Raw genomic sequence first — 220,102 nt, 5'->3', positions numbered from 1 at the left:
GGTGTAAATGAAATGCAATTCTCTGATCAGTAAATCTCAGAAGGCCACTTATTCCATACATAAGAATATCCTATCGATTGATTTTTCTTAATAACTGATTTATTTTCCAATCTCTCTAAAAATACTGTAGAAAGTTTGATGGTTAGGTATTTTTAGACACGCGGTTTCTTTCCAACAAATTGTTTTGAAGATCACGGAAATCCTGCTGTCTGTCTGTTGCCTTTCTCTGCTCCCTGCGGTTAAAGACTGTTTCTGCTGTTTCCTTGTTTTGTTGATCAAAAACCAATCACGTCTATTATAACTGGATCCCATACCTCTTACTTTGGAAAGATAATTTGTTTCTTTCTTGTTGTCATTGGTTACCAGTATGTCGCTAGCTGCAGCCAAGGAGGTGTGATGATTTCAAATCACTCAATACTACCCCGTCTCAAAACGGGAGGGAAATTATCTTCAATCTTTTTAAGGGTCCCATCGGGTCTGTCAAACCGCTATCTTTGTTTAGGCTAAATCTGATGACTAAGATGACTCAGACACCATTCGAGAATAAACCAGCGGCTTCAGAGATTTCAGATAAAAAGCCATTACAACATTCTTACACCCATGGCTTTCCTTACGTGATCCTGTAACCGATTGTTTTGTCGAATAGAAAGTGGGTTTATAATATAATAATAACAGGGTTGCTTATTTTGTGTAAAAAAAACGAAAGAGAGTTTTCTGGACAATGAGCATGCAATTTCCAGCATTTGCGTCAACAATAATCGTTCAGTGTTTGAAGGTTTATGTAACCATCTAATGAGTTTCTGTTTCGTCCATATTTCATAAGATGTTGTGTATTATGCAGAACAACCAAAATGATAAGCTGCTGTGTATTATGCAGAACCATGAAAGTGAAGAAAATGCATCAGCCGTACCATTGTTTATAGCCATTGACAGTACTCTCACTTCCTCAATCATTGATATCAAGGAAAAAAGAGTCGAAAGCTCAAAGCCTTACACAGTTGTACAGGTGAGTTTTTATCGGCGATTCAAAAAATATCTGCAATTTGATTGGTTAAAAAGAGTACAATATATCTTGTATTTTACATGTAAAAATATAAATTGACGAAAAGATGTTGTTGCATTGTAGCGGTAGCAGCAATCTAACGTCACAAAAGTGCCCTGCGCTTTTTTTGGGTCACCGATAAACTAGTTATCAGACGTTTGCTCGTACAATATGGAAATATTTCACTCGTACCTAAAGGCTCGGAAAATATTGTACAGAAATATCTCGGAATTCGTAAAATATTTCTCATATTGTACTCGCAACTGTCCGATAACTATTACTTATAGGTAGTAACGCTCACTTCTCTCCTCTCGTATACTCCGGGTAACCCTATTCCAAGAACAAGGACACAGGGAAGCAAACTGTCGAATAAGCACAATTCAAGGAAGTTGTCACAGAAAGTACTTTCGATTCCAATGAGTCATCATTTCTATAAAATGGTTCCTGGTGCCAACCCCATCCGCTGCATGTAGACCTTGCTACATCTATGTTTGATATAGCCTTCCATATAAATTCCATTTAGTCTTTGACCCAGGATGTAAGATTTGGGACTTCAAACGAAAAAGCAACATTTCTTGCTTGCTAAGAAACATTGTCTGTCGCCGTGTGTTACAGGTCATTAATCAGAGATGTGTTTACTTTCTTAATTGAGCATGTTGTAATTAAGTGGACCCATTATATAAGACCCGTATAAAGAGGTTACTTTGTTTGCCAAAACCAACTTTTTTGGCATCATTTCAAGTTTGGTGAAATTGCTGGGGTTTCGGCAGGTGGTTTGACAACCAGGTCATTTATTAGAACCTCTGTCTCGTATTGTTATTCTCATATGTTAGTCGGACTGATTTTTCACGCGCTTTCACCGTGGCTTGTTGGTCTAGTCATTGCTATTTTACACTGGATTTTGTAGATATGCAGGGATTAAGGTGATACAGGGGTGTAAACTATGTTGGATTTGAGGCTACACATTGGTCTTTAAGTCCCGAAATGAGAGCTTGTTTAAGCTTTCGATTTCGTGATGACCACGAGGCTTTACACCATCCTGGTAGTCTCTCTCTAACGATTCTTCAGCTCTGCGAACTGGATGACTTATTTTGTTTCTCTCATCTGAAGAGAGTGAGTCAAATATCTTCTAAATACTAAAGTTTTACAGGGGAGAGAATTGCATCTGTTTATAAAGTAGGAAATCTGGTTTGATATTTTCGTTAAAGATAGGTGGAGTTAGCAAAGGAAGCTTATGTTGTATCCAAAAAATCTCCATAAAATAGAAAAAGTTTTCAAACATGTTTTAGTTTTTTAGTGTTTACAATCAACCAGCTTTTTATTTGGTGTCTTGTTGACATGAAAACATACCAATGCTCCTTTTCATTGCAAACCTCTTGTTTTATTTATCCCCTATTCTGCCATCTTGTATTTAGAGAATAAGTTATTGATATAATACTTTGCTAGTCCAACCTTTCCCTTTATAGAGGTGCAAAAATACCATTACGATGTAGTTTTGGTCCTATGGACCATCTTGTATTGCGATAAAATGATATTTTTATCCAACCTTTTCTCTTTCTTTTCACCAACAAAGTTGTTTCATATGGTATACTCATTTCCCTGGGAACGAAGGAAGGGTAGGAGGGGTCAAGTTGTTGTTGTTATTTTGAAAAGCCCCCTTATTAAAACTAGTATCGTAACAGTGTGTAATTTACGGACCTGCGACTTAGAGATTTATTCTCTCCGTTACCAGAACCGGTCGCCTCCGTAAAAGGCTTCTTCCCCTAATTTCATGTCATTGAAAAGTGTTATGGTCAGACTCGCCACGCAAACCTTTACATGAAAGTTTGTTTCCACTTGGGTACATAGAACCCAACATACACTGTCTGCAACCCAAAATGTAGGTGAACCCCAAAATGTAGGTTTTTAGTTTGACGTCCACTAAAACTTATTCAGTATGTGTACTGCCCGAAAACTTTTGTAATGGATAGCCTATAAGTGTGTGATTAATCTTAATGTTGATTATTCACTTGATTTGCCCATTTTCCCCATCAACCGAGGGTATTTCCGAAAAAAAGAGATAAATTTTCTATCAAGTTTTGGGTTTCCGAGCGCCTAGTTCTTCACCATTAAGAGATAAGTCCTACAAACCAGGGTTCTTTTTGGAGCAACATGTTTACTGAGATCTGTTCCAAAAGCATTTTTGTCTATTTTTAGTGTAAAACAAGATATCTTAGTAAATAATGACCGACATTTTGATGCATTTTTTCAATTTAATTTCCGGAATTTAGAAGAATTAACGTCAAAAGAAAACTTCAAAATATTATTTCAAACGTGCGTGTTATTCATCTTCTATAATTTAAAAAGATCATAAATGTTCAAAAAATATTAGATAAAATCTTTATTTCCAATCAAACTCAAAAAAATTCAATGTTCAATCAATTAATCATTCATAACCAAAAACTTGACGTTATTGTCGTTATTTGATCTGCAATTTACCTACATTTTGGGGTGCAAAAATCGGTTTTAGCTAACTTTTTCCTACATTTATCGATTCCAAGAAGGTATCGTTTCGCAATCCTATCAGACACTTTCGTACCAAAAACCATGAATATTGGTCGATTTTTTAGAAAGTTATGAATGAAAAAGTGAACCTACATTTTGGGGTGCAGTGACGTAAAAATATGAAATTTCAAACTTGTATATTGATCATCTGAAAACTTTGAGAATGAATAATGCACCAGGAAAGATTCTTATGGGGGTAAATAAGTTATAACAAGTCCATTTTTTTCTTTCCAAAGCGTTCCTTTCGCGTCAGAAGAAAAACAAAATTTACTGACATTTTGGGGTGCAGACAGTGTACTAAAGAATTTTCCATTATTCTTTTGCTTCATCTTCATTAGCATTTAGAATTAAGATGCTTCATTCTATCTATAAATTCTCACCGGGTCACTGAGATTCCCATGGCGGATTGGCGGTCGCCCACGCTAAAGCTCTAAAGGAGCGGGCCAATTTCCCATCGGAGAGGAATGATAGTCGGCCTTTGATGTGCCGCATCCCCAATCGGGTTCAACCAACCTTGGGTGTAAAGCTAAAAATATTTCCCCGGATAACGAGGGCTGGGTTACCAGACCTTCCGCTGCAAAATCTAAACCTTTTTTAAAATTTCTCCGACCTTCAGAGCTTTAGCTTGTCGGATGAAAATTTCTGCATGGTGCCAGATAACTGAGTCAGAAGTGTGAAAGATATTTTGTAGATGCATCCCTTCATACATCTGCTAGTTTACCGTGAATACGAGAATACTCCATACAAACAAAACAAGTTGTTCTTAATACTATATGTTAGTTTTGAAACATTTTAAAATAACAGTAACGATGGCCAGACTTCGCACGAGGGTGCCGCAAAATGTAAGTTGGCGACATAAACATCAGAATAGCGGATGAGAAACAATTTCGCAACGAACATCGAAATACAAAAAGTTCCCGTGTGAGTTTTTGATGATAATCCTTTGAATATACATTGATGATAAACTCCTTTCTCGGTCCCTTGTTAACAGTTTGCTTACGGGAAAGAGAATAAGATTCGCGTTTAGTTTCACCGAAGTTCCCGTCTCCCCCGCCCTACGATACACCCTCCCGCCTTCAATCCCATTAAAAATCATCTTTCACCTTTAATTGAGTTCTCAGAAAATATGACCTGTTTCGAAAAACAGGATGAGAAGTTTTTCTGTTTCAGCTCTAATTTTACCCACTGCTTAAAAGTGTGAGGAAAGGAGGAGGAAGAAAACAAAAGTACATTAGCAATGATTTTCATTATTTTAGGGAAAATATATATTTCCCTTTGGCTTTTGGATTAGTTTGTTACGCCTGCTCGTGGTTTTAGCCCCTGCAATGCAGATAGAGTAAAATATCACCTTCAACCCACGAGGACCCATAAATAGGTACTGACTAGGAGTTACCACACTTTGCATGGCATCATCTAAAATCTTTGATGATTGCCATGGTAACTTTTGTTCTCGCCGAATGATAAAAGCATCGAAGTTGAGAATTTTCGGCAACATTTTTTGCAATCAAGAACTAGCGAAGCCTTGGAGCTCTTTTTGCCGAGACCAAGTGCTTTGTGCCTATTCTTTGATAGGGTTTTCTGTTGGGTTGTGGTGCAGAGATGTGCAGTGTAACAGACAGAGACTAGAGGCTATATAAAAATTCAGGTTTTTTTTAATTTCTATTTACTGTCAAGACATTTCTGTCTCACAGCCCCGGTGGAACTTTTTCCTTATCAGTGGGGATAAAAACCTCAATGGGGAAAGAAATTTTTTGTTCCAAGGTTAAAAAATCCAGTGGGGATGGTTTTGGAGTGAAATTTTTAGGCATTGAATTTCGAGTGGGGAAATCAAAGTCATTTTCTCAGTGGAGATGAAATTCCAGGGTATTAACCCAAAGGGGACCAAATTTTTGCCAAATTTTCCGGTGGGGCTGGGGTCCCAGTGGGTCTGTGACATAGGGGTGTGTCAAGTAATCTTTTTATTGAGAATCAAGACTTGAAGACATTCCTAAACATATTTTCTTTATTTTTAGACCCTTTATTTCATTTCATTTCATTGATTTCAGTTTTCGGAAGAATAATTTTACAATGTCTGTTTTTCTTTGAAAGCGAATATCTTGACCATTTGATCCACTTAGAACGATTTAAACCAATTCCCTTCACAATTGACCTATGTTTGGCCCAATTCTTTTCGCTGAGATTTCGCACTACACTGCAAATTAATCTGAGCCTAACGAGTTTGTTAGAAACAAAGAATCTAAATCAAGCATCAATGCGTAGATTATTTCAAAACAGAAGAATTACAGATATAGTTCTTATAACAAAGCGGTTATGAAAATCTTGTGCTAAAACTCAAGGGGAAATCTTTTGAAAAAAGCGGATATTTCATTTGGTGGGTAGCGCACACAACTTCAAACAAACGGTTTCATCTTTGAACCAAAGTTTCAACACTTATATTATAATTAGTAAAGTGATTATGAGATAATGACATGTATATTGCACCCTGCGTGTCTTTTCTCTGTGTATCAATTTGCCGTCTTGTTTACTCGTTCCCTTCATACAAACTTGAATTCAACCCTAGTCCTTTATACCGGACCACACCACCTTTTCCGTAACTTTTTTTCATTGTTACACACCATGCTGAAAATTTCAACTTTCAAACCTGCCATTGCTGGCACAAGTGACGCAATGCCCCAAAGCAAGTCCCGCTTGTCGAAAACATTCGAAGAATTGCAAACTCGAGCCCAGTTCCTTAGTTCGCTTTTAGTCCATTAGTAAAATAGAGTAAATCAAAAAGTGGTGTAACTCTTGGTACAAGATTGGAAGGAATGAAAAGACTAGTAACCGTAGCATCTCAATATGATCTCGATTTCACTTTTCCGAAACTCTTTTCAATTTGAGCAAGTACAACAAACTGTAAAATAGTCAAACAACCACATATTATTTCACATTTAGAAACAAGCGGTTTCCGCCATCATGTTTCCGCAATAAGAACATCTTCCTTTCTTAATATGTCATTCTACTGGATAACCGCAAACTTAAAAGCCAAACAAATGTGAAACTAAAAGGAAGGCCACCGTGCATTTAAACGAGTAATGTGTTGCTGAGATAGAACGCAATCAAACTTTGTGGTATAATTTGCTTGAGTTTGTAGAGGCTAAGTGCGATGTTGATTGGGAACTTGTCCAAGCCAGCCTCGTGATATGTCCAGCGTATCACCGCCTTTTTGCATACTTACGATAGATACGGCACACTTTTCACCCAAAGCACGACATCTAGCCCTTCGGGCTTTATAAACATGTGGCTTTTTGATGCCGTTGGTAGATACAGTTAGATTGACTTGGGACTGGGAACAAGGATCAACTATCTGCCCGTTCTGTCACATGATTCGTTAGCGCGTGATGTTTTCGTTAGGTTCAACACTGAAGTATTTTGCGCACTTAGTCATTGGCTGACGAGATGTATCACAAGCCTTACGGACCACGGGGGGTGAATGACATGGGAGGGGCCCGAAATTGTTTTATCAAAGACTTTTGCCTTCTCTCGTACCTTTTCTGGTTATTTCTGGGCTAAAATATTGCATGCAGAGGCTAAAAAGACCTGAACCACGAGTTCGGAGTTGACATTAATCTTGATAAAATTTTGGCAGTAAGACGCCTAGTGAAAGCAACTTTAGGGTCTGTAACAACACCTCCAGGGGTGTATCAACGGAATACCGAACATACGGAACAACGAAATGTTTGAAAGTAACCGAAACAAACGTTCACTCATTACTGGCGGTCATTTCAAAAGAAAGATAATTTTTTCTATCGTCTTTTAAATTAGATCAATTAAAATAATCAATTAATTGCGCGAATTTTTTTATTTTTGTTTGAAGGAAGGTGTTTTTCGAGAGATGTAAATTGCTGACCGAGCATTGTTCGGTGCTCTTCAAACACGCATAATTATCAAGAGACATAATTCATGTCATTTCTATAATTTTCACCGCCCCATTCATCTCCTTATAGATGAAAAACTTTTTCAAAGATGAGAATTGAAGTGGGACTGTTAGAAAGGGTACACCCAAAGGTTTCCACCGCCTGTTGATTTGTTTTGCTTCATAAAAACATTCTTCTCTCTCTTCAAAAGAAAGACTTTTATTTGATCGCCATTTATTCAATAATTCATTAGTGACGTCATCAAACATCTGAGAGGGGGTTAGAAGGCTTGCTTTTTAAGTTTCATTTTTGCTGTGTTTCCGGGTGGAAACATGGTTTCCCTGCTGCAAGATGATCGAACCTTGAGGAAGCAATCTCTCTCCGATTAATTTGTGATTTAGGATAGGATTTTAGCTCATTTTTGGACGAGCTGTTTTTTTTTCATTTTTTCGTTGAGATAATTATGCGACTAATAATTTTCAACCATAATCAGTTTGAGATTTTTTTTGGACTGCACATTCACTTCTAGAACAGATGGAAACTCTGGGATCTTGGATAAATATCTACCAATCCATTTATCATTTTATATCATATTAATTGAGTTTATTTGTTCATTACCTTTACTGTGAAAAATTGAATAGACGGCTGGTTACTTTTCAAACAATAGCCTTTTATTTCTCACTGTTACACCCCCTTTCTTTTGTTATATTATTAATTTCATTTACTTCTTCAACTAACCAAATAAATAGAAAAAGGACCAAACACTCACAAACAAAACATTGTGACGTCAATTGAAGACCCAGTCGCCTTGGAAACCTTCATTTGAACTTTGGAGTTTTGAAAACTTTGGTTGTGTTTTGGTGGTTTACAAACAACAGTTGTAGAGTTGAATATTCGAAGAACAGAAGATAACGTTGAGAAGAACTTTGAAGTTTGTGGATAATCTGCTCCAGCACACAAGACAAAGATCATCGATCCGCGTGACGTCTCTTGCTAACGTAAGTTTTCTTCTTCGGTAAATCGAAAACAAAGTTCCATTTCGGGTTCAAACGATGAGTCTTGAGAACCAGGGTGTTTTAGAAGCTCGTTTAGAAGGATTTAGGAGCAGGAGAAAACAGATATATTGTAATTCCGGGGGAGGGGGGTCGTTTCGCGTTAACGTATCTGTTAAGTCCATTAAAAAGCAACAAAAAGGGGAAATTTAAGGCGGATTAAAAAAGCGTTGCGCAGTAGGTTTCGGAACAACATTTTGTGTTTACGTAATTGTTTAAGACCGTTTGAAATGTTATCCCGCAAGAAGTGAGCTATTTTCTTGTGTACAAAACAAAAGCAATCGATTAACAAACTCTTTTTGTCTGTTCAATATTGACACAAAGTGACATTTCCAGCTGATTTGTGTTCCACTAATACGGAAACGAAGCTATTGACAATCACCGAATGTTTTTTTTGCTGCGGAAATACCGACTTTTTACGAAATGTCAATCTTTTGATTGATCAAATTTTTCTCGTCTACTTTTTGATGAAAGTCTTTTTTTTTTCACAAATCAAGCTAAAAATTCACACGTCTACCAGATGAAAACTTTCAAACTGTACAGTATAGATATAGTAGCTTTTTCTCCCGTTAGATCTCTCAGACAAAACATTGCATATCTTACTCAACCTTCAAATAGTTCAAACCCGGAGGGGGTAGTAGCTTTGCAAGGTGACCTATATACCCGGAGGTTTTTAAACAGCCGTTCAGGCTATGTAGGAATTTGGCTTACTCATTTTCGAAAAAAAGCAAGAGCAAAAGAAAAAGAAAACCAGAAACCAGACATTACGTCAACTAGTTCCCATCCTCCTTTCTAATGAACGCGGTCCTCACGTAAGTGCTAGAGTTCCGTGAGTCTTTCAAAACAGAACAAGAAAAACGTTTTTAAGTTTGCGTGGCGCCCCGGTCTGAATTAGCGTTTCGGGTTCAAAAACTGTTTCTCTGTTCTGTTCAGCACTTTTCTTTCAAACAAAAGAAAACAAAAGAATTTTGTCTAAACACCTGATTTACTGAGCAACACAAAGTCAATCAAAGTCGATTTTTATAAGAACGAAATTTTCATGGTTTTTATTTAAGAACTAATTCCAATTCTTCAATTTTCAACCCATTTATTATGATTTAGCTCATTTTGGGAATAACTCCTTCCGGAGAGATAGTTTACAAGATCCCTGAAAACTTTTTACTCCTTAGTTTTGTATCAGTTCACCCAGGTACAAAGTTTTTCAAAAATGTTTGAAGATTCAAATTTTAAATCTTATAAAGAAAATACAAATGTTTGAATATAAATCGAAGAAACAAAGAAATAAACAAAAAAATGAAAAAAACTTTGCAAACGCTTTGACGTCACTAGGCGAGCGGCACCGGAAATTTCAAGTAAATACCAAAAAATGGAATAAAAATTTACAGAAAAAAAGATTTTACTTTAAAATTCTTTTGTTTCAATAGTTTAAACCAAAGGAAATTTTTTGAACAAATTTCTCACTCACCAGGAATATGACGATAGTTCGTCTTTAATTCAATTGGATAACAAAAGGGAAACACTATTTCTTTACCCTGGAAAGGGATGGAAAAAGGAAAAAGCTAAATTTCTAAAAGACCGGACACCGAAAATCCAAAACAATGAAATGTTTTTCACAAACAAAAATTCAGACATAATTAAAACCATTAGATAATCATTATTAAACAATGATAAAGCCTTTTAATATGCTAAACGTAAAAACTTAAACGAAAAAACTTAATAATCCATTGAATTCGAAAGAAACCATTTTTCAGTTATTGGGTCAACTCATTATGTGTTACGCCCGAAAGGGCTGACAGTTGAAAAAATACTCTAAAATTTTACACCATTATAGACGTTCCTCACGACCCTATCGTGTACACAGGGTCGCTAAAAAGGGAATAATTTAGGAGGCGCGATAAATTTGAAATTGGACTTTGGTCCGGGGCGATGTAAGCAGTGGAGGAGTTGTTTACGCCACTATTTTTTTCGCGTAAACCGCCGTGATAGCTGTAAACTCTGCGCATATATATTTTTCCCGCGTTTACTGTCCCTCTAACGGACGAGAGCATCGTCTATTAGTATTGGCACTAAAACAATGAAGCGGTAAACAATAGAAGACGAAATCCGCACCCAGAAAAACTAAAGACTGGCCATCATTTCATCCCAACTATCAAGATTCTCTGAAAAAAGTGGAGCTTGAATATTTCGATAGGGGTACACACCCACAAAGGGTACACTAAAAGGTTGGGAGTGTTGATGAATTTTCAGGGGGTACATACAAGATAGATGGGATGAACATTACAGGTGGGGATAAGAGGGTGATAACTACTATGTTAAATGCCTCAAAAACTTTCATCGGGTCACTGAGTGTAAGGGGTTTTCGCCCGGGGGGCAGCTGGGCAAAAGGACCGACGGGTATGTGCGGGTCCTAAGGGTACCTTTTCGAATATGTTTAAAATGCACTGTAAGGGTCGGAAAAACTAGAGATGCACTGTAAGGGTAGAAATTTCAGAAAATTCTTGAAAAATCTAGATATTTTGACTAAAAATGCTAGAATTTTCACCGTTTTTTACACGAAAGGGATCGAAAATTTGGGGGAAAATGCACCCTAAGGGTATGATTTCGCTGATTTTTGCTGCACTGTAAGGGTGCAATTTTAAAAGCCAATTGTTGGCCCGCACATACAGTCAGTCCGCAAACCCAGTGGCCCCCCCCCCCCCGGGGGTTTTCATTTGATAACTTGCCACAACTCAATGGTGACCTGCATGACTCACCAACCTGCAGAAGTAATACGCTTGTGCAATGCTATTAAATATCAAACAAATAAACTCAAACTTCACAGGTACTCATGAAAAATTATCAGCTAAAAATAAATGCACCAAAAATATATCTCGAAGTAACTAATGATGGAAATAAAAACAAGATTGATAAATGATAACAATTAAAAAGGATTTCAATTTTTATAATTTGCCATTATGTTTACTTGAGCCGGATTTCATTTTGTTTATGTTTGAAGACAATGGAAAAAGTGAATGCCAAAACTGCGGGAAAATCATCGCGCTTTTATAAGAACACCAAATAGAGTTGACCAAATTGAGATTACATACCATTCACCAGTAAAGTTTCGTTCGATTCGCTGAATACCACCTTTCAACAAAACACACATGGTGTTGTTGATTTCCCCTTGCTATGTTTTACCATGGATCTTTTATGGACATTCTTAAAGGTGTCGATGTTTGTAGAATAGCTGATTTAGAAAAAGCTTTTAATTTCTAAACATCACCAGTCTAATATCAATCGTATTCGAATAATAAAGATAATAAAGATAGCCGGGTTGACAATCCGGAACGGACTTCACAGCTTTAGGACATTTTTAACTTTTTATCAACATTTTTTTTGATTTTGAAAACATGTAATGTTTCATTTAGATTGTATAAGTCTGTTGTAAAAGTTTTGTTATTGATGCGTGGGTCTGTGGTTTGTATTGTGCAAGTGTGCCCCTCGTTTTTTCCTGAAATGTTTAATTGTGCCCTTTATGACAACACACGATGAATCAGCTTCAATTTTTTACACTTTTGTATTTGGTTGGCTTAAATAACAGCAGTGACGTCAAAATTTCAAAGATTGACGTCAGTTTTTTAGAAATGGCGCATAAGTTTGCGTCATATCATCAATAAAGTAGTTCCGCGTCTGGTCTTAAATGAAATATTCATCATGTATAACCAAAAGTCCGACATTAAGCTCATGTGAAAAGATCGCCATTAAAATTAAGAGATGCGCGCTAATCTGCCTCCCGGGAGGCACTCATATGGTCCGACCCACGGCATGCCGCCCTTAAGGGTAGGTTTTTCGAGACCCTCGAGATGCACTGTAAGGGTGTACTTTTGATAGAGTGGATTACAGGTGGCTTCATCAAAATAAGATATGAAATCAAACTACATTGTAAGGGTCAGAAACGTTCGATAAAATGCAATGTAAGGGTAATATTTCACTGCTAAAGGGCTGCACTGTAAGGGTCCGATTTTGAAGCCATTTTTTGGCGGGACATTAGGTACATATCATAGTACCGTGCGATTTTCGATCGTCAGGCTAGCCATATACAAATATTCTTTCAAGAAAAGCGTAATGCCTGGCAGCCGTTGGTTTGCATTGGATCGGCTGGTAAAACCAACAATTTTACTATAAATGTTTGTTTTTGTGTTTGAGTAGGCCTCGTGGCTTTCGAAAGTGGGAGGAGGAATCAATGAATGTTTTGTTTCAAACACTCGGAAAGATCGCTCATTGAAAGTTCAATGAAGTTTAAAGTTGTAAAATGGAGGTGATGAATCAATCGTAACTGGTTTTTCTTGCTCGTAGTTTCGGTCATTTATTACGAGAACAGTTGAATAAGATGCGTAAGCCAATGGATCGCTCTGTTGCCACACCCCTGTATCATTTATCGGTGAGAAAGTTTTTGGGTGGAGGTCTATCCCGGCTGGGTGACATGGGTGCTTGAAAGAGACGATGTGTTGGTTTTCATATGAAAAATACAGGATTTCTATAGTTGGTATGATTTTGGTTTTGGTGTTTGGCAAGGATTTTTCTCTCGTGTGTGGCCCAAGCTATAACAAAAAGTTTAAGAATAAAAAGTCAAGCATCATGTTGAATCCTGTTTTGAAAGTTTCTGTTTGAAAAATCACGAGAAAATCTCCACCAGCCTAAACTGGCGAAAGTTGAGGTATTTTGTGCATCAGCAAGCTATTGGTATGAGTGGCCTCTTCACATTTCAAAACAGATTTATAGCAATTGGTTCACACACAGATCAAGCAATGGATTAACATTCCACCCTTCAAGGCCTCTCACTTCAACCATCCACCAAGCATTCTCCACTTGTGTTCAAGCGTGGGCGTGACCTGTTTTGATTGGGCGTCAAAAATAACAAACCGCCAATCTGCTGCTCCAATTACAAGTTGGGGATTCTAATCTAGGGAGAGATTTTCGTCAACCCTTTTGAAAATGAAATTCGAATTCCTGGAAAGGCATAAGAGACGGGGGCAGAAATTGTAAAGCTTTTGGTAAAGTATTCAAATTGATCGACGAAGCCTTGTATTTATGGAAAATGTTGATTCGAGATTTTAAAACAATAATTCTGTAAGCCACTGTCCAGCTTTGAAACTACTTCAAACATGCCTTAATGACCCGGTGAAAATTCTATTGTTGAAATATCAAATTAAATTTTTGTAAGCTTAAAAACTCTCTAAGGATTCGATGTAGTTTTTCAGCAGATTTCAGGTCATTCTCCGGACAGTTAACCCTGAACTGGCTCAGTGTCACTGAGGGCGTTTTTTCAATTTTCATATAAGATTATTTTCTATTGGACGGGGTCATTTATATTGTGATTGCAAAAGAAAAGGGTGCTTAGGGTGGTGCATTATGTTCAGTAGTTTCAAGAGAGGCAAGGGAACATTCAAAACAATTTGTGGTCAGATGATTAGGAAATGCGTTTTCATTGCTTCATATAAATACAACGTTTTTTATAAGAAAGAGAAAGGCTAGAACGTTGAATGGATGATTATAAAATAACCAAAAGAAATACATTGTGTTTTGTTCTTCAAAGATGATGATGAATGCTTATGAATACAGCAGCACTGTCTTTGGAATTTTGATGCTCCATTTTAGAACTATCTCACACGTAGATCATTCCTTAGCTCAGAAAATTGCTTACAATTGCAGTATGATTATTGTTTGTGAATTTTTAAAGTAAACAAATGTTTTGAAGAGACAAGGTATACAAAATCATCAACACTTATTTCAATTTGACCGCATTTCTATTCTTAACTTTCTTGGCTTAAGACACGCATTTAAATATCGGCTTGATAAAATCTGAATATTTGTTCGAAGAATTTGAGACAGAGTGGCCAATGAAAAAGGCACAAAATGGTAAGAGGAGATAATTATAATTATTATATCTATTATTCGTATTTGCCGGCGCTCGCTTCTTGAATGCACTGATGACTCATTCGGAGGGGGCTGTGTTTGAATAATTTGGTTCATGCTTTGATTCATTGAAACTTCTTTGTTTTGCTTCGATTCTGACGTCATTGGTAATTCACATTTCTGCAGCTAAGTCAACGAACCCAATACAACATTTTAAAGGGATTTTATTCACGCGCACGCCACGCCTAAGTGCGAAGTACGCATATTGTGCAAATATTAAAAACTAAGTTCGAGCGTTAGGCTTTTTGCAACAAAAGTTATCTCTTATTGTTGAAAAGAAATTTAGGAAACACGTTTTCAACAAATTTCTTTTGTTAGGTCTGTTTTATTTGTCTTGTTATCGAGGAACAAATATTTTGGAAAATGTTGACCCAAAACCCTATGGGGTTCTATACATTCGGATGACGTCACAAAATCCTTTCCAGTACCCTTTGGGTAGACTATTGAACACTCAACGTAATCGCGTTTCCCTCCATTTTGAATTTCATAAACATTGAATTTAGATACAAAAGCGGCTTACAAACGTAGCAAAAGCATGAGTGGGAAAGAATGCTGTAAAAAACTTTCTTTCGATACTGTACATATACTCTCGGATTCGATTCCTGCTATGCTGAAATTCAACAAACAATTCAAATCAGAGAATGATGTTCTTAATTTTCACAAGAACAATTCAAGGCTCCACCTCTCATATAGCGAGGAACAAACACTCGTTTGTAAAGAGTCGGTTTTACCGAGAACTAATTATCGACGTCTACCGACCAACGACAATTGTTGTTTAATGACGGAATCGATAATAAGGGGGTAGCACAAACAAAGAGAAAGTCTGCCAATTTTCTGTCGGAAAGGTTGAAACAAAAGTTGCAAAAAGATCAAAACAAGAACAAGTTGGAGCAAACAGAACATTCGTTAAGCAGGATGGGAAGGCTATGTTTCATGTTGTCTTGTATATGTTGAGAAAGGTCTTTTCGATGTTTTGATTATCGGCTGGATTGAGAGTGAAATCATTTGTGATTGTCAACCTTTTAGTGAGTGATGTGACTTTTTGCCGGACACCGAAATTCTCATTGAAAAGTTTAGCAGCGATTAGGAAATACTTAAGACTTTAGATATATTTGACAGACAAGTCTTAAGAAGCTCTCGAGATTCAGAATACGCAAATCTTAATCATCTCCGACTATGCTTTCTTAAAGCAATTTTCTGTGATTAGAAAATCCCAAGCTTAAAACAGACAATTATTTTAAATCTCCGACATCAAGTGCCGCTGATTAAAAAAATATCAGAAAAATCTCAATGACAAATCTGAAGTTTAGAAAATTGTGTAATAAATTGTTTTGATTGTTAGGAGAATAATCCTGAAATGCTGCATTTTGAAACACCTGGAGCTCATTCTTAACTATCTAAAGTTATCTTTAACCTGAAGCCTTCACAACTAGAGCGTTTACCGGAGAACGCTTGAGTTTTGGAGTAATATCAAAAAGTCAGAAATCATTTTGTGAGGGGGTGGTTTGATTACGAAAATTTTCACACGGCCGTCAAGTTACGGATAGTTCATTTGTTTAGCAGTAATTAAAAAGGTTTCCTGCAGACGGACGGACGAGCGAGCGAGCGAAAGTTGATGATTGACCGGCCAAAAGTTTCGTTTTGATTTTGTAACGAATTATAGGTTTGTGTTTATTCCGGTCCTCTATTTTGATGTTGGAGAGAAGAGAAGATACCGCTTCAAACAATCTTAACATGATTCGACAAATAGAGCATTGCTCTCCTCCCTTGAGATGAAATAATCAATCACTTTATTAGAAAGTCTCAAGGTACACGTATTTTTTTATATAAGGAACCTTAACTTTGCTCTGAGCCTGGAGTTCCTTATTTTTACAGAAAATTTCAGCCTCGAAGTTCCTTTTGAGTTCCTTATTTACATAGCTAGTTCAAGTGAAAACTCTTACTTTTACTGTTCCTTAGAACTTGTTTTCTTATTCTTAGCCTGAGCAGTTCCTTAACAATTCCTTATTTTTTGGACTACTTTCAGCCTCGAGTTCCTTATAAACGTGTTCCTTATAAAAAAAAAAAACGTGTATTCTTTCAGGCAGCCGACTTGTGCATCAGTTCAACCTCTTCTCAGTTTTCAAAGTGAAGATCTGTCTATTGTTTTGAAGTCTTCTAATCTACAGCATATGATTTTGAAATCAGTTCGCAGTAAAATACGAGGCTTTGAAATTCGAGCCTGATTTGTTCTTATAGAAAAATTTGGAAATGGTATTTGTTCCGCAGGAGAGACAGGGTGTAGGAGAGCTACACATCCCACGTAACGGAGAGAGAGAGAGAGAGAGAGGGTGAGGGAGGGACAAACCGTTCTATAACGGACCAGAAGGACCAACACAAAAACCTTTCTGGCTGATTTAATCCCTTTAAGTAAGAAGAAAGAAAGAAAGAGAAGAGAAAAATAGATTTCTCTTTTAAACAATAGATGGTCTACATAATGCAAAAACAACAATAAATAAACACAATCAAAACATACAACAAAATATAAACCTCTTTAAACTCTCTTTCACTTTCATATAACACAGTTATAGATAGCCTCCTTCTGCAATAGGTAGGGGCTTATGGACTAGTTACTTAGTATCTTGGGCCTTACTTTAAGAATAGAGTATCATGGATCTGAAATCGAAATATTCAAAGAATCCTAAATAAGACGTAATAACTCACAGAGCGCTAATAAATTCTTTTTTCTTTCTACAGATTTCAAAAAAGGATTACTAATGCCTGCACTGGAACCACATGATCAAATGGAGCCAATCACAGCGCTGGACGAAGATCAACAAATTCCTTCACCTACCAAAAGTGAGCAAGACACCAACAACACCGTTGCTAATAACAACAACAACAATAGCAATACAACCAATGGTGAATCGTATAACGGCATCACGAAATATAATCCAAGCACGCCCTCCGATAATGGGTCAACGAACGACGGGTTTAGCCCGAGACCGAATTACGAGCAAAGTCAACAACCAGTCTATATGTCAACTTTGAATCACACCCAACCAGCTTATCGCGGCAACTTTCATCGCAAAATCGAGGAAAACAACAATACACATCACTCCCCACGAAGTAATGGCAATTTCCATAGACCTTATCAGACCTCGCCACCGTCTATTGACAAGGCGCCTAGCTTTGTTGTTCGCTCGCTTTCCGAGAGCAGTAAATCGACCACCCCACCCTCGCCCTCCACCTCTCCGCCCGAGGATAAACATGTTTGGTCAAAAGGCGAAATCGAACTTTTATTAGACCTCTACGAATCTTACAAAGACCAACTGAAGGATCCCCGAGTTCGAAAAACTAAAGTTTGGGACGATGTGGCGCGTATTATTCGAGAGAAAGTAGATTCCGATGTGACGGGGTGCCAATGTAACCAAAAGTTTCGAAACTTGAAAGCTGACTTTCAAAAGGTTTTGGATCATAATGGCAGACCAGGAAATTTCAAACGCGTCTGTAAATATTATGACCGTTTAGCAAACATTTTGAGTTATCAAGCACAAGGACGAGGATATCCTGGCTTACCCCACCCTTACCCGCCCTTGGGCGTTCATGAAAACGCCATCAAGATGGAGCAACGTCACCGAGAGTTATTTTTCGAGAACGGGCGTTCGAATTCGTCACCAAAACCGAATATGTTGAAACGTAAATTATCTCAAGAAAACCTCATGATGAACGGACACCACCCGATGAATAACGGACATGTGAACGGACATGTGAACGGGCACCCGCCCCCATCACATGAGATGTTATACCCCATTGACAATAAACGCCCTAAAACTCAATGTACGTGTGATTGTTCACATGAAGTCACCACGTTGCGAGATACAGTTGAACGCATCAATAATTACATTGTCGCGCGGGCCGCTCACGAAGAAGAGCGTATGCGCCGCGTAGAGGAAATGCATCGAGAGAAACTTGTAGCGCTCAGTCGCTTTGTTGATATCTTCAAAGACTTTGTTATGAAAATGACGTAAATATAAAAACTCTGTCTAAGATTTGTCTTTTTTTGTCCGTACCTGACAACTGTTCTTTTTATACTGATTCTGTTTTTTTTGAGACTGAGAAAAATTTGGTACGTTTTAAGTATTCGTTTCAGGACTTTTTGTTGCCCAGAAATCTTCTTTTGTTGATATAGTGTCCGAAAATAGAAGTTTGTCCGGAGTTGTTCAATAAGAAGTTTTTTTTCTTTTAACACAATTATTTAATACTTTAAATTCTTTTTGTAATATATTGTAGAATTTTAACACCCAAAAATTTTTTTGTTTATTTTATTTTATTAAATTTTTCTGTTTTTTGAAAATAATATTGATACATTAACAGAGAGCTAAAACACATTTTATTGAAAAGAATAATATTTTTTGTTTATTTTATGGTAAATTTAACAATATATATTAAAATTTAGAATTTTTCTCATTCCCAAACATCTTTTTATTTTGACGAAAAAAGTAAAAAAATAAAGCGAGAAAATGAAAATATTTTATGTCAGTTTTTTCTGTGACCTGTACCACATTGACAAAAAGCAAAGCGAGAATTTTCGATTTAACCTGATTAAAAAATAAGGCCGTTTAAATCGGATTTGGGAAAGGAAACGAAAAAGAGGTTCCAAAATATTTCAGAATTCCTTTTGGAAAATCCTGAAAATCCGTAAAGTTTTTCATACTTGGGGGATTTGCGACATTTTAAATCTATATTTACGAGAGAAAAAAGTCGCATCTTTCGAAACCAAAAGGACGTGTGTATTCGTTCTGGAAAACTCATTTGAACATTATTGGTTAAATAGCATTTTCCTTACCATTTGAGGTTCTCAAAAAAAATTATTCTATGTAGCTGAGGTTTTCTACACTTCCCCCGATATTATTTTTTCTGCTAATACGCCCCTGTGTCACAGACCCGCTGGGACCCCAGCCCCACTGGAAAATTTGGCAAAAATTTCGTCCCCGGTGGGGAAATACCCTACAATTTCAGCCCCACTGGAAAATTCACTTTGACTTCATCCCCACTCGAAATTCAATGTTTAAATATTGCACTCCAAAACCATTCCTATTGGATTTTTTAACCTTGGAACAATATTCTATCCCCATTGGGACTTCAATAGGAGCTGTGAGACAAGGGTGTGTTAACCTCTCAGAAAGAGTTTCTCAAAAAAGTTCATCCTTTTCAAAAAATGTTGCATGCTGAAAATTTAACTTCTACTAGTTCAAGATGATTTCACAGATTTCTCAAATTGAAGCAATCAATTACCGTGAAAACAGTATATGGCAGTGTCACCCTCGGCAAGCCCAGGGGCCACGTATTTACGACGCAAGAGAGCCGAGGGCCGTATTACTTATCATGTCCCACGTCAATGCGCCCATCAGCATATTAGCATCAGTGGGGTATGTGACCCTGGTTTTCGAGGGTGATGGCAGTGTATAAAAATGTGACGATTTCGGATACCTCGGTAAAATAATCAGAATGCGTTTGCCATCTTGGACCCCTTGAAACTTTCATGTGAAGCGTGAATATTTCAAATTCAAATTTCTGATTTGCCTAAATTAAGTCGCATAGACAGGAGAAAGCTTTGTATTCTTCGAGTGGTTTGTACTAAAATAGGTAGACATTATTAATCCTCGAACCTTGAAATTTGAAGCAGTAGACATTGTGAAACATAACCTCGCATGCCAGAGATTATCGACTTGTTTGGAACACTAAACAAGGCAGAGAGTACGTCAGTTTAAAAAGAATAACATTTGAACTAAGGGAGATTAAGCTTAAGTACTCTTCATTGGAAATAGCTTCATGAAATTCAGGTTTATGCTTTCCCAACAAAAAGTTCTTAAAGGTTTTGCTTTTACATAAGTGATTCCGTTTCATTTCAGACACATATTTTAAATCAGGACAGTGTCTTGCTATTGTTATATTATGCTGATATAAGCAAAAAAATGTTTTTCTTTTCCTCTTTCCGACCAATCTTGCTTCACATCCGTGTCAATCCAATGCGAAAAAGCTTGTGAATTAAAATTGATGAGTAAGCAAACGATATCACTCTTATTTAAAAACAAAACCTTTAATCGAAAATCGAGGATAGAAAAATCCCTTTGCATTTGCATAAGTCCTAGTTGACAATGATCGAAAATTTTAGGCATTAATCCAGTTTCTAGTCCGTTCAAACTTATAAAACTTAGATAAGTGAGAAAAGTTAACAGCATCTTATTAGAAGTCTTAGCTGCCGAAAATCAACTCGCAATATTAATCGTAAAATATTTCGTAAATCAAAGTGGTTTGAGAGTCAGCACAGGCCCGGCGGAACAACCATAAAAGTGGAGTGGCTAAAGGATCTAAATGAGATAGAACTCGCCATGAATTGGAGAAAAAAGTTTTGCTCAAAAGTGGGGAGACTGAAGCCTCCCCAGACTCCCCCACTTCCGCCGGGCCTGCAGCAGCTCCCCCTGAGTGAACCCCCTTACATATGATTGCGTTTGGGCGAACTGATATTACTTTTTTAAAAATTTCAAGAGTTTTAATGTTCTAGCTAATCGACTGAACTTAGAAAACTTAATTTAGTATCAAGGGAGACCTGACTCATTAGAGTTATTCTAGTTGTAGTTCAGTCGAGATAAATATGTACGAAACATACTTTGTAAGTCTGATGCTGATGACGTAAGACTATCTAACAGGAAGTGAAGTATTTTTAGAAAGCTGTTTTTAAGCCTCATTAATCGTCGCCATTATTAAACCCATCAAATTTTTGTTTTGATGGAATGTTAATTACCCTCATATCACAGGATGATGGAGATAAATCAAAAGAATTACCCCCGTCATAATCCTGTTATAACCTGTTGATGACGTCACGAAGGATACATTACATCATAGACCGGGTACATCACTAACCGGGCGAGATTATGATGTCGCAGAATAGAAGCCGGGTGGGTTGGGAAGACAAATTACGTAAAAAAGACAATTGTGACTGATTACGAGTCAACAACAGTTTGAATTTGTTTGAAATTTTTGTGACCAACGTTAGTTAAACTTAATTTGAGAAAGGGATTCGGCCGATTTATTTTGTTTTAGATCAAAATTTAAACCAACATAACTTATTCAGTATCCGACCCATTCCCTTCCACCCCTGTCTCGGGATGGAAAGACTAGAAACTTATATAGGGGTGTGTTTTCGGCCTGAGCGCATCCTTCTCTCCTCTAGCCGCACATGGGTATTTTTATCAATGGGGACGATCTTTTAACTGTGTCTTGTAGCATCAGAATTTGTGAGACATTCTCTAATCATTCGACACAGGTAAGGTTCTATTTGGTGGTGCTTACAAAGTAGATTAGAAGAAGCTTCCCAGCTGGCACACAACGTTGTTTCAGCGTTCGTCTAACGTTATATGGACGTTGTGAACGTTAGATGGACGTTGAAACAACGTTGAAACAACTTTGTGTGCCAGCTGGGTTGCACAATAAAACAACATGATATTACAAATGATTATGAAGTATCAATTGGCACCTTAATGTGAATATCCAAAAGTGATTTGTTTATTTCTATCAACAAAATACTAGAGAAGAGGCGAAGAGAAGATGGGGGCATTCTGTAGTAATCCTTACAACAGAGAAAGTTCCTACTTGAATAATACTCTTGAGTAGATGATGTTTCCATAACACAAATATAGAAACATTATGTTTACAAAGAATATCCTATTTCCAGCATTAGAACTTTTATTTATTTATAGTTGCACTTGTAGCAATATGCCACAGTGTGGGCTTGTAGATGAACGTTTTTTAAGAGGTGTTTCATCGAAACTTTATTTATGTTTTACACGCCTGCGCTATCTTGCTGAGAAGATAAAGTTTATTTTTCACTTTTTGTGGAAGCTGTTCTTTTTACATGTGAAAACACATCGTGGTTTATCAACCAAAAATACTTTTCCCTCGTTAGTACACGCTTTTTTTTTTATAAGAATGGTGTTTTTTCATTTCATCATGAATATTCTTAACTTTTTGGCGAAAATCATCCAAAAATATTCTTACGGTATTCTTAGGTTAAGATCGAAATTGGCAATCTACAGGTTAAAATGCATTAAAAATGGCATTCTTAGGTTCGGTTGCTAAATTCCATGATGGTGATATTCTTACCATATTCTTAATTTTTTGGCCATTTTCATCATGGACATTCTTATAAAGTGTATTCTTATAAAAAAAAAAGCGTGTATCTTTCTTTCACGCAGCAAGCTCAGTTGGTAGATAACGTACCATTTTGATATAAAACACCCTGTCTCAATTATCCATTTCTTTAGTTTATAGGAAGCCATAAACTTAATTGCCTGGAAATCTCTGCAGCATGATAACCCGATCGGATTACTGAGACGAGGGTGTTTAAAATGGTGTCAATCAGCGATATCACCCATCGACTGAGTGCACCCCTGTGTCACAGACCCGGCGGGACAGACCGCCAATCACCACTGGATTCTTTGAGCTGAGAACAATAAAATGTCTATTCCGACAGTAATTTTCATCCCCATTGTAGGAAGAATCTTCACCGGGAATGTGAGACAGGGGTGTCTGAGTAGATAAATGCAGCAACATTTGTTTACCTACATAATCATCATAATGATAATTGACGTGGAAAAAATACCTAACCCAAAAGTCTGCCAAAAATGAGGAGAAAATATATAGCCCCAGGACACGCAGTCTATTTGAACTTTTCTTTTTAAGAGTGTTTGACGTGTGGAAGTTTATTTAGATGTGGGAAGGTCGTTTTCTATTTAGAGATAATTGCTTGACAAACCAAGGTAAACAGAAATGCGGTTGGATTTGTTTCCTGAGACGAACATTTTCAAACGAGACAACCCAGTCCGTCATTTTCTTTCTCTCTTGCAAACCACCGAGCAGCGAATTGTCAAACAGTGTAGGCGATACTTTCCGCTAAAATACCAAAAAAAGAAAAAATTATCTGATACCTTATTCAAACTCGAATTCTGCAACAGGACCCCTAGCGTCTACTGCCATTTGCACGCTTTCTTTTTATAAGAAAATACTTTATAAGAATATTCAAAGGAATATTCATGATGAAATTGGCCAAAAATTTAAGAATATGCTATGAAAACCATCATCAGATTTGGCAACAGAACCGGGAAGGGGGGGCACTCATATGGTCTGACCCACGGCATGTGCCGCCTTTAAGGGTAGGTTTTTCAAGACCCTCGAAATGCACTGTAAGGGTGCGTACGTTTGATAGAGTGCATTACAGGGGTCTTCTTTTAGATAGCTACCTTATTGGAACTAATTTTCGCGGGTTTTAATTTTAGCGTTTTTCGCGGTTTTTCGTCAAAATCGCGAAAATTTGATCCCGCGAAAAATTTCGAGAGTCGAAAACCGCGAAAATTAATTCCCGCGAAATACAATTTTTTCCAATTTTATCGAAAAATTTGAAAAATCCCTAGGAAAATGAAAGAAATTTGTCCAAAAAAAGGCAAAACCGCGAATATTAAAACCCGCGAAAATTCCCGAATGGAAAAAACCACGAAAATTAAAACCCGCGAAATGCAATTTTTCGGATATTTTTTTTCGACCGCGAAAATTAGTTCCCGCGAAAATTAGTTCCAATAAGGTACACTGTAAGGGCGTGTTTGTGACTGCTGAATTGAAAGTCTTACAGTAAAAATCTGATGTATCTTTTTAGTTTTAAATCGCACCCATTTTGCACATTGTGTCGTGGCTTCAGCAAGATAAGATATAAAATCAAACTACACTGTAAGGGTCAGGTAAAATGCACTGTAAGGTTACCTTTTCACTGCTCAAGGGCTGCACTGTAAGGGTCCGATTTTGAAAGCCATTTTTGCGGCACATACCCTCGTTTAGAAGTCGAGTGCCCATAGGCAACAGAATGCAATTTTTAGTGAATTTTTTAGTAAGGCTCAATACGTTCACAAAAATGCAATTTTATGCTTCAGGGTGTGCGAATTTCTTGGTAGATCTAGGTCAAACTACCTTAAAGGCCGGGATATGGACCTATCGTAGATATGCTATCCTTAAGGCTATGACTTTCATGCTTCTTAAAAAGCACCACAAAAGTTCACAATGAGAGAAATTGCATTATATAGGTGTTTATGTAGGAGAATTAGGCCGTGATGGGATTAGAGAAAAGTTAGAACACTTTCCTCCTGAAGGGTTACCATATATAAGTTGAGGAAACACACATTGATACATTATGATGTAAACAGGCCTTAAACAAAATCAACCTCAACGAATTAAAATTTATATCGATTACTTGTAGCAAGACTTTTAGACGCTACTTTTCAAAATCAAAACCTTTATTATTAATGAATAGCGATTCAATCATTTCGATATTATTTCACTATCTATCTAAATCTTTATAAATATTAATTTACATACGTTGTAAAATCTAAAAATCACATTTACAAGCAGCTAGAGCTCGTGTCTTTCTCCAAAGTTCACCTGTATAAGTTTAAGCCATACTGATATTCCTGGAACATAGAGCCCATAATTTCTATCCAGCAAAATTCACAGTCTTCTCCGCTTTAATAAAGTCACGCATACCTCTTACTGAACTGAGTCTGAGGATTTCCTTTAGTTATTCAAGCCATAAAAAGCTCATAGTCAATGTCACTAAGTCAATGTCACGAGCATTGGAATTAAAAGTCTACATTAATCTCTACTTAGCAGCTTTTTTCCGGGTTTTGGTGACAGTTCCATTTTTTTTATCATTGGAGGTTGTGGGTTTTCGATTTCTCAAAGAACCAGCGTTTTCTCCTTTCCCATCGACATCATTTTTAGTATCTTTGGACTCACCTCCTTTCTTACCAGGGCGAGGGCTTCGTTTCTCTTTGTTTACATTCTTTTCTTTTGGTGCCAGGGAGTTCTCAATACCCACTGTTTTCTTCATAGTACTCGATGCTGTGCTTTCCACGGTCTTACTTCCACTTTTTTCGGTACTGCTAGCGGTTTTACTCTCACTTTTTGTATCGGTGTTTTCTGCACCGGTTTGCTCAACACTGTCGACAGCGTTTTTATTTCCGATATTTGGTTTCTTGCTAATCTTTTTCTTCTTTTTGATGGAAACTTTCGAACTTTTCGTCACGACATCTTCAACATCAGCCTGTGCTCCATCCGCGACATCATCTCCATTAGACTGTGCAGTTTCCGCCTCGGAAACTTTCTCTTCGCCTCGGTCCTTAACAGCCTCAGCATCAGCGATATCATTCAACGCCCTCTTAATGGCGGCTTGGTTCAAAGTGGACAATCTTTTTGGGGTCAGTAGGCGTTCACTAACCGCCCATAATTTACGCCCAACTTCATCCTCGAGCTCGGGGAAAGTTTCTTCTTTACAGTCTTTGAAATATTTACCAGAAACTTTTTCTAAACCACGATCTAAAGCGCAATAATAGGCTGTTTCGGCCGCCATACTCGAGCTCTTCCAAAACAGATAAGAATAAGGTGAGATGAGGAACCAGGTTATGAACCAGTTATAAGGAAAGATATCTTTCCACAAACTAGTGACGGCCGTCCCTGGGTTCACCACGTTCACTGTTACTCCCGAATCTTTGAAGACTTTTGCAAGCTCTTTGGTGAAATACATCTTGGCCAGGTTGGCGTTGCGATAGGCGGTTGTATTACTATAGCCTTTCAATCCTTGAAGATTTTTGAAATCCAGGTCGCCTTTCTTGAAGTCATCTGACACGACATTTATGACACGACAAGGTGTATTCTCTTTCATGTTTTGACTCAATAACTTGGTCAAATAAAAATGTCCGAGATAATTCACTTGGAAAGTTTTTTCTAACCCATCCTCCGTTTCTTCTCTTTTTCGGCTGCCGTAGATTCCGGCATTATTAATCAAGACGTCGGTTTTCGGGAATTCTTCTTTGATGACGTCAGCGAATTCATGAATAGAAACGAGCGAGGTCAAATCAAGTTTGCGAACTTCGATCAACTTCTGACCCGTTTGATTACGTAAATCTTTGGCGACTTTGAAACCTTTTTTCAAATTACGGCAGCCGATGACAACCTTCGCACCCCGTAACGCTAAATGAAAAGCTGTATCCAACCCTATGCCTGAGGTCGCTCCCGTTATGACGACAAGCTTATCTTTCATGGTACCTTTGGATAAGCACACTCCACCCGTATTCATAAGACGGATGATGGTCACAACAATAGCTGTTGCAATGAACCCAATAAACAGATAAACCAAAAGGATAGTTCGTTCTGTTGAAGCATGTACGCTACGTAAGATCTCATCCTCATCAGGTGTCCGGCATAATCCACAAGCATCCGGGCACTTTTTCCGGAGGTTTTGATCTTTGAAGCAGTTTCCGGTAGCTCCCCATTGTTTACAACGTTTGTCCGTATCCCTGCATTCTTTACTTTCGGTCCAACTGACAAAAAGAGCGAGAACTGAGATAAATAACAACCCTTTGAGGAGCATCTTGCCATCCAAATATTGTCTCTTTAAGTACCAGATCAACGTTTCTTTAAAAAGTTATTTGAAATATTTGATGAAAATGTACTTGTTTTTTGTTTTCAGTGTTTTTCAGCAAGTTGGTTATCGAGAGATGCAATCCAATGTAACGAAAAATATGTTAAAATGTCGTTTGTATATTCATCTGCAACGAAATCATCAAAACCTTTTTTTAAACTAGCCAACCAGCGATAGAGACGTAGCAATCTTTCTCGAAGGCGTGAGAAAGTGGAAGGTCATCTTCTTCACCATCACTCTTTCCCTCAATAAACAATCAATTTGTGTTACAGCAATGGAAATGAATACGAAAATGAAGAAGAAAAACCTCATAAATGACGATCATGAAAAAGAGAAATTAATAAATTTTTCAACAATTTTTGAATGGAATCGAAGATTTCTCTCAAACTGAAGAAACAAATCAATAAATAATTCAAACGCAAAAACCTCAATCACGCATGCGCGAGTTTTTTCTATTGGTAGTCATGGGGATTATATCAACAATGGATTTCTATTGATATTCACAGAGTTGTTATATTAGATTCAATATTTTCAAAATATTTTTTAACACGCAAGCGAGATTTTCCGAGGACTTCAATACCCTTTGAGCTTTATAAATTAGGAGGGAGAAAAACTTCGCTGCCTTCTAAAAATTAGAAATAACTTTCCCATTGCATGTTTTTTATAAGAACAGACTATAAAAGAACCACACCAAATTTCTTAAGAAATCGCACACAAATACTCATAAAATGGTGAAACAAGAACATTTTAAGAACATTTCTTGTATAGGTTTAAAGCTCAGAAAGTTAAGAACACCCCAAGAGACATGGAGGCATAAGACGAAAGGATTATTAATTTAAAAATAAATAATGAGATAATTAGATATAACAGATAGTGAAGGAAAATTTCGACAAAATTGGCTCAATTAACATTCGCTACTTTGAAGTTAAAGAATCTTCACACCATTTCCCAAACAACTGCAGCTGACAACTCAAATAATATTTGCTGGCTGTCATTTTTGGCCACGCGGTTAACACAAAGCAAATGTGTTTTGCAGAATGCCATTCTTTTGAATTTAGAGAAAAACAATTAGAGTGTGACGCCGTCAGTAAATTTGAAATGAGAGACTCTCGTGGACCCTCAAGCTTTTGTCAGACAGAAATCATTTTGAGAGGGATGGCTTAGAATCGCGCTAAGAGTGTTGGAAATAGTGTATGGTACAATACATTTTAAAGGTCTTTTATCTATATTAACCAAATAAAATGTAAAATGCATACTAAATTTCTTATTTTTTAATTCGCGAAATTAAAACAGAGCCACATTTTTCCAAACGCTGATTCGCAAAAAAAAATCTGAATCTCTCGCAATTTTTTGGGCTCACGAAATTAAATCTCGCGAACATTAATTGAGAAAGTCATGTAATAATTTATTGTTTTTATCCAGATTTTAGATAACAGACAAAAAATGGCGAGCACAATACAAGAATTGAAGAAGAAAGGCTTCAGGTCCGTAGTGACGTTCAAAGAAAGTAAACACTATCTAGAAAAGATGGAGAAACCAACTTTGCTCAAACTGCTTAAGAAAGCTTGGAAGAAAAACAAAACAATGCGAGATTTTATTCGAAAGGAAGTTGACGAGGTGAAGAAAGATGAAACGTGGTTTAAAGCGCCTGCGCAGAAAGTGATGTTGAAATCCAATTGGGGTGTACCGTTGGTGGCCAGCGAAAACTCCGTCGAATTTTTACGGTTCCCGACTAACGATATCTGTCTTGGCAAATTTAATAGCGAAGCGGTCAGCTATTATTGGTTACCAATGTGGCATGATTGGGACAACGAGACTTTGGTGTTATCCAAGACTCGACTCGATGATTCAGTTGAATACAAAGAAAAGTATTACGTCACTTTCGAACAAACTGTGGGTGGAAAGAAAGAACGTCTCCGTATTGAACCAGCGTTGGAGAGATTCGAGCCGAGCTGTGAGGATCAAGAGCGAGAACAGTTTAGAAAAGACTCATATTTTGCATACCGTGAAGTGAGAAAAGATGGCAGATGGTTCGTACCGTTGGAAAACATGCCTGAAGAGTATGGGGTAGCCAGGGAGCAGTTGAGGGAGATCCGCGAAATATTTGCTCCAGTCAACGAGGACGAAGACAGTGATTCTGACTGAATTTGACGAAGACAATTTATTCGCATACTAATTTTGCAGAACACGAAGTGGAATATTGAACAATATTTAAAGACTATTTTGACAAACTCCGGCTTTCGGAACATGAAGCTTTTTGTTATACGTTATATGAGGCCCCCCCCCCCAGCGGACCCAAATTTCACGCATTCACGCAAAAAATTTTCGCAATTCACGCATTCACGCAAGTTTTTCTCGAAATTCACGTAAACCCAATTTTTTGGGAAGTCGGGGAAATTTTCGGAAAAAATCGGGGAAAATGTCAAAAATAGAGGTCTCGCACATCTCGCTAAGTTACGTAATTTACGTAATTTCCGCCATTATGGAGTAAAACGTTCGATTTGCATAAAAAAGTATGACAAGGCTGTAGACAAGGCTGTACTCGAGATATTATTCGACCGGATCTGGTCATGCACTTGAGAAAAACTTAACTCAGTAGTGATTTTTTCCTGTAGACCTGACTATAAAACACCTTGTTTGGTAGCGTCATACCTTGTTTTTTCGTCTTTTTGCGCTCTTTTTGAAAACAATTTTTTTACTCTTTTTGTCATAACTTTTGATCTAATGAAGCAATTTTAAAGTTTGATATACCAAAATTTAAGTTAAACCCTCCTCTAAACGATTTAGAAAAAATCAAGCTAATATATTTTTTCACTTTTTCGCAATATTGAATCAAACAGGGGGAAGTTTTTTCAGAGACACCCGGTAGGTCAAACAAACTTGAGTATGACACCATGATGCTTAGGTCAGGGGTAAGGAGGCGCAACCATGGTTTACGCAGAAAGGAAAGTTTTGCATCTCTGTCACTCGTGTTTGGCTAAAAATGCTCTCTTTAACACAATTGAAAAAGAATGTAGTCTAAATTCGTTGGAGGCAAGGTACGATCGCTTGATAGCTTGTAAAATGAGGTAAAAGAATGAACATTTGTTGCGAGCGAAGCGATCAAAAAAATTTAAAAACAAAGGTTTTAATCAGGGCTCGCGAATTAATTTCCTAACGTGGAGGGGCCGAAAACATAGTGACTAAGGAGGCGCAACCATGTTTTGCGCCGACAGGAGAAAATTTCTATTTTAACTCTCTGATGTGCTTAAATACGACTCCATTTCAGACTAATTTTGCCAAGAAATCAGGTTATCGAAAGTCTACATCATGGGTAAAAATTTCTTTGAAATAAGTTTCTTTTTATTTGCAAAAACGTGGTGAAGTCATGGCCGCCTCCTGCCCCCAGTGGCTCTGACCCTGGCTCTGGATCACTCATCATGCATAACCATGGTCTTAAACATGTCTTAAAGAAACACTTTCAAGGGGGCAAATTAGAGTTATTTAAAATTCGAGGGCCAATACATGTTTGGCCCGAGCGAAAAAATCTGGAAATTTAAGGTGTCTAGATTGCTAGAAAGCGCATCTAAATCATGAATCGTTTTATAAAATAGAGAATTTGAAAGTTGCTGATTTTTTTTGTGCACCTTCACCTGGCATCCCTTGAATTTTGGATAGGTGCGCGCCTTGGGGTTTTCTACAAACTGTGAAAAGGAAAAATTCACGCGTTCACGCAAAAAAACAGGGCAGATTCACGCATTCACGCAATAGAAATATGAATTTTCACGTTCACGCAAGTTTTTTCAATTCACGCATTCACGCAAGTTTTTTTCGATTTTCACGCATTCACGCAACCAAAAAAGCCCATTCACGCATTCACGCAAACCGCTGGGGGGGCCCCTTATATATTTGTCAAAGTGATGTTGAAACTCGACGTAAATTATACTTGAAATAGAAACATACCAGAATTTTTTATATCTACACTGGCTCCATTTTTTAAATTCTCAATTTGTTCTTTTCCCGTTTTTTTCTTTTTGGCAAATTTGGCTACTACCTCCACCCCAAAAAAAGTTTTTTTTATCCCAGTTTTCCGCCAAAACTTTGCCACGAATAAGTATAAAAACTTCTCCAGGTCCCATACTCGAACTGTTTTGTCATCAGAGATGGTTGCTACTTGATGTTCTGTTGGATGGTACGCTAGTCCCCAGAACTCTCCCTCGCAGTGACCCTGGGCATGAGGAAAAATTTTAGGCTTGACACGATGAAACAGAGAAAAGCACCATTAAAGTATACATCAACTAAAAATAACTAAAGGTTAAATCAGAAGGCTGAAATAAATTATTTCCCATGTTTTGTTTTGTGATGTGATTGGCCCTGATTTATCGATTTCACAAATCTAAAAATTAAAAGAAAGAAATTAAAGTGTCTATCGGTCAAAATCCCCCCAAGGTGGTGCATGAAAACTAAGAAAGATATTAAGGAATACCCTGATTCATTCTTTCCCTTAAGCTTAATAAGTTCTTATGAGTATAAGAAGATAGAAACTCGAGGCAGCCGAATCAAGTTAAAATAGAGGGTAAAATTGTAGTGATTTACAAGACATAACTGTCGAAGCAACATTATGAAATAATGCAATTTGCAATTTTCGACCATTAATATAAAAAAAATACTCTAATAAAACGAAAAGGACATTCTGTAAGAGAACATACCTCGCCATTCTTAGTTCCAACAAGAATATTTCTTTGACCCAAAGTAACAGCTCGTATAGCAGGGTTATCGCGCACCAAAACATCTTTCGGCTGACCTGCTGCTAGGCTAGATTTGTTCAATTTGTAGGTCTTCAGGCATCGTGATAAATTCTCGTCCCATAAACAAACAACACCGTCTTTTCCGCCTGATACATAGCCCTTTAAAAAACAACAAAGTTATCAGAAAAAATGAAATTGTCCGGAAAGATTTTCGCCAAGTCTTGAAAATTTCGTCACTTTTGTAAAACAATTTGTTATAATCTCTACTCAGTCAACTAAAAAATTCGTCACTTTTTCCCAAAAATGTTCCCCTTTTAGGTACACATAATTCATACAAATACAGACATACATTTATAAGCAGCTCCAAGACTTGGATAAAACCAAAAGAAATGACGCTTAAAATCCAACTCGGCAACCCAGCAAACTTTGTTTTCTCTTTGTTTCCTCCCAGTAATCTTATTCCACAAGACACATGAAGAAACATGTGAGACGAAAACATAAAACCAACCTTTTCAAGGGCGTAAATGGCAAAGATTGGACCTTCATGTGCAGCTACGCGTGTCTTCAAGATTTCATTTTTCCAAACGTATAATTTTCCATTCGCTGCACCAGTCACTAACATTCCCGCTTCTTTAGGATGTGTTACGCACAGCTGTGTCTCCGCTTTCCCAACGTTTCCGTACGTGCCACGTTTTGACGTAAGACCTCCACCGGCGATCGTCCAAAATTTGATATGACGTACACCAACAGTCACTAAGCTATCGATGTTGTTTGGATCGCATCGTACCTCAAAAATCTTGTCTTTGTGACCCCTATAAACAAAAAAGTATCTTATAGTGAAATAAACGTATTTGTAGATACTGAAACAGGATATTCCTGTTCATTCGGCCTCTGACGCTATCTCTTAACTAACAATACGGGCTTAAGTGTGGAAATTCAGAGGTCTACAAAAATGCAAATTTCGTTAAAGCCAGTCGGCAAAACATTGTCAAGGTGTACCTTTTTATTTGGTAGGTAGGGAATAAATGAAAATAGTTCTCCAAGTGAGAACAAAAACCTGAATATCTATTTCGGCGAAATTCAATCATATACGGGACGTCACGGAAAGTCAAAGATTTCCAAATAATTGTTGGATAACAAGACATAATTGGCTTACAATAGCGTTTTTAGCAGCAAAAAATTGTCAAAAAATTTTCACGCTCGCTTCGCTTGCATTATTTTTCACGAATTTCCTTTATTGAGGCAGGCGGTCAAACTGAAATTTGTGTTCCTTCCTCATAGTGACAGTAAATTATGACGAATGAATTCAAGTCCTTTCTTTAATTTTTGAGTCAAGCATGAAAAGATTAGTTGAAGAATACCTTGCAGTGGCGAATTTTTCACCTCGTCTCCAGTCCCAAAGAACAATAGAATGATGTTGAGCCAAACCAACACTCACCAAACGTTTACCATCCGCAAAAATTTTGTACAAAGCGAAGCATGATAGTGGTGCCTCCAGCCCCCCTTGAGATTTCAAGATCTGAAAGTCTCAGTGACTTCAATATCAATAATTTGTGGAGACAAAGTGCTCTATACCAAGGTAGAGCTGATTAAAATGTATATTTCCTCAAAAAATTAAACATTACAGCCTGTAAGGCGTGAAACAGGCTGTAATGTTGTTTTGATTTTTTTGAGGAAAAGGGGCGTTTTTGAGTTTTAAAATTTTACCGCATGGAGACCGCTCAGACTGCATCCAGGTGCTTTCCAGGCGGTAACTGGGAGTTTTTAAAAATCTACTTATTTTTTCCGCCTGGTCGCACCTGGCTAAAACCGGGCGTCTTCAGAGAGGTCCTCATCTGAAGTAAACATCAATTAAAATGGTAGTGGAATCCCCTAAAGAACTATTACAAAACAGTTTATTTGAAAAAAAATCAAAACAACAAAGTATACAGAAAGGAAAAACTCTGTCAAGTTTGAAAAACGAAACCGATGACCATGTCAAAACCAGAGTTCCGAAAGATTGATTTTCAGCCATAGCATCATGAAAACCGTACAGATTTGCTTCAAACTTACCGTCAACGGCTCTAACTTGGGGCGAGTGGTCATAACATGGTATGGTTGATTTCTGGTCTGTATTTTCACTTACTGTTAAATCTCCCTTGACAACAAGTTTGTTTTCTATGAGATTTGCGACTATGTTAATTAAATGACTTTGGAGGTTCGGTAAATTATGCCCGAATTGCTGTCCTATGTTTCGTCAAACTGTCCCAAGTTAGAGCCGTTGACGGTACACATGAATTTCATATTAGTATTCTTTAATGAAATCCAGCATCATAGTGTGTTTGGAAAAAATCTGTGTCAAGTAAGTTTGAAAAATGAAACTGATGACCATGTCAAAACCAAAGTTCCGAAAGGCAGATTTTCAGCCATACCATCATGAAAACCGTACCGATTTGCTTCAAATTTACACATGATTTGCATATTAGTATTCTTTAATGAAATCCAGTATCAGTGTGTTGGGAAAAAAATTGTGTCAAGTTTGAAAAACGAAACTGATGACCATGTCAAAACCAAAGTTCCGAAAGGTCGATTTTCAGCCATAGCATCATGAAAACCGTACCGATTTGCTTCAAATTTACACATGAACTGCATATTAGTATTCTTTAATGAAATCCAGTACCTGTTTGTTTGGAAGAAATCTGTGTCAAGTTTGAAAAATGAAACCAACCAAAACCAAAGTTCCGAAAGGTTGATTTTCAGTCACAGCATCATGAAAACCATACCGATTTACTTCAAATTTACACATGAACTGTTAGTATTCTTTAATAAAATCCAGAACCAGTTTATTTTGAAAAAATATGTGTCAAGTTTACAAAAATGAAACCAATGACCGTGTCAAAACCAAAGTTTTGAAAGGTTGATTTTCAGTCAGCATATTATGAAAACCCAGAAAACCGTACCGATATGCTTCAAATTTACACATGAACTGTATATTAGTATTCTTTGATGAAATCCAGAAACAGTCTGTTTCTGGAAAAAAATCTTGTGTCTGTGTTAGTTAAGTTCGTTTCACATCGACAGTCACAGAACCATCGAGCAAAACTCCAAAGCAGATGGGTCCATTTTCAGCTAGGTATCATAACCCGGGGGGGAGGGGGTACTAGGTTTGCGAGGTGACGGGTATGTCCGAGCCGAAAATTGAAAATCGACCCTTTGGGAGACAAAGATTTGATGATTTTGGGACCCTTTGAGAGACTTTTTCCTAAATTTTGGTCGATTTTTTCTAAATTTTGGTTTGATTTTCACCAAATTTTGGTCAAAATTTCTGGAAATCGTGACCTTTTGAGAGACAAATTTTCGATTTTCGTGATTTTGGGACCATTTCAGAGACTAACTTATGAATTTGTACCCCTTTGAGAGACTTTTAAGGCATGAAAAAGGTACCATTATGGCTCGCACATACCCGGCACCGAAGTCTTTCCATTTCACTCAGTTCGGCAAATAGATCAGGTCCGGAACGTTGGCGAATTCCGCAGCGCTTCGTTTGCAAAGGCCAAGCTGCGAAACTTATGCAGAGCGGTTAAAAAGATGATTAAGGTCGTGTTCAGACCATTGAGTTTCAAGCCGAAGGCTAGAGGTCAATCTCTAACCTTTCTCAGGCAAGAAAAATTGAAGCCTTAAAATATGCGCCGTATTTTTGACGACGGATTGAATCTAGCAATTCCTTTGTTTTCGAGTGATATATTTTTCGAAATTAAGCGGTAAATTTTAGTTTCAATCTGTCATTTGTGTAAAAACCAGGCGGGTCGCTCAAGGCCGCGCAACTTTGGTAGGATTTGTTGGCTTCAAATCCTACCAAGGAGATTGACCTCTAGCCTTCGCCTTGAAACTCAATGGTTCAGGCCAAGGTTTAAAGTAATTAAGTCTACATGTTTCTTTTATATTCCTTTTGTATTGATCTGCACGCTCCTCATTAGTTAAACCAAATTTTAAAAAGGAATCACCCTCTGGTTTAAAAAAAAAGTTTTTACTATATTATCACAGTTTTCTGAATAGACGAAATCAGAGTTCACAAGTGAAAAGCATGCTCCTTTTGTAAATTATGAAAGAAGAACGTGAAATTTATGACTTAGCGACGCTCGGAGCGTCTCTAGCAATTTAGGCAGTTAATGGGCTTTTAATGAGAATATCATGGATCGAAGTATGGAGGTTCCCATACTCCGCAACAAAACTGTTTGCGATCTCCTCTATCAAAAGCGAAGCCTCACTCAAACATTCAAAAGGGGATTCCTTTTTCCTCTCTTGTGTAATCTATCTAAAAGATGAAATAGCAATTAAGTCGTTGCATTTCTTAATTTCACTATCAACTTAGTACTACTTAAGCCTTAAACTTAAACTTTCATGTCTGAACACGAACTAAATTGATATGAAAAATGGTTTATTGAAGGAAGGATAGTGAACAATAATGTCATTACTGCGGACATAGCTAGAACATAAGAAATCAATGAAAAATTAGCTCGTTGTCTATCCAGTGTCTATAATAAATTCTTGGTTTAAACAGATTTGGCTCAAATTTGCCTTAATTACCAAAATTGACCGATAAAATCGAAAAATTGTCCGAAAAATTGTTTATATGGTGATATTTGGTACTTTATAAGTAGACCGGTCAGTAAAATGTAAAATACATCTCGACCCCCTGGATTTTCAATAAATGGTTCCTTGGAAGACACACCTTTTTTAATAAGATGTATTATTCGTAACGGTTTGCAATTTCTAGCATAGTGTATACATCTTATGAGAGAAAATTTATTTTGTAGTATAGTATATCTGATGATCGCACAAGGCGTGAAACTGACAGTAATATATGGATTTTAAATTTTAACAAATGAAAATATATGTAAGATGTATTGATTAATCTATCTTAATCCTATCTCCAATCCTATTAAAGATGATTGAAATAAAGGAGAACAAAATGACGTACACGCGGACACATTAAAAGCATGTTCACACGTGATGGTTCCGTATTGTTCTGAAACGAAATGAAGCTATTCCATTGGTTAAAAATGACGTCAGTCTGAAAATTGACCAATAGAATAGTTTCATTTCGTTTCGGAACAATACGGAACCGTCACGTGGGAACATGGTCTAAACTAATGAGAAATAATATTTTTTTGTGTATTCGTCATAATGTGTAATAGAAAAGAACGTACCGGTAAAATCGATAGCACAGACTCCATGCGTGTGATGTCCTTTTAATATGGAGATAGCTTGTAATTTTTCAACATCCCAAATATGTATGGTTGGTTCTCGTCCAATCTACTACAACGAAAGAGAACCAGGTAAGAAATTACTTCGAATAAACACCTCCCTTCTTTTAAACGCCCCTCCCAGAAGAAAAGTTATTCGATAAACTGGGTTGTTTTAAAAGGTGATGCCGTACCATGGGGTACCCCAATGGTGTACCTTATGATCTACCCCGAAAAAAATTTACAGACCAGACTGGAAAATAATACGCGAATGATACAACCCTACCCTTATGAAATGGGCCGGGGAAATGGGTTAATTTTCACTATTCAGCCTATTTTATTCATCAATTTCCCTGAGGATAGTCATGGTATTGAATTTTAGTGCAGACAACATTTAGCCAAGACTACAATTGGCAGAATTTTCGCCTAAAATCAACCTTGGTTAAATTGAAGTGTGAGTGCTTTTCCAAGGGAAAAATGGGGAAAAATTTTGTCTCAAACCGCATGTCATTAAACGAACTTCATTGGTCTAAAATGATGTAATCTTTGATCAAGCCAATCAAAATGATGGAACTTACTAGCCTGTGGTCTTTTGATGCACAAAAAATAGCAGGCTGTCTAACCCGAATCGGAAAATATCGGGAAATAACATAAACAATACGCGTTTTCTGGTCTGTAAAATTTCAAAGCCCGCGCAAAGATTTTTTGTGAAACAACAGCGCTACATGAGATTCTTCCGCGTATGGTACAAAAAACAAGAAAATGTTGTTTTTTCAGCGAAATACTTATCCTGGAACCATTTTTATTGCTATTGGGGAGTATTTAAAGCTTGAACAGTCAGTTTATTTACGAAGATAGTAAGTTATCATGCTGTGGGAATGAGAAATTAGGGTAGACCATAAGGTACACCAATGGTACCGATAAACACCCGACCTCAAAACATATTCCTCTCGAATGGACATCCCTTTCTAATAAACGAGAAACGTTTTATGTTTGACAATCATTTCTTTTGAGCTTAAATCTCAGACTTGCTCGTGTAGAAGGCAATAGAGATATATTTTAGTTCTTTGACTCCGAGTTGTTAAAGTTTTTTCTTCAAAAAGGTTACTGGCAACCCCTTTTTTGTGAATTTTAGTCAAAAGGCTGACTTTTCCAGTTCATGACATAGGCATTTTCATTCTCTTTTGAATACGAACAGCTAGCTAGTTATATTTCATGAGTTATTAAGGAAAATACACAGCGTCGGCCTCCCTTACATTGGGGGGGGGGCTTACACCTACCTTATGTGGATTAATTTTTGCGAGACAATTTCAAAAATAATTTAATTTAAAACCATTTCCATGCTTCAAATTTCGCCCGGGAGTGCCCGGGAGTGCCCGCGCTCAACCGTCTTGTAGAAGAATTTTGGGAGGTAAACAAACTCGCTTTTGTTCTAGATTGCTTAGAAAGAAAAAACACGCGACAAAACATTAGAAGCGTGCGACTAGTGTTAAACGCCTTTTTTCAATATGTGAGCACCAAGTTTAAAACGGATTAATTCGGTTCGAAAAATGGAATTTTAAAGAGTTAACTCAATGGTAAGAGCATAGTCACTAGAAATATACATGGTCAGGAAGTCGGCTTGGTTCGGAACTCGAGGTTGGTTTTTTTTTTATTTTGGTCACGTGATCGATTCGTATGTGCAGATTTCGGCGAGGCGACAAGACGAAGGTGCTACTTCAGGACTGAAATTTTTGATTATTATTATTTATTATAATTTATTACTGATCACCAACACAACAAAAACTAAACAAAAAAAATAAAAAACAACCTCAAAAAAATGGTGAGAACGAGTGGGACTTGTTGTGTTTTTCCTGGTTGTCCTGTCTATTCTGGTTTACCTCAGTACAAGGGAGTTAGTCCATATTAGAGCTGACTTGTAAACTAAAAGTTGTTGTAACCGTATCTGATGGAGCTTCCTTCAATAGAGCTTTCTTTATATGTCATGTAGTCATATACGAACCTTGAATTTTGAAAGTGGTTGAGCGATATATAGGAACTTAGTCGACCGCAAATTCAAAGTCAGTTTCGACTATCTCAGCAGTTTCAAAGTGTTCAGCCATCTTGTTTGATTTATCTCCAAGGATAGAATGAAGTTTGTTTTTATTTTCTGCTCAGTCCTGAAGTAGCAAACTCGTTTCCCGCCGAAATCTGCACATACGAAACGATCACGTGACCAAAATAAAAAAAATCTCAACCTCGGAGCTGGGACTTCCCGACCATGTATAGTATTCAATTGACATTGGTATGACATTGATAAGAGGTATGGCCATAATTTTTTCTGCATATTACTCAGACAAGATGTGCTTTTTAAAGTTTGCCTAAATATAATTGGCAGTGGAAACAATATATAGATGGTCACTAAGCAACAGCGTGGACATTCATTTTGAGCGAAAGTTTTCAGTCCAGTCTATTTCAATATTGAACAGAAACAACCAACGGCAACGGTATTTTTACACCAAGGTTTTGTAAGGTTCAAACATAATTAATGATCAGTAATGATAGCATTTCAGAGACTAGCAAAGGAGTTTCGAAAACGTCGAAAAAACAACATGACATGGCAAAACAAATGGTGGTGGTGGTTTTTCAAAATCAGAAGCAAGAGCTATGACCGCTTTATGGATTTCACATTATACAAGTGTTCTATCTGGTACTAGATGTGAGAAAAACTAGAAATTTTCTTTTGACACGCTATTGCTCTGAAGGTCGGGAAAATATTTAACATCTGGAACCTTTTGATTAGGGAATTTCTCCTGGCCGCGTTTGCAAAATTTAAAAAGAGTCTGGGAACGGTAAAAAGTTATGAGTGCCCTAAACTAAGGGTACACTCTCTATCCTGGTGCACTTACTGAGAAATTACACTGGGTACTGAAAATAATGAAAGTAATACCATCAAAAACAAAAATAAACCAAAATCAAGCCAAACATTGGCAATAAAGTAAGTACCAAGACAATCTCTGCTTACGTTATATTAAACTTACATTAGACCACATTTAGACTATGGGGATATCATATATACGACCATCCTGGAAATTCGACTTTTGTGCGTAAGCTTGAATCTATCCAATATAATGCCTGTCTTGCTATAACAGGCTGCTTTCGTGGAACGTCTCAAGAAAAACTTTATTCTGAACTTGGTCTCGAGAGTCTTGCTGATCGTCGATATAGTAGAAGAATGATCTTCTTTTACAAAATTTTAAACAATTTAGCCCCCTCTTATTTACGTAACTCGTCGTCTATAATACCCGTGCTTTCTAAACTTCGGTGCTTCATTGTTTTGTTAAAAAACGCACTCTATGAAACTCTTTTTTTTTCAAAAATTTCACTGAAGATCTTTTGGAAAATTTGTCAATAGTTCTTCATCTTTATTCAAATATTTTTCGAAAACAAATTTTGAAGATTTGAGCATTTCCGAACATTTTCAAACATATTCAAAGTCTTTCAAAGTCACCTTCAAATATCTAGCCGCGATGGCTAGCCACGATGGCTAAAAAAGTTTCTTTCTACTTCAGCAAATTATTTTTACATTCATCCCTTTCGAAATCACGAACTGTTCCGATTCTTCGTCATTCTGTAACTCTTTCAAGGAGTCCATTGTTTAGAGAGGCCCCCCCAGCGGTTTGCGTGATGGCGTGATTGGAACTTTTTTTTTGCGTGATGGCGTGATTAGAGATTTTTTTTGGCGTGATGGCGTGATCAAGATTTTGGCGTGATGCGTGATAGGGCAAAAATTTGAGGCGTGATGCGTGATTTGGGCTATTTTTCGCTATTTTTTGCGTGATGACAATTTTTAGCGATTTTCGTGATGCGTGATGGAGCAATTTTTTTTGCGTGATGGCGTGATTAGGGGTGCCGCTGGGGGGCCTCTTTAGAGAAGTTGGAAGTTTAACGTCTGGAAATAAGTTGCCTTTCACTCGCATCCTATGGCCTGTTTTTCTCAATGCCTTCGTCCCCTGTCTTTAATTAACTTGTGTGTATCCTAACCAGAGATTTACCCTATAAGATTAACTCGTCTCGGACCCGCAGCGTGCGACGCTGCACAAGCAACAAGTTTTGTTTTATTTTGTTTTCTAGCTGTTTTACATTTAAAAAAAGATTTAACAAGAAATCTGAATTATTTCAATAGTTATGACAAAAAAATTTAAAATATGACTTTTTCAATTCCTAGCAAGTGGATGGTTGGCATTTTCCTTGATAAGATTAAAAAACGTAATGTAATTTTCATCAAATTTACTGTTTCCAGATGATTACTTTTTACATTATATTCTTATCGATATCTCGTTTCTTTCTATCTTTCGGATTTGTATACTAAGCCAGTTACTTTTTTGTGATTTTCAGGGCTTAACTCTAAACAAGTCAGTTGTAATTCATTAACGTGTATTCACATATAATTGACAGTGGAACCAAGAATGCCTGTAACTTTTGATAGTCAAATACAATTGTGAATTTTTTTGCTTGTTTTAGAGAATCAAAAGTGCTACATTTGAATGTAGTTTTGGTTGAAAAATTCGCGATTTTTAGCAGTTAAATTTGCGATTGAAAAAATTGAGCTTTTTTTATACTTATGCTTTAACGATCAATTTTACACCAGCGGTAGTTGAACCTTGGGTGAAAAAGGTTGTCAAGTTTCAAGTCGAACAATAAAGTCCTTCGGAAGATATGGGACCCGAAATACCCCTTAGTAGCACTTTTCTGTGAAAAATCAAATCTCTAACTTTAAACAAAAAACGGGGGTTATGTTATTTAGTCATTCATGTGTATTTCATTTTAGCTATTATTTTTGGGTATTGTAGAGGAAATATTTATCCACAGCTTTGTGGCTCTTGTTTTACGTTTGGCGAATGAGATGGTTTTCTTTAAAAGATTTTAAGTGATGCTTGGGTAGAAATCTTTAATGTCGAAAACGGTAAATGTTTCTTTTTAGGGAATGTTTTTTTTGAACCACTGGATCACTGGTTGATTTGGAGACTGATTTTCAATTCTTTGTTTATTTTATCGAAGTTTGATTTTCTGATTCGTCCAATTTCGTTTTTTGCTGGATAAACGCATCATTTTGCCGTTCGGTAGCGTTCTATTGGAAATGTGCTATTCTTGACGAGTGCTTTACCTCTGTCGATGCTTTCTCGTTTGACATACGCGGTAGTCTTTTCGCAGATCGATGTTATTGCATTTTCCAATAGTCTTTCATACTCTGCTTTTGAAAGCTTGTATAGGTTGGTCGTTTTATCAACGAGCCTGAATATGCAACTTAAGTGTTTTGATGAGGAATTAAGATTTTTGATAACAAATGATTAGATGATCATAGAAATATGCATCTTAGACTTTTTTAGAGATTGCTTTTGAAGAATTAGAACCTCCTAAGTTTTTTAACTAAGCTTTTAGTTAGTGTTTTCTTTTTAATTCAGCTCAGGTTAATTTTTTGTTAATTTAGCCTTAGCGAAAGTATTACGATAGGCATGGTGCGGTGTCCTCGGAAAAAAATTTAGAAAACGAAAGTAAAAGTATCGGTGGACGGACTTTCTAAATACTCCGAATTTATTAAAGTAAGTAAAACCACGAAAAAAGAACTTTTTCTCCCTAGAAACTCTTGATATTTTTAAAAATAAATATGTGAAATTGATAATGAAGTTTAAGAGCTATTTGTTTTTTATTATAATGATTTGTTCTTATAAATGTTACAAAGCTAAATTTTATTTTCTTTGATTGCCCATTAATAAAGAAGACATGCGCCAACTAAACAACAAGTTGTTATTACGAGTAGATAGTTAGGTCTGGACCTTGTATGCAACGTGGGTTTACAATCAAGTATAGTAAAATATCGTTTAGTCTTGAGCTCTACATGTCCTGTCTTTCCAGTGCGGAGACTGTAGATCACAAAATAAATTATTTAAGTGCTGAATTCCTTTTTCTCCCTGAGAGGGAACACTAGGTTTCCCAAGTAGTGATTAGGAGCATGCCCAAACCGAAGCTCAAAGACTGTCTTAAAAATCAACACTTAAAAAGGACATGCTGAATTTCGACTATTTTGACCAACTTTTGATGTTCTACGATCTTTGAAAGTCTGAAAGAATAGCTTTAACGGCAACCAATTATTGATTTGGAAAAGTGAACCCGGGGTTCTATTTGTTTGAATTCGAGTTCTTTAATTTATATCCCAAGGGGTGGGGCTATTCGGGAAAATATGGGAACCCTCAACTGGTTCTCTATCAACTGAGCGAACCTTGCTTAAAAATATTCCGATCTGAGTCCAAATCAAAAAGTTTGATTTGAAGGAATGGATTTAAAAAGAAGGTTCTATGATTCTATTTTCATTGAAATTTGGCAAGGTCAATGTTTTACTGTAGCTGGATTTTTTGATTTTTTGACCGGGTTGACCTGAAAAGTACGAGATTTGACTGGCTTTAGACCATCAATTTCTTAATTTTGACTGGGTTTGAAAATTTTAACCAATTTTGACTGGGTTTACTCTTTTTCCCACCGAGGCTTGAAATTAGGCCATTTCGGCAGTTTTTTGTTTTTTCTACCAGGGTGGATATGACTTGGTTACTGACACAGGGGGATTCGTAGTGCCATATGTAGCAATCATTAGGCGAAATTTTCGACTTTGAGTAGTCTTGTTTTATTTTTATATGCCATTTATTTCTTGGATTTTTCTAGAGGGTTTTTACTCAATCGGCATTTTGCATCAGTATTATTTCCAGGAGTATTTCTCCTTAAATTATTTTGTTCAGCCTCGCTTTCCAATGTCTCAAAAACTTTTAGGTTGGAAAAATTTAAGCTCCAGTCAAAGAAAAGGTTATGAGATACTAGTAACATACACGCTTTTCCTTTTATAAGAATATAATACAGAGAATATAAGAATAATACTTTATATTCATGAGGAAATTGGCTGAAAAATTAAGAATATCCTAAGAATATTGCCATCATGAAATTTGTTTTGCCAAATATAAATTTCTATTTTTATCTTTTTATGTTAGCCCAACTCTCTTAATTTACACTAAAATTTCAAGAATTTCAGGGTTTTGCCACCTTGAAATTGTATTATCTCTGGAAATTTGATAGAATTGATTAAGAATCCCTTAAGAATATTACAGGATGATTTTTCATTTTTCATTTTTCATTTTTCATTTTTCATTTTTCATTTTTCATTTTTCATTTTTCATTTTTCATTTTTCATTTTTCATTTTTCATTTTTCATTTTTCATTTTTCATTTTTCATTTTTCATTTTTCATCGTCACAGTGTAGAAATCTATCAACAAGAACAATTCTTAAAACAAATTTAGAATTGGCTAAAAATGACAATAAAACCCGAAAAACAGCTTATTAAAAGACAATAAAAGAAATGTTAAAAACAATAGAAAAATATGTACCTAAGGCACCAATGTGTAAATGGTACAAGTCGAAAACAAGATTTTTTTTGTTGATAGATTTTTACACTCTGACGATGACCTCTTGCTAGTGAAGGTCGAATATATAGTTTTAATAAACATGAGGCTTCTGGTTATTCTTATTCATCATTAAGAATATTCATGATGAAATGGAAAAGCACCATTCTTATAAAAAAGCGTGCAATAAAAGCTAAAGTGGTTTGACATTTTTTCTGTAGTGTTTGCTTGATACCGGGGGGGGGGCACCTAGGCAAAATGGGTGTCGGGTATGTGCGAGCCATAAGGGTCCCTTTTTCACTTTTCACCCTTTTTCAAAAGCAAAAGTCTCTGTAAGGATCCAAAATTTACAAAAAATCTAAATTTCTTCTCTCAAAGGGTCGTGATTTTTAAAAAGTTGGACAAAAAACGATTAAAAATCTGCAAAAATTTTGAGAAAAATCTCTCTAAGGGTCCCAAAAACGCCAATTTTTCATATAGTGGACTTTTAATCAGATGATATAAACAAAAAAGCGATAATCACGGCGATCTCGTTGTCTACAAGATGGAAGTTTAATTACACTGATTTGTGTTAATTGCTCCGGCCTAGGAGCCTTTAATTCTCTCTTCCGACAATGGTCAAGACATTTTTTGTCTGTTTATCTAATCCGATGATCTATTCCGATTTAACAAAAACGGAGCAAAGATTCCGATAATACTGTGATTTGATTGGCCGAAAAGTATTTAGAAAAAGATGGCTGCCGAAAGTGGACTTTCGCTAAATGCTCAGAGCGCGACGGCCCATTTTCCCTTTCCTATCTTTCACCTTACCTGTTTATTCTACTTTCTGAGACTTAGTTTCTCATTTCTGACTGAGTTTTCATACCTGTCAATCATTTGTCCATCAATTTCGACCTGTCTAATTTTCGCACCGAGTGGGATTCGAACTACCACCAAAGAACGACCTTCAGTTTCGGAAGCCAGCGCTGACATGATTTATGAGAAGTTTGATGCATACTGGCTCTCTAACAATGTGGAAAGACTTTGGAGAAATTTTGGCCTTGAAACTTCTGCTGATCGAGTGTTTATAATGCATATAACTATTATGGCTAACTTAACTTCTCTTCTAGACACACAAAACCAAAAAACTCTGTTTTTTCGAGATTGATGGAAACCTTTTGAGAGCAAACTATTAATATATTTGAATTCAGTATACTACTTGTGTGTAAATTTGTGTAAGATTGGTACATTTCTCATGATTTTATGCTGTAAAAATGATCTATTTTGGACTTTTGGTCATTTTTCATGATGATATAATTGGTGGTTGTCCCTTTTGGATTTTCAAACTTGACAATGAAACTTTCAAACACACAGCCATTGAAATTCAAAAGAGAATACTAAGTTACAATTACAGTGTAAATTCTAAAACGATCTGAGTATTTTTTGTGGTGTTATGTATGGCTGAAAATGATCCTGTTTTGGACTTTGTTATTGTCGTATTCTTCATCGCCATTGGCTGGCGACCGTTCCTTTTGATTTTTCAAACCCGACACAGATTTTTTACAAACATATCACTATGAGAATTCAATAAAGGATACTGAAACACAGTTCCTGTGTAAATTTTAACAAGCTTTGAGAAATTTTCACAGTCAGACCTAGTGTTATGGCTGAAAATTATCATTTTTGGATTTTGTTGTAATTTCATCGCGGCTTTGTGACCGTTCCTTTTGATTTTCAAGCCTGACACAGATTCTTTCCAAACATACCACTGTAGGAATTCAATAAAGAATACTAAAACACAATTTCCTGTGTAAATTTGAACAATATCGGAGAAATTTTCACAGTATTGTGGCTGAAAATGATCATTTTTTGGACTTTGTCGTAATTTTAAGGGCTTGCTAGGCGACCGTTCCTTTTGAAGATTTTTTAAACCGGACACAGGTTTTTTCCAAATATACTACAATTACATACACACTATCGTACCATTTTATTTTATTTATCCTAGTCTTCTCCAAGTATTATCCCAACAGAATAATGCTTAGCTAAAAGCCGTAGCCTCTAATTTAGGCTATTTTTCTCCCGGTCCGGACAATCAAATCAACGGGCGCACCATGGCTTGGCTATTGGCTAGTTTAGAAAAATATAAATTTATAAGAACTTGGAAATATTGACTTTTAAAAGTTTATCTCCTTTAGATCCAATTTTGTCCTTTTTAGTCGGGGGATGAGTGGGGAGGGGGGGTTGGGTTGGCACTTTAGGCAAGAAAGTGCACGTGTAATCACTTAGAAGAGCTAAACTTCCAGCTGGTTTATTTATTCGTTAAGATTATTTCTCATACTCGCTCTGCAATAGAATTATTACTTTGCTTTCTGATCTTTTTCATCTTTCACATCTTTTAATCTCTTAAGCCGGAGCTTCCAGCGCAGCTGGTTTATTGGCCCAGAGCTTTAGCGTACTGGGCCTTTCAAGAGAGTCTAATCTCATAACCGATCACCATTGCTAAGGCATATGATGATCTGAAAAGTTTCTCCAGCGGAATTTTACAAAACCGCGTTCGGCGGGGTCTGGGAAAAACTATGACACGTGACCAGATACCGATATCCGATTGGCCCGCAGTTTTCAAGATTTATTTATCATTTTATAGGAAACAATTTTTTGTAAGAAATAAGTAGCAAAAACCTCTGTATCTTTTGAAAAATTGAATATTTTCCAAGAATTTTTTTCAGATGATAACAGGCAATTGTACATGGAACAATCTGAATCTTCACCTGTCAAAAATACTAACTTTTTTCCTGTTGGAATGCCCTTTGAGCACCTGAACATATCATGGCTTCAAAATCATGAATAATATCATTTAATTTGGAGTTTTGAGACCTTTTCAAGCCAAAAAATAATTTCCAGAACTTAGAGTTGGTATTTGTTTATCTTCCAAATCTATTAAAAAGTTCTCATGAAAGTTTTTTGAAGTCTGATTGCAAAAAGTATCAACCCAAAAAACTGATCATCGAAACCGCTTAAAAAAGCTCAACAAACATAAATTTCACCAATATTTTATCCAAAAAGAGTATCCAAATATCCAACAATACAAAGAGAGCCTAAACTAGTCAACCTCTTAGTGTTTGAATCAAATTTTTTTGTCGGTTGAATGCCTGACAGACGTTTCGCACACGTTAAGTTATAATTGTTCTGATAAAATGCTTCATTCCTCCTAATAATCAAGCAGATAGCAAGAGATAAGTAATCATTACATGAGAGGACATACCTGTAATAATTTGGTTGGTGTTTGAGCCTTCATCTTGAACAAAAATAAGAAAACATCCAAGCAAAATCAGTTGTACAAAATACAACTTTCAAAACAGTCTTTCAAAGCTTTTAGGTCAATAAGTATGAGCAGCCACTTCTGTGGGTGTATTTCAGAGCTACACTAAAATAAATAAACAACATTTGAAACATTGAACTTTCCTTTATAAGTCCCAAAAACCATAAAAAATTCAAAACATTGACCAAGAGCCAAAACGTAAATTTCAGGCGCCATCTTGAATTTGGTTCGGAGCAAGAAAGCCACGGTCGCAGTAGAATCGGATTTGTTTAGCCCACGCATCCAAAAACGGCCCGAGCAAATCGATAAATTTTATGCGAATGCCGCGATTGAATCGTGAAAAGTACTCTGAAATTTCAGAGTGTCGGCCATCAAAGAAAACCCGAGAACCTTCGCAGGTCTTCTTGCAGAACCATTCCCTTTAGAGCGCATGCGTGGAATGAGTGGAGCACGAAGAGCTGCTTGGAGGTTAAAGAGAGTCGTGCTCGTGTGTTACGCTCACTGACCTTTATATAACCCTAGACAAAGCTTCTCAATCCCAGCCAAGCAAAATCTTTGATCGGAGTTTTTTGAAAATTGGTACCCTAATGTCGGCACTACTCGATAGCGGTGTAAATGCATCGAGAGCGCTAGGTCTACTTTCCCTCAAATTCTTTTGATGATGTAGCGGCGTTAGACGTTAATTTTTAGCATTGCAATGGCTTCTCCTTGGGTACCAATTCTAAAAAAACTCCAATCAAAGAGGAGTCGGAAATAAAGAGAGATGAGAAATTTGACGATTGAAAGAAGTACCGACACCAGATCTCAAGACCCTTAGACCGTCCAAATCCATTTATGAAAACCAACTATCGAAGAATCAGACTGATACTTCTAAAATCGAGGGATCCATTTTATTGCCGAACAATGCTGGAATCAAAATCTAAAGAGCACGCAACAGCACTTTCAAAACGCCTCGATCTATGGGAAAAGGGAGACCTTTTCAATCTTCTACACGAAGGAGAGACCATTCAAAGACACCTACTGTCGTCTAAAACCAATAGATCGTCCGTTAAAGAGATCACAAAGGAGTTCATCAAGAAAATGTCGAAAGGCAACGTAACCGGCGCAATAAAACTACTCAGCAAAAACATGAGCAACGGAATCCTTCCTCTCGATGATGTGACATTGAACGCGCTGAAACAAAAACATCCGCCACCTGAGCCAGCCGATCCGGATATTCTCCTCGACGACACGCCAATCAAACTTCACCCGGTCAGATTCGACGAAATCAACGGTGATATGATCAGACAATCGGCATTGAGGACAAAAGGAGGGGCAGGACCTTCAGGACTGGATGGCGATGGATGGCGACGCATACTTTGTTCGAACAGCTTTAAGACCGAATCAAACGATCTATGCACGTCTTTAGCTGAATTTACGAAACGTCTATGCACCACTATCCAATCGGATGGATCTCTTGAAGCCTTCCTTTCCAGCCGGCTGATCCCCTTGATCAAAAACCCAGGCCTGCGACCGATCGGTATCGGCGAAACACTACGGAGAATCATCGGCAAGACAGTATCAAGATTGCTCAAACAAGACATCACCGATTCCGTCGGTTCATTGCAAGTATGTGCCGGCCAAGATGCAGGTTGTGAAGCTGCTATTCACGCCCTCAGAGAGATATTCAACAAACACGAGTGTGAAGCCGTGATGTTAGTCGACGCATCAAACGCCTTCAACGCAGTCAACCGTGAAGCATTTTTGCACAACATAAAAGTCATCTGCCCCTCAATTGCAACATTTGCCTCCAACTGCTACAATACGCCCTCCAGACTCTTCGTCCTCGGTGGTGTCGAAATCCGTTCATCCGAAGGCACCACGCAGGGTGATCCCATTGCCGGCCTGCTGTACGCTATCGCAACAATCCCTTTGATTCTCTTCGCCGCTAGCGAGATACGTAACACCAACACCCGAGCAGCAGGATATGCCGACGACATATTCGGAGGCGGTACAATTCGCGGGCTCAAACGAATGTGGGATACGATACTTCGCTGGGGCCCCAAATATGGCTACTTCCAGCGCGCAGATAAAACTTGGATCATCGTCAAACCACAACACCTAGAACAAGCCCAACAAGAATTCAAAGACACAAATATCCGCATCACTACCGAAGGAAAAAAACACCTCGGAGCTGCCATCGGTTCAGACGACTACCGCGATGAGTTTGTCACTGAGAAGATCAGCACCTGGATCGGCGAAATTGAGCTATTGTCGGAGATCGCCAAAATCGCCCCTCAAGAAGCCTACACTTGCTTCACGGCAGGTTACAAACACAAATTAAACTTCACCATGAGAACCATCCCCAACATTCAACACCACCTCTCAAAGCTAGATGAAACCATCACCACCAAGTTTATCCCAGCGATCACAGGAGGAATTCATCCAAATAACGTAGAGCGCGAGTTGTTTACCCTCCCTCCAAGCCTGGGTGGTTTGGGAATTCCGAAGTTCAGCGATCTGGCCGAATCCGAATTCCGAAACTCAGAATTGCTCACCGAACAGCTCCGTAAGAACATCATCAAACAAGAAGAAAACGAAATCGACAAAGATGAAATTAAGAAATTGAAAGCGTCATTCAAACTCAAACGCACACAGTCTCATCGACAGAAGTTGGAAAACATCAAGAACCAATCACAAGACGGCATGAAAAAGCTCCTCGAAATCAACCGCGAGCCTGGATCATCCCTCTGGCTATCCACACTCCCCATTCAAGACGAAGGTTTCCAGCTCGACAAGCAATCATTTTGGGACCTGATCAAGATTCGATACGGTCACCAAGTAAATCGTTTACCAGACGTTTGTGTATGTGGATCTTCGTTCAACTTGGAGCACGCGCTGACGTGCAAGAAGGGTGGCTTTGTCACTCTTCGCCACAACCAAATTCGTGACATTACTGCGTCCCTCCTGGCGCAAGTCTGCAAAGACGTGAAAGTCGAGCCAGCGTTGACTCCACTGTCAGGAGAGAACTTTGAAATGAAATCTACCAACACTCAAGACAATGCCCGTCTTGATATTGCTGCTAGGGGATTTTGGATTCCTGGCCAAAAGGCATTTTTTGACGTAAGGGTTTTCAACCCAATCGCCAAACGGTTCAGGAACTCCAGCATCTCCCAAGCATGCGATGTCAACGAAAGGGAAAAGAAATGCACGTACGGCTCCCGTATCCTACAAATTGAACACGGATCATTCACGCCAATCGTTTTCACCGCCATGGGCGGCATGGGAAGAGAGACAAAATGTTTTTATAAGAGACTTAGTGAACTTCTGTCTGAAAAGCGTGACGAAAACCTGTCAGTCACAACGACTTGGGTAAGAAGAAAGGTGAACTTTGCACTATTGAGTTCGGTCCTCTTGTGCCTCCGCGGCAGCAGAACTCCATGGAACAAAGACCACCTCTCCTCTTCACTCACGAAAAGTTCGAGTGACTGTGAGGTTATTTGCGCTTTTTAATTCCTTTATTGAAAAATTTCTAAATATTACTATTGACTACTTATGTTTGAGATAATATCAAGATCCATACCGGGACTGGCTCCGGACTAGTATTTTTTTTTACACAAATTTTCTTTTATTTTTTAAACATCTTGGAAGTTATTTATGAGGTAAAATTTGTATATAATGCATAATATAATATTGCATAATAAAAAAAAAAAAAAAAAAAAAAAAAATCAAAGATGGCAGATATTGCAGGGTCCAGGGTTATATAAAGGTCAGTGGTTACGCTAAGCTATTAGCCGCATTCCGTCATATAATAAAAAACCATCCAGGCTGTTTGGCTATAATGGAGAGGCTTGAACAGATAAATAAAACAATAATTGAGATCTACAACTTCGCGCTATATTTTTTGTTCGGGAAAGACTAACAGGTTGGTTTAGAACTTAGATTTTCGTTCAGACCACAATGTTCGTTATTTATAATTCAATCAGCCTATGCCCAGACTAGCTCTCAACAACGTGGTTGGATTTCTGCGAAACTTCCTTTCAAAATCTTATCGAGAAAGAAGAAGGATGCTTGTATACAATTTCTGCTTAATTTTTTTGTCATTCAACCGTGTTGTGGCAACATCTCTCCTGCTTCCAAGTACCATGAACAATAAGGATTATAATGTTTGAAAGGTATGTTGGTTTTTCCTTGCTGTCAAAATAGATAGCACTTAGACCTTTTTATTTATAAAACTTCGCCATCTTTATTTACCCCTGCGGACGACATAGTTTTCTGTAAAAATCAGGGCCTTGGAATTTCCTTCCAGACCCCTGCGCTGAGGATGAGATGTGATTTATGGATTACTTATTGATCCGGATTGGGAGATCGATCAAAGATTGATACTCAAGATTTTATAGGACCGTGCCGACGCACCAGACTGTCTGGTGTATTTGTCCGGTGGCAAAAAGTATCCTTTCGCTACACCGGACGCAATAAGTCCAGTGTCAGTCCGGTGCTACATACAGGGAATTTTGGACGCCGGACATTTATGAAACAAAAAATTAAGAAACACCGTACGCACCGGACTGGCCAGTGTTTTGATTGTCCGGTGGGAAATAATATCCTTCTCCGACACCGGACATCCGACTTCCTTAAATCATTTAGACTTAAATTCTGTGTCGTCTACCCCGCCCCCCCCCCCCCCATTTACAGACTGGAATGGTAGACATTTGCATACGCTTTGGAACAGGGGTGGGGGGAACCCAAATTTGGACATTTTCAGTGCACAAATACAATGTGGACAGCCCCAATAGTGGTTTAAATTTTCCTATCTAGGTGGCAAGCTAAAATATATTCCGTTCACATCGCCCAACTGACTCACCTTCAAAACATTAATCCCGAGTCGTACAAGTCGGCAAAATGTCGGAAAAAGTTTTTGATAGCTAAGCACTTCTTTGAATCATCATTCGCTACGAGTTTTTGTTTACTTAACGCACATTGAGTCGCGTTCGAGCTTTTTCATGTACCCTTATTGAAATTTTCAAGTCGAAATTCGGCGACGCGGTAGGGCCAATACCCCCGAGAGCCAAAAATAAGGTCTGCTTTTAAGGTTCTCACATGCGCGCGCACATTTAATTTGGCAAATTAAAGATGGCGGCAAGAGATTTTGTTGATTGCTGACTTGATTCTTCGGGATTTACTAGATTTAAAAAACCCGACAAAATTTACTACTGACCGACCGACTGGATTTGAAGATGACGCGAACGGAACATGTTTTAGCTTGCTGCCCTATTGCGTGGATACAAAATAGGGGATGCATAACATTTTTTATATTGTTGCTGTAAAATCAAAAGGTCTACAGTATTGCTGGTATTTTATTGGTTTGATTGTCGTTTGACTGGCTAGTTCGAAACGCAGGTCACAATTTTTCTCAAAAGAACGTGGCAATAGAGCAACAGTACTCTGAGGCCAGAATTCCCTCTCACCAAACCATTTTCAAAAAGTGACCCAGGAGGGGAGTGGGTTTGAGTCTGTCCTAAAATTTAAGAACCTTTGTTTTAATCCCAGATGCGTCCAAAAAAGCAGCTTAGCACAAAACAAGTCAGGAGAAGTTTTAACTTAGGTGAGAACTGACTTGGGTGTAATCAGTGAAAAATACTGTTATTTTCAGACAGATAATAATCTTTTTGTTTTCTTTACAGTGTCCTGCGCTGGTCTGCTCAATCAACCTTAAAGACATGGGCAACAGAAGATCAATACTGAGACCCAATTTTAGGTGAGTTCTCTGTCACTTTCTCGGTTTGAAGTGGAAGATAACGCTTGAGTGATTCTAAATAATCACACTTTTTCCAAAAACATACCTGACCTTTACTATGAGCATACTGAGGCCACTTTTTTCATCTACTCTTCAAGCCCTACCAGTTGGTCATATTAGATATGAGAATTTCTGACCTCCAAATTTTCAACATCAACCCTGTGGATTTCTAAATCCTACGTATCAGTGAGAATAAAAAACACTAAGAGAATTGTTCTATTGAAAAGTGGTGCGACAGCAAGTCATCGCCTGGTCTATTTCCTCAAGATTAGTCAGTCATAGTCCAAACCCCTTCAAAAGAGACTTTAAAGTGCAAAAGAGGGGGGTCTGAGAGAAAAAGTTTCATAGAAAGGAGATGCAACAAATATTTATGTTATATAATTAATGAAACTCCTTGGCAGTGATAAAATTAAGTAATTATTCTTTGTAGGGAGCTCAATCGCATAGAATCACATCAACAGATCAATGTTGCTTTATTTTAACACACCCCTTTTAATTGAAGATCTTGGGATGTGTACATTTAATATATTGAATTTTTCTGTTTTAGGTGTCAATGCATCATCATCATCATCAGGTGGAGTGCAACAATAGTATAAATCAGCGAACTTGCATCTATTCAGCTTTCACGGATTTACTTTGAAAACTCAGCTAAACTTGAATCTATTCAGTTTATACGGATTAACTCGACAAACTCGTTTAATTGTTACATTGATTTATTCGGAAAACTCTGCTAAACTTGAATTTACTCGGCATCTACTCGGTTTACTCGGCTCAGATTTAAATAGCGAATTCAACCCATCTTGCAGCTTTCTCAGCCAATCAGAATTCCTTGAGTTTGCTAGGTTTAAAAGAAATAAATACATTGATATTGTTATTTAACTCTCATTTCTTGTATCTGTTCCCTTCTAAATTTTCCAAAGCATGATTTTTGCGATCCCACTGTGCGAAATTTGTGCGAGTAAGGATTGAAACTCGGCCTTCAAGGAAGCGAAAACAAACTAGATATGACAAAGCCCTGTTTATTGGTTTTTAGACTCTGGGCCTTCATGCCCTTGGGCCTCTTGTTTGTGTTAATTTCTCAATCAAATAGAATCGCCTTCAATATAAACCTAACATCAAAGGAATTAGAGAGCAACTCAATCTTAAAATGAGGATTTTTTATCGTGTACACGCTTTTTTTTTATAAGAATGGTGTTTTTTCATTTCACCATGAATATTCCTAACTATTTCGGAAAAATCATTTTATAATATTCTTAAGGCATTCTTACTCAATGTTCAAGACATACCTCAATAATACAATACCAAAGAGGAATTTCGAGAAATTATTACCCTTTCAAGGTGGCAAAATCTTAAAATTCTTGAAACTTTAGTATAAATTAAGAGAGTTAGGCTCACATAAAAAGATAAAAAGAGAAATTTATGGTTGGCAAGACAAATTTCATGATGGCAATATTCTTAGGATTATTCTTAATTTTTCGGCCAATTTCATCATGAATATTCTTATAAAGTATATTCTTATAAAAAAAAGCGTGTATGCTGTCAGGGGATGAGTGTATACAATCGGGGGAGGGTTTTTTTTCCAAAATAGATTTCGTATTCATTTTGTCAAAACTTGTTCTGGAAAAGGTCTAAATTACAAATACCAGTCAAATTTTGAAATTTAAATTCACTCTGCTTTTGTATGTTTTTTTGTTAATTGATCAATTAGGTATCAAGGAAGCGCAATTAAAAAACCTTCTTTTTTAACCTGCTTTTTAAGCAGGATAAGGATTAACGGAACTTGTAAAAAAACAATGAATGGTCCAAAACTATTCATATAATTTGTTGATGAAAAGAGATGGTATCTATAGATTTTAATTAATTGTTGATCAAGAGAACACTTGAACTAATTGATCAAAAAGCTATTGTTGGTTGATTTGAGTAATGAGGAGTTTTTTTGTATGTTTACACGTGTTTTGTTATGAGCAAATGTTTGTCAGGGAAATTTCGGATTGTGGGACGACCATAAAAATTGCGTCTTGACATGGGGGTAAGTCTGCAGCAATATAGAGCAGCAATATAGATCTATCTTGCTTTAACTCTTATAACTATGTTCGCTTAGATTTGAGTCTTATCTTGCACTTTCTTTTTTTTAGCCTTGCAGGTTTCCATAACTTTCTCCCCTACATATCGTTTCCATCTATTCTGGGTTCAGTATTTCTATATTTTCTTTAAGCTTACTTAGCCTACTTCTCAGAAGCATCCATCCACCGAGGCAAAAAAGCTCTTTAAATTTGCCAGCCAGGGGATTTTTCTAGCAAAAAGTCAAAATAGAATTCAATTCAGCCCTTTTTTTTCCAGACAGCTCTGTATTTCCAGCCAAAATAGACTGGAAACAGCTCCTCGGTGGATGTTTTCGACTTATTTTGGCGGGAGATATCTAGTTAAACCCGGACCCGGACACGGACCCTAGAGAGAATAGGATAACACTTATCAATTTGTCATTGGAATCTAAATAGTGTTTGAGTGGATAAATTTTCAAAGATTGCTCAAATCACTGCATTTCTGAGTGCTCACAGGTTTGATATCTTCTGCATCGGTGAGTCTTTTCTTGATTCCTCTATCACAAATGATGACTCAAGGTTGAAGATAAAAAATTATGAGCTTCTCAGATGTGACCATCATCTGAGTCAAAACAGGGTGGGGAGTGCCCTCAGAGATCATCTTTCGGTTGAGAGAAGACCTGAGCTGTTTTCTCTTGACGAGTACCTTGTTTGCGAAGTTAGATTGGACAAAAAAAAACTCATTCTCTATCTTTTTTAGGCTAGCGAGTCACTGTTCACAAAAAAACAAAAACCTCGTTTAAGATCTCTTTTTCCGCATCTCTGTCATCACATTTTTGGATTTCGGCTTTTTTCAACCTGAATTTTCGAAAATTCCAATTTGGATTTTGGCTTTTTTCAACCTGGATTTTCAAAAATTCCCACCTTGTTAAATTTGGATTTTGGCTTTTTCAACCTGGATTTTTGAAAATTCCAAGCCATGGAAAATGCAAAATTTCCATCCTTGGAGAGTGTCCCAAATTTCCAGGTTGGAGTTTCCATTTGATTTTATCTATTTTCCAACTTAGAATACTTGAAATATCCCACGTTGGAATTCAAAAAATTTTTCCTGTGTATATTCCCATGTAAGACAGACTTTGTTCGACAAGTTTCAAAGATCGAAGGCGGCTTGAAACATTGAAAACAATGATCTAGCATGACCTAGACAGCTCAACAGTTTGAAATACAATGAATTCGCAAAGATTTCCTTGTTTAATGAATTGCTTCGGATGTCTTTTTACTCATTTGCCATATGTCATAATCACTGACCTTTATATCCCTGGACCAAGCTACTCAATCTCGGCCAACCAAAATCTTTGATCGGAGATTTTTGAAAAGTGGTACCCTAATGGCGGCACTACTCGATAGCGGTGTAAATGCATCGAGAGCGCAAGGTCTACCTTTTCCTCAAATTCTTTTGATGATGTAGCGGCGTTAGACGTTAATTTTTAACATTGCAATGGCTTCTCCTTTGGTACCACTTTTCAAAAAACTCCGATCAAAGATGGCGGATATAGCTTAGTCCAGGGTTTTAAATATAGGTCAGTGGTCATGATACAGTATATGGCCCCCAATATGTAGATTGAATTTGAAAGCTCTCTAAAATCCGCAGGAAAAGATATTTTACAAAAATTTTTTCTGCTTTTAAAACTTCAGCATCTCTACTGTTTTTCCCAAAAGTTCTTTTCCCAAAGTTTCAACTTCAACAATATTTTTCAGTCGCTTGAAGACATATAGCTTTTTTTTCATGGCCCCCAATATATAGGTCAGGAATTTTTGCGATTTCTCGAGATATATTTGAGGTACAAGTATAAACTTTTGACCAAAGTCTGGAAGTATTTGAAAGATGACGAGTATAAATTTGATAGATAAAATGTTCACAGTATTCCTTGGTCGTTAAAATGTAGGTTTGTGGCCCCCAAAATGTAGGTCTACCTTAAATCAAACTTTATCGTCTAGTGATGTTAGAATGAAAAACCATTGATATGTGCTTGTTCTCCTATAAATTTTCCAACTGACTGATGTAAAATTTGGTAATTTTGATAAAGGGTTTCGTGATTTTCGATAATGCAAAGTCCAAACCGAAAATTTTTAAATTTTAAAAATGACTGTTTAGATTAAATGACGTTTTGATTGAATTTTTGAAAACCATTTTTTTTTGGAAATAATCCTATTTGGGTATGTATTACGCTGTAAAAAATTCAGAACTTGGCTCAATGCAAAGCTATGAGGCTTTAAAGTTATTTTTCTCTTATATTTTCCACAGAAATGACAATTTTTTTCCGATTTTGCTGATTCAGCAAATATTATTGTATATAAAGTTAATTTTCTGTTGCAAACTATGAAGTTAACTTGGTAGCAAAAGAATTCCACAGGTTTTAGCTATTACCCATCTTTAGAATTTTCAATTCTATTTATGCTAATTCAAGGGCTCCCAAAATGTTGGTTGACTTAAAAGATACAGCAGTGGTGAACAAGACGAAGCTGCATTCTGATTGGACGATACTATTTATGTTTTTGGGCAGATCCCTTCTCTATTTAGCGTGTCACCCGTGTCAAGCAACTAAAAAACTATATAAACAGAGGTACCCAAACACATACAGGGTTTGTCTTATAGCCGTGTTTGCCGTGCCAAGCTATGATGTTTTTCAATACCCCCTTTAAGTACACCCAGTGACACCCCCACACACAGGGTAGGTGTTATAGCCGTGTTTGCCTTGTTTGCCGTGCCCAGCTATGATGTTTTTCAACACCCACTTTAGGTACAACCAGTGACACCTCCCCCACACAGAGATGTCTTATAGCCGTGTTTGCCGTGTTTGCCGTGTCCAGCTTTGATGTTTTTCGACACCCCTTTAGGTATACCCAGTGACACCCCCACACACACACACAGTGTATATATCCCCATACACTCTCCTCCCACACAGGTATGTCTTATAGCCGTGTTTGCCGTGTCAGTGTTATGCGAATTGAATGGATAAAATGTTTTTCTTTTTCGTTATTGTTTACAAAAAGAGCGTGTAAAAATGGAAATGATATGGAATTTTTAAATTTATTTTTTTATTGAAAAGTAAATATCTATTATTATGCCGAATAAAAGATAAAACCAATGAAGTAGAAGCCGAAGGCTAGAAGTCAATCTCTTTGGTGGGATTTGAAGCCAACAAATCCCACCAAAGTTGCGCGGCCTTGCGCGACTCGCCTGGTTTTTACACAAATGCTAGATTGAAAATGAAATTAGCCGCCAAAATTTCTAAAAAGTATCACTCAAGAACAAAGAAATCGCTAAATTCAATCCGTCTTCAAAAATGCGGCCCTAGATACACATGCTCGAGGGCATGTTTGAAAAAACAAAAGAGCGAGGATAAGCGGATCAGGAAATACAAAAGATTTTTCCATTTTCTCCTGTGTTGCTATGGGAAATACAATATTATTCTGAAAAGAAAAAATTAACGTGCAATCATCTCTTTTCATCCAAAAATTATATGAATTCCATATACCGTAGTTTGGGCAATTCATCGTTTTATTAAATCCTGTTAGCTTAAGCCGTCCACGAGCCGTCAATGGAAAAACACCCAAAGAGTTTCAGTCTTAATGACTTCAGTTTTTGAGAAATTCCATGCTTTGTATTGTTTGATCTGCCAAAGTTGAACTTGAGGGAATCACCTTTTCAGTTATGACTCTAAAAAGACGATTCCTTGAAATGCCATGACAGAAAATACAACGAAAAAGCTATTAAAATTGAATCCCTTATGACCAAAAGCGGTCTAAACGTAGCCATGTAATATATGAAACCTCCTATCCAATATAAATTAGGTGCATTTTTCACGACACGCGAAATAAAATTTATTGAAATTTTTTTACCTTTGGGAATAGAAACTAATTCAATTGATCTAACAAAAACAAAAAATTGACATTAAATGTGTTTTCAAGAGAAAGAGTTATCTGATATTCCGATGGCGGATTGGCGGCCGCCCACGCTAAAGCTCTAAAGGGAGCGGGCCAATTTCCCATCGGAGAGGAATGATAGTCGGCCTTTGATGTGCCGCATCCTCAGTCGGGTTCAACAGCCCTTGCCCGTAAAGGTAGAAATATTTCGGTTGGACCCGCCAATCCCCGAAAACGAGGGCTGGGTTACCAGACCTCCCACTGCAAAATTCTTGACGCGGTCTCGCAAAATTCCGTAATGTAAACCTTCCAGATGTTGAAAATTTTCCCGACCTTCAGAGCTTTAGCGTGTCGGATGAAAATTTCACCATCTGGGTGCCAGATAAGAGAAAGAGATGATAAAGAGAGAGTATGTGTTTATTATGAACCCGGGGGGAGTCAGGCAAATCGACCGACGGGTATTTGCAGCGGCTAAAGTGTGTTTTTCAAGATAGCAGAATAAATCTATGAAGTAGAAGCCGAAGGCTACAATCGAATCTCTTTGGTAGGATTTGAAGACAACAAGCCCCCCCGGGCTAATAAAGGTTAAAGATTTTGCTCTAGCCCTTCGGGCCTTAAACTCAATGGCAGAAATGCACTGTAAGGGTGGAAATTTCAGTAAATCCAGGAAGAGCCAAGAATTTTTGCCCAAAAAGTTTTTTTTTTGTTCTAAAAGGGTTGAAAATTTAAAGAAAATGCACTGTAAGGGTATGAAGTGCACCGATTTTTTACTGCACTGTAAGGGTGCCATTTTCAAAGCCAATTTTTCGTCGCACATACCGTCAGTTGGCAAATCCAGTGCCCCCCGGGCAGTTTTACCATAGAATTACTATCAAATAGAATAAATACAAGCTTTTTTCCTTAAAATGAAGCGTGTCTGTGTGAGGTGAGGTCCCTTAATTGCAATGGGAATGCTATTGCACGTGTTATATAATAATGTGTTTTCTTTGTTCTAATCGTGTTTTAATTGCATATTTTCTCATGGTTGGTTGAATTATTTTGAATTTTAGAAAATTATGCACATAATTCGACTATTTTCAATGAAAATTTGGGAAAATGCGGTCCCCGAAAAACATATATGTAAGAGTTATATCATTGAGTTTCAAGCCCGAAGGGCTAGAGGTCAATCTCTTTGGTAGGATTTGAAGCCAACAAATCCTACCAAAGTTGCGCGGCCTTGAGCGACCCGCCTGGTTTTTACACAAATGACAGATTGAAACTAAAATTTACCGCTTAATTTCGAAAAATATATCACTCGAAAACAAAGGAATTGCTAGATTCAATCCGTCATCAAAAATACGGCGCATATTTTAAGGCTTCAATTTTTCTTGCCTGAGAAAGGTTAGAGATTGACCTCTAGCCCTTCGGGTTTGAAACTCAATGAGTTATATATGTAGTTGAAATCAGCTCCTTACAAAGATTCACCAGTGTTGAAAACTATTTGAAAACGCATTTCTAAGTAGAGATAATTTTGTGTCAAGGTTTCACCTAAATTAGTTATTCCTTCCATGTATACTAAAATTTAATTTTTAAATTTTGGAGTGAAAATAGATTGAGTCACTAAATTTCAGATCCTAAAATTTCAGATGGATTTGTACATATCAAACAATTTTCAAAACTTAAAGTTTGTGTTCTGAGAAAAAATACTGTGCAAACATAGCCTTATAGAGAGATTTATATCCACGCTCATGTCTTTACGACCAATAATTACTTTTTACAAAAGAAATTTGAATAGATGACGAAGTAGCCCAGTTAGATGCTACCGATAACGCAAAGAACTAAACTCCTTAAACGGAGTTTAATGATACTATCTAAGTGAAAATAGATAAAAAAAAATTGTAATTGATTTTATAAACTTATTGCCTTCTCATAGCGGTTCCAGGTAGTGACATTTCTTAATAACGTTTTTCAAGTATATTTTTCTTGAGATACTTGAGACAAAGAAAGGTTCGCTAAAAGAATATCACTAAAGTCTGTCCAGATATAATTGGCAGTGGAAACAAGAATGCCTGTAATTTTTGATAGACAAACATAATTATGGAATTTTTTTTTGCTTGTTTTAGAGAATCGAAAGCGCTATATTTGAATGTATTTTTGGTTGAAAAATTCGCAATTTTTAGCGGTTAAATTTGCGATTGTAAAAATTGACCTTTTTTTCTACTTATGCTATAACGTTCATTTTTACACCAGTGGTAGTTCAACCTTAGGTTAAGAAGTTTATTAAATTTCAAGGTGAACAGAAAGGTCCTTCGGAAGATATGGGACCCGAAATACCCCTTGGTAGCACTTTTCTGTGAAATATCAAATCTCCAACTTATTACTAAAAACGGGGGTTATGTTATCTATTTTGAACAGCGCAATTAAAAGTTGGCCACGCAATCCGTGATTCCTCAATACGTCTTGTCCGGACGAACGCTCGCTGAAGAAAATCTGAATTTCTATATCTGGTTGAGATATTTTTACAAACATTCAAACATACAAAACTTTATTTATAAATCCCTCATGACACTACCCTACGGCAGACTTGGCAGGGTTGGTCTAAAAAGCAGGGTAGCCAATGGGCTAGCCAATGGGCTAGCCAATTGGGCTAGGTTGTGGGGTACCCCTTTTTAGCTCGTTTGCTGCTGCTTGTGTAAATACTGTAACATAAAACTAAGGGAATAACGCCTTACCAACCATCTCATATTAAATTCAGTGGTATTTTGGGTTTATGGTTTCGTAAATAACGATTTTTCTTTGAATATCAAAAGCGAAAGCTGTTCGTCAACTTGCCGCCATTTTGTTTTTTTCTTCGAGTTGATTCATATAAATTCCAGACCAGATAAAATCGATTTTTCAGAAATGCAGACTAAGATGTAATCCGATTTCCTGATCTAGCAGTCTAGCTCCAAATATGTAAAGTTAAGTCCCAGCGGACTTGAAATGCACTGATGATGTTGGTTCTGGTCTAAACAATGCTGGTGATGATGGTTCTGGTTAATGCAATGCTGGTGATGATGGTTCTGGTCAATGCATTGCTGGTGTTGATGGTTTTGGTCAATGCAATGTTGGTGGTAATGGTTCTGGTCAATGCAATGCTGGTGATGATGGTTCTGGTCAATTTAATGCTTGTGTTTATGGTTCTGGTCAATGCATTGCTGCTGATGATGGTTCTGGTCAATGCATTGCTGCTGATGATGGTTCTGGTTGATGTAATGCTAGATGATGTTTTTGGTCAATGCATTGCTGGTGTTGATAATGATACAAGATAATGATACAAGACTTATGCATTGCTCGTGACGATGGTTCTGATTAATGCATTATTGATGATGATTGTTCACCGTCTCTACCTGAAGTGCATTGACCAAAATCATCACCACCAGCAATGTTATGACAAAAACCATCATTACCAGGATTGCATTGACCATCACCATTACCACCAGCAATGCATTGACAAGAAAATATAATCATCAGCATTGAATTGACCAAAACCATCATCATCAGTATTTCACTGATTTTCACTGATCATTACCAGGATTACATTGACCAGAACCATCATCATCAGCATTGCATTGACCAGAACCATCATCATCAGCATTGAATTGACCAGCACCATCACCACTAGCATTACATTAACCAGAACCATCATCACCCATTAAATTGACCATCACCATTACCACCAACATTGCATTAACCAGAACCATCATCACCCATTAAATTGACCATCACCATTACCACCAACATTGCATTAACCAGAACCATCATCACCCATTAAATTGACCATCACCATTACCACCAGCATTGCATTAACCAGAACCATCATTAACAGCAATACATTGACCATCACCATTACCACCAGCAATGCATTGACCAGAACCATCATCAGCAGCAATGCATTGACAAGAAAATATAACCACCAGCATTGCATTAACCAGAACCATCATCACCCATTAAATTAACTATCACCATTACCACCAGCATTGCATTAACCAGAACCATCATCACCCATTAAATTGACCATCACCATTACCACCAGCAATGCATTGACAAGAAAATATAATCACCAGCATTGTATTGACCAGAACCATCATCACCCATTAAATTGGCCAGAACCATCATCACCAGCAATGTATTGACCAGAACCATCATCACCAGCAAAACATTGACCAGAACCATTATCACCCATTAAATTGGCCAGAACCATCATCACCAGCAATGTATTGACCAGAACCATCATCACCAGCAAAACATTGACCAGAACCATTATCACCAGTATTTCACTGAAATGGTACGGTATTCTCAGAGAGCAAAAAGCCTGTATCAGTGAGTGGTCTGTAGAATGCGTATACAAATTCCACTAGATTAGTTCTAGTCTGTGATTTACACGGGTACCCCACAACCTAGCCCAATTGGCTAGCCAAATTAGCTACCCTGCTTTTTAGACCAACCCGACTTGGCATTTCTTAATGACATTTTTCAAGTATATTTTTCTTTGTCTTTTCTCTGTCTGTCTCAAGTAGACTAGCAAAAGTCTAGCGCAACCTATGGCATTTGTTCAAATTTAATATTTATATAATTCATGATTTCTTGTATTTGTGTCTCGTGGGGCTCATGGCACACCTTTCTCTCACCTTTCTGTGATGCCTGACAGAGAATCTTTGACTTTTATCAAAAATTTCCAACGACACTAATAATTGAAACCTTACATATTTTAGTATAAAAAAAATAATGGCTGACATCCCCTCAGATGCGGTTATAAAGAAATGGAAAAACAAACGGTGGTGGATGACACTGCTCACAACAATTCAAAGCAGTTTACAATTTTTTGAGTACTCTGTTTTCCAAATCACAGCTTTATTTTACTTTAAAAAGAATTTCGACTTAGAAAATCCACGATTATTTTACAGTATCTCAATGGGGATTATCTTCGCTTCAGGACTTGTCAGGTTTGTTGTTTTTTTACTTTGGTTAGGCTTCGTTTAATTCACAATAAGCATTTTCATAAATGACGTCATGAACAACACTTGCCTCATTTTCGAAATAATGCTATGACAACTAATTCCCAACAGATTTTCTTAGAGGTGCGCTCTTTTCATAAAAGTATGATTTAAGGCCTCGACGGAGATAATCACCTTGAGTAATCGTTTCAAAACGAGGCAAGTGTTGTTCCTGACGTAATTCATAAAAAGGCCTATTCATAGTTAAAGCAAGTACCCAGGTTTTAAGATAATAGAAAAGAGACTGAGACAGAAAAGGAAAAGGACAAATCAAGATTTTGGTTAACCCCAGCTGGCACACAGCGTTGTTTCAACGTTCATTTAACTGATCAACCCTGCCCTTTCTCAAAATTTTACAAATTTTGTCACTTTCTTTGGGGGAAAAAACAACCACCCGCTTCCTATTAGTCATGGCATACTAATGTAATATAACATGATTATTATGATTTCTAGCTCAGTGATTTGTGGACATTACATGGATCGGACAAGAGACCTGCGATCAATCTTCATCTTCACTTTAACACTGAACGTTCTTGGCAATCTGATGTATACATGGACGATATCACCTTATTTTCCTGTGTTTGGGCGTTTCTTAACAGGCTTTGTATGTGGAGTACCTACTGCCGCAACAGGTAAAATATTGGCTAGTCCATGTAACCAACAGTCTGTACGACGGCGATAAATAGCAATCGATATTCATATATGCACGACACTATTTTAACTTTGTGAACTGAGATCGACGTAAGAGTTAAGTTTTTTTGTCATCTTATCTTGCCGGCGTGGGTACATAAACTTGTTATTGACAGGGGATAATAAGGGCTTACCACGCTGATAACTGGACACTTTATTCTATTTTTATTTGTTTTTATTTCAGGGGAATTTTCGCGTGTTTACAGACAAGACCAATTAGTTGGTGTTTTATCTCGCTACACAATCATTTCAACGGCAGCAAACACACTTGGTCCTTGCAGCGCACCTTTATTTCATGGTGTCGATATCAAACTAGGTTGGTGGCATTTAACTCAATATAATTTCATTGGGCTTGTCTTGGCAATCCTTGCACTCTTAACAACGATAGTCGGCTATTTCAAATTGAGTAATTTAACGAGGGAACCCGTTTACGATAGAATTAAAGTAGAGTTTACAGAGGGTTTCATGCAAAATGAACCTTCCTCCGATGATGGGAAAGAATCTAAGAGGAGAGAAAAGGAAACTGATCATAAGGACCATGAAAATGTTACAACGAGAGATACACAGCGCGAAGACGGTGATCAGATTAACAAATGTACTGAGAGCAAAACGAAACTGATATCTTTGAAAGCAATATTGCGTGATCGTGAGGTGATCACTTTATTGATTGGTGAGTTATTTTTATCGTATCAAAGCCAAACTGAGATGTTGACCAACATGGTTGCAGTGTTCGTGTTCAAATGGTCAATGACACATGTCAGCATCACATTATCTGCCACCATTGTTATCTTAGCTTTTGTTATGTTCTTGGTTGAACGATGGTTACGACTCGATAACCCAATCAATGTTTTTTATCTCTACGTTTTGGCGTTCATTGCTACGATGACGGCGAATAGTCTTTTAATGTTTTCTATAAGCATATCTGAAATTGGACTATTTTATCAAACTATCTTGATTGGAGCGTTACTGACGTTTAGTGCGTTTCCTTTCTACGCGTCAACGGCTTATTGTAGATCACTCTTGTTTTTTATCACGCCGTCAGACTCCGCAAGTACCGTTGAATCGTACCGTAACGTCGTACAACAATTCATGTTAGCTGTCTCAATGTTCCTGGCTAGTCATGTTTTTGATCATTTAACGACTGCTACTATGACTTACTTTGCCATTGCGTACTCTATTTTTCTTATGTTGCTATGCTGGTATAAGAAGAGATATTTTCAACGGCTATCAAAAGGACGGACAAAGAGAGACAACTGAAGTGAAGAAGGATTTTTGCCCCTGCAGGAGCGCAGCGACGAGGAGGCACTCATAGTTTCACGCGTAGATATTGGACTGGAATCTCGAAATTTTGTTGTTTTTGTTGTTTTTTTGTCGCGCAAGCATCCCCGTAGTTAGTCTCTTCCGTAAATGTTCGGTTTTTTTTTCGGGACAGTATGTATGTCGTGGGTTCAATCCCCACTCGCTTCGTTACCTTTGTTCTGGTCTTTGTCCCTTGTTTTGTTCTGCATTTTATACACAATTCAATTTTAAAATAATTTATATAATTTATATAATTTATACATAAATTAAGAATTTAATAAAATAAATTATTTATACAAAAATTAAGATATAATTTATACACAAAAGATAATTTACTTATTCACAATTTATTACATATCAACTTAGCTTTTTATAATATTTTTCCACTTTGCTTTTTGATACAAAACCAGCATTTTGCTTTTTGTCATCAGTTGTCAACTAGCCCCGGGGGGGGGGGTACTAGGGCAAGATGGGTTACGGGGATGCTCCGCTGGTCAAGGTACCTTTTTTAACCTCCACGAGTCCCAGGTAGGGTCGCAAAAACACCAAAATAGAAAAATCAGTCCCTCGTAGGGTGCCTATTTTTGGAAAATTTGGGGAAAAAGTAGAAAATTTGAGAAAATTTTGGAATTTCAGTCCCATTCAGGGTCACTTTTTTCGCAAATTTCGAGTCCCACGTAGGGTCCAATTTTCGAACCTCAGCGGAGCACCCCCGTCGGTCGACAAGGGTAGTACCCCCCCCCCGGGCAACTAGCTTTTGAGGAGTTAACATCTCTCAAACTCAATTTTCAAATCAAGATGGCTACATCATTCAACTCAGTTAGCTCTTAAGCTAGGTTGATAGCACTTCTAATCAATCAATACAATTTCTCAATCAACTTTATTCAACTTTGTTCAACTTCAAGCTCAAGCTCTTTTGTGTTCAGGACATCACAATATCAATTTCCTGGCATGCTGGTAAATAGCACTGGGCGAAATCATAGATTTCTAATGTAGGAAATATATAGGAAATCTAACATTTTCTATATATTTCATACGTTTTGAAAGACCATATTTCCTACGAAATGTAAAGATGGAGATTTCCTATTCAGACATTTCCTGACACATGGAATTATCATATTTACTAACTTTACATATAATGAAATCTCAAGTTTAGAAGTTTTCAACAAGGGAAATATTACATTTACTAACTTTCCATGGAATGTAATGTCAAGTTTAAAACATTTCCTAAAGGAAAATTTTCATAATTATTATCTTTACACAAGGTTGAAACGTTAAGTTTAAAAGATTTCCAAATTGCAAATGTTAAGTTTCGATGTATCAAAATAGAGCTAAACAGGAAGGAAGACACAAAGGTTACTTTTTAGTTTACATTTCATGTTACTGATCTATTTCATCTTTAGAAGAACTAAAAATTCATATTAAATAAGATAAAGTAAAATTAATATTTAGATAATCTAAATTACAAGGTAAAAAAATATAGAAAAAATACAAATGCTATGTATACAATGTATGAGGGCAAAAACTTAAAGTGTTAGTCAAATAAGTTAAACTTTCTTTATTAAAATTCCAAGATCAGTATCCTATTTCAAGCAACTTTTAGCTCTTGAAACAAACACTCAAAACATCAAAGAAATCAGTAACCGTCACTTGCCAAATAACTCGATTTCAGGATCATAAGTCAATCAGCTTTCTTCAAAAATCGTGTCAGTTCATGGTGTTCCCTGAATAAAAAATCGATAATAATATGGTCAAACTATCAAAAGTAAATATGAATCTTATCACGAAATTAACCCAAGGGCTCTGACCATGACGACCGACGGGGAAGTACCACTGGAGTTTGAAAAGTTGATCCTGTCAGATGTGAACTTTTGGCAAAATTGGAACCCTGTCAGAACAAAAAATTAAAAGATCTCCCATTTTCACCCTGGAGTGGCAAAAATTAATAAAAGTAGCCGAAGAAGTTTTAAATTTTCTCATTTCCACCGTGAAAATTGTCCAAAATAATCAAAACATAAATCGACCCTATCAGAAACTCATCTTGAAAATTAGAAAATTTTGCACCCTGTTAGATATCTTCAGAGTATAAAAAAAGGGACCCTGCCCAGCAGAACGTCCCCATGCCCAATTTTGACTAAGTGCCCCCCTCCGGGAAATTAACAAAACATTGGCTAAAAAACAACAGTTTAGTAAAATCACTTTATATACATTTGATCTCTAGTTTCGAGAGAAAAGGTTACCTTGTAAAGCAAATGGACTAGGAATAGTTGAAAAAATTGAATTGAATTCTGTGATAAATACCTTTCTCGTTTTGTCTGTCACATCATGTAGTGTAGGTTCTTTATGGTGCAGAGAGTTGTACAGTTTCAGTGCTTGATAAAGTCATTTAACCTGTATAGAAATAAACAAAACTGATGTATATTGCTCCATAGACCTTTTCGCCTTTGCGTCCGCCATATTGAATTGTATGCAAAAATTATGGTTGCCGAATTGCCGTGGTGAAATTCCCTTAGAAAGTATGCAAAACATATGCAAAAAGAAAGTATTAAATAAAAACTTACATGCATAATTGGCATTATATTAAAGTGTAATCTTGTAGAATAAAAATTAAATTTGCTTCTCTTGAAAACTAAAAACAATTATATTCACTCATCTCTTAGAACAAGCACTTCAAAAGACCATAACATTAGACAGAATCTCAAACTGAAAAATCACCCGCGAAGGTAAAAAACAATCCTTATTCGGCTGACGGCAAATTATTCTCCTGGGAATAGAGCCGCCAAATGATCAAATCAAAACATTGATAAAGTGTGACGTCATAATTACTGCTTTCAGTTTGCGTGTTTTGAAAGTTTGATGTGTGTACTCCGTCTTCGTGGAATTTCTTAATGGCATGAAAACAGAATATGCAATGTCTTTAAGAACAAATTCCTAAAAGGCTTTTGTCGTTCTGTAAATATTTCCTTTTGGATTAAGAAATTCCATCTTTTATTGTTCTAATGATTATAATATTTATTTATAAGATGCTTTGTTGTCTTTTTAATCTTTGTGTAAACTTGCATATGTTTTGCATACATTCCAACTAAATCCAACCACGGCATTTTTGTTCCTGTATTTTTGGGTTGGTGTAATTTAAGATGCACGATCTAACGATTTACGATTTACGATTCGCGATCCGTGCATAAGATATGTTAATTCATGCGTAATTATGTAAATTATGATTAAATATTTAGGCAATTTACAAACTTTCATTCGCTGAAACTCAATTATTTTTGAAAACATCGTTTATGTAAGATTATACAAATTATATTTAAATAAAAGAAAGTGAAAACCACGTGCATTCACCTTCTGTTCTCTCGCTCTTTTTCATAACTTGAATCAATAGGGGAATTGTTTACCGAAAGAAAATTCTTTCTCATAATAGAGCACCAGTTTTTAGCTTCGTACATTACAGTCCGCAAAACATATTGTTTGCCAATATATTCTTTTATTTGCTTTAAGAAAGAAATTCCTATATTTGATTATGAGAGAGCAAAAATATTTCTTGTGCATTGATTACTACACTATCTGTCTATTGTAAGATTATGTTCACAAGGTAGCTTCCACTATCAACATTATGATGATTATGTAAGTTAGTTTTTTCATAATTTTACGGTCGTAATTATTCGTAGTTCCATTACTTACTCATTTCTTTTTTGTTGCATAAATTTACCGGGTAAACAAAAGCGAGAAAAGATTATGCCATTGTTTTAGAATTATGTTATATAATTTAAGTTTTATGATAATTATTAGGAATAATCAGCATACTTTATGCATGGATCGCGCATCGTGAATCGTAAATCGTTAGATCGTGCATCTTAAATTACACCAACCCTGTATTTTTGCATACAATTCAATATGGCGGACGCAAAGGCGAAAAGGTCTATTATTCATTCACAAACAAAGATAATCATGAATTTTAATCATATCTCAGAAAAGTAAAAAATTGAGAAGAAAGCTTTGCCAAAAACATTTCACTGCTCAAAAAAAAACTTGAAATATCTACATATATAGCAAATTATCCAGCTTATAGTTCTTTTAAAAAAAGTAGCATACAAATAAGCAGATAATTCCCTTACCTTACTCTTGATTTACTTGACGAGAAATGGTTTCGTGCAATTTATGTTATGATACAGCATCACGACCTGTAGTGTAGAAAGACAAAAGAGTCAAACATTTTGAACAACAAATGAACAGCAAAGGAAAACAACATTTACAAAAAAGTAAAAAAAAAGTAGATAATATACCCCTGATCTGGGTGAATGACATGACAAATCGCAAAGGCAAATTAAAGAAACAAAAAGATACAAAAAAATCCTTTAATTAGTGTTGTCTGATCGACCATTAGTTTAGGATAGATAGAAATAGCACTAACTAGACTCATTTGTTGATATAAATCGGTGAAGTAATACTTACACATCATGATTTTGTGGTTGAATTATGTTTCTCCTTTTCATTTTTCTTACACCAGACTCCAGATCAGCTTATCACTTCCACCACTCCAACTTTAACACTCAAAGAAACCACAAAATGGAAAACTGGTTTTCAATGTTTTGATTTCGTAAAGCGAATCTGGCATCTGGTCAGGGGGTTACATTATTAAATTTTACTTAAGATACTCTCAAAAATCGGTTTGTGTAATTTACGATGCGCGATCCAACGATTCACGATGCGCGATGCACGATCCATGCATATATTATGTTAATCATTCTAATTATGCACGAATAAGTTTTCATAATGCTAGCTACAAACATCATATAACAATAACGAAGAAAAATTAAAAAAAGAAGGGGAAATAATTTATCATAATCAGAATGATTAAAATAACTTATATCTTCTGTGTAGAAAAAAACAAAAATTGATATAACGACAGAAAGAAAATGTTCGCCGCATGCCTCACTCGTTTTTAAAATGAAAAAGCCTTGACGTCATAGAAAAGTTTTGGCGCGAAAAATTTATTAAGACACAAACTCATTTTAGTACGTTCATTATTTTTTTAAGAACAGTGAATAATGTAAACAAGGAATCATTGCCTACATTATTACTTTTGGCATGTTCTTATAAAAGCCTTTCACTGAATTGCAACTGGTGCTTTTATTTATTTGATCTTTTTCTTTGTTTGATGCAGCGGCGGATCTGAGGGGGTTCAAATGGTTCAGCTGAACCACCCCAACCCTTTTAGTAAATAAAAAAAACAAAGACCCTTTCTTGAAGTGAAATCTAGTTTTCTGATCGGAACTGATTTTTCTTTTTCTCGATATTATTTTACCAGGGGTTGTATGCATGTGGCGTGCGTTTCCGTGGTGCGCGCGACAAACTTAGCTTTTTCCGCGCTAAAAAATCTTTAGGTTATGTGTGTACGGAGTAGCTAGCTTTCCCGCGCTGTAAAAAATCTTTGTTATGACTTTTTTTTTGCGGGATTAATATCTAGCTGTGTTCTGTGCTAGGAAAATCTTTGATTTTGAACCTGGTTCAGAAAATGCATCCAGTGAAATGGCAAATTTGAGGTGGTTCAAGGAAATTTCTCGAAAATACGAGACCGACCGTTTTGAGCGTAAACGATTTTCCTACAAAAATAACTTTCAGTCGCATTTCGTCGCCGGCAAAATATTGAAATGATTTGAAGGGTAGCCATTCGTACGGCAAACGACCTCACTTCTTTGCAAGCGTTCAATGCAGGAAGGTAGGTGATAACTACTATCCGTATATCTAACACTCCTTCTACTCTTTTTCCTTTCCTATCTTTCTTCTGTATCTTTGCTTCTACTGACTGTTTGAGACTTAGTATCTCATTTCTGACTAAGTTATGATACCTGTCAATCATTTTTCGACCAATCAAATCATCGCACCGGGTCGGATTCGAACCACCACTAAAGAAAGACCTTCGGATTCGGAAGCCAACACGCTATCCGTTGAGCCACACTCGCACAGCAGAAGACGAAATTTGGAAATACTTATAGAATGACAAAAAAGACGGGGGTAATGTTATTATAATATGGGTAAAAGTACCCCTTTTTTAACCTGACTGAAATTCGAGCCGTTACTAGCAACCCTGCGGGGCCCAAGGCGCCGAGTATGCACCCGGCACAGTGACAAGCCGTTACTAGCAACCCTGACCCTACCTAACTGTTAATACCCACTACCCCCTGAAAACGGAATTACGGATAGGAAAAAAAATCGTGTTAGATCTACGGATAGTCAATATCACTTTCCATGCAGGAAGGACATTTTTGGTTCAATTTAATCAGTAAATTTGAGAATCACACAACAATACCAATCAATGTATGATGATTTGACAAAGACTCTGTGTGATGGAATTTTCATCTGCTTTTGTTTGATGTGGTGAAGTTGAAGAGTGACAAAAGAAAAAGACTTTCATTCTGAGGAAACATTTTTGTTTTGGTTTATCTTTAAGGAAAAGCATTCATATCATACCAACAAAAACAAAACTTAAATCAATTTTGCTTGATAAATGAAGTTTGGAATTTATTTATGGGAAATTAAGGACTTATTTGTGAATATTTGGTGGAAGTTTATCGTGTCTTGAATATAATCACGAATTTACGTTTGGCTCTTCTCCCATCATAGGGCATCGAGAATATCACGGGGAAAAATCTACCTAGGTAGCTATATATGGATCACGAGATTTGCGATTGGCTACGTTTCGAGAGATTCTTCTCCCATCATTGGACATTGATGAATTTCACATGGCTACGTTTCGAGAGATTCTTCTCCCATCATTGGACATTGATGAATTTCACATGGAAAAAAAGCTAGCTAGCTTTATTTTTGAAAACTGTTATAGAAAAACAAAAGAAAATTTGTTTTATAACAGAGACTGGAAGAAAGGTTAGGGGACAACATTTTAGCAATTTGATTGAATTTGGTTGAAGAATGAAATTTCTGGAAAGGTGAACCTTCATGCATGCTTCAAGATAATGTGATGCGAGGAAATATTTTTGGTTTCGTCATGTCATAAGAAGAGAGAGTTCATACCACTTTATACTTGCAAAACAAAACTAAGATTACTTTTACGTTGATCATATGAAAATATGGTACTTTTATACAAAAAGAGACATTGGTGACCTCTTTAACAAAAAGAGACATTGGTGACCTCTGAAAAAATTACCCTCTTGTGCTTAATTGTAGGTGGTCATTTCGCAATTTTTTGGGTAAAAATCACCCAATTAGCATTTTGTAATGACCTCCAATTTATGAAATTTTCCTGATAAAGTGCCAAAACCTTCATTTTCCTTGGGTTTTTTGGGGAAAAAAATATCAAACTTTTTACTTTGAATGTAAAAAGTACTTTTTAATGAGATTATTCATCTAATTTCTGAATGAGAGCTAGAATTTCTTGAGTCTATTTGCACATAAAACACATTATATCAGTACTCATGGTGTACTCCACTTTTTGGCAAACTTTTATTTTTCCATCTTAAGAATATTGTATTCCCTTGTATGTATTATATAAACTAGCAATTAGCTGTCGCTATGAATGCCCCGCCGATAGCAGATATTAGCCCAGAGGAACTTGGTCATGAAGAGAGCAAGGGAATCATAATCAGACTATAAATTGGTGAAATGAGTCTTCATAAAAAGTGCTCAATGTTACTAGAGCTGTTTAAAGTTAAGAAGCACGAGCCGATGCGGTTAAAATTTTCTCAGTAAGATCCATACATAACGAAAGTGTCAATCAAAAAAAAAAATGTTTAATCTACCCTTTCTGATGCAAAGTGACTTAAATTAAAACCATTACAGGTTTCGCAACATATTAAGAACTAGAATGATATCAAAGTTGATTTTCTTCAATCACAAGATAAAAATCTAATAAAAATCCCTTTTGAAAACCCAAACATAAGAATGTGTACTGTGAAACTGAAAGTGCTTCCCTTTCATAAAGAATATACATAATGCAGATTAAAAGGTGAATTTGAAAATGAAATTGAATATAATTTCAGTCATTTGATTTGAAATTTAAAAAGTAAGTAACTTTGGACTGGTGGCATACTGTAGATATAATTTATTTGTATCAAAGGTTACTGAAAATTATCTGAAAAACTTTAACAATCTTTATACGTGTTTCTGCAAAAAGTTTTCAGTTAGAATAAAATTTCTTCATGGTTACTAAAGATATGAATTTGATAGTTGCTCTCAAAATTGCCAGGGGAATTTTCAAATACTGTGTCCTGTTGCAACCACCGTCAACATGGTTAAAAACTTTTCACTTCACATGTACAACATTGTGTTTGTATTTTATTGGACGTCTGGTTCTAAAAAGTCAAAAAGTTTGTTCAGATTTGATTTGAGCAAAGTATACTCCTGCGTTCAACATCAATACGGTACCTACAATGTGCCGTGGGGGTATTAGTAGAGAGAGTGTTCGAGTCTGTTCATAATATGAGGCTGAAAATCTTCGGCGTACATTACATAGCGAAGTACCGTTCTGACACAGTGACATAAACAGCATTTTCAAAGTTTGCTTTTTAAGCTTCAATATTGGCGTAAAGAATTATTCACAAAATAGCATCAAATACTTCATAATCCATCGTTTTCGGCTTTTTTTCCGCTTCTGTTTACATTTTTCTGCTCGCTGCTTCCCATGCACAACCATTTTTTTTGCTGTAACACTGTGCTTCAAATGTCCACGAGAATGAATCAGTTCATGTTAGTCATAGTATATTTTCATTGGCATGTCTCACTCACTAAACCTTTTGTAAGAAACTCGATGTTGGTACCAGTTTTTGGCACGTTTTGCGCAAGGCTTACTCTTTGAAAAATTACTTTCGGCGCATGCAATATCCATATAATTATAGGGTACTCTGGGTTTTGTCTTTCCACCAAAAATTTCAATTTAATTTCCTTCAAAATGAAATCACTATATAGGTAAACAATATGAATTAACGGTCAATTTCCCTTTTGTCTATGCCTTTATAATATCAGCAGGGTTTCGTTAGAGCAGCGCATAACACTCTGTCTGTGTGTGTGTGTAACAAACTGTCATTGAAGATGTCCATCGTCCATTCTGACAATTGTATAAGGTTTGATCTAATATCAGTAGTTTGATAGTTATTCATTCAGTAGCAAACAATGTCCCTCAAGTAAATCCAGTTGAGCAACTACGTTAAAAAGACCAAGCAAAAATAAAATCTTGTGTGCTGTTTGTTGTTTGTGAAAGCTTTTAGCTGTGTGGACTGGCAGTGCAGACGGGAAGCTACTTCTCTGTCCGTGCATAGCTAGGAAATCAATACAAGTAGCAGCAAAAGAGATATCGCGCGCGAACATTTTTTAACCGCGCGCGGCCCGCTCAGAATCGGAAGAAACAACATGAACATGAATCTGAATCATGAATATTTTTCTGGCGAGCAAGTCCGCTACGTGAAGCAACAAAAGCCCCTGCGGGGCAATAATCTCCTTTATTTTTTAACTTGATCACTGTTTTCAAAATATTATCCATTTCTGGTTTTATAATGTAAACATACTCAACATGAAAAGTTTCTGATTGATTGTCAGCCAATTAATTCGCTACAAAGAAATTCCATAGAAAATGGTTATAAGAATAAAATATCGAACTTTTTTACTATGTTTTAAATATTCACGAAATGAAACTGAAGTGTGTAAAGTATTTAATATTATAAATTGTCTTGTTTTTTCTTCAAACTTTTCTTCAAAACCATTTATTTGCTCTTTTATCTATGGCTCTCTCAAAAACATTTTCTGCAAGAACAATGAATATATAAAAGAATATACTCCAAACAAGCAGTCTTGAGCATGATCTGGGTGTCTGTTTTATCAAAATAAAAGGTCAAACCAAAGAAATATAAGTAATGCAATACTATATTTCTTTGCTCAAACTACTATATTTCCGTTTTATTTATGCGTTTTATGAACGTTTTGTATGATAAGATTGAAAAGAATAAACTAGATGTGCGCAATTGCAGTTAGGGAATTTCCCAATGTATATATCAATATCACCACAAACGATTATTACACGTTCAGCATCTGTCTGTTCAAGCCGGGTCAAAAAAAAAATTGGCCTACCACCCTCCTTTCAACGCATGTTAACCCGCTATGGCATAGGTAATGGGAACTGCAGACGTGCAGGCGCTCAATAACGCCCCCATGTTGAATGGAAAAAAGGTGACACCGCCCAAACAGGGCGGGTGCAAAATTTACGCCCAAAACGTTTGTCCCGAAAATATTTTTTTGAAAAGAGATTTTTGAACCCCCTCAGAAAAATCCCAGATCCGCCTCTGTGATGATCAAGTTAATTCATTTGATCTTTCTCAAAAAAGGTGGGTGTTTTTCCACTGACAAAATCAAGCCAATATACTTAATGAAATAGTTGTTAAACTGTGAAAAGGTTAATTCTATAGTTCGTAAAAAGAAATGAAAAGAAGCATGCAACACGATAATGGTTTCTTTTCAGAGGAGGGCTTTAATTCCCACATCAACATCAGGCTTTGATCGTAAAATCTTTTGTAACTTCATACATGCCCCTGAGCAAGTTTTAGTGGATTAGCAATAAATAGGACAATTTCTTTCACTGAAGTGTCATATGTATGCATATGTTCGAAGATGGATCAAAGAGCAGCATATCAAGATTTTTTGGTATACTTTCATCAAAAATATGGCTATATTCGACCTCCTTCTTTTGAAGAGTGGGTGTACAATCATTCTTATCCACAACTAATTGGAAGTCACAGGCATCAGGCTCCCAACCAAACATTTTTTCAACAACTGAATACACAAGGTCAACAAATGAATTCTCAGAAAAGGCAGGAACGGCAGCAAGAACCACATCAGGGCGAACGCTGTACCTGGACCGCCGGAGAATCCGACATGTTGGTGTCAATGTGGAGAAACAACTACGGTAAAATCTTGAATGACGCATTTTACAACAACATAGCACAATCAATAAGCCAAAGTGGACCGAAAATTAAGACAGCTCAGCAATGCCGAACAAAAATTAAAAACTTAAAGGAAGCATACAACAAGGCCAAAGAGCATAACAACCATCAAACTGGGGGAGATCTTCAAACGAGTCCCTATTATGAGGTATTCGATGAAGTTTTAAGTGACCGTGATCCGCACAGACTGCCTTATGTTTTCCAAGTTGGCATTAATCAAAAAGGTGAGAAGTTACCATCTTATAAGTTTTCTACCTAAACCCCTTCTTTACCATAGAGGTTTTGCACTTCAGAAAAAAATCACAACTTTTCTGCCGACGGCTTACGCATGCGGAATTTATTTCGGCGAGATAATGAAATTTCTAAATTTGGCGAGGATTTATTTTGGTAACGAAATTGTAAATTCGACGAAACGATCTATAAACTTAGATTTGACCGGAAACCCCTTAAGGTAGCCTCTGTCAAACAAAAAAGTTATCCCGTGGGTACCTTCAGTTCCCAACCTCTACGGACTATACACAGTTTATTTTTTATAAGAATTACATAAATTGAGATGAGCCTCATGATTCTTAATTTTTTTTCTAATTTGAGCCTATGAATATTCTTAAATGATTCTTAAATTTTCAAGGTCGACTTTTTGAATTTTTTTTCAAGATCTACATCGGTTTTACTTACACAAGGTATTTTATCGTTATAAAGGATTATGTAAAAATTGGGAAATTCATGTTAGTGGATTGACACTGAGGTACCTTTGAAGAATAGATTCTCGCTGATTATAAAATTATTTGAGGCTGAGAGTGATTCTTAACTAATTCTTAAAATTCTTAAGATTTTGAGCCTCATGATTCTTATAAAAAGAATTCTTATAAAAATAAACAGTGTATCTGTGAAATGGAAGAGGATCCCAGAGCTCTAGTGCTGTCAAATACTGTTGGAAAGACAAAAATTTTGAAAATAGGTAGACGTCAATGTGAAGATTATAAATTTCTTTTTGAAAACAATGTGAAAAAGTACAAAAATGTAAAAATGTTAACTTTACGATGTACTGAGAAGGAAAGTCATTTGTTAAGAGAGTATTGTCTTTTTTTTAACTTGAAAAACAAAAAATATTTACAAAAGGTGTCATTTTTATTCGTCTCAGGTCTTCAATCATCTAGATCTACATCCATCGGACCATCAACACTTCAGACTACACCTACAACAACAAATAATGGACCAAGCAACCCAACTGGACCCATTCTAGCCACTGGCAGATCCCAAACTAATCATGACATGTAACGATTATATCTCAAACCAACTCTACCCAGACCGCAACTGGACAAAATAAAACAACAACTACAACGAGAGCCAGCGAAGGTACAACTCACACAACCACAACTAGAGCCAACCAGGCCATAAGTTCCACTGGACCAAATCAAACAATTACAACAACAGCAACAACAGCCGCTCCATCTTCACAAGCAAATCAAGTGGTCCCACCTTCAAGGGAGCAAGTCCAGCAAAATATTTTCAGAAGTAGTGGGACAAAACGTAAATCTAGTGAGACTGTAACCTCACTAAAAACTCTAGTTGAGGAGTCTGATAAAAGAACTGAGACCTTCTTTACAAAAATGGTGGAGCTTCAACAGAAATTCGAAGAAACACAAAAAGAGAAAGAGATGAAATTTTTGTTAGAATTAGCTAAAGTTATGAAAGATAAATAAAAACATATGATAAAAACTAATTTGCTTTTTCATAATTTAAAGAACTAAAGTTTATTCCAAAAGTTCTGGCAGTCCGCACATTTTGGTCAATTCCTCTTGAAGGAAAAAAGATATAATCAAAAGTAATACCTCGCTGAAAAGATAATTCTAAGTGGAAGATTATAAAATTTTAAAAATTTTCGAAAAATTCGAAAATGAAAATGAAAAACGAAGAAGAAAAAAATGAAGATTTTTTCTACTTGTTTAAAATATTTCAATTTATCTTTTTCTGAAACTTGGAACTTCGCTGATTTCAAATATGTATTCCGATTTTTCACATCTTTCTTCGATCAAACGCTACAGCTCTCTGCAAAGTAGGCTTAAAACGGTCAAAAATGGGCAAAAACAGGCTAAATGGACCCACTTCGGAGGACTGTAGCTTTTGGTCAAAGAAAGATAAGACAAATCTGAATACATATTCGAAATCAGCGAAGTTCAAAGTTTCAGAAAAATATAAATTGAAATATTTTAAACAAGTAGAAAAAATCTTCATTTTTTTCTTCTTCATTTTTCATTTTCACTTTTGGATCTTTCGAAAATTTTTAAAAGTTTCTAATCTTCCACTCAGAATTATCTTTTCAACGAGGTATTACTTTTGATTATATCGTTTTCCTTCAAGAGGAATTGACCAAAATGTGTGGACTGCCAGAACTTTTGGAATAAACTATAGGATATAGAACTAAAATGTATCTAAATATCGGGTTAGGAGATCTCTTTGTTGATCGAATGTTTGTAAATTATTTATTGGGTTAACATATTGAGGATTACGATTCCTCAAGTCTCTAATTATTTGTTGCAATAACACATTATCATCTTGATCAAGTTCTTCATTGTTTTTCTGACATATGTTATGTAGGACACAGCATGCCGTAATAATAGCCGGAATGTGTTGAATTCCTTGCTCTAGTGCCTTTAAAAGACATCTCCATCTGACTTTAAGCATTCCAAAACCTCGTTCGACAACTGATCTGCTTTGAGAAATAATCCTGTTGTACTTTCTTTCTTCACGTGTTAGTTGTCTGTGACGCGTGTATGGTTTAACTATCCATTGCAAAGGTTGATATGCACTATCACCCAATAAAAACGGTTTCACTGTATATCCCATTACTTGACATGACGGTTCATTCAGAATAGAACCGTTGTTTGCATTGTGGAATAATGAGGTGTTACGTAAAACTCTTGCATCGTGCATACAGCCCGGAAATCCAGTAGCCACATCTAAGAACATAAGTTTCCCCCCAACAACTGCTTGTGTATTTATTGAATAATACTGTTTCCTACAAAAGTAATCGTCTTTGTTTGGAATTGATGGGCATGTAATTTCTATGTGTGTTCCATCAATGCACCCCACCACTTGGGGAATGACAGTGCCAGTCATATTCTTGAACTTGAGAATTTCCAATGAGGTTTCAACTTCTGTAGTGGGAAACCTTATATAATGTCCAGACATTATTTTTAGGGTGTAGCAAAATTCTAACAATATCACATGTACACTCTTAATTCCGACTCCGAAGGCTTTTGCCACTACTCTGTAACTATTACCAGTAGATAAACGCCAAATAGCAACTGCAACCCGTTTTTCAAGAGGAATGGCGTCACGTAACATTGTGTTCTGTCGTATCATGGGCCGTGTTACTATGTTAATGATTTCTTGAAATGTTTGTGGACTAACACGGAATTCCTTTTTAAATAATTCAGCAGCAATTTGATTATTTCGTATCGCCCAAAGATTCCTAAACCAGTTTTGATCATAACAGGTCATCCAATATCTCCTTTGAGCCATTCTTGAGGAGAGAAGAAATAATATCAGTTGGGTTTTCAGTTTACTATGTCTGTAGTAAAAGTACAAGTTTTGTAAAAAATTTCGCCGACGCCTTTCTGGGAAGTCTGCAATCTATGGTGGACTGAAAAACACTTCGAAAAATACTTCACTAATACACGTAATCAAGTAATGTTACATTTGTCACGAATGATGACATGTGGCTTTCCCTATCTACTTTGTGCTATACAAAGCGTAACAAGCGATGACTTACACATTTCATACTACACTTCCATGACTATTTGAAACATAACCACACTTTATTATGAATGCGTGTCATACTATCATACCAAACTTACACATCACCCTCTACCATGATGACATAATACAAAGTGAGTATTGCAATATACCCCTCAGGTAATGGTAATTGCAGTAATTTCGGTAATCACGGTAATCACGCCCTTACGCCACAATATATCGCCCTTAATAGCGCCACACCATAATAAGACAATGTATACAATGTACCCCTCAGGAAATGGTAATTGCAGTAATTTCGGTAATCACGGTAATCACACCCTTATGCCACAACATATCGCCCTTTATAGCGCCACACCAATGTATACAATATACCCCTCAGGTAATGGTAATTGCAGTAATTTCGGTAATCACGGTATCACGGCCCTTACGCCACAATATATCGCCTTTATAGCGCCACACCATAATAAGACAATGTATACAATATACCCCTCAGGTAATGGTAATTGCAGTAATTTCGGTAATCACGGTAATCACGCCCTTACGCCACAATATATCGCCCTAATAGCGCCACACCATAATAAGACAATGTATACAATGTACCCCTCAGGAAATGGTAATTGCAGTAATTTCGGTAATCACGGTAATCACACCCTTACGCCACAACATATCGCCCTTTATAGCGCCACACCAATGTATACAATATACCCCTCAGGTAATGGTAATTGCAGTAATTTCGGTAATCACGGTAATCACACCCTTACGCCACATTGTCTTATTATGGTGTGGCGCTATTAAGGGCGATTTATTGTGGCGTAAAGGCGTGATTACCGTGATTACCGAAATTACTGCAATTACCATTACCTGAGGGGTATATTGTATACATTGTCTTATTATGGTGTGGCCTTATAAAGGGCGATATATTGTGGCGTAAGGGCGTGATTACCGTGATTACCGAAATTACTGCAATTACCATTACCTGAGGGGTATATTGTATACATTGTCTGATTATGGTGTGGCGTTATAAAGGGCGATATATTGTGGCGTAAGGGCGTGGATTTACCGTGATTACCGAAATTACTGCAATTACCATTACCTGAGGGGTATATTGTATACATTGTCTTATTATGGTGTGGCGCTATAAAGGGCGATATATTGTGGCGTAAGGGCGTGATTACCGTGATTACCGAAATTACTGCAATTACCATTACCTGAGGGGTATATTGTATACATTGGTGTGGCGCTATAAAGGGCGATATGTTGTGGCATAAGGGTGTGATTACCGTGATTACCGAAATTACTGCAATTACCATTTCCTGAGGGGTACATTGTATACATTGTCTTATTATGGTGTGGCGCTATTAAGGGCGATATATTGTGGCGTAAGGGCGTGATTACCGTGATTACCGAAATTACTGCAATTACCATTACCTGAGGGGTATATTGTATACATTGTCTTATTATGGTGTGGCGCTATAAAGGGCGATATATTGTGGCGTAAGGGCGTGATTACCGTGATTACCGAAATTACTGCAATTACCATTACCTGAGGGGTATATTGTATACATTGTCTGATTATGGTGTGGCGTTATAAAGGGCGATATATTGTGGCGTAAGGGCGTGATTACCGTGATTACCGAAATTACTGCAATTACCATTACCTGAGGGGTTATTGTATACATTGTCTTATTATGGTGTGGCGTTATAAAGGGCGATATATTGTGGCGTAAGGGCGTGATTACCGTGATTACCGAAATTACTGCAATTACCATTACCTGAGGGGTATATTGTATACATTGGTGTGGCGCTATAAAGGGCGATATGTTGTGGCGTAAGGGTGTGATTACCGTGATCACCGAAATTACTGCAATTACCATTTCCTGAGGGGTACATTGTATACATTGGTGTGGCGCTATAAAGGGCGATATGTTGTGGCATAAGGGTGTGATTACCGTGATTACCGAAATTACTGCAATTACCATTACCTGAGGGGTATATTGTATACATTGTCTTATTATGGTGTGGCGTTATAAAGGGCGATATATTGTGGCGTAAGGGCGTGATTACCGTGATTACCGAAATTACTGCAATTACCATACCTGAGGGGGATATGTTTACATTGGTGTGGCGCTATAAAGGGCGATATGTTGTGGCATAAGGGTGTGATTACCGTGATTACCGAAATTACTGCAATTACCATTTCCTGAGGGGTATATTGTATACATTGTCTTATTATGGTGTGGCGCTATTAAGGGCGATATATTGTGGCGTAAGGGCGTGATTACCGTGATTACCGAAATTATGCAATTACATTACCTGAGGGGTATATTGTATACATTGTCTTATTATGTGTGTGGCGTTATAAAGGGCGATATATTGTGGCGTAAGGGGTGATTACCGTGATTACCGAAATTACTGCAATTACCATACCTGAGGGGTATATTGTATACATTGGTGTGGCGCTATAAAGGGCGATATGTTGTGGCAAAGGGTGTGTGTATTACCGTGATTACCGAAATTACTGCAATTACCATTTCCTGAGGGTACATTGTATACATTGTCTTATTATGTGTGGCGCTATTAAGGGCGATATATTGTGGCGTAAGGGCGTGATTACCGTGATTACCGAAATTACTGCAATTACCATTACCTGAGGGGTATATTGCAATACTCACTTTGTATTATGTCATCATGGTAGAGGGTGATGTGTAAGTTTGGTATGATAGTATGACACGCATTCATAATAAAGTGTGGTTATGTTTCAAATAGTCATGGAAGTGTAGTATGAAATGTGTAAGTCATCGCTTGTTACGCTTTGTATAGCACAAAGTAGATAGGGAAAGCCACATGTCATCATTCGTGACAAATGTAACATTACTTGATTACGTGTATTAGTGAAGTATTTTTCGAAGTGTTTTTCAGTCCACCATAGATTGCAGACTTCCCGCCTTTCTCTATTGCCTTGAAAAACTTTACTTGCTGCGTACATTGTTAAAACATTCTCCATTTTTGTCACAGAACTGTCATAACAGGCTTCCAAAGACAAGTTTTCGGTTACTGAGGAAGAGTTATTAAATAGTTGCTACGCAAAATTTCACGAATAAAACAATGGGAGATTAACGATATTTCAATTTGGTTTAACTTTCAATGGATAGAGTTTGTGTTTCCAACATAATCGGGATTTATTTAATTGATTCTTTTGTTGTCGAGTTAACGACTTCGGATTATCCTTCTCTAATCTGTCAGTGGAAAAACACCCGGTGAGTTTATACACGCGCTCTTCATTAAAAAACGTCTTCCCTACTTTACCACAATATTGTAAATTTTTGTTTATAACCCTGTCTCAATCCAATGCATTTGGTTGGTTTAATCGGAGAAACGTTTTTTTTTAAATAAAAAGGTTACAAATTCAAAGCATGGGCAAAAAAGTTTATGTTTTTATTTGATTTTATTGTCGAGGTTAAAATATATATACACGCATACTTTACATTGATTTTCCAAAAGAAGGAATTAAAATATGTGATTACTAAAACCTGAAAATGCATAATTAGAATAATTAACATAATATATGCATGGATCGTGCATCGTGCATCGTGAATCGTTGGATCGCGCATCGTAAATTACACAAACCGCTCAAAAATATAATATAAACACCATACAATTAGGTGTTCTCTGAATTAAAATTATTCGAGTGAATTTAAAACTAAACTGGAGTAATCTTCTAAAACATATTTGCATTGTAAATATTGATACGAAACATATTGGTTTTCTATTGATTTGTTCACTATATTTCAGATATTTACACGTTCGAAAGATGGACTTTCAAAGTCCGCTTGAAATTCATTGAAATACCGTTTTTTATATATATATTTACTATATTTACAATTTGGTGAATCTATGATTTCGCCCAGTGTAGAACTTATATATATTTACATTTTTCTTTCAACTTATACTTTCAATTTATACTTCAACTTACATTTTCAACTTACATTTTCAGCTTAGATTTTCACTTTTCAAACTCAGGCATTCAATTTTCTTTCAACATGAGTTTTCGTTTGTATATACTATACATTATCGCTAGAACTTAGATTTTCCACAAGTAGGTGTGTCAATTTCACACTTTTGTTTTTGTTCAAGTTAGTTATTTGTCTTTTGTATTTCTATTTTAGTTTTGAATCATTCTTTGAAAGATTACAAAGAGCTTGCCAAAATTGGTGAACATCCGTCTGTCACACAGTAGTATGCATATTTTCATATTACGTTATATGCTATTACCATTGTTACATATTACAATTTATTAGTTTTGATTTAGCCTTGAAAAGCTGAAGCGAGTGTTATAAATGCAAATTATAACAGTGTATGATATAACACGAATTACAATATTACTTGTGCACATCAAAAAAAACAAAATGGTGGACTGGTTATGAGGATGAGCTGATTCATTGACTGGAAAAAGTGTTTTGTATGTCAAATTTTGTTTCTTGTCTTTGAAACTGAATACTAAATACTGTAATTTATTCAGAAGTTCATTTCAGCAATGATTTCAATTCTTTTTCTGGAATCTTAAAAGAAATTTGCTCAAGTTTTTTAATGAACGTACATTTGATATTTTTGTTCAAACTGTAATTTATCTTTGTCTGTTATTATATTAATAACTAGCTTTATTGTTTATAGAGCTTCTTGAGCTTTAAATACCATCATATGGTCGTAACTCGAGAAGGTCCTTCTTAACTTAGTAAAACAAGATACCGGCAAAGTACAAAAATGTTTAATGTATGCATATGGCCATATGTAAAGTTGAATCCAAAAGTGGTTGAATGAATGTTGAATGTCAATCAATGTAAACAAACTTTTTCTTTCGTTGTTACTAAAAGAGGTAACGAGTGGTAACGATGTGGTAACGAGTGGTAACGAGTGGTAACGAGGTGGTAACGAGTGGTAACGAGGTGGTAACGAGGTGGTAACGAGTGGTAACGATGTGGTAACGAGGTAACGAGTGGTAACAAGTAGAAAACGGTGGCCCTAAGTCTCCAAATTTGAATTTCTCGATTCTGGTGTTTTTGCAACAGATGCTGATGGCTCTTGAGGTTCTGAAGCAGGACCTGGCAGATCTGGTGAATGTGCAGTAGGAATTGGAGATATAGGCGAATGTTATGGTGGAGTTGATGGATCTGACGAATGTGATGGTAAAGTTGGTTGTTTGGGTGAATGAAATGGTGGAATTGATGGTTCTGGTGAATGTGAATCAAAGATTGATGGTTCTGGAGGTTCTGCATCAGGAGTTGGCGATTCTGGGGAATGTGCATCAGGAGTTGGTGATTCTGGTGAATATAATGCTGGTGTTGATGGATCTGATGAATCCAATGGTGGAGTTGTTGATTTTGGTGAATGTGCATCAGTAGTTGATGCTTCTGGTGAATGTACAGCAAGAGTTGGTGGTTCTGGTGAATGTACAGCAGGAGTTGGTGGTTCTGGTGAATGGGCAGCAGGAGTTGTTGATTCTGGTGAATGTGCAGCAGGAGTTGATGCTTCTGGTGAATGTGCAGCAGGAGTTGGTGGTTCTGGTGGATGATCAGTAGGAGTTGATGCTTCTGGTGAATGTACAGCAGGAGTTGGTGGTTCTGGTGAATGTGCAGCAGGAGTTGGTGGTTCTGGTGAATGGGCAGCAGGAGTTGTTGATTCTGGTAAATGTGCAGCAGGAGTTGTTGAATCTGGCGAATGTGCAGCGGGAGTTGGTAATTCTGGTGAATGCAATGGTGGAGTTGGTGGTTCTAGTGAATGTACAGCAGGAGTTGGGTGGTTCTGGTAAATGCAATGGTGGAGTTGGTGGTTCTGGTGAATGTGCAGCAGGAGTTGTTGGTTCTGATGAATCCAATGGTGGAGTTGGTGATCTTGGTGAATGCGCATCAGGATTCGATGCTTCTAGTGAATGTACAGCAGGAGTTGGTGGTTCTGGTGAATGTACAGCAGGAGTTGGTGAATCTGGTGAATGTACAGCAGGAGTTGGTGGTTCTGGTGAATGTACAGCAGGAGTTGGTGGTTCTGGTGAATGTACATCAGGAGGTGGTGATTCTGGTGAATGTGCAGCAGGAGTTGGTGGTTCTGGTGAATGGGCATCAGGAGTTGATGGTTCTGGTTAAACCATCAACTTGACCATCACATTCACCAGAACCAACTAATCCTGCAGCACATTAACCAGAACCATCAATGCCACCATCAAATTCACCAGAACCGTCAATGCCACCATCACATTCACCAGATCCATCAACTCCACTATCATATTCACCAGAACCATCATTTCCTGATGCACGTTCACCAGAATCAACAATTCCTGCTACACATTCATCAAAACTATCAACTTTACCATTACATTCACCAAAACCATCAACTCTACCATAGCATGCACCAAAACCACATCCAACTGAAGTATCAAAGCCTGATGCAAATCATTGCATTCACCAAAACAACCAACTTTACCATTACATTCACCAGAACCATCAACTCCACCATTGCATTCACCAAAACAACCAACTCTACCATAGCATGCACCAAAACCACATCCACCAGAAGTATCAAAGCCTGATGCAAATTCACCAAAACCATCAACTCCACCATTGCATTCACCAAAACAACCAACTTTACCATTACATTTACTAGAACCACTAACTCCACCATTGCATTCACCAAAATTACCAACTCCCGCTGCACATTCGCCAGAATCAATAACTCCTGCTGCACATTCACCAGAACCACGAACTCCTGATGCATATTCACCAGAACAACCAACTCCATCATTGGATTCATCAGATCCATCAACACCAGCATTTTATTCACCAGAATCATCAACTCCACCATAACATTCACCAGAACCACCAACTCCTGATGCACATTCACCAGAATCACCAACTCCTGATGCAGAACCTCCAGAACCATCAATCTTTGATTCACATTCACCAGAACCATCAATTCAACCATTTCATTCACCTAAACAACCAGCTTTACCATCACATTCACCAGATCCATCAACTACATCATAACATTCACCTAAATCTCCAATTCCTACTTCACATTCACCAGATCTTCCAGGTCCTGCTGCAGAACCTCAAGAGCCATCAGCATCTGTTGCAAAAAACACCAGAATCTAAAAATTCAAATTTGGAGACTTAAGGCCACCGTTTTCAACTGGTTACCACTCGTTACCTCTTTTAGTAACAACGTTTTCTTTTGGTCTTCAAAATAGATTTACCTCACTTAGAGTATATTCACTGTTTTTTTTTGTGGTAAAATCTATTTCAAAAACTTGAAAAAAGTTTGTTAACATTCGTTTAACTTTACATGCGCATATTCAACTTTTTCTAAATAACTTACGCTCCAGTACCATTGGTTTGGTGAAATAGCTCCAATTCTGGCTTTCCAAGTTAGGAGGGACCTTCCCGAAGGCATTTAACGGTGGTTAGACTAGATACACAGACATTCATACGGTAACACAATAAAGTGAAAGTATATAGCTATAAACTCAAAAAGTCTAGCTTCCTGAAGGCACGTCTCTTCATTGTCTGCGCTGCGATCATCTTAATGGCTTCGATCCTTTCAGCTTGGAGAAAAGATTGCATCATGAAAAAGTACTATGCACTTGAAAAAAAATTAAAGCGCATTTCAACTTTTCTCGACTGTAAGTCTGAATGGACCACAATGGCATTCCTTTATTTTTCTTTTGTCCAACAACATAGAAGATTTTGTTTGAGAAGTGCAATCACAGCGTACACAAGAGGAGCCCGGGCCTTAACTAGGATTGGTTTCTATTTCACCCAATTTAAGATGGCGCAGAACTTTTTAATAAATTTTAAACGTAGTATTCTCTTGGCTATTGTTTATTAGGCAAAGTAGCAATAAAGAATTGTTGAAATATAGCAGCCAATGAAAAAAGCAAGCTATTTCTGATTGGTTGTCTTATTGATTTATTCCCCGCTATATATTTTGCCTACAATCTAAGATGTCTGCGGCATTATCAGAAAAGGTCTATTGTGAATAATAATCATGACATATATTGTTGTAAGAAAGAAACTGGGAGAAAAAAACAAACAGGAGGAGATGTGAAAACCAGTAAGCTAATGATACCATAATTTTTTAAATATATTTTTGAGAAGCTTTTCCTTAAATTTTATCAAATTATCAAGCTGCATGAATTCTTCAAGTATTGTGTTAATGGAATATAATTTTTTTTTCAAGCATATGCCTCAATTAATTAATCAATCATTCAATAATTAAATCAATCAATTATTCCTGATTATTTTTAATGCTTTAATTTTTAAAGCATTAAAAGCTTTATAAGTGCATGACATGATCTTCTGCGTGGGCATTTAGTGAAAGCTATGACTAGTTTAAAAATGTTGAATATATACGTATTTCGTAAACGCAAAAACAAGAACATTTAGTAACTATTTTCATTTTCACTTAAATCTTTCATTTTTATGTGTATTGTTATAATGTGTAATATAATTCGATAGTGTTAGATAAAGAATAGTAAAGCTAATTTTTGCTGATCCAACATTTTCTCCCCTCCCCCCTCCGACCTCTCCGATTTTCAAAAACTTTGTGAACTTTGTACAAAAAAATTTCACCCGATTTTTTATTGGATTTTTTTAAACTACTGTAGGTGTTGGCCGATAAAATTAATAAAGCACCTTTCAGTCAATTGGTGTAACCTCAAAATTAAGCAGTGGTGTTATAAAAGCTAGCGCCAAATAAGGGCCGACAGATATGTGGAAGAATCGAAAAACAGTTCTGCGTATCCTTATGTCAGTTGGAAAGAATAAATTTTGTAGTCAGTATTCGTAACACCTGGTCTCTAGACTCTTCACTCGTCCAGGATGCGATCGAGACGCGTCTACCTCCTGGCTTCAGAGGATTTTTCTTCTGGCTATATATTCGCGCCAATCAGTCTGTTTCAACTGATCTTCTGCACCCTTGATTACATGCGTCTTTTCTTCGAGGTACCTGTTCGCCCTCACGCTCCGGCTACCTTGCTGCGGCAGTCTTTTCTTCAGGAGTTTTCGACCTCGTCCAGCAATTTGACCAGTGTTACTTTTGCGCGTGTTGGAGATCTTGTTGCGTAGCGGTATAATAAAACAGAACGTCAATTTGCTTGCGAGTTCAAGCCTAGAATATTGCAACTTTTGACACGGGAATTGACGTCAATCGGAGTTTTATAGATCTACAGAGAGAATGGCCATCTTAAATTGTTAAAATCTCAAACTTTTCATCGCGTCAAACTTTTTCTGGTGCACAGAACTCCGATTGACGTCAATTCCCGTACAAAATGTCTTGATTCATTGTTTGATTGAAATTGGTTAAAAACTGGTAGCAAATTTTGTTCTTCGTGATACAGGTTTTAAATTTATTATCTATTTTGGTATCATCAAGTTAAAGCTGAAAAATACAACAATAAAACAAAGTCAGTGCAGAGTATGGCAGAGTGTGTGGCTGTATAAGCCAGCTAAAAATTTCCATTAACACGTAAAGATAATTTGGACCCTGTCCTGGCAATGACAATTGAAAAACTTGAACATTATTCATCAATTGAGCACACAATCAATTAATTCAATAAAGGCATCCTTTCTTATTTTTGATATTACATGTACATCAGTTCTGTTTTGGACTTCACATTTTGGTTTCACTTTTCATTTTTAGCAAATATCTTAGCAACAGGGTGTGCAACCATAGAAAATTAGAAAAATTTTGACATATAAATTTAAAAAGCTACCGTCAACGGCTCTAACTTGGGACAAGTGGTCATATCACGGGATGGCTGACTTTCTGGTCTTTATTTTTACTTACTGTTAAATCTCTCTTGATAACAAGTTTGTTTTCTATGAGATTTGCGACTATGTTAATTAAATGACTTTGGAGGTTCGGCAAAATTATGGCCGAATTGCTGTCCCATGTTTTGTCAGACTGTCCCAAGTTAGAGCCGTTGACGGTATCCCTCATCATTTTTGGATTGACAATCACATTTCACCCAAAATTTGGACGCTCAATATTGAGTTTTATTCTGTTAGACAATTGAATTTCAATACTATTTTAGGCGAAACGTGATGATGTATTGAATATAATTAATCTCCCCACATGAATTAATTTCTCTAGCTATACTCCTGTCTTTGAGCGTGTGTCAATTCTCCCGAAAAGGATTTGTTTATATTGGCGCGCTAAGCATTCTCCTAAATTAGCGTGCAATGATGAAGCAATTTTCCCATGCGACGTGCTAGAAAGTATTCATAATAGTTCAAGGGTTGTATTTTTGTCATGCAAAATGGATAATTTGTATGCCGGATAGCTGGCTTGTATGAGAAAAAGTTTATTATTCAATTGATCATTACGTTCGCCTAGATCCATTGGTAAATCCATGTGCCCGATTGATGCATCGGAGTTCGATAATAATCCATTTGATTGACATCTGTTGATGTCTGTCATCTGCTGTATACAGAGGGACAGAGACAGCGTAAACAATACATGGTTGGGTAGGTTCCCGGGGGGGTACTAGGGCAAGATGGGTTACGGGGATGCTCCGCTGGTCAGGGTACCTTTTCTAACCTCCACGAGTCCCAGGTAGGGTCGCAAAAACACCAAAATAGAAAATTCTTTGGAAAATTTAGGGAAAAAGTAGAAAATTTTGGAATTTCAGTCCCATTCAGGGACACTATTTTCGCAAATTTCGAGTCCCACGTAGGGTCCATTTTTCGAACCTCAGCGGAGCAACCCCGTCGGTCGACAAGGGTAGTACCCCCCGGGTAGGTTGGGTATATACTTTACAATCTTTGATAAATTATTTTCAGTGTATTAAGAAATCTTTAGGAATCGTGAAGACTGGGGTGTACCTACAGGTGTAGTTGCATTATTAGAAAACTCTTATACAAATCACCACCAAAAGGCAAGCATGAAATGATGATGGTAAAATCTCATAAATATATTCAAAGTTCTTTTGCAGAACCTGTGTAATGATTTACTTATAGAATTACAGAGAAAAAAAATCAAACTGACAAATTTAATCCATCCCAAGCCCAGCAAAAGCTCACAAACTATCTCTCAAAACATTCATTTCTTTCGTTTTGTTGTGATCCGCTATGATCCGCTCAATAAAATGTCAATCCGACGAACTGATTGATTGGATAAGATCGATTACGTCAAACTTCGAGAATGAGCCAATCAGATTAATTGAAAAGTTGAACCGGGTTCAAAGTATAACATGAGCATAACGTTCATGTAACAGCATAACATAACATTGCGCATCTGATATAACAAACATTACGGATATCGTATCAGCCGGAACTTACGATACTAACAAACGCAAACACAAACAAAAACAAACGCGCAAAATTCGAGATGTGTGTCCACAATATCATACAGGGCGTGAAGCTATGAATGCCACCCTCGGTCGCCCTCAGGCTTCCTCAGGTGGCAATACACCGTTTAGGAGTCTCGCTATCTTCACGGTACTCCGTTGCAGAGGTCGGTAAAAATGGTAGGTAAAAATGCGCACTTTAGTACTGTGAAAGGTTAGAGGAATGTAAACATTGTGAATTTTTTTCTCTCCTTTATAGAGAATGATTTAGATATTTGAACATGATATCAATGATAATTTTATAAGTCTCTCCTGAAAATTTGACAAAAATTCATCAAGAGGAAAGAAAGTTATGATTAAAAGGAGTTCTTTACATACCGTTTTTCTGCTATGTTTCCTTAAGAGAACCAGATGTTTACCTACCGTTTTTTTACGGAGGAGAGTGAATTTTCCGTGGTCGCTAAAATCAAAACAATTGAAAATTGGATTGACGCGGGCAAGGACTTCATGTATAAAAAGGGTGCTGTCGCGCCCTGGATAAGTGAACATGGGAGCAGAGCAGGGAGTTCGCAGGCTGCGCCGCAAGGCGAGCTGAAAAGGGCGTGAAGCAGCGCGGGTTGCAGGCTGCGGCTCCCGAGGGGGTGACCGGCCGGCGGGGATGCAGCATGGGCGCGAAAGCAAGCGTGTGACAGTGGAGGGAGAGGGAAGCGGGCGTGGCGAGCCCTAGCAACAACAGGGAAAAGGGGAGAGGGAGGACGGACCAGGGCACGGCAGGGAGAGCAATAGGGGAGCAGGCGAGAGGGAGGGGTGAAAGAGCAGGCGATAGGGCGCGAGCAGACCAGCAGACAAGCAGGCGAGCAGGCTAGCAGGCGAGCAGGCGGGGGCGAGCAGGCGAGCAGGCGAGCAGGCGAGCAGGCTAGCAGCGAGCAGGCGAGCAGCGGCCGGCAGCAGGGCAGCAGGGAGCAGGCGAGCAGGCGAGCACAGGGCGAGCAGAGGGAGGCAGACCAGCAGGCGAGCAGCAGCAGGGAGCAGGGCGAGCACAGGGAGCCACAGAGCCGGCGAGCAGGCGAGCAGGGGAGCAGCGAGCAGGCGAGCAGGCGAGCAGGGGCAAGCAAGACCAGCAGGCGAGCAGGCGAGCAGGCGACAGGCAGGCGAGCAGGCGAGCAGGAGCGCAGCAGGGAGTGCGCGAGCAGGCGAGCAGCAGGCAGCAGAGGGGAGCAGGGAGCAGCATAGGCGAGCAGGGAGCAGCGGGATCAGGCGAGCAGGCGAAGCAGGACCAGCAGGCGAGCAGGCGAGCAGGGAGCCGAGCAGGGAGCGCCAGAGGCGAGCAGGGGCGAGCGGGGAGCAGGCGAGCAGACCAGCCAGGCGAGCAGGGCGCAGGTGCGCAGGGAGCAGGCCAGGAGCGAGCAGGCGAGCAGGCGGCAGGGAGCAGGGGCGGCCGGCGAGCCAGCGCAGCGAGAGGCGTAGCATGCAGAGCAGTGGAGCAGGACCAGCAGGCGAGGGGGCAGTGGGAGCAGGGGAGCGGCGAGCTGCTGAGCAGGCGAGAAGCAGGGGGAGATACCGCAGGCGAGCAGACAGCAGGCTAGTAGGCGAGAAGGGCGAGTAGGCGAGAAGGTGGAGCAGGACCAGGCAGGCGAGCAGGCTAGCAGCATCAGCGAGCAGGCTAGGCGAGCAGACCAGCAGCAGGCGAGAGGCGAGCAGGACCCGCGCAGGAGGCCAGCAGGGAGCGGCAGCGAGGGAGCAGCAGGAGCAGGGGAGGGCGAGCTCAGGAGCAGGCGACAGGCTCTCGGCGGCAGCAGGCCAGGGTTAGCGAGGCTATCAGCCAGGGGAGCACGCAGCAGGCGAGCATGAGCGGTGAGCAGACCAGCAGGCGAGCTAGGGGCGAGCAGGCGAGCAGGCGAGCAGGGCGCGGCAGGCGAGCAGGCGAGACGCGAGTGCCGGCGAGCAGGCGAGCAGGTGAGCAGTGAGAGTCAGAGCAGCAGGCAGCGAGCAGAGCAGCGGGAGCAGGGGCAGGCAGGAGGGCGGCAGGAGCAGGGGAGCAGCAGGCACTAGGCAGCAGGCGAGCAGGGGAGCAGACCAGCGGCGAGCGCGAGCAGGCGAGCAGGGGAGCAGACCAGCCGGCGAGCAGGCGCGCGGCGAGCAGGGGAGTCAGGGGAGCGGGCGCAGGCGAGCAGGCGTAGCAGGGGAGGAGGCGGGAGCAGGGGAGCAGACCAGCATGGAGCATGAGGGAGAGGCGAGCAGGCAGCCAAGCCGGCGAGAGGCGAGCAGGGAGCAGGGGAGCCAGCAGGCAGGCGTCAGGGTGAGCAAGGGAGCAGACCAGCAGTGGAGCAGGGAGCAGGGGAGCAAGGCAGGCGAGCAGGCGGCGCAGGCAGGCGATCAGGGTAGCAGGGGGCAGACCAGCAGGCGCGCAGAACAAGGGGTGGCAGGCAGCATAGCCGAGCAGGCGAGCAGGGGAGCAGGGGAGCCCAGGCGAGCAGGCGAGCAGGCTGAGCAGGCGAGGCAGGCGAGCAGGGGAGCAGGCGAGGGAGCAGGCAGCAGGCGAGCAGGCGCAGCAGGGCAGGCAGCAGGGGGCAGCAGGCGAGCAGGCGAGCAGGCGAGCAGGGAGCAGGCACCCGCAGGCGAGCAGGCGAGCAGAGCAGACCAGCAGGCAGCAGGAGGGAGCAGGGCGAGCGGCGAGCAGGCCAGAGGCAGGGGCAGGGGAGAGCAGCAGGCGAGCAGGCGGGCAGGCGAGCAGGACAGGCGAGCAGGCGAGCAGGGGAGCAGGGGCAGGCAGCGAGCAGGCGAGCAGGCGAGCAGGGGAGCAGGCGAGCAGGCGAGCGGGAGCAGGGGAGCAGACCAGCAGGCGAGCAGGCGAGCGGGGAGCAGGCGAGCAGGCGAGCAGGCCAGCAGGCGAGCAGGCGAGCAGGGAGCAGACCAGCAGGCGAGCAGGCGAGCAGGGAGCAGGCGGGCAGAGGGCAGAGCAGGCGAGCAGGCGAGCAGGCGAGCAGGCGAGGCAGGCGAGCAGGCGAGCAGGCGAGCAGGCGCAGGCAGGCGAGCAGGCGAGCAGGCGAGCAGGGCAAGGCGAGCAGGCAGCGCGAGCAGGCGAGCAGGGAGCAGCACCAGAGCAGGCGAGCAGGGGAGCAGGCGAGGCGAGCAGGCGAGCAGGCGAAGCAGGGGAGCAGCCAGCAGGCGGCACAGCAGGCGAGGCGAGCAGGCGCAGGCGAGCAGGCGAGCAGCGAGCAGACCCGCAGGCGAGCAGGCGAGCAGGCGAGCAGGCGCAGGCGGCAGGGAGCAGCAGGGAGCGGCGAGCAGGCTAGCAGGAGCAGGCAGGAGCAGGGAGCAGACCAGGCGGCAGGCGAGCAGCAGGCAGCAGGGGAGCAGGCGAGCAGGGCAGCAGGCGAGCAGAGCAGCAGCAGGGCGTAGCAGGGCAGGCGGGGAGCAGCAGCAGGGGTCAGGCGAGAGGGGGAGCAGACCAGCAGAGCAGGCGACCAGCAGGCGAGCAGGGGGACCAGCAGGCGAGCAGGCGAGCAGGCGGCGAGCAGGCGAGCAGGGGAGCAGGCGAGCAAGGCGAGCAGGCGGCAGGGGAGCACGCAGGCGAGCAGGCGAGAGGCGAGCAGGGGGCAGGCCAGCAGGCGGCAGGCGAGCAGACCAGCAGACCAGCAGGCAGAGGCGAGCGGAAGCAGGCGATCAGGCGAGCAGACGAGCAGGGAGCAGGGAGCAGAGCAGGCTAGCAGACCAGCAAGCGAGCAGGCGAGCAGGACCAGCAGCAAGCAGGCGGCGCAGTCTAGCAGGGGCAGTGCCGGCCAGCAGGGCGAGGGCAGGCAGGCCAGGCGAGCAGACACAGGACCAAGGCATAGGCGAGCAGACGAGCAGAGAGCAGACGAGCAGAGAGCAGGGGAGCAGGCAGCAGGTGGGAGCAGGGGAGACCAGCAGTGAGCAGGCAGCAGGGAGCAGGGAGCAGGCTAGCAGGGCGAGCAGGCGAGCAGGCGAGCAGGGCAGCAGGCGAGGCGGCAGAGAGCAGGCGAGCAGGGGCAGGCTAGCAGGCGCAATGCGAGCAGGCGAGCAGGGGAGGCAGGGGGAGGGAGTCAGGCGAGGGAGAGCAGGGGGCAGAGCAGTCAGCAGAAGGGCATAGTCGAGCAGCGAGCAGGCGAGCAGGGTGAGCTACCGGGGCGACATCGAGCAGGGGGAGCAGGGAGAAGACCAGGTAAGGCGACGCAGGCGCGCATCGAGCGGGGAGACGGGGTGCAGGGGAGCAGGCGAGCAAGGCGATCAATGGGAGCAGGGGAGCAGGGGAGCAGACAGCAGGCGAGCGGCGAGCGGCCGGCAGCAGGGAGCAGGCGAGCCAGCAGAGCCAGGGGAAGCAGGCGAGCAGGGGGGAGAAGAGCGAGCAGGCCGGACAGCAGAGCAGGCGAGCAGGGGCGCGGGGCATGCAGGCAGAGGGCGAGCAGAGCGCAGGCGAGGCGAGCAGGCGAGCAGGAGCAAGCGAAGGCGAGCAGGCGAGCAGGCGCGCAGGAGGCAGAGGCAGAGGCGAGGGCAGGAAGCACCCGCAGGCGAGGTTGGAGGGAGCAGGGGAGCAGCGAGCAGACCAGGTGCGAGCAGGCGAGCAGGCGAGGTCGGCAGACAGCAATGCGAGAGGCGAGCAGTCGCGAGGCAAGCGGAGCAGGGTAGCAGGGCTGCACGGCGAGGAGGGGAGGCAGACCAGCAGCCCCAGCATTGAGCAGGCATACCAGCGAGCAGCGAGCAGGCCAGCGGCGTAGCAGTCCAGCAGGCGATCATGCCTAGCAGGCAAGCAGGCGAGCATACGAGCAGACGAGAGACGAAGCGACGAGCAGGGGAGCAGGCAGCAGGAGGAGCAGCCAGGGAGCAGACAGCAGGGCAGGCAGGAGCAGTGCGGCCAGAATGCGAGCAGGCGAGCAGGGGTAGCCCAGCAGGAGCATAGCTGAGAGCAGCCGAGCAGTCTACCAGCAAGCGAACCGGCCAGGGCGGACCAGCAGGAGAGCAGGCATGACCAGTCCAATACATGGCGATCAGGCATACCAGCAGTGCATTTTGGAGCAGGCTAGCAGGCGGGAGCAGCATACCAGCAGCATGTCAATGCAGCGATGCCTTCTGAGGCGAGCATTCTAGCAGGCGAGACCATCAGATTCCATCATCGATCATACCATCAGTGCTTCATCAATCATTCATTACTATCATTCTATCATACTTTTCATCAGTATACATCCGATCATCCTTCTCATATCATTATTCTATCATTTTATCATTCTATCATTTTATCATACCATCATTCTATCATTCTATCATTTTATCATACCATCATTCTATTATTCTATCATTCTATCATACCATCATTTTATCATTTTATCATGCCATCATTCTATCATTCAATCATTCTATCATTCAATTATACTATCATTCTGTCATACTATCATTCTATCATATTACCATTCTGTCATACTATCATACCATCATTCTATCATACCACCATTTTATCATACCACCATTCTATCATACCATCATTCTTCAAGAGTACCAACCTGTACTACGAAACGATAAACGTGAGGTACACTCTGATACAGAGTAAATCAGTTTGGTCACTGAAGCTCAGGAAACACGTTTACCTATTGGAAGGTAGTGCAGAGACGTGCGGCAAGAGTTGTCAAACTTTACAGAAAAATCTCTTATGAGGTTAGACTACGAAGCTTAGAATTACCAACACTAGAGTTTCGTAGAACATTTTGTGATATGGTGCAAGTCTATAAGCAATTTATTCTATCATGATACCCGTTATTTTTTTCACAAGAAACTTATCAGGTCAACCATTTCAAAATCCGAGTTAGCTAGCTCAAAAACTTTTTCGTCAAAAAAATCCGAGTGAACTATCTTGAAAATTATTTTCATGAAAAAAAATTCAGGTTAACTTAACTGAATTGGAAAATCTTTTTAAGAATATAAAAAATCAAGTTGTTAGAAACTGCAGAGATTTGAGTGACGTTCATAAATTGTATTTTCATGACGTCATAATTTAGATTGCTGACTCGAAAAGTCCTAACTCAAAGTTTTCTCGACAATTCCGAGCCTAAATCTCTACATAGGATTCCAATTAAACGGGATACCTTAAAATTAAATTTTGGCCAAGTGACAAATATTTTTCCCCGACGAAAATTTTCCCCAGCCTTAATGCGTTTACCAAATACCAGCAAGTGACGAATATTTTTCCCCGACGAAAATTTTCCCCGACGAAGTTTTCCCCGATAAGGTATACAGATGCAGCCAACGAGCTATTTCCCCAAAATATCATTTCCTTATTAAAACTATCTGTTCCCCCTTTCCAGCTGGCAACTAAGCGGGGTGTATGATTTCCGGGGGGGGTGTCTACTTTGCAAAAACAAAAATGAACGACAAATTACACCATCCATAACCCTGACCGAAAGTTACTGTAACACCCTTTTCATAACTCTTATTATTTTGCAGAGAATAACTATTAATAGTATTTATAATAAAAATCGACGCATGCTTTTCGAATCAGTTTTGAAAATAAAACAATAGATGCGATACAGACACTTACCCTCAGGGGGGGGGGGGTCGGTAGTAAAATCTCAGACATATATGAGTAGTAAAAGGATTTTTAAGGATTTTTGCTTTGGATTCTTGGATAAGGTATTTTTTCTTACCCAGGAAGTAGAAGATTTTGGGAAATTTTGACATAGAGACCACCTATCTTTTGGTTGCTTTTCGGACCAATTTTACGAAAAAAAAGCTAAATAATCATTACTTTTGTGACACATTTTTCACCTGTTTTCACTTAAGCTGGGAGCAAACCGTAAAACATGGTTTTTCAAACATCGTGAAGTTTCATGTTTGAAATCGATGTTGGATGGTTTGCGGGGTCAAAATTTCGACAATAAAATTTCCAAAAATGTTTGAAACAATGTTTGAGCAAGTTCATAATTTCTTCAACCAAATAAAGTCGCTCTATTGACGTTTTCCATTCCAAACCAAAACTGACGTTATAAAAGAAGACGTCACATTGTTAAAAAAATGTTTGAAGAGTCCGCGCAAACTATCAAACATAAAAACCTCAAATGGTTGAAGAGCCACTAATGTAATGCCACAGATTTTTAAGGAAAATTTTTTTGGGCAAATTTGGGCCAAAAACAGCTTAAAAGGTTTTTTGGGTCTGAATGGTTTAAGTGATTTTCGTATTTGGGGACATTCCTTTTTACCATTTTACATTATTCAAAACACAAGCTTTATTTTTCCATTCTAAATTTTTGTACAATGAATGATGGTATGATAGATTGATAGAATGATAGAATGATAGAATGATAGAATGATAGAATGATGGTATGATAAAATGATAAAATGATGGTATGATAGAATGATAGAATGATAAAATGATAGAATGAAAGAATGATAGATTGATGGTATGTTAGAATGATAGAATGATTGATAATGGTATGATAGAATGATGGTATGATAAAATGATAGAATGATAGAATGATAGAATGATAAAATGATGGTAAAGGAATGATAGAATGATAGAATGATGGTATTTGGTGTAGCCATTTCCTTTTAGAATGACCATTTGATACCTATGATCAACAAGACACAGAGCTTTATTGATTTCCATTCTAAATTTTTGATACATGATAGAAATCTGAATGGTTGATATGAGAGATTGTATGGAATAGCTGATGAATGCTCGATAATGAAGAATGATTAGAATGATAGAATGATGGTGTGAAATGATTAAAAATGAAGAATGATGATGATAGAATGATAAATAATGTAATGATGATATGGAATAATGATGATGCTATAAAATGAGCATGATAGAATGATAAAAATTGGATTAGAATGATAGTATAGAATTATAGAATGATGGTATATGATAGATGACTGATGATAAAATGATAGAGCTAGCATGATTAAAATGGATAGAATGATGAATATGGCATGATAATGATAGAATGATAGCTGATAAAATGCTAGAATGATAGAATGATTGAATGATTGTCTTAAATGATTAGATATAGAATGATAAAATGATGGTATTGAATCATAAATGATAGAATGATGAATGATAGGATGATGTATGATCGAATGAAGAAATGATAGAATGATAGCTGATATGATAAAATGATTAGCATAGATAAATGATAACTGATTTTATTTTAAAATAGAATGATTTTATGATAGAATGATAAATGATAATGATAGAATGATAGTAGAATGATTGACATGATTGGTTTGTATAAAATGATAGACTGATAAAATGATAAAATGATAAATATCGATTGATAGATGATAGAATGATAAATGATGTATGAAGCATGTATTTAGATGATGGTTGATAGAACTGATGGTATGATAATAAATGATAGAAGATAGAATGATAGCATGATAAAAATTATTAAATATAAACATGATAGACTTGATAGAATGATCGAACGCTAAATGATAGAATGATAGAATGATAGAAATGATTGGTATGATAGAATGATTAGAAGATAGAAGATAGAATGATTGAATGATGGTTTACTGATCGAATAATGGTATGAAAAAAATGATAAATGATAGCTGATAGAATGTCAATGATGGTATGCTAGAATGCTAGAATGATTAGAAAAGATAGAATGAATGATAGAATGAGGTATGAAAATGATAGATAGAATGATAAAATATAAACTGATGTTGATAAATGATAGAATGATAGAACGATTTCTGCTGAACTGGTATGTGAATGATAGAATGACTATTACAAATGATAGAATGATTGATGCTGGTATGATAGACTGATGTTATGATAAACTGATTTTCGAATTGATAGCTGAATATTGAATGAAAGCAGATGAATGATAGATGATGGTATGAAGCATGAAGATGATAGAATGATGCTTTGGAATGATAAATGATAAATGATAGAATGATAGGAATGATAAATATGATTAAATGATAGTATGATTAAATGATAGAATGATTAGAATAGCTAAAATGTAGATGATAGCATTATGAAATGCTGTATATAGAATTAGAATGATTTTATAAAATGATAGAATGATAGAATGATCGATGCATAGCATGATAAAATGATAGAATGATAGATGATAAAATGATTCGAATGATTAGCATGATAAAATGATAGAATGATAGACTGATTATGAATGGCTGGTTATGACCTTAGAATGATAGATATGATTAAATGCTGAATGATGAATGATTGAATGCTGATTGTCTGATAAAATGATAGAAGATAGAATGATAGAATGTGATTTTAGATGATGAGACTGATGGTTGATAGACTGATGGTATGATAAACTGTAAACGGAATGAAGATGTAGAAGAATGAAGAATGATAAAATGATAAAATGAAGCTGATGATAGAATGATAGAACGATAGAATGATAGAATGATGGTATGATAGAATGATAGAAAAATGATAATGATAGAATGATGATAAAATGATAGTATGATGGAATGATAAAATGCTAAAAATGGTATGATAGAATGATAGAATGATAAAAATGATAGAACGATGTTGATAGAATGCTTAGAATGATATGAGATGATGGTTAGAAGATTAGAATGATAGAATGATGGTATGATTAGAATGATAGAATGATTAGAATGATAGATGATAAAATTATGTATGTAGAATGAATCAATTGATTCGAACCATCTAATGATAGAATGCTGGTATGATAGAATGATAGAATGCTTTATAGAATGATACAATGATAGATGAAGAATGATGGGTATGATGGTATGATAAAATGATTGCAAAAAAATGATTTCGAATGATTAGAATGATCGCATTGAGAATGATAGAATGATAGAATGATTGAATGATAGAATGATAGTAATGATAGAATGATGGTATGATAGAATGATGGTATGATAAAATGATAGAATGATAGAATGATGGTATGATAAAATGATAGAATGATTGAATGATAGAATGATGGAATGATAGAATGATAGAATGATAGAATGATAAAATGATAAAATGATAGAATGATAGAATGATAGAATGATAAATTAATAGAATGATAAAATGATAGAATGATAAAATGATAGAATGATAGAATGATAAAATGATAGAATGATAGAATTATAGAATGATGGTATGATAGAATGATAGAATGATAAAATGATAGAATGATAGAATGATTGAATGAATGATAAAATGATAGAATGATAGAATGATAGAATGATGGTATGATAAAATGATAGAATGATTGAATGATAGAATGATGGTATGATAGAATGATAGAATGATAGAATGATTTTAAAATAAAATGATATGATAGAGATGATAAGAATGAATAGAATGATAGAATTATAATGATGGTCTGATAGAATGATATGAATGAAAATGATGATTTTGGTCTGATAAATGATAGAATGATAGACATGATAGCATGATAAATGATGATTATAGAAGATTAGATGAATGTATGATAGAATGATGGTATGTAGAATGATGGTATGATTAAAATGATTCGAATAATAGCATTAGAATGATAGTAATGATAAAACTAGAATGATAGAATGATAGAAGCGATAGAATGATAGAATGACTGATAAAATGATTAGAATGATAGAATGATAGAATGATAGAATGATGATGATAAATGATCGAATTTGATAATGATAAATTTGAATGATAGAATGATGTATGCTATAGAATGCTTAGAATGATAGCATGATAAAATGATAGAACTGATAGAATGATAAATGATTAGAATGATGAATGATAGAATGATTATAAATGATAGAATGAATGCAAAATGATTAAAGATGGATGATAGACTGATATAAGATAAAATGATAGAATGATAAAATGATAAAAATGATAGAAATGATAGAATGGAATGATTGAATGATAAATGATTGATGTAGATGATGGTATGATAGAATGATGGTATGATAGAAATGATGGAATAAACGGATAGATGAGAGAATGATAGAATGATTGAACGAACCAAACACAATATAGACTAGAATTAAGAATGCTTAAAATGATTAGACTGAAGATTAGAATGATTAAAATGATAAATGATAGAATGATAAATATAGAATGATTAGGATTGAATGAAGACTGAGTTGAATGATAGAATGATGGTATGATAAAATGATGATATGAAATGATAGAATAGAATGATAAAATGATAAAATGATTAGAATGATGTAGTTTAATGATAAAATGATAAATGATAGAATGATAGAATGATAAAATGATAGAATGATAGAATGATAGAATGATAGAATGATAAAATGATTGAATGATAGAATGATGGTATGATAGAATGATGGTATGATAGAATGATGGTATGATAAAATGATAGAATAATAGAATGATTTGAATGATAGAATGATGGTATGATAGAATGATAGAATGATAGAATGATGGTATGATAGAATGATAGAATGATAGAATGATGGTATGATAGAATGATAGAATGATAGAATGATAGAATGATAAATGCTGGTAGAATGATGAATGATAGAAGAAGATGATGATAGAATAAAATGTCTGAGAATGATAGAATGATAATAAAAAACTGAGAAGAATGATTATGAGTGAATTATAAATGATAGAATGATAGAATGATGATAGAATGATGGTATGATAAATGATAGATGATATAATGATAAAATGCTAAAATGATAGTTTTAATGTAAATGATTAAATGATAGAATGATTAAATGATGGTATGATAAATTAATAGAAATGATATAAATGATAGAATGAATTTAGATGATAGATGATAATGATGATGATGTCTGGTCCCGCATGTATATCGGCCTTATCATAGTTTATTTTAGGGTAGGTGACACTGGAAAATCTATTATTCGCATACAACTCTACATGGTGTCAGACGTGGGATCAGCAGTCCTCTTTAAAACTGAAATAACAAGCTGTAAGCGAAGACACTACCTCCAATCTACAAGCAAGCCTGGAAGCCCCAGCACATCCGCCGTGAGTGAATTCAAACATTTCATGCGCTGTATAACGAGCTCTCTCTTGGTTTGCTGTTGTCGCACACCAAAACCACATCAACAAATCGAACCCTAATAAACACTTCTAATACGTATTTTATAAACATTCTCATACGTATTTTATGATTGAGAGTAAACACGAACTCACTTGCAGAACATTAAACTTGCTCATCTCACAAGAAATTTAGTAAACATTGAACCGTTATTATAAACATCTCGCACCTTCCCCCATCTATCCGTGGACGAACCGCCATTATTCACGAAGATAGAAATGTCACAAACCCGAGCAACGACGCCATGCCGCCGCCCGCCCCCCACCCCGTCGATATTACGGAGATAATGGCACAACAGCTTCAAATTCAAAAACAACAACTTGCAAATCTCATGACGCAATTCGCTTACCCGCAACCCCAAATGGACCGCCACATCGCAGCTCGAAGCCAACCCGACCAACAATCGAAGCAGACAGCTCAGATAACGGATGGATTATCTTCGAAGATTCATGGTCACGATACAAGAAATGGCCAAACTCAATAACCAAGCTGAGATTCGAAACGAACTACGATCCACATGCTCATCGAAGGTAAATGAAATGCTATTTAACTTTATAGGACCAGAAGTCTCAGTACCGCTAGCGAGGCCGACCTCCTCAAGTTTATCAAATCTGTAGCGTAAGACTATCCATCCAGAGGTGTCTAGACAGCAATTTTTCAACCTTCGACAAAGTGACTGTGAGAGGTGACATAATTCATCTCACGTCTCAAAGCACAGCCATGCTATGCGATTTAAAACAACGGAAGTTGTGAATCCGATGATTGCTCCCCATCCTACGCCTCCGATATGATCCTCCCAATTAATCGCTGGCATACGCAACCCAACCCATCAATCCAAAGTATTAACAGAAATCGCATCTCTGCAAACACTTGAAGATTTGACCACCCGTCTCCTTGCCCTTGAAGCCACAGATCGCGCATCAAACCCATTCAGATCACCGTTCGAGAATACCCCATCCGACGTCGCATATGTCAAATCGTCGTCATTCAAGCCGAGAGACCAACCGACCAAAGAAACAATGTTCTGGATGTGTAAAGCAATGCACCCAAAACGGACGCTTCTACTGCCCGCCTGGCAAAAAGTCTGTCATAATGCAAGAAACCAAACCATTCGCGAACGTCTGTCGCAGCCCCTCATCATCATCCGTCGCACCTATTAGTGAAGACCCGGAACCAACTGTCTCCCATCTATCATCGATCAACGCCAACCCCATCTGACTATATGGTATCCCACACGGAAATTTGACAAACGGACATTTACAAAAACAACCCCCGAACTCTCGCCAAAACTGGACATTGAAATAAATATTAATATCCCAGCCTACCGACAAATACGTAAGACCGAAAAAAAATTACCGCACAGACCACAAACATATACTACAGACGCTATCGCAAAACCCGCGCCAGACTGTACAACCGGACTGCACATCTTCAACCATCCCGAAGAATGGTTGAAAACCACAAACACAACAAGAGGTGTTTGATAATAATTCCCTACCAATCAAAGGGGTGTTATAGTCGATATCTCACGAAAACAAGCAAACAAACAACCGAACTACTCTACGATGGAAAACGAAACTGGGACGTACCTTTCCCAATCTGCTTAAAGAACCTAGAAATTATACAAGGACGTTTCCAAAGTCCACAATTGCAGCCACAGAAACAGACACTAGTGACTCACCAACGAACCAGACGACCGTACAACTCGCCCCATGCGGTTGCCCACTGAGAACCGATTGCCCACCAACCCCAACCAAAATTACCATACCCCGCTACCGAAGAACATCGTCAGGACATAGAACAATGGTTACTAATACTACTCATCCAGCGCCTTCAATGTCTGCCCACACCAAAAACTACAGATGATGACCGGAGAGAAATTCAACATAACCTTTAAACCAGACATCACACCACGCGCGATACACAAACCCATACCAGTCCCCCATCATTGGAAGGAGAAAGTTAAGAAGCAACTCGACGCCGATGTCGCTTTGGGCATCATCGAACCCGTACCGCAGGGTGTCCCGACGCACTGGTGTTCCCGCATGGTAGTCGTATCTAAAAAAGACGGCTCGCCGCGCCGAACGGTTGACCTACAAGCCCTCAACAAAGCCACACTTCGAGAAACACACCACACACCTACACCATTCCACATCGTCAGTTCAATCCCTCCGAGAACGAAAAAGACTGTTATTGATGCGTGGAATGGCTATCACAGCGTTCCACTAGCATCAGAGTCATGCGAAGCTACCACCTTTATCACCGAATGGGGACGCTATCGCTACAACGCGCCCCAAGGCTTCCATGGCTCAACGAGGGTTATACAAAAGATTTGATGATATAAACTGTCGATTTCCCCGTACGTAAGATTGATGACTCCCTACTGTATGATAATGACATTTCAAACTCCTTTTGGCACATCATAGCTCATGAACTCTGCGCCACGTAACGGGATCGTATAACCCCGAAAAATCAAATTCGCACGCGACAACACCGAATTGCTGCTTCGATGTCACACCTGAAGTTTCAGACCTACGAGAGATCATGAAAGCGATTCTCGAATCCCTACGCCAAAGAACATATCCGACATCCGATCATGGTTCGGTCTAGTTGCACAAGTATCCTACCATTCGCCCAAGCTCCCGTGATGGCACCTTCCGAGAGCTCCTAAGTAAAAAGACCCCGTTTTACTGGACGAGACACTTCATCGCTATTCGACAAAACCAACACTTGATTATCGATTCGATCAAGGATGGAGTGCAGTCATTTCTACAAACAAAACAACATGCCTCGCTACCGATTGGAGTAAGACCGGAATAGGTTTCACGTTAACCCAGAAACACTGCCAATGCATCGGTAAAGACCCGCTGTGCGGACCCGGACACTGGTATGATATTGCCGGTCTAGATTCACCACTGAAGCAGAAGCAACTACGCCCCAATTGGAAGGCGAAGCCCTCGCCCTGTTATTCGGACTTGAAAGCTGTCGCATGTTTGTACTAGGGTGTCCAGACCTCTTAAGCAGTGACACGAACCGCTCGTACCGATTTTAACGACAAAGACCTCGAAAAATTAAGAACATCAGACTTTAAAAATCGAGAAAAAACCTCCCACTACCATTCGTCGTGAAAGCGAGCCAGGGTGAAAAACATCGGACCGAAAAGCATCAAGATCCCACCTTGTCATCAAAAGTAGCTCATCGAAGAGTCAATCCGACTACATCCCAGACGACAACTATAGTGTCATCAAATGATTTTTTATCACCATGCGAGCAAGATACATAATAATAATTAGTCTCGCTTATCAAAGAAGGCTTCCCCGATGAAAACAGCAACTAAAGCCTTATACGATCTGGCCGCTCCGTAAAGAACTCTTTAACTTAACAAAAATATGTTTATTCAAACAAGCCATTGATCCAATCTCTCAGACGAAAAATCTACGAACTGCAACCATCATCAAGGGGTATCAATGATGAAGTCCAACCCGCCAACGTTCCTTTTGGCACACATGATGCAGACATCAACAGCAACGTTGAACTGTCAACGCTGCAACAAACAGCACCCTCCCAACCAAAGGCACCTACACAAAGCGAGACCCCAACCCGATATCCATTCCAACACAGTAACTGACCTCCTTCACATGGTTGGAAACAACTTCATCATTTACGCAGACCGTTTTTCTGGCTGGACTGAAGTCGCGGCGCTAAAACAATAACGCCAACCCCATTAAAAACACCCTGCGTCGATACTGAGACGTTTGGTGTACCTGAGGAGATTTCATCGGACGGGGGCCCACCATTCAATTCTAACGAATACGCCACTTTTCTTAAAGACTGGAACGTAACCCTCGTCTTTCCTCCGCCCGATTCCCCCAAAGCACGGGAGAGCTGAAGCAGCTGTTAAGCCATTAAGGTTCCTCACCACCAATGTCAGCAGCACTGGATCGCTGGACACCGATGCCGTTGCCAAGGCTCTTCTTCTGCACAGGAACACCATCACCCGTATCGTGCAATCCCTGCAGAGCTTCTTTTTGGCAGACCACTTAACGACCACCTACAAACCTGTTCCCCACGGAAAATTTGGTCGAAATTAGCAGACCACGCGCGAAGCCTTTGCAAAACCTGGCCCAAGCATTAAACCGCCAGGAGATCTGTCCCCGCAACACCTTTAGATTGGGGAGCTCCGTTGCCATCCAGAATCAAAATGGTCAACACCTGTCGATGGGATCGCACAGGCATCATTCTGAAAGGCCCCTCATGATCAATATCGTGTACTGGTCGACGGCAGTAGACGAACGACCCAGAAATCGTCGCTTTCTTCGTCCTTTCTGAACAAACTCGGAACGTGATAAACGAAGAAGCAGAAACTGTTACTGTTACATCAAGGACTGTAATACCCGCAGATCGGCAAAACAACAGATGATCACGCATTACCGTCTGAGCTGTTATTATTCAAGACACGTCCGTGCTCCGACCGTCACTGAAACAAACACTGACGATCAATGCTTGAGACGATCTACGAGAACCGAAAGTTACCTTCTAATTTAAGACTTTGTCATGTCATGAACACTTTGACGTTCATCGTTTTTGTTTTTTTTTTTTCATTTTGTTAGGTTAAAAAAAAAAAAAAAAAAAAAAAAACTAGGAAAGGGCGTTATAGTCCCGCCGTATATAGAGCCTTATCATAGTTTATATTTAGGGTAGTGTGACACTGGAAAATATATCATTAGCATACAACTTATACAAATGATAGAATTATAGAATGATGGTATAATAAAATGATAGAATGATAGAATGATAAAATGATAAAATGATAGAATGATAGAATGATAGAATGATGGTATGATAAAATGATAGAATGATAAAATGATAGAATGATAGAATGATGGTATGATAGAATGATAGAGTACTAATACACATAATATGTGTTTATAAAGATATAATTATATAATGATAAGAGTACTATAAGTATTAATACACATAACATGTTTTTATACATGAAGTCCTAGCCTTGACGCGTGCGCAGTCGACACTCCTAAACGGTGTATTATTATTGTTTAAGTTGAAAAGAAATCTATTATTAGTTCTTTAGCGGTTTAGCTTAATACTTGACATAAAAATTTGATTACTTCAAATGAATTTTTGCAGGCAGTTTCAAGGGGGCAAGAGAGGGGTACAGCACAGCTTTTAGTTTTTTTATAACGACTATATATTTATGTAAAATTCCTTATAATAAAAGTAGGACTACAGAGATTCGACTCAGTGAAAAACCACCCTTATTTAAACACCGTTTGTGCGATTGTATGCGACTCAGTGGAAAACGACCCATAAGAATAACAATAGTGTCAAATTAACTTTAATGACACATTTGTATTATTGTGAAATCATTTTATCAATTATTCTTAGTTGGTCTGTATCAATCAATTTAGATTACTTATTTGAAGAGGATGGATGAGGTTTGTCTCTTTTTTTCGATTTAGTTGTGTAATGCTGTAATACAGGGTGTCCCTATTAATTAAAGTATCGAGTTTGAACATGCAATTGAGTAGAAAAGTTTGTGTGTGTTATCGCTAAAATATAAGAACGTTCTCCACCACACAGGCTTATTACAAAAGGTAGTTACAACGTATAAATTAAACTCAAATGGTAAAAAATATGTTGCATTCTGTTGCGACAGAACTTCAACGAAAACAGAAACTTTTTAAAGTTTCCTCATGAAAAACAGTTTAGGAACGTACTTATTCTAACTTGAATGACCCCATGAAAATAAGTTAGCAGCAAAATTTTATCGACCGGCAAATAGATTTTCGAGGCCGGCGAATTTAATTTTTTTCGAGGCTTTGGGCCATCGAAATTCGCCGTTCGCCGGGCCAAAATAAGACCCCTAGTAATATATGTATGATTTGTTAATTTTTTTGTGTTGTTTGGTGTCGTTTTTTTTGTTGCTTATTAACTGGAATTTAGTCAAGACTTCCTACCGTCGAATGACCCTACCTCGGGAAAGCTGCTGTTCCAAACTTGGGAAGAGCTGTTTTTTTTTTCTGCTTCTTTTGACCTCCGGTTTGTATTCTTGACAACAAGTTGAGCTTATTATCTGAACAAAGTAAAAGATTTGCACCAAACGCGCGACCACGATAGTTTTTTTCTCTCAAGATATCCCATGATCAAAACAAACCATGTAAAGCGTGTTTTAGAACATGTTTGCCGTGTGTATAAGGCCCTATAAGGCCTTGTGAAATCGGGAAAAACTTGAAAGCAAACTTTGGAAGTTCGGTCGTATAATAGATCTTATTCTGGCATCACCATTTAGGAAGGACTTCCCATGTTACACATTTTTTTTATATAGGAACAAAGTATATAAGAACATAAGGTTTCGATGGCCAAAATATTAAGAACATGTTAAGAACATTTTAAATTTAAGGCTTTGTGGACTCTAAAACATCCAATTTCTTAGGAAATTGCACAAAAATACTCACAAAATGGTGAAAATAAGAACATTTTAAGAAAATTTTTAGGCTTAAAACTCAAAAAGTTTAGAACATCGGAAGGCTTTAAAAAATTGTCGACGTTCTAGTTGAAAAAAAAAACGTGTAAGACAGTTGAGCCAGAGTCACCAAAATTAGTTTTTTTTTAATATATTCTTTATTCTTTATTTTTTCTCAGTCGTCAGACCCGCACAGTCATATCCCATACGGTGAAGATGGATCAGGATTATATTCAGATAGTTCAGATGGTTGCAGAGATGCTATCAACTCTACTGAAAAAGTCTTTCTCCAATCAATAAGAACAATTCTGTCAAAGAATGCGGAAAAACCACCGGTATTCGTCATGGCAGATTACGGAACTGCAGATGGAGGAACATCAATGCCATTGTTTTATTCCGCAGTCACTTTGATTAAGGTTTGTTTAATATTTTGGCTGTAATTCTGTCGAGTTCAAAAATCAGAAAATCCAGTGGTCATATTTTCAAAGAATCCAGACGCTGATATCACGAAAAAGAGATCAAAACACTTTCTCAGATATAGTCTCCGGACTAATCTACGTGTTTTACATTTTATATCAACCCTATCCTGGGTTAATTCCATATTTCAAAAAAATCTTCCGGAAACGCAATCCAAGTAAAGTACAAAGTACTCGCCTCCAAGTGGGAAACACTAAAAATTAGGTGTACGAGATTTTGATTGTTTTTTTTATTTTTGTTTTGTTTTGTTTTGTTTTTTTTTAATTTTCTTTAGATTTTTAATTTCGCATAGCGAAAGTATTACGATAGTCTTTCTATGTATGTATGTATGTATCGAGAAAATTTTTGGGGCGCAAATTATGGCGTGGGCGTTTGGCTGCGGGCGTACTACGGCCAATATTCTGAAGGTGGACTCACTCACAAAGATAAAAAGTGATAAAAAACAGGGCTTTTCTAAATAAATAAAATACGCTAGTGCAAAAAGTGTAACCAAGCCTTTGTAAACATTCATCGTGAGAACTTTTTAATGGCTGCTTGATTTTGCACATACTTTTGAAACTTGGAAACTTGCTGCTGCTGTATAAATTTTTATCATGTTTTCTGGTCTTTTGTAGAGTGTTTACTACTAAGTATTTTATGTTTGTGTAGTTAGTGAATGCACCAATAAATTGATCATGCTCAGTAAGTAGTACATAAAGAGTTAATTTCCCACAACAACAACATCATTATACCCTCCCCTTTTTTCTTCTCTTCTTCACCTGTTCACCAAAACTACAAACATCACAGGTATGATCTTTTTTTCCTTTTTTCACCAGATAGTTATGTGTTAATAGTGAAACCCAGTTGTGACAAACAGTCAGTTTTAGCAAGTATTTCTTAGTAGACAGTAGAGATCATGTCAATTCAATTGAAATTCAGCAATCATTTTTATATAATCGAAACGACCCTGCCTAGACACTGCCGTACATTATTGTACGGTGGGTACAGTGGGCGTACAGCAGATTTAAAATTAACCTATTTCCACCGCCGTACAAAGGACATTTAGATCCAGCCCCACCGTACACCACAGCACAATGTCCTCGTTAATGATGACAGTTTTCTATCCGATGAAGTTTGATTGGTGTTCGAGAAGTTTGGTTAGTAAAAGTTCCAGCTTTTCCTCCCCAATAGGATGATAGATATTAGCTCGCTCTTTAACTTTAACGTGGGTGTCTGCTAATAAGCCATTGGAATGTAAAAAGAATGGACAACAAGGTACCGTGAGACTGGGCAACTTGCATATGGAGGCTAACATGCATAGCCCTAAAATGAAAACTTGGCTGGTCATTAAAATACAAAGTTAAATCAAAACAAAAATGGTAGAGTAGAGCTGCGAGCGAAGCTGTATTTTAATGACCAGACAGGTCATTCATTTGAGGGCTATGCATGTTTGCCTCCACTGATGCAAGTTACCCAATCTCACGGTAATAAATCAAAGTAATCGAGCTTCAATCAAACTTCACCGATCTTGATACACCTTTTGATTGTTAGTATAAGATTCCCATTTCCGCACTAAGATTTTTGTTACTTTTCTGGAATCTTTCCCCTATATATTTTTCACGGGATAAACGGCAAGAGATGGTTTGGGAGGGTTTGTTCAACCTCAAGGAGTATTATTTCATTATTTCTTTAAAGCTTAAAGTTGAGGAGGATATAGTGTCCGGAGGGGGGGGGGTAGTGAACAATCTCCCACAATCTACAAAATTTGCCTTGTCCTGAGGGGGGGGGTAAACTTGCTCTCGATGGGGTCAACTGATGCTTGACCGGGGCGGGGGGGTTAGACCTGCTGTCCGGGGGATCAAAAGTCACAATGTCCAAGGGGGGGGGTAAATTTCCAAAAAATGTTACATCCTTCACCCCCACCCATATTCAATTTTTTTTCTGGAAAAGTCCAATGATTTTGATGGTGGTGGGCCATCATTCATATCAGAAAGCGAAGATAGTATACAACAGATTTTTCTGACTAACCATTTTTTTCAATTTTAGATAAATTCTACTGTTTATAGAAAGAAGTTTATATAAACTTAGCGCAAGTGAAAGAAGTCTTTATCACAAGTTCCTTCAAAGCACAAAATGAGGTTTCTGACATCAAAGAATGAAAAGTTCATTTTTTCTTCTTCATTTTCAAAAAAATTTAAAATTATTCTTCTCAAGTATATTGCAGTTCTCTGAATTATTCTGAATTGAAAGATTTTGTTTACGCTTTATACGGCTAGTTCGAAACGCAGGTCACAGGTCACAGGTCGCAGGTCACAGGTCACAGGTCAGTGATGACAGGTTGACTCTAATCAATGTCATTGCAGAGGAAAATGTTTGGAAAACACAAAGAATTATCAAAAACATAATTCTCAAGCAATTTCATCCATATAAAACCATTTCAAACATCAAAATTTAACCATGTGCTTTTATCGATCTTTCGCAGTTTGCGCCGTGTATAACGCAGACCAGAAAATTTAAAACCATATTATACGTGTAACAGGTATATTACATATTGTAATGTTTGTAATGTTATATGATGGTTACATATAAAACTCATCGCTCTAAAACTACCTTCTCAGAGAACTCACGAGCTTCTGATTGGTGTAATTTTATATCCAGCCATATTGTTATCATCACATTCGGTATGCTAAATATTTTTGGTGTTTTTCTCTTGTAAGACATGATATTTTGTGATTCTGTCAACATTTTTGTCAAAAATTGTCATTAAGTCATTAAAATAATAACTGAATAATTAATTAGTTCCATCCTTAAAAACCACTCTCTTTAAATAGGGACCTTGCAAGCTTCTGTTTGGTGCCATTTTTTATCCATTCACACCATCCACATCACATTTTGTATGATAAATATTTTTCGTGCTTTTGTCTTGTTAGGCATCATATTTTATGATTTTGTCATTATTTTTGTAAGTAAGTGTCAGTGCCGTAGCAACTGGGGGGGCAAGGGGGGGCTATGCCCCCCCAATAATTTTGTCAAAAATGGTTATTTTGCAAAATGCAAAGTTTTTATTTTTTAATTTGTCATAATTGTCTTTATATGCATGTTTTGAGTGTATTTTTAAGCAATCTAGAGCTCAAATTTTCAAAATTTTCCCCCTCGGGCCAAACCATGGTTGGCCCTCGCGGTGTCACTAAACTTCAGCCCCCCTTATATGAAAATGCTTCCTACGGCACTGAGTGTCACTAGGTTGTTATTTTATTCAATTGTCATTTTATAATATCTAAATAACATGTATTACTTTTTTGTAATTTAATGCGTTATGTATTGATGTTATGTTATGTATATGTTATGATCTTATTATCTTTTTTCCGGTCTGCACTTTGTTGACCTGTGACCTGTGACCTGTTGATCTGTGACCTGTGACCTGCGTTTCGAACTAGCCGCGCTTTATAGAATGGAATTCTTTAGTCGCATTATTTAAGGAATCTTTTTCTTAATGGATTGAGATTTTTCAGAAAAAAAAACACAGGGTATCTATGACCTATGTGTACAATACATTCTCTATATTTTGTGTAACGCTTCATTCAAAATGCGATAATGCTGCAGGAGTCACGTTTCACGCGTCTTCGTCGTTGATGTTCAAGTATTATGCGAAATTTTCGACTTTAAGTCGTCTTGTTGACTTTTTTTTTGACATTTTTTTTATTTTTTATTTTCTGTTGATTTTTTTTCTACTCTTTGATTTGTTTTTTTGATTTTTTTTTGATTTTTGATTTTTTTTTTCTGATTTTTTTCAACGGTTTACGTGATTTTTTTAGTGATTTACCCCCGGGGGGGGTACTATCCTTGTCGACCGACGGGGGTGCTCCGCTGAGGTTCGAAAAAAGGACCCTACGTGGGACCCGAAATTTGCGAAAAAATGACCCTGAATGGGACTGAAATTCCAAAAATTTCTCAAATTTTCGACTTTTTCCCCAAATTTTCCAAAAATAGGCACCCTACGAGGGACTGATTTTTCTATTTTGGTGTTTTTGCGACCCTACCTGGGACTCGTGGAGGTTCAAAAAGGTACCCTGACCAGCGGAGCATGCCCGTAACCCATCTTGCCCTAGTACCCCCCCCCCGGGGATTTACCCCTCGATCGCCTCCAGTTTAATTAATTATGTTTTATTCTATCACATCATTAAGGATCTTTGTGGAGGAGAACAACATGTTCACGTCATCTATGAAGATCAATCAACAAACGACTTCAAATCACTATTTTTAAGATTAAATTGTAAGTGTAGACTCCATTTATTTTTTACCTGTTACCAGGTGTCAACTTTGACAAGCCATTTCTTCGAAACCAAGAAGTTTTAGAAACTTTCGAAGCTACCATTAGAAAGAGCACAAAATTTTAAGCAGGATAGGCCTTGTTTGGGCGCCTTTCCCTCGAATCTAAAGCGAATATTATGATTTTTTCTCAAAATGTGCACATCTCCGGTAAAGAATGGTTTAAGGTTAAACTTTTTCTACTATTTCTACTTTTAGCGCTGGGCACTTTGAGCCTCAAATATTTCTTATTTTGTTTTTGTTATGTCGTGTGGTGATCCCCCCCGGGGGGGGTACTTAGGCAAAATGGGTGTCGGGTATGTGCGAGCCATAAGGGTACTTTTTTTAATTCCTCAAAAGTCTCAAAGGGGTACAAATTCATAAGTTAGTCTCTGAAAGGGTCCAAAAATCACAAAAATCAAAAAATGGTCACGAGTTCCAGACATTTTAACCAAAATTTGGTGAAAATCAAACCAAAATTTGGGAAAAATCGACAAAAATTTTGGAAAAAGTCTCTCAAAGGGTCCCAAAATCATCAAAGTTTTGTCTCTCAAAGGGTCGATTTTCGATTTTCGGCTCGGACATACCCGTCACCTTGCAAACCTAGTACCCCCCCCCCCGGTGTGGTGACCTAATTCCCACCGTTGCTTGAATTTAGGCTGTTTCGGCGCATTTTTTCAACGGAGCTGATCTGATAGGGACACATGTACGAAATTTTAAATACCCCAAGAAAAAATTAAGATGTGAGTTCTATCATCAATCAGCAAAAATACTAATAGTACTTGACAATTAAAGCGTGTATTTGAATTATATTTCAGGTCTATTACCAGGCTCTTCAAAATCATTTTTGAAAGACTTTTCAAACACTTATATTTCGGCCGTGGGTGTTTCTTTCTACGAAAATTGTGTACCACCGGAAAGCTACCATCTTGGATTCGCAGCATCATGTTTCCATTGGTTACGCAAAAAGCCTGCTAATTTAAAGAACGTAATTCATCACACTTTGAGTACTGACAGCGCAGAGTTGGAAAGTTTGGCAAAACAAGCGTCTGAAGATTGGGAGGAGATTTTATTGAAGCGAGCAGAAGAATTGAAGAAAGGTATTTCAATTCGTGATGTAATCTTCTACGGCGAAAACTTTCGTCTTTGCCACCAGTTTTATGGCTTAAGATTCAAAATTTAATTGCAAGGTTCAAAATGTTTGCATTTATGGACTGAACTGGTTTTACTTTTTGCGTGTTTTCACAAAATACCAAACTGGTTATCAATATTTTCCCTCTCAGGTGGAAGATTTATCAGCCGACAGTTCTGCGTGGACGAAAATGGGAATATGGCAGGAAAAACGAAATATGCAAAATGTGGAATGTTTCAAACATTTAATGAGATTTTGAACGAAATGCTGACATCTGGAAGAATTACAAAAGTAAGTATGGACCCTGTAAGAGTTTAATATCGAAAATCTTCCCAACTTATTTGAGATTAAAGTGCCAAAAATTTGACCCTGTCAGAATCATATCTCAAAGGTTGAAATTGGACCATTCCTGACGTCACACCTCCGTACCCATTTTTAATTAGATGCCTCCCCCCAGAATCTGCCCCCGTAAAATAATTTATTTGGTCTAATAATACTTTATTCAGGACGAATTCGTCAACACAAACATAAACAGTTATTATCGGACAAAGCAAGAATATACAGCCCCATTTCAACCAGGTTCAAAAGTAACAAAAGCTGGTTTACATTTGGTCAGTATAGAGTCAGAAATTACAAGATGTCCGTATCATGAGAAATGGATGAAGGAGCGTGCCGATTCAAGGGAACATGCACGATTTTACATCAATGATTTTCGTGTTTGGAGCAACCATTCAATATTTGCAGGTAAAATGCTGCCGGTTTATGAGCCTCTCCCCCAGTGGTACCCCTCATCACGCCATCGCCTGATAAATGTCACGATCACGAAAATTGCCAAAAGTCTTTTATTCCACGTTTTTTTCAAGGAAAATTAGCCCAAATTACACATTACGCCTCATATTTTCGCAAAATCACACTTAGACCCTTGGTCAGGCCAACGAAACAAAATATATTGTAAATCACGCGATCACGCCAATAATATCCTCAACCACGTTATCACGCAAGTCGCTGTTAATCAGCACCCTCTCCCCAAAATTTCCTCGCTCTACTACGAAGCTCCTTTTTCAACATACGCCTACCCGCCTTTAATTTCCGCCCTCTGACAAGATTAATTAACATACTAGTTTGCTAGTCTAGATAAAAACAATGGTTAAAAATTTACAAAACGCGGCTCAAATTTTCTCACAAGTCAAAAATCTGCAAAATTAAAATCAGCACACCACAAAAATTGGACTCTGCAAATATTTTTTCCCTTTATAGGGAGTTAGAGTACAAGGAATTAGAAATGCAATGTGTCCGAAATATCAGCACAAAGAATCCTTTTAATTGTTTGCTTATGGTTAAAATTGACAGTATGGCAATACAGTACGTCCATAAAAAATTAGCATTCCGTCTTTGAAGTGGGATAGCTTTTCGAATTTTTGCCCAATTTCGAAATTTCTTCCACAATGAGATAGAGCATTTATCAGGCTTTCTAAAAATATAAGTTTTATAAAAAACGCTTCAAAACATAAAGGAAAATTGAAGATTTAAGCAATGCTACAGTTCAGTGGCTCCGTAATCATCAATTAAATCTTTTGTTTATCTATCATTTTACATAAGAAATTATGCTTATAACCTTTTCATGTATTATGCTAATAAATAAAGAGTTTCAAATAATTGTGCTATTATGAAAAGTTTTACATGGTTCGATGCGGAATTTTACGAGGATTACAATGGTATAAAAATCGCAATGTAAAAATTTTTGCCTGATTTAAAAAAAAATCTAAAACTAAAATTATAAAAGTTGTCAAACCGGTTTTCTTTTGATAAGTCAAATTAATTTATCGTTAAGTTGTTAAGAACATAAATATTTGTTAAAAACTTGATTTTTAAGTTTCAGAAATCTTTTTTAAGTAAAATTTTTTAACTTTTGAATGAAGGGGAAGATTTCCTTTCTAACGGTATAAAATTTATGAAAAATTAATTTTTCTAACAAAGGCTATACCACTTCAAAGACGGAATGCTAATTTTTTATGGACGTATTCCTTATTCATCCAATAGGGGTGTTAAACCCCCACGTCAGTATATACGTGTTTTTTATAAGCAAGTGTCTGCCCCATAGTCAGGCTTGGAATATGCTTATCCCGCGATACTTACCCTATGTGATATGCTGAAATATAAAATGCTGAAGGCTTTTGGAATCATAGTCTAAAGTGATTTTGCGCTACGCCGGGGGGGGGGGGCACTTAGGCAAAATGGCAAAATGGGTACCGGGTATATGCGAGCCATAAGGGTACACTTTTTCATACTTCAAAAGTCTCCGAAAGGGGTACAAATTCATAGGTTTTTCTCTGAAAGGGTCCCAAAATCACGAAAATCAAAAGTTTTCCCCTCAAAGAGTCGCAATTTTCCATAGATTTCGACCAATATTTGGTAAAAATCGACCAAAATTTGAAGGTCCCAAAAATAACAAAATTTTGTCTCTCAAAGGATCGATTTTCGGCTCGGACATACTCGTCACCTCGCAAACCTAGTACCTCCCCCGGGGGGGGCTACGCTTAAAAAATCAGCAAATCTGATCCTCATTATGCTTTATAAGCGTTAGTTATGCTTATTTCTTTTACAAGAAAGAGAAATAAAAATTTTACGCTTGAATTAATATGAGGATTTTTATTTGTTCTATTTGTTGTTTTGGATGATATGGAATAAGTTTAAAGTAAGTATGACAAAAAATTTTTTTCTTTTCTTTTTTACACTCCTTTGTATTCCCTCATTTTAAAGGTTTATCAGAGGCACGTCCCGAAGATGAGAGACGAAAAATCGTGGACGAATTTTATCAAAAATATGAAGACCGAATCGCTGCAAATCCAGATGACCATTCCCTGGATATTGTCCATGCTGTCATTGTTGTAGAGAAAAATTGATAAGAAAAAAAATTCGCTTCTGTTTTACGTCCCATTCTCAATGACACTGTTAGCCCAACTCGTTTATGTCCTGAAAGAACGGATCGGGAAAGCATGGTCCTGCTTCAGGATTCTAAGAGTTTTCAGTTTTTTCTATGGTAAAGGGTATTTATTTGATTAGGAAACGATCCTACATTCTGCTAAGATTTTACTTTTCAAATTGGACCCTGGGGGTAGCTCTGGCCCAAAAATGATCAACCCTTACAATGCGATCTTGAAAGATCTAAAATATGGAAAGCCACACGCTTGTAGGCCACTCACCTTGAGTACTTCTCAGACAAAGAGGCCTAAAATCCTATATAAGTGTCTTGTTATTTCATGTTCTAGTGAAGCTAGAAACTTTCGACATAGTACTTTAAGGTACTTACATATAAACCTTCAAATACTTGAAAATTGCAAAAGGTCCGCCATACTTGAAAATTACCAAAATACTTGAAAAAGTACTTGATAATAAATGTGACAGAACACGATTTTCGAAACAAAAAGTTTTACGGTTAAAAGTGCCGGAAAGCGCCTTTTATAGTCTAGCATGCTGGACGACTAAGAGAAAGTAGATGGTAAAAAAAACTGAAGGGCATTAGTGTTGTCTATACAAACTAATACTAGTCATAGCTTTCACTAAATGCCCCCCCCCCCTGACAGTTCATTTCATGCACTTATAAAGCTTTATAATGCTTAAAAGATAAGCTTCAAAATGACCAGGAACAATTAGATTGATATCAGAGGTATTTTCTTGTGGGAAATTAAAATAAAATATTCCATTCATAAATACTTAAAAAACTCTAGCCTAGGAATATCCAAGCTCAGTAAAATCTTGAAATTCAGAGCTTCAGAGCTTGGTGTACCTAGAAGTCTATAAACCCAGGGTCGATGAATCTTTAGCTACGCGCAATTATTATTGTGACTTTAGTGTGCATGCGTTGCATACAAAATTTTGAATGCAAATCGAGTTAGGTAAACCAGGCGGTGAACACAGAAACATCAAAATCAAAAAAAAGTTCACTGACTGGATATCTAGGTTAGAAAAACCAAGGATTTATCATACACTGGATATACAAGTAACAGATTTTTGCTGATTTCTCGTGTACTAGCTATGTCCGCAGTAATGATATTATTGTTCACTCTCCTTCCCTCATTAAATGAATTTTCGAAGTATTTTTATTGCATTTCTTATCGAAAATCACTCATCCAATTCCCAAAAGAAACTTAAAACTTTCCTGTGAGAGTCAGATTCTTCCACTTAATTGATAATTATAAGTCGTTATGACGTTTCAAGCTGTGAGAAAGATGCAAAAGACGTGTTGTGTATAAGAAATTTAATGTTGACACCGGAAACTTTCAAACTTCAACCTCAAAAAAACCACCTTGCCACCACGTGCCTCCAAAGGATTTCCATACCACAGTGGAGCCAAGACACTCAAGTCTTATGTATGTTAATTTCAGCTCTTCTGGGAACAGTCTTGGAAAGATATTTCCAATTAAAAATTTGGTGTCATTATAAGCATTTTGGCTGGATTTCTTGTGTAATGATGCTTTTCTCACATTAGATTTAACAAATGTATCTGGCTTGGAATACTAGCCTTACTTTCAAACTTTTTTTCTGCAAATGTACAAAAAGAAAGAGCTAGAGAACTTTTTAAAATTGAGACTGATGAACATTTTTATAAATCAGACATCTTCGAGTCGCCATGACAGTTGTCCTTTGCGGACGCTAGAACATCAATTGTTTTTTGAAACAAAGGAAATACAATGATCGCTCTCCATCGTTTTATGAGTCGTTTATCCAGTGTATAATAAATCTTTGGAAAAACTCATCAGCTTAAGGGGATAAGCAGATAAAAAATGAAACTTTGTTAAAGGAATAATAAAAATGCCGGTTTTCACTTGCGCACGCTGTGATTGCACTTTTCAAGCGAAAGCTTTCAGCTTATTGGCCACGTAAAAGTCTAAAGCACGTACGAACTTTTTATGATGTTATTCTTTTCTCCATGGAGGTATAAAGAAACCGGAGTAGTATGCTATTGTAACCATGCTCGCCCTACGATTAAAAAAGTTACGAGGTATGACAGCTCATAATCTCATATATCGTGCATTTTTAATGAGCTTATTTGTTGATAGGTGAAATCTTTATTGGCTAGCTTAAGTGTTGGAAATAAGATGAGACGAGATTCATTGTTTCTGACATTGGTGTAAGAAAATATTTGGATTAAAATAAGGCCTGTAAACTTTGCAATCCTTCATCAAATGACAAGATTTTTCGATCAACATTTTCTTTAAGGTGAACTCTATTGCTTAATACTTTCCTCCAAAATTCTCCAGCGACTTTTTGTCTACAAACTGGGTCTGAAATTGTGTGTGCTTAAAAAGAACTTTTTATTTTCTGGCTGGAGAAAATATCTTTTCAAAACAAAATTTAATGGATGACAAAATTGAACGCAAACTTATTTCGTGGAGCCAAATTTTATTTTATTCTCGTATATTAGAAGGCTAGAAATCTTTTATGCTGATAGTAAGAATGTTCAGAGCAAACTTGAGTTCTACTAAAAAGTCGTATTTCATCGGGCGAGCCTAGAATTTCTTTTGATTTATTACATAAAAGAAATCAAAAGACTTTAACGACCAATTACCGACAAATTCATCTCCTGTCTTTCTTTATACCTCTATGTTTTCTCCAAGCGAAATTTTAAAAGAATTGAAGCCGAAAAAGACATAATTACAGTAGACGTAAGTAGAGAACGGTCTTCAGCAACAACGTAGATTTAGGTTTATAAACTGAACTGCAACCACTGTTGAATTACAAAATTTTCATACAAGCTTCCATGTTATTGGCCACGTAAAAGTCCCAATTAAGGCCGGTCTCCACTTGTGCACGCTGTGATTGCACTTTTCTCAAGCGAAAGCTTCCAGGTTATTGGCCTGTAGAAATACAGTTAACTTATTTTTAAAGCACGTATAGCTTTTTATGATGTTATTCTGAACTGCAGTTGAGCTAGAATCTCAGAATGTTTGTGAGTTTGTGTTTGTGAGTGAGTTTGTCCGCAAACTTTGGGGCAGCGTAGAGAACGGAATAATTGGTTTACGGTGCTGAAATTTGGCACACACTCTCCTAAGGCTAAAACTTAGGGGTAGTTTTTTTTTATTTCGCTTTTTTTCGCGGGTCTACAATTGGGCCTTCCTTAATCCCGAGCTCCTATCACCCTGGGTTTACATCAGCTATCTATTATCCTCATCACCCTGTTTTAATAAAGCGTTACAATTGGGCCTTTCACTTTCACACGTACACTGAAGTTGAGCCCAGTGCTTTAGCACGTTACAGTTCTTTTTCCAAGCAGAATTTTAAAAGAATAGAAGCTGAAAGACATGATCGCAGTACACATCAGTGGAGAACAGTCTTCAGAAACAACCTAGATTTTGGTTTATAGCTCTCGATAGAAATTTTCATCCCCACTGAGGAAAAAGCTCTACCGGGGCACTGAGACAGGGGTGTAAAGTAGTAATCAGTTTCAAAGACAAGACTCAAAATTTGAGATATGAACACTTTTTCCAGTCAAAGAATCAACTCTTTGTAACTTTATGAGAAGATCCCTAAAAGACGTAGACTGTAGTCGTTTATAATGCGTGTAGTACAATAATATAGACGTTATATGATAATACGATAATTATTACAGGAGCCACTCATAGCTTAACGCATAGATATTGGAGTGGAATCTCGAAATTTTGTTGTCTTGTCGCGCAAGCCTCTCTGTAGTTAGTCTCTTCCGTAAATGTTCGGTAAATTATACAGCATTAAATGTTATATACATTTTGACTTACTTGACTTACTTGATTTAATTGCGTAATCCATTGGGATCCTTGCACATTTTCATACTACGTTATATGCAATTATATATTATGCTTGATAAAGACAAACGTCGAAAACATGTCGTACACACTTCTGTGTTTTTTCTGTTAACTTATGATATTATTACATTTAGTTTGAATTAGCATAAAGCTGAAGCGAGCGTATTATAGTAAAATTTTATCGTAATACGAATTATAATACCGGGTATGGCAAAAAAAAAACGTCACAAATCTTAAAAATTTGACGTAACCTCGTCAGATGATCAAAACAAGTCGAAATTTCGCATTGTGATTTGAGAACCTATTTCCTTTATTTCCTCAAAATTTGAGAGTTGTATGACGTTTCATTTTGAAGATATGAGATTTTTTTGAAAACACATGATTTCCACATGCTAGCAAAAAAAGACTTCGCACTGAAAACGTTTCGTAATAATAGCTGGCTTAGTTGTTTCATCCTACTCGAAATCATGAACATGTTCGTTGTAATAGTTGTACTCAATGGGCCCCCGGGTCAATGGGTTGCGTTTAGACCTACTAGCATTTGGCATTTGCTCATAAGGGATTCAATTTTAATAGCTTTTCCATTGTATTTTCTGTCACGACGTTTCAAGGAATCGTCTTTTTAGAGTCATTACTGAAAAGGTGATTCCCTCAAGTTCAAATTAATTTGAATGCCAAATATTTGGCATACTAAACAATGAAAAGCATGAGATCTGCAGTCATTGGGCACGTACACACTGGAAGGTTTCCTTAATTAAATCCATCGAGGTCAAACAAAGAAATTTATGATAGATGAATACACTCGTTTATTACAGTTCTTTGTAGCTTGGCAAAGCTCGGCAAAGCCTCGTCCAATCTTTTCTCGCACGCCGAATATTTTTGCATATTGGATTCGACTTTTTCCAATAAAACTGTTTATTGGTCTTTATAAGGATTACTTAGTCCTTAGTCCTTCTAAGAGTCGGTTTTTGAAGATTCGATCCACACATATACTGGCCAATGCTAGTACACCCCGGGTATTATAGTACATTTTTATAGTTCTATTTATTCCTCATCAATTAAGAACGGGAAAGCTAACTGATAGTAAAAACGCACAAAATGTTCTTATAATTGGTAGTTAATTTGGTGGTAATCAAAACACTAATGATCAAAACCATGTATTGTCTTTATGGTTTTGTGGGTAAATAAAAAAAACTTTTTTAAAGCTTCAATAGCACACCGCTATGCAAACGTCATAAATATTTTGTATTGTCAATAAGTGTAATTGACTTGCAAAAGCAATTAATGCAAAGGATGGTGGGATTAAAACTCGGACAAACAGTAATTTTGATTTCTATTTTTAGAATCACTGCGGTATGCGATTGCAAGCTGCAAGTATGTATTATCGGGTACCTAATAGACGGGGGGTTGGAATAAGTGGGCTGGGTGAAAAAAACATCAATAAAAATGTCCTGGGTGGAAAATTTTTGAAAAGCAGCCTAATACAGAAGAATCAGGGCAAAAAAGGAACCTTTTCTCATAAGTGTCGGACTTTAAATGTCAAATAATTATTACGGCATCTGTGCACAACGTTACCGTCAAATCATCTACATTAACATGAAGACACCCTGGCCTGGGTAGTGTTGGTAATCTAGGTATTTGGTAATACATACACGCCCTTATACAAACACACTGGCCGAACAGTCTGGGTATTTGATATTATGTATACCTAGATTATCTACACTACCCAGGCCAGGGTGTCTTCATGTTATTGTAGATGAGTTTTTTTAAGATCGATAAAAGCACATGGTTAAATTTTGATGTTTGAAATGTTTTTATATGGATGAAATTGCTTGAGAATTATGTTTTTGGTAATTCTATGTGTTTTCAAACATTTTCCTCTGTAATGACATTGATTAGAGCCAACCTGTCATCACTGACCTGTGACCTGCGTTTTACACAAACCGTAGTACAATAAAAAATCATCCTTTTATTCATCTACCCAGACGTTTCTTTAACTTAAATTAACAATAGCTTTCAATCACTTTACCCCCGTGAAGGTACTTACAAGAGAAAACAAAACACTCCATCGCTGTTGTTCAAAAGACCCAGACTCACGTAGAAGACTTCCTTTCACGCAAACCTATTTCACATCAGCGCTAAAAGTACTGGTGGATAAAATGGCAGCCGAGGAATCGAACCAACTTTTGGAATACAATAGTGATGAGTTAATGGATATTTTTCCAACTCTTGAAGAACAATCTGAGGAAGATGGTCAGTTCGCCAACTTTGTACAACAACTACCAAAAGGAATGATCAATGCTAAGGTACATTTCTATTAATAAAATTATTATTTCAGCTGACGTAAAAGATAAGGACAATACATAAATGTTTTTACACTGACCTTGTCGCCCGACGGGGAAGTACTGCTGGGGGTAGAGTAAATTGACCATGTCCTGTACCCTGTCAGATGCTAATTAAATGGATAGTTATGTCAGATATGGGCCCTCCGATTGCTACTGACACTTGTAAGAGTGTCATGGCACGTCATAATGCCTGTTATCTACCCGCTCTCTTGTATCAGAGTAATGATACCCAATTCCCCTCGCATAAATCGGTATGTGTGGGGTGAAAAAAAGAAATAGAAACCAAAATTAATGACCGAATGAGCCTTGGGTACACCTTTTACATGTTTTTTTTGTAAGAACGTCCAAACCCTGGAACGTCAAAACTTTTTGAAGGCTTTGGATGTCCTTAGAATGTTGTTAAATTTTTGTCCTCGAAACTCCTATATAAAAAACATGAAGGTGCCTCCTAAAACAGGACAACGTTTGTTTGCCTTTGCAGTATCATAATGTCATTTTCCTGTTTTTTTTTTAATGTCCACATTGCAAAATTTTGACATGAGTAGGGATGTCATTTTAGGACATTTAAAAAAACAGGAAAATGACATTATAATACTGCGAAGACAAACAAAAGTTGACATGAGTAGGGATGTTATTTTGCACATTGCAAAATAATTGGCCTAGTGGAGTTATGGAAACTGTCAATCTCAATTGCTAGATTTTCTTATAAGAACACGTTATTTGTCTATTTTTGTGATGAACAATTTTCAGCTTATCTTTGGTAATCCAAATTCAAGGAGTATCTTTGGTTAAAACACCGTAGAGACCTACCCATTTAACGTGGCCATCCGACTTCTAACAACTTAAACAAGATATAACACAAAGGATATTTCAATAGAAATGGCAAGGAACACATTTGGTCGAGGTAAATTTACCCGAAAAATTCACGTATATTTATCCAAAGAAATCCCTGAAAAATCCCAAAAATTCTTCCCCGTAAAGTTTTTTTCCCGGATAGCCATTTCACAACCTCGTCCCTAGTGTATTATCGCCTTTTCGACGTTCACTAGCGAGATTATGTATCCTTGTTTTTGACGGTTAGTTTTTCATTTTTTTTAATCCTGATCGGATGACTACAGTACGAATTTGTGGGTCAAAAGTTCAGGTTGTTCCAAATCGTTTCAGCCTCCCTCCCTCCGTAAAAGCGTAAATACATAATCCCGTTACTGTGTTACTAATAGTGCCAGATACGCTATCGTTCACAAAGCAACGTCAAAAAGTCTGGTATACACGTGGACGAGGTCATCCGTTTCATAGATTCTTCTATACTGTAGAGGTTTTTTAAATTTTGTTAAGTTGCATAATTTCCGCCATTATGGAGTAGAACGTTCGAATTGCAAAAGGGATCGCCTCTACGAAATCGAATGTTTTACTCCATAATGACGGAAGTTACGTAGCGAAATGTGCAAAACCTCTAAATTAGCCAATTCTTCTTTTTGCAGGTGTTGGATATTGGATGTGGTACTGGTGCGATTGCCAAAAGGATGGCTTCACTGAATCCACAAAGTCAAATCATCGGTTTTGATGTTAGCCAACATTTTGTAAACGTTGCTAATACTAAACAACCAAACCCTGAAAATGCCAAATTCATATTGATGGATATGTATCATATGAATGCGGAAAAAATTGAGGATGATGGGTTCGACTTGATTACGTCGATTTATTCCCTTCACGTTAAGAATCCTAAAGATCTGACGCCATTGTTTAAACACATTGCATCGAAGTTAAACGAAATGGAAAATTCAAATTTTTAACAAATTGCGTACTACCAGCAAAAGATAGGTCATCGCTATCTGAGGAGTATCTTAAAGAGCGCGTATTTGAAATGACTTTAGGTAGACTATCCGGTAAAGTTTGGCGACTACCGAATTACGGAGTTCTTGAAGAGGAGGTGATGGATGCTCTAGCTGAGAGTGGTTTGCGGTGTATTAGGAATACTCAATATTTCGACCGGTCAAGCAAGATGAGTGATGATTACAAATATCGAAATGAGATTCGAATAATCGAGACCATCTTTGAAACCGTTCTCTTGTAGAAAATATCCATTCAAGCAAGGCTCCTGAACGCGAAAAAAACCCTTAATACTTTTTGACTTGCGAGTGTAAGTATGCCTTAATATTTCTAATTAAAAGGCATCGGCCATTCCTAAGTCTTTTACAACAGTTACTTTTTATAGTTTTAGTTTTTAGTTACTTTTTTACAATAGTTAGTCTTTACGATACGTACATTAAATATGTTCTTCTTTTTTCTTAGACTTATTCGATGATATATTAAATTTTCTGGATTGCTTTATATATTGTGTATTTTTCTACATAGTGTTAGATCACTGGTATCCTCTGGCGAATGATGTTTCTTTTAAACTACAGTGTGTTCCGCAAAAAAGTATACTCAAATAAATAAAGTCAACTTTTGAAATAAATGATGATCTGTTTTGAATAATTTTTAAAACTACTGAAAGCACAGCTATTCAGCTTTCTATTGTCCAAATATCATTTCGAAAAAATTCTTCTTTAATGAGATATGATACTTAGACTACACCCTGTTGGAGTTTAAAAAAAGTCGAGAAGCATCATTTTTATTACCAAAGAGTTAATTAATTTTTGATTGACAGGTCTGTTTTTTGTCAATTTGATGAAATTTTGCATTTTGAAAGATTGACCTGTGCAGCTTGGAAAATAATTATCTCGTTAACAAAAGGCTTTTCCAAAGGAATTCTTTCAGCAGTGGAAAGAAGAATGATTTTTCTTTCTTTTGCATTAAAATTTAGATTTTTTATCTTTCTTCCAATTTGAAATTAACGTTACTTTTTAGTGAATTAATTATGAGAAAAATTACTTGATCTCCGATGTTTAAAATCTACACCTTTGCTTACTTATGACTTGATATCTTTTCAATCGAAAATTCTTTTGCAATGAATTTTTGACCACAAAAAGCTTAATGGTTATGCTTTTAGCTGGTTTAAAAATCAAGCTCAATATGTAGATAGTTTTTTCAGAGCTACGCTTTACTTTTTGAGTATACTTTTTTGCGGAACACACTGTACTACTACTATTTTGTAGTGGTCTACCACTCAGACTAGCACCCCGTAGGAATTAATTTGTACCTTTCGTTTGAAATAAATCTGGATATAGGCGCAAGATGAAAGTTTTATTATCTACACATTTTTGTGCTGTGGGAACGCCTAAAATTATTGGATTTATGGAAATAATACCAACAAAATCGCCGTAAATTCTTATTGTATTTAATACTAATATGTTTTTGTTTACATTTTAGATATCATATTATTTATTAAAAATAACAATGCCCGAAGTTGCGAATCTTCTGTTTCAATATAACGACGATGTGGTCACAAAAAGCTATCCAAGTTTGGCTCAAAGAATGAATGATGATCCTCATATCAAAAAGTTTGTTCAAGAATCCCCTGTAAATCAAGACGGCATGGTCATGCTTGACATAGGCTGCGGTTATGGTCAGTTTGCCTATCATCTAGCTTTGTCCAACCCTAAGAGTGAAATCATCGGATGTGATCTTAGTGAATCGTTTTTGGAAATGGCTAAAATGGAAGGCGCCCGATTAGCTAATCTTCGTTTTGCTCTTATGAATATGTTCAATATGACGGAGCTTCCGGACAAGAGCTTAGATTTTATGTTTGCAACATATGCTATTCATGTTAAACACCAAAACGATTTAACAACTCTTTTTCGACATTTTGCAGCCAAATTGAAAAAAGGAGGGTCATTCCGGTTTATTTTAAATACAGTAAAAGCAAAAGACGGTGTAGCTCTACCGGATGAAATTGAACAAGATCGTGGGATACCTATCACTCTGCATAAGACATCAAAAACTCCCTTCAATCTGGTTGATTTCTGTTGTACCGAGGAAGAGATTACACAGGCTTTGAATAATGCTGGTTTTAAATGCTTGATGGTGGAAGGTCTGGATACTTCAGAAAAAATGAATGGTGATTTTAAGCTAAGGAACGATGTCTTATTGGTTGAATTAATCGTGGACGCAATTCGTCAATAATAAAATTATTACTAGACTTTTAATTAATGAATTAATCGTGGAGGCAATTCGTCAATAATAAAATTATTACTAGACTTTTAATTTTCCAAAAACAGATTTTTTAACGAAAAGTTCTCTTTTGAAAGTTTTGATGTAAATACTCCTGTCCCAGTGACCCGATGAAAATTTCTCAGCCATTGGAGATGAAATGGATGAGCTAAAAGTCGACGGGAATGGGAAATTTCTTGTTTTTAATGGATAGGAATTTTGAATTATCTTGTGTTTTATTTTATTAGTGTTTTTCCCAATCATATGAGGGTGGATATGCATACAAACAAAATCTAGGTTTTTCAGCTTCATTCAGGGATCAAAAAGACTTCGGTGTTGCTCTGGATTTGGAATGTGGTGCTAGAGGAAAAATAGACGACAGAATCAATAAAGTAAGAGCCCGAAAGGCTAGAAGCGAATCTCCTAGGTAGGATTTGAAGCCGCTAAATCCTACCTAAGTTGCTCAGCTTAGCGCGGATCGCCTGGTTTTTACGCAAATGCCAGATTGAAAGTAAAATTTACCGTTAGATTTTGAAAAAAGTATCACTCGAAAACAAAGAAATCGCTAAATTCAAAACGTCGTCAAAAATGCGACGCATATTTTCAGGGTATTTTATCACCGCGGATAATCAGAAAAGTTGTTTTTTTCCTTTTTTCATTTCTTTGGTATAATTAGATTTTTTTCTAGACATTACAATTAATATCCTCGGAATAATTTATAGGTAATAAGTACTTTTTTAATGGCGCAAACAAATTTGACACTTTTTGGAGCGATATTTTCGGCTGCCAGAATTTCGATTGAGAACCAAACATTTTTCTACGCTGAAAAGATAGATCTTGAATAGATAGATCTAGCGAACCCAAAAGTTGGTGGGTCAGATTTTTTTATAATTTCTTTCAATTTAATAGTTTTTTCTGATTTCCATAGGAAATTTAGAAAGAAATGTAGATGTTAGTACTAGTAATAACATGGTTTGGAGGGTGATTTGAGATTAAGAACCCCGAGGTTCATTGAAAACATCTAAACGAGGGGTTATTAATCCAAAATCACCCGAGAATACCATGTTATTCTGCGTTGATTATATGGTCGAAAAGAATTTAAGAACACTCAATCGTTTCTTCCATTTTTATTTTTTGCATTTTGGTTTTTCTGTTTTTTCTGTTCGCTATTTTTTTTTCGAAAATTATAAAAAACATTGTGATTGACACTCTTATTTTGATTGGCTTAAAAGTTTAGAACGCTATTTTGTTAACCAATCAAACCCGGGGGGTACTAGGGCAGAATGGGTTACGGGGATGCGCCGCTGGTCTGGGTACCTTTTTTTTTACCTCTACCAGTCCCAGGTAGGGTCGCAAAAACACCAAAATAGAAAAATCAATCCCTCGCAGGGTGCCTTTTTTGGAAAATTTGGGGGAAAAGTAGAAAATTTTGAGAAAATTTTGGAGTTTTATCCCATTCAGAATCACTTTTTTCGCAAAAACGAGTCCCACGTAGGGTCAATTTTTCGGATCTCAGCGGAGCACCCTCGTCGGTCGGCAAGGGTAGTACCCCCGGGCAATCAAAACGCTCTAAAGATATCGTAGGGCGATTAAAAAAGTAGGGCTTTTACAGATTCATTGCCCTACCAGTCCCTTTCAAATCTAAGCTAAGTGTAATCAACCATATAATTAAGGTCTTATATTAGAGACACATAATCATAGTCACAAGAAAAAAACACTATTTCGGAAACGAACAATAACGCTATTATATTTCGGCGAGCGAACTTAAAAATTCGGATCCAGAAGTCAGCACCAAAACAAACAAATTGGCGGCTATTTTTCCAAGCAAAAGTGTTTGGAAGTTTAATCTTACCCTTCTTTATAGCCCTTGTTTGATGGGGGATATTACAGATATGCCTTGGAAAACTATAAAATTATGTGCATCAGATATCAAGGCTTTGTATCATCTAAATTCTGACTTGATTTTTACAAGGAATCCTATGAAATTGACAATTTTATGCCCAAGGTGCAAAAATCCTAGACTGAATTTTGACATTTTCGGGACCCTTTGAGAGATTTTTTCTAAATATTTGGATGATTTTCAAAATATTCGGAAAATTGTGACCCTTTGAGAGAGGAATTTTAGATTTTAGTGATTTTGGGACCCTTGAAGAGACTGACCTATGAATTTGTACCCCTTTGAGGGACTTTTGAGGTCTTAAAAAGGGTGCCCTCATGGCTCGCACATACTCATCACCTGTTTTGCCTAGGTGCCCTCCCCCCCACGGGGTTGCACTACAACATTTTTGGACGGGTGTTAAAAAGTTGGAAACTCTACAATCGGTGACATAACATATTGGCAATTTTGGTTATTTTACCGTTTTTCGAAAATTGAAGTTCGAGCGAGAATGTCAATTTCGGGTCTTCAACTTCATTTTATCTAATATTTCGATTTGAAAATATCAGTTTTCTTCTAGGATTTCCAAGTAAAAAATAATAGAATGTTTCAAAAAAGTTATAAATGAATTTAGTAAATTTATAAATTATCATATAGTTAAAGAATAAAAATTGGTTAAAGATGAGACTTGTTACAAAAAATTACTTAAATTATATTTAGAAAAAAGAAGTTCCCTGTCCGCTGAGTGGGAGTGTTTGTGTCATAGATTGTCTTGGCTGCACAGTGAACATTTGTGCAGTTGCCGTTATTTTGTAATAAAGCCTATCGGAAACAAAGGGATGTTTACAGGCTTTGTTCCAATTCGAGCCATATCTCGGCGAGAGAATTTTCAAATTGTCGTTACCGTTAGAAAGTCTGTGACAGTAAAAGCATCTTAACATTTTGCTTTATATCAGAGAAATTTTACATGATTCGATTCCTAGAAATATGAGGAACGGTAAAAAAATCGCAATTACTTAAAATTTTTATCATTTCTAAATTTGATAAAAACAATTAAAACTTTTCTATTTTGTGAAGTCTACCTGCCTTTGCCCGAATAACCTTATGACAATATGTCACTTTTTTAACAACTACTGTATACAAAAGAAATGTTATTAAAGTCATTAAAGTCGTTGAGGATTTGCAAAGGAACCCTTCTTTTGTTTTTGTAGAATTCTGAATTGCCATATTTGGAATGTGTTTTATTGTCTGTTAATTATTGTAGAAAGTTACGGCAATGAAACATAGTGCTCAATCAAAATTGGTTAGCAAATTTGCACGCAAACCAACTTGCCGAGATAAGCCGCGAATTGAAAGAGTCCCTCTCGACATCCTTTTTTTCAAAATTTAGCGGGACGGTACAGTCAACAGTGCACTGTATCTATTTTAGAAAGATATGCAAAAACATGCTAAAAACAACTGTGACCACAATCACATAAAAAGTGTATCTCAGATAATTAACCATCACCAATTTATTAACCTGATAACAGATGTTCATAATTTTCTTACGCGCACGGTAAACCTCTAAAGGCGCTTGAAAATTATACATCTGAGGAAAATAGTCCTCCCGTGGAAAATTCTACAACAAGAATCTTGTTGTGCGCCGGAAAAATAAAAACTGATACGGCGTCCCATTCATAAACACAATCGCGCAATTTTGTTGTCATTCCCAGTCCTTTTAGACGAACGCGGTCCTTACGATTTCGAGATTGCATATTCGTCAGATTGTTTGTTTTCACACATCCCTTTAGAGCTTCAGCGTGGTGTGCAGAAAACATTCATAATCTGATCTCAGGTTACAATTTATCTGATGCTCCTCGTTGTGAGTTCGTGAAATCCTTGATCAACTTTTGATCATATTTTTCACAGCACTTGCTGATTTGATCTGCCAATTTTTTGCAAATTTCGGCAAAGTTGTTGAAAAAGTCCCACATAGGTTCCATTTTTCGAACCTCAGCAGGTGCCAGTTGCTAAAGTATTGTTCACTCCAGGAGAGTCATTCAATAATCATCCAACATTCGTTGTACTTTTATCATTCATATCCCTCTTAATCATTTCATAATCTTTTTAACCATATTTGTTTTTACAGAGCCTCAAAGTGAAAAGGGTGGCAAGAGCCAGCAACAAAGAGGAAGTCCTGTACAACAAAAGAGCACAAAAGGGTTCTCCAGCTAACAGCAGGCCAAAGAAAAGAGCTCGAGTAGACACTGTGTCACAGACCCGGTGGACCCCCCCAACCCGGTGGAAAAATAGGCCAAAAAATCGTCCCCGGTGAAAAAAATACCCTGCGATTTCAACCCCACTGGGAAATTGGTCTATGATTTTATCCCCATTGGAAATTAAATGAAAAAAATTACACTCCAAAACCATCCCCACTGGAAATTTTGAGCTGGAAACAATAGATTTTCTATCCCCATTGGGATTTCAATAGAAATTTTTATCCCCACCGAGAGAAAAATTTCCACCGGGGCACTAAGACAGGGGTGTGAGTAGATAAAGGTTTGTATGTTTCACTTCTCGCTCATTTTAATCAGAAGTTTTGTCTTTGATTGTGTAGATCAGGTATCTCCTATTTAAACACCACCTTTTATTTTCACTTTTAATACACCCCTGTGTCACAGACCCAGTGGACCCCCCAGACCCGGTGGAAAAATAGGCCAAAAAATCGTCCCCGGTGGAAAAAATACCCTGCGATTTCAACCCCACTGGGAAATTGCTCTAAGATTTTATCCCCATTGAAAATTGAATGGAAAAAGTTGCACTCCAAAACCATCCCACTGGAATTTTTGAGCTGGAAACAATAGATTTTCTATCCCCATTGGGATTTCGATAGAAATTTTCATCCCCACTGAGGAAAAAGGTTACACCGGGGCACTGAGACAGGGGTGTTTTAATGGATGTTTTCTCTTAAAACTAATCCCTAAAAATATTCTAAAGAGAGTAAAATGAGCAATCAGCTAAAATTTTCTAAGGATGAAACTGTTCTTTTGCCAAACTGCCTTTCCGAATTGCCAAACTGCCTTTCCGAATTGCCAAACTGCCTTTCCGGATTGCCAAACTGCCTTTCCGGATTGCCAAACTGCCTTTCCGAATTGCCGTTTTGACTTTTGACACTGATCTGACGCCATACACAACGTTGTTTCAACGTCCATCTAACGTTCAATGGACGTTAGGTGAACGTTAAAACAACCACGGGAAAAACTAAAAAAAAATCACCCCAAATTATACCGTGATTTTTGATTTACCCCCGTGTAATTTCTCTAATGGTACGTTTTAAAAAAATATCTCGCCTGAACCTTTTTCCACGAGAAATTTCGAGAAATTCAAGGTATATCTCAAATAATTAACCTGTTCATTTTAAAAAGATACTGCATCAAATTCAAGTACTAAAAAGCCTGTAAAAAATCATTAATTCACTGTAAAAAAGATCTATTTTATTTTTACACGGTGGAAAAAACTCAGCAATTTTTTAATTTGCCAGAGGTGGTCAACTCGAAAATTTCGCCTTTCAATTTTTAGCATCTTGCTAAACTTTTGGTCAAATTTAAGCTCTGTTTTGGAAAAAATTTTGGCTCGCGTCAAAGCATGACCATGGTTGTGTTTTTTGTTCTTTTTTTGTCAAAAATTTTGTTCAATGTCATTATACTGTAATTGGCTTTACTCAATCCATCTCGATGAGCAATGTCGCAATTTTTTCTTGCTCGCTTCGCTCGCATTTCCTAAATGTTTCCAAAATGACCTGATTTTTAACTTCAATTTTTGGTATACGAATGCAACCAAAAAATAGGCGCCAGAATAAGCATACAAGGCGCCTTAAGCTAAAATTCTACTTTTGCCTGCCCATCCTTGATCTACCCACCACGCTACTGTTTGGTAAACGTCATAGGGCTCATAGAGACTTTGGATGGTGACAAACCCAACCTTTATCGTCCACACATACCCAGCACCCATATTTGCCTAAGTACCCCCTCCGGGAGATAAGTACCTGAAAAATTGGGAAAAATTGATCGGTATCGGTATTTGAACGAAAAATTTATCGGTATATCTGTAATTGAGAGAAAAAGTGATCGGTATATCGGTATTACGAAGGCCCGTACGCCCGCCTTGTAGGTTTGTTCGAGTTTAAACCATTTGTGAAAAGGTACTTGATAAGACAAAGACAAAGTTTTGAACTCTTTCTGTGCCAAATCTTGATAATATCACCTTTTAGTAAAAACCAAAAGTAAATTCTTAGAAAATGCAAAAAGATGCAAAAATTTTGGGTGTTCTCGTTAAAAACGTGAAAAGGGGGGATAGTAAATTGCAGCATTACACGGTAAGTTCTTAACATTTTGGCCATCGAAGCGGTAGATTTTTTTTCCGCCAACGCACGCAGACCTAAATTAGCGGCCGAAGACCTGAATTAAAAACTGGAGACTTGATGCAGCGGTCGAATATTTTTTAACGGCCGAAGACATGAAGAAAATGAATTGTGGAAATTTGTTATTAATCTTTTTTATGAATTCAATCAAGATTTTTATATGATTTTTCAATGGGAAATAGTATTGAAAACAAATGATTTTAAACTAAAAAGAATGAAAATTAAAACTAAAAAGAATGAAAATTAATGCCAATAACTCGTCTCGAACTACCCATCTTTCGTCTTCGATACCACTGCACGAACCACTGGACCATCGCAACTGATGCCTTGACGAGTGGTTCAAGCTACTTTAACTGACCCTAACTTATCTATCAGGTATTCGGCCGGTGATTTGCTAAATCAGGTCTTCGGCCGTTAAATCAGGTCTTCGGCCGTTGATTCAGGTCTTCGGCCGTTAAATCAGGTCTTCGGCTGTTGATTCAGGTCTTCGGCCGTTAAATCAGGTCTTCGGCCGTTAAATCAGGTCTTCGTCCGTTGACGGAAAAAAATCCGCATCGAAGCCTTATGTTCTTATTTAGTTTTTTATTATAAAAAAAAACGTGTAGCTGCAAAAAATAAAGATATTCCAGAGTGGAACTATCAAAAGAAATGATGAATGACGTTGTTAATTTATCTCAAAATCAGAAAAGGTGTTTTTTTTGTCGAATTTTGTTTCGAAAAATTCTAAGTTGACTGATCCTAATAATTTTGCACGAATTTTGTTTTAGTGTGAAAATGAAAGGGTGACTAGAGCCTGTCTCAATATAATTTTGTTTTTGTGTGAAAATAAAGGGTGGACTAAAGTCTTTTTTCAAGAGGTACGCGAAAATCAAAAAATTAAAGGTGCGCAAAAATCAATGGGATCATGTAAGTCTCGGGGGTTAAGGATGCCATGCCTTCTTTCTTAAAAGCGCTCGAAAAAATTAGCGGTGAGATCAGAGGGGTGATTAATTCAAAGAAAAACTAATGAGTAATTTAAACGATATAATTACAATGAAAAACTTGCAGCTGCAAAATGTCAAGAAAATTAATGTTAAAACCTCTGTATTTCAATTTGATATCGCTTCCTTTGAGATGAAGTATTTCACACCTTCGCATGTTATTAAAGAATATCCGGCAGGTTATCGACAAAAATTAAATGACGGTCACGATAATAATCAAGGTAATGAATGGTCAGCGATGATTTTTCTGCTTCGCAATACAGTACATTAAAAGCGAGCACATTGAAAGTCGAATCTGTGTTGATCAAACCCGAGTAAAATTGAATTTCATTCGAGAAAAGGCCAGTGTGAAAAATGGCCAGAGTTCAAATAATTTTGCAATATTCAATTTTTCTCTATTTCGTTTTTAGATAACAGATATAAAATGTGGAGTACAACACAAGAATTGAAGAAGAAAGGCTTCAGGTCCGTAGTGACGTTCAAAGAAAGCAAACACTATCTAGAAAAGATGGAGAAATCAACTTTGTTCAAACTACTTAAGAAAGCTTGGGAGACAGATAGAGGATTGCGCAATTCCATTCGGAATGAGGCTAACGAGTTGAAGAAGGATGAGACATGGATCAAAGCACCTTCCCAGAAAGTGATGTTGAACAAACGCTGGCGTGTTTCCAAACCAGGTCGAGGTTTCTTGTGGTTTCCAACAAATAACATTATTCTTGGAGCTTTCGAATTTCTACATTATTTTTCTATACCAATGACACATGGATGGGACAGCGAGCCTATGATGCTATCCGCAACTCGACTCGATGGTCCGATCGAGTACACAGAGAAACATTACGTCACTTTCGAACAAACTGTGAGCGGAAAAGAAGAACGGCTTCGGATTGAAGCAGTCTTGGAGAGATTCGATAAGAGCTCAGAAGATGAAACGAGAGAACAAATAAGAAAGGAATCACATTTTGCGTACCATGAGAAACTCATTTGGAGACCACCGAACGTTTTAAGATTAAACCCACCAAACAATCTCAACATCGTGCAGGATTCAGAAGATGAAAACGATCTGTAACCTCAGAACATTCAGCCACACCAGAATTTTGATTATATCAATAAACAAGAGTGGCGCAAACCTGAATTAGCTTTCTCACTTATATTATGAAACTTTGTAATACATAATATATAAATTTTCAAGAATCTTTAGACTGAAAAATGCAAATTACAGAAAAATTCATTATTCATACAAGACACGGTCGAAATTGAGAGTCCTGGAAATGTGTGAAACCGTTTTCAATCAATCAAGGTCCACTAAGTTGATATTCTTGGGATATCCCTCTTTTTGGTTTTCAGGCGAAATTCAAAGCTGTTTTAAAGACTTTCAATGTCATAACCAAGAACTGAGAAAAATTTAAGAAAGTCTAAATAACCTTAGTTTTTCCTATTTGATTGCAAGTCGTTGTCATTTTTTCTCACTATTTCAAAGAGCCCGGTTCGGCCGGATAAAAAAGTCGGCAGAGTTCAAAATTTTTTTCTGGCATGCACGTTCACGAGCACTATCGAGCGAAATAATCAAATTAAAAAAAAAAGAGGTCGTGTTAAGGGTAAAAACGAAATAACATTTTCTCGTTAGAAATTCATTTTTGGAACTCTTCAGTTTAAACTCTTATTTACCATATTAATTACCATCAAGTAAAAAAAATAAACCAACAATTACAATAACAATGACTCACGACGTTATTGTCACGTGACATCAAGTCTACGTTGCTTAGCAACAGGTCTTGTGACGTCATCGTCTGATTCGTCGTCACTGTGTTTTTCTTGTTTGATGATAGTGTTGTTGAAAGGATTCATATTGTGCCGTAGTTGTTGTTGTTGTGTTTTCTCTTCAATTACTTCTTCCTCGTCGCTATCACTCGCTGGAACTGAATTGAAAGTTGACGTACTGATTAAATTTTTTAGTCGAGGATCACATTTTTATCCTAATGTGCCTGTGAGACACAATAAAAATGTTCATGACGGTTCATGATGAAATTGGCAAAAAATCAAGAATATGCTAGGAATATCGCGACGTTTTCATCATGGATTTGGCAACTGAACCTAAGAATACAACTTTCCCGTAATTCAAACTTCTCAGAAATGGCCCGGGATAATGTGCACTCCACCGATGTGTATAAAATTGTTTGGGAGGTAAATGAACGCCTGCGAGGGGTTAGGGAAAGTGGGTTTTCAGCTTCTAACTTTTGATAGCGATCTTCTTTTGGCAAAAGATTTTCAGGGTGGTATAATATCATGAATAGATTGAACATACTAAAATTTGAGGGGATTTTGTTCGACAGAACTTAAGAAAAGCTCAAAAAACCAACTTTCCCTAAGGAAACGCAGGCAAAAACAGGTTTGTTTACCTCCAGAGACCAAACGGCGGAGAGCATCAAACTAATGCGCGCGCATTAGTTTTACGAATTACGGGAAAGGTGTATTCCACTTTTAGAGCATTTTAACCTGTAGATTGACAATTATCTTACAGAAATGCCATTTTATGCTTTAGCGTTTAGTTGTGTGTTAAATCTAGGTTAGATCATAACGTTAAGAATGATCTTCCCTAAAAAAGTAAGAATACTATCCAAGATAAAAAACGTGTTTTATACCTTGCAGGTAGGGTTCTTCACGAAACTGTTGGACGTTTTCTGCGAGGACGAGATAGAAGACAGGATACTCCAGTATGGATTTACTCTGCAGACCATCTTTGATTGTTCCTTCAATATTCATCTCGGCGAAGCTAAACAATACAACATGGAAATACATTAAGATTCTAGTTCTGACTGAACTTTATTTTCTGATGATTTTGAATGTAATAGCGCCCAAGTCCAGTGAAGTAGACTACAGTAGGGGAGTCCGTAATTATCAAAATTTCCACTTTTGTTTTCGAAAGTTATATGAAAACACCGAAACGCTGCGAAACGATAAATTATATTTCAAAAACAACATTAGAATTTAAAAAACTATCATAAAAACACATAATACATCCCAACTTTGAAAGAAAATGGTCACTTAGCTATTAATTATTCTCTCGTGTTTTTCTCCTAAAAAGGGACTGGATCTAGTGGTATGGATTTGCTGTGTGCACAAGCAAAACCCAAAAATAAAGTTCACCATATTACGACGGGCCACTTTTATAAGCGCCACCAAGTCTATCAAAAAGCCCCCGGGCTAGTTTACACTTACTGTCTCTGAATCATGTACGATACAATTACAGATAAGAACATAAAATATTTACCGTAAATTTTCGGAGCCAGGGTCGATTTCTTGTTTGAAAAAGACTTTTAGTGCTTTATTCTTGAAGTGTATCATGTGCTTCAAATACCTGAATGTATGCAAGTAAAAAGAAAGTTCTATCTAAAAATGAGCATCAAAAACACAATCCAAAATTACTGGTTGGTGATTGAAAACCATTTTACATTTAGACAAATGTTCGATGTATATTGCAACCATCGAAAGAAAAAACGAAATACAGTTGTCGAAAAAAACCAGGTCATAAACGGTGTGAAAAAAAAACTGTTTTATTGATTTTTAATGTAAGTTCTTATTTGCTCACCATAACGTGTACGTACGTACGGTTAGTACGGTGGCCATTTCCTAACTTTGTTTACAAAACATTCGAATGCTTGAAAATGGGATGCCTACTTATTAGCGGACGTAAAAGTAAGCATCTTTTTTAAATTTAGAATTCGAATGTTTTGAGTAAATCGAACGTCAAGTTATCCATTTTCGAGAATTGCGGACGTGAAAGGAGTCTTTTCGAACGTTCGAATATGTCATTTCGAACGTTTGTTTATCCTTTTTCTTTCATATAAATTAAGGGTAAAGTTCAGAAACTGATATCATAAATTAGTGGTATCATCGACTTCGACTCGTAATCAAAGTTAGATCAACGTTCATCAACTAATCAACAATGGCAGGAAGTCCAAGAAAAGCTGGTTCAAGAGCTGCAAGCCCGAAGAAAGCTGCAAAGGGTGGTAAACGAGGACGCAAACCTGGATCTAAAACCAACAAACGAAGAAGCAAAAGACGTGAGTCTTACACCATGTACATCTACAAGGTTTTGAAACAAGTTCACCCTGATGTTGGAATCTCAAGCAAATCCATGAGCATCATGAACTCTTTCGTCAACGACATCTTCGAACGATTGGCTGGTCAAGCATCAAGACTTTGCATTCAAAACAAGAGAAGCACGATGGGTTCTCGTGAAGTTCAAACATCAGTTCGTCTCTTGCTTCCAGGAGAGTTGGCTAAACATGCTGTCTCAGAAGGAACAAAAGCTGTCACGAAATACACCAGCAGCAAATAGATGCGCCTTGGAGAAAAAACGGTCTTTTTTAAGACCACAAACCTCTTAAAAAGCAATTTATACTTGTGTTACTGTACTTCCCCAGAAATCTTACTTTTCTTTGTTGACATCAAGTCCTTGTTCTTCACCGATATATTTCGATAAAAGTTCTTTGAATGTCAGCGTCTCTGCTTGCCTAAAATAAAACAATATCAAATCGATTTTTAGGAATGACATTCGATCACATGGAAAGGGACGGGTTGCTAGTGTTTCGTTATTGGTTACTTTATCTAAGAAGACTTAAAGACTCGCTTTTTGACATACATGTTTTTTTTAAGCATACAAAAATCCAAAAGCTGGCTCGGAAATGCTTAGACCGAGAGATTTACAAAGCTGAATTAAATTTTTGCCATATATGAGCCTAGATATGCTTATATAAGCACACCAATGCTTATTAAAAGAAACATGTAGGTGTAATAATAGCTTTCTTTTGAAATATACTCCGTCCTTTATATTCGTATATTGCTCATCCCACAACCTCTACAGTCAAGGAGCAAATCACAAATGTGATAAAACATAATTAAAGAGTCCAATGTTCTATCTAGTAGGCTCTGGGTACTCACTTTGTCAATATTGGTTCTTTGATACCATCGAAAATCAATTTCATCGTCCAGAACAAGGTCTGTTCTCTAGAAAGAAAAAAAACCTCTTGACAAAAATAATTTTTGCTCCATAGATATTACATTTCTTCAGGTATTATCGTAGACTCAACGCTTTTCTGAAACAAAAGTTCGGGAATTTGTTTGCCGTTAATAACACATGAAACATAGTGTGCACCCCCCCCAGAATAGTGGGGGGGCTTTTGCTGATTTGGGTCGAAATTTTTCAGGTGGGATTTGGGGTTTTCCAGGTTTTAGGTGGGAGAAACAAGTTAAGGTGGGAGTTAATTTCTTTAGGTGGGACTTTGGGTGTTTTGGAAAAAGTAAAATTAGATAGATAGAGCTGCTTTTATTTTGCATAAGCTGCAGAGAGCCTTAATATATCTGCTTTTTAAATGTATATAATAGACATATTAATATATCATATGTAATATATTGCATCTTCATATTACGGTAAAGAAATTTTGTTTTGTTCCTCGAATTAGTATATTTTTTTGTTTTTAGCTGGGATCTGGGAGTCTGGGCTGAAGGTGGGAATTTTAGGATAAGGTGGGACCTGAATTTTCAGGTGGGACCTGGAACCCCCTTGCACACTATGTGAAAGGAAAAAAGACAGTGGAAAGAAATGGCTTAGTACCAAGTTTATGTATGTGTGTTATTCTACGACGGAGACGGTAAGGTTCTAATTTGTCTACAGCCTAACTGACTGAGGACGACAGTAAATCAGCTCTTTTACCGTCCTCAATTTTGCGGGTCAGAACAGCGGGTTTTTCCAAATCGCTTCAGCCATTCTACCGACCTCAAAATTGCAAATACATAAACTCGCTTATAAGGAAAATGTTGAGGGGGGAGGGTTAATCCCAGACCCAGCTCAAAATTTTTACACTCAATACACGGGTTTCGAATTAAATTTTTGCTTAGCTTTAGCTTTGATCCCATGTAAATTTGCACGAAAAATATCAAGTAAACAGAACGAAAATTGGCCGTGTATCAAGCAATTTTAGCTCATTTTTCCATTTTGACAGACTTTATGGGTCATTATGAAAACAAAAAACATTAAAATAAAAAAAATAAAAAGTCAATCGTTTAATCATATTTCTTTTATTGAATTTAAAATAGAAAAACATCTTTTGAATGAACACCTGGCTTTCAAAAGAGAAGAAAGGAAATCTATCAACCTTTTATAAGGCATTTCCCCTTATCGCTCCTTTTATTTACTTGATTTTTTCTCTCGCGCCAGATTTAATTCGAAACCCGTGTATTAAAATCACACTCAAAATACAGAGATTCTCTTTTCGGGTAGACGAACTGTCAAAACAGGGAAAATACAACTTGCTCTTCATCGTTTCGCATCGGGGTAAAAAACCCCTTTCTTGCAAAAATTACCTTTATTGAAAGGAAGTTGGTTTATTTTACTTTTCTTAAGTTCTGTTCGAACAGAATCCTTTCAAATTTTAACCCGTTTACCTCCCCTACAGTTCTTTATACAATGGAAGAGCATGTCTTTTCCAGGGATTTTTCTGGGAAGTTCGAATTTCTAAAAAAAATGGGAAAAGTGTCCCGACAGGTCCCGAGGTCATCGTGTTTTACCCCAACCCTTTTTCCCGACTTTTGTCCTCTATAATTTCAGCTAGTAATGAACATACTTGATATTATAATAACTCCTATTTTCTTTCCAACGCTTCATGCCTTTTGCCATTCGGTACAGATTCACTCCACTTTTACTTGCGTTCCTCGTTAATATCTGTTCCTGAAAACCACAAAACAATGTTGTAAAAAAGGGTTCAGTTGATTCTGAGGGTATCATTTACAGATCACAATGCAAAAGAATAGATGTACACGCTTTTCTTTAAATAAGAACATCCAAAATTTTTTAAGCCTTTGGATGTTCTTAACTTTTTGACTTTTAAGCCTAAAAATATTCTTAACATATTCTTTTCACCGTTTTGGGAGTATTTTTGTCTATTTTTCTAAGAAATCGGGTGTTTTAGAGTCCGCAAAGGCTTACACGCTTTTTCTTTTATAAGAATAACTTCTATAAGAATATCAGGGTGAGATTTCGGGTTTAAAACAATAGGCCTATTGTTTAGAACAATAGAAAAATAAGAATAATGCTCACCCTCAACCAAAGTACACTATTCTTATAAAAAAAAAAGCGTGTATTATAGGGGTAAATTTCCAAAAAATGTTATATCCTCAGCCCCCTAGCCTTGTCTAACGATTTTTGTCTCGAAATTTAGCAATGTAGAAAAGTTGTTCGAAAGAAACATGGCTTGATTGGCATTCAAACTAAATTATTTTCTTTCCCATCACTTGCTGGAATACAAATTGTTAAAAAAAAGCAAACCTTCTTCTGTGGTTTCAATGTAGGTCGCACTTTGTAATCTCGTTTTGCATTATCGCTCAACCTTCCTGCTTCTTCCAAAAATCTGTAATCTAATAAAAAAGAAAGAGCAGCTTAGTCTTCTCTACTTGCTTATTACTGTATCATTTGTGCAAGGAGGCATTCCTTAGGACCTATGAATTCGTAATATCTCAGGAAATTAAATCCTAATTTACTGCTACACCGGCATAAATTTTGTGAGCTGAAAACTGAGGTTATGGCGAATTGTAACGGAGCAGTGAGTGTGAAAATGAACGATTTTTTATTTCAAAATAAATGGTTGATAACATTATATATTCTGAGCAAAAAGTGCACTACAAAAAGTTTTTTTACTCAAACCTGCTCAAACATACAAGGAAAATTTTAAACATAATACTGACATAGTGTGCAAGAGGGTTCCAGGTCCCACCTAAAAATTCAGGTCCCACCTAGCCCTAAAACTCTCACCCTCAATCCAGACTCTCGGATCCCAGCTAAAAATGCTATCCCCACAAAAAAATATACTATTTCGAGAATCGAAACAAAAATTCTTGCAGTATAATAATAAAAAGGAGAAAAGTTTAGTACCTATAGTAAAAGAATAATTTATAGAATATAAAATTTAGAAAAAATTATAATTGAATTGGAAATGAGAAAAAACTAACATTAACTTTTACCAAAGCACCAAAAATCCCACCTAATAAAAAATAATCCCCACCCTAACTTGTTTCTCCCACCTAATTTCTAAATCCCACCTTTTTCGACCCAAAACACCAAACCCCCCCCCCCACTATTCTGGTACACACTATGTACTGGTACTGGTACTGCAACCAACGATTTCCATAATTCTTTATGCTGGGATAAACTCTAACATGGATTAGTAGGTGAGAAATACAGTACAAGCCTTGTGTACTTCAGCATGTCTAAATAAAAAGCTACAAGATGCGTTTAAAATTATTTCTATAAGATTTGGCTGAGCTTACCGTTGAGTAAATGAAAATTATTGAATTGTGATTTGGCAACAAAAGCTGTTTTGTCTCTTCGACCAATACATCCGGTCATTTTTTTATGTTTTTCAACACACGAAAGGCTGAAAGAAGAATGATGTAGGCTTTGATTTATTCTCCTTTTTCTCATGACATCATTAAATAAAAGTTTTATTCAAGTTCCTTGGTGGCATTAAGTACAAAAATAATTTACTTGAATTGAAATAGAATAAAAGATTTTAGAATAATATAATGACTTGAATTCTTACCAGCAAGTTTTTATTTTGCATCCTGGGCATGTGTATTTGCAAAGTTCCTCCAAACAAATTTCACATTTCCTATAAACAATTCATAAGAAGGATATTTCACAAGCTTTTCTGGCATAAGTATCTCTTTCCAGATACACTGTACAGTAACAGGAGCGATCCTATTTTCAATGACATTATCTAGGAGCAGAAAAACTGGGGAGAAATATATACACTGGAATATAATACTGGATATAAAACAAATTGTTCTTAAAAATAAAACCAAAATGCTTTGTAAGGAGTCAAAAAAGTCTTTATAAATAAAACAAACCTTAATCTACGGTCAATGATGGTTTTGGAGGAACAGGGTGGCGATTCCCTGATTGGACTATTCATCGTCACATCCTCACCATCAAGGTTATGAACTTCAATCGTCTTTTCAATCACTTTCTGACTGTATATCGGTTGTTGACCAGTCAAATCTACATTGTCCAGAAGCGTTTGTGTTTTTTCTGTACTTGACATATTTTTGTAGTTTTTTTCTGCAGTATTTAAAATGAACAAAAGAATTGAAATTTTGAAAATTTAAAGCAAAATCCAAGAAAACTTTAGTAATTATTAGAAGGTTGAAAGAAGAAGGATGTAGGAGTAGACAAAATTAAACATGCTAAAAGAGTTTATCATTAGAAACAAAAAAAGACTGTAGTACCTTCTTTCAGTATCTTAACATTTCCAAATACGGTATCCTGTGCTGAACTGAACAGACGGGCCTTCAAACTTTCTCAAATAACAAAAAGGATGTCCAAGAAATGGGGAAAAGTAACTTTTAAGGTTTCAATTTATTTATTGTAAGATTGAGTATAAAAAAATTAGTAAAATAAAAGCAACATCCATAACCCCTATTTATTACGAAATCTTCTATTTTTACTAAACCTCCTCTTTTTTCTTGCAGATGGATCTTTTTTCCCAATAAAAATCTCTTTCATTTCTTCTTTTGCTTTTTTGGAGTAAATAGCTTTTTCCCATTCTTTTCTGTACAACTTGAAGATTTTCATAGTTGCTTTGGCATCAATAACACTGCTGTGTTCTCCTGATTGGATCTCTTCGTGGAGAATTTTAGCAACAAGTTTCCGTAGAGCAGGTCGCTTTGTTTGCATTAGTTTATGAAAAGGTTTATATTTTGAAGTATCTCTGATTTGTCTTTTTGAATGACCTAACATCAAACATTTCAGATCATTATGCAACGCATGTCCAACTAAAATACGGTCCTTTAAAATATCTGAAACTTCTTTTTGTACTAGCTCATAACTAGGAGCATCCTTCACATCAGAAGGTCGAATACCACTCACATGTGTTCTATAATCGACCACTTTTTCTGCTGGTTTCACAAATTTATCATAAATGCATTCACAATTACTATTGACAAGAGAAACTCTTGCTAACGCATTTTCCTCACCATTAAGACCAACACCCACCATCTCACAATCAAGTGCTACATATTTTGTCATTTTCTCTGGGTCATCAACCACAGTCTCATCTTTCAAATGCGAGGTAGAGGATATTGAGACATTTTCCACTGTAGAATCTTTCTTAGATGTTGTTTCTTTGTTCAACTTGACACCACACTCTTGCTCAAGTAGCAGTGGATCTACATCATCAAGCCACGCTGCATCATTTGTTTCCTTTTGTGGTTCTTTCTTTGAAAATGACTTTCTCGGTCTTTTTTTAACAACTTTTTTATCAATATTCTTTTGCTCAGCCAAAAACTTTTTCCAATTGGAATCAGGCAATTGAACTTTAGAAGTTTGATTGATCTTGTCCTTTGTTTTGATTACCTTCCCATTTTTGACACCCTTTCCTTTTCCTCTTTTATCTTTATTTACATTCTTTTTCTTGGTTTCTTTTTTAGCCTCTTTCATTGTTATGTCATGAGAAGCCTTATTATATCAACTGATCTGATAAAAGCAAGGGCAATAAACAATGAATTTCTACATTCTACAGTAAAGTCGCAACAATACCGTGAGTGGTCCTAAATCCGACAGCCCTGCCTAAATCCGACCCCCCAAATAACAGCTATGAAAGAAATCTATGTTTACAAACATTCCCTCTCCAAGTTGAACAATAAACTATATTGCAAGAACTCTTGAAACAAAACATCTATAACAAGATGACTAATTTGTCAAGATGTCAATTAATGTGACAAAAAAAGTGGGAGTTGTAAAAATAATTAACTCTATTATTCTGAATCAGTTGCTCGTGTTTAAAACGTTAACAATTTTGTAATAAAAAATTATGTTTTGTATAAGAAGCAATTAATGTTTTGGTTCAATTGGTGCAGTTTATCAAATCTCTCAGTTTAGTTGACACTTTGGTATATTCATTGCGTCACAGCAAAAAGTTTGTTATTATTTTAGTTTGTATCTTTGAAAGACCCCATCGGATTTAGGCAGGGCTGTCGGATTTAAGACCACTCACAGTATTTTTCTTACAAATTCCACAACATAAGTTAATTATATTATAAACCTAGTATTATTAACAATAATACCTTAATTTGACATTAATTAAACAAAGGTTTGAATTGTAAGGAATACTGTTTTGAATATTTAGATGGCGAATGATGAGGACCTGGACCAGGGGGGTCAGTACTAAAGTCTCAGACATATATAAATTGTTTTGCCTTTTGGAACAATGCGTGTTGTTCCGCGCCAAAAACCTCGATGAGTGCGCACCCTATGTAGTGGTTAGCAATAATGAAATATCTCTGAACTCGCTAATATATAGAGGCTCACCCAGCGGTAAATGTAATCACATGAGGTGCGCACGGCCGAGTGGCGGAATACTACACCCCAACAAAACGGCTCTGGCGCTAAAAGGATACAGGAAAAGTGTGTAATCTGTTATCGGAAGTAATTTCCTGATTTACATTCCAAATTTGGCTTTGAAAAAAAGCTAATATACGGTGGCGGAACAGCACAAACTTGTCGAACAAAATTGGTTTATCGAACTGATCGAACCGAAACCCATTGATCGAACTTAAACAAATACTACTCACAATCTTTTAAAAAATCTTAGAGTTCAATTAAATTTTTTTTCGGGTAACTTGCACCAGTGGCTCTAACATGCATAGCCCTAACACCGATCCATGTGCGTTTGGTTTGGGAACGCGAAAAACGAACTCGAACTACCCATGTCTAAGCTTTTCAATATATCTCAAGAACTAACAGATTTTTTGAAATTCTGTAAAAAGGTCCAAGTTCCTGTGAATAGTTTTAATATGTCTGTGAAAAAAACATAACCATCAGTCAAATACTCGTTCATCTATTTAAGATTGAAGACAAAAATTTGCGAAGAAAAATAAACCTTGAGCACAAAAAATGCTTTTTTAAGGTATGTGTTCACCTTTCTTGACACATTCTCTTTAATTGATCATATCTTTAGAACAACAAATTTTTATATATCAAAAGTATATATTTTCTGAAAGCCAATAATATTCTCTTTCTAGTGGTAAAAGTTTCAGCTGAATTTAAAAAACTGGGCAGGATATAATTAAAATCTTAAGAATTTTAACCTTACCTACTTCAAAGAAGTTAAAGTCACCCATAGCTTTTGAATTTTGAAATAATAATTTCTATACTATGTTCCCAATAGATTGAACTAAAAAAGTGTCTTGAGATTTTTTTTTGGGATTGACTCTAACTCTTTAAATCCTAAATTCTGTAAAAATATCGATAACAAAGTAAATTTAAATGTGATGTTTTCAGTTATCTGTAAATTGAGGAAAAAAAAATCGGTTAGAAATAAAATCCTAAGACACTTTTTAAGTTTGATCTTTTGGGAATCTCATAAAAAAAGAATGAAGTCGATATCTAAATGCTATGGGTGACTTTAACTTCGTTAACAGTAGTATGGTGTGGTAAAATTTCGTTTTTTTCTACATCAATTTGAAATTTTTAACGAAATGATTGCTGTTTATTTGAGTAATCAGTGAAATGTGTCAAAAATATTACTATTCAATAGAGGTGAGAATAAACATCAGCTGAATTCTCTCTTTTGTCTTTGTTGTTTCCGAAAGAGACAATTATTTGAGTAAATAATCCATCATAAGACAAACTTTGTTTTGATATTTAAATGGTTATAACTATGGATCAAAAAAAGATTTTAAGATCGCGATTTTACCAAAATGAAATCCAGTAACATTTCTTCCACTTTGACTGAAAAAAAATTTTTTGACAAAAAATTGGAAAAAAGGTGCAACATACCTTAAACACTTTTTTCCACCGAAAAACAAATAACTTTTATAGACTTACCTTCCCCAAACATTGAAGAAGCCTCTACTAATTAAAGTAAATGAGATAAGATAAGATAAAACCTTACAATCAACCAGAATTTACAACCTTTCATCGAAAGCAAAAGACGTGCTTTTCTCGCCGCTATCTTGTTTTAGAATGATAATTCCAGAGAATTCCATTCGGTTCCAGTTCCCACTGTCTTTGTTTCATACAATCAGATCGCGTGATTTCACTTTTACTTTCTCTAGTCCAATAAGACTGCGGGATTTGAGTCATGTGACATCTCTATTGAAAAAAGCGCGCAGACTAAAATAGAAATACAGGGGGTCACACTACTGGCTACAGGAACTGAAAAGTAGGGTAGGGCGTCAACAGTCATTTTTGGGGCAAAGTCAAAAAATTCAAGATGTAGTGTTTTTTTATGAAAATTTAACCTATTGTGAGGCATTCTGCGCAATTTTTAAGGTCAGAAGTTTAAAATTGGTCGAACCCCCCTGGGGGTACTGATTCGCACTACTGGCAAAAATTGGAAAAAATGGCATTTTCTGGCCTTTTCAGGCCTGTAAATATGTCAAAACTATTGCAAATCTTATTTTTTTCATTTGCTCTACTAAACTTTATGAAGAAACAACAAAATAATCATATTGGGTTGAAAATTGTGCCCATTGGAGCCCTAAACGAGCCGTTTTAAGCCAATTTTGGGAAGCAAAATGCTTTTTAAGGCCAATTTTGCAAGTTCATAAACTTTAAACTGATTAAATCACATGCCTGAAATTTTCAGAGATGGAAGTCTTCAATGAAGTCTTTAAGCAAAATGAATTTCAAGTTTTTCACTTTTTTCAAAATATCATAATGGCGTCTTCAAAAATCGCTTTTTAGCAAAACAAAATCATATTTATCAAAAAATAGCATTTTTTAAGGCAAGCTTCTACAAACTGAGTTTAAATGCTGACTGAAATTTTTTTTGTAGTGATAGTATTCTGGAGATACTCCAGGGAAATCAAAATCATATGGGTCTGGGATGCGTCTATGTCCGCCATTATGGAAATAAAATCCCTGCTAAGAGCCATTTTTCAGGCGAAAACCCAAATTTGAACTGGAAAAATCTCTAAAATGACAATAGACATGGGCCCGAATTTTCTTGCAGTGATAGTATTCTGGAAATACTGCAGGAAAATCAAAATCATCTGGGTTTGGGATTTGGGTATATCCACCATTTTAGAATTGAAATTCCTACTAAAACCCAATATTTCAAGCAAAAATCCCATTTTTGACTGGAAAAATCTTGAAAATGGCAATAAAGATGAACCTAAAATCTTTTTGCAATGATAGCCTTCTGGAAATACTCCAGGGAAATCAAAATCCTTTGGGTTTAGGATAAGGATATGTTCGCCATTATGGAATTGAAATATGTGCTAAAACTGGCTAAAATGCAACATTTCAAGCAAAAACCCCATTTTTGACTAAAAACTGCTCTGAAATGACAATAGACATGGACCCAAATTTCTCTGAAGTGATAGTATTCTGTGAATTCTCCTGGGAAAACAAAATCATTTGAGTCTGGGATTTGTTTACATCCACCATTGTGGAAATGAAATCTCTGTTAAAATGCTACATATTTCCATCCAATACGTCATAATTGACTAAATATTTTGTATGTTACATAAACAAAGAATATGAATTTACAATCCTTTAATTTAGAAATACTAGTTGAAACAAATTATAGCAACAATTCTATTCCACTCAACAATTCTTTATAGCCCACATACATTTCCATTCTCAAGACTTGTTCCGTCAAAAACAGATTGGATTTTGGCATGAAATATTATATACATTTTAAAACTGGCCTCAATTCAAAAATTGTTTTCCCAGAGACATCTTATACCTAAATAGTTTTTACCCCTGGAGTATTTACAGAACAATATCACTGCAAAAAGATTATGGGCCCAGATCTATTGCCATTCTAGAAAGTTTTTAGACAAAATTTGGGTTTTTGCTTGAGATTTTGCATATTAGCCAGTTTTAGCAGGAATTTCATTTCCACAATGGTGGATGTAAACAAATCCCAGACTCAAATGATTTTGATTTCCCTGGAGTATTTCCAGAAGGCTATCACTGCAAAAAGATTTTAGGTTCATATTTATTGCCATTTTCAAGATTTTTCCAGTCAAAAATGGGATTTTTGCTTGAAATATTGCGTTTTAGCAGGAATTTCTATTCCAAAATGGTGGATATACCCAAATCCCAAACCCAGATGATTTTGATTTTCCTGCAGTATTTCCAGAATACTATCACTGCAAGAAAATTCGAGCCCATGTCTATTGTCATTTTTGAGATTTTTCCAGTTCAAATTTGGGTTTTCGGCTGAAAAATGGCTCTTAGCAGGGATTTTATTTCCATAATGGCGGACATAGACGCATCCCAGACCCATATGATTTTGATTTCCCTGGAGTATCTCCAGAATATTATCACTGCATAAAAAATTTCAGTCAGCATTTAAACTCAGTTTGTAGAAGCTTGCCTTAAAAAATGCTATTTTTTGATAAATATGATTTTTTTTGCCAAAAAGCGATTTTTGAAGACGCCATTATGATATTTTGAAAAAAGTGAAAAAATTGAAATTCATTTCGCTTTTTAAAGACTTCATTGAAGACTTCCATCTCTGAAAATTTCAGGCATGTGATTTAATCAGTTTAAAGTTTATGAACTTGCAAAATTGGCCTTAAAAAGCATTTTGCTACCCAAAATTGGCTTAAAACGGCTCGTTTAGGGCTCCAATGGGCACAATTTTCAACCCAATATGATTATTTTGTTGTTTCTTCATAAAGTTTAGTAGAGCAAATGAAAAAAATAAGATTTGCAATAGTTTTGACATATTTACAGGCCTGAAAAGGCCAGAAAATGCCATTTTTTCCAATTTTTGCCTGTAGTGCAAATCAGTACCCCCAGGGGGGTTCGGCCAATTTTGGACTTCTGACCTTAAAAATTGCGCAGAATGCCTCACAATAGGTTAAATTTTCATAAAAAAACACTACATCTTGAATTATTTGACTTTGACATTTGACGCCCCACCCTACGTGAAAGCAAGCAATTAAGGCCAATATTTTTGGTTTTTCTGATATATAAAATGCAAATATGCATGATACAGTAATTATGCATGGCTCTATCATTGTTTTTATGGCTGGACTACATAATTATTCAACAGGACGTCCTCTTTGAAAAAAGGTCTATGCCGAAACACAGCCAGAAACAGTCTGGGAAATCCTCTCAATTGCACGCTTATGTTCCGAGGACGTAAGCGCGTAATTGCATGGTTATAATTTACGCCCGCTCCCGCCCCGGTTGAAATTGCTTAGGGATTTCAAGGGGTTCAGAGAATTCTCTAATTCGGGCGAAGGCATGGTTTAACGGGCAATCCATTTTTACGGAATCTTCTTCTACAATAAATTTTGAGTAAAACTGCCCTAGGCTTTTGAAATTCAACAGAGCTTTCGGAAGGAATTACGTGTCAAAAATATAGGAAATTTTAAAGCGTGCAATTACACGCTTACCGCAAAAGCCGTCACCCGTCAATCTTGCTTAACGCTTACCGCCCGTTTCAGAACAATTTCGCTAAGCGTGTAATTACACGCTTAAAAATTTTGCCATTTTGATAACTGTGCAATTGCGCGCTTACAGCCTCGGAACATAAGCGTGCAATTGAGAGGATTTCCCAGACTGAGAAAGAGATAAAAAAACCCCCGTTGTAAATTTGTTTACATATGACTCGATTTTGCTATCTGCATTTCCAACAAAAACCAGTTGAAAACAAAACTAAACGAGGCACAGTGGGCCTACTTATCGCAAGGGTGTCAAATACCACGTGTTCAATAATAAAATCAACTTTTATTTGCTTTTATTAAACGGCAATTTTCATGTATTTACTTTTTTATTTTTCTGCCGATTCAGCATTTCATCGTTAAAAAAATTGCCGTTTTCGGCAATAATTTCCGAAAAGAGCAATAATTGCAGTTTTTATCTTATAAACACCCGACTGCTGATGCAATCCAATACCCGACTTCACGAGGTATACCAGCTCAAAAAATTTCACGATCACGTTTCGACCTCTCTGATCATGAAAAAAGAAATTCCAAATCACATTATCACTGTATCACACTAGAAAAAAGTTTACACTTCTAAGTTTCCCACAGAACAAATATACCTCCAGGTAACATACCAGATTTACATTTAGATAGATTTCGGTAGCAAAAAACGTGGACTTCAAAAAATCTGTTTCGAACTGGGGTGGTTTCGATTACTGCAATTTAGTCCCCAATAAACTAATGAGATATACCTGTATACGGGTGGCAAGAAGGGCGGTATTTGGTGATTTTTTACACTGAATCATAAATTTGGCGCGAAAGGGGCTAGAATCAAAACAAACGAAAAAATGGAGGACGAAACGTTGCAGCAACCAAAACAACCGGAGGAATTCCAAAGTCAAGAACCAATTCATCAGTCTCAAAGTGTCACAGAAAGACTACCTGTGAACAATCAACGTTTAGTCATCTCTCATATTGAAAATGTAAATTTTAAGTCTTATGCGGGGAAACAAGTGCTTGGACCTTTTCACAAAGTAAGTCACATACATACATTACATTCCAGTATGGATTCCACGAAATCTTGCGCCGAAGATATTTTTCCGTGCAGCAAGCCTCACGCCAAGCAAAATTTCTTTTGTACCAACATTCAATTTTTCAATAAGGGTGCAAGATGGAAAAAGAGGCGCATGCGCCAACATAATTAATAAATTGACGTGAGCGCAAGCGAGCGAAAGCAAATTTAGCCAAATGGAAGCTAAAAATCGATGGATTATGGAGTCATTCACGCCGAGCTGGAATTATTACTATACGCCAACTGAAAATCAAACAATCTTTGTAAGTACCCTTACACCAATGCGCCAAAAACGTTTCAGTTGTACGCCGAAGAACTTCGGCGTTAGTTACACGAAATCCATACTGGATTACATTACTGGCTTATATATTTATTTGTTTCTTGTTCATCAATGAGTGCTGAGCGGTTAGGGCGGGCGTTCTCTGATACTCCATTGGCGTCCGGCCATTTTAAATGAAAACAAAAAATCAACATAAAAGGGCTTGCGGACAGTGTCACGTGCGTTTGGTTTGGGAACGCGAAACACGAACGCAAACTACCCATGTCTAAACTTTTCAATATATCTCCAGAACTAACAGATTTTTTGAAATTCTGTAAAAAGGTCTAAGTTCCTGAATAGTTTTACTATGTTCTATGGAAAAATCATAAGCATCAGTCAAATACTCGTTCATCTATTTAAGATTGAAGACAAAAATTTGCGAAGAAAAATATACCTTGAGCACAAAAAATGCTTTTTTAAACACTTTTTTCCACCGAAAAACAAATAACTTTTACAGACTTACCTTCCCCAAACATTGAAGAAGCCTCTACTAATTAAAGAAAATGAGATAAGATAAGATAAAACCTTAAAATCAACCAGAATTTACAACCTTTCGTCCAAAGCAAAAGACGTGCTTTTCTCGCCGCCATCTTGAATTTAAAATGAGAATTCTAGAGAATTCCATTCGTTTCCAGCTCCCGCTGTCTTTTTTCATCCAATCAGATCGCGCGATTTCACTTTCGCTTTCTCTAGTCCAATAAGACTGCGGGATTTGAGTCATGTGACTGATCTATTAAAAAACCCGCGTGAAATACAGGGGGTCAAAAATAGAAATACAGGGGGTCACACTACTGGCTACAGGAACTGAAAGCAAGCAATTAAGGCCAATATTTTTGGTTTTTCTGAAGGACAAAAGGTATAGGAAGCTTTACTGAAAGAGGGATAAGGCTGGGACAATCTATTTAAAAGATATGGACATAAAAAAGGCACTTTTTTGGGTGATAATTAAGATTTTACTTAGAAACTTTAATTCTCTTACCCCCGGCTCGGCCCCCCCTGATATGAGCAAGGAAACCATGATGGCCACCCCTACTGAAAATTTCAGATCAAAACAAACAAGGAATTAATTCCTGTAACTCGAAGAAAATTGGAAAAAACTGGTTTTTGACTGTTTCTGATCCTAAAGTGCTATTTTTTGGTAAAAGCTATACAATTTATGTTTGGATTTCTAGAAAGCTTACCCATTCATTGTTAATACATTTTTTATTTGAAAGTAATCTCTTCATGGAATAAAAAGATATAGTCAAATCTTGTAGGGTCATTTTTCAAAAATTTTTTGCCAAATTTGATTTTCGCATTTCGCCATTTTACCCTACGCAAACGCACGTGGTGTAGACCTAACTCTTCATACAAAAATTACGGGAAACGCATATTTGGACTTTGTACCCTATGCTGCACTCAAGCACTTGGGCCAAAATCCCGCAAAGGCGGGACAAAAATCAGTATTTTGAAGTTTGCAAAAAAACGCCACATAGAAGATCTTTCAAATTCAGTATGTGAATAGAGCAGTAAAAAATACAACTTTTCTATTTTTCCTTTTTTTTGCAAAAGTTCTAGGAATGAAAATAAAGGGATAATGATAATTGAATACTGTCCATTGATGATCCGCGGCACTATCGTAAAGCTAGAATCGCTTTGCGTACTCTTCGCTTGAGAAAATGATTGACAGATTGAAGTTTTTCATCCCAGCGGTGCGCGCCGCGCGGGAGCTCGGGCGCTCTGCGAGAGTTCTCGGCTCAATCCTCGGACCGCGCTAAAATGGTTGTTGGAATGTTTACAAGGCTCTTGACAGAATATTGTTTGTTTTATTGTCAATGATGACAGTGCCGTTATAAATTTTGTTAGATCTGACAAATTGATGTTTGTAAGTGCACTTTATAGTTTTGATTCCCATTGAAGAATCATATTCTGGTTTTCATGTTATTAGATGCTGTTTTAGAGCTACACTGGCGGAACGAGCGTTCTGTTTTCTTCCTAATTTGGCTAAAGGTACTGACTGTTTTTAGTACACAATTTAAAAAACAAACAAACTAATAAGACCTTTAAATTTTACCTGATGTTGAATAAATTAAAAGACGGATAAAAAAAGTCATTTGTACTCGATTTTGTAATACTTTTGTAGTAGCTTCAAAAAATCTTCCTGGAAAAAGTACAAAGATGTCTGCTGAATATATACAACTTTTCACAATGTAAAACAAAATAAAAATAAAAAACTAAAACTGTAAAGAGTAGCATCATAGCATGGACTTAATAACATAGGGGTATTACAGTGGTATTTAAAAGGGCAACAACACAGTATTTCATACATGGCTTTTAAACTGAAAATAATTTGATGAGTTTTAAAAGATCCTTCTAGAATTTTTCAACAAACGTATCCTGTGAAAAAAGACCCTATTTCAATCATGAAGTCATAAAAACAATTGCAATTTCTTCTATTTTTCAAAATTCCAGACAGCCTGTAGATTTTCAAATAAATCAGCATGTGATAGATTGTAGTCTAATCTTACCCTTCGCTTATTCAAAAAACTTTTGGTGAATTATTCCTTGTTCTGTGCCTAAAATCCTGACAAGTGGGCACCCTATTATCAAGAAATGTTATGATAGAAAGTATGATTGATAATTTTGGTGGAATTATCAAAACAAATTTGCAGTTAGTGTAAAACGCAGGTTAGTGAGGTCTGTTAGCACAAAAATACTTCAGACGGTGAGTAAAGCATGAAATTTGGCACAGATGATCCTTAGAGGGTCTAAAACTTTATTTTTAACAGTAACACCAAATTTTGCCACCCGGCCACCTGCCAGATGACGTCATCAGGTGGCTTAGCAAAAATTTATTTTTTTGAAAATATTTAAAATCTGATGGTATCAGCGGAAAGAGCATGAAATGCTGATGAAAATCGAGGTATAAAACATGCCTTCAAAATCTTCCTATCAAAAGTTATGAAGGTTTAAAGTTTTGTGATGACGTCATCATAAGCCTTTCCAGGCAAAACCTAAAATCCCGTAATAACGGAACTAGTTCACTAAATTTAGTGTTTTATACATGAATCCATGTCAAAATTTGAAGTTCCATCTGATGCTTGGGACTAAACGACATAGGAAGGCTTAAAACATCCAAAAAAATTAGTTGGTTGTACACTGTGCTCCTGAAGGATGAACGCTGCGTTGATTTGCCTTGTAAAGCTCAAAATCTAAGTTTTAGTATTTTGTAGGATTTAAAGCTTTTAATTCAATTTGAACATCGGAATCGGAAAAAGCAATGAATTTTGATATGAATTCATGTATAAAACATGGAATTTGGTCAATTTGTACCAAAATTACGAGGTTTTTAAGTTTTGCCTGGAAAGGCTTATGATGACGTCATCAAAAAACTTTCAACCTCCATAACTTTTGATAGGAAGATTCTCAAGGCATGTTTTATACTTCAATTTTTATCAGCATTTCATGCTCTTTCCGCTGATACCATCAGATTTTGAATATTTTCAAAAAAATAATTTTTTGCCCAGCCACCTGATGAATTCATCTGGCAGGTGGCCAGGTGGCAAAATTTGGTGTTACTGCTTAAAATTAAGTTTTAGACCATCTAAGGATCATCTGTGCCAAATTTCATGCTTTAATCACCATCTGAAGTATTCTTACGTTTTTATGTGCTACCTGACCTCACTAGGTCACAGGTCAGTGTTGACAGGTCAGCTTCAAGTACTGTAAAACACAAAGAAAATTTTAAAAAACAGTGGTTAATGTCAAAAATACAATTCCAAAGGTATTTTATTGATCTAGAACTATTTTAAAGCCAAAAATCTATCCACGTGCTTTTGCATTTCATGCCGTGTATAACAGGGACCTGTAATACTTGTATTATATATTACACCTATATCACACATGTAATAAAAATTATCTTTTCAATGTTATATGCATGTTACGTATGTATTTAACAAAGAATACGTATTAAAAAACATTGATCTCACCCTTTGCTTTAAACGGCCCCCTAACAGGAAAATAGCTATTACACAATCACTATGTCATATCTCATTTTATCTCATGTATCACCTTGGGTATGATAACAAGAATTGATGAAAATAGTATCAATGGGATTATATTTTATAATTGAATTGAATTGAATATATTTTCGCTGCAACACAGCAGGATAACCCCTTACAAAAAAAAATAGATTTCTCTAATACAATGGGGAACCTAGAAGAAACTGAAAAATTATTACAGAACTAAAGAAAAAATGAATGAACGATTATCATAATATTAATAGTGACAACAAAATAATGAATATAAGAAATATTTTTACTTTTATTTTATGACAATTTCTTTGAGTAGTTTTATTTATAAAGTTCTTCCTGTTACACCACCCACCCCCTCCCACCCTGGGAAAACACACTAAGTTCACGCACACACAATACACGCACACACACACACACACACACACAAAGATTATTCGTCTTCAGCTTTGTATTTGTCTAAATTGTAGCTAAAGATTTTAGTTCATCAGTATCAAGGTTGTGAAAATCAGTGTCAGGATGATTTATTAGTAACTCATTCCATTGTTTTGACGAAAGACAAGAGAAAGAGTTAAGTCCAAAATTTGTGGTTTTGACCGTTGAAAGTTTTATAGCTTTGCCCCTGGTTCCTGCCAGTTTTGTGATCAATTTCATCAAAATTAAGTGTTGATAGGACATCAGATGGAAGATTACCCTGGAGGTATTTTGTCACAACAGTGGAGCTGCACTAGAGAGCCAACTTAATGACCTCAAACCCGTCTCACCGATCCACTGAGCCCTTGCAACGCAAGTCCATTGCGAACGAATGAGGCCGCACTGGCGGGACGCCTCACCTTTAGCATTGTGTTACACACTGATCGAATACACCCTTATAATGATTTGCTTTACATACGACTCAAACACTTTTGAGTGAAAAATCACTAGTGGTTTTTTCTCACGCATGTGTAATACAAGTTAGGGAAATCAATTTTCCCTAACCTGAAAATAATTTTCCCGAACTTAGGCTCTAATTTGTGACAGTTTAAAATTTTTGATTGAGTTGTCTTATTTGAAGGTTTGAAAAATAAGTTCTGATTAAATTAATTGTTTATTTGACGTCAACTAGATCAGACGCTTTTGCAACGCTCTTCAAAAAAATGGCTGAAAACAAATAAAAACATCAAAATTCATGAAAATAACATCAAAATGGATAAAGATCAGCCTTTTGAAGCAGCCTCGCCACCTCAAACTTGCACGCCGCCAAGATGTACTGAAAACGAAGACCTGGATCGCTTAACATGCAAAAAATGTAAAAGATTAGTTCATTATGAGTGCACACAGTTACCACTGTATCAACTACAAATATTCGTGACATCCTACAACGATCATTACTTATGTTCAAACTGCGTGCGAATAACGAAAAACCTAAGAAATAAAGTGGGAAAAAACACTCAACATATGATGCAAAATGAACTTAAAAAGAAAGACGACGTCTTACAAAAACTGAACAATAAGGTCAACACCAACACAAAAACCCGTGATTCCATCAAAAATGACCTCAAAACCTTTCTGGCAGGAAAACTACAAGAGATGGAGGAAAAGACAAGAAGCATGATAAAGGAGGAAATAAAGCACACAGCAGAAATAATGAAAAAATCATCAAAGAAAACATACGCCGAGATTACCAAGAAGCAAAAGAAGATAAAATCTGCCGAAGAACAAAACGGAAGGAAGAAAGTGAAGGAGAGACATAGAATCTAGAAAACTGAATATGATCGTTCACGGGTTTCTCGAATATTCAGGCCCAGATAAGGAAAAAGAAGAAAATGGGAAAAAATATGACATATTTCGGTTCCGAGAACTCCTAGATGACATCAATGTTCCAGAAATCAATGTTACTCACCACAGATTAGGAGACAGAAAAACTAAGAATAACCGTCCTCTGAAAGTCACCCTGCAAAGTCAACATGACAAAGATCTTATCATGAAGAATTTACACATGCTAAAAGAAACTTGTTTCTTTCAGGTAAGTATAACGGAAGATTTCACAATCAACGGAGGGAAAAAGATCAAGGAGATGCACGAACAAGCAAAGAAACTCAACAAAAACAATAACAATAAAGGATTCAACTGGTGCGTAAGAGGAAGCCCAAAAACAAAACTACGCCTCTATAAAAAATTACAAAACCAAACAAAAATATTTTCAAATTACAAACCAAAATGCTCTACAGAAGAAATCGTCAGTGATTGGGCATTAACAGATGATGATGAATGATTTATTTTGTAAAATAGGCAGTCGAACTCTATTAGCTTTAAAGCTATTACAGATTTGTACACATTTTTCAACTTTAAAGAATATATACTTTAACATTAACATTAAAGGATACACTCAATTTAACGAGTTCGGGAAATCGAATTTCCAAATCTGGGAAATTTTATTTCCCTAATTCTAGAAATCACATTTCCCGATCCAGAGAAAGAATAGAATAAAGCAAGCAAGGTCACAATTCGTGATATTTCCTTTCCCTAGCTTGTACTGTAGAAAGTAATCATTTTAAAAACTCGTGATCTCTCTTTTCCCGACTCATCCATAATCAGTTTAGAAAAACTTGGGATGTAATTCTGAATGGGCAACTAGAAAGTTAAAAATATTAGTTTTCCACATGTGGAAATCCGTTTTCACTAACACATTGGTAATACACTTCCAGCATGGGAAAATAGGTTTCCCTAGTTTCCTTACTTTCCCGAACTTAAAATTCTGGACTAATGTAATTGAATAAAAAACCACATCTGACAATGAATAATCCCTAGGCTAGGGAATCAATAATTTTTCCCTGTGTCACTAAAGGTCATGAGTCTTAGTGCAGTGTTTTGAAGAGTAAGAATTCTATGTGTGACAGTATTGTCACACAGTCCCCAGAGTTGACTAGCATAGCGAACATGAGAAGCAAGAATTGCAAGATAAATGTTTAGAAGGATGTGAATTGGAACATAGTGACGAAGTTTGGATATTGCCCCATTTGCCCTTCTCAATGTAGCAGCAACGAAAGAAGTATGAACCTTCCAGTTTAGATGATTGTCAAGGTGAACACCCAAATACTTCACACTCTTACTTGGTGATAGAATTTTCCCGCAAAGCTTAATTCTTGGAATACAGTCCATCTGTCTCCAAGGGGAACGAAAAATAACAAACTCAGTTTTGCTAGCATTCAAAGAAATTTTGTTGGCATTAAGCCAGCTGACTAAAACTCTGAGATCAGCATTAACCCTCCCACAAAGACTCCATACAGTTTTTGAAAAATTTAGTTGTTTAATAAATATAATAAATGTTTCAGTATTTTTATTCCCTGCTTTGTGTTTTTGATACAATGACGTCACTATTTTCATATCTCTAAAACAGCTCTCTTGGAGTATTTAATGTTTTCAAAACCTGTCAAGATATATCCACTCGCAGCGTCAGCATCCTATTATGCATGAGAAATACTTTGATGTTAATTGGTGGACAAAACCTCATACTTTGAGATAACATCATTATTTACATAATTTAAGTGTCATTTGTTGTCAATAATTGGGGTTTAAGTCTTCTAAATAACATATTTTGATATTACAATTTCCATTACCTATAATATTTTCAGGAACTTATGTTATGAGTCGTATGTTACAAGTGTGCTACAGTTTTCCGGTCTGTAATTTGTATGACCTGTGACCCGTGACCTGTGACCTTGTGGTTGAGAATCAATCCTGTGAAAATGAAAAAATTTTGGCAATGCTTTTTTTTCGGAACACTGACAAAACTTAATTTCAATCTTCCTAAAGTATGCAGGATTTGGGTTAGCAAGGCAAAAATTGCTTAAAAACTGGTAAAATTGTAATCCTCCAATATCAAAGTTCCATCTACACTGTCTGATGCTGGAGTTTTAATCAATTCTATGAGCTTTGAACACGACTCACTGTATAGGCTGAACATAACCTGAACATGATAGACAAAGGGTTAACCATCAAGTTTCTATGCAATATACAGGCAATATAGTGAGTGTATTTTAGATTTTCTTTTTGTAACTTCTATAGATGTCTATATATGTAAATTCTTTTTTGATTCTTAGTGTTTTTCATCAATTGTTGGACCAAACGGCTCTGGAAAATCTAACGTCATTGATGCAATGCTATTTGTTTTTGGTTACCGGTCCAAGAAAATTCGATCAAAGAAAATATCTCTTCTGATTCACAACTCAGAAAATCACCAAAATATTGACAGTTGTACTGTGAAAGTATTTTTTCAAAAGATTATTGACTTGGTAATGATACTATTATGTTCCAACTCCCTTTAAAGTCTTCACATTTGTTCTAATAATGGCGTTTGATGCACAAATAAATTTAAATATTTGGAATTTTTTCCTAGCCTCAGACCTACACATGCTAACTTATATTCAAGCATGTCTTCATTATAATTGAAATAACAGTCAATGTTGGAATTGTTTCATCATAGCCTGGAGATGACGAATTTGAAATTGTTGCAAACAGTCAGTTCACTGTAGCGAGAACAGCACGTAAGGATGGCTCTTCAGATTACTATTTGAATGATAGGAAACAATCTTTCAAAGAAATTGGTACAGTTTTACGAGCATGTGGCATTGACTTGGACCATAACAGATTTTTGATCCTTCAAGTAAGATTTTTTCTTTTTCTTTTATTTATTTATAGAGTTTATTTCTTTTATTTATTTATAGAGTTTATTTATTAAAAGCTTCCACTCCAGTATACCTTATATCAGTTGGTTACAATTGTGCGCCTATATGCCCATCCTTTACCATAACAATTCGCCTTCTTTACGACTTTTTCTTGTTTGAATTTTTTTTTGCTTTTTGTTTTGATTTTACATGACATGCCTTATTTCTTTCAATGACTTTAGACTACCTTGAAATAACTTTTTTTCAGGGTGAAGTTGAACAAATTTCATTGATGAAGCCGAAAGCAGAATCTGAACATGATGAAGGAATGCTTGAATATCTTGAAGACATTATAGGAACAAATTGTTATAAAGAACCAATTGAAAACGCTGAAAAAGCTGTAGAAGAACTAAATGAAAGACGTGGAGAAAAAGTAGGGTTAAGTTTTCATTATTAGTGCTAGAAACAAACGAGTTATTTCTGTTGCATAGAGTACTTTATACCAACAAAAAATGTAGAAGAGCTGAATCAATTTCATTATTTTCTTAATAAAAAACTAGGTGTTATCATGGGTAGCCTTCGTTTTGATGTAGATATCTGATATCTGATAAAAGATGTAATGCGACAATATCTTCTTCTAGTTGAATCGAGCAAAAGCTGTAGAGAAAGAACGAAATGAGTTGGAGGGTGAAAAAAATGAAGCAACAGAATTCCTGACGATGGAAAATAAAATTACCAAGAAAAACCATTTGCTTTATCAAAAATATATGTAAGTAATACTGATACTTGATAGCGCAAGTTTAAATTTATAGTTTTTGATATAAAGCCCTGAATTTAAATGAACCAAACTTTTCACCAATAAAGATATCTTAGGTTACAATTTTGTTCATGTTAGATACGACTGTGCAGAACTTGAGCAAAAGTCAATTGAAAAACAAGAGGCTGCCAAGAAAAATCTTGATGAATTACAAGAGAAATTAAAAGTTTTTGTTGGTAAGATCATTTAATTTCATTTTCCAGATGAAATTCTTTGAGGATTTGATGCAAAAAAATAACTGAGTGTAAAGAAATAATATTTCAATAAAGAAATGAATGTGAATGTGAATCCGAACAAGAAAATCAGTGCTAGTATTGTATCAACAGAAATTCCACCACCATTGCTTTGCCAACAAAATTGATAATGAAGAAGGCCTATTAGGAGAGACCAAATCGATTTTTTGTTCTACGGGCCCTACCAACCCTGTTTTTCCAATCGAAAAAATTATATTGAATTTGTTTTTTTTTGCCTGTAAAAAGTGTAAATTCATTCCAGATGAATTTGAAATATCACTCAAAAGTCACTCAATTGATAAAGAAATACTGCTAAAATGTCAGAAATATTTTAGATCTTGACCCATTGACCCTAGATTTTTAGAAATTTATTTTTGTTATACCGACCCATATTTTTCTGAAGGTCTACCCGTAGAACAATAAATTAAATTTGTCTTGCCTTAACTGGTATCTTAAAGATTGCTGTTTATGCAATTAAAACCTTGTATTCTATTAGATACCTCTAATAGAAAATTTGGTAGATCAATTTGATTGTTTTGAGCAATTTCAGAAAGTAGATTTTCTTTTCTTTTTACCCAACACATCAAATTTGATGAATAACCTATCAAATTTATATTTATCTTTCCTCTATTCAATGAAAACGATTCAATTCTTCAAAAGGTGAAACTTATTTCTGGCACTCTCGGTACATGGTTTGTTGACTTGTTTCTTATCTTTCTCCTTGCCAAGCTTTTTTTTTCATTTCTGACATTTCTAGATCAAAAAAAGGACAAAGGAAACGAATACAAGAAGATCAACAAGTAAGTTCAGTTTTCAATCAATGTGTTTTTTTGCTTCTTACTCTAGATGTTGTTTAACCTGGTTAAAGCTCTAAAGATCAATCTTTCTCAATTATTTTCTCCTTTCAGATTATTTGAAAAGCTTGTTGAAGAAGCAGAAGAGAAAAAGAAAGCCTTTGCAGAATTCGAGAAAGTTGATTTAAAGATCAGAGAGGTAATTAAATGCAACTAATGTAATTTCTGTTTAATAGTTACTTCACATGCTTATGAAGGCACTTTTGTTCGATGTTTTTATATTTTTTTGTTTTATAGGATCTGAAACATCGAAAGAAAAATAAGAAACAACTTGATAAAAATCTAGATGCAGAAACTAAAAAGGTAGGAATTTCACAAACCAACATATTTCATTCCAAGGTCTTCTGTATTTTAATTCTGGAAGATAAGGTAAAAAAGAAATTATGCTTAAAAATCATTAATAAGGGATTCACACTGTCGTTTGAAATTTATTTTATTGAATTTATTTTAACATAATCATCAAAAATAATTTATTCAGTTTGCAGAGTTGAAAGATGTGCCAAAGAACAGCCAAGCTGAAATTGAGAAATGCGACAAATCTTTGGAACAACTTGAGGTAAAGCTTCATGGCTTTTAGGAGAAATGCATTTATTTCTAGCTATTAAGCCACAATTTTAACAAAAGCGTAGGTAGTGTTTTTTGTGTTGAATTTATAATACCACGTGACTTTCTTGAATATTATTTTCTGCTTTAGAAACAAAAAGAAACTGAAGAAGAACGCTTGAACGAAATTATGGCAGGTTTGTTCTAGGGAATATTATGAAGAGCAAATTGTACTTAGTTCTAATATCCAAATCAAAATCTTTTTTGTAGATTAAATCTGGCTAAGTCGAAGAAAACATTAAATAAGCAAATAATTAAATTTTGGCAAGAAATTTTGTCAAAATTTGGCAAATTTAGTTAAAGTTAGTCATCGCAAAACTTTGTTACCCTAAGGTAAAGAACCATTATGTATAATTCCCAGTTTTGAGATTCATAACATTATGTTCATCTCATCATCTCAGGCTTGAAAGGTGAAACAGAAGAAATGCAACAAGAGAAAGAGGTAGCTCTCCAAAATAGCAAAACATTTTAAAGCTGACTGTTTAAAGTCAAACCAATAAAACATAGAAGATGATGCTCTTGCAATAAAGTTTACGATGTATATAGTGAGGCTTTCTGTCTTCAGTTTTATGTTTTATCTTATGACACAACCAAGAATGTGAGTTCAAATCAAACAAGCTATATATAGAGAAACAAAGGGTGTCATAAAACGATTTTATTTTTTGTTTCAGGTTAAAGAACATGAACTCATGGAAAAACAGAAAGTTGTAAACGAGGCTAAATCTAAGGTAAAATGATACAAATGTGGTAAAGTTTTTTAATGTAATATATTTGAAATTGTACAAATATGTAGTAGCTTTACAGCTAAAAAACCTGTTGTAACTTTTCTACATGATGCTTGTCACATGCCACAGTTCTCACTAGAAAACCCCTTTATTGTAATAAGCACAAGATCACACTAAATTGCAGTTTGATCCAAAATCTTTCTTGGTTATATCTCATAGCTTGATGTTGCAAGTTCAGAACTGGAAGTATACTTGAGTGGTTACAACAAATTAAAGGACCGATATGAGCAAGCCAAAGAGAAATTATCAACAGTCAAAACACAAAAAGAAGAAAAACAAAGGTTTGACTATTCAGTTGCTTTCAGTTGCTTTGGGCTAATTCTGTTACTGAATTATTTGGACTTTTATCAAAGAGATTTGTTCTATTGTTGCTGAAACATGCTGAGAAGACAAGTCATTCCATTTTATCAAATTTTGTCGATCTTCTCATCTACAGAGAGATCAAGAACATAGAAGATGACCTTCCAGCGTCCAAGAAAGCGTTACCAAGTGCTGAGAAAGATCTTCATGCTATCATCGAAGAAGAAACCAAACTCGCCAATAAGGTAAAAATATCTCGAGGTCCTTTTTAGGCAGAAGTTGCTTTTATCGTCTAATTTTCAACATTTCTTTAACAGTTTGGACAGACTTGCTTTTTCCGACCTTGACCTTTAGCTTAACATTTTCTTTTACTTTCCAGATAAAGAAGAACCGAGCACAAGTTGAAGAATCGAGAGTTGCAATGCACGCTTCTCAGTCAAGGTATTTCTCTCATAGTTGCGACAGCTTACATCCGTAAATTTCAAGCAAACATATAAAAGTCTTTCTGTGACCAGTGCTATCAATTGAAAAAAAATTCAAATAAATTCTTTGATGTAAGTCCTAACTTTTCTTCTTTATCAGAAATGCTGTACAAGATGCCCTAATGGCTGAAAAGAAGCGTGGAAATTTGAAAGGTTTATATGGAAGATTGGTAAGAATAAGCAGGTTTCATCTCACCCTGCACTGAAAGGCTTCTCAAACATAGCAGTAGCTTTTTATTAGCAAAGAAAACCTTTATAATGGGGGCGGGCTGGCTGATCAAATATATCACGTGACGCTCGAAAATTTATTCCACCTCACCTAGCCGGGCCAGATAATTTTTCAGGCTGTAATCTCTTCACGTTTTTCTATGAAATTCGAAATAGTTTCCGTTGTTAGCCAGCTTTTTCTCCATCATAAGACCACTCTCCTGTCTTACCAGGGTGATCTTGGAGGCATTGACAAGAAGTATGACATAGCGATCAGTACAGCTTGCGGTGCTCTCGATCATATGGTGGTCGATCGAATGGACACTGCTCAAAGAGGTGTCGAGTTTCTCAAGAAAAATAACATCGGATCAACAACCTTTGTTGCACTCGATAAGGTAAACTAATGATTACCAATTATTATTGCTAAAATATATTTCAAATTTGATGTATGTTTCGTTAAGAGACTCCTATTTTTATGGATTTCGGTTGGCGTAATAAAATATCAGTAATGATATTGTTGAAAAGCGTCTAACCCCACTTTTTCAACATCGGTGCATCGTAAAGGATTTTCGTCAAACTTTTTTAAAGACAAATATTTGTCTCTATTTCACTGGACAAGTTAGCTTCATGGTTGAACTCTTGCGATTCTCGCGATTTGATTAAGCCCAACATACATCAGAATCTGTTTGTTTTTCATTCCAGATTCAATATTTGGCGCAGAGGGCGAAAGAACAAAAACGAACGTAAGAATATTTTGGCTTCATCGATTCGTTTTTTAACTTCCCTCTTCTAGTTTCCAGTGGAAGAAAGCGTTTATTTTTCTGTGACAGCAGAGAGAGTTAGTTTCCGATTTATCTACATCCTGATTGACTGAACACGACGGTTAATAAGTATTTTGCGGATCAAAACTTTCTAAGTCACTCCACTGTCTTCAAAAGTGCAAATACATGAACTCGCTAGTGTTGTGGATGGGTACCTTAGACTACTTAGGTACCATTTTTTTTAATAGTTTGTCCAGCTTTTTTCCGCCAGCCCTTCACTTTCGCTTTCGTTTTAGACCAGAGAATGTCAAACGACTTTACGATTTGGTTCAAGTCAAGGACCAGGACGTCAAGATCGCTTTTTATCACGCTCTCAAGGATACGTTAGTCGCTGACAACCTCGATCAAGCCACAAGAATTGCTTACCCTAAGGTAATAAGAATATCTGATCCGCTTATTTCCAAGCTATCTAGACACTCTAAAACTCAACAGTCCATGGGAAAAAATTCTGTATAGCTTTTACTGTTTATGTGTCTCATGCGACTTCACTTCATCTGCTTTCTTTTGCAATAATTCAAATCTCTACCAATGGTTCAATATTCTCAGGATCCAAAAGGACACAGATGGAGGGTGGTCACATTGAAAGGAGAGCTCATCGAAGTATCAGGTATGAAGACACCATTACTTTTTAATAATATTTTCGGATATACGACTGATATAATGCTGTTTCCAAGACTCCCCTGGTTTTAAACATGTATTTTTAACTACTATGGCCCGGCAGCTCATGTAGGAAACGAAGGGTTCTGTTCCCTATGATGGCACGGATGTCATTATATTGCAGTAGTAAACTCTTCGATAGTTATATTATTGATTGAAATAATTCGAACTAGATTTTGTCTTCTAAGATTTGAAACCGTTTAAAAAGCTCTCCGTATGAGTTGACGATTAGAAGCTTGGAGAAAGTGGGCTGTAAACTCGCTCAAATATAATCCTAGAGTTCCATACCCTGAATATTTCCTAAGGTGAAGTAAAAGTATAGATAACACGACTGAAAAAAACTGGTTAACCCTATTTTGTTATACTCGTTTACTCTTTGCATTCTTTAGGTACAATGAGTGGAGGAGGGAACAAACCAGTTCAAGGCCGAATCGGATGCCGGGTGGTCGAAAAAGTCGATCGAAAAGTGGTGGAAAAACAAGAAACTGATTTAAATTATGATATTGAAAAACTTGAAGTAAGTAACTTCTAGAAAGTTCAAAAGCATCGGATTCGATGTGAGCTGTGTTATTTTTCGGACTAAACGTAATCCTCTGCAGATAATCATTGATAACCGATAGAAAATAAGTGTGTTATTTTGATAAAAGTAATACTTTTCGAACAGACTCGCACTAATTCGAACCTCTAATATGGAGAGTCTTTCTATAATTCTAATCTTCCTATAATTCAAACTAATTATCCAGCTTGAAAAAAAAAGTCTACTGTATGCAGAAAGATTATGAACAGAAATTCTACAAGTTGGAAATGAATGTGGCAGATTCTTTTAAACATCCTCTTGTGGCAGTTAGCTCGATGTTCACTTCTCCTTAGGATTTGCGAGAGAAGAAGTCAACGCTGGAAGACAATGTCCATCGTTTGCACAAAGAAATTAAAGGGATGGAACATCAGTACCAAAAACTCAAAATGGAAATTCAGGTTCACATATGATTTGATACATTTTCTTTTTCACCTCCACCTTAACTACCGAAACGATGAATATATTATTGAGCTTCTTTCAGTTTTGAACCACAAAGGACTCAAAGGACTTTGCGTTTCGCGTTTTACGCTATTACTAATTCCTAATATTTCTTTCTTTTAGGCCTTGATCACCCAAGAATCGGAGTTGGTTTCTCAAATCAAAGAGTTGGAACAGCAAGTCAAACAATCCAAGCCTGATCCTAAACATCAAAAGAAGATGGAAAAGGATATCGAAGAATTCGAAAAAAGTATAATTTCATTTCAAGTTCGTTCAAGAATGTTTAGACTGGAGATCGAACCAACACGATAGAGCGGGAAATTTGTTTAGAATTAGGGACAGAATAATTCGTTTACATTGAATATACTTTTTCTTTGTAGCTTTTAAGAAGGCTTCAGATAGCGCTGGCAAAATTGAAAAAGAGGTTCAAAGGTGAGCATCATATGGCCATGTGTCGCACTGTATTGCACTTCCCTTGGTGAAAACTTTCTTCGACTTTACAATCCTTACAATTTACTTTAAATCCAACGTTTTTTGTCCAAAACTCCTCTTTTTGAAATTCCTTCTCTTTATCAAACAAAGTAACAGACTTTATCGGTTGCTCAAGCAATCCTTCTCATTCGTTATCCTATCTGAATAAAAAAAATTCTTGGTTTAGCAATAAAACATTTTCAAACCCGCCATCTTTTTTAGCTTACATAAGAAGATTATGGAAATTGGAAAAACAAAGTTGTCAGGGCAACAAGCCAAAGTAGACTCCGTGAATAAATTAATCGACGAAGTCACCCAAAAGAAAACCAAAGCTAGTGTTGGTATCAAAACAGCGGCAAGGTATTAAGAATTTTTTTTTTTATGAATATCATGCATCACCTCCTTTGCATATTTCAATCGGGTGTTTTGTTGTTTTCCTCTGACCGGCCACCAGAATCGTTTAAAATCCAACGGATCCGGCGATACTCTAACTCACAAACCACGTCATTCGTTGAATTTTTCTTTACCACTAAGTTTTGGACCCATACAATCAATAGTTTCGTTTTCATGTTAGTGTACTAAATAACTCTGTTTCCATTAAAGGGATTACATTTTTTTGTATTAGGTCCATTCTTCTAATTGTTTCATTTAAATAGCCATCCCTGGTACTTCAGATGTCACTTATTACTTTTCTCTTTATTTTCTGTCTCCCTTTCATATCTCCTGGTCAGTGGATTCAGTCCGAAGGTTTTGCTTTTTTTTTAACTTCCATTTATCTTGCTTCACAACCTAGTTGTATTCTTCTTCTAGAAATATCAAGAAAAGTGAAGAGAAAATCGAATCTCTGCAAAATGAAATTGAAGAAAATAATGAAGCCATAAAGAATATTGAAGAGGTGAGATTGCTAATTTGGAATGGTTTCTGCTATCAACGATCTTAAAGAGAAGTTGAAAATTTGATTGCAAGTAGCATCCGGCAAAACATATATGGGAAGGTCTTATTGGGCAATAGTAATCTCACTATTGCCCAATAAGACCTTCCCATATATGTTTTGCCGGATGCTACTTGGAATTACAATACCAAGTGTTTTAAATTAACTGTAGACGATCCTATCGTCTACACAAGATCACTAAAAAAGGGAATAGTTTAGGAGAGGCGTGATAAATTTGGGTGGAGTAAGCATTGGCGCAGATGTTTACAGTGTTCCAAAACACTACCGCCACTTATTTCCCGTAAACCGCCCTGACGCCCTAACTCTTTCCCGCTGACCTCTAAACGGAGGATAGCATCGTCTAAATTAACTGTTAACGGTGCCGGTGGATATATAGAATAAACCCTCTTACAATGTCCTACTTTTTTGATTAATAGGTTGAATTGAATAAATTGGAGGATCAGGCTACAGAAGTTCTCGCAGCCGTTGAAGAAGGAAAGGTCTGTCATATTTCCCTCGAAATCCTGTCCCGTTGGATTTAATTTGTTGATAGCTATAATAGCTATGTTAGGGTCCTAAAACAATAAATACTTTAATTTCTGGGCTTTAACAACCGATTTGCATTCCCTCTTAACTTTACAATCGCATGGAAATTTAACTTTCGCACACTTTCGATTTGCTAACGTAGAACAAAATGAGAGAGATGCAATCAGAAAGGGAACGTTTACGTGAAGCCTTCGAAGCTACCAACGAGGAAGAAACAAAGCTCAAAGAAAATGAAATCAAACTCAAATTCGATCATCAAACATATGAAAATCTAGTCAAAGAAAATCACGGAAAAGTCGCTCATTGGAAAAAAGAGGTTCGTTTTGTTGTGGCTTTATTAGGAACAGTTAATAATATTTCCACAAAGCTCTTCTGCACCGCTTGCGACCGTGGGTATTCAAAGGCGTGAAATTTCGCCAATTAGCTAGTCTAGCAGTATAAAGGAGGGAACAATTTTAGTTTAGTTTATACAAACTAAATCCTGTAAAAAAATCGTATTATCATATAACTACTGTATTACACGCATTATAAAAGACTCCAGTCTACCAATTAGCTAGTAATTTGATCGATTCGAAATGCATCTAGGGAATTAAGTAAGCATGATAGACGTAATGAATGACCCAATGAAAAGCCCGTTGTTTTATATTTGTAAAATATTCTTTTTTGAAAGCTTTCAAATTTATCGTTGCACAAAATCCGAACAAGCGTCACCAGCGATCAAACACAACCACCACAAACATCAACGGTGGAAGAATTCAAAATCCTTTCTCCTGAAGAACTAGAAGAGGTTGATCGAGAAGCCATCACTGTAAGTCTGAGAAAAGAATCTATTATTTAAGCGAATGCTATATTACATCCCTGTGATATTTAACGGCTGGCGTTTACCAGAGGCAAGACCACCCTTTAAAGGTGCTATATAGGAATCAGCTTTTCCAAGTCAGACTCGAATTCAAATACTACCGTTTGAGTTAAGGCTCTTTTGAGGTATTCGATCAAAACATCGTTTTATTTCTGACTTTTTATTTTCTTAGTATGAAATAACAGTTTTGACAACGAAACTTGAAGCAGCAAATCCCAACATGGCTGCTATTGCTGATTACTTTAAAAAGGTACGTTTATAGATATCTAACTTCACTATGATCGACCAACGTGAAAGTTGGATACTCAGGATCCAAACAAATTGTTCTAGGGTTTCTGCCTTCTACATGACTCATGAAGCCAAGGAAGTTTCTTAGTCATGTAAAGCTAAAATGAAGGATTTAAAAAAAAAACAGACAGCACTTTAATTCTTTGGCCCATCTACTGTAGTTACAGACTCAAGACGGAAATAATCTGACGTGAGTATCACGGAATGATTCACGAAAGAAAAATACTGTCTTAAGAGTAGCGGAGTGTTCCGTTTCGAGTCATTTTAACAAACAATGCAAGTTTAAATCTTCTCCCCTTCTCTACATTTAGGAAGAAGCCTACATCATGCGCGTAAAGGAGCTTGAAGAGGTGACGGATGCACGTAACAATAAACGTAAAGAGTACGACGATCTACGTAAGCAACGTTTGGACGAATTCATGCAAGGTTTCAGTGTCATCACAACCAAATTGAAAGAAATGTATCAGGTATCCATTTTCTATTGATAAAGATTTCATGAGTGTTTAACTTGCTTAAAAGTGTTTTGAACCCTAATCTCATAACATACAGTCAACTCTCTCTAATTCGAATTTCTATTATTCGAATCTTTCTGTAATTCTCAGTCCCTTCAGTTGGAAAGTGACTTAAATTCATTTTAATTCGAATCTCTCTCTAATTTGAATAAAATTGTTTGTCTCTTGAAGATCGAACTAGAGAGAGTAAACTGTACATCCCTACAAAAATCTCTAAAAGGATATGGTGGACGTGACAAGTTTACCTGGCTGTTTAGTCAAAACATTCAAAACTGCGCTGCCTTGTCTTTAAAAACAAAAGCGATAGCGACTGGGTTCTAATCTTTATATTTACGATTTGTGTTTGATTTTTTAGCCAAATTACCGCGCTCAAAAGCTCATTTAATATTCATCCGAAATCTTGATAAAAAAATGATGATCCGCCAACATCTCTTCTCATGGCTTTTAGAGTGCGTACGTGCCAGCGCGTAGTAATCAGAACCTGCTTGGAGATTATCTCAAACCAGTACCAGAAAGTTTTGTTTCATTTAGTTGTAGCTGGTCCTGGTTATCCTTTAAACACCCACTTCTCACAGATCCATTAGGAATCCTTCCCACTGGGGAAATTGGCCAAAATATCGTCCCCGGTGGAAAATTATCCTCCAATTTTGGTCCCCACAATCAAATAAACCAATCCTCACTGCAAAATATGATGCTATTTTCCCTATCCCTACTGGATTTTCTGACTTGAAAGCAAAAGAATTTAAATCCCCAGCCAAAAAAAAATATGGGAATATCAATTCCCCTCGAGTTTCAGTCCGTTATTTTTATTCCCACTGGGTGAGTCCTACCGGGTCTGTGAGAAAGAGGTGAGTAAGCTAAATTACGACGCCACTTATTTGACATTTTGATATTTTCTTTCGTAGATGATAACGTTGGGAGGAGACGCAGAATTAGAGTTGGTTGACAGTCTGGATCCTTTCTCTGAAGGAATCGTTTTCAGGTGAGTGCAATATAAACAAACATCTTTCTCTAATTCGAATCTTTATTATTCAAATCTTTCTGTAATTCGAATGAAAATTGGTCGCCTTGGAGAGTAAAACGGTATGCTACCTTTTTGGTATCATACCAACTCTTATGTTGCGGGGGATTAAGTTCGAGTTTGACAGGGTCCGCAATCCCTTTATGTTAAGGTCTAATGCCTTCAGAAGATATTCTATTAAGATGAAGTTTTTGCTTTGTCAAAAATCCACACAGTTTTTAGTAATGGTTTGGTTACGGTTTATTAAACTTCAAGTGAAGCTTATTCGAATCTTTTATCGTAACTTGTTTTTAGTGTTCGTCCACCGAATAAAAGTTGGAAGAATATTTCGAATTTATCAGGAGGAGAAAAAACACTCAGCTCCTTAGCTTTGGTAAGTTTTCAAAACTTTCTTGTATCATCCTAAAGTCTACATGAGAAAAGGATTTTGTACAGTTAGTATGTTTGCATCTTCTTTGACATTTTATTTTCAAGTTTCGGTGTTTCATTACTGCAATCGAGTCACCGTGCACGAGGAACACAAATTGTTCGACAAATTTCGACTTAAAGAGTAAGGTTTATAAGGCATTGTTAGGCAAATGGACTAAAGAGACTCCACTGTATAACTTTTGCATTATCTTTTCATTTCAACATGTTTAACATTTTTCGATTCTGAAGGTCTTCGCATTACATCATTACAAGCCTTCTCCGTTGTACGTCATGGATGAGATTGATGCTGCTCTTGATTTCAAAAACGTCTCCATCATCGCTAACTATATCAAAGTGAGTATTTGATTATATTCGAATGAAGTATAACAGCTCTCTAGCTTGTCATGTCCGGGCTCTCTTCATTATTTCGTTAGAACTCCACCTTTTCAAATATTTGGCTACGCTCTTTGCTCGTGTCGTGTCGTAGAAACGCATTTTGAAATTAACATTCATATTCACCTCAACCGATAATGAATTGTGTCGAGGCCACTCCTCTTTTTTGCATTCCATTTTAGCCCTGATGTCCTAAAGATTTTAGTTTAGAAGTTCTTATTTATCAAAAGTCAGTTTACATCAATTGAAAAGATGCTTCCTTTCTCAATCCATCCATTAAGTTACAATGTGAAAAAAGAACTCATTTGTTTCCGATGAAAGTGAATATTCATCTTTTATGAATTCAAAAAGTTATCGTGAAATGTAACGCTTTTCTTGTTTAATTTAGGAGCGAACAAAAAACGCACAATTCATCATTATCAGTCTCCGAAATAATATGTTTGAACTCGCCGATCGATTGGTCGGTATTTATAAAACCGACAATTGTACGAAAAGTGTCGTCGTTTGTCCGTCGCTGATCGAGGAACCTGTCGGCCGCTGAAACTCGAAATATATTTATAATGAAGAGGATCGAACAACGACTGTAGAATTGTAGTTTTACCTTTGGCCCTGACCAATCAACTGAATTGTATATTATTAAATTCGTGATCCGAAGGAGTGCCGGTTATCCAGGAGAGGAACCATGCTTAGATTTTAATCTGTCAATATAAGCAAGACTTTCTTGTAAATGATTTTCTTTTCGCTCAAGAAAATGTATATTTAAATAAAATTCCTAGTAGATGGATGACACGAGTCAGGAAATTTTTATTTGTTTTCTTCATACCACCAGGTTTCGGTTTTTGAAAATTCATTTAGTGAATTTTGTACTCAGTCCAGAGTATCGTTTGGGTAATAAACACCATTCAAATGGGCGGACATCTAGCGATAAGTTTTTCGGGCGGTGGCGACTTTATGAAGCTCGCGAAAAATTAATTGAGGATATAGAGTGTGTAACAAATGTTTAACAAGTGTTTTTGGAACTGAGTATGGGGAAGAATTACGCAATAGATCAAAAAGGCTCAACAGAACATAAATTATGATTCATAAAATCTGTACTTTCAACAAGAATTTATTTAATCCGCATTACTTTTGAAACATGGAGAGGTCAATCACGTGTGATGAAATGAAAAACTCTTTGCGATAAGCATTGTTAGCCGGTACAAACAAAAAAGCTAAAGTGACATTGCAAAGTTGTCCCACATGTGTGACCTCAGATTGAATATTATATCGCTTTCTGTTTGTTTCTGATAACGCATATTTTTGGTCTCGTTGAACGTATTGTGAATCACAGGAACACCATTTAAATAGATTTCTTCAGTTAAAATTCTACATTGGATATTTATTTTCATACACATCTAAAAACAAAGTGCTAGTTCGCTAGTTCACTACGTCATCAAAAATTTAAGTCTATTTCAAATTAGCTGGCAGTGTTTTTTCAAACCTTAATAACTTTTGATAGAAAATAAATGAAAAAAAATATATATATAAAAAAAATATATATATAAAAAAAAATGGAAAAACGAAGATGAAAAATAAAGAAGAAGAAAATCAACTTCTTGTAGAATAATGCTATGATCTTCATTTTTCTATCAGAAACTCTTTAATCTTAGAACGTCATAAATGCGAAAAAAGATTAAAAAACATTCATTCACTCAAAAAATAAATACAGCTTAAAACTTTGCCCTGGTTGACTTTCTTTTTTGTTATTTTTGAGGATTTTTGAAGTTAATCATTAATAAACTTTGGACTACCTTATCGGCCCTTTTTACGCCGGCCCTTATTGGCGTAATAATGGCCGGCGTAAAAAGGACCAAAATTTGCAAACTTTACTTAAAAGTGGCGTTAATTTTTGAAAAAAAGAATTTTGGGTATGAATTCTTTATGACAATATTCCACTCCTGTTGGTCTTTTCAACAAGCACAAATTCTATCAAAAGTTATTGAGGTTTGAAAAAACACTGCCAGCTAATTTGAAATAGACTTTAATATTCTAATTGTGGGTTGGCTGCCGCCCACGCTAAAACTCTAAAGAAGTGAACCAACTTCCCATCGGAGAGGAAGAGGAATGATAGTCTGCCATCGTAGTACACTCTGTGCGCATTGTCTCTTTGATAAAAAAATTCCCGTACGGAGACCTCTGCGATGAAGTATGATTTATGATCTCACCAACACTCCATCGTAGCGACCGGTTTGAAAAATCTCAAATGAGAAGACAATGACAACAGCCCCTCTACGGCAATGAATTTTGAAATTAGCCGTAGATACTGGGTCTGTGTACCTTGTCGGGGAAAAGTGACGAAATTTTGGCCAAGTGATGGATATTTTACCCCAACGAAATTTTTTCCCAGCCTTAATGCGTTTACCAACTACCAGCAACTTACGAATATTATTCCCCGACGAAAATTTTCCCTGGCGAAGTTTTCCCCGATAAGGTACCTATATTCGCCAGATTGAGAAGGTGTCAGGCAGAATGTAAACAAATCAATGGGAAATTTCCTTCAAATTTTCTTATGCTTCGTAATTTTTGATGAAAAAGTGTTTTCATATGATTTTTGAAAACGATACGAAAAATTCCGAGATTGCAACAACCTCTAGTCTACTTAGCGTCAACAAAGATTACCAAAAAGCTAGTCAGAAATAGATTCTAGTCGAAGACTAAGATATACCAGACTTGGAAAATGACCATTTTTACCATTATTATGACTAGCCACCCTGGAATCCCCTTTCCTATGACTTACATTACTTAAGAAATAAAAGCCATGTAAAACTACCATGTATATTTCGCAAAAAGAGTTATGTTTGATATTAAAAGATAAGATAGTTTTGCACTTTCAGGAAAAAAGGGGATATTTTACAAAGGGTATGAAATGAAGAAAGAGTTAACCTCAAAAAGGGTACTTTTAGAGAAATCTGAAAATCTAGGACGTGAAATCTCTTGTAGGATGATTTCATTGTGTTTTTATACTATAGACAATTTGAGTTAAAGACAATTCTAAAGAATAACTACCTGTAGATATGTATAAATATAAAAATTCCAAAAAACAAAAACAAAATAAAACGCAAAAATAAAAACACGATAGTCTTTTTTTCGATAATAATTTATATGTGACACTTTTCAGGTCCAAAAGCGTTGACAATTTTCTTATTTTTTTTTGGAAGTTTGCTATTTTTTTAACGCTTTTTTAAATTTTACAATTTTTTTAATATGTACTACTACGTAAAGTCTCCTTTGCTTTGTTGAAATATACCAATAGTGCTAAACTATACCCCTCTAAAATGTTTTAGGAAAAAATTGGAAAAAATGCTGGATAAAAATATGCTGATTCACTCTTCGTAATAACTTCTTTGTACTCTTTGCAGCTCGGCGACAGTCTAAGCAAAACAGATAGGAATCCAACTTCTTTTTCTCTCTTTCTCCTCTTTTAGAGCATGTTAGCAATGTCCAAGGGCATTTCGGAGATTTCAGTGTTGTAGAAAGTTTCAATATCTTTGAGGGTACGAACGTCGTCTGCAGTGACAAAGTTGATAGCAGCTCCCTTCCTACCAAATCGACCACCACGTCCAATTCTAAACAAAGCAGAAAAATCAACAGTATAGTATACCGCAGTGATTCTAAAAATGGACAAAGTTACTGTTTGTTCGAGTTTTAATCCCACCATCCTCCTTTGCATTAATTGCTTTTGCAAGTCAATTATACTTAATGACAATACAAAAATAATAACTTGCACGTATTACGAATCAAGATGAAAAGGATTGTGGGATTAAATTTCGGTTAAAAATGCTAAAGTAAAAATTATGACGTTTGCATAGCGACGGTGCGCAATTCGCCCACTATTAAACATTGTATGCTCAATTCAGAACAATTCTTTAGAGCGTCTCAAAATCTCAAACTTTCAATCCAGAAGTAGGGATGCTTACCTGTGAATGTAGTTTTCCCTGTTGTTGGGTAAATCGTAATTGATAACCAAGGAAACTTGTTGGACATCAATACCACGAGCCTAAGGACACAAAGAATGAACAGTTATTTAAGAATTTCAAACTCCTATTGGCTATTTTTAAGTACAGACAGAATTCCTTTATCTCTTGAGAGGAATTCTAATCTTTTCTTGGGAATCAATTTATCATCGTTAATTTTAGAAATTTATGAGAATTTATTGTAGTGGTTACACAATTTATTGCAATAAGACTTAATGAATGTAAGATCTACTTTAATAGGATAAACTTTCGCGGGGATTAAATTTCGCAGATTTCACAGATTTGGGTGTCATCCGCAAAATATTTCTACTCAAAACTCAAAATATGTCAAGTAAATACTTTTTGTATGGTTACTTGCATCAAAAAAGCACAAGTAATGTATTTCAACGACCAATATGCATGATTTAACGGTATAAAGATACAAAATCGTGAAAATATTGCCACCCAATAGTGCCACCCGCAAAATTAAGTTCCCGCGAAATTTTATCCCATTAAAGTAGCAGAAATCTTAAATATTTTCTGCAGATAAGATTTTTAATTAGGACATCCTATACAGAATAATATCGCATCAAGCATATTAGTGAGCCTTTCTATATTTGCAAGTGGGCCCACCTCTCTTGATTTCTTGTCTTAAACTGCAAAGACCGCAAAAACTAGAATAGTTTTTCACAAATTTTCAATCATGTCACCCAGAAGTTTGAGCTTAAAACTTGATTTTGAAGGATTTTAGGTGGGAACTTCTTAGCACAGTGCAGACACCACTAGTGATAAACAGTTGTTGTGAGCATAGAACAGGATGAATGCCACCACAAAGCACTATGTCTGGTATGTCTATACACTCGTACTACTGTATCAGACTCGTACTACTGGATCAGACCCATGGTACAAAATTCCCTTCTCATGGTATGGATTGACCCATGTGAAAGTACGTTAACTTCTTAAGTGAACCTTAATCTCACAGTGGGAATTCATTCAGATTCTGTTTCCCTAAATAAAAACAATTTTTCTTTGTAGACCACCATCTAATAAATTCTCTCAATGCTTACGGTAATAAAACTTACCAAAAGATCAGTGGTAATCAAAACTCGAGATGAGCCAGATCTGAATTCCTTCATAATCTTCTCACGTTCAGCTTGATCCATATCTCCGTGCATGGAAGAAACAGTGAAGTCTTTTTCTGTGAGTTTCTCTTTCAACCAGTCAACTTTCCTTCTTGTGTTCAAGAAAATTACAGCTTGTGTGATGGTTAAGGTCTCGTAAATATCAGTTAATGTTTCAAATTTCCAATCCTAAAAGAAAAGTTGGGCTCAATTTTAACAAGAATTCTAGATTCTCCAATAGCCTCTTCCAGGAAAATCTATACACAGGGGTGGAAGATATTTTGTTCTATTTATATTTTTCTTTGTATTTTGATATTTTTCAATGTTTAAGGATAAATCTGCCCTTTAATGACAAAATGACCTTATGAAAGCCCATGTTTTTATGAATTAACTTATTTTGCAGAAATGATCTGCTTGGGTCAAAAAATTGAAGAAAGAACAACTGCCAAGAAAACGTTTTGATAATGAGGCAAATAAGTAAACGATGCTTTTGCTTGTTTTTTTCAGCAATGTTTTTCAAAAACTGTCAGTTATTTTTTTTCCAAACCCTTTTTGATTGAGGTGTTTACTGACAAAACAAAGAAAATATGAAAATACCCAGAGGAACATCATTGAAATAATGCCTTCTCTACCTCTCAACAGAAAACAGTTTCCATTTTAAAAATATATGAAACAAAAATTACCTCTTTTTCCACACTGATGAAGAATTGTTTGATACCTTCCAAGGTCAATTCTTCTTTCTTGACTAAAATGTTGATAGGATCTCTCATGAATCGTTTTGTGACTTCCAATACATCAACAGGCATTGTGGCAGAGAGCAAGACAACCTGACAAAAAGTGGAGAAAATCGACATAGATTATCTTTGTCTAATAATTGCAAAGAACAGACCCTAATACAACAAATTCATCTGGAAAGAACACTTTTTTGATGAAATGGAAACATACTTGAATACTGGTAGGTAGTCTCCTGAAGACATCGTAAATTTGGTCTTTGAATCCACGCGACAACATTTCATCAGCTTCATCCAAGATGAACATCTTCATTTGATCAGTATTCAAAGCACCTCTGCTGATCATATCAAAGACACGTCCAGGGGTTCCAACAACAACATGAACTCCATCCCTCAAAATTTCAACATCCTTGCGCACAGCTGTACCACCAATGCAGGCATGGCATTTGACTTTTTGATAATCTCCAAGAGCCAAAACAACTTTTTGAATCTATTAAAGTAAACAGTTTACTCAGAATTCATCATCATTCAATATACTTTTTTGAGAAGCTTTTAAATATACAGTTAGTATCATCGCTGATAGCGAAATTCAATTGTGCAATATTTTAAAGGTCATCATGGGAGATTGAAAGTAAGACACTCTGAACACACTAACCTGTTGAGCCAATTCACGAGTTGGTGCCAGCACTAGTGCTTGGCAGGTATGGTTTTTCAGATCAATATTTTGGAGGGCAGAGATAGAGAAGGTAGCTGTTTTTCCAGTTCCAGATTGGGCTTGCGCAATCACATCATGTCCTGAAATTTAACCAAATAATAGTAAGTAAATAATAGTAAATAAGCTGAGTAAAAGCTTTAATTAAATGAATAAAGAAAAAAACAAAATCCAAGAAAATGATTATTTCTTACCTTTGATGACTGGCATGATAGCCCGCTGTTGGATAGCAGATGGTTTTTCAAAACCATAGGCAAAAATACCTCTGAGGAGGTCTTCATCTAAGTTCATGTCATCAAAATTATCGACAATTTCAGTCCATGTGGAATGGATATCCTCACCACTAACGGAGTTGTCGATTCCTCCATTGGAGAAGTTGGTGCTAGAATAGAAGAAAACAATGGAAGTTGCATATTTTGCTTGAAAATAGCTGCAAGATTTGAATTGTCAAACAAATTCTACATTGACAACAATTATGTCACATCATCAACACAGCCCCTACAAGACAACATTCACTAAAATGACTGTTAAAATGTCCAAAAGTATTTTAACAAAAAATCTTTCATGGTGTTGAGAAAAAAATTCTTTATTGTTATTATCGAAAACTCTTTTCCCCTTTTTTCAGGCAATACAATTCAAGACACTTATAAAAAACATCTTTACAGAATCACTCATTTTCCGCAGACCTTTTTGAAGATGTTAGCAGTCATAACAGTGCTCTAGATATTTGTGCTTTATACACATTTCGGCAACACTCTTTAGCACATGCTTTTATTATTTCGAAAGTGAAAGTAGCATGATTAGGAATACAATTTACAACACAACTAGCTTTCAAAAAACATGGACGAAAATCTTGAACAAAACTTTGAATTAGTGGATCATTTCACCAAAAAACCTCTTAGTGAAAAGACAGAAATGGTGTATTTGTATCTCAACTGGACGGATTTCTGTCTACAGAGGGAAAAGTTGCAACACTGAATTTATTTTAAGCCTGCCTTGAAGAAATAATGAATAATGGAATTTTACTGCTTCGAACATTTCTTGCAGTGTAACCCTTTCCTGGTTGAATTATTCCCCTCTTCTAACAGACTTATCAACCAGACTCTTGCTGTGTCCCCATTAATGATACAAATTTTCACCCAATTTCAATTTTAGCATAAATTTTCTAAAATGTACAATTAATTTGGGATTAAATGTTTCCCAATGTTTCCTCCACTGTTCACTTGGAAAATTTCCAGATTTGTTAATTTTCTTCACAACTCAGGGAATTCTTTTCTAGAAATCGGAAACTTTTAACAATCCTGCCAACGCACCCGCCTTACAGTAGAGAAGCCAGTCCATTGTTGAATGACAAAACTTTTGGTCCCCCCGATTCAATCCAAATGCTGAGCTGGACAGAAATCAAATATTTGTCTGTTGCAAAGAATTGCGCAATGTAACACTAGAGAAACACTACACAGTTTTTCCCCTATATAATCTAATAATATTTTTTGCCACTGGACAAAAACACCAGGCAGTCAAATGCATCGACAGGGTCGTGAAAAATTGGAATCTTGGAAAATTGCGCGAAACAGTTGCAGTTCCAGGCATTGCACTATTGGAAAGTACCTCTGAATAGGGGAAAAGTGTCCCTTATAAAATGGCAAGTTTCTCATATCACAACAAAAAATTACTTCTTCAACTTACAGTAGGGCAAAAAATTCCCTCCCATTTTCACTGAGGTCTTGATTGATGTTTCACAGAACTCCCTCCTTTTGACCAAAAAGTGTCCACATCCATTACTCTATATAACCCAGCATAATGTCTCCTAACCACGCAATAAAACGTCCAGTCAAGTTTTACTAGCCAATTTTCTCTGGTAGCAACAAACAGCCAAAATATTTTACGGGCAGCTTACTTATCAATAGTTTATACATAAACAGGCCCATATATTGAAGCAGAAACACAATTGAACAGGTATTTTCATGGAAAAGGGACGAATAGTAAATTTAGAGTGCAAAAGATCACTAAACTTTGAGTGGTTCAACTTCAAAGACAAATTTCTGGCTTTTGGGACGCCTGGGTAGAAATAATTTTCATCAAAAGTTATGGAGAGGGTTGAAGATACTATTTTGCAAATTTGCTGGTCTTATTAAGTCCATAAAGAGGAATAATATAAGGAAAAACTTTACCTAGCGTCTGTTTCAGTCATGTTTTCTGAGACTTCTCTGTAGAAAAGAATCTCTTGTTTAGAGAGGCCTGGTTTTAAAATAGCCTAGTGTCCATTCTTCGGAACAAGACATTTTTGCCGACGTCAGCATAATAATTCACACGCGGGGTTTGATAAAAGCACGTGTTTTTTCCTGCTGTTTTTTTTCTTCCCATCCTTCATCCCGCCCATTCAACGCCTAAAGCTCTACGCCCACATCGCATTACACGCCCCTTACCTTATCATCGGGGAAAAAAATGTCGTGGGGGCGGGGGGGGGGGGTGACGAAAATTTTGAGGGGGTGACGAAATTTTTCCCCGTCGAAATATGGCAATCTATATTAATCCGGCCTCGACCTCGACCCTGACCCTTGAAAAAGGCCGATCCTCGAGCTCGACCCTTGGAAAAAAGCCGACCCTCGACCAATCAATATACCAAAAATACAAAAAAAAAGTCTAGAGTGCGTGAGTATCACAGCTCGAATAAATTAATATTTTCTCTTTGAAAACTTGACCTCTGGTACCCAGGGTGCAATAAGTCAAGGTCGAGGTCGAGGTCGGGTTAATATAATAGATTGCCACGAAATATTTCCCCGACATTTTATCACCCGACCAAAACTTGTAGTTACCCGATTTATTCATTATCCCCGACCAAAACATTTATCCAAAATTTTTTACCACAACCAAAATTCAAATCTAATTTTTTTACACCTTTATTTACCGAAATTAGTGCTTTAATTAAACGTCGAATTTAGTCTAGCTAGCTAGACGACTAATTCAGACATATTAGAAATAAAGCAAAAAAGTAAATTTTAGTCGTCTAGAAACCTTTGTGCACTAACTCCAAACAAACAAAAAAGTGTCAATATCGCAATTAAAATTTTTTCCCGCTCAAAAAAAGTTCTTGAAAATAAAATGTGTGTGAATTTGTGTGTTAAAAATGTTTCATTTGAGTTGATTTTATTTTGAGAGTTTGTTGTTGCTTGATAAATTGTTTTCTCGCTACGCAAGTTTCTGCGTAGCTAGGCCCTACGGAAGCCCATTAGGGCCAACACCTTGAAGTGGAAAAAATATCCACGCTTCTATTTCAATCAGAAGCCCTATTCGTTTTTCTTCCGCGCTGCAACTTAAACAAGAAGCGGCAAACACTTCTCTTTTCAATTAATAATAGCAGCGGAAACGAAATCTTCCGCCTCATAACTGTTATCCGGAACAGAAGCGAGGTACCAACTTTCCGCGCTCCAAGTTCAATAGATTATTGGAACTCGTTTCACTGAATCTGTTTAATATGTTTTTGCACCCTCATTGGGTCTATGCAACATTCGCTCCTCGTGCAGTGTGTATCAGGCAGTATTTGGTAGGTGTTGGTATTGGTAGCTAGCAAGGAAATAAAGGAAATAAAGAAAATGGGCTCGAATGAGGAGGTAAAGTAATTTAAATGCGATATCTCTTAATTAATTAGTTATAGCTAATCACAAAGTTATGGGTTTGTTTTTGTTTTTCGATTTAGAAACCATAACTTATTAGAGCGTCCTGGATGACATTTATGTTTGGTTCTCCCTAAAAATACAAAATTTGCTAAAAGCATGCTTTTATATTATAAAAGTCATGGCCCCCGTCACCGGGGGGGCCAGGGGGCCATGGCCCCCCTAATATTTTGCAAAGTATTTTTTTTTTACTTTGAAAAATCTTATATATACCGTTTAGAGGGGTGAAATAAGGGCAAAAAGTCGAAAATTTTCTTCAACATATTTTTTTGGCCCCCTCAATTCGATGCGCACGCCGGGGGCCATGAAAGTATAATAACTATAAAGCATGCTTAAATCATACTTGAGGGGTTTCAAAAACAAACACCAAAGAAGTATACTAAAAGTATGCTTTCATCACAAGTTGATTATCACTGAAAAGCATGCTTCATATATGTACTAGAAGTATGCTTGCAGTATGCTTTATACATGCTTTCAGTATGCTTTATATGTACCTACTGCTGAAGTATACTTATAGCATAAAAAAACATGCTTTAAGTCAGTCAGGGAATATTAGCAAGTTTTGTCTTCGCGCGAGTCTTTAATATCCCGCAAAAGCGGGATACATAATATACTCCAAACAAAAAGAGTAAAAACTGCTCCAGTATAAAAAAATGAAAAAATAAAAACAGTTTATGTACGACGTTTCGACAACTTACGTGCCTTTTTCAAGTGATATTTTTAGATACAACACATCTAATTTATTAAAATATTAAATTTGTCCCAATAGGACGTAGTAGGAAAAAGATAATCTTTATTATAAAAGGAAAATTTAACCCTAAATAAAAGAAACACATAACGACCTACACCCACCTCTCTTACGTGGATTTAGGAAAACAAAGCACAAACAAAAACGGTACTAAACTGATTAAAGGACCTCTGTAGGTGTCAAACAAACAAGGAAAAAACTCTATACTCTATACATATATACTATACACTCCATCATAATCCAGCAAAATGTCATTAATTGGCTCTAAAAAACTTTTGCATGGGTGAAATTACTTGAAATTTTCAAGAGTCATAGAAAAATAATATTTGAAAAATTCTATCCAGCACGATTTCCATTTTCTTCTTTTCTTCGTTCTTAATAAAGAACTGAAAAATGTCACGTGACATGAAAGAAAAAATGTTCATGCGAAGGAGTTACCGTCAGGTTGCCTAATCCCGACCACCCCTATAGACCTTTTTTCAAAGAGGGCGTCCTGTTGAATAATTATGTAGTCCAGCCATAAGAACAATGATAGAGCCATGCATAATTACTGTATCATGCATATTGTAATAATTATGCATGGTTTTATCATTGTTTTTCTGCTGGACTACATAATTATTCAACAGGGTGGCCTCTTTGAAAAAAGGTCTATCTAATCCTGACCCCCATCTAATCTGCAGAAAATATTGATCTTTACTTCATAAACTTGATTACATAATCATAAACAAGACTAATCTGAACCAATCCAATATAAATAACATAAAAACAAACCAAAGGAATGGATACAAAGTAGAAATATTGGTAATTTCATGGAATTAGCAGAAAAGTAGCCAAAACACGTCATACAGATGTAGACAAATGATAACAAATTTTACAAACTCTATTACACATTTTGTTTCTCCCCATGCTGTCATAAAAAAGGGATTATTAAACCAAAATTTGGGTAAATTGTTTGTTTTAGAGGGGGGTCAGGATTAGATAGGGGTGGTCGGGATTAGGCAACCTGACGGTACATGACGTTGGAATAGTCGTAAAAGTCGTAAAAGTCATAATTACCAATAATTTGCTTGCGTTCTATCTGGGGAATAAATTTGTTTTTAAATATGACTTGAACTATAGACTCATTAAATGTGTGAATTTATGGTATAGTTTTTTTTAAGAGCCTTGTGTGATTTGATGAAATTTAAGTGTTTGCATCGTAATCAATTACGCTAATCGTTTTCATTTGGACAGTATTGGTAATGAGTCAACGCTATTTTTAATTTTGGTAATGTTATGGGGACGCTTTTTTGGATGGATTCCCTGACTGTAAGTATGCTGCATTTTGGTAAGGGTACTCTCCATCATAGACACTAAATGATTGAGCAAAAAATTTTAAAAATAGCTCTAAAAAGTTTTTGCATGGTGAAATTTTTTGAAACTTTCAAGAATAGTAGAAAACTATTATTTGAACAATTCTAACCAGCGCAATTTTTTACTTTTTCTTTTCTTTGTTCTCAACGAAGAACTGAAAACTGATGTATGGAGTGAGAGAAAAAATGCCTTTGTATGAGCATGAGGTGTTGTGTTGTAGAGGCAGTTGCAAAAGTCATAATTAAGGAGAATTTGTGCAAGTTCTAAGACCAGATTTTAAAAGGAGAAAAGCCAAGGGAAATGTTAGCCAGCCAAGTGAAATAATGTTAGGCATGTTGACGATATCACAAAACTTTTAGATTAATTTCTTTGTTTAATGGAGGTCTGATAAATTTCTTTTTTAACCAGGGTTTAGATGAATTTAAAAAAGATAGAGTGTCCTAGATGGATTAGCGAGGCGCTCGAGAAAATCGCCTTTCAATCTCTCGTAATGAAACGACCACTCCTTTCTTAAAAACAAAGTCAAGCAAAGGATAATCAAAGTCAATCAAGCATCAATCGAATACAATCGAATTTCAATTGAATGTAATAGAACACCGTTCGCGAAAAAGAAAAACAAGCGGTTCATGGGAGTTACCTTATACTAACTTACCAAGTTGCGTAATCACACGGTCTAGAAGCGGGTCGTTGAAAAATGCTTAAATATGTATGAAATATTTTCCTTCATTGCAAAAGATTGGATGGATGGAATTTTTAACTGGTGGATAGAATTTTCCATTAATAATTGAAGATTCTATTAAAAGAAAAATGAAAGTGCCGTTCGTTTTAGTCTTTTGCCGATCTCATTTCAAAGTTTAAACTTTCTTATTTTCGCGCGTTTAGCTTGAACCGTTCTAGCTCATTTGCACAGGGTTGGAAAACCCGTTGCAAATGCACACCCCCGTGCAAATGCAAGGATTTACTAGAGTAAAAATTGTTAATGTAATAATTGTTGTCTTGTTGCAGTTAGTGTTTCCTAAACCTGATATTTTTGGGAGCTCCTTCATTCTTTATGGATGTCTTTTTTATTTTTTTAACTTTGAGAGGATATATCTGTTTTTGGATGGATTCCCTAACTGATCATGTTGAAATTTTTTAGCCCATTAGTTTCCCGTTTTTGTTTTTTGTTTTCCAGTTTTTATTTCCAGTTTGTTGTGCTGACATTTTTCATAGCATAAAATTTCTCATAAAAATTCTCAGGTGAATGGGGGCACCTAACCCAGAGCAAATTCTTAAGGGTACCTAAATCATTAGGGGCACCTTATTTTGTTGGGGGCACCTAAAAAGTGGGCTGAAACCATGTTTTTGGTCAGAAAAACGATTTTCAAACTTGAAAAAATTCTCTCACAACTTACTTGCGATTCTTACTGAGTTTTATGGAAGTTTTATTTATTTCTACAGTTTGAACACATCAACAAAATATCAATCAAAGATAGTTACAAACAACGTCATTTCCTGTAACACCACACTTTTTTCCTAATGTTTGGTTGAAATTCAATGATAATTGTAAATAGTTGTGTCTTATTTTAGATTGTGGAATTTTTGAAAGATCGTGGGTATGATGCGGAGACATTGGAAAAAGTTGAAGAATCAAAGGTAAGAAGGCTTGTTTGAAAATTCGTAAGAATAATTTTGAATTCTAAGTTACATCCACCTTCATATGATAGTTCATGCCTTCCGATCCTAAACTAAGAGTATTAATAAAAAAAGTATTCACAAGGAATGTTTACATACAAGCTTCAATTCTTAGCAATTAGCTCTGCACATGTATTTAGGAAAAAGCTACTAGAACACACATGTGGAAAAAGCTGTCATTGACAATGTTAACAAAAAATGTGGGAATAAGTTTAATGCAAACTAATTTTGATAAGTTAACCCCTTTACTACTGTTGACGGGATAAATCATGTTGAAATATATCTTGTAACAACATTGATTTTGAAATCGTCATTTTAAGCCAAACTTGCTGGGTTTTCCTTCCATTGAAAAATAACTTCAAAATTCGGCCTTTTCAGTGAGATTTTGGACTTAATGTCAAAAAAAGCGCCTAAATTTCGCAAAAATCAACTTTATTGAGATTTTGACTGCTTTTTGACCATTTCATCAACAAAATAAGGTCAAATTTTTCAGCCAACCAAAAGTTACAAGCTTCTGATTCCTTCTAGAACCGTAGATGTAACTGTTTAAAGCTAGAGCTATGAATTTTTTTTGTAAGATTTTAAAAGTGCGTCCAGTAGCTAAAAGGTTAATTTCTCGAAAAAATAACTATTATTGTGATCAAAGTTTTCGATTTTTGGGGTATTTTCTTTGGTTTTACTGGGGATTCTTTTAAGAAATAAAAAAAGTTGTTTACTACTAAAAATTTGCAAAAATTAATACCCTATGAAAAATTGGACATTCTATTTAAGAATTATATAATTTTTTATAGGTTTGTGCTGAATCAATACACCTTCTAACACTAAATGATTTTAAATCTATTGGCATTGGACTTGCAGATGGCAGGCTTTTGATTGAGAAATATAGAAGTACACAATTGGCTGAACTGGCAGAACTTGTTTCGCAAGCTAGAACTCAACCTAAAAAAGACAGTAAACAAGATTCCGTGATGGTTGAATTTGTATGGCAGCATTATAACATTAGTCTTGGAAAGTATACCACAGTGCCTGTTAGTCGTGGTGGAGGTGCCCGCAAAGAATCCTTTAAGCGATTAACACCTATGAAAGAAATATTTACTATAATAAAGGAGACTTATTTTCCTGGTGGAGAGAGCAAACACAAAGGCAGTTTACACCTTTTAAAGGCAATGTTACATGCATCAGATCACACACTAATGAATCTTTCATCAACTCTGGATGACTTTTTGAAATTAAAAAAGATGAAACACAACAAGCTCATTTTGAAAACATCGGAAGATTGGGACCCTACCAAAGAGATGCAATCCAAAGAGATTTATGATCCAAAAACAAAATCACCAAAACTAGATATTGGTATTTTGCATTCCACTCCTAAAATAAGAAGGCAGAATATCAGACGAAATAATGTTCCTGAGGAGCCATCATTGATGGAAGATTCCACTTTGATTTTTGTACGTCATCCAACACAAGGCATGAAACATCGTTTGTTCCTGTCAAAAAGCAAAATGGAAGATGTGTACAATTGGGTCGGAAGTCTTTCTCCTGAACCTGAACTTTTCCACTTGCTTCATGGGCTCAATAATGAATTGATTGTGGACACAAACGAAAAGGTTGAAAAATTTGACTCAAGATATTTGACTATGGTGGAAGTTGAACATTCAAACTTTACAATGGACCTTGTCAGTGGGAGTAAAATTAACACCCTACCTAAAACCAATCAAAATCAACAATGTCCTCTTTGTCGAAAATCCTTTGCTTCTTCAGAAATTGAGAATCATGCATCAACCTGTGGAGAAAAGAATCACATGGGTGGATTCAAAACATCAGAGAAAAAAGCTCTTTCCTTATCGTCTGGTACCTCGACCCAAGCATTCCAGAAGAGAAGTACGCTGTCCTGTATGTAAAAAGTTTTTCGCGAGTTCAGATGTTGAGGAGCATGCCATTCAGTGTGCTGATGAAAAATTTGCAAACACTGTTGTATGTGATGATGATGAGAGTACTTCTTGTTCAGATGGTGAAGACATTGGAATGGAGGACACTGAAGTAACAATAACCATTAAAGATGTAATTTCTTCGTTGGCTATTGATTTTAAAAGTGAAACATCAATTAGAATCAGACGAGGAAACTGTTTCAATGATTTCGTCGAAAAAATGAGCTCACCGTTCATGAAGAGACAAAGCAAAAACAATGCATTAAGAATAATTTTTTACGGTGAACACGGCGTGGATCAAGGTGGTGTACGAAGAGATTTCTTTACAGGTAAGGAAACGATTTTAATTGTAATTTTAAAAATTATCATCAGAAATTTTTACTTCACTTACCTTTTGATTCTGAATTTTAAAATCAGATTGTTGCAATGTGAGCCTTACACCATTTTGAGAGAGAAAGTTGTAATTATAAAGTTATAAAGCCAGAAGCCAAAGACTGGATTTTAAGCTTCTATTATACTCGGGAAGGGTTAAGTAACTCAATAAAGAATCAAATCGAAAATTAATCGAATCAATTACTTATTTTTCATTTTTTGCAATAACGTTTTTTTAAGTGGTAGGTGTTACTTTTAATTTAACGTTGAATGAAAAATACGCACAATCTTGGTACCTTAATTCCCTTAATCTTCGCGCACTATGCCACGCGAACATTTAACTGATGCGCTGATTAGTGACCACTATTTTTGGCTATTTTGGCCTTTACATGAGCTTTGATGTAGTTCTAGCGATATTCATCAATCATTTTTGTACTCTTCGTTGGATTTGTAATGGTTAACCATAACAAAACCATAAAAAAAACCGTAATTGTGAAATTTAATGTTGATATTTTTCTTCCATCGGCTTTATATTTTTTGATGCTCCAAATTCATGGGTTTCCGTCTCAAGTTTTAAAGAAATTGACCCTTTTGATGCAAAAGCATAGTTTTTCGTTCAGAAGAGAAAATGTACTTTTTACACTGAAGTATCTTATATAAAACATGACACAGTAAAGCTTATGTCAGCAAATCTTAAAAACACTGAATGATATACATATACATACATGATGTACATAGGTTAGTTTGCGCAAAATATATAAATAATAGATTTTAAAGACGGACCCAATTTTACCCTTAGTCCTTGTCTGTTATATTTCAGAAGCCATTCAAGAGATCAAAGACCAACTGTTTGTTAGCAAGGAAGATGGTATGCTGCCGAATATTGAGCTGTACGATGACTTAGCAAATGGCCTTTTCAGAAATGCGGGAAAGCTCTTTGCATATTCGATCTGTGAAAATGGACCTGCGCCAAATTTTCTATCTCCTTGGGTCTATGATTACATAGCTGGTGGTTTGGGTATGGTTCTCAACAGATTGCCAGAGAAAATAGAAGATAAAACATACCAAAAGGTTAGAACTGTTCAATATTGTGTATATGTATCTTCATTGTTAACTCTAATGCTAACAATGCTAACAAAAGTTCCTACGACGTTTATTTTAGAGGTTAAAGTATAATTATTTCGATAAAGACAAGTTATTACAAGATGAATGTTATAAAAGACAGAGCACTGTACTGCTCAGTAAATTTATACCGTGCAAATATCTTTGTTATTATTCACATTGCGCTAGAGCTCTTATTTGAAGGCTAAAGCACTTGATATTTTATCATTTTAAATCTCTTTGATCTTTTGTAATTTAAACTATACTTGTTTACTTGAAATCATGTTTACTTGCTCCCAAAAACTGATTAATTTCAATATTTTAAAGGGTATGCTCGTGTTATGCATAAAAACGAATTTTGAATGAACGCCTCTGCTAGAGCTCTTTCCATACACCATCGTGCATCATACATGATAAATTGAACTACTTTTCAAATCTATACCCCCTGGTACAAGTAGAAAACCACCATGCAAAAATATTCACTTATTTCATTCTCGTCCCTGAATTACATGTGAATTAATTACAGGTGTCCAATAATCAACCCAAAATTAGGGCCCCAATTTGGGCTCCCTACCTTTTTGACCAAATCGTTTAAAAAGGGCAAATTTTAAAAGTTTGAAACCTGAAAACGATCAATATCAGATAGAGCATGAAATTTATCAAATATCAGAGTTTGGTAGGAAATTATTGTCCCATTTCCATTTATGTTTTTTGTTTCTCCCTCTAGAAGACCTAGAAGTTATTAGAAAATATTCACTAGGTATTTATTAACTAAAAATTCTTATTTTTTCTTACTCAGATCTATAAAATTCGAACAGAACAAGAGCTGAAGGATTTTTGTACATCAGATGAAGGCATCGATGTTCTATCAGAAATAAAATATCGAAGTGTACCAAGTTCAATAAAACTAAAATCAAAAGAATTTATTTTAAGGTAAGCAAAATCTAGATTTAAAGTGCAATTCCCTTATAATCTGTTTTCCACAAATTTAAGAATATTCTTTTTGATATCTAGATTTTTATTTTTTGAATAAATTTTCTTGTAGCTTCTTCTTGCTTCACGATTCTTAAGTTTCAGGGAAATTAGGATCAAAGAGGGAACTCGAAGCAAAGATGTTAAATAGAGTTTTAGTTTTGAATTCTTTAACCTTCCTTCTAGTGTAGAACAAGCTAGTTTGCGTCTTAATAAGAGACATTTATATAAAAAATTAGGCAAAATCAGGTGGGCTGAGGCAGAGTTTGCTTATTTTGGATATTTATCCCGCTATATGCAAATAAGGAACATGTCAAGAATTTTTCATGAGCTATCGCCCCCTAAAATTTGAGATAATTTGCCCGAAAAATGCACTTCAGGTAACTCGAGACCAATATAGAAGAAATTGAAATTCTGTTTAAAAGTTTATACATCTAATTATATATCAAAATCAAATTCCACAAAAACGTTTCCTCATGAAAAATTATAAAGTTCCACGCAACTGAACTCTTTGAATCCTTTTATCAGCTGACAAAATGTTTATCTATAGCTTTCATGTCAAATTAGTAAGTTTGTTATTGTTTGCTTTGGATTTATCATTTCCTCTTTTTACTTTAGATCTCTATTTGCAAAATGGTTAAATCCCTACGTGCCTTTCATTCAAGAAATTGCAATTGGTTTGGAGCAATATGGTTTTCTACAAAAGATAAAGGAACATCCTCAAAGCCTGAAAACCTTATTTTGTTTACATACTGATTTTGATTGGACATTTGATGAGGTTTTTGAACTCCTGGAGCCCGATTTCAGCCCGGAAAACAATACTTACAGATATAAAGAAATCAACACTTTCAAAGCTTTGTCAGACGCTTTGTCAGATTGTTATGATTTGAAAGGTAATTTTTAATTTCGGTTTGTGCAGAAAAAGAGGGCAAAAAGCCGACTTTAAGGACTTTAAGGTTTTTAATGGTTTCAGAAAAGATATCTATACCTCAATGGGCTTAAAAATTAGGAAAAAATGGCTCAGTTAGCCGAAAGTATTTCAAAATGCTACCTGTTGGCATTTCTTTTGGTGTAATTAGCTGTCAATTAAATGCTATTAACTCTTTTTGTAAAAAAGTTAAACCTATATACCATCTTAAAGAAGTTAATTAAACTACCAAAAAACATAATTATGGCCAATTGGATTTTATTCATTGTTTTCAGAACCCTTTTTTGACTTTGAACCCAATTTTCTCAAAAAGTAATCCTTTTAAAGACAAAGTGAGAAGCCTTTCTTCTTTACAATGATGTAATTCTCAAATTCACCAATCAAAACGTGTACGTACATTAACTCTCTGAAAATAGTTGGTATTGGCAATTTTTTAGAAAAAAATTATAATCCTAATTGTACTAAACTCTTATCCAATTTGCCATTGAAAGATTTTTGTTATACTGTTAAAAGAGACAAAACAAAATTCTTTATTTACATGAGAGGGCCTGAATGTACACGACTAGATGTAGATCCATAATGGCAAATTTTAATTTTGATGCGTCCTATTGTATGCCCTATATATAATTGTATGGCAATCATTCAGAACTTTTCTCTTGCTCACTTTTGATATGTAAACATTGGATCTGAAAACATTTCTACAACGAGATTTATAGGAAACAGCTGCCCCCCTAAACGAAAATCTTTGATAATTTTTGAAAGACTTGTCCAATCGACATGAAATTTTCTCAGTGTGTACCAAATATGGATTGGCATCTTCAGTAAAAGCTCCGGCATCATCGATGACGTCATTACCACCTGATGACGTCATTAAAAATGCCACAAATTGAAACCCCTTCTAACTTTTTTTCAACTCTATATTTCTTACTCAAATTTTGTGTGGCAACTCCATACGACATATAATTTTGGGGGGTCATTTTTTTGCCACCTGAGTATTTACAGACCGGCCTAAAAGAGCCTTTTTAGCCTAAATTCGGACTTAATGTTCATATCTCAGGATTGAGAAATGGTAAGAACTTGATGATAGAAGCTTGCTGCCTTAATTTCAACGAAATCGGACATGTGGTTGTCCAGAAAGTGAGCATTTTAGGTAAATTATTGACTGTTCTCTAAAATAGGAACCACGCAGGTGGCTGACTTGAAATTTTCCACATTCCTCAGATGGTCAGTCAATGCCTATCACTCGTCAAAATTGCGGTAGTTCATGAGTTCCGGAGGGGGGCTATGTGTATTTTGCAGACCGGTCTGTAAAGTATTAAATATCAATGGGACAAAATTTTGTTCGTCACTTGTTGCACTTGTTACTTTTAGTTGAAAAATTATGATTTTAGCCAATTTGACGTTCTGGTCTGTAAAATACCAACCAAACAGGTCAACTTGAAATTTTGCAAGTCATCAGCATTTTATAGATATTGAGATTTCAGACCCACCCCTCCCCCAAAATGCTTCCTCTATTAAAAATATAGGAAGATGCATGAAAGGTTAACCCTCTCCCTTGTCAAATCCCTAAATTTTCTCATCGTTTCTTCTCAGGCCCTAGTTGTGTATACTTTGCTTTCATATAAAAATATATCTTTTCACAATTCTTGTCATTACATTTTAGGTGAAGAAAACGCTCTTACACTTTCAGAAGTAATGAAGTTCATCACCGGTTGTTCTTCAAAACCAGCGTCTGGGTTACCAGGGAAAATCACTGTGATATTTGAGAAATATTGTCCCGAAAATTGCAGATGTAAACCCACAACTTCTAGCTGCGATATTCAAATCGAAGTTGCTTTGCACTACACTACCAAACGTGACATGATGATAGCTTTAACAGATGCATGCCGCGAGAGTAAAGGAATGCTAAGATACTAATCCTATAAACGGACCGTTTTTATATAAATCTTTTGTTTTACAAAACGACATTGCGAATCAAATCGTATAGTATTACTAAAGTGATTTTGATATAGCTTGCTTTTATTTTTGATAATGTATATAATATTATTTATTCATAAACTAGAGTATTTCAGATTTTCGCTAACAATATTTTGATCAGGAATCAGAAATAGGTATAGGAATATTTAACTTGATTGACTTGACTATATTAACTTGGTCTTTTTTGTGCAAAACTTTGGTTTGAATTATCTTAAATCCTTATCCAAAGTAAAGAGGACCTTCATTTGTTATTAACAATATCATGTATGGTACTTTTATTTCTTTTCGTTTATATTCATATTTGTTTTTTCATTAATTTCTGTTCCCTACAGTGAAAGCCTTGCTAATACAATGCGTGTATTGGATTCAAAACCAAAAAGCTCCTTCAGTACATCATGTTTTCGTTCTTTTCGTTTATTCTTACGTTTATTTTTATTCTTCTGTGCATTTTTTTTTTGTTATTGCCTTTTGTTGTTTGGCGAAAGGTTCCATCTTTCATTCAAAGTTTTATTAAATCGTTCCGCTAAAAGTGTATTTTTTAGATAGATGATTATGATTTAAAGAGGCTTAAATTGTGACTTTTTTATCATTCATATTTTTAAAGTTGACACTATTTGTAAGAAGCTACATGACCTGTTTGTTAATATTATCAGATACCAAACATGTATTTTATTTAATTAATTAATTTCCGTCCCTTTGTTTCAAGGTTCTCATTTCTTCCCCAAAAATACCCATCCCATGATACTTTTCCCGACTTTCCGTTCAGTTTCCCGATAAAATCGTATTACGAAGTTTCGAATCGGAAAATTCGGATTTTAAGGAATTCTTTTCGTCTCCCGCATTTTGATTAGTCGATAGCTATGCTTGGGTAGATTGTTGATGTCGACAATTGATTTATCTGAATGACGAAAATGACATAAAAAACCCGAAAATCTGCCCATTTTTTTCAAATAAGACTTTTTTTAATGGTTTTTTACAGTTGACATTACATTTCTCGGCAGTTTAATTTTGCGGTTTTCCGAACTCGACCGCGAAACCACGAAGTTTTTATGCAATAAAGCAAGTAAATTTTCAAAAACATTTTCCTTAAGTTTTCGGATATGCTTCATATTTGGACCACACCTTTCTTGGGTGTGGCCCGACCCCATCCGGGTGTTCCGGACTTTTCAGACCCCTCCGGAACTCCCCGGCAAGCCTCCGGAACTCGCGACTTCCAAAGGCACCCCTCGTATTATGGTGAATTATAGAGTGGTGTTTAAGTTTTTTGCATCTTCAAATGCATTTTATCATGGGCGACAAGCTTTTTTATTGTAATTTTTTCTGCATTGAAAAGAAGAATACCTTATTTTACACAAAATTAACTGGTCATGTTATTAACGGACTTTAAAAGAGTGCGACAGTTTATCAACGCGAATGAGAGGACATACCTTTAGATGTTTAGTGATTCTGGGCTCTTTCCACCCGTTGATGATTATTTCTGGTTCACTCCTTGCATAGTGTGCGTAATTAACGCTAATTGGCAGTAAAGATTTTAATATGCGACATTAATATAATTAACGCGAATTTTGTTCGCAAAAATATAATTTTGGACCAGATTTAATAAATTCAAAGAAAATGAAATGAGAGACAATGAAATAATCTTACTTTTGCGAAAATATGTAACAATGGAAAAAGCAAGTGCTTTAGGTAAAGTATTAAATGTACAATTTATTGGGGTTCTCCTTTTATATTCTACCTGAGCCGTTTTAGTGTTATTTTGTTATTTTGGAAAATTAACGCTATTGTCCACACTATGCTGGCTTGGGTACCACTTTCGATTTGAAAGTGTCAAATCTGTCGAATATGTCGATGTGAATCTGATGCTAGATTCATTTTGGTTCAATTCAATACGCTAAATCCTTTAGAAAAAATCTTTACTTTTTTCATTGTCATTTTGCTTCTTCGTTTTCGTAGGTATAAAAAATTATTTTTCTTCACATTAATCCACTCAAAATGATCTTTCCAACGAGGGGTTGTTTATAAAGTTAGGAGAATTAGATCTCAAAATATCCTGGAAAATGCAAGTAGTGCACAAATATTTGGAACAGACCTTTAGATGTTTAGTGATTCTGGGCTCTTTCCACCCGTTGATGATTATTTCTGGTTCACTCCTTGCATAGTATTTGACATAAATGCGAACATCGAGGCTCATTTGATCAGAACGTTTTCCTATGTGACTTTTTAAACGTACACGAAACGTACACGAACATGACCCATTTTGCGTCGTCAATGCTGGGATGATTGCGCTTAAACCTGCGCTTTATCAAAACCAAATCTCCCAAATTTTGAGATTTTCAGTTTTTAGTAGAAAAGTTTTAGAAAAATATTCTAAAAATAAAAGTGAGCACACCCAACGGATACGTTAAACGGATACATTAACTTTACTTTCCTATCAAATTTAACCCTTTAAGTTTAAGTGCCGAGGCCCTTTTTTGGGTGTTTTTTGGTAAAATGAGCTAGGTCAAACTTTAAACGTCAATATCTCCTGAACATAAAGGAATTAGCCTATTTCATGGGATTTGTGCATTTGTTACATGCTATTGTCGCGCTAGCCAGTCCTCGGGATTTATTTACTGTGGATTTGGGGAAAAAGGGAGTTTGAAAAGGAGTTTTTGAATAGTTTTCGAAACATGTCTAAAAAAGTGGAGGGTAAAAAAAAGGGAGATCAAGTCGAAAATTGGTTCTAAAAGAGTGTAAAAGGTTCCGAGCCCTCTATCTGGACTTACTTGTATTTCATGACCAGACAGAGTTTAAAACAAAAAGATGAGTACAGAATGAATCAGAGACAGAATGAAATTTCATTAAGAACAAGTTCTATTTCAACCACCATACTAAAGCGTTAGACAAAATTACTTACATAGTAAAATCAAAACAAACTGTATCCAAGACTAAAATGTACTGTCAACAAAATACAAAAACAAAATTTTGACCTCTATATATACTGGGCCACTAAATCAAAATTGCTACATGTAATGTTAATAGTGTTAGGACCTAAATTGGGAAACAAACAAGGTCGTAAAGGGGCATGAGGAAGACTGCTCAGGAAAGCATAAAATAAGGAATTTCTAGGTAATAAAAAGGGGTTCTGGCTAGTGGGAACAAAAGGATTAATGATCAATTCATTTTCCAGGTACTAATATAATAAAAATTAGCTTTCACGAAGGGTTCCAGAAGTTTGAAAACGAGGGCTTGTAAAACGAGGGATGGTTTCATGAATTTACGAAATCGAGATGATTCAGCAGAATTCATTTGAGGAAGGTCATTGATGGGGAGGCGAGGGAATTAACCGGGATTCGACACTATTTTCTATTCAATTTTGTTAAAAAATCCCCTGAACTCAATAGACCTTTTCATAAATTACGTCACGAACATCACTTGCCTCGTTTTGAAATTATTGCCATGGTGATTAACTCCCAGCGGATTTTATAGCAACTACTTTTATTCATTAAAAAATCATTTAATGTCTCCAGGGATATGATCACCATGGAAATTGTTTGAATACGAGGCAAGTGATGTTCGTGACGTAATTTATGAAAAGGTCTATTGAGAATTTAAAAACTGTTTAAAAACTCCATTGTTATCGTCTTTATTCTGTATATCACAGTTTTATACGTCACTATGCTAGTTATATTTTAATTGCTAAACGCTCCTTCGTGCATTGAGAGTTGAAATTTGTAAAGACGACAACAATATAGAAAACAGTTTTCAAATTCCCAATTGAGTTCAGGGGATTTTTGAACAAAATTGAATCCCGGGGGGGGGGGCACTCAAGGTAAATGACATACGAGACGTTCGGCCCTTAAGGGTAGGTTTTTCATAGTTCAGCTAGTGCACTGTAAGGGTAGGAGATTACAAAACTGCACTGAACTGCACTGTAAGGGTAGGAAATTGTGATAAAAGGCCAATTTTTTGGTAAAATTGGCACAAAATTGGTCAATTTTGGAGGAAAAATTCCACATTTTCTTGGAAAATTGCAAAAATTTTCGCCCTTACTGGCGAGAAATTTTGAAAAAGTGCACTGTAAGGGTATGATTTTTCATGGAAATTCACTGCACTGTAAGGGTCCGATTTTAGAAGCCAAATTTTGGGCCGAACGTATGGTATTCCCCCCCGGGAATTGAATAGAAAATAGCACGTAACAAATGCACGAATCCTATTAAATAGGCTATAATTAGAGGTTGGTTCATAGCTCATTGGATAGTTAAGTGTCGCCTCTTTCTTTTGGGGCAACTTCGGCGCCGCCCGTTTTAGGCAAGGCGGGTGGGCGGCGGGCGTTACTTCTCACAAAGTCAGGCCCAGTGGTGCGGCTTCAAATCACTCCTGTTTCAATTATATTTGGTAGAGGACAGAATCTAGTATAACTGAGCCAAATATTTTGGATTTTTGTCCTTTCGTTGCTCAAATGTGGTCAAAAAACTGCCAAAATCTCTCCAAAAAGACCAAATTTGCAACTTTTTTGTGTTGATCCTGAAAGTGCATTTCATTTCAAATTTTGGTACACTGGCTTCATATAGGTATGAAAATTATTTGGTGACTTTACGGTGGATCCACCTTCGGCATTCAAATCTTTTGCGGGATCAAAAATCGGGATTAAAAAATGAAGGGAAAAAACCTCCTCTTCCCCTAAGGAATTTGATAGAAATATTTAACTGAAAAATCAAACTTCAGTAACAATATAGTCAAAGTAAAAGTTACAAAATTCACTAAATTTTGATGAAATTTAATTTTGCGTGACGTTTCCGACTTTTAAAAGGAACCCAAAAAGTACCATTAAGGACGGCCTCGAGGACGAAAACATTTAGGAAAAGGAGGGAGAAATCCAGTTACGGTCCGTCTAGAAATCCATCAAACTTAGCACGTAGCGCAGCCTATTCTCATCAATGGTCTCCTTCCCCCTGCTATACGTTTTTGAACGTAGGAAACGATCTCCACAGAAAAAAGCTAGTCCGATTCACCCATTGGAATTTTTAAGCAAAACCTGTGTTATTACGTAATCGTCAACAAGAAGTTGATACTTATAAATATATGCCAAGCTAAGCTCATAGACAGTCGGCTTGTTGTATATTCCAGATCTCCCAGCAGACTAAAAATAGGTTTAAATTTTAGGATTTTAGGACATATTTTGGCTAAATTTTAGGACATTTAAGCACAAAATTGATGAATTTTTAGGATATTTTGGGACAATTTAGAACAAAGCTATTAGAAAATTAGCTCATGTTATAATTTACAAAGAAATTCTTGCTTTAAAACGAAAAGAAAAAGTTTCCTGTTTGCTACATAAGTTACAAGGTGAATGGTGCGCGCCGCAGGGGAAAGCTTTTTACTGTTTACAAGACCTGCATTGAATATTATCAAAAATTTTATATAGCAAAACCTGCCAGAGTTAAATATAATGCTTGAAATTTTAGAACAATTTAGGACATTTTCCCAAAATTTAGGACTATTTAGAACAAATTTTCAAAGTTTTCAAATATTAGGATTTTTTAGGATTTTAGGATGACGTCTGGGAGCCCTGTTGTTCTATGAGAAATATATGCCAGTAGTTGAAATTTCAACCCCTATATTAATTCTTTCATCAAGATGATTCGGGATTAAATTTCAATTCTCTTAAATCGAACTTTAAAGTAAACTTAAGTAAGTAAGTATAAGCAACACTGGGTAAATCGGACTAGCTAGATTATTTACCGAGTATACTGTAAGCATTACATTTTTACCTGTGAAAACCACGAAACAGACGTAAATAAAGCTCCTCACTCTCACTGGATGCTTTCGATCATACATAGATATGGTTAGAAAATAATGGTTAGATAGATGGACATAATGTTATGGCGAGTATGGCCAACATTGTAAATCAGCAGTGGGAAAAAGACTATTTTCCGAAATATTGGTATAATACTATGCATATAATGAATATAGATTTTCTGTGAAATGAAGGTCTTTAAAACAAAAGATTTTTCTTGGCTAAAATTACAAAATTTAATACCATAAAAAATAAACACTTTCGAATACCTGGAAAGATTTATAGAACAGCAAATATTCATATAAACACAATAGTAAACTAGCAAGCCTAAAACATAGAAATTAATATTATGATAGAAAAGACAGTTTCCAGAATACGGAGAAAAAATCTTTGAAGTTTATTTTTACATCAAAAAACTAGGGGAAAATTATATGATCTTTTTGTACGAGCTTAAAGAGGCCGTCACGCCATAACCTTTTCTACATGAAAATATCATTATGAAAAAGTATTGAAATTTCTAGATAATTTCTATATTTTTATACAGTAGTAACAAGACATGCATAATAAAATTTCTTAGGAGGAGAAAAAGTTCAATAAAAATATATATTTTAAAAAGTTTAAAAAGTTTCTAATTGAACTTCAGATTGGACAATGTTAAAAATGATATGCGTTTTCCAAACCATTAATGAATCGGAGCAGAAGGCCATAAAGTCTTTTGGCTTCTTGAAATGAGCTTGGAAATCTCAAGTTATTTTCATTCATAAAATATAAGCCAACAGTTTCAATTTCGTTTCCACAACCAAAAACGTTCGGTGTACGACAATACGCTTCAGCAACATTTATTTCAGCTTCACGAACATTCCACATAAAGTCGGTGGCACCTGAATTGCGAATAGCCAATCATAGATTATAACATAGAGCTTTTAAAACTCGTAAGGTATTCCTGCCATAGTGTGCACCTCCGTTTTCTACCTGTTTATGTTTTGCAAGTGATAAATTACAGCGCTACAAAGTAGGCCTAAATGGCCAAAAAATAGGCAATTAGACCCACTTGAAGGAGCTACAACATTAAATGTGAAGTTTCCACATAGTTTTTCGATGGACTTAAGTACCGAATGTAACCAAATGTTACAGCTTACCGAAATAATTTGGCATGCTGTACAAAAGTTCCGGCTTTCCACCAGTTGTTTCGTTTGTGTTACTTCTTCTAATCCTGTGAGTGTTGTGTATTAGTTTGAAATCATCTAACTCTTTTTGAATCAGTTGGAGAAAACAAAATTTTAAACATTCCCTAAAAATAAATAATTGTACCATTAATTTTACTTAAAAGGAGAACAGGAGAGCGTTACGGTAGATAACAAGTACTATTGGCGGAATGTAATTTATATTTTTAAAATCGTTATTTGTGTAAAATTGCTCTTTTAAATGCAAACATTTTTAGAATTATAACAATTCAAAAGACTTGAAAATGATTTAAAAAAGTTCGCGTGGGGGTCAATTCAGTTTATCTGGATCTCATTTTCTTTTAAATGTTACATTTTAATTTCACTTTTCAAATCCGTGGCCACTCGCTATTGCTGGTCTGGTCATAATTTTTGGTCAGAAATCAAAGTCCATTGAATTTAGGTCAAAACTCTTCACCGGTTAGAATTCATTCAATTCATTCAGAGAGAGGGCGAGCAGAGCTTTCATTTTTCAAAAATTAAATCCATTAAATTGAATCCATTTTCTATTGTTTTTCTATTGACAATAATTTATATTCTCGCGTACCTTTGAATTTCATCAGATTCATCAAATGTTCCATCGTCAATCATGTCCTGGAAAATTCATATACATGTAATAAAAAACAGCTGCAGTATGATTGGTCAAAACTGTCAACCTTGTTCATCGAACTGGCTCGATTTTGGTATCTCTTAAAAAAATTATCCCCACAAAAAGCAATTCTGTCAATTTCAGGATTTAAAGTCAGAAGAAACTCTACCAGGTACTAATGCAAGAAAAAATTACCAAAGATTTCAGCCAAAATTCTCTGGGTTGTTGGGAAACAATGAAGGAATAAATTACCTTAAAAAAGTTCATCCACCATTGAGTCAGTGACCGCTTCAATTGAGACCAAAATGCTTCAATTCTCTAAATTGGAAAGTCAATTATTCTCTACAGGGTGTCCGGAAAAAATGTATCCGATCAGACCACTGCTATGAGTAGAAAGTGTTGGTGTGTGTATCGCAAAGTTTTTCTTAATGCAACAGCATAAATATGAAATATTGCATTTATGTCAATGCTCTTGACCAATAAACACGCTCGCATTTTTTTGGTCGACGATCTATAAAAATAATTAACGTGCGTAATAAAAAAAAGAAATTATATTCATAAAAAAAAACACGAAAAAAAAATGATCGAAGAGTAGATAACGTGGCTGGTTTCCTGGAATCGGGATGTGAGATTGCGTGCTCGGAAACCTTGTATACCGTTACAAACCTATAGTACAGTTGCCATTAGAATTTGAACGTATGTAGATCATGACTCGGTTACTGCAGCTGTAATATGTTTTATCATATAAAAACATTTATTAACGTTTACTCAAATAACTTAACATCCCAGTTCATTTTTCGGATTTTGTTTGTGATACACACACAAAGACTTTCTACCCATAGCAGTGTTCTGACATTTTTTCGGACACCCTGTATTTAAGCTAGAAATTCATTATTGTAATGAATTTTAACTTCAGTACATCAAACACCCTTTAATTTATGGACGTAATTGAGATGGAGGTTATTCTGGAAAGATCTAGCAGCACATTGTATCAAAGGGTAGAAAGATTTTTCATTTTAATCCTTATTCCTTGTAAGCAATTCAAACATTGAAGGATTATCTTTCATCTATACATTCATATTGAATGTATTTTTGGTAAAGCGACATTGCCTAAAAACTAAAAAATATTTTAAATATAAAATGGAGTTTACTTGATTTGAAGTTGACCTGCCAAATCGGAAACTTTTTTCAATAGCTTGGAAGTCATTGTCGTTTGAGCGAAAAAGCCTCTGTATTCCAGCGATGTTCGAGTTTTCTGTTCCTCTGTCTGCACGAACGTTTAACGCAGTACCTAAAAGTTAATATTATAATAATCTTTATTATAATTTCTCAACGAAATAATTACAACTCCTTCTAGTACTGTCTAACGTGCTAACAGCCTGGATCACCTTAAGGTTATCTTAAGTTTTAGTCAGGGTACTGTATATAATTTAAGAAACAAGTGTAAAAAGTTTCAGCTGATCGGACCCGTCCAGTTTCCGGGCTGCCAAAAAGAATTTACCTCCTTTACCTCCTCGTCCCAAGGCCCCAAAAATGAAAATTTCCAAAATATGAAAAACACCCATAGAGGATCTGGGGACACAAGTTTCATACAATATCTCTAAAATCTACACCGGGCGACTCAGAAAAAGTTTTGTAATATTTGTATAATTCTTAAAGATAACAACAAAAATTCAATTTTTGTATTTTTGTATTCAGTGAAAATTCTCATCGAGAAATGCTTTTTCTCCTAATGCAACAAAGAGTCATCAAAGTTGACCGTCGTTATTTTCAAAACCTTGTTAAACGATTTACCTTTTTTAATTGAAGAAATAAACGTACCTTTGAGTGATTTAACTTGATTGAGAAAAAAGCCAGCCACAACAGCTGGACAATTGTTAGTAGATGCTGCTTCCAACCAGATCAACTTTCTGGAATAGCTACAAAAATAAAATTCAAAAAATTAAATAAGGACTTAATTTATCTTTTATTCATCTATATAATAAATATTATGTAATGTAAAGCTTTTCAAAAAGTACAAAAAGTCAGGCAAAAGCCTTTTAATAAATCAAATTCAAAGATTTTTAACCATAGAACTTTAATTAGATATTATTTTGATTCTTTAATTTTAAAATCTAACTGCTAATTCACGCCATTTTAAATTTCCCCTTTTTTAATCAACAAAACTTGCTAAATTACCCGTCAATACAACCATGTATACATATCCCATATCGTTTCAGCTTATCGTAGCCATCCAGGTGCCACAAATAGTTAGGACCCTAAAAATACAAGTTCACTTATGCTCAAAATAATTAATTTATGCAAAATGCTCTTGCAAGCTATATCTTACTGGAAAACTGTTATATATTTGGATATTGATTTATCCTCACTAGGATGATTTCTGACCCAACCTGAAGGTTTTTAATCGTTAAAGACATTTTAAGAGAACAAGTTTTACAATCTAATCTCCTTATTACAGACCAAAAAGTATGTCAAAATTATAATAGTTTCAAACTTAATCTTTACAGGTGTGATGTATCTTCTTCTCTTTAATTTCCTAGCACGGCGCTCAGCAACACCAATAGGGTCGATAGCCTTTTGAAGATTCATCACATTGTTTCTGAATTGTAAATGAAATCAAATAAGATTTTACCTAAGCATGATTTACGAGCTTTAGGTTTGGATGATAGCACTTCTAAGAGACTGCAGAAAATTGAAATCCTTAAAAAGGGCTTCACAAAGCAAGAAATAAACTAAAAAGATTGATTTCTACCTGCTGATTTGAATGTTATGGATTACACGCAATTTCTGATGCATACATCTATATCCTAGCAAGCTTCCACTTCCTTGAATTTCAGTCTAGAAAGAACAGGGTAATATTATGTAGAAAATAGATTATTGATTGAAAATTTAGAAGAATTTAAAATTCATTGGTAGAAAAATATGGTGAATGGGGTTAATTGCTTTATAGATTGACAACCAACCAGGCAGGACTTCCAACCCAAAATATTTTATTGCCATTTTTAAGAAGGACTCATATCTTGTCTGTCTCAAGCATAAGAATCGTGAATTCCCTGCTAGCGCTCTTCCGTTTTCCATTCAAAATTACCTAGATGTAAAGCTGTGTGGACAAAGATTTCATAAATCCTCAAAATAATTTTTTTTTTCGACTGACCCACCCACCTCCAAAATCTAGGGTCGGTGACGGCAAACCAACAATTCCAGCCCCATGTAAAAAAACACCCTTCAATAAAATAAATTATATTATGTAGCAAGAAATAACTGAATATGAAGCTTAAGTTCGGAAGTAATATAATAAAAATGGTTAATTTAAAAAACCTTGCAAAATTAACATACCATAAGGGTATCACACACATGGGCCAGTGAACAATTTGGTTTTCTTCTTGCAAGCCCGAGGCTGAATAAGATTCTTTTCAACTTTCGCATGCTAAAAAAAACCATAGCATGTCATCCAATTATATGTATATAATCAATTAGCTTATCACAATAGAATAACAGCAATGATTGCTTGATTTAAGACCTTGTTTTAATTTAAGCTCCTTTCGAAGCTCCCAAATTCGTAAAAAGAAGAAAAAAGGAGATCAAGGGATTAAAATTTATCTAAATATCAAATTTGATGATGTAATTTTTCCTTAATTAGAATTTAATCTGGTAATTGAAATTAATTACTTAAAATTATATAGTCTTGTTATAGTACTCTATAATAACAATGACCTTGACCTTTAATGTATATATTTTTATATACCTGATCACAATACCAAGTCTTTGCAGCAACCGTAAAATGTTTTTATAGCTATATCCCTCATTGAAATATTTCTGAATTGCGACATTCCCTAGGAGAAAAAGAAATGACAGTTGTAAAAAGGAGATAGGTCCAACTGTTAGTATAATGGAGGTAAAAGTATGGGAATTCCATAAATTTCACCCAGTTTTGTTGCCAAAGTATATCGGAATTCCATTTTTTTTTAGGGAACTTTACAACGGAAATCTGACAACTTAAAAAACTAAAAAAAAACTGAAAACTAAAAAAAATAGTGTGCTTCATGTTGTCCAAACAAAGATACTGCCATTCATTATACTGGTGAGGTGCAAAAGCCTGTATAAGCCCTATATAAGCTGTATATATTTTTATTTGACAATGTTATCCAGTGTTTTATCCTGTCAGTTTATAAAAGTACATCGATTTTAGCATCAAAATAAAAGCTTACAAAACTGTTATTATTCACTACGGCAACCAAACGAGTGAGAAAAGTTATTAAACACTCCTCAAGCTCTTACACTCGTAAAACTGTTTTTCCAAATACACTTGAGAATACAGATGCTAAAAATATATGCGCTTGCGTTTGTAATTTTAAGACATTTACTAATTACCTAATCTTCCGCATCTCTTGCTATCTCTTGTCATTATGACCTGAATCTTTTTCAATCTCCAAGCATGAGAACACAATTTTATATAAGGAATTTTGTCACACTCTATAGCAGATGGGCAAAAACTAAAGTTCTTCTTTTCTGTTCTTCGCATCGATGGGTTAAAAAGAAAATATCAAATATTGTTCGATTGCTAACACGGATCAAATTTTTCGTAAAAGATACGCCAGAAATTGGGTTCATCGGTGTTTCTTTTGTTTTTTTTATCACTTTCTTTTGTTCCGTATCTGACGAGTAGAAGTTTTTTTTATGCAAAAATCGATGTACTTTTATAAACTGCCTGTATATACTAAGAGCTCTGTAATCTCTTATTTATATATACTCCGTCCAAAAATTGTCTAGACGAGGGAAATACCTTGATTTTTAAAGTCAGCTCCTTCGTTATGAGTCAACGGTTCTATTTATTTTTATAATGTTATGAGGAAGCTATTTTGGATTGATTCCCTGCAGGACCTGAGCTGAATTACCTTTGATTATCCATCAGCATCATTGATTTATTATCAGATGACATGTATTTATTATACATATATGGCGGCCATCGAAAAATAGTTATGTTCGCGTCGCCAGAAGGTCTCAAATATATTGAATTATATAAAATTTTACGGGTTTTTTAAATATCGCCTGAAGCTGAAACCCTCCTCCTTCCCCAAAGAAAAAGTTATACATTTGAAGAACAAGTTGTTTCTTCTGGATTTTTCCTGGATTTTTTTCGAATCTCCGCACTGGAAAATCAGTGAAAAATATGGATGGTGCGGGCGGGCGACGTGAACAGAACAATTTTTCAATGGCTGCCTCGCCTATACCAATGAATAATTGATTGAAAATGTAGTACTTTAGTAAGGATCAAAGTAAAATTAATGAGTAATCGATAAAAATACAGAATTGATAGGTAATCCATACTCAGGATCTTGACTGAATTACCTAACAATTTTTTATCAATCACCCTTTCCCATCTGCCCATTCATTGATCACCACGCTGTCATGAGTGCAACCACCCTGGACGCTGGACATAGTACCCCTTCCCTTCTGTACAAAAGACGCATTAATTGTTCAGGATTCTTTAAAAGGTGTTGTATTATCTAATATGTTGTGAATATTAATGATTGGAAAGAAATACTTACTTCTTCTATCATGATGAGGCATGGTCTCAGTGCTTCTTCACCTGTTTTTATTATTCTATTTTTTGTACCACTATTCAGTTTGTTTACACGTTACCTGAGGCCCGTTTCAAATCAACACATCAAGTGATGACCTATGGCCGATCTTAAGCGGAAAAAAAATCAACGCTTCGTAAATTTCAAGTGCAGCGCGGAAAATTCCAAGTAACGCTTGTGATTTAATCTGCAGTGGAAAGAATTCTCACACTGCACATTTAAAACATAGAGCGGAAGATCTTTTAGTAGTGCTTCATGTTTAAGTTGCAGCGCGGAAGAAAAAGGAATAGCGCTTCTGATTGAAATAGAAGCGCGGAATATTTTTTCCACTTCAAGGTGTTGGCCCTAATGGGCTTCCGTAAGGCCCGGTATCTATTAGCCTACGTCTCAGAACGCGGTCAGAAAATTTTGCGGATAATTTCACAGCGAAAATGCATCCAGTGAAATGTGAGTAATGTATCATGATTCAAGTCGACTGACATAATTATACACATAATACATGTTACAAGTTCTGCCTACGGATTCTCAAGCTCAGCTATTATAAAACTATTACATGTTAGTAGCAGACCCGACTGACCAATGTTATGTAGCAGGTTGAAACATGAGTTTCTACTGGAAAGATGCAGTTTGTTTTCAAGTTAAATCTTCAAAATAAAGCAAACTGTGTGGGTTTCTTTACTTCCAAACAACCTACCAATAGTTTTGGAACACTCCATAATAAAGGAAGATTGCTCTTCTTGTGGATTGGCTTTCTGAAAACACGATGTGACATGAAAGTGAAGAGACATGATTTGTTGGTTTTTGTTTGATTTGTTGACTCATATATCTCATGGCAAATGGGATAGCAAATGACTTTTCATGTATTGCTTGGCTCTACATATGATACCTCTAACTTTGAACACCTCCAGAATGTTGGAAAAAGCATTTTACGACATAAGTTTCAATTATAATTTTCATGGAAATTTTTAATCGCCAGATTTGGCTTGGCGCCAGTTTTGTTTGGTTGATGTTTGGTATTGTGATCATTAAAAGCAATGAAATGCCACACAGTCACTCTACATATAATGCCTCCAGCCATGATTGGTATCAGAATGTTGGAAAAAAACATTTTACGAGAAATTGTTGATAGAAATTATATTGACTTATTTTTACAATTTTGGCGGTGTGGGTTTAGTTGGTTGATAATGTTTACACTGTGGGATGGTTTTCAAAAAACTGTTATATTGATTATTGATTGTTGGAATTAATTACCAAAAAAATTAAGAGAATCTTTTTCTGATAAATACTTTATTTTTTTCATGAATCGAAAAAACCGTGTGGATAGTATGTCTTGTAGTAACCAATGCAGTGTCGGTTTTCAAATTTTGAAAGCTCTATACCTACTGAATCTGTGAATTGAAGCTCTGAATAGCTCTATGTTTAAAACTTTGAGCCATGTTTTTTTCTTTGTTGCTATTAAAGATAGATTTTTTAAATTGTCGTAATGTAAATTTATGGTAAAGTTTTAGTTTTTGAGTTTAGTTCATCAGTAGTACATACAGTAGTATTTTTTCAGTAATCCTTCTTGTAAATATAGTAACATTTAACCAGACTCACTGCCCTCATTATATTCAAATTTGTATTTTTTTAGAACTGATAAGTACATATTTTTAAACACCAAAACAAAGCAAACAACATTCCAGTTCTTTCTGGACAAATATATATGTATACTTTATTGTGTGCTTTGAGTTCTATTTTAATCAACCCTCTCAACTGCTGATCTTTCAACTATCATTTAGGAGTATAGAATGGGCTTCCATAGTACCATTTTCTCTAAGTATTTTGTGCAAATTTTCAACAAAGAAGTAGACTTCTTGACTGTCCTTGTCCCTTATGTTAAAGTTGTTCTGATGGAGGACATTGCTATTTTTGGTAGCCTTCACATATCAATAAGGATATGGTGTAAATGTTTTTTCTGATGAAATCATACTAATCTGAAACTATTAGGCCTTTATGAACTTTCTAGAACAATAATCTTGAGAAACACTGGAAAAATAGGTTAGCATTCCCTGCCATAATTTCACAGATTTCCTCTGCTTTCTGCTTGAAAACGCTGTCGTATAGCCGAAAACGAAAGTGAAACTGTAAAAACGTCCGCAAATTCGGGCCCAGTCCTCTTCCGAGACGGAGGCTAATAAGGCTGGAACACCGGATTCTTCCAGTCGTTTATACAAACTAAATCCCGTATCATTATTTGTGTTTATTATTAGTATTACATGCATTATAAACGACTCCAGTCTACGTCGAATTACAAGTTCCATTTTTGAGCTAGTGAAGGAAACCATTTCGTTTGGACAGTTTAGTCGGGTGAAAGTGACGAATTTGAAATTTTGGTCGGGCGGGGAAATATGACGAAAATGCCTCTATAGCATAGGTGACGAAATTTTTCCCCGATTAAATAAAACCCCGACCTTTTTTTCCCCGATATAAAGGTATCTGATTTATATTCCGGTGATGAATTGGCGTCAACCTTCGTTCCCTGTGTATTATCAGCTTTGATGGCGTCAATGAGTAACGTAAATAAATCCTGGGATGGATACACAGAGGAGACGAGTAGGTTGGGATTGGTGGTCGCCCACGCTCTAAAGCTCTATTATAAGAGCAAGGAGCGCGCCAATTTCCCATCGGAGAGAAAAGATAGTCGGGCCTCCCGCCCCTGCTTTAAGTTTAACTAGTCTGAATCGTGCAGATCTTATAAAAATATACTTCTTATATATAAGCAGCTGCTATCAACCTCGTCCCCGTGTATCCCAGGGTTTTACTTACGTTACTGATTGACGCCAGAGAATACCCTGGTGTTGGCTGACGCCAGTTTATACGTCATAAAAAAATCTGACGTTACAAAGTTACACTGTAACGTCAAACGAACGGGAAAAAAAGAGAAACTACAACGAACGAATTATCAAAGTTGATCATGGATCATTCACTCCGTTGATATTTTCCATGAATGGTGGAATGGGTGTAGAGGCTGAGCACTTCTTTGGAGCGTCTCAAACCAAAAATTGGATCAGAACAAAAATTTCGTTTGCTTTAACGAGATCCGTCGTAACATGTATACGCGGCACACGAACACTAAAACCAAACCTTAGGTTTGATGAGATTGACTTATTAAATAATAATATTTTGAAATGTTAGCTTTTCATAGATTTTAGTACTTAATTTTTTCACCGTACAAAAAAAAAAAAAAAAAAAAAAAAAAAAAGTAATGCAGTGGTTTCAAATCCAGGAACAAATGAAATTTGACGTTTTGATTTTCAATTACGTAATCTTACGCGTTCGAAAACCAGCCAATGCCAGGGTATTATTAAGGCGCTATCCGTAAGCAACAACAAGCTGATAATACGCAGGGAACGAGGTTGAGCCGCTATAAGCAACCTTTTTCGCTAGATGATGAGCAGAAGCCTACTGCCTTGCCTGCGCTTTTTGGCTTTTAGAGCGCAATATCGTTATAAATAGATGTTTATGGGGTGTTTATGCCAACTCCTTTGTACTAAACATAAATGCTTACTGTAATCAAGGTCATAATAATTGAGAAAAAAGGGAAATTCACCGGAAAGTTTTGAAACCACAATCGATTTGTAAGTGCTCTAAAGTAGGTGTTGGAAGGGTAAAGTCTTAACTCTGAGTTTTAACGCTAGACTTAAGATTTAGGACCTTAGGATCTGAGTATCCAAAAGCTCAAAAATAGTCCAATAAGAGGCTCAGAATATAGCCTGGAAGCCTGCCAACCCCTCCCAAATTGAAATATTTGATTAAATTAAAGAGATAGCCCGAAATCGACTTTCTCGCCGGAATTTTGAATCTTAAAAAACGTTAAAATAAGCAGAATTCTCGATTTATTTCAACCATGATTGTGCTAAATATAGCACCAGATTATTTTCTCTGGCCTCCATCAGTAACGTAAAGCAAGCAAACAAACAAACAAATACTGGGATCTGGGATATAACATTCTATCATATCTATGGTATAAGAAACTTTTTCGTTAGAGTAGCGGAAGTATTGAGAATAAATCTACATTTTTAAATCTCATTAAAGTAAAATTTTACGTGCATGTGAAAAAAGCTTCAGATATATAAATATTCCTTCGCACTAGTGAAAAGCGAACATTTATTTTTACGCGGCTTTAAAAAAAGCTGTGACGCCTAAAATAGGTTGGGTGGTCGTAACAAGATGTCCACGAGGTTGCCGCTGCTGTTTCACCATAGAACTATCATCAGATAGAATAAATACAAGATTTGTTCCTCAAAATGAAGCGTGGCTGTAAGGGGTCCCTTAGTTGCAATGGGAATTCTGTTATACGTGTGTAATAATTTCTTTGTTGTCATCGTATATTAATTGCATGTTTTCAAATGCTTGATTAGATTCTTTTGAATTCTCGAAAATTATGAATATAATTCAATTATTTTCAAATGGAATTTCGGGCACATCGGTCCCATCAGTAAAAATAAAAATTATGAATTCGAAATCAGCTACTTTCACAGATTCAGCGGTGAAAACTATTTGAAAAGGCACTTCTTAGGAAAGAAATCTAGCTGTCAAGTTTTCACCTAAACTAGCTTTTTTTCCATGTGTTGAATTCATAGTCGATGGAGGTGGATTTAGACAGAAACTTGAGACATTAGCATCTATGCTAGAAATTGTGCTTTTATAAGAACTAGAATGTTCCGCGCAGCTAATCTGCCATTATGGAATAAAATACGGAACCAAAGCAAAATAGATAAAATAAACAAAGTAGATACTGAGTATCCTTGTAAATATTAACATCCCCCCTTGAGGGCAACTTTCTCCTTTTTACTTTTGTCCAAAGAGAAATTGTTCGAATTTGAGTAGATACTGTTTCTTTGGTGGTTTCGTAAAGATATCAGCAACATTGTCCCCGGACGGGACATAATCTAACAAAATACTTCCTTCATCATAACATTCCCTAATGAAGTGGTAGCGGATATCTATATGCTTCGCTTTCGTATGCTTCACAGGATTCTTTACGAGTGCTAAGGCACCCTGATTGTCATTTTTGACAATAATTGGTTGCGTTTTCGATTGGAGTAATTCGTTGATCAAACGATTGAGATAAATTGTCTCTTGACAAGTAATTGATATAGCCATGTACTCAGCTTCACACGTTGATAAAGCGACAGACGACTGCTTCTTAGACTTCCAACTGACAGCAGGACCTTCTGGGTTGAGACTAATAGAGTATCCGGTAACGCTTCGGCGGTCTTCCACAGATGTAGCCCAATCGGCGTCGCTGAATGCATGAACACGAAGAGGGGTTGATGACTTTCGGAAGGTCAACTTGCGATCAACAGTCTTCTTGACGTACTGGAAGACATGTTTTATCATTGCGCAATCTCCAGGATCAGGACAGGAAAGATGTTGAGATAGTTTGGTTACGACAAACGATAGATCAGGTCGGGTACAAGTCATCGCATATATCAGGCTTCCAACCATTTGACGATATTGGTGGTTGTCGTATATTTGGTGTGTGGCTTCAGCGTACGAATTGATGTTCTGCTCACACGGTGTCGTTCTTGGTCTACAGTCATTGAAACCAAAAGTTTTTAGAATGTTCTCCAAGTAGTGACTTTGTGACATGGTGATAGTTTCATCTCGGTGTTCAAATGTTATGCCGAGGAACGTGGATAATTGTCCAAGATCTTTCATCTCGAACTTAGTAGATAAGCTTTCTTTGATTGACTTCAGGAGTTGCATTGAATTTGCTGCTATAATAATATCATCGACCCAAACTAGTAGAATGACTGTGTCTCTCTCGTTACGTTTTGAGAAGAGACATGGATCGGATGCAGACTGTTTGAAGTTAAGTTCATTGACAACATAGTCATGTAAGAGTTTGTGCCAGTTGCGGCCGCTTTGCTTAAGGCCATATAACGATTTCTGCAACTTCCAAACTTTATTTTCGATGGCATAACCGATTGGTTGAGATACGTAGATGTCTTCATCGATAGGTGCGTGTAGAAAAGCTGTTTTGACATCCATTTGATGAACGATTAAATCTTCTTGAACAGCAAGTTGGATCAGTGATCGGATTGTCTCCATACGAGCGGTAGGTGAAAAGGTTTCAGTGTAGTCGATTCCTTCGATCTGGCTATAACCTTTGGCAACATACCTTGCTTTAAATGTTGGTTGATCTGGGTCACCTTTGACTTTGTATACCCATTTCCCATCGACAACGGCACGGTTGGTTGGCGGATCAGTTAGTGTGTAGGTATCATTACGTTTCAGTGACTGTATTTCGTTCTCCATGGCCATTTGCCAGTTTGATGCTTCAGTGCAATTCACAGCTTCATGGTATGTGACTGGAGTTTTGACATGATAGCAAAAATCAATGTGGACGTGATTGACAGAATCTTTGTCTTCGACTTTGGGTTCTTGCCGGTTCCTCAAAGGATACGACTTTGGTTGTGATGGTTCAGCTCTGACTGGTTCTGCTTTGATTTCGTGGTCTTTGGCGTCGACCTTAACTTCAGCTGGGTTAGCTGGTTCAATATGGAAATCTGGCTCAGATGCATCATCACTGTGCTCGAAACGATCAGTAAATTTAACAAGTCTATGTTTCATGACTGTTCTGTTTTCAGGGTAGTAGACGAGAAAGGATGGGCTGTTTCGATCGTAGCCCACAAAATAACCTTTCTTGCAACGTGGATCTAGCTTCTTCACGTAGTTGTGGTTGTATGAGTAACACACGGTACCAAAGATGTGGAGCTGGGCAATGTTAGGTTTTCGTCCTGTGATAAGGCTGTAAGGAGTGGTCTTGATGCGTTGAACATAGCATCGGTTTCTGATGTGTGTTGCGGTCATCAATGCGTAGGTCCATAGATATTTTGGTAAACCTGAATCAATGATGAGTGCCCGGGCCATCTCGAACAGGGTACGCCAATTTCGTTCAGAGGTACCATTTTGGTGCGGAGAGTATGGTGATGTAAGCTCATGTTTTATATTACGATTTCTGAGCAGTGTTTTAAATTCTTCAGAGATGTACTCCCCTCCATTATCACTTCGAATTCTTTCGGTATCTCCATTGGGAATAATCTCAGTATGAAAGTTCAATGTTTTAATCTTACCATATGGGCTGGTGTCTGCAAAGAACTTTTCGGTGGCTTTCACAGCATCTGACTTCTCCTTGAGAAAGTAGGTAAATGAGCAGCTTGAGTAATCGTCAACAAAGATCATGGCATATCGATATCCCTCTTTGGCAACTGGGTCCACAGGTCCAGCAAGATCAGTGTGAATAAGCTCAAAGGGTTTGGTTGCTCTGATGTCTGGATCAACATTTCGAGTGTTTGTTTGTTTGGATAAAACACAGGTTTCACAGTCGAATGGCTTTGACTCTGTAATAGTCATCCCCTGGACGACATTTTCTAGACTTTTCACATCAGATAAATTACAATGTCCCAAAATTTTGTGCCAAGTTTCAAGACTTTCTTTACGACTGGTATTTTCTGACGATTTGCATAGGTAGTAGAGACGAGCATGTTGTACAAAGGGAAAAGACGTTCCATTGTAAATAAGGTTTGATTTTTCGCCATCAAAAATTACTTTGGCTCCTTTTTCGAGTGCTCGTCTAACTGAAAATATGGATTGCGGAAATGAAGGTACATACAGGGTATTTTCCAATGTTGCTTTAACAATCTTATTGTCAGATGTACGCAAAGAAATTAACACTGTCCCTCTTTTCTTTGCTAAATTATTGACAAGAGATCCATCTGCAAGCTCGATGTAATGGTTTTCCGGTTTGAAATCGTCATCGGTGGATATAAAATTTGCATCGGTATTGACCATGTGAGATGTGGCACCACAATCCACTAAAAAGGTATCAATATCAGACATAAGTTTTAAGTTATTGTCGTTGTCATCACATTTAAAAGCAAAACTGTGGTCTGCTTCGTCAAGATTTCCTGCTTTCTTTGATGAATGCTTTTTGATTTTTCGACAATTTGATTCAAAATGCGTCGAAGACTTGCAATGAGAGCAGTATTTTCGATTCTGCTTTGGTTTGGTGCAATCTGGTGCTTTGTGTCCTGGGATTCCACAGTTGTAGCAAGTAACTTTAGAACGATGATGCTGGTCGTTGGTTTTCATGACAGAGTTTTTATCAGGTTGTACTTGTCCAGCAGAACGTTGAGATCTGGCATTTTCAGTGTCTTCAAAATTTTTCAAAGTTTGTTTAAATTTTTGAAAATCTTGGATGATTTCTTCAGATTGGGTTGTAACTGCTATGAATGATTGGTATTCGTCTGGTAGCCCCTTAACAACCATGGCAACAAGGAGGCCATCGCTAACCGTCTCCTTTGACATACGAAGTGCATTTGCTGCAGATTCTGCTCGTAGAACGTAGTCAGTAATGGTTTCATTAGGTTTTTTTCTTCAGCGAAGTGAGCTGGGTATAAAGTGTGATAATTCGGGGCTTACCACTGCCTGCGTAATGTTCTCGAAGTATTTGGAATGCTTTACGTCCATCATCTCTTGCATCTCTCATTATCAAGGAGATAGAACGTTCATCAAGTACTTGAATAAGCTCAGCAAAAGCAAGTTCCTTGTTGTCGGCGGAAACATCATCTTCACCAACAAAAATGTTTTTGAGTTTTCTAATCTTCATGTATCCAAGGAATTTTACTTCCCATAGTTCAAATTTTCGTTCGTCTCCGTCAAACGTAATGTTTTTCCAGTGTGTGTTGGCACTGGGCCCATAACCTGTTGAATTCATAGTCGATGGAGGTGGATTTAGACAGAAACTTGAGACATTAGCATCTATGCTAGAAATTGTGCTTTTATAAGAACTAGAATGTTCCGCGCAGCTAATCTGCCATTATGGAATAAAATACGGAACCAAAGCAAAATAGATAAAATAAACAAAGTAGATACTGAGTATCCTTGTAAATATTAACACCATGTAGATTGGAATTCAGACTATAGTTTTTGAAGTGAAAATTGATGAAAGCACTGAATTTCAACTCCTAAAATTTTGTAAGCTGAGATAGATTTGTAAATTTCAAACATTTTTCAGAATGAATCAACATAAAAGGGGTTGCGGAACGACCGTTCCGTTTTCGCAAAGCGAAGAAATTTCGACACTAACAAATTATTTTTATAAGTCAAACTTTTATTGATAATGTTTTCCAACTCAACTCTTTCTTTTTTATAAGATTTTATAAGAACAATACGAGGCTCAAAAATTAAATACGCCGGGTTTTGAGCAATTCAAAAACAATTTCAGGCTCAAAGTGCAAAAAAGGACAGCCAAACCTTTAAAAAATTTACTGGTTCTTATAAAAAATAGTGCAAGTGACAAAAAAGAACACACATGTTTCTTGTGCAATGGCTGAATGACCAACAACAAAGATATTACATTAGGCTTTAGGCTGGTATTTTATCTGAATAAATTGAAAGACTTTTATCCTGTTTTATCCCTCTTTTGTGAGTTTTTGAAACAATTACTTAGCTCTCTATAAAACTTTTAAAAAGACAAATTTATAAACAATTCAAAAATTATAATATACATTTCCCTTTAAAATTTAAAAGAAAATAGTGCGTAGTTTGATCTTGAGC

The 220,102-nt window shown here is 36.6% G+C and overlaps 15 protein-coding genes, 1 long non-coding RNA gene and 1 pseudogene across 17 annotated transcripts; 9 read left to right on the top strand and 8 right to left on the bottom strand.

The window, feature by feature from the left end:
• Nucleotides 1-24,831: 24,831 nt before the first annotated feature.
• LOC136823727 (retinol dehydrogenase 12 pseudogene) lies at nucleotides 24,832-27,352 on the bottom strand (annotated as a pseudogene).
• A 21,220-nt stretch (nucleotides 27,353-48,572) lies between these two features.
• On the top strand, nucleotides 48,573-51,161 carry LOC136823680 (uncharacterized). The gene has a single exon (XM_067079848.1). It carries the CDS (start codon nucleotides 48,573-48,575, stop codon nucleotides 51,159-51,161), a length of 2,589 nt encoding a protein of 862 aa, XP_066935949.1.
• Nucleotides 51,162-64,116: 12,955 nt separating this feature from the next.
• Nucleotides 64,117-66,576, top strand: LOC136823649 (uncharacterized). The gene is made up of 3 exons (XM_067079826.1): nucleotides 64,117-64,378; nucleotides 64,883-65,061; nucleotides 65,304-66,576. Exons 1-3 carry the CDS (start codon nucleotides 64,161-64,163, stop codon nucleotides 66,374-66,376), a joined length of 1,470 nt encoding a protein of 489 aa, XP_066935927.1. The 5' UTR covers nucleotides 64,117-64,160; the 3' UTR covers nucleotides 66,377-66,576.
• Nucleotides 66,577-67,970: 1,394 nt separating this feature from the next.
• LOC136823640 (uncharacterized) lies at nucleotides 67,971-70,981 on the bottom strand. Its single transcript, XR_010849055.1, has 4 exons — nucleotides 70,874-70,981; nucleotides 70,537-70,602; nucleotides 68,720-68,809; nucleotides 67,971-68,142 (listed from the first exon to the last, which is right to left on the bottom strand). It is a non-coding gene; the product is annotated as an uncharacterized lncRNA (long non-coding RNA).
• An 8,670-nt stretch (nucleotides 70,982-79,651) lies between these two features.
• LOC136823646 (uncharacterized) lies at nucleotides 79,652-80,930 on the bottom strand. Its single transcript, XM_067079823.1, has one exon. It carries the CDS (start codon nucleotides 80,890-80,892, stop codon nucleotides 79,789-79,791), a length of 1,104 nt encoding a protein of 367 aa, XP_066935924.1. The 5' UTR covers nucleotides 80,893-80,930; the 3' UTR covers nucleotides 79,652-79,788.
• Nucleotides 80,931-86,708: 5,778 nt separating this feature from the next.
• LOC136823679 (uncharacterized PPE family protein PPE12-like) lies at nucleotides 86,709-87,263 on the top strand. The gene has a single exon (XM_067079847.1). The coding sequence runs from the start codon at nucleotides 86,709-86,711 to the stop codon at nucleotides 87,261-87,263; it is 555 nt and encodes a 184-aa protein (XP_066935948.1).
• A 51-nt stretch (nucleotides 87,264-87,314) lies between these two features.
• On the bottom strand, nucleotides 87,315-105,713 carry LOC136823678 (uncharacterized). Its single transcript, XM_067079846.1, has 3 exons — nucleotides 105,608-105,713; nucleotides 87,601-87,882; nucleotides 87,315-87,559 (listed from the first exon to the last, which is right to left on the bottom strand). The coding sequence occupies exons 1-3, from the start codon at nucleotides 105,711-105,713 to the stop codon at nucleotides 87,315-87,317; spliced, it is 633 nt and encodes a 210-aa protein (XP_066935947.1).
• Nucleotides 105,714-109,866: 4,153 nt separating this feature from the next.
• On the top strand, nucleotides 109,867-119,806 carry LOC136823638 (uncharacterized). The gene is made up of 7 exons (XM_067079817.1): nucleotides 109,867-109,952; nucleotides 111,160-111,396; nucleotides 115,622-115,709; nucleotides 116,563-116,844; nucleotides 117,028-117,167; nucleotides 117,383-117,620; nucleotides 119,637-119,806. The coding sequence occupies exons 1-7, from the start codon at nucleotides 109,944-109,946 to the stop codon at nucleotides 119,777-119,779; spliced, it is 1,137 nt and encodes a 378-aa protein (XP_066935918.1). The 5' UTR covers nucleotides 109,867-109,943; the 3' UTR covers nucleotides 119,780-119,806.
• Nucleotides 119,807-125,666: 5,860 nt separating this feature from the next.
• On the top strand, nucleotides 125,667-128,294 carry LOC136823631 (release factor glutamine methyltransferase-like). Its single transcript, XM_067079808.1, has 2 exons — nucleotides 125,667-125,964; nucleotides 127,485-128,294. Exons 1-2 carry the CDS (start codon nucleotides 125,818-125,820, stop codon nucleotides 127,794-127,796), a joined length of 459 nt encoding a protein of 152 aa, XP_066935909.1. The 5' UTR covers nucleotides 125,667-125,817; the 3' UTR covers nucleotides 127,797-128,294.
• Nucleotides 128,295-138,977: 10,683 nt separating this feature from the next.
• On the bottom strand, nucleotides 138,978-146,476 carry LOC136823629 (box C/D snoRNA protein 1-like). The gene is made up of 10 exons (XM_067079806.1): nucleotides 146,252-146,476; nucleotides 145,945-146,013; nucleotides 145,673-145,779; nucleotides 144,675-144,763; nucleotides 143,974-144,077; nucleotides 142,292-142,357; nucleotides 141,784-141,864; nucleotides 140,619-140,705; nucleotides 139,990-140,120; nucleotides 138,978-139,266 (listed from the first exon to the last, which is right to left on the bottom strand). Exons 1-10 carry the CDS (start codon nucleotides 146,443-146,445, stop codon nucleotides 139,085-139,087), a joined length of 1,110 nt encoding a protein of 369 aa, XP_066935907.1. The 5' UTR covers nucleotides 146,446-146,476; the 3' UTR covers nucleotides 138,978-139,084.
• On the top strand, nucleotides 141,244-141,775 carry LOC136823630 (histone H2B.2, sperm-like). The gene has a single exon (XM_067079807.1). The coding sequence runs from the start codon at nucleotides 141,294-141,296 to the stop codon at nucleotides 141,687-141,689; it is 396 nt and encodes a 131-aa protein (XP_066935908.1). The 5' UTR covers nucleotides 141,244-141,293; the 3' UTR covers nucleotides 141,690-141,775.
• Nucleotides 146,477-146,744: 268 nt separating the features above from the next.
• LOC136823643 (uncharacterized) lies at nucleotides 146,745-148,071 on the bottom strand. The gene has a single exon (XM_067079822.1). It carries the CDS (start codon nucleotides 147,837-147,839, stop codon nucleotides 146,820-146,822), a length of 1,020 nt encoding a protein of 339 aa, XP_066935923.1. The 5' UTR covers nucleotides 147,840-148,071; the 3' UTR covers nucleotides 146,745-146,819.
• A 6,519-nt stretch (nucleotides 148,072-154,590) lies between these two features.
• LOC136823682 (structural maintenance of chromosomes protein 4-like) lies at nucleotides 154,591-176,832 on the top strand. Its single transcript, XM_067079850.1, has 36 exons — nucleotides 154,591-154,824; nucleotides 163,274-163,465; nucleotides 163,657-163,836; nucleotides 164,106-164,270; nucleotides 164,479-164,606; nucleotides 164,733-164,830; nucleotides 165,645-165,687; nucleotides 165,796-165,880; nucleotides 165,979-166,044; nucleotides 166,220-166,297; nucleotides 166,436-166,481; nucleotides 166,746-166,786; nucleotides 167,016-167,072; nucleotides 167,289-167,410; nucleotides 167,566-167,674; nucleotides 167,809-167,870; nucleotides 168,012-168,081; nucleotides 168,352-168,513; nucleotides 168,821-168,861; nucleotides 169,176-169,311; nucleotides 169,486-169,546; nucleotides 169,986-170,113; nucleotides 170,467-170,571; nucleotides 170,735-170,861; nucleotides 170,992-171,043; nucleotides 171,305-171,442; nucleotides 171,893-171,977; nucleotides 172,451-172,513; nucleotides 172,702-172,875; nucleotides 173,230-173,367; nucleotides 173,591-173,668; nucleotides 174,018-174,173; nucleotides 175,124-175,200; nucleotides 175,534-175,612; nucleotides 175,897-176,001; nucleotides 176,429-176,832. The coding sequence occupies exons 1-36, from the start codon at nucleotides 154,639-154,641 to the stop codon at nucleotides 176,579-176,581; spliced, it is 3,786 nt and encodes a 1,261-aa protein (XP_066935951.1). The 5' UTR covers nucleotides 154,591-154,638; the 3' UTR covers nucleotides 176,582-176,832.
• A 2,312-nt stretch (nucleotides 176,833-179,144) lies between these two features.
• Nucleotides 179,145-184,894, bottom strand: LOC136823697 (uncharacterized). Its single transcript, XM_067079864.1, has 8 exons — nucleotides 184,768-184,894; nucleotides 182,791-182,978; nucleotides 182,540-182,679; nucleotides 182,099-182,374; nucleotides 181,837-181,980; nucleotides 181,115-181,342; nucleotides 179,997-180,076; nucleotides 179,145-179,645 (listed from the first exon to the last, which is right to left on the bottom strand). The coding sequence occupies exons 1-8, from the start codon at nucleotides 184,785-184,787 to the stop codon at nucleotides 179,501-179,503; spliced, it is 1,221 nt and encodes a 406-aa protein (XP_066935965.1). The 5' UTR covers nucleotides 184,788-184,894; the 3' UTR covers nucleotides 179,145-179,500.
• Nucleotides 184,895-186,091: 1,197 nt separating this feature from the next.
• LOC136823675 (uncharacterized) lies at nucleotides 186,092-191,946 on the top strand. Its single transcript, XM_067079845.1, has 3 exons — nucleotides 186,092-186,207; nucleotides 189,941-190,006; nucleotides 190,837-191,946. The coding sequence occupies exons 1-3, from the start codon at nucleotides 186,190-186,192 to the stop codon at nucleotides 191,944-191,946; spliced, it is 1,194 nt and encodes a 397-aa protein (XP_066935946.1). The 5' UTR covers nucleotides 186,092-186,189.
• LOC136823621 (G2/M phase-specific E3 ubiquitin-protein ligase-like) lies at nucleotides 191,917-198,004 on the top strand. Its single transcript, XM_067079798.1, has 5 exons — nucleotides 191,917-192,302; nucleotides 193,166-193,416; nucleotides 194,246-194,379; nucleotides 195,037-195,311; nucleotides 197,010-198,004. Exons 1-5 carry the CDS (start codon nucleotides 192,071-192,073, stop codon nucleotides 197,261-197,263), a joined length of 1,146 nt encoding a protein of 381 aa, XP_066935899.1. The 5' UTR covers nucleotides 191,917-192,070; the 3' UTR covers nucleotides 197,264-198,004.
• Nucleotides 198,005-203,213: 5,209 nt separating this feature from the next.
• On the bottom strand, nucleotides 203,214-210,621 carry LOC136823632 (uncharacterized). 2 transcript variants are annotated; one of them, XM_067079810.1, is made up of 12 exons: nucleotides 210,464-210,621; nucleotides 208,660-208,747; nucleotides 208,251-208,341; nucleotides 207,667-207,752; nucleotides 207,420-207,513; nucleotides 207,093-207,172; nucleotides 206,736-206,833; nucleotides 206,066-206,205; nucleotides 205,167-205,232; nucleotides 204,873-204,919; nucleotides 204,242-204,393; nucleotides 203,214-203,983 (listed from the first exon to the last, which is right to left on the bottom strand). In XM_067079810.1, exons 1-12 carry the CDS (start codon nucleotides 210,483-210,485, stop codon nucleotides 203,757-203,759), a joined length of 1,191 nt encoding a protein of 396 aa, XP_066935911.1. In that variant the 5' UTR covers nucleotides 210,486-210,621; the 3' UTR covers nucleotides 203,214-203,756. The 2 variants fall into 2 exon arrangements, with proteins under 2 accessions (XP_066935911.1, XP_066935910.1); XM_067079809.1 differs by lacking the exon at nucleotides 210,464-210,621 and adding an exon at nucleotides 209,286-209,442.
• Between the last annotated feature and the right edge of the window lie 9,481 nt (nucleotides 210,622-220,102).

Source organism: Clytia hemisphaerica, unplaced genomic scaffold (assembly GCF_902728285.1).
Source record: "Clytia hemisphaerica strain Z4C2 unplaced genomic scaffold, Clytia hemisphaerica genome assembly, whole genome shotgun sequence".
NCBI lineage: Eukaryota > Metazoa > Cnidaria > Hydrozoa > Leptothecata > Clytiidae > Clytia > Clytia hemisphaerica.
The sequence above is the reverse complement of the archived record's forward strand: the minus strand, read 5'-3'. Positions and strand labels throughout refer to the sequence as shown.

Excerpts from the sequence above, each read along its gene's own strand:
- LOC136823646 (XM_067079823.1), bottom strand. The coding sequence starts at position 80,892 with ATGGCTCAAAGGAGATATTGGATGACCTGTTATGATCAAAACTGGTTT.
- LOC136823621 (XM_067079798.1), top strand. The coding sequence starts at position 192,071 with ATGGAGGACACTGAAGTAACAATAACCATTAAAGATGTAATTTCTTCG. Across the intron at positions 193,417-194,245 it reads AAGATAAAACATACCAAAAG|ATCTATAAAATTCGAACAGA; the intron begins GTTAGAACTGTT and ends TTTCTTACTCAG. Across the intron at positions 194,380-195,036 it reads TCAAAAGAATTTATTTTAAG|ATCTCTATTTGCAAAATGGT; the intron begins GTAAGCAAAATC and ends TTTTTACTTTAG.
- LOC136823678 (XM_067079846.1), bottom strand. The coding sequence starts at position 105,713 with ATGGGGTTGGCGTTGATCGATGATAGATGGGAGACAGTTGGTTCCGGG. Across the intron at positions 87,883-105,607 it reads GCGACAGACGTTCGCGAATG|GAGTTCGTGGTTCTGGTGAA; the intron begins GTTTGGTTTCTT and ends AATATGCATCAG. Across the intron at positions 87,560-87,600 it reads TGGTTCTGGTGAATGTAATG|GCTTTGATACTTCAGTTGGA; the intron begins GTAAAGTTGGTT and ends GATTTGCATCAG.
- LOC136823682 (XM_067079850.1), top strand. The coding sequence starts at position 154,639 with ATGGAGGACGAAACGTTGCAGCAACCAAAACAACCGGAGGAATTCCAA. Across the intron at positions 170,114-170,466 it reads ATGATATTGAAAAACTTGAA|GATTTGCGAGAGAAGAAGTC; the intron begins GTAAGTAACTTC and ends ACTTCTCCTTAG. Across the intron at positions 172,514-172,701 it reads CAGCCGTTGAAGAAGGAAAG|AACAAAATGAGAGAGATGCA; the intron begins GTCTGTCATATT and ends TTGCTAACGTAG.
- LOC136823629 (XM_067079806.1), bottom strand. The coding sequence starts at position 146,445 with ATGTCAAGTACAGAAAAAACACAAACGCTTCTGGACAATGTAGATTTG. Across the intron at positions 146,014-146,251 it reads ATCATTGACCGTAGATTAAG|GAAATGTGAAATTTGTTTGG; the intron begins GTTTGTTTTATT and ends AATTGTTTATAG. Across the intron at positions 144,078-144,674 it reads CATTGAAACCACAGAAGAAG|GAACAGATATTAACGAGGAA; the intron begins GTTTGCTTTTTT and ends TGTGGTTTTCAG.
- LOC136823630 (XM_067079807.1), top strand. The coding sequence starts at position 141,294 with ATGGCAGGAAGTCCAAGAAAAGCTGGTTCAAGAGCTGCAAGCCCGAAG.
- LOC136823680 (XM_067079848.1), top strand. The coding sequence starts at position 48,573 with ATGCTGGAATCAAAATCTAAAGAGCACGCAACAGCACTTTCAAAACGC.
- LOC136823631 (XM_067079808.1), top strand. The coding sequence starts at position 125,818 with ATGGCAGCCGAGGAATCGAACCAACTTTTGGAATACAATAGTGATGAG. Across the intron at positions 125,965-127,484 it reads AAGGAATGATCAATGCTAAG|GTGTTGGATATTGGATGTGG; the intron begins GTACATTTCTAT and ends TTCTTTTTGCAG.
- LOC136823679 (XM_067079847.1), top strand. The coding sequence starts at position 86,709 with ATGCTTCTGGTGAATGTACAGCAGGAGTTGGTGGTTCTGGTGAATGTG.
- LOC136823632 (XM_067079809.1), bottom strand. The coding sequence starts at position 209,436 with ATGCGAAGAACAGAAAAGAAGAACTTTAGTTTTTGCCCATCTGCTATA. Across the intron at positions 207,753-208,250 it reads ATGTGTGTGATACCCTTATG|ACTGAAATTCAAGGAAGTGG; the intron begins GTATGTTAATTT and ends TGTTCTTTCTAG. Across the intron at positions 203,984-204,241 it reads CAGCATGCCAAATTATTTCG|GTGCCACCGACTTTATGTGG; the intron begins GTAAGCTGTAAC and ends TTCGCAATTCAG.
- LOC136823638 (XM_067079817.1), top strand. Across the intron at positions 116,845-117,027 it reads AGCAGAAGAATTGAAGAAAG|GTGGAAGATTTATCAGCCGA; the intron begins GTATTTCAATTC and ends TTTCCCTCTCAG. Across the intron at positions 117,168-117,382 it reads CATCTGGAAGAATTACAAAA|GACGAATTCGTCAACACAAA; the intron begins GTAAGTATGGAC and ends TACTTTATTCAG.
- LOC136823675 (XM_067079845.1), top strand. Across the intron at positions 190,007-190,836 it reads AAAAAGTTGAAGAATCAAAG|GTTTGTGCTGAATCAATACA; the intron begins GTAAGAAGGCTT and ends AATTTTTTATAG.
- LOC136823643 (XM_067079822.1), bottom strand. The coding sequence starts at position 147,839 with ATGAAAGAGGCTAAAAAAGAAACCAAGAAAAAGAATGTAAATAAAGAT.
- LOC136823697 (XM_067079864.1), bottom strand. The coding sequence starts at position 184,787 with ATGACTGAAACAGACGCTAG. Across the intron at positions 182,979-184,767 it reads ATGACTGAAACAGACGCTAG|CACCAACTTCTCCAATGGAG; the intron begins GTAAAGTTTTTC and ends CTTCTATTCTAG. Across the intron at positions 182,680-182,790 it reads TATCATGCCAGTCATCAAAG|GACATGATGTGATTGCGCAA; the intron begins GTAAGAAATAAT and ends GTTAAATTTCAG.
- LOC136823649 (XM_067079826.1), top strand. The coding sequence starts at position 64,161 with ATGGCTGACATCCCCTCAGATGCGGTTATAAAGAAATGGAAAAACAAA. Across the intron at positions 64,379-64,882 it reads TTCGCTTCAGGACTTGTCAG|CTCAGTGATTTGTGGACATT; the intron begins GTTTGTTGTTTT and ends TATGATTTCTAG. Across the intron at positions 65,062-65,303 it reads AGTACCTACTGCCGCAACAG|GGGAATTTTCGCGTGTTTAC; the intron begins GTAAAATATTGG and ends TTTTTATTTCAG.